The sequence below is a fragment of the Uranotaenia lowii genome, chromosome 2 (assembly GCF_029784155.1).
Source record: "Uranotaenia lowii strain MFRU-FL chromosome 2, ASM2978415v1, whole genome shotgun sequence".
In the NCBI taxonomy this organism is placed as follows: domain Eukaryota; kingdom Metazoa; phylum Arthropoda; class Insecta; order Diptera; family Culicidae; genus Uranotaenia; species Uranotaenia lowii.
Window position 1 is genome coordinate 430,349,815 of NC_073692.1, and position 226,311 is coordinate 430,576,125.

The 226,311-nt window shown below is 36.7% G+C and overlaps 9 protein-coding genes across 10 annotated transcripts; 4 read left to right on the forward strand and 5 right to left on the reverse strand.

Moving 5' to 3' along the window:
* Positions 1-3,520: 3,520 nt before the first annotated feature.
* Positions 3,521-93,959, reverse strand: LOC129743520 (sodium-dependent serotonin transporter-like). Its single transcript, XM_055735557.1, has 5 exons — positions 93,468-93,959; positions 57,018-58,099; positions 10,814-11,255; positions 10,290-10,563; positions 3,521-4,024 (listed from the first exon to the last, which is right to left on the reverse strand). The coding sequence occupies exons 2-5, from the start codon at positions 57,562-57,564 to the stop codon at positions 3,521-3,523; spliced, it is 1,767 nt and encodes a 588-aa protein (XP_055591532.1). The 5' UTR covers positions 57,565-58,099; positions 93,468-93,959.
* Positions 67,337-68,877, forward strand: LOC129747222 (coiled-coil domain-containing protein 34-like). Its single transcript, XM_055741318.1, has 4 exons — positions 67,337-67,462; positions 67,530-67,680; positions 67,761-68,145; positions 68,489-68,877. The coding sequence occupies exons 1-4, from the start codon at positions 67,416-67,418 to the stop codon at positions 68,698-68,700; spliced, it is 795 nt and encodes a 264-aa protein (XP_055597293.1). The 5' UTR covers positions 67,337-67,415; the 3' UTR covers positions 68,701-68,877.
* Positions 93,960-110,628: 16,669 nt separating the features above from the next.
* On the reverse strand, positions 110,629-112,087 carry LOC129747165 (GTPase Era, mitochondrial-like). The gene is made up of 2 exons (XM_055741208.1): positions 111,730-112,087; positions 110,629-111,524 (listed from the first exon to the last, which is right to left on the reverse strand). Exons 1-2 carry the CDS (start codon positions 111,976-111,978, stop codon positions 110,661-110,663), a joined length of 1,113 nt encoding a protein of 370 aa, XP_055597183.1. The 5' UTR covers positions 111,979-112,087; the 3' UTR covers positions 110,629-110,660.
* A 587-nt stretch (positions 112,088-112,674) lies between these two features.
* LOC129747769 (X-box-binding protein 1-like) lies at positions 112,675-115,535 on the forward strand. Its single transcript, XM_055742118.1, has 2 exons — positions 112,675-113,185; positions 113,912-115,535. The coding sequence occupies exons 1-2, from the start codon at positions 112,971-112,973 to the stop codon at positions 114,606-114,608; spliced, it is 912 nt and encodes a 303-aa protein (XP_055598093.1). The 5' UTR covers positions 112,675-112,970; the 3' UTR covers positions 114,609-115,535.
* A 4,352-nt stretch (positions 115,536-119,887) lies between these two features.
* Positions 119,888-121,490, reverse strand: LOC129746021 (GTP-binding protein 128up). The gene is made up of 4 exons (XM_055739438.1): positions 121,292-121,490; positions 120,389-121,224; positions 120,169-120,291; positions 119,888-120,109 (listed from the first exon to the last, which is right to left on the reverse strand). Exons 1-4 carry the CDS (start codon positions 121,331-121,333, stop codon positions 120,007-120,009), a joined length of 1,104 nt encoding a protein of 367 aa, XP_055595413.1. The 5' UTR covers positions 121,334-121,490; the 3' UTR covers positions 119,888-120,006.
* Positions 121,491-122,657: 1,167 nt separating this feature from the next.
* On the forward strand, positions 122,658-123,857 carry LOC129749881 (uncharacterized). The gene is made up of 3 exons (XM_055744986.1): positions 122,658-122,746; positions 122,807-123,060; positions 123,128-123,857. The coding sequence occupies exons 1-3, from the start codon at positions 122,731-122,733 to the stop codon at positions 123,785-123,787; spliced, it is 930 nt and encodes a 309-aa protein (XP_055600961.1). The 5' UTR covers positions 122,658-122,730; the 3' UTR covers positions 123,788-123,857.
* A 648-nt stretch (positions 123,858-124,505) lies between these two features.
* On the reverse strand, positions 124,506-127,609 carry LOC129745669 (uncharacterized). Of its 2 annotated transcripts, none has more exons than XM_055738931.1 (4): positions 127,382-127,609; positions 126,752-127,100; positions 125,091-125,376; positions 124,506-125,026 (listed from the first exon to the last, which is right to left on the reverse strand). In XM_055738931.1, the coding sequence occupies exons 2-4, from the start codon at positions 127,086-127,088 to the stop codon at positions 124,930-124,932; spliced, it is 720 nt and encodes a 239-aa protein (XP_055594906.1). In that variant the 5' UTR covers positions 127,089-127,100; positions 127,382-127,609; the 3' UTR covers positions 124,506-124,929. The 2 variants fall into 2 exon arrangements, with proteins under 2 accessions (XP_055594906.1, XP_055594907.1); XM_055738932.1 differs by lacking the exon at positions 127,382-127,609 and adding an exon at positions 127,162-127,321.
* Positions 127,610-138,444: 10,835 nt separating this feature from the next.
* Positions 138,445-143,326, reverse strand: LOC129746450 (PAN2-PAN3 deadenylation complex catalytic subunit PAN2-like). The gene is made up of 6 exons (XM_055740098.1): positions 143,104-143,326; positions 142,719-142,960; positions 140,863-142,651; positions 140,215-140,806; positions 139,964-140,154; positions 138,445-139,902 (listed from the first exon to the last, which is right to left on the reverse strand). Exons 1-6 carry the CDS (start codon positions 143,165-143,167, stop codon positions 138,824-138,826), a joined length of 3,957 nt encoding a protein of 1,318 aa, XP_055596073.1. The 5' UTR covers positions 143,168-143,326; the 3' UTR covers positions 138,445-138,823.
* Positions 143,327-207,473: 64,147 nt separating this feature from the next.
* Positions 207,474-221,747, forward strand: LOC129747914 (uncharacterized). Its single transcript, XM_055742333.1, has 3 exons — positions 207,474-208,506; positions 209,779-210,284; positions 219,438-221,747. Exons 1-3 carry the CDS (start codon positions 208,352-208,354, stop codon positions 219,572-219,574), a joined length of 798 nt encoding a protein of 265 aa, XP_055598308.1. The 5' UTR covers positions 207,474-208,351; the 3' UTR covers positions 219,575-221,747.
* The last annotated feature ends 4,564 nt before the right edge of the window (positions 221,748-226,311 follow it).

Consider the following 226,311-nt stretch of genomic DNA (forward strand, 5'->3'; position numbering starts at 1 on the left):
CGCTGCTTGGGTGATTTTTTGCCCGGTCGGACACAATCTCATGTGTTCGACCCGTCCGTGTTTCAATGTGGGTAGGAATGCGATGGGTTTCTTCATCGCTTCCTATCAACATTGAAACGGCGCGCGGCAAAGAATCACGCAAGTAGTTCAAAAGCTGTTCACAAAACAAAAGCCCTGCTCACATTTTCACCAACTATTCAATTTCTTCTACCCAAAGCGCTCTAGTTTTGATCTTTCCACCTATAATACTTTCATGTTCTTTCTGATATTCTACCTTAAATTTTCACAACTCGCCGAAATGCCAAAAATTAAATAAGAATCAATATATAAGCAAATTCAGCAACATCAGTTTTAGTATTCATACAACTAACGTAGAAGAATTTTGAAACCCATACTTGATTAAAAAAAAAATATTCATAAATGATGGAAAAATATTAAATTTTCCAGTTTGAAGCTCCAAACTCGTTTTGAAAATTATAAAAAAAGAGAACTGAAAAAAATCAATTTCTTATATTTTTTTTTCTACTTTCCGCATATTTTTGTGCTTTATAGGGACGGTCGGTTTTGGTTAGATAACTGTACATTTTCCAAATGGTTTTGCAAAAATTTATGGCCGCCACTTTGATTTTTCCGTTGAAACGCCGCAAGGCCACTCGGAAGTGAAAAATATATTTTTGCATGAAAGTTCATACACCTTTTATTTAAAATGTATAAGACTTTATTATCTGTAGTGATTTCTTCTAATACGTCATTTGAAAAAGTCTAATTTTTAATGCGCACGGTAATATAATGATTTTTGAAGGAAAAGATTAATATTTTGAACGAATTACTCTTAGACTCAATCAAACAATCAAAATTTATGGTTTAATGTGATAAGTATAAAAAAAATTCTTTGAAGCTAGAAATTTAAATTTCTCCCAAATCAATAGAAATTTTCCTGCTTTTTCTGACAATATATTTTTCTTTTTCTCTTTTTTTTTCAACATAGCCATGTGTCAGCTTCTTGGAAAATGGAAGACTTGCGTCCTTTATTTTTCTTTTCAACGCAATCTCTGTTTGCATTTGAATATGCATAGCTTACTATTTACGATCATGCCCAGCTTGTGACAAATACCGCAAAAAATACTGGAACAAGGGGAGGTGTGAAATGTGGAGTTCCCTACCAAACGCTTCATATGCTATATGGTATCATAGCAATCAGTGACTTATAAGTTTGTTATAAAATTGAGGCAATCCACTCCCACTCACCAGTAACTTTACAAACGTCTTAGAATGAAGAAGCTTCAAACTTCAAACGTTTTCTGCTTTGACGTACAAGACACTGCAAACACTAAGTGCGGAATTCCGCAATTCAACGGCAGTCCGGGTTTCCAACACTGGAGTTTTCGCGTCAGAACATTTCTGGGCTCGGCTGACGGACTGATGACGTTGGGTGGATGAAGCGGGAAGAAGGCGGTTCGAAAAAGCTGATCGTAAGGTGAAATTCCACATCGTGAGTTTCCTTGCCAACGAGTGTTTGAAGGTTGTCATGGAGAAAAACTCTGCGAAGGCCACGAGGGAAGCGCTCGAGAACACGTTTGCCGAGAAGTCCATCGGTACCCAGAATTTACTTCGAAAGCAGCTCAATCCAATACAGCTCAAAGATGGCGATTTGATAAGGGAGCACATAATCGCGTTTGAGGATCTCACCCGGCAGATGAATACAACGGGTGCTAAACTTGAAGAAGCGGAAACTGTTATTTCCTTGTTTCAGACACTTCCTGAGTCGTTCGATCCTCTGGTGACGGCTCTGGAGAACTTGGATGATCTGACGCCGCAAGTTGTAAAAGAACGACTGCTGGCGGAGGATTTGAATCGGACTGATCGATATGATGACGAATGCACAAGCAAGGTTGCAGCACTTTCGAGTGAAACGATCCAGAAGGTGGAAAAATTCAAAGATGCTTCAAACGCTGCAAGCGAGGTTCAGATGGACTGCCGAGAAAAGGTTGCGAACGATCCCAATTCTACGAGTCAGCGCAAGGCGGTGAGTTTTGTGGCGAACCGTGGAGGCACGATGAATCAGGAAGGCAGGTTTATCTTCAAGCTGGATTCCGGATCGAGTGAACAACTGGTCAACAGCGATAACGATTTTTTTCGAATCTAAACGTTTGAAAATCCCGTCGTTATCAACCTTGCTAAGGAAGGCCAACAATCGTTGCCAAAGTAGCGGGAAAAAACTGAGGGATAACTTGATTTCCTTGAGAAAGTTGCTGGTATCCATAAGTCGGCCAAAGTTAAGAGAAGCTCCAAGTCGCCGTTGGTCGTGCATCTCCATTCCGAGCGTGAGGGGGATGAGCTTGAAGTTCCAGGACAAAGCCATGCCAATATCTATGTCGTTGCCAAAAGTCCCATCGAAGATGATGTTCCTGACGAAGCGAACGAGCTTGACTATTTCGATATTTTCTAAGCAGCTTGTATTAATTCGAATTCAGAGAACGCAACACCAGGAGCGCGCTCTTCGCACTCAAAACAGTACGAGTCCCAAGGACAACCGTTGCTGTGGCACAGCGAACGGGAGCGCGGGCTCCCTGGTAAGTTCCTCAATTTTTCCACCAGTTATATTCTGCAGCCCCACTTTCCACAGATGTACTGGACTGTGATAAGCTCAGTTAGAGACTTCCTTTTACTATCTCAAGAGAGTGAAATATGGTTTTTATAAATTTGCCCTAAAAGATAAGCCTGCAGAATTGCTAATCGTTTCTTTTTGTATTTTTCTTTGCACAAGAGAAATAAAAAAAAAGATTAAGTTTCAAAGAATGGAAATTATAATGTTAGAAATTGGAAAACAACAGTTAAAGCATGCTAAAATAAAACTTCTCATGTAAAAGCTTTCCTTTTCATAAATTATACTTTTAACGTTGGATTCCCTCCATATTTTAACATTATATGTTACCCATCGGAATTCGGGGTACACAAGATGTAGGCTCGACAAGACTAAGCGATGGACCATTTATCAACATTGGAAGAAAAATACTAGGTCTATTTCCTAGCAAATGGTCGGTCACATATGATAAAAAGGAACCCTAAGCCAGCCCACTCGCTCTCTCTCTTTCTCATGAAACATTCATCAGCTGTTAAACGCGTTCTGGTGTAAATATGTATTATAGGATTTGGAAATTCAAGAACGATTTCTTAGGCTGGTAAACTGGAAGCTTGTTCGTCGGAAGTTTGTCTCGGAACCGGAAGTTCATTGAATAGGACTGAAACTCGGTTTTATTTTGAATCAGAAGTGAAGTCAAATAAATTTTCCCTTTCTTCTCGAGTTATTCCTCGTAAGGTAACATTTTGTTTTTAAACATCATTGTGAAATCTCAAACTATCAATTCCATTCTAATTTTGTTCAATTTCAATGAAATGCAATTACAAATTTCAGAACAATTCACTGACAAAAGTATGTTAGAAGGTTTAATAAAATAGATTTCTAATTTTTTTTTTTATCAAAACAGAAATAAAAATATGTGGTTAAAAAATTAAAAGATTATTTTAAAACAGTCCCAGGTATACTCACATAGGTCATGGTCGGTAGTGCACAAATGTAGATCAGTCCCAGCAGGATCAGAACAAACAGCTCTCTTCGCCGTCCAATTGTCCTCGGATACTCGTCGCACAGGGCCGTTATCATGGCCTCCAGTCCACCGAAAGTACTGTCCAGCCCAAGCGTGATCAACATCAGGAAGAAGATGATCGACCAAAACACCGATCCCTTCATCATGGCAATCGCTTCCGGATAGACGATAAACACCAGTCCCGGTCCTTCCAGGCCGACGTCCTCGATCGATTTGTTCTGCACCTGGGCCATGTACCCGAGAACGGAAAAGATCACAAACCCAGCCAGGAAGCTGGTCAAACAGTTGATACTGCTTGTTAGCAGAGCGTCACGATAGCAGTTGTTGTTGAACTTGTTGTAGCTCGAGAGGGCCAGCAGGGTCCCAAATCCGGGACCGAGGGAGAAGAATATCTGCGAGGCGGCATCGATCCATACCTGGAGTATAAAGTAAGATAAGGAGTTAGATGTATGATTTTTTTCAAGTCTTCAATATGCTAATACAGTGCAGCAAACACATCGTTCATATAGGACTATAAGTCGATTTTGCTGTATACTTCATAGCTGAAATAGATTGAAAGGGACATTTTGAGGTGAAATATCGTTTAAACACTTGATGTTTTTTTTTTTAATAAAAACAAGGAATTAAAAATATAAAATCTATAAAAATTTATGTTCAAAGAGCGAATGCTATCCAAACCAAAAGACTGCTTCCTCTGAAGCGATTTAAGATCTTTTCGATAATCTTGTAACTAAACTATGCGCAGTCTGAACTATCAAGATAATATTTCTTTTCATCGAAGGCCATTCTTACTTCAATTTGTTTTAAAGTAAGACTGAGACGGGTTACCTTTTTTCTGTAGTATACAGAATGTTTTGATCCTTATAAATTCAAGAATCAAGCCAGATCCAGAATATTCAGGGATTTCTGAACAAATGAGCTTATTGTCTCAATAAGTTGGTGATTCGGTTACATTTCAGGTGTTTTTCTGATACCATAGTTCTCAGATCTTTTCAACAAAAAACGTTTAACTTTTTTGGTTTTCCTAAGTGTCAGAAAAATCTTCAGCCCTTATTCTTGACCTGAATCCTATTGAAAATCTATCAGATTACTTAACATATCTACCAAAATTGTCGACAATTCGGCTCATTTCATATTCGTAAGCTGTAAACACGTGCAACAATATTAAATATTCATTAAGATAGGTTACTCGAAAATTCTGGAAACTCCATGTGACTCAACAATTAATTGAATGTTTCAATTTCCGTTAACAAATGTTCCTCCTACAAACCTACCTGGTTTCCTGTAATTTCACCCAACAATTCTTTGATGGTTTTCTGTGACAATATTTCCTTATGTTCATTGAAAAATCATAAAAAAATTGATCTTTTTTACATTCTACTTGAGCAAAATTAACCTTAATAATCTTATCATATTTATGCAATCAACACTTTGAAATTCTAAAGTTATATTGACATCAAAAATTCACATTGTGAAAATACGTATGAAATTTAAAAAATCTATGAAATCTGTCAATATTCTAAAAATTCTGTGTTCTGGTACACAGATTCTGTAATTTGCTCAAAATTCTGTGACATTACATATTTTTCTGCAACCTTGCTACAAACATGAACTTTAATAAATTTTATGTTTTCAATCATTTTATTGTTTGTTATCATTAGATAACATCAAGTGCGTAGTAAAGAAATCTATATCAGATATGAAAAATACAGCAAAATCAACTACCTTATAGTTCAAAACGACCAGATTAATTAGAATTAGAATTATCAATCATCTGTTCAGCTGAAAATGAATGTGAAAAATGAGTGTGCGATAAAACGTATTTCCCACAAGGTAGAATGCGTTTTTATTAAAAGCTGAACTTTAAAAAGTCAAGCAGAATGCATTTGAAATGTAGAGAATTTCAAAAACGTCAAAAATGACAGAAATATCGAAAATTTCAACAATGTCAAAAATGACAAAAATGCCAAAAATGTCAAAACTGTTAAAAATGTCCACATTGTCAAAAATTTCCAAAAATATAAAAAATATCAAAAATGTCAAAAATGTTAAAAATGTCAAAAATGACAAAAATGTCAAAAATTTCAAAGAAGGCAAAAATGTCAAAAATATTAAAAAAGTAAAAAATGTTAAGAATGTCAAAAATGACAAAAATGTCAAAAATGTAAAAATTTCAAAAATGTTAAAAATTGTCAAAAATGACAAAAATGTCAACAACGTCTAAAATGACAAAAAGATAAAAAAAGTCAAAAATGTAAAATGTTCAAAAATGTCTAAAATAACAAAAATGTAAAAAATTTCAAAAATGTCAAATGTTACAAATGTTAAAAATATCAAAAATGTAAAAAAAGACAAAAGCTAAAAAAATGTAAAAAATGTGAAAAATTTCAGAAATGTCAAAAATATCAGAAATGTTGAAAATTTCATTAATACCCAAAATGTTAAAAATGTCATAAATATCAAAACTAACAAAACAATCAAAACATTCAAAAATGTCAATAATATCATAAATGTCAATTTTGTCACGTATGTCAATAATGTCATTAACATCAAAAATTAAAAAAAAATTCAAAAATGTCAAAACTGTCAAAAAAGGCGAAAATAACAAAAATGTAAAAAATGTAAAATATATCAAAAATGACAAAAACGTCAAAAATGACAAAAATGTCGAAAATGTCAGAAACGTCAAAATGTCAAAAGTTTTAGAAACGACCAATGCAGAAATGTCAAAAATATCAAAATTGTTTAAAATTTCAGAAATGTCCAAAAAGTCCAAAATGTCATGATGTCGAAAGTGTCAAATATTTTGAAAATGTCAAAAATGTCAAAAATGTAAAATTAAGAAAAAAAATGTCAAAAATGTCAAAAAATGTCAAAAAATGTCAAAAATGTCAAATATAGATAAATATGTGAAAATAACAAGAATAACAAAAACGTCAAAAATAACAAAACTTTAAAAAAAAATGTAAAAAACATCATAAATGTCAAAAATGTGGAATATGTCGAAAATTACAGAAATGGTCAAATTATTAAAAATGTAAATAATGGCAATATTGTAAAATATGTACAGAATACATCTAAAATGTTGAAATGTCAAAAATATTGAAAATTTCAAATATGTCAAGTAAATGAAAAAATGACAAAAATATAAAAAATGTCAAAACTGACAGAAATGACCAAAATTTCAAAAACATTAAAATGTCAATATGTCAGATGAGTCAAATAGGCCAAAATATCAAAAATGTCAAAAGAGTCAGAAATTTCAAAATGCAAAAAATGCCAATGCCAGAAATGTCCCAAATTTCCAAAATGTCAGTCATGTCAAAAATGTCAAAAATTTAGAAAATATCAAAAATCTCACAAAATGTAAAAAAAGAAAAAAAACTTATAAATATCAAAAAAAAAATTAAAAAATGTCAAATAGATAAAAAATATAAGAAATATAAAAAATGCAAAAAACTTCAATAATTTCAAAAACTCCAAAAATGAAAAAAAATGTCAAAAATGTTGAAATGTCAAAAATATCAAAAATGTCAAAAATTTCAAAAATGCCAAGAATATCAAAAAGGACAAAAATATGAACAATGTCAAAACTGACATAAATGTCAAAAACATCAAAATGTCAGAAATGCCAAAAATGTCAAAAGTTTTAAAAACGTCACAAATTGCAGAAATGTCAAAAATATCAAAAATGTCTAAAATATCAGAAATGTTTAAAATGTCAAAAATGTCAAAAATGTCAAAAACGTCAAATATGTTAAAAATGTCAAAAATGTCAAAAATGTCAAAAATGTCAAAAATGTCAAAAATGTCAAAAATGTAAAAAATGTCAAAAATGTCAAAAATGTCAGAAATGTCAAAAATTTCAAAAATGTCAAAAATGTCAAAAATGTCAAAAATGACAAAAATGTCAAAAATGTCAAAATTGTCAAAAATGTCAAAAATGTCAAAAATGTCAAAAATGTCAAAAATGTCAACAATGTCAAAAATGTCAAAAATGTCAAAAATGTTAAAAATGTCAAAAATGTCAAAAATGTCAAAAATGTCAAAAATGTCAAAAATGTCAAAAATGTCAAAAATGTCAAAAATGTCAAAAATGTCAAAAATGTCAAAAATGTCAAAAATGTCAAAAATGTCAAAAATGTCAAAAATGTCAAAAATGTCAAAAATGTCAAAAATGTCAAAAATGTCAAAAATGTCAAAAATGTCAAAAATGTCAAAAATGTCAAAAATGTCAAAAATGTCAAAAATGTCAAAAATGTCAAAAATGTCATAAATGTCGAAAATGACAAAAATGTCAAAAATGTCAAAAATGTCAAAAATGTCAAAAATGTCAAAAATGTCAAAAATGTCAAAAATGTCAAAAATGTCAAAAATGTCAAAAATGTCAAAAATGTCAAAAATGTCAAAAATGTCAAAAATGTCAAAAATGTCAAAAATGTCAAAAATGTCAAAAATGTCAAAAATGTCAAAAATGTCAATTTTTTGACATCAAAAATGTCAAATATGTCAAAATGTCAAAAATGTCAAAAATGTCAAAAATGTTAAAAATGTCAAAAATGTCAAAAATGTCAAAAAAGTTCAAAATGTAATTTTTTATCATTTTTGTCATGTTTGTCATGTTTGTCATTTTTGTCATTTTTGTCATTTTTGTCATTTTTGTCATTTTTGTCATTTTTGTCATTTTTGTCATTTTTGTCATTTTTGTCATTTTTGTCATTTTTGTCATTTTTGTCATTTTTGTCATTTTTGTCATTTTTGTCATTTTTGTCATTTTTGTCATTTTTGTCATTTTTGTCATTTTTGTCATTTTTGTCATTTTTGTCATTTTTGTCATTTTTGTCATTTTTGTCATTTTTGTCATTTTTGTCATTTTTGTCATTTTTGTCATTTTTGTCATTTTTGTCATTTTTGTCATTTTTGTCATTTTTGTCATTTTTGTCATTTTTGTCATTTTTGTCATTTTTGTCATTTTTGTCATTTTTGTCATTTTTGTCATTTTTGTCATTTTTGTCATTTTTGTCCTTTTTGTCATTTTTGTCATTTTTGTCATTTTTGTCATTTTTGTCATTTTTGTCATTTTTGTCATTTTTGTCATTTTTGTCATTTTTGTCATTTTTGTCATTTTTGTCATTTTTGTCATTTTTGTCATTTTTGTCATTTTTGTCATTTTTGTCATTTTTGTCATTTTTGTCATTTTTGTCATTTTTGTCATTTTTGTCATTTTTGTCATTTTTGTCATTTTTGTCATTTTTGTCATTTTTGTCATTTTTGTCATTTTTGTCATTTTTGTCATTTTTGTCATTTTTGTCATTTTTGTCATTTTTGTCATTTTTGTCATTTTTGTCATTTTTGTCATTTTTGTCATTTTTGTCATTTTTGTCATTTTTGTCATTTTTGTCATTTTTGTCATTTTTGTCATTTTTGTCATTTTTGTCATTTTTGTCATTTTTGTCATTTTTGTCATTTTTGTCATTTTTGTCATTTTTGTCATTTTTGTCATTTTTGTCATTTTTGTCATTTTTGTCATTTTTGTCATTTTTGTCATTTTTGTCATTTTTGTCATTTTTGTCATTTTTGTCATTTTTGTCATTTTTTGTCATTTTTGTCATTTTTGTCATTTTTGTCATTTTTGTCATTTTTGTCATTTTTGTCATTTTTGTCATTTTTGTCATTTTTGTCATTTTTGTCATTTTTGTCATTTTTGTCATTTTTGTCATTTTTGTCATTTTTGTCATTTTTGTCATTTTTGTCATTTTTGTCATTTTTGTCATTTTTGTCATTTTTGTCATTTTTGTCATTTTTGTCATTTTTGTCATTTTTGTCATTTTTGTCATTTTTGTCATTTTTGTCATTTTTGTCATTTTTGTCATTTTTGTCATTTTTGTCATTTTTGTCATTTTTGTCATTTTTGTCATTTTTGTCATTTTTGTCATTTTTGTCATTTTTGTCATTTTTGTCATTTTTGTCATTTTTGTCATTTTTGTCATTTTTGTCATTTTTGTCATTTTTGTCATTTTTGTCATTTTTGTCATTTTTGTCATTTTTGTCATTTTTGTCATTTTTGTCATTTTTGTCATTTTTGTCATTTTTGTCATTTTTGTCATTTTTGTCATTTTTGTCATTTTTGTCATTTTTGTCATTTTTGTCATTTTTGTCATTTTTGTCATTTTTGTCATTTTTGTCATTTTTGTCATTTTTGTCATTTTTGTCATTTTTGTCATTTTTGTCATTTTTGTCATTTTTGTCATTTTTGTCATTTTTGTCATTTTTGTCATTTTTGTCATTTTTGTCATTTTTGTCATTTTTGTCATTTTTGTCATTTTTGTCATTTTTGTCATTTTTGTCATTTTTGTCATTTTTGTCATTTTTGTCATTTTTGTCATTTTTGTCATTTTTGTCATTTTTGTCATTTTTGTCATTTTTGTCATTTTTGTCATTTTTGTCATTTTTGTCATTTTTGTCATTTTTGTCATTTTTGTCATTTTTGTCATTTTGTCTTTTTTGTCGTTTTTTCATTTTTGTCTTTTTTGTCGTTTTTTCATTTTTGTTATTTTTATATGATGTTTTTTGAAATTTTTATCTTTGTGATTTCTGCCATTTTTGTCATTCTAGTCATTTTTTGTCACATTCGTCATTTGTATACATTTTTGTCTCTTATTTTTGATCATCGATTCTTACCCTAGAATTTTTCAGCTTATGCCACTCCGGTGTTAGGTAGTACCGGATTCCCTCGGCCGCCCCAGGTAACGTCACTCCACGGAACAGCAGAATCAACAGGACCACATAGGGAGCCAAGGCCGTCACCCACACTACCTTTCCGGCACTCCGAACACCTTTCCACAGCGAGAAATACACCAACACGAACACCCCGAAGACGCAGAGGGCCAACGAAGGCTTCACCGGACCCATAAAGTTCAGCCCGTCCGATTTGTACTGCTCTAGAACCTGGCGCCTGTGGATTGAGAGGAGAGGATTCAAGAAGACGATGATGATGATGTGTTATGATGACGACGGGTGGTCATTCGATTTTTGTTCGATCGTAAAATCAGCGTCATAGAATCGTATTAACAACACAACAAGTAATGTTTTCGAATGGGAGATTTTGTCCGGATTTGTCACTCGGCCATCGTTAAAATCGAAACCGCGTCGTAAACTTGAAAAATTTACAAAGAGAATAATAGGGGTACATAGGTAGGACTTACTCGAAAAACTCCCTCGCCGGACTTGTTCGAACCATTTCCGGGACGGCGTGGGCAGCTCCCGCGCCAGTAGCCGCAACGACGCTGGCCACAGTCGAAGTGACATTCCCCAGCAACCCGCCGATGACCGTCGTAGCCGTCGATCCGGTCCGATTGAGTCCCGCCAGGGTCGTAAAGTTTCCGAAGGCCCCCACAATTGACGTCGTCGTCGTCAGCGTCGTTGCATTTGTAATCGATTCCATGGTGCTTCTGGCCGCGTCGAGACGGGTCAGATTGGCCAACGATGTGACCGGTGTGCAGGCCTCGGTGTTCCATAAATTACCGCATTTGGTCCAGGGCAGTTCCGTGGTAAATGAAGCGAACAGATAATAAACCGCCCAGCCAATAATCGTGTTGTAGTACATGCCCATATAAATGTCGATCAGGCAGATTGCGTAGCCCACACCTGTGTGTTTGCGGAAGAAACAGAAACAGGAACAGAACAGTTTCCCGGTCACATCCGGAACGGGTTTTTTTTTCGTTAGTCGTGTTACATTCAAATGCCGGCGAGGAGCAGTAAATGTTTACGTTGCATCATTGCATACAGTAACGAGGTGGGAGATGGGACGAAGGACTTTTTTAAACGTTAAATAATTTCGATTGGATTGGATGAGTACAATGTTGACTGGAGCAACTCCTACGTTGTTCATCGCTTCAGCCGCGGCTTTATCGTATTCGATTATATGATGATTATAAAATTTATCGTTTAAATCGTTGGTCACTTTTCCCCATTATGATTTTTTTTTTGATTCATCAACATAAATCAATAGAATCCAGAAATAATTTTCTTCTTTCGGGGTGAATTTTTCGGCTATCAGTCAACTTAAATAGCAAAGACGACTATTTATTTAAGATCCAACGTTTCGATCCTTATAGGATCATCATCAGGGACGAAAAAATGTCGTCTTTTTGTTTTGGATTGATTCGGCTGATCAGATAAAGCTGTCTTGTATATTGTGTACAAAGTGTTGCGGTTGAAAAACCGTTTTGTCCTACAATTTTTGGATTTATATTCACCAGCATCTGAAAGTTGTCACACAGTTTTCACTTTCACTTTCCAACTGATTTTTTATCTGATCACGACGAGTGTGTATTAGGTGGTGTCTATTACATGTTGTTGGGTGTGTGTTTCTGTATTTGTGTTTTTATGATGTGATTTAATTTTTCTTATGTTACATATTGTTCTAAAAATATTTCCGTATGTATTTTTAGAACAATATGTAACAGAAAAATTAAATCACAACATAAAAACACAAATACAGAAACACACACCCAACAACATGTAATAGACACCACCTAATACACACTCGTCGTGATCAGATAAAAAATCAGTTGGAAAGTGAAAGTGAAAACTGTGTGACAACTTTCAGATGCTAGTGAATATAAATCCAAAAATTGTAGGACAAAACGGTTTTTCAACCGCAGAACTTTGTACACAATATACAAGACAGCTTTATCTGATCAGCCGAATCAATCCAAAACAAAAAGACGACATTTTTTCGTCCCTAATGATGATCCTATAAGGGTCGAAACGTTGGATCTTAAATAAATAGTCGTCTTTGCTATTTAAGTTGACTGATAGCCGAAAAATTCACCCCGAAAAAACATATTTAACAGTCGAAAATCGATACCGAAATAATTTTCCATATCATATCACAGGGGTAAGCAACCTGGTGTTATTTGGTATGTTCTTCTATATAAGACTTGAATATTACAACAAAATACGATGTTCTTAAACACTTTTTGAGAGTTCGCAGTTGGCCTTGGACGAATACGGTCGTGTTTTTTTCGGTAGCGCGCTCCGTCTCGCGTTCTCATAACTACTTCAAATTTTTAATTGTGGATTGAACTTTGTACATTGAAAAGGATATAGTGAAGAAAAGTATATTTATATGTGATGTTTTGAGAGCAGCTAGCCGGGATTTATTTATTTTTATTCGAAAAATAGTGCTTGATAGAAAAGCAAAGAAAAATGGCTGGCGGTGTGATCTGTTTTTCACTTGCGCAGTGCAAAATTCAACGAAGCCCTGGTACAATAATGTGTTTTAGTGGTCGAATGCTGGTAAAGCCAGAATAAGTTGGTGTAAAAATGTAACGGATTGTTATTGTCTCACCATCAATGCCAGCAATTTATTTAAGGGCGCCACTTCCAGAATGGAAGATTGCTGACACGGGTTGAAATGCCGGCCAAGACCCTTTCACAAGGCGGGTGCGGAATAAGTGGCTCGAACAATCGTTTCCCCGGTTTAGGATAGGGTTTTAAAACAAGACGTCAACGCACTCGATCTTGAATCCCGTGAAAATGTAATCTCGTTACGCAGAAGGCCAAAGTACATTTAATTGAATAATTTTATCGTTATTGACGCGGTCTAATCCAAAAACTTGCACGCAACGACAACAGCTTGAGTAGAAGAAATTGCCTGCCTTTCGGGCGCTTTTGAACTGAAGGCAAAAGACGGACTGTTTATAGTTACTTCTAGTTTATATTATTATCCAATTCTTCTGGCTCCCTACTTCTTATTTACTAATTTACAATTTTTACTTTTGGTGTGTATGCGATTTTTGTGTGGGATTTCAAATACTCACCCACGACCTTTGTAGGTGGGATTTCAGCACTGACAGGTAGGTGTTACTTTTGACCAAGGAGGAATCGGGCTGCCAGGGTACGAGATTCCTAAATGCCAACCGAGTTTGGCCCGAGTTTCACACCGTTGCTGACTCGGCTTCTTCTTATTGCTTTTGGGTGTTGAGATTCGTCTCATCGAAGTAATCGATGAGATGAATAACAACACACGCATGTTGGTGCAAACAAATTATTGTAACTATGGTTCCCTATGAATCTCTAGGGAACAGACTAGTATAAATAGAACGAAAAGTGTGTCGAGCAAGGGATCCAATTGGAAGGTTGTTTAACCTGGTATCCAATTGGAAGGCAGTCGAACCGGGAATCCGTGCGGAGGTGTCGAACCTGGAATCCGTTGGTGGTGGTCGAGCCGGGAATCCGTTGGAGGTGGTCGAGCCGGGAATCCGAAGAGGGTCGTCAGGCCGCTGGGAACGCGAAAAGCCTTGAGAATGGGCTACGGACTGCAAGGAGCGCCAAGCCGACGGGAGGTTGTCGTCGAGCGAACCGAAGGCAGGTTGTCGTCGAGTGAGCCAGGAAATGGTCGTCGGGCGAAACCAGTGGAAGGTCGTAGAGCGAAACCTAGTCGTGCTGAAGGCGATAAGGTTCGGTGTGTGTCGAGGAGGAGTAGCCACTTCAGGAGGAGCCACCGGAGAGATTGCAGTTGGATAACTGAGAACAGCGTGTGTTGAGGAGGAGTGTTGAGATTCGTCTCATCGAAGTAATCGATGAGATGAATAACAACACACGCATGTTGGTGCAAACAAATTATTGTAACTATGGTTCCCTATGAATCTCTAGGGAACAGACTAGTATAAATAGAACGAAAAGTTTAAAATAAAGGTATTCCAGTTTTAACCACAGAACGTGTTGGTTGTTTTGTCTCTCCTTTCCATTCCGAAAGTGCTCCCTGTCCAACACGAGCCGGGAATCCGTTGGAGGTGGTCGAGCCGGGAATCCGAAGAGGGTCGTCAGGCCGCTGGGAACGCGAAAAGCCTTGAGAATGGGCTACGGACTGCAAGGAGCGCCAAGCCGACGGGAGGTTGTCGTCGAGCGAACCGAAGGCAGGTTGTCGTCGAGTGAGCCAGGAAATGGTCGTCGGGCGAAACCAGTGGAAGGTCGTAGAGCGAAACCTAGTCGTGCTGAAGGCGATAAGGTTCGGTGTGTGTCGAGGAGGAGTAGCCACTTCAGGAGGAGCCACCGGAGAGATTGCAGCTGGATAACTGAGAACAGCGTGTGTTGAGGAGGAGTGTTGAGATTCGTCTCATCGAAGTAATCGATGAGATGAATAACAACACACGCATGTTGGTGCAAACAAATTATTGTAACTATGGTTCCCTATGAATCTCTAGGGAACAGACTAGTATAAATAGAACGAAAAGTTTAAAATAAAGGTATTCCAGTTTCTACCAGTAAGCAGATCAAGTCTCTCCTTTCCACTGCCCAAAGTGCTTCCAACAACATTGGGCCTAGGTGTCGACGAAGAACCGGATGTCGACGGATGGATGGCACGTGTTTCCGTACAAGCGCAGGCACCACTTTCCCCAACCCTCTTCTTGCTTTCGGGCCTAGGTGTCGACGAAGGACCGGATGTCGACAGATGGATGGCACGTGGTTCCGTACAAGCGCAGGCACCGCTTTCCACAACCCGGGGATTCTCAGTCCACAACGAGGATGGTTCCGGCAATAGTCACTTGCTTGACACTACAGCCTAGGATCTGGACGACACGTGGGATTGCACAAATCCGGCGGATGGGCACACCAGAGGTTCCTCAATCCGCAACGAGGATGGTTCCGACGAGACGACACGTGGGATTGCACAAATCCGGCGGATGGGCACACCAGAGGTTCCTCAATCCGCAACCGACTATGAGCCAGACGATTGAAGCCCACTTTCTAGCCGAGAAGCGATGTCACGTGGTAATTAGTGGATTCCGGCTAGGTTCACGACTCGGGGGTCCTCAATCCGCAACCGAGTTTGAGCCAGCCGATTGCCGGTCGCTTACCACTAAGGACGATGGATGCAGTTGTGGCGTGGGTTTTCCAACCCCAGACTAACACCCACGTTGACGCGGGTTACCTTTTTCTTTTTATACGCTTTTTATTTCACGTAGCGTGTTCACTTAACTAGCTTTGAGCCTGCTATCCTGCTAGATCAAATGCTATTATCAATTCAAGTTACTTTCTGATAACGTTTTATTTTTCACTAAATGAAATCGACTAACTAATATCTTTTTAACAATTTTTTTATGTTAATCTCCAGAATCTCAAATATCACATTCCTAACGGTTTTGATTCTACAAAGCAAGTCTCGAAGCGAGTAGCAAGTGGATCAAGGCCAACCAGGAATCGGCATCGAATTATTAAAACAATAGGTCACATTTTTTTGGCGCAAGTTCCTTTCTCACTTGCACGCATACGTATGGTGGTTTTACCGGGTCCAAGGGACAAACTTTTCCGACGTTGCAACCCAAGAGCAATCTTGCTCAAACGGTTGGAGCGGGACCGTTTGAAGTGTTTGTTGAGTCTTGACTTAAGACGCCATCGGCACTACATGTTTGCAAACGGATAAGATTAGACTAGATCGATTCTACCGTCTTATCTTGAATAAGGTGGTTCATAATATTTTTCCTTTAATTAGATAAACAGTTCGTTACACTCGTCCATCCATAAAGTTAAAAATTTTGAAATTTTATAAAAATTTCAAAATTTTTAAAAACATAATTGTTTTTATTTTTCTTAAATTTGCTCCGGACGCATTACACGTTTTAACTCACGGAGGTTTAAATCTTTGCTCCTACCTCTTCAATTTTCTCCCGGGGGTGTTGCCACGTCTGAACATCGCGGAGGCTAAAATTTTCCATTTGTGTTTATAAAAATTTTCTCCGGACGCGTTGCCGCGGTTGAAATCACGGAGGATTAAATTTTCTCCTACCTCTTCAATTTTCTCCCGGGGGTGTTGCCACGTCTGAACATCGCGGAGGTTTAAAAATTTTCTTCGGTAAAATTTTTTTTCCATATTTCATTTTTTCCATTATTATTAAATATACTTTTTTTTCCTAAAGTTTCTACGGACGCGTTGCCACGTTTAAAAACACGGAGGTTTTAAATTTGCTCTCCTACCTCTCAATTTTCTCCCGGGGGTGTTGCCACGTCTGAACATCGCGGAGGTTGAAATTTTGAATTTGTTTTTATAAAAATTTTCTCCGGACGCGTTGCCACGGTTAAAATCACGGAGGTTTAAATTTGCTCTCCTGCCACTTCAATTTTCTCCCGGGGGTGTTGCCACGTCTGAACATCGCGGAGGTTTAAATTCTCTTTTCTTTTCGATTATTTTTTTCAATTTTTTTTTTCATAAATTTTCTCCGGACGTGTTGCCACGTTTAAAATCACGGAGGATTGAATTTGCTCTCCTGCCTCTTCAATTTTCTCCCGGGGGTGTTGCCACGTCTAAACATCGCGGAGGTTAAAATTTTCCTTTTGCTTTTGTAAAAAAAATTTCTCCGGACGCGTTGCCGCGGTTGAAATCACGGAGGATTGAATTTTCTCCTGCCTCTTCAATTTTTCTCCCGGGGGTGTTGCCACGTCTGAACATCGCGGAGGATAAAATTTTCTTTCTGTTTTATATAATTTTTCTCCGGACGCGTTGCCGCGGTTGAAATCACGGAGGATTGAATTTGCTCCTGCCTCTTCAATTTTTCTCCCGGGGGTGTTGCCACTTCTAAACATCGCGGAGGTTCAAAACAATTATTATTAATTTTATTTTTTTTTTTTATACTTTGTATATTTATTTATTTTTTTTTTATTGGTCCCTAAAATTTCTCCGGACGCGTTTCCACGTTTTAACTCACAGAGGTTTAAACTGCTCTCCTGCCTCTTCAATTTTCTCCCGGGGGTGTTGCCACGTCTGAACATCGTGGAGGTTGAAATTTTTGCATTGTTTTTATACAAATTTTCTCCGGACGCGTTGCCGCGGTCAAAATCACGGAGGATTAAATTAGTTCTCCTGCATCTTCAATTTTCTCCCGGGGGTGTTGCCACGTCTAAACATCGCGGAGGTTGAAATTTTCCCTTTTTTTTTTAAATTAATTTTTCTCCGGACGCATGACACGTTTGAACTCACGGAGGTTTAAATTTAATCTCCTTCCACCTCATTTTTCTCGCGGGAGTGTTGCCACGTCCAAACATCGCGAAAGTTGAAATTTTTTTTTTTTTGTAATTGTTCGAGCATTCCGTTTATTATTATTTATTATTTTTTTTTTGAACCGGTTGATTTTCTTATCCTTCTTAAATTTGTTTCACCCTTGAAACATCAGAAATTTCTGATCATACATACTTTTTTTTAATCAGTACTAACCTCAGATACATCTATGAGACTTTTACATTTTCGAATCAATCCACTTGAATCAGATCCATTGTCTGAACTAATGTCAAGGTAAACAAATTTACCGCTTTAATTTAACGATTTATCGATATTCTATTTAATATCAATCTTTTAATGTATCCTTTTTCAGACGTTTTCATCTGAACCCTCCTAACAATATCGGTCAGCCCTATTCTTCAAACTGTCATTCGGTGGTCGAAATGAAATATCAAAGAAAAAAGAAAACATATGTAAACAAGATCCCAGAACCGAAAAGAACTTCGCCAAAGATCAAAGGATTACTCTAATTAAACTTTAAACTTCAGATTAAGGTAATGATTGTTGAGATAACGTGTGCTAACTTTCTTATTTTTCAGGATTCATATTTATATCAGGATAGTTTTAGTTCAGAATGGAATTGTGTATGAAAGAACAGACCAAAATTATGTACAGCTAGAAAAAGTGATAATAAATGAAGAAATGGATTCAGTTGAGCATCAAATTATTGCCGATTTCGGATTCAATGAAAATATTAAGAAACTCCCATTGATGAGTTCGTAGCCTTACACCTCGAGTGGAGTGTTTTATGTTGTGATGATTGTTTTTGTGCCGAGACTATGGGCACCGTCATAGCTTGTTTAAGGATCAACTACAAACGCTTTAAGAAGGACCCATGGTAGCTTCCGGTTATTTTTTTCCCTTCAAGCGTTTCTAAAGTGTACGAATTCGAACCCAAGACTTCAGCAATTCGAACCTTTGTGAATTTCGGTGCAAATTTTCCGACAAAATTCCGATCCTTATTAGAGAGATGGACGTTTCGCTTATATACGGTTTCACCCTTTTGGAATGTGTGTCTGTCGTTAGAGCGCAGGTTATAGTTAGCGCTGTACTTTTTATATGCTTTTGCAAGATTATCTCTTACAATTTGATCGACGTTTTCCATAAACTGGTGACGATCGATTGCCCCAGGTGATTGACTAAAATTGTTGTCACGCAAGGTTTCGAATTGTTGCCCATTTTGGACCATATTTCGCCCAAAATTGACGAAGTACGGTGTGAAACCAGTACTTTCGTGAACCGTCGTGCATATGGCTCTTGCGATTTGTGGGACAGACTCATCCCAGTCACGATGCTCACGTTTCGCGTTCAAGGTGCAACGGATAGCTGTAACGATCACTCTATTTACCCGCTCGGTAGGGTTCGGGCTAGGATGGTACACAGGTAAGTTCCAGTGAGTGGTTCCATATTTCCGAAGCATTTGTTCAAATTGATGTGATTTGAACACCTGCGCATTATCAGTGATGCACACTGCAGGCGCCCCAAACACATTGAACACAATGTTCTCCATAAACGTACACACTGATGGTGTGGTAGCTGATCGCATGCATTGAACTAAAGTGAATTTGGAAAAGAAGTCACAGACAACGAGAACCCATATGTTTCCACGTTTGGATCGAGGATAAGGCCCAAGGAAATCCATCGAGATGAGTTCCCAAGGACGAGTACAAAGTTTAGGCTGACCACATCTAGGGGTAACGTTGTAATTTGGTGATTTAGATTCACGACAGACCTCGCATTTCAAGCAGAAGCGCTTCACGTCTGTATACATACGCGGCCAGTAGTATCGTTCCCTTAATTTGGCTAAAATCTTAAACGGACCTAGATGGGCTTCTTCATGGACGGATTTCATTAATCTGTTTCGATCTACAAGTGGAACAACCTGTTTCCACTTTGCTCCAGGGTCTTCTAAACTGGAAACGTTGGATATGAATTTGAATAATCGTTCATCGCGGATTTCAAAGTCTGGATACCGATCGGGATATTTTCGAACCATAGTTTTAAGTTGTTCGACATAACAATCAGCAGGTTTGACCTCTATGGACGTGATTGCTCGGGATAGTGCATCAGCTGGCACGTTTTCGGTTCCCTTTTTATAACGAAGTACAACGTCATACTTTGAAAGTTTAAGTGCCCATCTGGCAATTCTGGCAGATTTGCTGTCAATAGACATGCTCCTCAGAAAGGTAAGGCTCATTGCATCGGTTTGGACAACGAACGTGGTTCCTTCCACAAAGTGTTTGAAGTGCTCGATGCTTAAAAGTACCGCAAGACACTCACGTTCTGTTGCACTGTATCGTCTCTGAGTGCTTGATAACTTTTTGGAAAAGTACGCAAGTGGTTTTCGTTCACCATTCTGCTCTTGTACTAAAACCGCACCGATGGCTAAGTCCGAGCTGTCGGTCTCTATAATAAACGGAAGTGAAAAATCAGGGTTTGAGAGAACGGGTGCCGACACTAGGGCGGTTTTAAGCTTGTTCAAAGCAAGCTCAGCCTCAGGTGTCCAATTAAACTTTTTTTTATCCTTTTTCAGAAGATTTGTAATAGGAGTGGTTATTTCCGAGTAGTTATGAATGAACTTTTGATGGAAACCTGCCAGTCCCAGTAATCGACGCACGTCCTTAACCGTCTTAGGTGCAGGATAATCAAGAACGGGCTGGATCTTACTTACATCCATAGATAACCCCCTTTCTGAGAGAACATAACCCAGGTATCGAATTTCAGTCTGACAAAATTTACTCTTTTGCAGATTTATCGTAAGACCAGCACCTCGAAGTCGTTGAGCTACCTTCCCAATTAGATCCAGATGTTCTCTGAACGAATTCCCTAGAATGATTATGTCATCTAGGTAAACATAAACGAACGGCTCTAAATCATGTCCCAACACCGAGGACATCAACCGCATCATTCCGGCAGGTGCGTTACGAATACCGTATGGCATCACACAGAACCTGTATACACCACGATTTGTTCGGAAAGCGGTTTTGTTTTTGGATGGCTCTGACAAAGGGACTTGGTAATACGCCTCCGACAAATCGATAACGGTAAAGTACTTGGACTTTTCGATTCGCTGTAAAATACCCATCATATTGGGGAAGGGGTATTCGTCCTTTCGAGTGCACTCATTCAGTCTGCGGGAATCTAAACAGATTCTCCACTTACCGTTAGCCTTCTTTACCGGAAGTAAAGGATTAATGAAGTCGACCGCCCCGGGACACTCTTCGATCACACCTAATGTTTTCATCCTTTCGATCTCCGTTTCAATAACCTTTTCTATTGTAGGAGACCAACGGTAATATGGTACTTTTCGAGGTTTTGAATCTGGTAATAGCTCGATCACGTGTTCCATTAAGTGTGTTCGCCCGAAATTACCATTATAGGTTGCAGGCAGTTTTTTCACAACTTCGAAAAGGGATTGTCGTTCAGTCGAGTCTAACTTATGACCAGTTTCTATTTCTTCAGCGCATTGAATGATACTATCAGGTAGTTCAACGGTCGGTATCTCGAGACTTTCATCAGTTTCTGATTCATTCGGTGGTTCTAGAAACGGTTTTTTTGGCTCGAGCTGAAATTCAGCCCTACCTGGACAGTCGTCCGGTTGACTTTTCACACGGAATATTTCCGAGTGGTTGACTGGACTTACTTCGGAATTCTGGATTGTCACTGGAGAATTCACAGTCTGTCCAGAGCGGTTAATTAGTTCAAATCCAAACTTATTGAGGAAGTCAATTCCTAGGATGAGGTCTTTCGCCAGTTCTGGCACTACGACCGTTGGAATCACATGTGTGACTAGTTCAAATGTAAATGGTATGTTAACATAACCTAGGCATCGATAGGCAGTCCCATCAGCGGTGGAAATGTTCAGTGAAAGTGGGAGGATTTCGAGACCTAGTTGATCAATTAATTCGATTGAACTGATAACAGAGATACTCGCACCAGTGTCTGCTAGACCTTCAATATCGTGGGACAAAATCTTTACTTTTAAATGAGGACATCTATGGAACGTGGTATTAATTCGAAACACTTGGTTAAAATATCGAAACGGATAGTTGGGAATCTTACTATTTTCTTTAGGAGGTGAGGTATTCCCCGACTCAGCCTCACTTAATCGTTTTTTTTGAGTATTGTTTGGCGTTCTAAGCTGATGTTGATTGGGACAATTATGGGTCAGAGTGTTCATGAAACCACATATGTGGCAAAACGTTCGTTTTTCTTCTCTGCAGTCTCGCCACATGTGCGCTGAACTTCCACAGTTCCAGCACTTCCTAGGATTTTCATTTCTACTTGTCCATCGATTTGGTTCACGTTTATCTACATTAATAGGCGGTCGATTAGCATGGTTTTGAAGCATATATACTTCCTCCTCATCCCCTTCCAAATAATTGAGGTCTGAGTGACCAACACCAATTTGGTTCACACCAGGTTTAGAAATTCCAGGGTGGTATAAATGAGTCTCTAAAGCATCCAATCGGAAGCACTTTTGAGCGAGGTCTTCGATTGATGTAATTTCCTCCAATGCCAATCGCCTCTTGTAGGAAATTTTCATGTTTTCAACCACTATCTCATATTTTTCGAATTCCGACATTTTTGTGTTTAGACGTGTTGCACACATCTCCATATCCGTTAGATAAGCACTAAAGAGCTCTGAAGGACGCTGTTTTCGATTGCGCATTTCTTCGCGGATTAGTCGGTCACGATTAGGATTCTCGTAACGTAACTTCAAGTACCCCTCGAGTGTTTCCCAGGAATCGAATTTTTCCTCATACGTGGTGTACCACGCATATGCCCCATCTTTGAATAACAGATGTGCGTGCATTCTTAGGTCTTGTTTGGAAATACCGTAGGACCGACACAGAATGTCAATCTGTCGCAAAAAATCATTGACAGGCACTAAATTATTGTCCCCAGAAAACTTAGGCCACTTCTCAACGATATTGCATTGCTGGTGTGGTAAACGGTGATGGGGTACGGGCGTGGAATAGAACTGTGGTTCGAGTCGATTTGAAGGAAATGGAGAAGAACTCCCTGGTGGGCAATAAGGGTTTGGGAACGGCTGTTTTACAAGATTCATAATTGGTGTAGCGCGGTTATTATGATCAAAACGGGGTTGGCCCGATAACTGTAATGGCACGCCTAAGTCAAATGGTACGGACTTTCGAGTATTGACGAATGGTTCAGAGGTTCTAGGTTCCCTTCTTGGTTGTGTGTAACCCTCACCCATTAAGTTCATTTGATTAAACTGTCTCGCTAGAACGGGTTCTTCCCTAATAGGTTGGCTATAGTCGACGCCTGGTTTTAGAAGTTCTCGTACGTAAGCTTGAACATACGCATCGATCTCGGACACGTGTATAAATTCATTCGAACTTGTTTTTGCCATCAAGGGGCTTACTCGAGGTACAGGACTAGGAGCGGGGTAATCTGGGTTATGACGGTCTAATTCCGGAAATTTCTCTTTGAGATTATCACCAGCTGGAGTCAGAGAAGGTTCTCGTGAGATCTCTATAAGATCATCAGTAAATTGCTTCCCAGTATTTGGCGAAAATTTAATTTGATTATGTATAGTTTGGTTCATCTGACTATGAAACGGTTGATGTTCATTTACCCATTCCACTTTTAATGGGGCTGGCTTAGCCAACGTCTCACGGGATACCCCTAGTTCCGCCCACCTCCCTTCGCTAAGGGTATGAACGACGGATTTAAAAATTAGTTTTTTTGGTATTGTACCACAAGAAGGTTTTGGATCCTCAGGATCGGGCTCCACCAGTTTCGATTTATTATTCCGTGAACCTTCAACAGTTTTTTCAAAAAATTCAAATGTTCGATTGCCAATTTGGTTTTCTTGAAGTGGCGTCGAGTACTTTCGATCATCTACCATTCTTGATTGTAAAGTTTTGGAAGGGACCGAAGCAGAGCCGTACAAAGTTTTAAGCTGTTGAACGACCAGATCAAAATCCATACGAAAATATTCTCGCGATAAACGCGAGATCAAATCCAGTAATAGTTGCGAATTGTTTTCTTGGACAGGGTCTTGTGGGACAAGTCGTCTCACTCTCATGTGGTAGTGTACAAGGCGAGAAAGCATTCTAGTTCGAAAATGTTTTGGAGGATTGTTAGCTAGAGCTACTCCTATCTGCTGAAGTTGATATGGCATATTCTCGTAATCATCTATTACTCCCACATGCGAAATCTTTAGGGCATCGTAAGGTTTCTCTGATCGTAATATGTTACGTAAAATTCGGCAGCGACTTTCAACTGAACCTCCAATTGGTTGGTCACGAATGAGGAGCTCATAGTTTAGCTCTTCTTCCTCAAGATCATTTGCATTAATATGATAATGTTCCATAATGTATCTAAATTTAAATGAAAGATAATTCCTAGAAATGTTTTTGTTGAATACTTACTAAATTAACCTATTAAATTGAATTATAAATTAACTGGATGGAAAAAGAAGAATCAACACATGTATCTCAATTTAAACTAAAAAAAAAACTAAAATTATATCTTCCAACTAATAAATTCAGTAATCCAAATACTAAGCGTAATTTCAGAAATAATTCACTTTTTCTTTTAAAACCCCCAATATAAACCTTTCGGCCCCACGTTGGGCGCCAAATGTAACGGATTGTTATTGTCTCACCATCAATGCCAGCAATTTATTTAAGGGCGCCACTTCCAGAATGGAAGATTGCTGACACGAGTTGAAATGCCGGCCAAGACCCTTTCACAAGGCGGGTGCGGAATAAGTGGCTCGAACAATCGTTTCCCCGGTTTAGGATAGGGTTTTAAAACAAGACGTCAACGCACTCGATCTTGAATCCCGTGAAAATGTAATCTCGTTACGCAGAAGGCCAAAGTACATTTAATTGAATAATTTTATCGTTATTGACGCGGTCTAATCCAAAAACTTGCACGCAACGACAACAGCTTGAGTAGAAGAAATTGCCTGCCTTTCGGGCGCTTTTGAACTGAAGGCAAAAGACGGACTGTTTATAGTTACTTCTAGTTTATATTATTATCCAATTCGGTTAACTCCTATCTGGCTCCCTACTTCTTATTTACTAATTTACAATTTTTACTTTTGGTGTGTATGCGATTTTTGTGTGGGATTTCAAATACTCACCCACGACCTTTGTAGGTGGGATTTCAGCACTGACAGGTAGGTGTTACTTTTGACCAAGGAGGAATCGGGCTGCCAGGGTACGAGATTCCTAAATGCCAACCGAGTTTGGCCCGAGTTTCACACCGTTGCTGACTCGGCTTCTTCTTATTGCTTTTGGGCCTAGGTGTCGACGAAGAACCGGATGTCGACGGATGGATGGCACGTGTTTCCGTACAAGCGCAGGCACCACTTTCCCCAACCCTCTTCTTGCTTTCGGGCCTAGGTGTCGACGAAGGACCGGATGTCGACGGATGGATGGCACGTGGTTCCGTACAAGCGCAGGCACCGCTTTCCACAACCCGGGGATTCTCAGTCCACAACGAGGATGGTTCCGGCAATAGTCACTTGCTTGACACTACAGCCTAGGATCTGGACGACACGTGGGATTGCACAAATCCGGCGGATGGGCACACCAGAGGTTCCTCAATCCGCAACCGACTATGAGCCAGACGATTGAAGCCCACTTTCTAGCCGAGAAGCGATGTCACGTGGTAATTAGTGGATTCCGGCTAGGTTCACGACTCGGGGGTCCTCAATCCGCAACCGAGTTTGAGCCAGCCGATTGCCGGTCGCTTACCACTAAGGACGATGGATGCAGTTGTGGCGTGGGTTTTCCAACCCCAGACTAACACCCACGTTGACGCGGGTTACCTTTTTCTTTTTATACGCTTTTTATTTCACGTAGCGTGTTCACTTAACTAGCTTTGAGCCTGCTATCCTGCTAGATCAAATGCTATTATCAATTCAAGTTACTTTCTGATAACGTTTTATTTTTCACTAAATGAAATCGACTAACTAATATCTTTTTAACAATTTTTTTATGTTAATCTCCAGAATCTCAAATATCACATTCCTAACGGTTTTGATTCTACAAAGCAAGTCTCGAAGCGAGTAGCAAGTGGATCAAGGCCAACCAGGAATCGGCATCGAATTATTAAAACAATAGGTCACATTTTTTTGGCGCAAGTTCCTTTCTCACTTGCACGCATACGTATGGTGGTTTTACCGGGTCCAAGGGACAAACTTTTCCGACGTTGCAACCCAAGAGCAATCTTGCTCAAACGGTTGGAGCGGGACCGTTTGAAGTGTTTGTTGAGTCTTGACTTAAGACGCTATCGGCCACCAGATGGCACTACATGTTTGCAAACGGATAAGATTAGACTAGATCGATTCTACCGTCTTATCTTGAATAAGGTGGTTCATAATATTTTTCCTTTAATTAGATAAACAGTTCGTTACAAAAAAATATGAAGGATTTGGCAAATAGCTATTGTCGTGGCGCAGCTTGAGTTAAAGGTTAATGAAAGTGAGAAAAAGTTGAAGCCGCGATGGGCAAACGACAGCGTGATTTTCCTGATTGCTGCGATGCGCGTTTTTCATAGGCAACAGATATTTAAACAACATATTTGTATTTGTATTTGTATTTGTATTTGTATTTTTACTTCATCTGACAGTATTGTCTTCATGAATTTAATAACTAGTTCTAACTCTACATTATATAAAACAATTTGTGTTTACTCAAAGGTCGCAAGACGACTTAGCTGCCTACTTTTTCTAATTCTTGTTTTAAAAACATTAGTTGAAATATGGAATTCAAACAAGTTGTAGAAACTGTTGAACACTTTAAACATTGCACGCAGAGGTTCTTGTTGGCCGTAGTTGGTTCGCTGAAAATCAATTCGTAGGAATTCACTTCCTCTGAAGAGTCGGGGTCTGATGTTCATATGGACTGCCGCAGCAACGCTGGACAATCGATGTCTCCGTCGATGAGTTTCTTCACGAAGATGGCTCTTGCGATTATGCGTCTTTCAGTTAGTGTCTCCATTCCAATCAGCAAGCAACGATGTTTGTAATCAGGAAGCGCATCAGGATTGTTCCAAGGTAGGAATCGCAGGGCATATTTGACGAACCTTGATTGAACTGCCTCAATACGTTTGGCCCAGTATGCCGTGTAGGGACACCAAACAACTGAAGCTGTTTCGAGCCCGGATCTCACCAAAGAATAGTACAAAGATCGTAGGCAATATGGATCTCTAAATTCCTTAGAAATTCTAGTGATAAATCCGAAATTTCTATTAGCTTTGGCTATTATGCTAGAGTAATGCTGCTGAAACGTGATTTTTTCATCAAGAGTGACTCCAAGGTCCTTGAAGGAAAAAACTCTTTCTAATGGTTCACCGGATAGTTCCATGTGATAGGATTAGGCTTTCGTGTGAATGAGATAATAGCACACTTTGGTGTACTGATGGTTAGATGGTTCATTTTACACCAGTTGGCAAATTTATCGATACAATTCTGTAGAATCAAACAGTCATCCTCAGTTCTGACTTTGTGAAAGAGTTTGAGATCATCTGCATGCTGTGTGGCAGCGGCCTAAAGAATACTGCCACTGGGATACTGGTCCATGTCGTACGAGGCGACTAATCCAGTACTTCCCAGATACGTTTATCTCATATTTCTGTCTATTGGAAATCAATGAGGCTGTATCTGGGCGGGGGAGAAAATAGGTCAAGGTCAATTATTGCATGCAGAGTTCAGAAGTTTTTCAAGTTCAAAACATTGGAAGGAAATGTTTTGAATCTGAATCAGTTTTAAATTCTTGCTAGTATTTTTTGACCTTTGTACGTATTTTCTCTCGAGAAGGGTATGCCAATAGTGCATATGTAGTACATGCATTTGCACAAGCTGTATTCTTCCATATTTTCTCGTTTTACCAATTTGGAATATGATTTTTCATTCAACAAATCTCTTTGCTCTCCTAGTAACTCCGTTCAATAAAATCTCTTCACAAGTGTTCAAATGTGAATCGCAAACGCATCGCTTACGGTCCCATTGCTTCTGAAATCATAGAAGAATATGATCTAAATTACATCAGTTATATCTGTTACGTCAAGCGCAAAATAAGTGTATTTTCCTTATAGTGGACAAGTTTTCAGTCCCTTCTATCTTTGGATTGGCAACAGAATTTTGTGGAGGTAAATGTCCGTTCATATAAAGATATTTAATTGTAAAAATTGCATCATGGTTATTCAATCATTGAAGCCGTACAAATATCGTTTCCGTGGAAAATAAAAATTAAAAAAAATATTTTTTTTTTTAGGGTTGCCAAAAGGCTTCAATATTCCCTATTAAATCAAGTTTTTGATCAAAACTTGTATCGCATGTCGACAGTCATATCTGTTTCACTTAATATATGTCACTTCTCTTGTATTGACACATGTTCCCTTAGCTTTAGAATGGTTATAGTGTTAAGAAGAATCAAAGCTCCTTTAATATCGTACTCTGATATTTCGTATCATACGTCAATCCTGGTTCTGGAATCCACTGCTACAGCTTCGTGCAGTGTTAATATCGCTTGTTTCAAATTTGGCGTCACAGAAGCTCATTGTAGTCGTCTAACCAGAGCGCTAACTGGTCAGTTAAATAAAAATATATAAAATCAAGACTTTATGTTCTGAATCTCCTGTATGGTTAAGCTATGATTCAGAGGTACTATTGTACCTATATTTACCTTCCACTTAGTGTGTACATGTCCCTCTTTTGCCCGACTTCATTCTTTTTAATGTATGTCAGAATTTAACAAAGGAAGTTAAAAAAGTCCTTATTTCCAATATTTTGATTGAAAAAAAGCTTCATTGCTTAAAAATCCCTATGTGGACAGGCTAAATGCCAACTTTGCCATTATAAAATCGTTTATTTGCCCTCATTGTAGCATCCTGGTTAGAACATTTTCTGATCATTGTAAACTCAAATCTCCTGAATTTTGTAGTTGTGAATCAATAATGTATGATTCTTGTAGCTCATATATGCCTGTTTTTCGATTGCTAGAAAGCTTTTATGTACTCTCGCCTATCCTGATATAAGTGTATCTCATTCTAAGAATTTAAACTAAAATAACAATCTGTCATTTTTCACCCAATATGGTTATAAGCTTCAATGCTTCAAAATTCCTCCGTGGATCGGCTTTATGCCCTAAATATTTATTTATTTTCTAATCCTTTTATGGTTTTCAGGTTTCTCAGGTATATGATGAAATCTGTAAAAAAAGGCTAGGCACAATTTTCCCGTTTGTTTGGATAACGTGCCGCTATCAAGCCTACCCCTTTTCTGATACCTGATGCTAGAGTAATGCTGCTGAAACGTGATTTTTTCATCAAGAGTGACTCCAAGGTCCTTGAAGGAAAAAACTCTTTCTAATGGTTCACCGGATATTCGATAGTTCCATGTGATAGGATTAGGCTTTCGTGTGAATCAGATAATAGCACACTTTGGTGTACTGATGGTTAGATGGTTCATTTTACACCAGTTGGCAAATTTATCGATACAATTCTGTAGAATCAAACAGTCATCCTCAGTTCTGACTTTGTGAAAGAGTTTGAGATCATCTGCATAGCCTAGTCGGCATTCATCCGGTAACATTAAAAGCACGTCATTAAAAAAGATTGCGAATAGGAGAGGCCCTAAATTGCTGCCTTGTGGTACGCCCGAGCAATTACAAAAAGCGGAAGAAGTTTGGGAACCAAGTTTGACCGACATTTGTCTCTCTTTCAAATATGATGCCAGCCACAAGACAAATGTGTCCGCAAAGCCGAGCCTACTAATTTTGGCTAGAAGCAAATTATGGCTAACACAATCGAACGCAGCCTTGAGATCTGTATAGACAGTGTCAATTTGAAATCCCTTTTCAATAGACTTAAGGCAGAAAGAAGTAAATTGAGCTAAATTTGTACTTATCGATCGACCAGGGAAAAACCCATGTTGGTCGATGGAGATATACGACTTGACATTGTTCATTATTGTTTGAGATATCAAAATTTCAAATAATTTTGATCCAACACAGAGAGATGTTATGCCTCTGTAGTTTTGTACATCTCGCTTGTTACCTTTTTTGTAAACTGGAAACATAGTCGATTTTTTCCATACTGCTGGAAACGTGGCTGTGGTCAGTGAGCGATTGAATATAATCATCAATGGTGCGCAGAGATTGTGGGCACAATTTTTGAAAACAGAAGCGGGGATTCCATCAGGGCCTGGTGATGATGACAGTTTCAATTTCTCGATAGCGGAGAGAATTTCTTCGGCAGAATAGTGCGGTAACGAGATATTTGTTGCATTTTCTGGAACATATGCTAGAGCTGCGTCGTCGTTTGTTTGCGTATCCGGGGTAAAAACACTAGAGAAATATCTGGCGAAGAGTTCACACTGACCGTCTAAAGTGTCGCATTCTATGTCCCCCAAGTACATCCTACTAGGTAGTCCGCTTTCTTTTCTTTTTTCGTTGACGAAAGACCAAAATAATTTTGGATTTTGTTTCAAGTTTTCTTGCATACGGATCGAGTACCTAGCGTAAAGTGTTCTATTATATTTTTTGTATTCATTGCTAGCTTTTATGAATGCAGATTTTATATGTGCATTTTTATTAACGCTGTAATATCTCAAAGCCGCGGCTCTTACACGTTTCAGCATTCTTAAGTTCCGATTCGACCACGGGGGCTTGGGACGAGCTCGTCGGGGTGGTGCGTAAGATTCGATTAGCTGATTTATCTTGCTAATAAAGATGGACACTGCCTCGTTGATTGATGTGGTATTGTTAATAAACTGCCAGTCTATATTTTGTAATGCGGCATTGAGAGCTACAAAATCAATTCTTTTAAGGTTCAAAGACTGTTCAAGTGGAGGTTCACAGTAAAAAACTGTAGAATCTAAAACGATGTCGGCGGTAATTACAGGGTGATGATTATCGATGGGGACCAGTGGCTCAAGAGCTGTCCCAACCAAACAGTTCTGAGAGACAGTGTCGTTTTCAAAAAGCAAGTCAAGCGTACGGTTATTCATATTTTTCGCGCAATTCAATTGCCTGAGATCGAAAACAGCCATTCTGTCGATCAAAATTGAACTAGCCGCGGAGAAAGACGATGAGCTGGGATTTTGGATTTGGAAGCAACCTATTTCAAAATGACTGGAATCAGGAAGAATAGATACAGCACCGGCTGAAAAACACCACCTTTTGATGGACTTTGGTGAGATCGTTTCGATTTTTTGATTTCATGCATTTACATCATATTAAATTTATTTTGCGTATCAGTCCTATTGGCCAAGTAGGATTTCCCATGTGTATTTCCCTTCCCCAACCTATCTGAATACAGCACCCTGGGTCGTATGAGTTCTCTGCACCTGAATAGTTCATTAAGCTGTATCAGATCATCCCCATTATGATTACATTGACTTGTCACGGTGTGCATTATCGTACCACACTTATTTTCAAAACTAACACTTGAAATGAGTTTTTAATCCAGAAACTCGTTTTTGGCATCTTGTGTTTGTTTTGGTTATTGAGTTGTACTTTGTGTATCAGCCAATGCAAGATGTGTGTAGTCACCCAATGCTATGCTATGCTCATATCACAGGGGTAAGCAACCTTTTGAACCAATGCAAAATGGGGAAAACAGTGTATAAACTGCGAAGAAATGCAATATTCTCCCAGTAAACAAATTTATTAAAAAAAAAAATACTTCCTTTAGTGAAAATATCCAGAAAGTCAATAGGACGTAGTTTCAGGCCACACGAGCTTATATAAACTCCGGGGCTGTTTAAACCCCTAATTTCCCTATATTTTGAAAACAATTCAGGAAAAAAAATTGAGACTTAAAATTTCGAACAAAAATAGTCTTATCTTGTGCATTTTTTCTGAACAATAAAATGGAGGCTGTTCGAGCCACCACACTCTTCAGAAAATTGAGTTTTGGCTGTTTTTACCCCCAATTCCCTTATATTTTCCAATATTTCAGATAAAAAAGAATGTTCGAATTAAATTTTGAACCAACTGAGACGTATCTTATGTATTTTTTTTTTCGAGTTATCAAACGAAGGCTATTTAAGCCATTGCACGGATTGGGAACAGGAGTTATGGCAATTTTACCCTCAAGTTTCCAAAATTTTTCAAATAGTTCAGAAAAAGTATGTTCGGGTTTGGACATTTTGAATCAAATGGGACGTATTTTATGAGATTTTTCCGAAGAGTACAATAAAGCATATTTAAGCTACCAAACGCTTCGGAAAAAGGAGTTATAGCTGTTTTTACCCTCAGTTCCCTTACATTTTTCTATTATTTCAGAACAAAGCATATTTGGACTTGAACATTTTGAACAAAATGGAACGTATCGTATGTGATTTTTTTTTTCGAGAAATTCAACGAAGCCGATTTGAGCCACCGCACGGATTGGAAACAGTTGCTGTTTTACCCTCAATTTTCTGAATAAATTGAAACATGTTGGGAAATTGAGAGTAAAACAGCCATAACTCCTGTTTCCAATGCGTATGATGACTAAAATAGGCTTCGTCCAGTTTCAGTTTTATTGATTAGATCCTAGGTCTCAGCCCTTTATCTTATTCTATAACATAAATGACAATTAATTACTACAGTAATTGTTAATTTGTAAAAGAGCACTGCACAATTCTACTTTTGATTTAATCTCTGATCATGCTTAGTTGAATAATATCGACGTTTGCGTTGTAAAATGACATCATTCGATACATTGGTTCGTTTCTGGCGTAGTTCTGGATCCGATTAGCTAGTTGAAACGGCCTTACGCTTTGTAAACTGCTGCGGCCTTCGTACGGAGATATACAAGATAATAAATACGGCGAATGAAATCCTCCACAGATTAAATCCTTTAGAAACAGTGCGTCGAATGATTTTCTTCGGGTTTCCAGCGTGTCCAAACCTACCAGCATGCACAAGACTCGATATTCCGGAATTTCTGCTTGCCACCCAAGGTTTCTCAAAGCGTATTTCTTCAAGAACTTCTTCTGAACTCTCTCTAGTCTATTGTTGTGTATGTTGTAGTACGGTCGCCACACAATGCCAGCATATTCAATGACGGTCCTAACTAATCCAGTGTAGATTGGGACAATCGTGTAGGGATTATCCAGCTCGTGACAGATTCTACTAACCATTCCGAACATAGAATTTGCCTTTGCTACAACTTTTTCGATGTGTATTGAAAAAGTCAACTCCGCGTCCAACTCCACACCTAAGTGCATCTGTGCAAGGCATTTTGCAGTGTCACGCAATCCTTCGGGTGACGAATAGACAAAAACATTTTTAAATCATCGGCATGAACAGCGCGAACACATCAGTCAGCAATTTCGGGAAATTCGGTCATAACAGCGATGAAAAGAAAGGGTCCCAAGGGACTCCCTCATGAAACACCACTGTTGACCGAGAATGTACAGATCTCACGTTCTTCAATTGGACGTATTGCGTTCTTTCGATCAGGTGCGAACGAATCCATTGGAGACGATGAATTCTTCCAAAAAAAATCATATACGATACGTTCCATTTTGTTTAAAATTTTCAAGTCCGAACATGCTTTTTTTCTGAAATAATGAAAAAGTCTAAGGGAATTGAGGGTAAAAACAGCCAAAACTCCTTTTTCCGAAGCGTTTGATGGCTTATTAGGCTGCATTGGGCTCTTCGGAAAAAAGTCACACAAGATACGTCTCATTTGGTTCAAAGTTTTCGAGTTCGAACATGTTTTTTGTGAACTATTTGAAAAATGTTGGAAAATTTAGGGTAAACAGCCATAACTCCAGTTTCCAATCCGTGCGGTGACTCAAAAAGCCTTTGTTGGATTCCACGGAAATAAATCATACAAGCTATGTTTTATTTTATTCAAAATATTTAAGTCTGAACACGGGTTTTCTTGATTATTTGAAAAATTTCGGGAAATTGAGGGTAAAACTTCCATAACTCCATTTTCTGAAGCGTGCGGTAGTTCAAACATCCTTCATTGGATTCCTCAGAGAAAATTGCACAAAATGGGTTAAATTTTCCTCAAAATTTTTAAGTCTAAATAAATTGTTTTTCTGGATTGTTTGAAAAGATACTATAACTCCGATCGTAAGCTTGTGTGGCGTCTAAAACTACGTCCAACCGATTCTCTGAACATTTTCACTACAGGAAGGTACTTTTTCATGGATTTGTTTCTTGTAAGAGGGAATGTTTTGATTCGCGGTTTATACATTTTTTGCCATTGTGCAATTTGTGAAGCTTCAAGGAAAGTTATAGAGAAGTATTGAAATTAAACTTCGTTCTTTTATGATAACAAATTTTTCACGAATAAAAACTGAAAAAGTTGAGAATAAATTAATTCGTGTATTATTTAATTGAAATGTTTTTTTTTTTAATTTTAACACGATTTTTCATATACTAAGCAGACAATACCAGCTCAAATTGATAAGGTAAATCACTAAATTTAAGTTAGTGGATAAATTTGTTCTTCCAATCGGCATCATTTTGTTTGCTTTTTTTTAACAAAAACAACAATTTGTCAAGGCCTTTGTAATGTTTAGAACAATTGTATATTTTTCTTTGGAAATCATTCTTTAAGCGTTGGACATTGAACCTTTATCGAAAATGATTGACTAAAATTATTTTTTCCGTAATTAATTTTTTCTAAAAACCTACACAGATCTTGCATTGGCTAATACACGAGGTACAACTAAAAATCCAGCCAAGACAATCAATACAAGATGCCAAAATGAGAACCTGGACTCAATATTCATTTCAAGTGTTGTTATTGAGAATCAGTGTGGTACCGCAAGTCAATGTAATCATAAAGGGATAGTCTGAACAGCTAAATAAACTTTTCAGGTGCAGAGAACTCATACGTATGTATAAATATGCTGCTTCAGGCAGGAAAAGGAAGGTTTATTCGTTTTGATGGGAAATCCTACTTGACAGATAGGAGTGATGAATTAGGAAATAGTGTAATGTTCATAAATATATAAATGAAAAAGGAAAGAACTCACCAGTTTTTTGTTTTAACTCGAGATGCTGCTGATAACCATGGGGTATAATAGAACCAGTGTTGTCACTTCAGAACTGAAACGAATCCATCCAATCAAATATCACACGATATTGGTGCATTTGGGCCGCTTCTTTACCTTTGAAACTACAATTCCCTGGTCTTGATGTCCAGTCCATTTCTTGACTCTAATTTCAACTTTGAATACTTTTCTTGCTTTATTTTTAAGAAAATTATTCAAACATATTTTCTTTTATTCAATTGAAGAATAAATTTCAGCTCTAAAAAAACACTTCTGCCACCTACGAGCACAGCCTACCGAGACAGTTGCTTATTTATTGAGAAACTCATGTGCTAACTAACTGTCCAACAATTAAAATATTCTCATTTTAGCTTCCATTATTTAAAACGCAAATCAGTGCACAGTTTTTCACTTTGAAGATTTTTTTTTTTACTTTGCCAATCCCCAATAATCACCTTTTTCATCACCCACACTTTTATTCGAAGAAATGTTGAAGGTGGTGCCAAATTCCAGGGGCGAAAATAGTCAAGAAATTTTTAAAAAATGTTTATATTTATCCAGCGCAAGTGGAGAGCTAAATCCTTCTGAGATTATCTTGAAAGTTTATTTTCTTCTGTTTTACACTATTTTCATCGATCCTAGGGACACTGTTTTCTACATGTCCCGATCAACCTCACGATTAGTGAGCCCAAGCCAGGCGCGGATCTAGAGATTGCTCTTAGGGGGGGTGATTTAGTAAATTTTCAAAAAATATGGCCAAAATTTTTCAGTGATTGGGCAAAATAAAAACTGTGACAGGAAAAATGTTGATGATAAAGATTAAGAGAATTCAGCAGCATGTAAATAATGTTGAAGACAATTTAAAAAAAAAAGTTTGTTCAAAGAATTCTGTACATCTGTTTGTGGCTGGATAAGTCTTAGGTAAAACGCAGACAAATGTTTTTTCACTGGTATGAAATTGAATTTACGTTTATTTATCTAGTTGGGGATATGGAATGACCATGGAATGTTTATTTTTATCAGATTAGAAATCCATGAGCAATTTAACTTTGAAAATCGTACTTTATTTATTTTCAGTCAAAAATAAATCTGTTGGTATGATTTCAACTTACACAAATGAGCATCTCTGGTTTTATGGTTAAAACTACGTCTTATTTATATTGAATCTATTACAATATTCGGGTAAAAAAGCCATTAACACAAGTTTCAATTATATTTAATTGAAATATTTTCTCTTTTGAGATCCAATTTTAAACCGTATGCTGCTTCATTACTTTTCAAAACCCGTCAATGCCCGTCGCCGAGATTTATTCAATAATTTTACATGTTTTTCACTTGAAGTTCCATTAAAATATCAATTTAAAGACGTGAATCAAAAAACAATCTAAAACAAATAATCATTTAAAACACAAATAAGCACGTATCCAAACAAATAAAATATAGATTGCTTATCATTATATTTAATTTTAGTAAAGAGGTTCGCTGAATAAATTCGTCTCTTTATATCTTATTGAATACTTACAGCGTTTTTTTTTTTTGCTGGGAGTTTTGAAAAACAAGTCAATGGCTTAGTAGCAAGATTTAACAATTGAACAGTTTTATTCACTCCATCAGTGAGGTTGACTACAAAGAGCGAATAGACTTTACAAAGATAACCTTGCTCAGTTTTGAAAAAAAACTTGTCAACTGAATGTTTCCAAATGCTTTGCATTTGCGTATCGTTTTTCTTTTTCAGCACTTCGACTTTTCAAATGCTCGGAGTATGGAAACGAAAATTGTGGTGGAGGTACCCAGTGTCTAGTTAAAATGTTAAGCTTTGTGATATCATCAATAAATGAGTTAGGTTTAGGATGAGCCTTTGGAACAGCACCTTTATCTGTTTCTTAGACTTATGATTATTAAACGACGTTTCTGGTACTGGCGCTTAAAACAACTCTGGATATCGGTTAATTAAAAAAACAATCTGCTGTCATGCTTACGGAAATTCTTTAAAGAGTGAGGTACAAGCTTTATCCTTTTCGCACGCCCGAAGCCAACACGAAGTTATACACGCGCATATCGTTTATGGGTACTCAATTCAAGAATATTTTTAAGCAGCTATTGAATTCTTACGCACGCCTAAAAATGGTAATGTCAATGTTAAGATATATTGAAACATGGACAAATAATATTTCATCTAAATTGAGTTAAAAAATTTGTGACCATTTTACAGACGATTTTTTTTCCACCTGGGGGGGGTGATCACCCCCATCACCCCCCCCCCCCCCCCCGTAGATCCGCGCATGGCCCAAGCAATATTTTGCTAAAATGTGTGACGATTTGAAGCTGTTTGAATTATTTGTCATTCTTTTTTCACTGTAATCCATATTCGTATATCTAACTTGCAGGCATTACACATCATAATTTTGTGTTTTCAAACAACACTTGTCATGATAATAAATTTGACGTTTTTTTCTGCTTCAAGTAAACAATTTTTGATATTTTTCAAGCAACATAAAATAAATTTAACAGTTATTTGCTTTTTAGCAGAAAATCAAGGAACGTTTTGGTCCTGAAAAATAACGTGTAGATTGCTTGATATTTGGATCACACGGTATTATTATTGATACTTGGAGTACAAGTAGGCGTTGCCTTGCAAGGACGTCAAAGTTTTCGCTCCGTCAGATAAGCGTTTTTCTAGAAGTTAAAAATAGTATAAGTTCAATTAATCGGACATGAAATACAGCTGATTATAATTGCGAATGTGAAAATTGTGAACTAATTGTGAAAGGGGAAAATACACCGGAATGACGCGAGATGCGGCAAAACGGCATCAGAAGTTTCGATTGCAATAGGACATAGTATCAAAATATTTTCAGCCCTGCTCCTGCCAACTGAAGAGGAACGGATCCGAATCAGTGAAGAATGTATCCCCTCGATGACAACTTATTTTGTAAGATCTAACCCATTTACAGTTGAAGATTTTACATTGTATTATTTTTTTGAAAAAAAAAACCTATATGAAGCGTTTGGCAGGGAACTCCACCGTTTATTCCTTCCCTTGTTCCAGTAACCGCAGTGATCTTTGCAATGCATGTTTAAATGTGAAAGAGATTACGTTGAAAAGAAAAATTGGATGACGCAAGTCTTTCGTTTTCCAGGATGCTTAAATGTTTTGACTATGTTGGTAAAATAAGGAAGGAAGGAGAAGGAAGAGATTGCTTGATATTTGGATCACAACAAGTTTTCCCATTTGTGTCCCGATTCACCCCATTTTACAGTATGATGAAGATAAGAAAATGGGATCAAGTATCCCTATTCTCCCCTACCGAAAAAATAATTCGCTGAAGTCGGATCTCCGAAGACTATTTAATGAAACGTACCTTATTCTTGAAGCAATGCTTTTATCACAAAGAATGATTCTTCAATTTTAACGCAATTGCACAACTGTTACACAGTATTAAAAAATGGAGAATTTTATGACAGTTTAAATAATTTTTTTCTCTTGAATCAATTATTAGTAATATGAATGGCTTTCGTTGAATAAAATTATTAGGCAATGTAAAGTTCAAATAATTAAATTATGAACCATGTTTTTTCTTCAAAACCCATTTTTGTTGATTTTGAATGGACGCATAGGCCAATTAAAAAACTTGTGGATACTATTTGAATGTACGATTGGACTTGTTTAAGTCCACTGTTTAACGTACCAAAACCATTCCAAAATGTAAAGCTGTTCAAAAGACGCTGAGATAAGTCATGAGGATTTTTTATGCTCCATTTTTTTTCGTACGTTCAGAATTCTAAAACTTAAGGAGAAAGCTTTATCATAGCTTTTAGTTCCGTTCACTGAAATCCACATAAAATTAATGCATCGATTCGCCTACATACATTTGATCCTAGAACAGGAAATTCGTCGTAAATTAAGCACAAAAAAGCACGTTTAGTGTTAATCCCAAGAACAAATAGAGCATTTTCGCAGCCCACAAAAACTGAAGAAAGAATGAACTCCTTCTTCTTCTTTGGCTAAACCCCTGCGGGCAAACATTTCTCGATGTTTCCATTGTCTTATGTTTACAGTCGTCTCATCAACAAAGCCTGTCGACTAGCGTTTGCGATGTCCTTCCTCCCTTTTATAGCCCCCCATTCTAGTTACAACCTTTACCATTTCAGTGTTCCGGTTCGCGATTGATGGCGTTGTTGTCATCGGGCAGATGAAAGGGTGTGAGACGGAAATCCCGAGGGTTTCCACTTGTTGAATGCTGGTTACCGCTACTTTTGTAAAGGAAAAGAAAGGATTCTTTTGGGACACATGGACACGATGACACACATTTGTTTTTCCCGATACTGGTGGGCTAACCTCAACTACAAACGACTACGGCGGGGTGAAACAAATGAGTTTCCCATTCCCTTTGTCCGGCGAAGAAGATCTCTTCCATGGCCGACTTCGATGATGGGGATTCGGATTTTTCTTTATGTATCCCTTGATTCGCAATTTTCCCTGCTCAAGTGTTGAACGAGCCGCTTAACGAGCAAAATGCCGAAACGCAGGGAGCGTAAAATGTGTTTGTTTGGTGTGTTCCGTTTGCGTGCTTCCCGTTTTTTTCCTGTTCCGGTTGATCCTTGGACCGAGTCCTAAAGTGGTGAAGGCAGGGAGAGAGTTGTTTAACGACTCAACACGTTGTCATTATTGGGGCAAGCGTCTTCTCAAAATGTTCCATCCACTTGTCGAAAAGTGAGGAGTGTCCTCGTGCCTTCATGCATGTCCCTCGGCAGAGATTACGGATCGGCTTATCGTTGTCGGTGGCATTATTTCGATACTGCTGGGTGGCCAACTTCGATTGTCAGGATTATCCTGCACACTATCAATTAATCAGCAAATTTCTTCTCGACCAGCACAATTCCATGGTCTGCTGCGATTAGCAGCGATGACAGCCAACTTTCTATGATCTTACTCGATGACAGAACCATTTTTCAAACTTAGATTAATTGCTCTAAAAGATACTTCCAATACAAGCCCTCGTCAGCCGGCTGATTAAATTTAACGCAGAATAAAACTGACCTCGAAGATTTTAAGCTCCGACATTCATTCGGCCCGCATGCCAAGCCAAGAGAAGAGCCGGCTGTGTGAAATAATTCTTGATTACAATGCTGTCTTTGCTTTTGACGTTATCTCTGTGCCCTAGTCCCCCGATAACTACCGGAACTTTCCCATTAATGTTGTCCCATATTTCGAGTGGAGGTTTTCATTAAAGGTTTGCGCCTTTTAAAGGGTACAATTAAATCCCAGCAACGGTTGCTATGTACAAAACTTTTGCACTGCCAACTGCCAACTAGGAATTAGCATGATGGTTCAGTTTTAGCAAGAAATCGATTGAGATATTTTCCTTTACTTTTATCTGTACCAGACCATCATCTTGAGAGATCCTTTCGAATGATACAATTTACGGAACATCCGGTATTCGGAAACTTGGCCCACCGACAATCGCACCCGAACCAGCACCACCTTCCGCAGCTCGTTACTGTGTAACACATAAAATTTAATCCAATTTCGTACCATCTCAATCTGGGCAATCAATACTTGACAACTTTGGGTATAACTAGCGCAGAGGAACCGATCTCTTCGAGACAGTTTCTTCTTCTTTCGTTTTATGACGCCGATAACCGACAAAATTCGTTCAATTCACACTCACTCTCACTGGGAAATGGGAAAAAGGATAAATGCGAGCACAAATTGCCTATTCATAAACAATTTAAAGTTATTATTCTTGGTCACAACACAACACAACACGAAGGAGGCGTCGTCGTCAGTCGTCGTCAGTCGTCTTCATCGGGTTAGCCTTGAGATTGTTGTTGTTGTTGTTGCAGAAAATTTTTGAAAGTCGGTTTATTTTTATTTGATATCAGTTTAATTTGTAACAATAATATGAAATTTTGCAAGCGTGAAAAAACGCGCTATTAAATTATCTTGCTAAAAAATATTCTTAACCCTTCGTTTCATAAAGTGAAAAGTTATCAACATATTTGTACGAAAAAAGTGAAAAATCGTATATTTTGCATCAATTTCAACAGCTTGAAATTATTTTTTAAAAAAAAATATAAATCTTGAAATGAAGAGTTAAGCAATATTTATATGAAACAATCGATTTTTTTTCAAGAAATTAGAAGAAGTTCAATTTCGCTGTCGTATATTTTTTTCTAAAAATCAGTTTTCTAAAAGATTTTCACCAAGTATTTCAGTCAAAAGTCAACTATATTTATTAAATATTCAACTATGACTGTATGATTAGTTTTTTATATTCAACTATAAATATGATAGGTTCAACTATAATTGTATGATTGATTCAAGCATAAATATAATAAATTCAACTATAATATGCTGATTGATGTTGGGCATTTAACTCTATATATTGTAGATTCAACTGTAGTTGTATGATTAATTTAACTATAATTATGATTGGATCAATTATACTTCTATGATCGATTTTTTGCGTTTATCTATATATTTACAGCTGTGTTTTCGTATTTTTTCTGCATTAATCTTTTTTTATTTTGGTTTTCTATATATTTTGTCAATTTGTTATAAGTTTCTGCTTTTCGATGAAACGTTATTCTGTGGCAGCTAACCGGGATGTCCAACGATTTCTCCGGCGGCAGCGATTCCTTCGTTCGGAATCGAGTTGCTGCCGCATCTGTGTGGAGTTAACTTGAAGGGAGGTAAAATTTTGTCACAAGATTATTTAAACAAGCAAATGTATGCTATTCAATTATACCTTTGCTTATTACCTTCTATTTTTGACATTGATAAACACTAGCTGCCTGCTGCTGACACATAAACCACACTTATATTAACACATGTTGTGTTTGGATGTGTATGTATTTATTCAAGTATCACACAATCAATTATAAAAATATAGTTGAATATACTATATTTATAGTTCAATACCCAGAATAAATCATACATTTGTAGTTGAATCTATCATATTGACAATTGAGCCAATTATACCACTACAGTTGAATATATCATATTTATAGTTAAATGTTAAAAGCCAACCAGAAATGTATAGTTGAATCAATTATACTGATAGTTGAATGTCTAAAATCAATCACACAATTGTAGTTGAATTTATCATATTTACAGTTGAATCAATTATACCTATCCAATTGAATCAATCATATTTATTGTTAAATGTGAGAGGTTAACCAGGAATGTATAGTTGAAGCTATTAAATTTATAGTTGTATACCTAAAATCAATAATAAAATTCCATTTGAATCTATCATATTTACAATTGAACCAATTATACCATTAAAATTGAATCTATAACACCCGTGTATGATTGAATCAATCATACATTAGTAGTTGAATTTATCATATTTACAGTTGAATCTACTATACTATTACAGTTGAACTTATTATATTCATAGTTGATTGCTACAAACTGATGATTGCCCTTACAATCATCAGTTTGAAGTTGAGTCTATTTTATTTATAGTGGAAAAATCAACTACGCTTTGATGATTGGTATAACCAGCTGAAATGATTAGAACAACTGTCGTCTTTTCTGTCCGTGTTGTAATAAGCTGGGAGCGATATGCCACTCATGTTTTTTGAGCATTGATCGGAGATGCCCTGAAAAATGTTCCTAATAAACAACCAGTGAAAAGTTCAAAAAAGGTTCCTGTTAATAGAAATCTAAATCATCTCCAAGAGTAAAACTGATAATTTTCTGTGGAAAGTACAATTAGTTTGAAAGTGCATAAACAACCTGAAACTTAAGGATTATATTCCGAAAAATGCCACACCTTCTTTTGTGACTAACTCTTGTAAATGTATGGATGAAAATTTATAAAATTTTCAGTGGAACTACCTAGCAATGTAATGCTCATCTGTACAAAATTTTGTGACTATTAAGCCAACATTCGTATGATAAAATTGTTTAAATATGAGTCTTTAAGGTTCTAATTGGGAAATAAAGGTTTGAAAAAAGCGAAGATGACGGACTTCATAAAAATAAGAATGTGAGGAGTTTGATCAAGCGAATTCTTTTTTTACGAAAAAGTGGAAAAGAAGAATAATTCTGCCTGATTCACTAAAAGGCAATGTAAAAAACAAAGACACCAGTCGTATTTCATGTGTACATGTTTAAAATGCTGTCCATCGTTGAATAAAAAAATACGGTGGTCAAAACATGCGCAAAATAGTTGGACAACTAAGGGAGTGAAATTTTGAAAATTTTCAAAATGGTCTGCGTAACGAAAATTTATGGGACATCTGTCAGGTTCTCATCCAAATATTTTCGTTGACAAATCTCGCCTGGGTTTTCAGGAGAAAAACGAGGATAAATTGTTGATATCATTACATTACAAGGTAGAATCGATGATTTTTTTTTAAATTTTCATCCTTGTATTCCAAAGTTACTCACAATACAAATTGTTGCTTTTTTTTGAGTACATTCTTTATACAAACCAATTGTTAAAAGTTTTTCTATGAAAACATCTATTTACGGTGATCAAATCGTGCGCAAAATAGTTGTACAATTCACGAAGTGAAATTTAGATAAATTTTGAAATGGACTGCGAAACGAACTTTTTAGAGGACCTCTGGCAGATCTCTATCCAAAAAAATTCCGTTGGCTTATTTCGCCTGGATTTCCCGGAGAGACACGAAGAGAAAAAGTTGAAAAAGTTTATATCTACTGTACAAGGTAGATTCACTGAATTTTTTTTCAATTTTCATCCATGCGTTCCAAAGTTACAAAAGTTGAATTTTATTCGTTAGCATTCTTTATACAAACCAATTTTGAGAACGTTTTTCTTTGGAAACATCATGACATCGTGCAGGATTATTTTTTCTTTGATGAGAATTGGTGGTTTGGGACCAGCAATTAAACTTAAAAAAAAACTTTGGTTTCAAACAAATTTTGTTATAAAATCCTTACAACCTTTTGTAGAAAAAACTTTTTTTTTTAAACTATTGAAAAAAAAAACTTCAGAGAAATTCGTCAAATTTAATGAAAATCGACCTGATTTTAACCATTAAACAAAATTAACTAATTCAATTTAAATGACTTTTATGACAACATAAAAACTTGTTTAAATCAAATCTACCGTTTTTGTGACTGATTTCGAAATTTGCTTATCGTCTCCCTATCCATATCCTTTGAACAATTTAAACCTTTTGAGAAGTGTGGGCATTTGTTTAGAAAGATCTAAAGAAAGAAAACGAATCCCTAATTCAAACGAGGCCAAATCAATCAAACAACATTCCTGTGGTAAGTACGCAAAATTATTTTGAAGTTGAAGCCCGTGATCGAAAAAGGCAAAATCAAATATTTTTTCTGCGCCCTAGATTCATTACAAAATCAACGTTAACCAGTTTTTTTTTTCCATTTTTTTTTTTCTCTCCTACCAAGAACGAAAAGATCCCAGCAAGCGATAGATAACCGATATTTGAAACGTGTTTTATTGCCTCCTTTGATGAAGCAAGAAGGATTCTACCAAGGGGCCATATCAAAAGCAAAACGGTAGGCACCCAAACTCAGTTGGCTGTGCGGCTCTCCGAAGCTCTCGGGAAAAATGCCCCCTCCTTCGACGGGGTTTTTCTTCAATATTTACCTTTGATATCACAGTCGGTTTGTTGGCACCTTACAAGCGCTGACACAAGAAGTCACTAACTGATAACTCCGGCTGCTGGAGTCAAAGTGAATAGAGATAGTCGACACACTGGCGCTTAACATTCCGAGAAGTGAAAAAAAAAGTTAGTCGAGCGATCAGAAAACTTTGTTCTGATGCGTTTTGATTTTGCGATTTTCCTCATTTTGCAAAACGCGCGCGCGGAGAAGCTCAAATCGGGAAAATATTACGTGAGGTTTATATCGGAGGAATCTCCGGGTGGAACATACCTACATTCGTTTGGTGAGTTTGCGATGTTTGAACAAATCCCTAAGATGGAAAGATTTTTTTTTTCGGGAATAATATTTGGAAAGGACTTATGGATGGTTTGGTAACCGGATTCAAACCTCTGATCTTTCGAAATCCAGCAGAATATTTCAAGGGAATGTGGCGGTCATTCACCATTTTCAAAATGTACTCTAGTTTTCAAAAGAAAAAGGAATTTGTTGGCGTGGGGATGCAGTAAATCATCCCGTAATGAGTGCCGTGCCTTCTACTTCGTTATGTCTTTATTCCTTCGTTCTGCAACCAAGTAGTGAGGAGTCGATAAGAATCAAAAGGAGATAGAAAAAATAAATGGTCTAACACAAGAGATAGAAGATAGAGAAAAAAAACCCAAGCCATCGTCAAATCGCAACTGTGAACAAGAAACCGATATGTCTACCTACTTTTGTGCAAATCTATTAGAAAGATACCACTGAGAAGTAATGGAGAAAAAGAAGGAAAAAAAACCAAGTCGGTACAATTGGGAAGAAATTGGAAAATGTCACGTTCGTATCGCTGTTGAATCTTCGGCTTCAAATGATAATATTTCTTGAATTTTGCTGAATTGCTCCCATCCTGTCGATTTGGCACAGAAAGAACGAACATGTTTAACGGTTATCTTATCAGCACCTTATTTCACAAGTCGAAGGCTGAAATAACCCGAGCGTTTTTAATTCTAAAATGTAAACCATTCTATAAGTTCAACGATATATGTAGGTAGATTACAATTGGGAAGTGATCAGTGAGATACATATATTCAATATCAAAATTAGCAATCATTTCGATTTTTTCAACTCGGTTAAATACACCGAAAATATTTACTGGGTGAGTGGCGAAGGGCGAATCCTTGTTTTTGTGGACTCCCTAGTCCAGTAAAAGAGAAAACTGGTTCAATTTGTTGTTTTTTATGTGACGGCACGCACTCTGATATTTTTAACGCGAAACAACCAAGTGGGATACGACAACGTAAAAACAAAAAGTATTTTATCATTTTTAGATGCCTTCTGAGTCCGAGGATTTTGCAGGTTAAAAATGGCTATAACCTTAGGGAGTCTTTCGGCTGAATTTGGTAAATTTCGGATAAAATTGATTCATTCACTGTGCACCCTTGACATGGAATGACCCTTATTGATTTTTGGATTACCAATACACGCAATTTCGTAATCGCCTTATACATAGTAGGCTTTGCTAGAGACTTGATAGTGTGAAAAATTGTAACTGTGATGCCGCAAAATGCACCACATTGCTCCAAAAACAAACTTAATTTAATGTTTTTCAAAAAAGATGCTCAGCTGAAGCTGGCAAACGTGACGTTAAGCGACCGTTAGGCGAATCAATCTTGCACAAATGATGCGCTAAAAAGTCTATTATACCATAACTGGGTTGAAATTTCCAAGGATGCGAAGTTTGAAATAATTAAGGTGTCTGGAGAAATTCATTTTCTTGAAGATTCACCGAAATCTGGATGGAAAAAGAGTCCAACAAAACGGAATAAAAAATAAACTACCGCCTATAAATTAAAAAATGTGTTTTTTTTTCGAAAAAATAAGAAAAAAATGCTGAGATAAAGTCTTCGCAATACAGCAAAAAAAAACTGAATGGATCGTGAAGAATGAAAAAAAACATATTGTAAATTTTTTTTTCTTATACATAAAAAATCATGTGTGGACCACATCACAACGCTTCACACTGCTCATTTAGAATCGGAACAAACTTTTGCTCATATTGTGGCGCTCCTGGTAGACGGAATTGGAAATTCTTGGCGCGCACTTGTCGCGAAATTTGTCAGCTTCACGTATGTATTTTTGACATTCCGCAAATCGTCTGTACACACTAAGATTGCAATTATTCTGCTCGGGATACTGACTTTCCGAACCACAGGGAAATTGCTCAATTTAGACGAAGTTCGAAAGGGAACTCATCCGAATCTCGGGACACTTCATCTCTCCTGAAATCCTAGACAAACTTGCTACGAGAGCACAGGAATTCGATAGAATCCACTAAAGTCGGGACAGTGGTCTCCTGAGTCACGTTAGTTACACGTCTTGTAAAATTTGTTGTCTCTTGCTATCATATATAAAAAACAACAAGATGTTTTTCTCTTTTTCACCATACGTGTTGCGCTCAGTCAGCTACCGTTTGTTGTTTTCGTTTTTGTTCGATGATTACGCGAGGTAAAAATTTTCGGTTAGTTATATTCGTTTTCTGTAATGTAGTGGATTCCTTTTGCAAAATAATAGAAAGTGGAATTGTAGTTGAGCTCTGCAGCGAAAAAATCCATTCGGTGCTTAAAAACGTACAACTCTAACCTAGTTCTTTCATATGAATTTATAGGCATAGCAGCAGCTATGGAAAATATTAGGCAGAACCTCGTAAAGAAACTTCTTCCGGAAATTAAATCGATGCGAGTGGAAGAAGTTGTTCAAGTATCGTCCTTTTCGGTAAGATTGAATTAATTGATGGTTTCCTGAAACAGTTCTCATGTTGATGTTTTTTCTTCTCTTCCAGTTTCTTCATACTTCGATTCGGATACAAAATACCTTCGTGACAGGTTTCGGAGCTTTTTTGTCTGTCCGGTTGATTAAATTTGACTCGGTTTTCTGGCATGAGCCTGGTGCACAAGGATCTAAATTTCAGTTGGAATTTGCGGCACCAAAATTGGTAATTGTTAGGGACCAGTTTGAACTACCGATAGGTCAAAAATCAGTGAGTATCATGCACCGCCATCCGGCGTTTTCAGTCAGTTCTACCATTTATTTAGACCCATATCTAAAGTCAGTGATCGCGGAAATGTGATAAATATGTAAAAAATAATCGAAATAGTACCAAAAACGCAGCAATGACAAGCTAAATAAAAATTACTACCATTAATTTGTTTTTCACTCATAGATTTTTACGATAAGAAAATGTAAAAATTTGTTTTCTGCAAGAATATTTGCAAACCCAATGAATTGAGCATATAGTTCCTCTTTTTCATTAAATTTGCTAGTATTCTTAAAGAAAATAAATGTTTACATTTTCTTAAATTTGAAAAAATTTTTTTTATGGATTTCCTAGGACGGAAGCCGTCCCGAAGCTACAGGACTGTGCTCAAACTCCCTGCAATTTACAGGAGAACACTGCTGCGAATGTACAGGAAAATTTGACAGTTGTTTTCCTGAGCTCTTTTTCTGTCCTGAAATCGTCCTGTAATTTCAGCTGTTGAAAATACAGGACGAAATCGTCCCGACCACAGGAGAAAAGATTAAGTGTGTACTTTGTAAACAATCAACATGGAAGCCGAAAGCATAGCGTAGCATAGCATAGCATAAAGGGTGATACGGTCAAAATTTGGTCAAGGGAAAACGCGTGTAAATCGGTGAAATCGTTTATTTAAAAAATCAAATTAAATTTCATTTTAAAGTTTAATTATTATAAAATACAGGAAAATATTCAGTTAGGCTTCCGCTTTTCCATATCCGAATTGCCGGGCCTTACGCTTAACCCCTGCAATCAGATTTTGTACAGTCACCTTGTCCACCTTCTTCGCCACAGAAAGCCAGTTTGCCTTGAACTGCTGCTCGTCCTTAGCAGTTTTTTGGTCTTCTTTAGGTTCCGCTTGACAATAGCCCAGTATTTCTCAATTGGGCGGAGCTCTGGTGTGTTAGGAGGGTTCTTGTCGTTGGGAACCACCTGCACGTTGTTGGCGGCGTACCACTCCATGGCCTTTTTACCGTAATGACAAGATGCCAAATCTAGCCAAAACAGTACGGAACAACCGTGTTTCTTCAGGAAAGGCAGCAGACGTTTATTCAAACACTCTTTCACGTAAATTTCTAGTTTGACAGTCCCGGAAGCTATGAAAAGGCTGCTTTTCAAGCCACAGGTACAGATGGCTTGCCAAACCAGATATTTCTTCGCGAGCTTTGACAGTTTCATGTGCTTGAAAATGCTACCTTTCCCTTTCCTTTTGCCGTATAAAACTCCTGTCCCGGAAGCTGCTTGTAGTCGGCTTTGACGTAGGTTTCGTCGTCCATTTCCACGCAGTCAAACTTCGTCAGCATCGTCGTGTACAGCCTCCGGGATCGCGCTTTGGCCGTCGTATTTTGTTTATCATCGCGATTTGGAGTCACTACCTTCTTGTAAGTCGATAGTCCGGCTCGTTTTTTGGCTCGATGCACGGTTGTAGACGATACACCCAGCTTATTTGCGGCATTTCGGAGAGAGAGGTAAGGATTTCGCTTGAAACTACCAGAAACTCTCTTTGTAGTCTCAGCGGCTTCCGGTTTTCGACAAACGTTCCCCGAACACTTTAAAAAAATGAGGGTGTTCAGGTTTTTTAAATGCAAAATTGAAAGAAATACGTCAAGTTGAAATTGACCAAATTTTGACCGTATCACCCTTTAGCATTGGGTGATTATTTACACACATCTTGCATTGGCTGATACACAAAGTACAACTCAATTATCAAAACAAATACAAGATGCCAAAACGAGTTTCTGGGTTCAAAACTCATTTCAAGTGTTGGTTTTCAAAACGAGTGTGGTACAATAACGCACACCGTGACAAGTCAATGTAATCATAATGGAGATGATCTGATACAGCTAAATGAACGTTTCTGGTGCAGAGAACTCAAACGACCCAGGGTGCTGTATCCAGATAGGTAGGGGAGGGGATATATACATGAGAAATCCGACTAGGCAAATAGGACTGATGCGCAAAATAAATTGTAAATGTAAAAGCATTAAATTTAAAAATAGAAACATTCTCACCAAAATCCATTAAAAGGTGAGCAACGTTCATCGCAGCAATCGAGAAAATCACACTTTCGTTTGCCCATTGCGGCCTTATCTTTTTTTCACTTTCGTTGACTTTTAACTTAGGCTGCGCCATGGCAATATCTACTTGCCAAATTCTTCAGATTGTCTTTTTTTACAACAAATTATCTAGGCTTCATCAGCATTCGACCACTATAACACATTATTGTGCATCGTTGAATTTTTCACTGCGTAAGTGAAAAACGGATCACACCGCCAGCCATTTTTCTTTGCTTTTCCATCAAGCACTATTTTTCGAATCAAAATAAATGAATCCTGGGTAGCTGCTTCCAAAACTTCACATATTATTTTACTTTATTTTACTTTATCCTTTCCAATGTAAAAAGTTTAAAGTATCTTCAATCCATAATTAAAAATTTGAAGTAGTTATGAGAACACGAGACGGAACGCGCTACTGAAAAAAAAACACGACCGTACTCGTCCGAAGCCAACTGCCATCTCTGTAAACAATCAACATGGAAGCCGAAAGAGGAGAAAAATTTGTGCACAGTTATTTGGAAAATCCATTGTGGTCTCAGTCTGCATCTAAGCTAGCTAAATTGTTCAAATTGCCCAGGAATACCGTGTGGCGCGTTGTCAAACGATATAAGGAAACATTGACGACAATTCGGAAGCCTCAAGCTAATCGTCGGAGTGGAACTGTCGACCGGATTTTGAAGACGATTTAGAGGAATTCTAATCTGCACTTGGCAAATGCTCGGGGGGAAGTTCCAGTCAAATTTAAATTTGTTTGTGCAGACAAATTTGCACGAAAATTTATTATCTGGCAGGGCGATTTCTGCTGTGGCAAAAAACGAAAGTTTTCGTTACAAATAAGACAATGACGTCGGAACTATACTAAATTGAGTGTATCCAAAAACGAATTTTGACGTAAATTCGATCCCACGACCATCCCCTAATATTTTGGTCAGATTTGGCAAGCTGTTTTAACAGCAAAGTCGTTCAAGGATGATATGCAGAGAAAGGGATCCAGTTTGTTACGAAAAACCTTGACCACACACCCCCCCCCCCCTCCCTCTAACTGCTCCCAGTTCCGCCTTACTGAGAAATACTGGGAAATACAATCAAGAGGAGGAGACTCAAGGCAAAGGGAAAGGTTGTCAAAGACATCAATCAGATGAAGACCTGGTGGAATAAGATAGCTAAAACGATGAACGAAGAAATTTTCTTAAAAGTATGAAAAATTCGCTACATCCCAGAGAAGCTAGTCCATCTTCACAGTACCGGGCATTTCGGACAAGGTCCTGCACGATGGTTTCTTGTCCGAACCAATGCCTGTAACTGCTGCAGTGAGACAAGGATGTATTTTATCACCGCTACGTTTTCTCATAGTAATGGATGAGACCCTGACTGAGCACCGAAATGAGGATTTAAGTGGAATCCTTCAACTAAGGACTAAATTGATCTGGCAGAAGATATTGTTTTGCTCGCCCAAACACAACAAGACATGCAGAGCAAACTCGACGTAAGCTCCAAGGCAGCGTTTATCAAAGTCAATGTCGGAAAGACCAAGTCGAAGGAGATCAACACAGGAAATCCCTCCAGTTTCAAGGAAGCTGAGCAACAAGTTGAGAAAGTGCATTTTTTTCTGTTTCGATTATAGTCGTTTTACCATCTTTATGGCATTCGCGACATTATCAACGCTACAGTTGGCGGATCGTTATTATAAAAATTATCCGGTACAACTGTGTTCGATGTTTACTCTTGAGCTCGAACTCACGGACATCGGCTCAGGAGACAACTGACTTGCCAACTGAGCTATATCACAAGCCCTGAGAAAGTGCAGTGTTTACAGTATTAAGTAAGTAAGTAAGTAAGTAAGTAAGTAAGTAAGTAAGTAAGTAAGTAAGTAAGTAAGTAAGTAAGTAAGTAAGTAAGTAAGTAAGTAAGTAAGTAAGTAAGTAAGTAAGTAAGTAAGTAAGTAAGTAAGTAAGTAAGTAAGTAAGTAAGTAAGTAAGTAAGTAAGTAAGTAAGTAAGTAAGTAAGTAAGTAAGTAAGTAAGTAAGTAAGTAAGTAAGTAAGTAAGTAAGTAAGTAAGTAAGTAAGTAAGTAAGTAAGTAAGTAAGTAAGTAAGTAAGTAAGTAAGTAAGTAAGTAAGTAAGTAAGTAAGTAAGTAAGTAAGTAAGTAAGTAAGTAAGTAAGTAAGTAAGTAAGTAAGTAAGTAAGTAAGTAAGTAAGTAAGTAAGTAAGTAAGTAAGTAAGTAAGTAAGTAAGTAAGTAAGTAAGTAAGTAAGTAAGTAAGTAAGTAAGTAAGTAAGTAAGTAAGTAAGTAAGTAAGTAAGTAAGTAAGTAAGTAAGTAAGTAAGTAAGTAAGTAAGTAAGTAAGTAAGTAAGTAAGTAAGTAAGTAAGTAAGTAAGTAAGTAAGTAAGTAAGTAAGTAAGTAAGTAAGTAAGTAAGTAAGTAAGTAAGTAAGTAAGTAAGTAAGTAAGTAAGTAAGTAAGTAAGTAAGTAAGTAAGTAAGTAAGTAAGTAAGTAAGTAAGTAAGTAAGTAAGTAAGTAAGTAAGTAAGTAAGTAAGTAAGTAAGTAAGTAAGTAAGTAAGTAAGTAAGTAAGTAAGTAAGTAAGTAAGTAAGTAAGTAAGTAAGTAAGTAAGTAAGTAAGTAAGTAAGTAAGTAAGTAAGTAAGTAAGTAAGTAAGTAAGTAAGTAAGTAAGTAAGTAAGTAAGTAAGTAAGTAAGTAAGTAAGTAAGTAAGTAAGTAAGTAAGTAAGTAAGTAAGTAAGTAAGTAAGTAAGTAAGTAAGTAAGTAAGTAAGTAAGTAAGTAAGTAAGTAAGTAAGTAAGTAAGTAAGTAAGTAAGTAAGTAAGTAAGTAAGTAAGTAAGTAAGTAAGTAAGTAAGTAAGTAAGTAAGTAAGTAAGTAAGTAAGTAAGTAAGTAAGTAAGTAAGTAAGTAAGTAAGTAAGTAAGTAAGTAAGTAAGTAAGTAAGTAAGTAAGTAAGTAAGTAAGTAAGTAAGTAAGTAAGTAAGTAAGTAAGTAAGTAAGTAAGTAAGTAAGTAAGTAAGTAAGTAAGTAAGTAAGTAAGTAAGTAAGTAAGTAAGTAAGTAAGTAAGTAAGTAAGTAAGTAAGTAAGTAAGTAAGTAAGTAAGTAAGTAAGTAAGTAAGTAAGTAAGTAAGTAAGTAAGTAAGTAAGTAAGTAAGTAAGTAAGTAAGTAAGTAAGTAAGTAAGTAAGTAAGTAAGTAAGTAAGTAAGTAAGTAAGTAAGTAAGTAAGTAAGTAAGTAAGTAAGTAAGTAAGTAAGTAAGTAAGTAAGTAAGTAAGTAAGTAAGTAAGTAAGTAAGTAAGTAAGTAAGTAAGTAAGTAAGTAAGTAAGTAAGTAAGTAAGTAAGTAAGTAAGTAAGTAAGTAAGTAAGTAAGTAAGTAAGTAAGTAAGTAAGTAAGTAAGTAAGTAAGTAAGTAAGTAAGTAAGTAAGTAAGTAAGTAAGTAAGTAAGTAAGTAAGTAAGTAAGTAAGTAAGTAAGTAAGTAAGTAAGTAAGTAAGTAAGTAAGTAAGTAAGTAAGTAAGTAAGTAAGTAAGTAAGTAAGTAAGTAAGTAAGTAAGTAAGTAAGTAAGTAAGTAAGTAAGTAAGTAAGTAAGTAAGTAAGTAAGTAAGTAAGTAAGTAAGTAAGTAAGTAAGTAAGTAAGTAAGTAAGTAAGTAAGTAAGTAAGTAAGTAAGTAAGTAAGTAAGTAAGTAAGTAAGTAAGTAAGTAAGTAAGTAAGTAAGTAAGTAAGTAAGTAAGTAAGTAAGTAAGTAAGTAAGTAAGTAAGTAAGTAAGTAAGTAAGTAAGTAAGTAAGTAAGTAAGTAAGTAAGTAAGTAAGTAAGTAAGTAAGTAAGTAAGTAAGTAAGTAAGTAAGTAAGTAAGTAAGTAAGTAAGTAAGTAAGTAAGTAAGTAAGTAAGTAAGTATTAGTAAGTAATTGTATTTACGGCTTGAAGCGTTCTGCATTTTTAACATTGGTCACAATAAATGAAGAGACTTACTGAAAAAATAATTAAAATAACATTTGTGGTCTAACCACTTTACTTACTAAAGGGTGTTCCACATTAAATTGCATCTCTTTACAAATGCTGAAGAAAATCACTCATCGGACATTTTTGCTTGAAAATTTGCACAAAGTAAGCTGAATGTGTGTTGTTTAAAAGGTGTTTTGGAAAAATAAAAAAATAGAGCGAATCAAAGAGCAATGAGTGATGAAAAAAATACTCAACATTCAACACGTATAAATAGCATTTTGGCTGCATCTACCGATATTGATCACAAATACCATTTTGGAATCGTCATGTTTGAGGGCATCGTAAAATTTCAGAAAAATTTGATAATGATGTTGGTTTTTAACGGAAATTTGAAATAATGTAAAAATTACTTCTAAAGCTCTCGGCAGCTGGATTTGCTTCCTTTGCTGAAAGTTCAAAATAAGCTGTGAAGTGGTCTTCTGCGCCGGCGCTGGGAAAAAAAGTTCCACTTTTAGCCCTTTTGGACCACTGCAACTGTGCGCTGCTAGCCTTGTATGGCAAATTTCACATTTATTATTTTATTATTACATCTCCCAGAACTATCAACCAAAAACTAAATTTAGGAAGCGATTCTTTGAAAAAATCTGGACTGAGTCCAGATTCAGCGCAATGAGTTCGAATTTGGTATGGAAAATTGTAAAGAAAAACATACAATTTCATCAAGGAACATTTTAATAAGGTAGTGCCGAGAGCCATATTGGATTTTTTTATACGAGAATGGCAGAGATTTTAAAGAAATCCCCGTTTTAGAACGAAAATGAATTCTAATTTAATTTTGATTATGTTGTGAGGCTCTTTTAGTTTATTTTATGAAGTTTGTTCGCCATATATATTTTTTTTTGTTTTTTTGTTTCGATTATAGTCGTTTTACCATCTTTATGGCATTCGCGACTTTATCAACGTTGCAGTTGGCGGATTATTATTGAAAAACTATCCGGTACAACTGTGTTCGATGTTTACTCTTGGGCTCGAACTCGCGGACATCGGCTCAGGAGACAACAGACTTGCCAACTGAGCTATATCACAAGCCCCGAGTTCGCCATATATTATTGAATGGAGTGCATCTTGATGTTAAAACGTGCAAAAATGAAAAAATATCGTCTTTAGTAAATCTAGATGGTAGTTCGTGTTCAACTAAATGGCATGATATTTATCCAACCGGTTAACCATATAGGGTAAGTGAGCCCTATTCTGGCATGGTCCTTTTCTTGGCATGCCAATATGTCTTTTCATGTTTTTCAGGTCCAAATTGAGCTTAAAAAATTTTGAATATATTTTCATTGCGAAGAGACTAATTTGTTTCAAATCTCTGCATACCGAATTATTTGATTGTTTGTACTTTAATAAAGAAGTTAATTTTTTTCGATCTGCATCCGAGGAAATTATGTTGGAAATCACCGTATGAAAATCAGATGAACTAACCTTTCTAGTGCAACTGTTAAATTCACATGCGATTTCAAACGCGGACATTCATTTGAAAAATTTGCAATAAATACTCATGCTTACAGTTAAACTCGGCAAAAATAAAAAAAATACTAGAAAGACTAAAGAGAGAATATTTATTTAGGTTTTGAATAAAAATTTAAAACTAATTTTGTTCCTTTTCTTGGCATGCAACTTCAATCGAAATACACCACCAGTGTTGGAAGTTGGAAAAAATACATGTTCATTAAAGAGTATTTTTGGGCTGATGTTTTCCCTAAAACTTCATTTTAAAACTACGCACAAATGTTTTCATACTAATTGGGTTGTATGATAAGATCGTTTCTATCAACTTTAGTTTGGAAATAAGTTGGAGAACATAAGTGATTCGACTAACTTAAAGTCATATCCGAGCATTGAAAATGCAAAAATCGCTATTTGGGAACCATGAATCGAGGGTACATTCGTATGCGTGCGAACAGCATTTGCATTGCAGTTTGCCGAGCAAAAGCCACGTGGTCTCCTACAGAACACAGTGGTCCGAAATATTTAAAAACAACTAAATTAAATTAAGCATCTCACAAGACTTAAGATGTTTTTCTTATCTAAAAATTGTTAGATCGATGGCAATTTATGACTTTAGTATATAAAATTTATAATTAATTGAGTTTTGGAATCTAAAAATTGTTAGATCGATGGCAATTTATGACTTTAGTATATAAAATTTATAATTAATTGAGTTTTGGAATCGTTTTCTATTGCTTGGGCATGGAAATAGAAGTTGGAAGTTCAGGAAAATTTCGTTTGGTTTCCAATTATTCCTTAACATATTTTATGTGAGTCGAATTAAAAAAAATGTTTTAGCAAAGTTTACATTCTAACATCTATTTGGCGTGTCAAACCACTGCGCAACGCCCCGGCATTCGAGATGGCTCTTGCTAGAAGCTCATAATCTCAGCTAACAAATTCAAAAGGGCAAATTTTTAAAATACCATTCAAGGAATTTTTCAATTTCTTACTTTATGAAGCCAAACTCCACAATATGAAGACAGTTGTTTGGTAGTGAAAATAACCCTATGTGTTGCAATCAAGTTGCGGAATTTCTGGACTTCCGACTTTTTGAAATGAAAGCTTATTTTGTGCTTCCCTTTCAACCAAATTTCATCAATGTTTTCAAAAGCCTTTTTGTTGTATGAGTGGCGCCTGGTGTTCCAACGTCGCATAGAACTTTACGCTCAGCTGACGTCATTCTGTCAGTGGCCTTATATTCAGAATAGCCAACGATTCTGTTAACTGTCAATTGAGCATTGTTGGTAAAGATCTATTGCACTTTGCTGGAGGCCAAGAATCGGATCATCGAAACGGCAAACAATTGGTACGGCGGCCAAGTAATTGGAGCACCGCAGTGAGTACTTGGCATGCATTTTACTCACATTTATGAAAGTTCCATGGAGAAAACATATTTTTGTTGAACTCTAAGCAAGTTAGCAAGTAAATTCTTCAAAGGATGTTATATGATGCACTCAACAGGAAGGTTGGAATGTTGAAAAAAAGGGTAAACCATGCCTTAGGTGCCAAGGTCGGGTACATTTACCCTACTTACTATATGTATGATACATACTTGTTGCAGATGCATTAGATTTTCTTAAATTTATGGTGCCTACTTGCAAAAAAAAAAAACATATATATTTTAATCATGTTAATCTCTATCCAATCCAAAATTTGCACCAGCCTTTCAAGTTATTCGAAAGACTTATGTTTATCGATATTAAGCGATTAAACCTGTTTTTCTTGTTTTGAACCGTTTATCACCAGTTAAAAGCTGGCTCTAGTGGCAACGCTGTTTAAATGTTTTTGTTGCTCTTGATTTTTGTGGTTTGAAGCCCAATCAAGCAATTTTGAACCATCATAAGGATATAAGAATTTTCAATTCTATTTCTGAATTCTTAATCCTGCTGATAAATCAGAACCAAAAATAATAAAAAATTTAAAATTTTATTTTATCCTTGAATTGAATCAGTTTTTTGACCCTTTTACCAAAAACAACTTTACTCTTTCATCTGTTAAACTACTCGAAGTCAACGTTAGCTGTACTCATCCAACAAACCGAATCAGTTTTGCAGAACCAATCTCCCTCCGGGGAAATCAAACATTGCCGAAATAAAACCAAAGAAGTATAGAGCAGGTAATTGAATGTTTCGCTGCTTACCTTTCAGTGCAGGGCAGATGCGCTTCCAAATCGAGAGACAGCCGCATCGATGGAACTGCCCCAGGGCAAGCTCCATGTAGAACAGCGGCAGCCCCCCGAACAGCAACATGATGCAGTACGGGATGAGGAAAGCGCCACCCCCATTCTGGTAGCAAATGTACGGAAAACGCCAAACGTTGCCCAAATCGACGGCGAATCCGATCACCGCCAGCAGGAACTCGGCCTTCTGACCCCAAGTCTCGCGGCGCCGTTCCCCATTTAGGGTGACCACCAGGGCTCGCTCTTTGCTTCCGCCGAGAGGAGGAGGTGGTGCACCACTTTTAGGATTTAGGGCAGCCGTTTCCTTCGTCTGATGGTCACCGATGGTCCCTGGCCCACCTTCACCGGATTCGTCGTCCGGATTCGCGTCCGGATCCGCCATGGAGGATGCACCACCAGCTCCATCTCCGGCCGCGTCGCCATTTGTGTGCCACGATTCGCGCTTCTTGCAGTTGGCCTGATCAACAAAGCCAGCGTTGACATTGGAAGAATTCGTATCATTGGTCATCTTCACTGGCAGCGCCGCCTACTTCGTCGTAACCTTCTGCTTCTTCTTCCTCTTCTTCGTCTGCTTCTACTGGAGGTACGATAGGCTCAGTAGTCGGCATACAATGTGATTTTTTATGGCTTTTTGTTGTTTGCAATTCAGCAGGCCGTGAGTTAAGTTCGAGTGTTTAAAGTTAAGCTGGATAGACGAAACTTAGGTGAGCAAAAACTAGGGTTATCCCTCAGATGCTGTGGGGAAACTTTTTCAATCCAGTTACTATTGGAGAAGGAAAGGCTTAGGAAACAGATTTCTTTTACCTTTGCTAGGTTAAAAGAGGAACGACTCCAAGGAAAGGATCGTTGACCACAGCAGGGTGCGTTTTTCCTGGCCGGTGCAAATGAGTTTCCGGAACGGGAGAGACGAGAAAATACCTGCCGATGGCCACGTCAAGATTCTAATCTCGCCGCCGTTGTCGTTGGCCGTGTTCCGTCGAAAGATTTTCATTATTACCCGTGGTTGCGGTCATTGCGAGTGGGGTTCGGAACAATATGTATATCTGTAAAAAATGAGAAAGAAAGAAAAATTAAAGTAAGAAAATATAGCAAAAAAAACCAGCAGTTTTACTGAAAGATGTGGCTTCCCTTTTTCTACGTTTTCCCCCAAACGTGTCCTAGATAAATTGGGACAGTAACCGCGGAAAATCATCCAGGGGAAAACCGACAAATAAATACCGTTAGGAATGTAGTAAACTTTTGCTGCGGCCGGATACGGTGATGTTCCGTTAATGACATAGTCATCATTTTTTACCTTTACGTATCTACTTTTTTCCCTTGAGTTTGTCCGGTCCAAAAAAGTGTAATACTATAGACATTCATTCCATCAACCGACCGATTCTTTGTCATCATAGAGTGAGGAGGAGCGCAACGAAAAAAAACCACAAGATTGTGCGTTCAGGAGGAAAATTGTTCATCTATTTGCGTTTTCTCGGAGGGGAGGGTGGTGAAAAAACAAAGCTTACCCACCTTTCGGGAAAAAGGGAAGAAAACCAGTAAGTCAGCAAAACCGCACAAAAGCTTCGGACGAAAAGGTAGAATGTTTTTTTCTTCAGCGTTTTCAAGACATTTTGTTTAATGTTGGTCCGAAACAACAATCTCCTTAAAATATTTAACTTTCATAAAACTACCAACAGTTCAATTTTTGGTGATTAAATTGAACACTAATTCAACGAACAAGTCTGATTACAAAATTTCTAGAAAAGAACATATTCCAAAATAAACCCATATTTTGCCAAACGGCCGCTCGTTCTACGGCATTTGACTGCACCAGCCTTTTAATTTAGGGCATTTGTTGACCATTACGCTGAATTTGTATTATGCACCAAAACATTCCACTAAGTTGAACAAACTCTCAGAAGATTTCACGATAACATATATTTAAAAAAAACACTAAAGCACTTATACAACCAAAGGATCAATTAGTAGTGGCCACTCGTAAGCATATTACGCATAAGGAGTGTATTCGAAAAAAATGCAACACTTTTTTTTGTGAATAACTACTAAATGCATGGATGGGAATTGATGAAATTTTTAGTAAAGTAACATTACTAGGTTACTAGGTTACGTGTACAAAATTTGGTGACAATCTGTCAAGTAGTTTTTTAAATAGCGTCCAAAATTGAAGATCATTGCCCAATTTTTTTAGGCAGGATCGAGAAAAATACATAAATGTCACAGTGAGAGACCCAAAAACAGCTGAAAATGAACTATTCGACCAAAATTTTCATTTTCATTTTTTTTTTTGACAAGTCCTAGAGAACCCAACAGTGAGCTAAAATTTGAATAAAAGTGAAAATTATTGTTTCCATGAAGTGAGAGGAATGTGAGAAGTTTTTTCAAGCTCAATCTAGAAATATGAATAGAGGAAGTGATAAAAAAGTCAAATTTTTTGACTGGTTCGTCTAGCTGACTAATAAATAAGCCTGACTTCATTTCTACAAGGTAGAAAAACTGCCCAAAGGTAAAGTAAAACAAAAATACGGTGGTCAAATCGTGCGCAAAATATTTAGACTGCTTGTAGGGAGACATTTTGAAAAATTTAGTAATGAACAATAAAACGCGGCATGGCATGTTTTCAATCAGAAATTTTTCGTTAACAAGTCTCGCCTGTATATCCCGGAGACAACCAAGAAGAAAAAAAAATAGTGTCTAGTACTTGAGGAGGCTAACGATCTGTGAAACTGCAAATTACTCAGACTTTCATAGCAATTGACACGACGAATGACTAAAAATACAAAGAAGATTGCCTCCAAATGCGACCGTTTTTCCTGCAAAGCAGGAGTTTAAGGAGTGTTTAAGTTTAATCTGAAATCGTGCCATTACGCAAAAACGGTGGTGGAAAAGTCAAATATGTTGATTTTGTGCCAAATTCAATGTTTTGAGTTACTTTGAAAGACAAGCTTAAGGAAACAGCGAACGTGATAAAAAAATAGCTTTGATTTGAAAAAAGGTGGTTTATAGGATGCATTATGATGGCGTACTTGTTGAACAAAAATTAAAGTCGAAAAATATCTTTATTGGACGAAGTGGAGTGTATTCGAAAAAAATGCAACACTTTGTTTTGTGAATAACTACTAAATGCATGGATGGGAATTGATGAAATTTTTAGTAAAGTAACATTACTAGGTTACTAGGTTACGTGTACAAAATTTGGTGACAATCTGTCAAGTAGTTTTTTAAATAGCGTCCAAAATTGAAGATCATTGCCCAATTTTTTTAGGCAGGATCGAGAAAAATACATAAATGTCACAGTGAGAGACCCAAAAACAGCTGAAAATGAACTATTCGACCAAAATTTTCATTTTCATTTTTTTTTTTTTGACAAGTCCTAGAGAACCCAACAGTGAGCTAAAATTTGAATAAAAGTGAAAATTATTGTTTCCATGAAGTGAGAGGAATGTGAGAAGTTTTTTCAAGCTCAATCTAGAAATATGAATAGAGGAAGTGATAAAAAAGTCAAATTGACGTGACATATTCTTATGATTATTTAAGACCCCTTCCTTTTTCCAGCGGGAGAAAGGAAAGAGGGAGGGAAGTTTCATACAGTTATTACTGCATTTCTCAAGAACTACAACAGCAAATGGAGCCAAATTTGGCATGGAACGATATTTGGGTACAAGAAATTCTTCTATGAATATTTGGTATCCCTCACTCCTTCAAAGAGGTGGATGCTCCCTTACAATTTTCAGTATAACTAGAGAGTTGATCGATCAAATTGAACCATATTTGGCATGTGAGGATATTTGGATACGAGAAATGTTTCTATTATAAATTGAGGACCCATCTTTTTTAGCGGAAAGATATAAAGGAGGAAAGGGGGGCTTCCATACAATGTTTTTGCATAACTCGAGAATTAATCGAGCAAATGAAACCAAATTTGGCATCAAAAAGCATTTGAGTACGAAAAATACTTTTTCTATGTGAAACAATTCCTTTCTTGCAATAGGATGATAGAATTAGAAATATAGGAGGGGAAGAGGAGGCTTACATTTAACTTTTTTCTTACAAAATCCGAGAAATGGACAAAACTTAACATGAAAATCATTTTGGTATGATTCTATGATTATATGACACACTTTCAGTGAGTAGGTACAAAGGAGGAGGGAGGTGAGCCCAATACAATTTTATTAGCATAAGTTCTCAACGAATAAGTTCTAACGAAGCCAACAAATGGACACAAATATGACATGGAAAAGTACTTGGTTACGAGATATGTTTCTACGATTGTTTTAGACCCTTACGCTTTACAGTGTAGAGAGGGGAAGAAAGGAGAAGGCTCCATATATATTTCGTTGTAAAGCTTAAAAACTTATCAACCAATCAATGGAACTATATAAGAGGATAAGAGGATTTTCGGGAACGAAAAAAATGGGTATGATTATTAAAGATCACGACCTCCATTCAGCAGGAGGTGAAAAAAAGAACAGGGGAGGGGGCTCTCTTATCAGTTTTTAGCATAAATCTAGAACATATCAAGCAAAAACAACCATATTTTATAAGTTAGATTGTTTGCGTACGATTAATTTGGGCCCTCCCAGCTCAGGGTGGAGTTTAAAGAAACAGATTAAAATTATCAGATCTTTAACACAAATTTATAGCTCAAGATTCAAAAAATTAGTTTCAGTCATCTTTGTACTGTAATTCAAAACTCCATCTGCAACTCTCATTTTATAGCGGTTGCTTTAGAATTATGTTATAATTTGATTTAAAATAATGCCAACAAAACAATAAAAATTTTAATAAATTCTGAAAATACTATTTGTTTTTGAAAGGTGTAGCAAAGCACACCGGGTCAGCTAGTGTGAACATATAATTACCACGCAGCTACGCTGAAAATTTTATCAATTTCCATGCATGCACTCAAAAGTTATTCACAAAACAAAGTGTTGCATTTTTTTTCGAATACACTCCCTATTACTCATGCAGATCTTTGCAGACAACTTATAAGGAAAATAACGATGGTCTTCAATAGGAACATTTTGGAGAAATTATAACATCAAGGATGTCGTTGATAATATCATGGAATTTTTGGCTTAAATTCCGTCTTCTTCCACTGGGAGGCTTAACAAACAATCATTAGCAGCAGCAGCAAAAAATCTGCGCTTCCTAAGTCAATTCCGCTTTTTTCCACCGGAAGGCGAAACCAAAACAAACAATCAGCCGCAGCTTAAAAAATCTGCGCTTCCCAAGCCATTCCGTTATTTCCACCGGAAGGCCAAATCAAAACAAACAATCAGAGCAGCAGCCTCTACAAAACACGTTTTTCCAGCCTCTCCGTATTATTTACCGGAGCAGCATTAACAATCTCCGCTTTCTATTTAGTCTCTCCGTCTTATTTACCGGAGGTACGAACAATTAAAGCAGGAATAATCTACGCTTTTCCAGCCTCTCCGACTTATTTATCAGAGCCGGAACCCTTTCTAAACAATCTGAGCATCAACCTTGAAAATCTGTGATTTGTCGTGATTTTACGATTCTTAAGAATCTTAACTGAGAGATTCACTCAGACACGTCTATCAATCATGACTGACTTTGGTTTGTCTAGTATTGCCAAAATAACAAACATTGCCATAGAAATTTATTTTATTTTATTTATCTTCAGTGTTGCCGAATTTTTTATTTTGTTTTTATTAGGGGAAAACTGTATAAGACGCAGCAGTTAAGCAAAATCGCTATTTACAGCGATACTAATCGTCTAAGAACCTAATTGAAAGTTTACGATGATTCAGGGATTAGATTTACGTATTATCATAAAGATAAAATATGATAAAAACACGATTTTGATTGTATTTATGTAAAAATCTTGAACAGCCAGAAAACAAACTGCGGGGTAGAACGCCAAACCAAGTGGACGGAACGCACCATATGGAAAGGGTGGTGAGAAAAGAACAATGATTATTCGAAATGTAATAATTGAAACATCAAATGTTTAATTACATGTTCATTGTATTTTTGAAAACCAACCATACTTTGGCAAAAAATCATTTATTATCCAACGAATTTTACAACCCATTTGATGTATCGTGTAAATTGTTTAATCAAGTTTGTGTTTGTTTTGATTACAATATAAGTAAAGATAGTTTTAAGCATAGATTAAGAAATCAGTCTGAATGATATTAAGTTGTCGAAGACCGTGAACAATAAATAAATAAAACAATAAAGAAATTATTGTTAAACTTATCGAAAATTTCGCTTTTCAAAATACACTTTTCTACATCCTTATACACAGCAAAAATTATTTCCTGTGAAATTACGCAAATAACCTGTAACAAAAAGGAGCAGGACATTTACCGTAATTTTACAGGTTGAAAAACAAATTACGTGACATTTAATTTTCAGTCTACAACTTTTTTACTGGACATTTGCTGTAATAATAAATGAATCTTCGTTAACTTTCAAGGAAAACAATTTAAAATTACAGGTTTTGTTAATCTTTTTCGAGTCGAATATTGGTGCAACTTTTTGACTCGAAGAAGGACGAAATTTGTTATAATTATGCATTTATACCGTTATTTGGGAGTCAGCAAATAAAAAGAATGACATTTTGTTTTGATATTTGGGTTTTTTCAAAAGTTTACAGCATTCTAAATTTGAGGGTAGAACACGTGGTCTTGCGCGCATTTTGCCCCAATTTCGATATAATTGTTTTTAGTTTAAATTTGTGGGAAGTAAGAAAAATACAATAAAATATTTATAGTCCTCCGAAAGTGCATACCAGTGGAAAAACGATGAGCTATAGTTTCATCAGATTGCACAAGCTAGTTTACCATAAAACCTTATATGTTGCCCATTAAAAATAACAAGTTTCACACAGATTCCATTAAATCTTCTGTTTCTTATAACTGAAATGGTTTTTGTGAACTTTCCAACTAATAAATGATGAAAAAGCTTATTTGCTACAATAAAAATGAAGAAAAACTTCATTCGAAGCCATAGGTTAGTGTATTTTTGAGAAAAAATGGCATGTGCCATCTTACCCCGCTGGTGCGTCTTGTACTGTTTTTCCCTAAATTTGATTTATTTCCGCATATCCTTCATCTCATCTCTACAATATGTAGTTGCAAAACCGATACAAAACGACCGATTTGTTGGGAGAAACTTCCAGGCATAACTGGAATAGAAAACAAGATAGAACGAAACATACAAATAACGAAAACTTACTGAAAAATGCACTATTTTCGATAACCACCAACAATGATTGAATATTGAGCAATACTTTTTGAACTAATGGTGTTTGAATTTCTATTATGGTTTTTCTTGGATGTCTCAAACACGTTTTTCTCGATTTGAGCAAACTACTGATTTCGCCTTTATGAAATGTTACGCGAGTCGTTTTTTTTACATGGGGTTTTACAGCTGTACACGCTGGTGGTGATCTCTCTTTTTAAAATAGACTCATTGAGAATAGCGCTTACCTCCTGGGCTGATGGACATGAGTTAAAGCCCAAGAACACCCATTTCCCTGATCCTTTGCCGAAAGTAACCGAGACATCCGTGTGGCATCTTGAAAAATAAGATAAACTCACTTAATGAGATGAGTGTTCCAAGAGAGTTAGTCTAGAGAGAAACGGCAAACAGAGAACAGCAGAGATATCACATTGGCGACCTGCACGGAGCACTGCCTTTCCTTCGGAAAGAGTATTCTGAATTTTTTTTGGATCGAGGGAAGGACAGTGACAGCATGATGTTGGTACAGGGACGATGGCGATGGAAGGCCGGTTGTGATGAAAGGACGATGGTGATGGAAGAGCGATGGCGATGCATCACGGTGGTGGTTCCCGGACGTTGGTTGTGAAGTTTATCCCTGGTAGAGTTGGCAAGATGGTAAGTTGTCGGAGGTGGAAAGTTTGCCAAACCGAAGACGATTGAATGTTTTTAATACTGTGAGACGCAGAAATAAAACATTTCATTTATATCCTGAATAAAACATTTAAAACATATCCTGAAACTTAACAAACCTGAATCTGAGAACAAGCTCATGATCAGGACTGCATAAAAAAACCTGAATCCGAGTACATATAAGCTCATGGTCAGGTGTGGATGGAATAACTTGAATCTGAGTATAAGCTCATGGCCAGGTCGAAAATAAAACAAAAATCTGAGTAAAGGCTCATGGTCAGGTGACAATGAAAAAAAAAAACAAATCCTGAATCTGAGAATCAGCTATGATCAGGTTTAAATGAAAAAAATCCTGAATCTGAGAATAAGCTCATGGTCAGGTCGGCATGGAAAGAATCCTAAATCATAAAACAAACGAGACCGTAAAAAGAAAACAAAAGGGGTGAGGAATTGTTATGATGCTTATTTAATTAGAAACAATCATCGCAATGTGTGAAAATTTAAGAGAAGAATTAGAAAAAATATGATGGATCAAGAATAAACAAAAATAAGAGATATTAACTTTATTGATCTATTGAAACTGTTCGTTAAAGAGAGAGAAAGAAACTCGAAAGACATCAAAGTTAAAAATAAAATGGCAAAAGAGGCAATTAACATGAAAATGAAACTAATAAAAAAAAAAGAAATGAAAAGGAAAACATTGGGAGCTAAAATATCAGTAATGAACATAAAATACAAGAAGATAATAATAGAAAACTAGGCTGAAAAAAGGTTTGAAAAAAAGTTATAGAAAAAAAGAACCAAACATTTGTAAAGAGGGGAAGAGATGAATAGAATAAATGATAAGAAGATAGAAAACACAAAAACAAACATAGTGAGAAAACTAAAAAAAACAGATTGTAATGTTGTTAAGAAAGGTAACAAAAACAATCAAAATTAGGAAATAGAAAAAAGACTGAATAAAAGGATAGATACAAGTGAACGATTTTTGTGCAAAGGGAGAGTGTGGCATCCTGAAGAATAAGATAAAATCACGTAATGAGATGAGTGTTCTAAGAGTATGGAACAGTATAAATATTGGGCATACGCGAGAGCTAGAGTCAGTCTAGAGAGAAACAGCAAACAGAGAACATCAGAGATATCACAATCCGTTATGTGTTATGTCAATGCAACTAAAAAATCCCTTTTGACCATTTGAACTAAAGAGACTATGTTTACTATAGGCACGTTAATTTGAACCATCTGGAACTTGAGAAAATGAAATTATAATGTCATAACTCCCCCCTGAAAAATAAAATTTTAACATATTAAGCAAGTAAAATATAGGTTTTACAGTATTATTTATAAATCTGTTTCTTTAAAAGAAAAATATATCCGAACTCTGGACAAGCAAATAGAAAAAAAAATATTTCCAACCGATCTAACGGCTTTTCGTGTGTCTTCACAACTTTTTTTCTCATCTAGGCCAACAGACCACACGGTAAATGTTTATATCACTGAGGATGAACTCAGTAAATTCCCCGCAGCCTCCGCATTGATATTGATAAAAATCTTTCCTTCTCCAAACATCAATGAAACGCTATGACGCGCCAACAACCTAGCGACCCACCATCATCTGACGACTGACTCATCTCGTAATCCGAAATCTTTTACAACTTGCTCCTTTTATTTATGCCCCATATCTTTGGTTGGTCGCATTCCTGGCTGAAAACAGATTTTTTCCAGCTTCCATCTAGGACTTTGTGCTAAGAAGCCAAGCGAGAAGGCAGAAGAAAATTCCTTACCTGTTTTCACTCGTTCAACTCTTTTCCAAAGGCAACAAGTCGCAAATGTTTCGGAAAAACCCGACCTCCCCCAATGTCTACAACCTGCCACCTGTAACTGTAGAACTGGGACCGGAAAACCCCTTTAATTCTTCCCTTCTTTGGATCCAAGTTCCATGTTGTTTGGAAAGTTCGAAATACGATTAGATTTTAACTCGATTGCAAACACCATTCCTCCTTTCTTGAGAAAGATTGTGCGGTTTGAGAATGGCAAAAATATAAGACATGATACCCAGCTTCCTTCCTCTGAGGACGGAAAACCCGATTCCTCGGAAGACTTTTGATAAACGCTGTACATATTTGTGAATACTGACTTTCGGCGGTGAAGGAAAGGTTAAAAACATATTTTAAAGATAAACGACTAACTCATTTCGGAAGACATATTTGACCTTCTCAACGAGTTACTGCACTTTGAAAAGGAGATTTTCAACAATTTTCCACTCAACGTTTATGTACATATACAGAAAAAAGAATCTCGAACTCGGAATTAACCATCATTTGAAAAAATAACATTTTCAAATGTTTCACCAGCAGGTACTCTTTTTTATGACCAAGTCTCAGTAGGCTACATCCGTTATCATTCTTTGTCAGAGTTTCAAAGTTTGTGCAGTCAGTTGATCTGTGTTTAAATTATTTTTCTCAACTTAAAAAAAATATGAGCAGCTATGAAGATCGATTTGATCAAAAGCAGGACCGAACACGGTAACTTTTATTTAATCTACATACATTTGAAAGAGTTGAATAGTAACGTTTTCCCCCCTTCATACAGCCGAGTCAACAACGCTGTCTTCATCTCGAAGGAACGCTACTCGAAGGACAGCTCAGAGGATGACAGCGATTCGAACTCGATGATATCGACATTGACCAGCGAAACGTTACGACCGTCTTACGGAATTCCCGGAGGGTTTGGGGATGAAGATGTAATCCGTCGTCAACCAAATCGCAAACAACTATCTTCCGGAAAATCATAACCTCCCACTTTTTCTCTCCCCATCCACAGAATTCAGATTCAAGCTCCAGCACCACGGTTCCCCTTGGTAAGCATCGACATCCCCGTTCCTACGATCCGGAGGCTTACAAGAAGTGGCTCAAAGCAAAGAATGAAGCCGCCCGGAAGCGGAGAGAAAACGAACGCACCAAGAAAAAGCGAGAAGAGATGCGCAAGAAGCTGGAAGAGGAAAAACGCAAACAGGAGAGCGACGAGAAAATGAAACGGTGGCTCGAGCGTAAGGAACAGGAAAAACGAAAGAAGGAACAGAAACAGAAAGAAAAAGTACAAAAGGAGGACAACAACAAGACCAAAACGATCGGCAAGTGGATCTCGAGCGACGAAAGCCAGTCCAACTTCAAAGTGTGGCTTAGCCGAGTGAGACAACAGAACGAAGGTAGAGCTCGTTAGTATTGGTGTTATCCTTGGTATAATTATAATTTAATTGGTCCAGTTTGATAAATTTTGTCAATTGTTTCAATTTTTTTTTCAATTTGGTCACTTTTGTCTGTTTTGACAAATTCAAAAAAATATTCGAAACTGCCTGAGTTTTTGAAATTTGTTCATTAGTCAATTTGTTATTCTAAATTTATCAATTTGTTCATTTACCTTCTTGGAATTAAAAGATTAACTAAACTAAAGCAATAAATGTAATTGCTATATTATTTCATATTTAAATAACAGACTCGAGCCATTTTCCAAATAAGCTACAACGTCTTTATCTTATTTACATTATCCAGAAACCAAACTCAGAGAAATTGAAAAGCAGCGGATGGAGGAAGAATTCAAACAACAGCGCAAAGAGCTCTCCACCATGTTCTACGAGGAATGGCTGAAAACGTCCAAAAATAAGCCGAAACCGGTGCCCTTGAACCAAGGAACAGAATCGCTGCGGGGTTCCATTTCGAAAATGTTTATCAATCCGAAACCTTGGCAGAGCAATATTGACTAGGTCGCGGCCATTTTTGTTGACGGTTGTCTAACTCCAGGAGAATCCCAGTGTGCGACGACGACCTTTACGACTTGCCGTGATTGCCAATTAACAAGCAAGCCGCCTATTATTTCCGTTATTGTTTCTTCTAGACGTTAGTCGTAATGAAAGACAATAAATTTCCTGTATTTAGAGATATTCTCATGGATTAGGTAAACAACGCCTCCTTCGATTACCCTGCCCACAAACTTCCTAGCCTTAAATGTGTTTGGAATCCATTCTAAAACCCTGAAGTAACAATTGAAAAACCTTTATGAATTATTGGTTCAACCGTTGCAATCTTTTTGCTGTTTCCTTTTCCTTCCTTTTGACTGAGAACTGCAATTGAGATTCTAACCGCTCGCAAATGAACACTATTTCACCTGACTTTGCTGCCTTACGGTGAAAGCACTATGCTAATAAAGCGTTTCCGGTTCTGGAAGCGGTTTGAATCCTGGCACCCAAGAAACCTTCACCCTGGATTCGAAAGACCAACAAAAAAGAAATACTAAACCTCCAGGCATGCAAGCAAGCAAGACGCGATAGAATAATATTCATTTCGTGAGCCGACTGAAACGCCTTCCCGCTATTAATAAACAGCGATGATTTACCGCTTTTTACAATGCCAAGAAACGTGTTGCCATTGTGAAAAGTGGAAATCGATGATTTTCAATTTTACTAAAAACCTGGTCGGATTGGAGCTGCGAATCACACCGTGATTCGCAGCTCGACCAACAGCCGATCACAATCAAATCGGTGATTATCCTTTTTTACAACCGTCAAGTGGTGGGGAGCAAGCTTGGTGAGTTTGAAAAAAAAAATGTCAATCAAATAACAACCGAGCGATGTCATTTCCGGCGTGACCGTCAGCCGGCGACAAACAACCGGTTCGTTGCAGTTGGTCCGATTTTTGCGTTCTTATGCTTTTTGTTTATTCACCTTTGGTGCCCCACTAGAACGGGCTTAAACTTTAGCTAGGTACATTCATTTTGCAAATAAGAGGTGCTTCGACGTCGGGGACATTGTGGAATTATATCTCAACAACCCAAATCCACTGTAATGGCTTCTACGTATAATACTTTGAAATTGAAATTAAAAAAAATGAGAACTTATATCAATTATTTCCCAAATTGATTAGCCCTTTTTTTTTTTAAGACAAACAGTTTTTTTTCATAACACATTACCAATCTGCGGATTTTGGGAGCATACTCCGTTGTTTTTGGTAAATGTTAGTGCAAAGTTGAGTTTATAATAATGATTTTCTGTATATTAGTCTACATTTATTTACATACTTCTACGATCGAAAGTAAAATGAAAAATTACGAAAAATTTATGAAAAATTTATGAAAAATTTATGAAAAATGACCAAACAACAAAAACGCCTGTTTTCTCGGAATTTGTTTTTTTTTTGCACTGGTACCTACCACTAGAATAAGGTTGCCAGATTTTTTTCCACTCCCATCCGGGCCTAGCAATTCCGGGCATTTTTTAAAAAAAAACCTGGCAAAATCCGGGCATGGATTTCAATTTTTCAAATCCAAAAACCGGGCAAAATTAAGGTGTTATTATATATAAAAGCAAAGAAAAAATGCCAAAAAAAATTAAATTAATATTTTATTAATGTAATTGCAGACTTCCAAAAACTTTTTAGATCACTTAAATATTTAGAGGTTTATAAAAGTAAATCAGCGAAATTATTTGAAACACCGTTGAAAATTTCCATACCGTTAATCGATTTTGCTGAAACTTACTTAAAAACTTTGATTTTTTTTTTGGTTTCTTTGTGAAAATTGTGAAACAATCCGGGCAATATCCGGACTTTTTTCACGATATCCGGGCAACCGGGCCGGACCGGACTTTCTCGAAATTTTGCATCAAATATCCGGGCAAACCCGGATAAAACCGGGCAATCTGGCAAGCTTACACTAGAATGACTTTCAATTGAAGGGACACGTAAAAATTATAATAGTAATGCAATAATCATGCTTAGGTAAAGTTACATCTGAATTGTTACAGCTCAGGCAACCGAAAGACTATTAAATAATAGGCCTCCGGTCAGTAATGTGTTAAATATCAACAAAAATTAAGTCTTTAAGTAAAAGAAATAAATTGATGAGAAAACTCTGGCTTGTTGGACGTTTCAAATTGAACGTGATTTTGTACTCACAAAAAATGTTTGAATCGGTTTTTAGACACACAGGACATTGCTCGAATCAGCAGTTCAGCTATTGACAGTTCGAACAGATCAGCTCAAACGTAATGGATCGGACCATGAATTGGCAACCTGGCAACTTGTTCTGAAACGAGGAATTACATCGCCGGTGTCATCAAGACAGTATGCGGATATCGAGATGCTGGGAGCAAAAGTAAAGATACCCTGCAAAAAGAGGTTCGTTGAATAGCTCTTGATTGAAAACCCGCCGCTTGTGGACGAGGAGAAAATGGATCGGGTTCTAGAGGACCTAAACCGGGCAATCGCTGTGGTTGACGAGAAGTGCATCCGACGTGTTCCTGTGTTTATCACAGTTTGTCTCCACACCTAGATCAAGCAGCTGATCAGAACAAGGACATCACTTCAAAATGAAAATTGGCCACACTTTGCGAACCATTTCACCTGATAAAGCAGATACGTTAGGGAACCACACGTATTCCTCGCGTATGCTTGGCTCGAACAGCCTCTAACAATTTTCGGCATGAAGGACTTGCGTAAGTAAAAGCCTTATTTCAAGTAGTTTTGATTTTTCAGCAAAAATTGTTCATTTTAGCAAATTTTGAATAGGTCGAATGCGCCAAATGTAAACAAACTGAGTTATCAGCTGGGTGAATAAGTACGTTCGAAGACCTACATTTTGATTGTACAAAGTTATCTGAAGGATATTTGGTTTTTGAGAAATAAAGGAAACAAAATAATATTTTTTCTGGGAGCTTATGGAGCTGTCAAACTTTGAACGCGTTTTTCTCGAAACAGTGATGTTGGCTCATTCGCCGTATTCAAAATTCGATACCGAAATTAGAACTCTATCGAAAACTCTTTAGGAACATCTTTCTATCAATTAAAATTAAATAAGTTTATTATTTCAATTTTTCTTATTCGGTTTATTGAAGATCAGTATGATTAAAAACAATGGTCATCATGGTTAACATTAGTCAAAAAATTATGTTTTAAAAATGATGTTATTGTCAGAAAGACACTGCCAAATACAGCCAAAAGAAAGGGGGATAACCTTCTGCCCAAATTTTTCCATAGAATCGTGCAGTCGGCCTCATCCACCTGGACGCGTTCCTGAATTCTGCTTGACGTAAGTTTCTTCGTCCATTAAGATGCACCTGTTGCTGTTGTCCAGAATCCGCTCGTAAAGTTTCCGTGCCCTTGTTTTTGTTTTTTTTTGTAGCGGCCCACCACACTCCCCCACACCAAAAAGCTCATTAGACACATTCCACCGTGACGTGAAATCGTTTTTCCGGACTTTTCTGCACTGTTATCATTCTAGAAGTCAACCAATTCACTTGAAAATGAAAAAAAAATTGTAGCAAACGGTCGCAAATTGAATTTCCTTCAAAATGAACATAATTTGGTCATTGTAAAATTTTAGTTGTTTTTGTTATGATTGATTACTTTTGTGACGTGAATTCACGCTAGAATTAACCATTTTGGACTTTAGTACATACAACTTTTATTTTCTGCTCTCTCTTTGGAAATAGAATATCGGTGTCTTCCAATGAGTTGTAAAAAAAACAATTACCCACAATTTGATGTACATAGCATCTCGATTGAACAACAATGAACGAAGTTATGCTTATTTGAAGTTGTGACGTGAATTCACTCAGTTCAAACAGAACAGGGTAGTTGACTGGATTCACGTCACGAAATATAAAGTTATACTGAGGTTATACTGAACCATTCTTTGGAGTCTTCAAATTTCATGTACACTTTCAAAAACGATATTTTGTTGTTCCGACTTTTACAATCATAAATTTTCAGTATCTGCACCTAACTTTTTCATTATTTTGATTGGCACTTGAATAGCAACATATTGAGGGATCATGTGTTAAAATTACTACTGTCTTCATTTAAAGATTCACAAAAAAAAAATTTTTTTTTTTCAATCTTTTTGTATATTTATTTGAAAATAATAAACTTATTAAAAAAATCAACAAAATTATGCTTGATTTGTTAAAATCCGATCATCTGGAGGGTCAAAACAGCTTTCAGAGCACATTTTTCATATAAAATTTAACAAAAAATCAAATTTTGTGACGTGAATTCACTCATTCGCGCTGTTGTAACTCAGCTAGATTACAACCGATTTCTATAAATTTTAGAGTTTTAGAATCGTCTTATCATTTTCAAAGAAAATCTCATTTTTTGTTTAAAAAAAAGTCAGAGTTTTCTCGTAAAATAAAAAACTTCCCTTTTATTATGACGTGAATTCACTCATTTGCGACTGTTTTTGATCGCTTTTCAAACTAACTACATCGAATATAGACAAATTCTTTTTTCTACAAAATAAAGCCGTGTTTTTTGGCTTCTAAACATACTAAAAATATTTCCAAAAAAAATCATCCATATATTAAAATTAAGGATTTTGTAAAAGTTGTCAAAAACACCACTTTTTTCAACAATAAAACTGATTTTCAAAATCATCTAGAACCTGTGTAAAAAAACTTTTTTTTCTTTTTTCCGTTGGTTTTGGGTGATTTGAATTATCAAAATTATAGACAATTTTGAGATTTTTTGATACGTGAACGGATAAAAATCACTTTTGAGCGGTACCAGCGCGTGGAATGTGTCATTAGAGCCCGCTGGTAATGGACGCTACTGTTCTCAGCACGTCTGGCAGCAACAAAAAATAATAAAAAACGCGAGCAAAATTTTACTCATGCTGAGAATTGAAATGTTTAAATTTAGTGCGCGGAAATGTAATGATAATACTATATTAAATACTACATGGATCTCAATGGAAAACAGATTTCCTTTAAAGAGATACACTATTTGATATTAATACTACTAAGCAAACATTTGATAAAATAAGAAATTATAATTTAAATAATTAATAAAAAAAAACAAAGAACACACAAAATAAAACTTAATTGCTACAAAAATTCACAAAAATTTTAATTATAAAAGAAGTTTTTAACGATTCAATTTTCTTTTAATAGCTGTATTACTTTGATTTTGAACGTGGAACGGTTGTTGATGGTTTTTATTTCATTAGGCAAAGCATTGTACTTAGTTGGACCAATAAATGATATTCTTTTTTGAACTAAGGATGTCATGGATCGGCTTCGTTGTAGAAAATCTGACTGGCGAGTGTTATGAGTACGCAATCCCGTTGTAAAATGGATGTTTTGATTACTGAAACTTGTGTGTAATTTGTCGTAGAAAAATATTATAGTTTGTAAATCACAAAGGTTTTTTAATGGAAGAATGTTATGTGCTCTTAAGGTGTAGAGCTTTTGGGTAGGAAAGAGTAACGGGAGTCTATAAATATTTTTCAAGCATCTATTCTGGAGAATTTGAAGTTTTTGTAAATTTGACAAGGAAGCTCTTCCCCATATCATAATAAGATAGTTAATATGAGAGTGAATAAACGCAAAGTAAAATTTCAATAAAACATGTTGAGGCACAAAATTTCTCAATTTCCTTAGGATTCCAAAGAGAAGAAATTTTTTTCTCTAGATATTCTGTGTGACGACTCCAAGAAAGAGTTTCATCTTGGTAGATTCCTAAATATTTAAAGCATTTTACCCTCTCAATAAGATTTCCATTTATCGTTGGGTCAATATTCGGAAGTAATCTTTTATGTGAAGAATGAAATAACATGTATTTGGTTTTCGTATACTTGAGTGAGAGCAAGTAAGTATTAAAGTATAAAGCAAGTATAAAGAGCAAGTATAAAGAATAAAGAATAAAGAATAAAGAAAATATTTAGATAACAATTTCAAGTCATTTTCAATTTGTTGAATGATAATATCAGTTGATGCTGCTGAGTAAGAAATTGCTGTATCATCAGCGAATAGGCGTGCTGTGCCTTTTAATGGTAAGTTACAGAGATCATTAACATACAACAAAAAAAGTAACGGACCTATATTGCTACCTTGTGGTACATCAATATCAATATTTCTTAACACGCTTTTGATATTTTCAATCACTACAAATTACTTCCGCTCCTCTAAGTAACTGCGAAGGATATTATTAGCTGTTTCTCTTATTCCATATTTGTCTGGTTTGGATAGTAATATTTCGTGATTCAATGTATCGAAAGCTTTTTAAAGGTCCAAAAACAATGCTCCCACAATATTTTTAGAATCAATTTTAGATATAATAGTGTCGACTAGTTCTGAGATGGCAATTAGTGTGCTTGAGCCGGATCTAAAACCATATTGCAGCTTATAAAATATGTCATGCTGGTTCAGTAAATTTACATTTCTGGTCACAAGAAGTTTTTCAAACACTTTACTAAAAAACACTTAAAGTAGATATTGGACGGTAGTTGTTTACATCATGGGAATCGCCAGCCTTAAAAACCGGAATTTTGAGGTATTCAGGATAAATTCCAGTCTCTAAAATGTGATTACTTACTGGGAAATTATCAGGTCCACAGCCCTTCTTATTTTTAAGGGATATAATGACTACCCTTACCTGATTCACAGTAGCTGGATGTAAAATTATTGTATTTTGTACATGTTCAATACGGGATAAATGGTCAGAGCCAGGGTCAATTGGAATTTCCTCAGCTAACCTTTTTCCAATTGTGGAAAAGTGCCTATTCAATTTTTCACAAACCTCTAAATTGTTGGTAGTGCTGCCTTCTTCATCAGACAGGTTGTTTGATGTGGTTGGTTTGTTTTTACCCATGAGTGTGTTTATATTTCTCCATAGCTCCGAATGTGAAATGCGAATGTGTGTGTTTATTCTCGAGATTGTTTCTCTACTGATTTCTTAGGACCTTCCGCTTCTTATACGTCTTCAAAGAGTTTCTGGCCATGATTCTCTGAATCATCCAGATCACGCGTTGATGCCGATCGGTTACGTTTGATATGAGTGACAGCATCCAACTGGGGCTGACTGGAACCAGGTTTCTTCCGGATCTAGGCAGATCCTTCAAGAACGACTCGAAGCCATATTTGTCGATGATGTTTTTCACCCTTTTCAGTGCACCAAGTGTGCAGAATTTTCTTTCTAGTTTCATGATCAATACGAACCATAGCGGACACGAGAAACTTATCCGAACAAATTGATTCCACAACACTTTTTAAGCATGTAAACAAACTTTTGCTTTCATGCACACAGAACAATGTTCACCCATTTTTAAGAAAAATAGTTTTAAAAGTTGCTAATGACTTTTCGATACACTTCTTAATCGGCTCTTTATCAAGCATATTTTCCAGCTCGACAGACGTTTCGCAAGGTAGTCTGCTGGGTTCTCTCCAGTATACTTGTATGTACATATCTGATATCCCTATTCTCTGTGAATGGCTGTGTGTTCTTCCTTTTGGCGGATGACACTGCAATTATTGTCAAGGAAATAAGACTACGCGAAGAAATGGAAAATAAAAATCCACACCTCCAAAACACAAACCTGCAGAGGCAATCTCCAAACTGACCCCTGCTTAATTTTAGGTAGTGACTAGGGATGGCACAAGGGTGGCGTGATCCGCTGAAGTCCCCTCCTTGTATTGTGATCGACTGAAGCGATATCCGGAAAAATCCGGTTGAAATTCTTTATTTAAAAAATCACGAAAAGGTGAAAAATCATTTACTTCAAATTTTTCTTTTATCAAGACATAATCTTTTTTTCCATTGGTAAGAACGTCAACTGCCGTAGGAACCATATTTCTTCGGAATCATTTTACTAATTTTCTATCTACAGGCCCCTTCAATTGTATGCTCTAGCAATGCTCTAGGTAAATTGGACCACAAGGAAGCGTTTTCCATCGATAACGCAAAACTGATGCAAATGCACATGGGACTCATATGCGAATAGGGGCAGAATTGTGTAGTGAAAGTTCTCACGTTGGTACAACCCTTCTCCGGGAAGCTGACCAGACTGATCAAGGCGACACGCTGGATGGAACGCAGTGCGTGTGCGGATCTCGGATGAATTGTCGAGTTCATTCCATTCGAGCTTCGAATCGGGCTTCGACAAGGCGATGGTCTATCCTGCATGATGTTCAACGTGGCGCTAGAAGGTGTTATTCGATGAGCGGGGGCGAAATGCGTGGCGTGATTTTCAACAGATTCAGTCAACTCATTTGATATGCCGATGACATTGACATATTCGGCAGATCAGGAAGGATTGGGTTAAGGATTCATACGTCCAAGACGAAGTATCTGCTGGCCTGCAATATCAAGACCGACCGAGCCCGCTTGTCCAGTAATGGACTGGAGACAGTCGAAGATAGTCAATCTCGGCTCACTGGTGACCGTAGACAATAACACCAGCCGTGAGATCCGGCGGCGAATTATCAGCGGAAGTCGTGCCTACTATGGACTTCACAAGCAACTGCAGTCGAGAAGACTTATCCTCCGCACAAAGTATAACCTTTACACAACGCTTATTAGACCGGTTGTCCTCTACGGGCACGAGACGTGGATATTGCTCGAGGAGAACCTGCGCACACTCGTAGTATTCGACAGACGAGTGTTAAGCAGCATCTTTGGCGGCGTGTAGAAGAACGGAGTGTGGAGGCGAAGGATGAACCACGAGCTCGCGCGACTCTACGGCGAACCCAGTATACAGAAGGTGGCGAAGTCTGGTCGGATACGCTGGGCAGGAATGTTGCAAGAATGCCGGACGACTGTCCTGCAAAACAGGTGTTCGCTCCAATCCGGTAGGAACGAGACGAGCAGGGGCGCAACGAGCGAGGTGGTTAGACCAAGTGGAGCGTTATCTGGCGAATGAGGGATGCCCGAGAAGTTGGAGAATGGTTGCCATGAACCGAATGAATTGGAGGAATATTGTCCATCAGGCTATGTCGTGAGACGGAACACCAAATAAATAAATAAATAAATAGTACACGTCATTCCAAAGATCTTCTGAAAATTAACAAAAAATAAACCAAAACCAAATCAGATTGTATAGCTGGTTTGGTGTTTACTGTAATTTTAAAAACAAATAAAAAAAACACGAAAGTTTAAAATATCTTTAAAAACCTTTTATACTTCAAATTAATCTGTTAATAGATTTTTTTTTCTTTTTTTTTTATTGTGCGAGGTCCATGTTGTCGCTAGAGCGAATTTATAGACTCCCTAAGGGCCCGAGGAAAACCACCCTATGTTCCAGTGAGAGATATGCTGGCTCTGATAGATTTGGACTACATGTCCGAAATGTATCTTTTCCTAAAAGCTATTGATCTTCGTCTAAAATTCTTTTTATTTTCATATTTCCCTATCTTTTTGCTTTTCTATTCTTATAAAAAGTGATGAACTAGATTTAGGCACACAATTTTAAACAACAAAACGAGTTTGGCTCCTTGAAGCCTAAAGGTATGAGCCGTTTCAAATAAGGAATTTACAAAAAAAAAAAACACACACTTTGTTTCTATAATTAACATTTTGAAAGCCTTGTACGCTTGTACATTGTACATTGTACCTTGTACCTGAAAGATAACATACATCTTATAATAAATCTTAATGACTAATCTATATTGATTTGTTTTACCGTAGTAACAAACAACCTTTGCTACGAGGGCTTTTTTTGGGAATTCCATACAAGTACTCGGTAATCAACCAAACAGATGGAATTCGATTGAAAAACCCAACGAATAGATAATTGAAACGAGGGGATGCTTCGTTGTTGTTTGTTTTCTGAAGAATAATTACGTAAATCTGTTGAGAGATTTTATCAAAATCTGCAAATAAAAAATGTTTTTGTTCTTTTTTTTCAATAACAACAGAGATGATAAATGATGTTGAAGAGTTCATTTCGTATGAAATTATCCTTGTCTCTATTGCAAAATTGTATAACCATATAAACAAGTGAATAATAAAAATCTTTCCTGAAAAGTTTAAAACAGAATTCTCTTAATTGGACCATAAATTCCCATACTTGAACATCATTCGGAATTTGGACCATTAGAAAAAAGCTTCACAAAACACCCCGTTGCCAAGGAAAAAACAGCTAGCTTTCATGTTGGAATAGCGAGCAACAGAAAAATCGTTCGAGCAAATATTAATCGGTTTACCACTTGCGAAAAGAATCAAGTGACCTGTGACCGGATTGGAATTCGCAGAACAGCGAAAAACAAATCAATCTCTATTACTATTGACTGCTGCATGCATCCATAGTCCAACAGAAAACCTTCACTGACCGATCATGGCCTGCTCGACTAGGCTAGTTGCCATGGGTTTCAATGAATGATGACGATTACGATTGGTGAAATTAGTTGCCCTATTGAAGGGCAGTTTTAGAGGTTTAATTAATAAACAGATTCAGTTCGATAAAAAATATTAAAAGCCCTCCGCAGAGATTGAACCAGGCCGGAACTAATCCAGGCCATCAACTGACCTGGGAATCAAATTTTCCTATATTGAGTACAACCTTTTTTCTTCATCCAGGAATCGGTGCAACCGAAAACTAATTACACCAATAACACGAATTCACTTTCACTCTCACTACTCGACCCGACCCGAGGGGACTTACTAACTAATCCTTGAGGCCTCACAAAACGACGACACGAGCCGTTCAATCAATCGGCCAAAAACGACACCGTTTTCACATTTGCTTCCCTCAATCCCTTGTAGTTAAATTAAACTGCCTCTCATTGATTGGCGAATCTGGCCTATATTTTACGCAACCCGGAATGTGGTGATGATGATGGTTTTTGGTTAGTCACACTCGTCGCTTTCTTAGTCCGACGGACACGCTTTGAGCCCGACCGATTGATGGTTTGATCGATTCGCGACAGCACTAAGTCAATTAAGCCTGGGGGTCGACTGGCTGCTGATTCAGCCATTGTCCAAACGCGTTGCTGGATGTGCGGGAGGCCCTCGTGTTATCATTCGTGTTTGGTGACAATATTTTACAATCGAATTTACTGATATGATATTGATTCGATGATGATGATGATGCGTGCCTACACGTGAAGACGACCTAATACAGGTTTTGTCTGAGCTGCGTAATGTGAGATTTTGTATGATTTTCTTTTACCTTTGTATGATTTCCTTTTACTTATCCAAAGGAAGACATATAAGAGACAATAATTTGAATGTAAAAAGGATAGCAAAAGAATAGTTTTAAAAACCTCTTTTTAAATTGTTTAATAGAACTCTTTATTCATCAAAATATGTACTGGATGTAAGTCGAAAGCCACTTTAAGATATCTATAAATAAATTCTTACACTGAACGATTATTTATAATTGAAAAATGATGATCACCTAAATTTCTTTCACAACTAAAATGTTCGAAAGCAAATTTAAGCATAAATTTTATAAATATATTTCTTTAACATATTTTCTTTGCGTTCCAAAATTTCCTTTTTTTTTTCAACGATAGATATTGTTTTAGAATAATTCCTGCACTTAAATACTGCACCATATGATACATCAAAGCAACTGGATTTTCTATGGTAATTTAAGCAACCGCGAGTGAGGCTGCTATATAGAAAGCTTGCTCTGTATATAACACATATTTACTGGTTTTTCTATAAAATGAATCAAAGTAACCATGCTTGGAAATTCAAAGATGACTAAAGGGAATAAGAAATTCGCAGAAAATGGAACCCAATCTGAGTTTGAATAGAAACAATAGACTAGCGGGTGGTAACTGAAGTTTTGATATTTCTCTTTCAAGTTGTGAAAAAATGTCAAGTGTACTTGAAAAAAATAAAGGTACATTGTCCATTGTTGAAGAAAAATTAGTGAAAGTTGAAAATGATCCATAATCGGCTGTTCGGCGATTTGTGCAGTTCGTAGAACTGTGCAACGCACTCACGAAACGCTTCTCGTTTCGACGGCAATTTGATCAAAACTTGGCAAACATAAAGAAAGAACAAAAAATACTGACGAAAAGAGGAGAAGAAAAGCCAACACATACACTTTCTCATTTTTCTCTGAGCTCGTTTATGTTTGAGTATAGAGTATTTCCTGAGACAGATTGTGGTCGGGTAACTTTTTGTTTTTGTTTTGAAAAACACCAACTGGTCGCCATTTTGATCTTTGATGATAAGCACTGTTCAATGCTTTCGTTTAAAAACCTCTTCAATTAAAAGCATTAACATACATTCGTGGATTAACTTGTTCTGAATTTACAATTAATTAAATAAAGAATCTATATTCTCCTCACCAGATGCGCTTGCAAAACCTCTACAATTGCATTGCCAAATTTATTTCGTTACTATTTGGTCATTGAATCTGCGTGATGTTGTTGTTATGTTTACCCTACCACGATATGCCGAGAAAATGTAAACATGAGAAATCTGCTGTTCGTCTAGCAAGTGGAGAAATGCCTTATTGGGACCTCGAAAAAATTCCAAAATTTTAGTTGCCACCCGTCAAGTACAACAAAACATTTCGCGTTCAACGATTCAAGGTGGACATGAGTAGTTAACCAAGCAAAGCTAAGCTAACTTAACCAAAGAAAACTATCGTGGTGTAGCAATCCTTTCAGCTATACCCAACCTTTTCGAAAACATTGTACCCGTGCACAGAAACAAAAATTTCAGATGTTCCACATGGCTTCCTTGAAAGGCCTCAATTATTCAAAGAATATAAAGATGGAAATTTTCTTAATTTTTCAAATTTTAAAACAAATAACAAAACGAAAATTGTTTTATACAAATTACACAGAAAAATTTTTACACGGTATCAAATCCGCTGTTAACTTGTACGACTTGTAATATTTTCTCTCAAATAACGTGTTAATCTGCGAGAATTGTGGAAAAAACGGTGTTTATGGCAGAAAACCGTGTAAATAGAAGTCATGTAAGAAAAATTGAGCAAAATGAATCCGGGTTAAAAAAAATCCTTAGTGTACTTTCTATGAAAAACTTTGGCTGATGGTATACGTATAAGTTTGACTATACAATATACCGCCTGGGAAATGATTTGATTGTTGCACGGCAGGCTTCAATAAAAGATTTGGGAGTTGAGCTGGACTCAGAGCTAAACTTTTCGAAGCACATACAAAAAGTTGTAACAAAGGCTAATTCAATGTTCGGAATGGTTAGCAGAATGAGTCAAGAGTTGAGTGATCCCTTTACGATTGTGTCAATTTACGTCGGATTGGTCGGTTTTGACAATCAGCTAAGCATTTCATTACCATTTCAAAATAAAAAATCTGAAACCATTGAAAATTATTAAAAAATGGCAGAGCTTTGAATAATTTCATTAAATATTTTTGCAAAGATTATATAAATTAATAAATTCCCTGGCAATGCAAAGCGGTTTCTTGAGATTTTTTATTCTCATCCTACGGTTACACATTGTAGTATACAGCTTCTGAGATCTTGTTTTGCCGTAATGTTTTGCTTATAAGTCGATAGTCCGTAACGTTTTTAAGCTTCATACACAGTTGTAGACGATATTCTCAACTCAATATCTCGAACTAGAGTGTTCTACACGGGATTTCCCTCCCGGGAATTTTCGGGAATAGAAATGATTCGGGTATTTCCGAGTCCCGGAAAACGCTAAAAAATCCCGGAAATTCCTGAAGCCAATAAAAAATGCTCAATTATTATAAACAATTTACATGATAATTAAGCAAGCAACATGATAGTTCTACCTTCATGTATGGCTTAGACTAAAACATTTTTTCTTCTAAAAACTGATTAATATTAATTTGATAAACAATGTCTTTTCGTTTGAAAACTTAGTATAAAAATGAAAATGACAAAGAATCTATAAAGCCAAACAATTCCAATAGAGTAAAGCTACGAAAATTATTTGAATGATCTATTTTGAAACACTCATCATTGAGAAAATTCGTTTCGCAAACTGCTAACAGTAGCTAAATCATCAGCAGAGAAATGACAAACAAAAGGATAGTTATCTAAAAATTGACGAGATTTGTATATAACTTCTACCGCTAGTGAAAAATCTTTCGTAATTAGGCTGGAACAAATTTCAAATCCTTCTTATGTCACTCGGAGTTGGAACATCACAAGGGAGGTAATAAAAAAAATGCAAAAAACCAATAAATTATAATAAATTGCATGAAAGCTTGTATGCAACAAAATTTTATACTATATCATTGCACCGAATCTACAAAACAAGTTTTTCGTGCGAGTAATCTTCCGGATATTTGATAAATTTTCCGAAATTTCCCTTAAACACTTTGAACTTTTATTTATTCCCTTCTTCGTGTTTTTTTTTTGAAAATTTGTAAGGGGGTGGAGGGGTGGTGTGTAGGGTGACAAAAGAAGAAATTGATATTTGCTCCGACCTAATTGAAAAATTAAGCAGAATAATCAGTCAAGTTTGTCGGTTTAAGTACTATTTAGTTTTTGGGTCTTGGGTTTTGTAATTGATAAAAGTTTGAAATGTTTTGCAATATTACTATTTTACTTGAATTTAAAAATATAAGATAAGGTTTTGAATACAGTAGAGTGTTAAAATCTTCGTGTTCAGTTTTGCTCGAGATCCCGAGAATTCCCGGAAAAAGGATCAGATTTCCCAATTCCCGGGAAAACTAAAATGGCCGGAAAATGAGCAATCTACCTCGAACGGCGAGGATGAGGTTGCGCTTGAAAATGCTATCCGCTTTTCTGTTCGTCACTGCGACTCCCGACTTTCAATTTTCCCCAGATCCGGGCTTCCTAGTTGTCGACAGACGTTCCCTTAACACTTTTATTACTTTGGTAATGATTGATTTAGCCATATTCAACGATTTTAGGTTTTCACGAGGCATGTACAAAATTTTGTTTCGTAGCTCCTCTTGCTTGGACGTCATTTTGATAACTAAAGATCTTATGCGAAAATCCAAAAAGAAGCATCATTCTATACCACACCTAAAAATGAGGGGTGTTCAGGTTTTTTTATATGAATGATTAGAAAACTACAGCGAATTGAAGTTGACTACTTTTTGATCCGAACACTTTTTATAACCAAAAAGCGAAATGACGCACGAATATCGCAGTTCGCAGTTCAGCAGTTTCAAATAGAATCAATAGACTTATATACGATATATGGTTTAGAAGCCTCCTGGAGTCACTTTTACAGTTTGTATAGCAGGGTGGCAATGTATATATGAGAAAAACTTCATCATCGAATTTAGACTGGCCATATACATTTTGAAAATTGGCAAAAAAAAAGCTGAAATGACTTAAAAATGCTAAAAATGACATGTTAACCATACGAATAATTACACAGGGCGGACTCGATTCTACGTTGACTCGATTATCCGTGTATTTTGACTCGATTATCCGATCGAAATTGACTTTATTAACATTGAAAATAAATAAGAAACCAACTTTTCAATCTAACTTTGCCTCGTTTTAAAGTAAATGCTATTTAAACTTAAGAAGGAAAGTTTTAAAACACATTACTAAATTTTAGCTCAATCTGGATTATGGTAACAATATATTTTCACTTCACCAAACATATGCAAACAATCGTCCAGTGTTCTATTAAAATCGCATTGTCAGTTCAAACCTGGAACATTGTGCTGGGCGTAATGTTTGATTAAAAATTTTCAATATATTATAGTAATGAGAAATGACTATAACAAATTGATATAATAGACGTTCTATTAGAGCAAGTTCACTGGTGTTGGGAAAAAGTGGTAGAAATTTCGACACTTACGGCACATTTTGAAAATTTTGCCATGCAAAAACATTTTCAAGATTTTTGGCCTTCTAGTTTTTTACAACACGTGTTGTATTTTCGCATGCTGTGATGCAAAAATAGCAATATTTCTATCACATACGGCTGAAATAGAAACAGTGTTGTAAAAAAATACAACACCCCAAGATCTTGAAAACATTTTTGCATGGTAAAATTTTCAAAATGTCGAATGTTCTACCACTTTTTCCCAACACCAGTGAACTTGTTCTTATGTGTTATGAGCCTACTTGGTTGAATAATGTTACTGAATCAAAGCAATCAGGCGTTGCGTGATTTCTAACATATTTCAGTTTAAATGGCAAAAGTTAAAAAAGTACGATTTTCGACAAATTCTAAAAACCTAAATGGTTACCATCTCGATGGGTTGTATTTTACTGAAATTTTCTTAGAAGGGATTACGGTTCACTTCAAAAGCATTACGGTGAGCTCCCCGAGAAAAATAACTTTACTATAAAGTCGATCTGTCCTTTAACAATCAACCTATTATCTCGCTCTCTCTCCTCTTTTTTCTAGACATCTATGTACATCTCTAAGGTAATTATTATCCACAACTACATGATTTCATTGAAGCTCTTGAAAAAAACAGTTTCATATTTCATAAATTGCAAATTTTGTGAGATAATAGTTTGTTAGTTGATCCATCATTTGAAGAAAATTGAACAAAAATTTTAATCAGAGTGAAATTTTAGAGAATTAAATATTGAAATTCTAGTGGTTTCAGTGCGCAAATACCATTTCCAAAAAATTATTAAATGTACCGTACTGTAGTGTAAGTGTACTTTTGAAAAGTGTTTCATACCCTTTTATCACATTCAGAGAAAGTTAAAAACAATTTTTCATAGATTAAATTTTTTGACTCGTCGGATTCGATTATTCGTTCCATCCAGCATTTTGGAACCCAGGTCCTGAGCCATTGAAAAATATTTTCCGTGACTTGAAAATTACTGAGTTCTAATGTACATTTTCTTTAGAAGAAACTCTCTGGAGCCACTTTCCAGTAGCATTGCAATACATCATAAAGCATCACAGTATTTTTATGTATCGAATAACTGTTTATGCAGAGAGAGAAATACAATTTCTTTTTCCATTATGATTGAACATGAAAAGCATTAGAATGAAGAATCGATTCAAGATTTAAATAAGAAATCGTTTGGCATTACGTAGTCAAAACGAGTAGTACCTAAATGTAGTCGTTCTAATATCCCTCTCGCTCTGACAACCTGAGTCATTACAATCTAATTTCAGAAACCTGATTTTATTTGGGATTTAATTGAGATCAGCATCAGTTACTCCTTCAACCAATAAAGTAAAAAGAAAAGGCGACAGCTGGAAAGCAAACGGCATGGCACAGCTACGCCATCGAACCGGAACAAAATCTATATTTTTTAAATCGCAAAAACTAAAACTGCCATTAGACGTTTTTGGTCGATAAAGTTCATTCGTCACAACACAACACCAACCCCAATCCCAACACCCCGAATCCAAACCGATGCACACAAAACTCCGAGAGCAATCAGCACGAAATGCATCCGTTCAATTAACGCAGGTTCATAAACTCTTCCACTTATTTGGCCGATAGCTGCTTTCGATAAGGTTGTACGGTATCAGGTTATCTTTCAAAAATTCGGAATAAACATGTGGTTTTTAAAGTTAAAAAATATAGTTCGAATTTAAACATATAGATTTTTAATTTAAAAATCAACTAAAATTCAAGTTTAAAAATAATTCCTTCAATTCAAGCCCCATTTATCTCAGACAAGCACCCCCTTAGTTGTGAAACTGTTAGGTGGCTCGACGACCACTTGGCTAACGTCCGACTAACGAAATGTCCCTTCCGCCATTTTCACTTATAGTAGGTCTCCCCGCCAAACCTCGCCACAATCATTGCCTGAAACGGCGTCGACGTCGGCCACCTTTTGCTCACTCCATACTCCATGCATAAAAAGTCGTCCAGACGCATTCGGCGTGACTAAATATTTTAAACCGGAATCAATGCAAACCGCATTCAAATTAGTAAGTTGGTGTATCGATGAAACTACTTTAAACGGTAGTAGGAACTTTAATCTCAAGATGTTTTCTGTCTTTGCTTAAAAATTGCTTGCGATTGAATAGAACAATCCAGACATTTGGCTTTATGAGACGATAAAAGTAAGTTTTACACCGTTAAAGATATCTAAGCATAATTTATACCTCTATTAAACTGGGGATGACTGTTTTACACGCGGTCAGGAAACACATGAGTCTGATTTATTACACACAAATCATTTGTTTCACCGAAAACGATAAGAACAACCCGTAAGAAACGTCTAGTTGGTATTCTATCTTACTATCACATATCGCAAAGTTAGCAGTTAAAGGTACACTGTTAACAAACAATCTGACTTATGAGTAGCAAATTAGAGATTAAATTTGGTAAAAATAAAAATAAGGTTAGCAAGATTAACTTAAAATAGTTTTTTTTTCCAGGAGAATTTAATCGAATAAAAGGAAAACCTGGAACATAAAGTAGCACTTTATAAAAATGAGGGTTGTGAGCCGCCTCATCAATTTTGAGAAGTAACTGTTTGTTGTGGTATTGTTTTGAATGCATGAATTTTACTGAAAAGAGATGGGAGGAATAAATTTTGAAAAGGTTTATTAAGATTGACTTTAACATTAACTTTTTTATTGAAAAGGTCGCTTATCATTTTTTTAATTTATATAAGTAAAATCAATTGCCGATAACAGTTGACAGGCCTTATTTCTTCACACCTGTTTTTAATTTTTCATGTCAAGTTTCCATTTCTTTATAGAACTGTTAACTCAATATCTATGTTCAACTTGATTCAACTTCGAGCCTGAATGTTGGCTTTTTGTTCCATTTGCTCGATTCGTTCTTCGGTTGTATAAAAAATATTGAAGCCCCCCTCTCCCTCTCCTATTTTCCTATTAGAATGAGGAACATTTGTAATACCGTAAAACGGGATACCATTGATCACCGGGGTAGCCTTGGTCAACATCATTTTTTTCCACATATTCATCAATAACTAAATCTAAAGTTGAAATATCTCAAAACTTATTTCTTTGTTTAAAAACCTCTTTGTTGAGTTGAGTTTCAAATTGGGTAAAACTTGGTTTGTTTTTGAAAATTTCAAATATAAATAAAAATGCAATTTAAAAATCTTGAAAAATCTATTTTTTCGAAGGCTCGCAAACAAACGCCCTTCCTGATGAAATCAAAGCGTTTAAAAGCATCAGGTTGATTTATGTAGTAGCAGGTAGTTTTAGTGTAGTTTTTGTTGAATTTTGAGGTAAATTTTTGATATTCAAAAAATAGGTACGTTTTCCAAGAATAAGCCAGTCTATTTAGGACAAAAGGCTAGAAACCCTATCAAATGGTAAAGTTGGAAGGAAAAATTTCAAAGGGAATAGTTTGAAGGCCTAGAGAATTTAATGAAGGTTAAATTTAATTTTTTTAGTCAAAATTTTATAAATAATATTAAAAAATTTAGCCCTTTAATGTATGCAGCATCATTGTCCATCTTTCGATTCTAATTGTTATTCGGCCTTAACACATTAAGGACCGCGATGTTGTTTGTTTCAGACTACGAAGAAATCTAAACCAAGAAACACCGAAATTTAGTAATGTATATCTCAGAATTCACTTAACCAAAAGTTACAAATTTAGTACCATTGAGCCACCGAAAGTGTTGTTTCAATTTTGTAGAGTTTCATGATTATTTTTATATTTGTTGAGTATGTTCCTTACTACCTTATTTTATCAATTACTAGTATTTGTAAATACTATGAAGGTGTTTTGTCTCCTTTATGATCCAAAAAACTCGTTAAAAACGTCAAAATAGAGACTGATTAATGTTACCCCAAAGCATCAAATTCCGAGCAAAAACGAAATCAAATTTAAAGTAGTCTAATAAAATTATGCAACCCTTTTTTATGTTCATAGGAATCCAGTATTGGTTTTACAAGTATGAAACATGCCACATTCTTCTTAAGAGACAAAATAATTGAGAAATTTTGACAAAAAAAAACCGTGATCAATCTTACCCCGTCCCTGAAATATTGTGCATCGCGTAACTTTTGATCCCATCGGTAGAACTTTTCAAAAACTTCAGACATGTTAACTTTATATTTCAATAATAACTCTGCAAAATTTAAATAAAAAGCGTTGCGTAGTTTCTGAGATATTGCAGTTCGAATGGTAAAAGTTCAAAATGTCCGATTTTCGTAGAATAACTCTATCTCTGGCCGCACAATCTTTAGAAAGCTTAAATTTTGTGTGATGATAGTGAGATAGTTGATCTATGTTACGCAGAAAATTTGGTCAAAAAATATCATCAAAGAAAAACGTTATGAAAATTGAAAGTCGAAATTACAGAAAGCGTGTTTCCAATTTCTATACCATTATGTACGGTACTGTAGATAAAGATTTACCCTACAACAATCGAAAACGCTAAAACTTGGTACATATTTTTTCAAAGCGATAAGAACAATTTCTTGGCCAAGAATCATCGCACAGTGAAGCAAGAAAACACTGAAATGAAGCTCCCTACGATGCATTATCCTATTTTCGATAAAAAATTTTCCTCTCAGACTAAGACCGTTTCGTGAGCTTGAAATTATGAAAGTTTTGACATCCGATGCTAAGAGGCTCAACGTCCAGACAACTAAACTCAATTCAACAGGTTCTACAAATTTTAGGAATTTAAATTCCCGGATTTCAGGAAAGTTGATCAGATAACTGCGACTGCAAAACATTGCACGAAATCCAATTTTCAATGAAAGCGATAATATTAAATGGTTTTTTACTTATTTCAAAAGTTATCAGAAAAACATGACTTGGTAGGCTGCGGCTGAAGGAAGACGAAGCGTTATTTTCGGTAATTTTTTTTCTTATATGTTTTTAATTACTGTTAATTTTTCAGTTGTATTTAAAAAAAAAGGCACGGCTTTTCACGACATTCATGTTCGGTTTTAATTTATCTAATTTATTAATTTCAAATTTATTGGTTTCCTGATATTTTTATTTAAAATGACATAGGGTAAAATACCTAGTTTTCGACAATTTTTGCTTGTTTTATCGAAAAAAAATAAATAAAATAATTGACTGAAGTTTTCCATTTCAAATATGATTGGTTCTATAAACCAAACTTTTTTCTAAGGGTCCGGCAATTGAAGTGCTACATTGGAACTAACAAATAATTTGATCAAAACAAAAACTTTTTCTTTCAAATTTAATACGATTCAAAATCCATTGACGCCTTACGATTAACCTCTCGCTGCAGAAGCTCAAGGCACATATTTTAAAAAGAATGCAGGTGGTTTATGTGGTATTTTATCCCAGGACTCAACTAGATGGCGCTTCAGAACTTCCAACTCGTCATGTTTTGTGGAGAAGACTTCGGGCTTCTGTATACGTTAAACCGCCAAGTCCATAAGGTTCAGGTCCGACGAACTCCCCAACCACTCCGTACTCGAAATTAACCCTCGAAAAAAAAGATTCGCACACAAAAATTGGGACCTCTTTCCTTCGTTATCCAATGCGAAGTTCTGCTGAAAATCCACCAACCAAAACCAAAATTGGGACGTTTCCAAAGTTCGAGGACATGCCGTAGAACTATTTTCGATACGTAAATTGGTCTTGAAATCGTAGGATCTTGTAAGGCTGGGCCTAAAGATCATCTTCCAAGATCCGATGGCGATTTTGATCCCGTGTATTAAAATCTATCGCCAATTTAGTGTTACTACGCCAAGAAATTCTCTCAGGGTGCATCTTTATGATCTTCAAGATGGTAGGTGTCGCCACTGTAGCTTGACGATCCCCACCATATTATACTTGGGTACTTCTGATCTCCAGGTATCTTCCAAGTGCGAGCCAAAATAAAAAAAAAATACATACACTCATTGGACAACTCACGAAATATGTCTTTCTACCGTTTCACAGCCTGGAATTAGGCAATCAAAGCACTACGTTAAGATTCAAGGGCTATTTTTCCAACAAAAAAAACACTTCATTACCAAATTAACAAAAATATCCTCTGACATCATAGACATAATGTTAACAAGGTGACAAGGTGTCATCTAGCACGGTTTTGTATACTTCACAATAATCACTCCTAAAGTTTTGTAGCAGTTCAATTGCCGGACCCTGAGTATTCTCTACCCTTTTAATTGGTCAAAAGTCTCAAAACAAAGTTTCTATTACCTTTTTACTGAAATCTCTCGATGGTCTAGTTTTCGAAATTAAATTTTGGTTTTCGACACCACGGGGTTTTTACATCATGGAAACAGTATAAAGATACAGAAGAAGATTGGTGTTGAAAAATAGAATATTAGGTGAATTTCAGCTCTAGTTTTCGACGGCTAAAAACAGGTGGAATTTCATAAAATTTTACCAAAAATATGAATTAAATAACCAAAAACACTTATTTCACAATCTTATCCATCCATTGATTGCTTTAATGTTGCCTTGATTCCAATATAGGTGAATTTCTTCATGTTTTAAAATTGCGGCTTGTGATATAGCTAGTTGGCAAGTCTGTTGTCTCCTGAGCCGATGTCCGCGAGTTCGAGCCCAAGAGTAAACATCGAACACAGTTGTACCGGATAGTTTTTCAATAACGATCCGCCAACTGCAACGTTGATAAAGTCGCGAATGCCATAAAGATGGTAAAACGACTATAACCGAAACAAAAAAAAATGTTTTAAAATCATTCTTATTTGATCGATGGTATTGAATTCATCAGGTGATTTGGAATGCTACTTTTAAATTCATGATTTACTTCTATTAAGGGGGGGGGGGGGTTTACTAGGATCTAACGGGTAAAAAACACCATTTTCACGATTTTTTTTTAGAGCATAAAATAAATACTGTCAACTTAAAATAACTCAATCCTGCATAACTGTATGGAACATTAAATTTTTTTTTACTATTCTTTATGTATGCATTGTTCAAGCAAAAATGTAATAGGAAAAATTTTGTAACCCCCATCATCAAAACTCCCGGATTTCAAGTAAGCTGATCAGTTGGTCATCGAAGTGAAACTTTTATTTTCAAAATCTTTGTAGTGCTCTACGATTTGACCAAAAAGTGCACAAATTTCCTAAATGAATTTCTGCTTATTTCAAAAGTTATTATAAAAACAAGAGCTGTTGGAACAAATTGCATATTTGGATTCTGCACTCCCAAAAAAGAAAAAATTAGCTCTTGAAATTATTTCATCTCTGAAAAATATAAATGGCCTTATGGTATCAATGATTGATTTAACTCTAAACTGACGAATTTGACAATTTTGTAACGCCTTACCACCGAAACTAGAAGAGACGGAAAAAACTGATTGTCTTTCTTAAGCTCGGTTTACAGTTCGAGTGAATATGAAAGTAATTTTTTTTTTTATTTTATCAAGAACTAAAAAACGCGACACAACTAGCATGTGTAACATGGTGAAATCGATGGGGATGATTGAAAGATGAAATTCCAGCTGGACTCTTTTCTTAAAACCTTCTAGAACTGTTTTCATTTCGATTCCCCCTGTTTTCACCGCGGAAATTTCATCATTGCGTTGAATCGAAATAAAAACAGTTCTATTGGGTTTTAAGGAACGACTCCGGCTGGAATTTAATCTTTCAACTATTCCCCATCGATTCTACTGTGTCTAGTGTCGTCGCGTTATTTAGTTATTGACGTAATAATATTTGTCACGTTCATTTTCACGTGAAGTGTAAATGGTCCTTAAGAGAAAATCACAAATCATTGACGAGAAAAAATTAAGGGTGGTGATGCCAACCCTGTCTTAATTTGTTATTTATGTGTGATATTTAATTTTTTTGGACTTCACATGCAAGAATGAAGTCAGTATTTTGCCTATTTAGGAGAAAAACTTCAAGTAATGAAGAAATCGAGATCATGTCTGTGATCATATATCTTGCTGGAATAAGCAACATACTGATCTATATCCAAGCAGATAATTTCATTATTTTGATGGCTCCAAACAAAAAAAAACTCAAATTGAAAAAATATTCATTTTTCAGAATAGTCCAGGAGACAAGGCGAATTTTCTTCGCATGTTTTCAAATATTTAAAATTAAACAGTTCAATTAATTTTTCCACAAAAAGTTTCGCTGACTGGATGTTTGAGTCAATACCCATCTCTGTGTCACATTTAAAAATAAAAGTAGATTAAAACTTTATTGAAATTTAAGACTTTTTTTATCTTATGGACTGAGTCAAATGCTCATTCTCTCGTGATGATGGCTATGACAGTTCAAGTGTGTTGAGTAAAAGTTTTCTACTACTGTTGAATATTCATAATTAGACTATTTCCAGCACAATTAGATCCGGAAAAAGTGTTGATTCCTAATTTCACAGATGTGTCAATAAAAATTCAAGCATAATATTTGAACATGAATGGGAAAGCATCTTTTCCACCTGAACAAACAAAAAAATCCAAGATTATCACAATTTGATTGTTTAGAGGAGATGTAAGTTGAGTTTAGAAATACGATCAATACAAACCAGACATCAATTGAAATGTTCGGTGGCAATATGAGCAAATTATCTTCAGTCACGTACAAAAAACAGCTGAAAATAAACAGTTACACAAGCCAGAAGATTCACTTAAAAATGAAAAAAGGGTAAAAATGTATTGAATTTTTTTTTCCCAAAAAAAGATCAGTTCTAGTAATAGTGAATCAAAATCGCTGTAGGTTTAGAATGGTTTTAATAACATACATGAAAAAGGTATAGAAACTAATTTCAAGCGTAATATAAAAAGAAAAAACGAATCATGAAAACCCCGTCGGTTAAATAAGCTGTCATATTTTCAGTTTTAAATCTCGTGTGATTATCCAAATTGGAAATTTCTTGAAGCGGCTGAGTTCAGATCAAATAGATTTACAATATAATATTGTATCAAATCGTGCGAAAATTCAAATGATATTTACTTTATCGGCAGAGGAATCGCTCACCGGAAAAAAACCGTTGCCCTGTTGAATGTCAGTAGCACCTTCGCTGACGGTAGTTAGTCAAACATTTAGCTAACGGAACGCACAAACACTCTATCTGCGGATTTATCGAACGGTTTTGCCACCACACACAGTTTAAGGGAGTGATTTATGTCCACATTTTAACCAACCCGGGGTAATTAAAACGAGCACCGGAGCACTTCGAAGGAACTATTAATTTCCGACTATGCAAACAACAAATCAAACCGTGCGACACCGAATTGCTACTAATCTGGTTACTCCAAACAACGTTGTTGTCTCTTATAATTTCACTTTCACTGAACAATTTCGGTCCCAGTCTTAGGATGGCCTATGAGATCACTAATTTTCCAAACAGTCCTCAAGATCACTTTCATCCCAAGAAACTAAAAAGCTCCCTCTGAGCTGAGGGCCAAAATAGGAAAGAAGCTTCTGCTTCCGCCAAAAGAGGAAAAGCCAAGACCTCACCCGGCTGGCTGCACAACGACGACTGACTGAAATCTGTGCCAAACGTTGACTTAAAAGCTCCGGCCTCTTGCTTTGATACGTTGTAGAAGGTAGGACCATCAAAAGAGGATCGTTTATTCTGGATGCTGCTGCTGCTGCCGGGAGCAACAAGAGAAAAAGAAGTCCACACAACCGAACAGTCGTCGCTTGTTGCTTCTGTTCTGGGCGAATCAGGAGGCGCAACAGCAGGCAGAGTGTCCCACCACCCACTTATCGGGAAAACGACGACGACGAAAGAAGTGTGAACCAAAAACCAAACCGAACCAGAGGAAAAACCCACCCATCAACCACCATCGGCAAATCATCGAAGCTCTGCTGTACGGGTTGATAATACTAATGGCGGCAAGCAACGCAACAGTAGGCCATGTTGGTTGATGGTTGGGTTCTTGTGAAGCTACTTGTTCTAGAGATTTTTTTTTCGTCATTGCTTCCTTCGTTTAACAAATCGAAGGAGGCTCGTCCGTTGTTGTCCCTTGGCGCCATCAACCAACCAACCATCGACCGGCGTAAAACATCTAAGCAAACAGTAATGGGCAGTGGCGCTTAGGATGGTTGAGGTTGAGATTGAAGAGAAAGTTGAATAAACAATATTTCTTGCGTGAGCTTTCATTACGTCGTATGAAACATCTCAAGAATTCACAGAAAACTTATACCTGTAAGTTCAGACAATTTGGAATCAAAAGCATTTTTATTGAAAGAACAGTTCAAAATATAAGCAATATAAATCGTGACGTTAGAACGAGCCACTTTTTTAACTTTTCTGTTTTTTTTTTTAAACTGTACTTCTCTGCTCTTCTATTCGATCAAACTTTATGAAAATTTCAGGAGAGAAATTAATTACAACCAACAAATCACCATTTTAGATTTTTTTTTAAATTTTAATTTCAATTAATTTCAGAGCGATTTAGTTTCGTGACGGCACAACGCGCCATATTTTTGAAACACGGTTTTGCAAAGCGTTGTGACGTCACGAGATTTTATGTTAAGCTCAAAGTATAGGTAATCATAAAATTAATGCTAAATTTACTAAAAAAAACTCAACAAATAAAGGATGTCCACTATGAAATTGCTCTAACTTTTTAACCGTTGGGTAGAATTTAATGAAAATTTGGGTGGATTTAGTTCATAGTGCAGTTTTAATATCTTGTGATCAAAACTCGCGGAAATGGAGTCGAAAGAACAGCTCGTGATCTTGCACATTCATCACGAGAACAAGGATCTCTCGCATCGTTCCATCGCTAAAACGTTGAGAATCGCGAATTCCGCCGTGTCGCGAGTAATTAAGCGGTTCGAGGAACGATTGACCACCGGTTGGAAGCTCAGAAGTGAAGGAAAAAGTATTCCGTACAACACCAAAAATCACAACCGCGAAGTTGGGGCCTTCAACCGAAACCCGAACGCCTCCGTTCGGGATGTGGCTAAGAAGCTGCACCTAAGCCGAAGTTTTGTCCAGAAGGCTAAAACTAAGGCCGGGCTTCGAAAGTTCAAGGTACAAAAGGCCCCTAATCGTGACGAGAAGCAGAACAATTCCGCCAAAACCCGTGTCAGGAAGTTGTACCTCAACATGCTGACGAAAGTTGGATGCTGCATCATGGACGACGAAACATATGTGAAGGCCGACTTCAAACAGAACCCGGCAACCTGTTTTTCACGGCCAAGAATAAGTTCAGCCCAAAGTTGCAAAAAGATCCTGGTTTGGCAAGTCATATGCACGTGCGGGAAGCGGGGTGCATCTTTTGTGACCCAGGACACGATGAACGGGCAGGTGTAGGTACATGAAAAAGTGCCTCCAGAAGCGACTGCTTCCTGTCCTGAAGGCCCACAACGTCCCAACAATCTGGTGACCGGATTTGGCCTCATGCCACTACTCCAAGGACGTGCTGAACTGTTATGCGGACAATAAGGTCAATTTCGTGCCGAATATGTTCAACCACTCCGTAGCTCTGCCCCATTGAGAAGTACTGGGCGATTATGAAGCAGCACCTTCTTAAACGACCAAAGGTAGTAAAGACAGTCGAGGAACTGAAGAAAGTATGGGTTTACATGCAGATTCACAGGCTGCACAGAATCTTATGGCCGGGGTTAAGGCCAAGGTGCGGGCATTTGCGTATGGACTGTAAATAAAATACCAGTAAAATGGTAAAATGAAGTTTAATAGCTATTTTTCAATCCCTGAAAATTTGAAGACAATCGGATGAAACTCGAATTTTACGAATCAATTTTGTTTGTAGCAATTTCATCGTGCACACCCTTTACAAGGAGGAGTGCCTGGGAAAACGTATTCTTCCGTACATTGGATCTCACGAAGGACCAGTAAAGTTATGGCCAGATTTGGCAAGCTGCCACTACAGCAAAAAGGTACTACAGTGATATCGAGACAACGGGGTGGATTTTGTCGAAAAGGACATCAACCCACCCAACTGCCCTGAATTTCGCCCTATCGAAAAAATATTGGGCAATTGTCAAGCAGAAGATGAAGAAGAATGGTAGGACGACTTAGGAAGCAACAGAGATGAAGAGATGGTGTAATAAAATGGTCGCTGAGGTCCAGGGGCGGTCCTAGAGCTGGCTCTTGGGGGGGGTGATTTTCCAAATTTTCAAAAATCAGTCAATAACGTATCTAAATACATGGCGAAAAAAAGTTCATTTGGAGAGAGCGAGTGGGGGGGGAGGGAAGGGGGGGGGTTGAGTTTATAGTTTCAAATGAGACTTAAATATTTGCTGCACACCAGACGTGTCCTTTGTCCATGGGTTGGGGGTTTTGAATTTCAAATTTCAAAAATAAATCAGAATCAAAATTTCAAATCAATTTTATTTCTGGTTAGTCATTAATATATTATTCGAAATGTTGGTTCTTATTTTGTATTTAAAAAAAATTAAGTATTTTCAAAACATCAGAAACGGAATGCGAATTTAAATTTGGAATGAAGCCATAATTTGAACCAGAAGAAAAATACATCAAATATAACACCAGATTTGATAAAAAATTAAACTTGAATTCTAACAAAAAATCAGATCAGGTCAGAATAATTGATAATAACGTTAATTTTTACATATTAATTTATTGGTTTATTTTTTGGATCCATGAGGAAAAAATGGATGACATGTGATTAAAATGCTTTTTATAAAATTCTAATCTCTCATTTTCAACATCCAAACATTTATTCTAACATCCTATTTGCCAACAATTTTCATAATTTTAAAATGTTGTTAGTTATGTTCTTTTAATTTTATAAAGTCACGGTGATTAAACTCTTCATAAATATGAAGATAAAAAAGATTAGTTTTTAACATTTGAAAATTTTTGATTCTTTTTCTAATAAAAACGTCTTACCAACATAATTCAAGAGAATGCATTTTGGTGTTTATGTTTTAATGATTGATTTAGTAGATTTTGGTGCGATGAACTCGAATCTTCAACTAGATTTTGTTTATCACCTCTTGTTTTGGTGATATGGAGTTTTAAATTTTTCAAATGAAACAGTTTTGAGTGAAGTCAATCATTCGTTAACATGAATAAAAACTGATTCTGAAAAATCTACAGTTTTTAATAATTCGGAAAGAAAAGTATTTCTGACATTACTAAAGAAAGTTTCTAAAAACAAAGATTTTATATCATTTTGAAAAAAATGCTTCAGGCTGAAAACGATTCTTTAAACATTCGTTAAAAGTCTTTTATTTTACAGAATTAAGAACATTCATTTTTTTTTTTCACAGAAGTCAAAATTACTTGCGTTCTTGGGGAAAGAAATAAGGTATTAACCCATATTTTGAATTTTAATTGTAATGTTTAAAAATTTTTTTTCAGAAAAGTGCAGAATTTACTTAAATAATTTTTAACCTATTTGAAAATAATTTCAGGCACCAACAAAAATCAAAACTTGCTCTTACATTCTTTTCATCTAAACAAATGTTGATTCTGTGGCCTTGTGCCTGAAAATGCGTGTTTGAAAAAAAATTTCATATCAGCATAAAACTTGTAATGATTCAAACATTTTTTTTATCTAAATGATTAATCATCAAAGTTGGATGAACTTGATAAGATACACTTCTTTAAAAAAAACATTATCACATGACCATGATGCACACTACTTCTCCTCTTCCCTTCAAATTTCATTGAACTAAATTTGAGTTTTGTATTAAATTTGAAATTAGAGAAATTTCAAAAACTTTCTCTACAAACATATTTTGATATCCTTTAAACAACTTATGCATCCCTTTAAAAAACAATCTGCTAATCTCTAACATTCACTGCGAACAACTGTTGATAAAAAAAAAGATCATTTTCGTCATTTGTATATTCAGCAGTTTAAAAAATTATCATTTTAAGAACTCTTTAAAGAACCTTCCGATATAAATGTAATTTTACAAATGAAAAAATACACACATTTTTATAGAAGAAAATATGAAAAAAAATCTCAATTTATCTAAAATATTTTTCTTGAGTATCTATATTAGACTAGTTCACTTTTCGGCTTTTTTCGCTGATCACAACGCCACTTACAGGGTTTGATCCTCATTCATTTTCAAGTACTCTGGCCGAATTTGAGCTCATTTGAGTAAGTTTCCAGCGTGCGCTAGGAGTTTTATTGAAAAAAGTCAATTTTTCTGGAAAATTTCCGTAGATGTGTTCTAGCAAGCTGTTGTTAATATAAAATGATAATTTTATAGTGCTCGGTGATTGATATGACAAGCATTCGTATGGACCTGTTTTAGATAATTGACTAAATCAAACCGAAAAAATTTAAAAATTCATAAACTACCAACTTTTACAAAAAATTTACTTACAAGTTGAGAGCTTAAAATCAGTAGTAAATAGAAAAAAAAAATATTTTCGATATAAACTTTTCATAAAAAGATAGCCTTATTTATAACCTTTAATTTGATGTATAACACTTAATGATCGCAAGAGTGCTAGCAAAGTTATTCAAATATCTATGCAACAAATTTGATTTGATAAAATATTTTTCATTCAAGTTTGCTCCACACCAACTTGTGCACAAGAAAGGATATTTTATTCAATCAAGTACCCCATGACGGGGCCAGGAGTTAAAAAAAGCGCGCGCTTTGATCAAGTTGTAAGCAAGTCCTCTTGATGCCACGTTTTGCAGGTTGCATGATGCCAAAACTTGAATGGAGACAACATTATGATTCAAAGAATGTGATGTGAATGTTTGAATGTCTTTGCTTATACTGTTGCGATAATTAAGTGTTATACATCAAATTAAAGGTTATAAATAAGGCTATCTTTTTATGAAAAGTTTATATCGAATTTTTTTTTTCTATTTACTACTGATTTTAAGCTCTTAACTTGTAAGTAAATTTTCTGTAAAAGTTGGTAGTATATGAATTTTTAATTTTTTTCGGTTTGATTTAGTCAATTATCTAAAACAGGGTCATACGAATGCTTGTCATACCAATCACCGAGCACTATAAAATTATCATTATATATTAACAACAGCTTGCTAGAACACATCTAAGAAAATTGTTCTTGAAAATGAATGAGGATCAAACCCTGAAAGTGGCGTTGTGATCAGCGAAAAAAGCCGAAAAGTGAACTAGTCTAATCTATATATCACCGCAAAACTCTCACCGATATTTTAGTGATTCTCGTTTAGCAACAATACCTCTGAAAATCCAAACATTTATTTGAGAAAGTGTTAACAATTGCTATGAATTTAGAACTGAATATTTTATTTTTTTAAAAAATATGTTGCTAAATCTTAAATCGAAAAAACGAATTAATATAAACTCATGTTTCGATTTTTCAATTTCTAAATATAAATTTAATTCTAAACCAAAATCATTAAAATTAAATTCTTAGGTATGCAGCTTTCGGTATGTACTTTATTTTTATTTGTTTTCTCTTAAATTTCAAGCTCTCATGGATTTTAAAATTTATTGGAACTGAATCAAAAGAAATTGTTACAAATTTGAAACGAATGATTCAGTAAAAAAGTGAAAAATCGTATTTTTGCTTCGTACACTCAATATGTATATTATTATGTACTCAATAATTTCAAACTTATTGTACAATTTAAAATAAAAAAAATAATAAAGGGTTCATTTCTTAAAGCTTAAACTGTTTTCCAAAGAAAAGTCCTAATCAATTGCAATTGAAATAACGGAATTTTCAGATTGGAGCGCAGATTCAGCGTGGATTTGCAACTTAAATTAGCTTAATAATAATTCCTGCTCAAAATTTTAATCATGATTGTGTTGATGAGCTGCAGTATCGGCGATATAATTGGTGTGAATTTGGAACTCCAGCCGTGTTGGTCAAAAATTAGAAAAATGTCTTGAGCGATTACCTTGTTCCCAACCTTGTTTTTGGAGGTTTATTGTTGAACTCAATTTTTAATCAGATTTTGTTTATCACCTCAAATTTTAGAAGTAGAATTTTTGATGTTCTTAGAAAATTGAATGGATATGAATGTATAAAAAATGTATAAAAGAAGCATATATGGTCAGCAAATTAAATTAAACACTGTAAGTACCTCAACAAAAGTAATTTGGTGAAAATCGGTCTAGGGAATTGCAAGTTACAGCTGTTTTAGTTTGGCGGACCCAATTTTAAGAATTTAAGAAATTATTAAATTCTTTTATTTTAACAATCACCCCCACGGAGTGGAAAATTTTGAAAATTCGAAAGAACACCCACTAGGAAAAGTTCGAAGTTTTTATAGAAATTCCAACGTTTGCGAGTATTTTGTAACGGTTTTTTGTCGCTTGGGGGGGTGATCACCCCGATCACCCCCCCCATAGGACCGCGCCTGCTGAGGTCAGCGAACAGGATGTCCAAACTATGATGAGTGGTATTCGACAAAAAGTTCGAAATTTCATCAGAGCCACATCGGAATATTTTTTAAAATTATTTTTCCTTTAAAGTGCAATAAAAAAACCGATATTTTGAGTGCAACACCTTTTTATTTTGTTTACATAGCTCCAAGATAGACCCGTTTTAATGCGTCCAGATGATCTATGCTTTAGGTCTTTAGTTTTCAAAAAGGTGTCCAAGCAAGAGGAGAGTCAGAATCTTGTACATGCGTCGTGAAAATCCAAACTACACGCACGCAGAAATAGTAAAATCATTGAATGAGGCGAAATCAACCATCACCAAAGGAATAAAAGTTACGTTCCCCGAACGTATTTCGACAACTAGGAAGCCGGGATCTGGGGGAACTTGAAATCCGGGAGACGAACAGAAGAGTGGCTAGCACTTTCAAGCGAAACTCCAATCTCTCCATTCAAGATGTCACCAATAAATTGGGAATATCGTCTAAAACCGTACATGAAGCTTAAAAAGGATCCGGACTTTCGACTTATACGAAGGTAGTGACTACTTCGTACTGAAAAGCAAAACTTTACGGCAAAATAAAGATCTCGACATTGTTGACAAAGTTTGATTGCGTGGTGTTGGACGACGAAACCCCCGCCAAGGCAGCCCAGACAACCAGAAGTCGTATTTTATTTTACAGATAATATCGTATAGAATGTTATTTAAACTCATTTTCGTATATCTGCACCTACAATGTGCGGCCCATGCATATTCTTTATCGTATTAAGATGCATTGCATGATTTTATTACGACAAGAAGAGAGACTCGTATTTACGTACATATGAACTCGACCTTTGTGTACGACAATTAGCAAAAAATCTGTGCGACCGATATACCCCAGACAACCAGATGACGTTTTTTATTTTACAGATTATATCGTATACAATGTAATTTAAACTCATTTTCGTAGATCTGCACCTACAATGTGCGGCTCATGCATATTCTTTATCGTATTTGAATACATTGCATGATTTTGTTACGACAATACAATCCAAATCAAGAAATTATGTGCTAATGTACCTATATGAACTCCAAAATAATACGTATATACTGATTTTGCTGCATTATATACGATATGTTTACACGTATATTTGTGTTGCAAATTCGAAATATCCACCAAATGGTTGTCTGGGACGATGCACTATGGGGTTTTGAGGCGGAAAAAAGTCAAAAACTTAACTTTATCGGATCGGTTTTTTTAATTTTTACTAATAATATTTCACAAAGAGATTCTCAGTTTTTCAGCTCATTATCTTGGATACTGAACGCACCACAGACATCAGACTTTGAAAAATTGAAAAATTTATATGATGAAGAAAAAATTTAAATCACATATATTTCTATGGAAAACATTTTTTTCTTAAATTTAGAGTACACTATATGAAAGCTTATATTAAAAGCTATCATTTGAACCATTCAAAATATTTACACGCTAAATTGATCTATGATAAAAATGAGTAAATAATTATTTTTTTCAAAAGTCAAAACCTTCAAAGCCTTGCCGAAAAAAATCCCCGCATTTCCTCATACTCTTTTTCCTTTAAAGATCTAGTTTAAAGTTCTAAGAATACAATGAAAGAGATTCCAGACACCTTAAAGCACCGTTTTTTGAGTTATAGTCAAATAAAGCTGAAAATATCATGCAAATGGGTAATTTTTACCCATAAATGAGTATAAATTCAACAAAGTTGATGTTGGTTTGTTAAAAAAAATTTTCTCATGATTGATCAATCATTTCACACATTTTTCTCTTGATTTTCATGAAATGTCTTGATGTTATTTATCATTTAATGATTAATTAATACAAAACCGGGTTTTCAAAAGAAATAAAAAGAAGGGCCAAAAATAACACCAAGCATCATACTTTAAAAGTTATTTATACAAAATTTATGTTAGAATTTATTTTAAGCTATTTAAAATAGTAATTTTCATACAAAATTTTCAAAAATAACAAAATAGTCCAAAACACCTAATCATACCTTTTGCCGCCTCATCGTATGGAACTGCCCCATAGTGCTGCGGTTCCTCCCAGATCGATCCTATTCTTCAAAAATGGATAAAAGAACTGGGGCAGGGGTTTTCGGACCTAGACTCAGGATCTCAATTCCTATGGGAAGCTGGCCAACAGTATTCCAAGCTGAAATTCAAGCAATTCTAGAATGCACTTTAGCCTGTTTGAAAAGGGGATACAGGTACACATGTTCTCTGACAGTATTATCATGGAAATCATGGTTGTGGTCATAAATTACAAATAAAATGACAAAAAAAATTTAACAAAAGGGCAAAAATTAAGAAAAAAAATACTATGACAAAACAAAGATTTTATTTGAGTTTGACAATGAAATTTGACATTTTAATACTTTTTTTTAATAATTTATAATCTTTTTTGTCCTTTAGGTGGTGTCAAAGAGAATGATGTAAATAAATGAAAGATTAGGTCACGCTTTTGAAAATAGTAAGTAAAGAATAATTAATTGAAATAGAGAAAATAAATATAGAGGTACTTACCCGAATCATACTTACCAAAGTTGTTGCAATAACAGCGAGCCTGAAATAAGATGTTGGAAGGAGAATAAGAAAATTGGGGTTGCGAAATTTAAGACGTTTAAGACATTTCTAAGCCAATTGGTATTAAAATTAAAACTGCAGTTTCCTGATTTTCTTTGGTCCCTCTTTGGGTGATTTTTTATATTAATAAAAATTGTAACTTTCAACTCGTTAAGGCACCCCTAAATAACGTCCGATTGAGTTGAAATTTTGCAGACAGCGAAACTAACTTTCTAGCGGGCACATGGATTTCCAGCTAAAAACTTTTCGTTGACAAGTCTAACCTGAATGTTCCTGATATGAACGAGGGAAAAATATTGAAAATTTTTATGTCTAATACCTACTTCAGATCCCAAGTAACATTTAAAGTTTTATAGCAGGCTACTAGATAAAGTTTTGGTTTTATAAGGGCTTGAGGAGTCCAATAAAACTATCGGTGTTACTTGGGATGTCTTACTACGATAATTGCAAAAGAGGTCGAACCAAGGCATTTTTGGCTCAACCCATTATTAATCGTCTTCGTAGCCGATGATGCCTGATGTTTTTGGCGCGCATAACTGCCGTTAAAGCTAGCAGCATGGCGATGCACAACTGAGCCCCTATCGGTTCAATATGGTGGTTCAATTTAACCTGTTCGTACCAGAACAATCGGTTTTTGAAATTTGATGGTGAAATAATTTACATACATCCAATGCCCCCCTAATGTATACTTTTACATCCATTTTGAACCTACACAACTTTCAACTCTGTTGATATTTTTTGTGTAAACTATCAACAAAAGATAAATCAACAAATTTTAAGTTACCATACAAACTGCAGTATCTCAGAAGTAACGCAACCAATGATGACAAAATTTCGCAAGCTGATTTTTGAAGAATAAAGCTAGCATCTATGAAATTTAAGAAAAGTTCCATTAGTAGAATAAAAAGTTAATATTAGAACAAAAAATTTAATTTCAGTGGAATTTTGGACGGTCGCTCCTCTCTGGAGCCACCACAAAATGCGGAAAGAGACCGGAACTCAGAATACTAAGCTTCTATTGGTATCTCGATATTTAAGTGCTGGCCCTACTAACTACATTGATAATAATGCGTTAATGGCATTGCGGCGCGATAAACCTACAAGTAAAATTTTAAGACAGACGTTGAAATTTGGATGTTTGGAGGTTCGATATTTGAATGTTGAGTGTTGTGGGCGTAGCAAATTGGATGGATAAACCTAGTGACCTTTATACCGGAAAACTAAAGGTGGTGCTAAATAACCAAGACATTTGACGTACGGATTTCGTTCCGGTTCTACATTTTGTGGTGGCTCCAGAGAGTAGAGGACTTAGCGGAAAGTTTTTTTTTATTAATTTCAACCGACCTGGATAAAATGTGTAGTTTTCGAATCGTAGTAGGTAATGTTATCAAAATACGATAAAAAATTTATGAAGACGGTTACAAGTCTTCAAACTTCCAGTAGTCTGATTGAAACTTTATTCCAAATAAATCCAAAATGACTTTAAAGAGGAATTCGGATATTTAAAATGCTTAGAATGCAGAGGAATATTTGACTCAAAAACTGGAACAGAATGAAAATTGAAGATTCTAGTGACAACATTTCTACAACAAGATTCAATTCAAAAATACTTTTTCATCTCTAGAAATTCATAAAACAGTTTGCACATCACCGCGTCGTCGTCTCCAGCTGTAAGCCATCAAGCATATCAAAGCAGGCACCCGTATCAGTCGGACAAGACAAGGGAAAAGCAGCAGCAGCGGCAGCAAGGCCTACTACGTTCTGCCTTTCAGCCTCCATTCCACCCCCATTTTACTCTTCGTTTTGTTTCGAATCCTGCCCGAGTGATGGCAGGAAGAATTAGATCCCTATCTTTCCACTAATCGCAATCGGTTGACTTTGTAGCCTAGCAAGTACCTAGCAAGCAAAGGATACCAAACCAAACCAAACACAAAACAACGATGAGAAAACCAATTCTTACAGGCTCCGATAGTGTCTGTATACGCATCTGGAGAAAATGTGCTGACAAACGGTTGGCAAAACGGCGGAAAAAGGACTTTGGATTTTGTGATGTCGGAAGGAGCCAACAAAAAGAAAAAAAAAAACGTTAGTTCCACCGTCAGCGAGTATGGATGGGATGGATATTGTGTTAATTGTTACTTCTCATCGCCACTCGAGTCTTCGATTTATACCTTCCCTGTTTTTATTCCTTCGGTTTTACTCTCGTGGATCGCTGATTGGAATTGAAATTTGCGAGATCCTGAAGCTCATCAAGCAAAATTTACAGCATGCCGTTCATCAACCAAGATAATCCCACCCGGAAGCGGTGTTTTCCAATCAACGAATCATGACTGTAGCTATTTCGTTTCGGCACAAATGAGAAAAGAGGAGTATCATTTTCATGCGTCAATATTCATGAGTGCCCCGAACCGAAACCACTTTTGGCCGGCTGCCTACTTGGATGGATTGGATGAAGTAAAAATTAATGGCATTTAAAGGAGTAAATATCTTGGGCAACTTTCTGTTGATTTTCATGATGGTAATGAAAATGGCGTAGTGTTTTATGAGTTCAATGATTAACGGTGATTGAACCTAAATCACTTCGTATCTGTTGGTTGGGCAGCAAATTGATTGAAATTCAACTCACAAGTTTACTGCACTTATAATAATTTTTATCCCAAATCAAAGTTTTTATTTTTGAGTCTTATGATAATTATGGCTCATCAAAGTTGAAGGATATTTTTTTGAATTGTTATTAATTTCATTACTGTACGCAAATTTCTATCTAACATTGTTCACTCAGTTAGATTCCCAAAATCTGTTAGAATTTTGAAATCTATAAAAATAATAACGATTAACAAAATAAATAAAAATGTTTAAAAATTTTTGCCATTTTTTTCTTATTACCTTTTATATCTCCAAATTTCTCGGAAACCTTTTCATAAATCAATTATTCGATGACCTCGATTTCAATTGAAGTAAAACTTAGTGTGAGCTAGATAATCCTAACGAGAATTTCAAACAAGATTTTTATAAATAATTAGGAAAGGAATTTTTAATTTCCCTCTACTTACTGCTATAAGTTATATTTTGAGGCATTCAACACAAGGTACACATGGTACAAACATAATTTCATAACTAAGTACACATTTTGATGAACATATGTGTTGAGATTCGTCTCAGCGAAGCAATCGATAAGATGAATTAGCCATTGCTTATTATTAGAAATAAATTATTCCAAGTTCTACCTCCAAGCAAAACAAGATCTCTTCTTTCCACTGCCCAAGTGCTTCTTCAACAGGTCATGTGCCTAGCACTGGTGGAAAGGAGGAGGAATCGGAATCAAGAGTGGACAGTTATCCAGCCAGGAAGCCGGTGGAACCACAACAAGCCGGAGCCAAGGAAGGTTGTCGGACTAGGAGCCAACTGCAAGGTCGTCGAACCGGAAAGCCAGGTGGAGTTCGACAAGCCAGGAACCACAGGAGGTCGTCGGACATTACGTTACGAGCAGGGTACCACGGAAGAACTTCAAGCCGGTGCCGTCAAAGGTCGTCGGACTGGATAGCCAAGTGAAGGTCGTCGAGCTGTACCACTAGAAGCGTCAGGCCTCAGGAGAGGAGTCGAGGAGGAATAGCAGCTTCGAGCCGAAGGAAGAGCGCCGAGACCAAAGCCATGTAAGACCGAAGGGCCAGAGCCATTAGGAGGTCGTCGAACCGAAAGCCACTGGACGATCGTCGTGCCAGATCCCGGTGGAGGTCGTCGAACTGGTGCCATGGAAGGGCATCGAGTTGCAACAGGGGCAAGAGCGTGTTCCGGTGCGTTCGTGAAGAGGAGTAGCCCAATTTTCAGGAGAGGCCGCCGGAGGCAGTTAGGCTGCGGAATGCGTGTGCTGAGAAGGAGTGTTGAGATTCGTCTCATCGAAGCTATCGATGAGGTGAATAGCAACATAACTTGATGAACATAATTCCTAAAATTCACTCGGTACATATCAACCGTTTTCCAATTTCTCGGGACCCCACATTCGCCAGATCAGACAACACTTGGTCTAACCACCTCGCTCGTTGCGCCCCTGCTCGTCTCGTTCCTACCGGATTCGTAGCGAACAACTGTTTTGCAGGACAGGCGTCCGGCATTCCAGCGTATCCGGCCAGCCTTCACCCCTTTCTGCATACTGGAGTCACCGTAGAGTCGCGCGAGCTCGTGGTACATCCATCGCCTCCAAACTCTGTTCTTCTGCACGCCGCCAAAGATGGTTCTTAACACTCGTCGCTCGAATACTCCGAGTGTACGCAGGCACAACCGAGTGTCCGACTTCAGCTGATCATTCGCCGCCGTATTCCACGGCTGGTGTCATTATCTGCGGTCACCGGTTAGTCGAGATAGACAAAGTATTCGACTATCTCCAGCTCGTCGTCGTCAATCGTAACCTTGTTATTATTGGACAAGTAGGCTCAGTCGGTCTTGGATCCACAGGCCAGCATATACTTCGTCTTGGACGTATTAATCATCAACCCAATCCTTTATGCTTGGCGTTTTAGTTTGCGGTAGATTTTCTCCACCGCCGGAGATGATCTGTCGACTATAGAAATATCTTCGAAAACCCAGATAAGTTGACTGGATCTGTTGAAAATCGTGCCCCGTATTTCGCCTACACTCGTCGAACAACACCTTCTAGCGCCACTTTAAACCTTTTTTTTTCTGGGATTGTCATCCTGTTGGATGATTCATCCCTACACGTTGAACATCATGCAGGAAAGACCAATGTCTTGTCGAAGTCCCCTGCAGGACTCGAATGAACTCGACATTTCACCCGAAATCCGCACACAGCACTGCGTTCCATCCATCGTCGCCATCCATCAGTCTGGTCAGCTTCCCTGAAAAGACGTTCTCGTCAATGATTTCCCATAGCTCGTCACGGTCGATCGTGTCGTATGCGGCTTTGAAGTATGGTACGTAGGGACTTGGTATTTATGTCATTTATGGGAGATTTGCCGTAGTGTGAAGATCTTGTCCGTCGTAGACCGTGAAGTCCATGAAGTCGGCCTGATGACTTCCCACGAATCTGTTTGCTTGTGGCGTTAGGCGGCAGAGTAGGATTCGAGACAGCACTTTGTAGGCGGCATTGGAGACAGTAATTGCTCCACAGTCCAATTTGTCACTCTTCTTGCTGATGTGGCAGATTACCCCTTTTTTCTCCATTCCTCTGGTAGCTGTTCTATGTCCCAGATCCGGACCATCAACCGGTGTAGGCAATCGGCCAACTTGTCCGGGCCAATTATGATGAGCTGCGATGCCACTCTTGCCAGTCGACTTGTTGATGTTCAGCAGGCGAATGGCTTCCTTGTTGGGAGTGGCTCCTCTACGTGTCGTTTGCTACGCCGGCGATGGTGTCCTGCATGTGCGCCGTTCAGGTGTTCATCGAAGTACCGCTACCACCTTTTGATCACCTTCACGATTGTTCGTCAGGATGCCTACGTCCTTATACTAATGTCTTGCAGCACGAAGCCTTTGAAGGAACAAAACGATGTTAAAATATTAAAAAAGGGAGAGTTTGAGGCTTCGTGCCTTTCTTACATTTTTAACTTTCTATTAACCTTTTAGCATTTTTGTTTTCAAAAAGAACAAAGTAACATTATTAATAAAAACGATAAAAATTACAAAATAGGCTAAAATAGAAAAAAAAGGGATAGGCTAAGTTCAAAAAAATTAAAAAATTATAAAATGACAAGATTGAAAAATGAGAAAAGATTGGTTAAGGAATAACATCTTGTATATTTATTGGTGTTTTTTATATCTACTCATATTTGGTTTGTAAACGCTAATGCATTTCTGAGCAAAATATTTTAAAAGATACCTACGCTGATGAACAAAAGTAGCTAGCTTATTCCTCTCATTTATTTCAATCTGCAGTAACTCTAAATAGTTTGTGATATTTGCATTTTATGTGATAAGATTCCGGGAAATGTTCTCTGTCTAAGGGCATAAAATTTCCTGTAGGGGAGATGGGGGCATAATGGCCACCTTAAGGAAAACTGTTATTTAACCATAGAAAATAGCTATAATATGGAGGTTACATTATTGTTTCGTGTTCAGACACTTGAAAAGCCTATTCCCTAACGGGCTGAAACGCGAAAAACTAGATGAAAACGTTAAAAAATGCATTTTAAAAAATTTTGCTAAAAGCTGAAAACCAGCCACTGTGGAGGCATAATGAGAACACCCCCTGAGGCAGTATGAGCACCATTAATCAGAGCAAGATGTGCGTTTTTGCCGGGGAATCTAGCAGCGAATTCAATTCGATGAAGTCAGGTGAGTCGTAGATTCATCAAACAAAGCAATAACAAAATAATCTAGGTCTGTTTGTAGAATACAAACAATTCACGCACGCTCATACATTAAGTGCTTTGTTCGGAGGATGATGCTACTAGCCGTATAATGTAACAATAAAAAAATCGATCATGAATTGTGAATGGAAAAAAATCACCTCGAACAGAAATCTAACTCTAGTCATTTGATTACCTCTCCGACACCTTACCAATAGGCTAAATTGTCGGATGAAAACTAGTCAAGGTGTGGCGCTATAAATCAATTTTAATTCGCTGCTAGATTCTACGGCAGAAAATGCTCATTATGCCTCGATAATATGGTGCTCTATATGCCCCTAGTCAACAAATTTAAGTAAAAACGTGTTTTAAAATTGATAAAAGTGAAAAATCAAAAATTTTATGATGGTAAAAATAGAGAAACAATGTGTACATCATGTTGCAGTGCGTACATTATAGATCAAGGTTATTTTAAGATCATAAGAGCTTATTTCGTGGTGCTCAAAAATTATAATATTTTCGAAACTTGAGAACCAAGCTAGTTTTTTTAAATATCTCTGTAAAGATGATAAGGAGATTCCTTTTTTTGTGAAAAATTAATACTATAGGAAGAACGAAACAAATCCTCATGAAAATTTATTTAAGAAAATACGCACTTTCGTAGAAAAGCGTAGTTCTCATTATGCCTCGGGTGCTCGTTATGCCCTCATCTCCCCTACTCTTCTTCTATAAAGAAGAGAGAATATGTTAAAACAACGAATACTTCAACAGAACACTAAAAGTCTAGAATACTTATGTCATCAGTGTATGTTTTATTTACTTTAAATTAAGGGCCCTGGTAGAAGAATTCTGGTGAACGGTAGGAGTCAAACCCTTTAAATTAGCTTTAGATTTTTTTATTTACAAAGGGGCAGTTCGAATATAATGTTTAAATACAGAACTATCAAATTTACAGCCAACTTTTTATTCTTTACTCTTCACTCGGGTCGAAATGGTCAGCGAAACCGACACGGCAAACGTCTCTATCAAATCGGACGTAACTCTTTCGGTAATCTGCCTCAGTTTGCCATTGCCCTCGCCACACACCAACCGCTCAATGCGTTGACTGGGACAAGTCACCACGGCGCTTGCAAAAATCTTTCCCTTAATGTTTTCGTAAAACTCCAGCTCAGTTTGCAAATTGTAGGGTATTTCTTGAGGAAGATAATCCAACAGTCGCGCTCGAACACTTGCAATGATGAGCTGTTCGGGTGACTGGTCAGTGGTTTCTGATGCCAGATGCTCCCAGGAGCCGAGTTTGGCATGCGAGTAGATGAAATCCATCACCTCTTTCAAGCCATCGCCCGTGATGGCCGACACCATGAAGATTTGAGAGAAATTTGACCATCCCTCAGATTCTGGTTCTTTCTTGGAAGTAGGCGTACTTTTCCTTTTCTTTATGTGGTAGTTTTTTATATTTTCCAGCTCATTGTTCGTTATGTTGCGGACAATGTCCAACAGTGCTCTTTTGGATTTCAGCGTATCTATTTTGTTCAGTATCAGAAAGCTAGGAATATTGGTGTGTTCTTTGAGCACATTCAGCAAGATTGGATTCAGGGTGTTCCGAGTCCAACTGTTGGAAACATCGTGAACCACACCGATTAGATTTGAATTCTGGATTGCATGCCGACAAGCGGATAAGAAGCCTGATCCCAGCTGGTGCTTCTTTATTTCACGATCACCTACCAGCCCTGGGGTGTCGAATAAGATCATCTGTGAGTTGGAACGATTGTGAACGGCCTTTGCAGTATCTCGAGTTGTGTGCACCTTCATCGATGTGGGACAGACCTACAATGGATTTCAAATAATCAACCAAACGTTTTCCTTAACCTGAATTAATAGTTCATTGTAACTGATAGGCTACGTTTAAGTTAATAAATTACAAATTACAATTACAATTACAATTAAAATAGTCTACAGTTATCGGAAAATATTATTACGCTAAATTTAAAATTATTACCAAATATTTTTATTACCAAAAAATAATGCTTACCCTATGATTGATCAAATGGTTTATCAATGTGCTTTTTCCCGCATTCGGTACACCGATTATGGCAACCTTTATCAAACGCTCCTTTGAAGCTGGTGTTGTGTGGCTCGAATCCTTTCCGGCAGAGACCAATCGATCTTCTCTCTTCGAGGTGACCTGTTCCGATGCTTTGACACTGAAGTATCGACTCGCCTTCAGGGAGCCGATCGCACGGCTGCTCCGGAACAAACCTATCACATACATTATGTCCATACCTTGTTGAACTATTCAAATTATAAGGGAAACCGGCGATCCATTCCGGACCGAGAAGAATAAAATCCTGAGCAATGTTTTTGTTTTTCTTTGTTATGTCACCCGCGTGCCCGCGAGATTCACATGCTGTCAATTTTATGCTGAGGCTGTGAAAATTATGTTTACACTAAAAATTAAAAACCTTTTTTTTCTAAATTTTTCGTAATTAATTTTATTTTCAGATTTGCATGCATTTTATTTATTCCTTATTTATTTCAAACTCACAAACAGTAGTGTAAAAGTTTTCTTATAGAATAAAACTTGTTTTGATATTGAAGCGTAAAATTTTCAACACTTGATGGCTGATATTTTAATGGAATTGATGACTTAAAATTCAAGGCAGTAAGGCCCCTTGTCCCTCATGTAAGTCGTGGACTAGTTTAAAGTGCCATGTATCCATATTACACAGTAACTGTTAAACTTTAACAGTTCTTTTCAAACATGATTTTCAAACTGCACCGATATAAAATCATATGGGCTGACGTTAAATCAAAAAAGCACAATTACAATTACAATTACATGTCCAAATGAAATATTGTGCCAGTTAATATATTTTTTTATTCGCGAATAAATCGCGATTTAGCAATCCATCTGGCAGCACTTCCCGTATCGACCAATCAGAGATAACCACATCGGCCCGAAAGCAAAAGTGGGGTGGACTGGGCAGTTTTTCATTCGATCGCAAACTTTCCCAGAGGTTTCATCATCCGTCTAGCTACGTCTCGCGACTGAAAATTCTGAGGTGCCATGAACCAGGATCAACATTTCCAAACAGTCACTCCAAGAGGACGGAACAAACCCGGTGAACAGTAGTAAAATTAATATAGATGGAAATCATCTAATAACGATTATCTGGAGACGAAATGAATCAACCTTGACGTGAATTATTAGGGGAAGTAAAAGTGTGATACCTTTGTGTTGAAGTATAAAAATCAATAATTAATCAACGAAAAATGAGCGCTCCACTTGTGATAACGGTTCCGACCAAATACATCCCCATCAATCTGGCCCCGGTCATCGGCACAACGATGGTGAAAAAGGAGCTGAAGCCTATCGCGGCGGGCTTCTCGGATGGGGAGGAATCCGTTTCGTCGATGGAGGAGTTCCTGGTCCGGGGCAAAAAACGTCGCCTGGATCATCTAACATGGGAGGAGAAAATTCAACGGAAGTAAGTAGCCCCCTGATAAGGCAACGATTTGTTTTGGGTCCGGGAATTCCCATAGCGATAACCTTGGAGGCAACACAGCAGTAGAATTTTCCAGAATCAATGAAGGTGGTGACGTGTCACTTAACAGCCTGTATGAGGCGATATGATAGGGTAGAAGTATCAATTATCGGTTTAAAAAAAATCGAACTTTCTATGGAAATCCCATTGACAAGGAAAAGGTTTAGAAATAAGGTTCTTTAATCTAATGAATAATTGGAATTTTGATAAAAAAAAAACAGTTTAATTTTATTGCTTTAATTACCAATTTAGAATGTTGATATTCAGAAATTCCGGTATAACATTCAATTATTTTTTATTAAAAATTCCATAGAAACACATCGTAGACATTTTTCGTTATGCTACCTTCTTATGGAGCAAAGTTACTTATTGCGTCTTAACGGTCTTAACAGTTGTAGAATAAAAATGCTGATGAAATATTCAATGGGAATGGGGGTGCAATTGGTCTGCAGTAGAGTTGTAGCGAAATTACTATAGTACAATACTCATATTAATAAGTCTTATTCTTGTGTAAAATGACAAATTTTTTTCATAAGTTTATAAAAGCGATGGGTTTTAGTCAATTTTAAATTAAAAATAATTATTTATTAACATTTCAATTCCCGTAAATTTAAGCGAATAAATTTTTAAACATTTGCAATTAACTTGAATTTTTATCCTACTTTGCAGAAAACTAAAAAACCGCGTAGCGGCACAAACATCTCGGGATCGCAAAAAGGCGAAAATGGAAGACATGGAAAAAACCATCCAGGAACAGTCGGATCAAATCGCCGAACTGCAATGTAAATGTGACACGCTACAGTCCGAGAAGAACGCCATCTACGAGAAGTATTTCGATCTGGAGAACCGTTTCGACGAGCTGAAGCGAAGACTCGACGAGCAACTAAACCAACAACAGCAGCCGCAGCAACAATCTCAACAACCTGCTACCGTTCCAATCAAATCGGAACCTGACACAGATGCCCTGCATAGTGTTGGCTCAGTTTCCACCCTACTAGGATCAGCAGCATCCGCTTTTTTCCCTCTGCAGCAGGGATCTTATTCAATGGAAACTCAGACGACACTGGGCCGGGCCGGTCAGAACAAGAGCGACGACGAAAAGGTAGCAGCTCTTTGGAAGATAATTGCTCTTTGCCTGCTCTACAGGACATGCTCGAAGAGTTCGACGTGTCCAAGCTCGAAGAGCTCGCCGAAAGTCTCCTGGCCAACGTCACCAGCGAGCTGGAAGACTCTGATCGAGTCGGCGGCCAGCCAGATGCCCAAGATGCAGGCACCTGCAGCCGGCTGTCTGGACCAATGGTGGGGACCCCAGCAGAACAGCTGGAACCCAGCCAAGAAAGCGATGATGGTCAAGGAAGCAGCCTAATTCTGACCACCCACAACTACTCCAAGTCACCCTTCCACGTAGAACGACTATCGCTTATCCCCGAGAGCCAACAACAACAGCAACAGCCAGACTCGAAACACACTCTTTTTGGAACCTACGATGACGAAAGCAACTGCATCACCATCGTATTGAAGGACGAACAAGACGAAGAACAACTCCCACTGGAAGAGGAAATCATCTGTGAGAGCCAACCCGACGACGACGCCGAAAATCTAGAATTCAAAATCAAAATGGAACCTCCCCAGGAGCTGCTCTCCCCAATCCCGAGCAGTTGTTCCAACTATTCGCTGGACGAACAAGCTCCCCAAGCATCCCAACAGGACGTATTTAAAAGTCCCCTCACGCCGAGCTCATTCATGTCCGATGCCGGTTACGAATCGCTCGGATCGCCAACCGGATCCATCGATTACAACATGACTTCGCTAGACGAACTCTGGAATCTAGACCTTTTTCCAATTTTAAACTAAAACCAACCAGTTTAGTAACAGATTTGTAATTAGTTTATGTTTGCCCTTGTAAATACTGCAGTGATGTACAAAGTCGTTTCTAATTGTAGGAATATAAGAAAATAGTTAAGTTCGAGTTAGGCTGTTTCTGTAAAAAATAGTTTATTTATCTAGCGCTTAGTGACAGATGAACTGTTTTCTCTCTTAAGTGTTTTGCGTTAAGTCTCTAATTGATAGAACCACGTAACAGTAGATGCTATTAGCTTATTTTGTGCACAAAATAATAATTGTTCAAAACATGAACGCATCACAGGAAAAGAATTTTAAAATAAGTAATGATGATCATTGTTACAGACTTTGCAATTTTTCACCTATCTACTTTTGTCAAAACTGCAAATGTGGCACGCGCAAGAATTTGACTTGGAGTCAGTCACAAATACATTTTGATATCAACCAAAAACTGTAGTTTGGTTTTTATTTCTGGGAAACTAGCAAGCTATCTCGAAACGGAACACTCCCTATAAGCAGTTTTCATTTGATGACAAGTTTTTGAATGCACAATCTTGGCCAAGAATCAGTCCAGTAAACCAGAAGCTGTCTTAAATTTTAGCTCGACCATCATTTCCTCGAGTGCCTCGATGCGTTGAAAGATTGATTTTTTGACCGTCGAAAGTCTTTTTTTTTTTTTTTTTTTTTCATAGCGTTTAAATAGCTCGGGGAGCTGACGCTGGAAATGAAAATTAGAATAGTTTGGAGAAGAAAATTTAAAGTTTAGAGAAGGCAGCGTAGAATAGTAAGCGATCTTGAGACGTTGGTTAAACCATCAAGCACTTCATTATATCCATGGAATATGGATAAAATGCAGTTCAAGATAATAAACCAACCCCTCCCGATACCAGTTGGAGGAAGGACAAGGGTGGGTTCGAGACTGGCCTCTACATACTCCCCAAGCATCTACATACTACGGTTTATAAGCGCATTGAAAATATTAAAAATAAAAAGGAAGGATCTCACCAAGTTATAGGACACCATCTTCAGCAGTTGATTTATGGTTAGATCCTTGGGCTGGCAACCATGTCATGCGAAAGCCAACGTCTGGGTCCCATGATGTTAGGGGATGGCTTGAAGGTTCGCTCAACGTCATCATTGGACCAAATGATTTCTCGGTAGTACATGCCACGATACATGAAAAGAAAACAGAAAAAAAAAGAAAAGAGAAAAAAAAGAGAAAAAAAAGAGTTTTAGTTCATATCATCTATCAATATCTAAGAAGAAGCCTAGCTTAAACTCATAATAAACCGAGATCAAATTAATAGTAGAAGTAAGCTACATTGTTTCTGTCATATCATAGAACCATACTATTTTACCAAAATATGGATGTGAGAGCCTGTTTGCTTTTTGAAGCAAGCCTATTTCAAACTAATAAAAATTCTAGCTCAAATTAATAGTAGAAGTAAGCTACCTTATTCCTATCACAACATCATCACAATCATGCGAATTCAACAAATTATGGATATAAGAGCCTATCTTACCGTTTGAGCATTGCCCTACACTACCTGCCTCACATAGTTGAATGCCTACTTTTGAATGAGATTTAAAAATTGCCAAGACTGTTTGCTTTAAACTATAATACTATCAAAACAACTCAGGTGACAGATCCGTTTCACAAACCTTAAACCACAAAATATCATTTCCATCCAATTAGCCCCCAGTGATTGAAAAAAGCTAGATTTAAGAATAAGCCATCGTAATTCATAAACCGCAAATACACATCCACTGGAGCATTGGGGAGGAATATGGTATTTGAATATGTTAACCTACTCCTTTCTAACTTTCCAACTATTTGAATATATCTGAGAGAGAGAAAAAAAAAAACTCCACCTCCGAATGATCTGAAAAATAGAAAAGAACATTAAGAAAAATAGAAAAGAACATTAAAATGACAATAAAAGGTCAAACAATCATTTCTGATCGGACCAGATTGACCATGTGATTGAGCTTTAGTTAAAAGCCGTGGGACCGACATCTAGGGGTTCCGTTTCACTTATGGTCGGAAGTGATCCGTTGATGCCTATAGCAACACTGAACTGTGATACTCTCACTATTCTATATTTAATGTTGCTATACGTCAAGGTATACCCATTTATATCAAAGTGATATAAATGAGCACTCAATCACGCCAATCATTTTTTGACCGTCGAAAGTCACAGAAAAAAGATTTTGGGAACAAAAGAACATATTATTGGAGGATGCCAAATGATTGCGTAAAACATCTTAAACTGGTGTTCAGCGGAAAAAAAATTATTGCATAAAATCAACTTTTTAGGATTTGGATAATTTTAGGGCGACAGTGTAGTTTTTGCAATTTTGACATTTTTCTCTTTTTCTGTTATTTTTGTCACTTTTGTCAATGTTGTACGTGGTCGTACCTAAATATTGTTTTTTTTTTATTGATTTTGTCTTCATTTTTTAATTAGAACATTTTTCTTCTTTTTGTTTTTGCCATTCATGCCCGTTTAAAATTTTTGCCAGTTTTTCAATTCAAGCAATTTTCTCATTTTCGCTTTTTGCCAATTTTAACTTTTTCGTCATTTCAGACATTTGGTATGTTTGGTCGTTTTTGTTAATTTGGTCACTTTGATAATTTTTGTCATTTTTGTCGTTTTTGTCATTTTTGTCATTTCATTTTTGCAATTTTGTCATGCTTTTATTTTTCTTTTTTTGTTTTTATTTTGTAATTCTTGTTCTTTTTTGTTATTTTTGAAATTTTTGTGATTCCATCATTATTGTCGATTTTGCACTTTCTCTTAATTTTTACCATTTTTGTAATTTATATTATTTTTGCAACGTTAAGTAATTTTTGTAATTTTTATTTGTCATTTTTATAAGTTTAGTAATTATCTGTAGTAATTTTTATCATTTTTGTAATTTTAATCTTTTTTTTTATTTTAGTAATTTTGATTATTTTTGTCGTTTTTTATTTTCTTGATTTATATCCTTTTTTTGCAATGTCGGTTATTTATTATTTTTGTTTTTTTAACCTATTTGTAATTTGTGCCATTTTTTTTAATTATTTTTTTTTAATTTGTAAATTCATTATCTTGTCATTGTCAATTTTGATATTTTTTGCATTTTTGACAATTTTAAAATTTTGGTAAGTTTTGACATTTTTGTCAATTAAATCAATTTGTCTCAATTTTTTAAATTTATTTTTCATTTGATTTTTGTCATCATTGTTTTGTAAATTTTGTAATCTTAAAAAAATTGGAAATTTTGTAACTATTGTCGTCTTTTTAGACTTTAATTTTCAAAAGTCTATCAGCTTTAACCAGTGGATTAAACAGCCAAACGGTGAGAATTGAGAATACTTCCTTCCACGTAATACAATAATAGCTCGACAGTTACGTGCATTTTAACAATATTTTATTTATGCATATTTTTAAACAGACTTTGATCAAATGATCATAACCATGAGCTACCTACCATCTGGAAGCATAGCAAATAGTGGTCTAGTTTGGTGCTGAATTGACGATATAGGTAAAATCGTATCGAGTTTGATTGGAAGCGAGAATTCACAAACGCTTCGGGCAAAAAACCAACCTGCCGAAAGACAATGATGAGCCAGCATGCCCATTAGACAAGACATGGCTAAATATGATGGACCGAAAGAATTCCAGTTCTGATCGAGTCAGCACTTCATTTGTTGGAAATACTTTGGTTGACAAAACCGGACTTATGTGTCGTTGAAGGCGTTTGAAAAAGCCCGCGGGTTGGCTGAAGGTCGTCAGGAAGATTGCACTCCTGATCCACTCAAAAATTAATATAAAGCGTGTCACATCGTTTGGACTAGCTTTTAAACTAACAAAGTTCAAACGATTCGACTCATTGAATAGCGATGTACGGTTTATTGTACGTTTTGTGGGTTAGTGTAGTTGGAGCGGCCGTCAATTCTCTAGAATCAAACGCGCTCCTGAAACGATGTCCTTGTGTTCCGATCAATACGTGTTACAGCCAGGGTATAAGTTTGAACGAACAGAACTATCTTAACCAGTATTTCCAGTGCGTTGACCACATGAAGATCCACTGTTGTGGACCTTACTATCCTACGTTGGGTAGTGAGGACTTCTATTTCGATGAATCGAATCTGGAACCACAAAAGTGGCGTGCCGGGGAAAAATATGAAACAGTTTTTGTGGGAAATCCACCCGAGAAAGTAATGGTCGTTATGGCGGAAAAAGCTACAACTGCACCACCGGCGAGAGAAATCGTTCAAATCGTAACTGTTGTGCCAGAAATTTTGGAAACGACCACACAGTCTGATGAATCCACCACTGCGCTTGATTTTGCGGAGGCAACAACTGTAAAGACGGACGAGATCACAACAACGGAATTAATCGATGATATTACAGAAAGCCCAGAAGTTGTGACTAAAACTAGTACAAATGAAGTAGAAGCAACGACCGACTATCTAACAACTTCCATCCCTAGCACAACAGTAAAGGAAGAACAACACAAGACTGGCAAATACCTTAAACGAAAACCCACCAAAGCGGAGCGGGAATTTCACCAGAGCGAACCCCATCGAATGCGATTCCTACCTACAGTAACTCCTTCTAAAGTTCGTTCTACAACTCCTAATCTGCGAGTGGTTCCGATCAGAAAAAGTCTATACAACGCTGAATTCAGAAAACGATACCTTAGTGCCAGACTTAATAAACCAGCTTCAACATCTACGAGCAGCAATTAGTCGGCTTTCTTTTCTGTCTGTTCAGCAATTACCAAAAAACCAACCAACATTTTTTCACAAAAAAAAATTGAAAGCTGCTTTTGAGTAAATGTGCATTTTACATTATTGGTTTTTCGTATCAATAAATTTTAATAAACTTACACAACACTGTCGATTGATCCAGCTTTCTAACACTCCGAACGTTCTAGACCTTCTTGACAATCTGGACAACATCCTCGTCGTTGAGGACGTGATCGATTCCAACCTTTTGCGGCTGATGCTTCACCGAGGAACCCCAAACGAGAGCACTGGAAATTTAAAACGAAATTAGAAATTTATGGTATATTATATTGTCACCTTGACTTACTATTTGAATTCCTTGGCAATCGTACGATGGAGCTTATTACAAAAGCTTTCGATCGACGTGTGCTCGTGGTGCAACACAATTGGTGAACTATAGTCCGGTAATTGACCCTTAGGTTTAGTGTAGCTAAATTGAAAGGTTGATTCAAAATGAATGTTTAAAATGTTCGTACAATTTAAAGATCAAATAAAAATTGTGACGTTTGTCTTGAATGCATACTCACATGCGCACCAGCTTCAAATAGCTCCACATCATTTCCAGCAAATCGTCAAAGTTCCAGTGATGGTGGGCGGAAATCGGTACGCAGTGGGGAATCTTGTATATCACATCCAGCTCTTCGATACTGATCTGATCGATCTTGTTCAGTAGATAGATGCACGGAATATAGATCCGGTTGCCTTCGATCACGTCGATCAGATCGTCGGTCGTGGCGTCATACTTGAGCGTGATGTCCGCATTATGGATCTTGTACTCGGACAAAATGGACTTTACCGTGTCCAAATCCAGTTCCGATTGGGAAACGGTTGCATTCAAATTCACGCCGCCCTTGTCTTTCTTGCGGAAACTTATGTTCGGCGGTTGTTTATTCAACCGCAGCCCGAAACCTTCCAATTCATGTTCTAGTAGTTTTTTATGGGTCAGCGGTTTCAACACATCAAGCACCATAAAAATTAGGTTGCAAGTTCGGGCCACCGCAATAACTTGCCGACCACGACCTTTACCATCTTTAGCACCCTCGATAATTCCGGGCAAATCCAGCAACTGAATCTTTGCGCCCTTATATTTAATACATCCGGGAACCGTTGTAAGCGTGGTGAACTCGTAGGCCGCCACTTCAGAGTAAACACCCGCTAAATTAGACAGTAAAGTTGATTTCCCCACCGAAGGAAACCCGACAAAACCGACTCGAGCGTCTCCGGTTTTGGACACTTCGAAACCCTGCTCAGATGCACCGCCGCCGCCTTTTGGGGTGATCAGTTCCCGGCGCAGTTTAGCTAATCGAGCCTTTAGCAGACCCAAATGGCCGGCCGTGGCCTTGTTTCGTTGAGTACGGGCCATCTATGGAACCATAACAAATACATGAACCATAACCTCTCAAAATCGAACAACTCCAAAAATCACTTACCTCGGCCTCGATTTGGGCGATTTTTTCCAGAATTGTACTCATGGTTGCAGAATCGGTTTAAGCTGATCGTCCCAAACAGGTTCACCGATGTTCCGGGGCGATTTTTACAGTTAAAAATGACCTAAAACCGAGGAAATAACTTCAAATTCGACAATGTGTCGGGCAGCCGACTGAACATGGTAAAAAAATTAGCAAATACGTCAACATGTTTTTTGTGGCCGCCTATAAATGATGCCAATTATTCCGAAATTTTTCGGCTTAAAAAGCCTTTTCAAAATAATCTTTTCGTCTGCAGTTAGTTGATGATAATTTAATTTAGTTAAAATCCCAGAAAAACAAAAAAACAAAAAAAAACAACTATTTGAGCGTATAGCGTTGTTTTTGACATTTCTTACGCACACTTGCTGAGCGTGTACAGATGAGACGGGATAATTAACCTCAAAAACTCTCGGTACAAAGAAGGAGAGCCGGTCGACACACATGATCGTTTTTGAGGTTGATTGTCCCAAAACTGAAAAGTGTTTTTGAAACAACCTGCATAATACCACGAACACTATCAGCGGCAAATAGGACTATAGCTAAATAGTTTCTAAATTTAAATTGCTAATCACACTCTTGTTAAACTATATGTGTAGATGGAATAAGAAGTCCACCAAGATGAAGATCCAAAAACAAAATTCCTTTCCATTTTTTTTTCATTTTCATTGTGCCTTTTGATAACTCATACATGTTTTCAGCGTAAGTTTATAGAGTTGTTTTTGACATTTCATACGCACACTTGCTGGGCGTGTACAGATGAGACCGGACAATTAACCTCAAACACTCTCGGTACAAAAAATGAACAGCCGGTCAACGAACATGGTCGTTTTTAAGGTTAATTGCCCCAAAACTGAAAAGTGTTGGTGGAACAACCAGCATAATATCACGAACACTATCAGCGGCAAATAGGACTATTACGTTTATTAAATATTTATAAAATATTTTTGTCTTTCAATCCATTTTTTTAACTGGATAAACTTTGAAAAGGCTTTTTTAGATTAATTTTAAATTTAAAAAAATGGAAGCCCTGCTTCAAAATTTCAAAAATCAAAACACGAGCGACATGTGTCAAAAAAGCGTTTTATGACTGAGAAAAAATCGTTTTATGGAATCATGTGATTTATCATCAACTTCATAACTTAACATTCACAAGCTCAATTTTTCAATTTATGTTACTAAAAAAAAGGAAATTTATTAGTCATATTATTTTTAGCCGACCAGAATACGCAATTATTTCATAGTTCATAACTGACAGGATCATATTTAGCATCAAACTTAAATATCTTCTCTGAATTCATAAGTTAACACAAATTTATAGGTTATCATCTGTTGTCTATGGATTTTCGAGACGAGCAAAATATGGAAGAACAAAGCATTGAAATTTAATTAAAAAACGAAAAATGTTTAACAGAAATGGTAAATATTCCTTTGTAGTAGTTTAAAATACATTTTTCCATATTCGAATTCTTTTATCAGCGATGGGCTTCCCAAGAACTCCCGCCCCAGTTCGAAACTCATCTCTGCTGATGTCGGCATCGGCCATCCTCGAAACACCAACAATGATCAGGAAAACCGGAAGTCAGAATACTGGTCCGGCGAATAGTGGTTCCATTTTACAACCTGCTTCAGCGGCATCTGCCGCAGCAATGCAGTTCCTCATGATGCAAACTGCCTTTACCAACTCTGAGAAAGCTCACGCCGCTCACCAGAAAAGTATTCCGGAACGAACGGTAAATTTAGTTGTACATTCCAATCTGTTAGAAAAATTCACTTTTAATTCTGGCATCCGATTTTAAGGAATCGAGCGTTTCCCGTTTTAATTTGTCCATGTCCAATGTTCCGGATAGCACAACGACGGTTGCTACAAGGATTATCGAAAACTATCAAGTTTCCAGTAATGGAAATGAACTGAAAAGAAAGTTGGAACCCGTACCCGCGAAGTCGTCAAAAAGAGGCTCATTCGAATTGCTTCCCTTGAGGCCGCACAACCGAATCGGTAAGTCCAATTTCAATCTCAAAGCTCTCCCACCGATTCCATCAAGATCGGACAGACAAGATTCGTCCAGCACAGCCAAACCGAATGCCGGTAGTATGCTTCGCATCATAACTGGTTCGGTTGATAATATACTGAAGCTTAGCAAAAGCCCACAATCCGGAGACGGATTGACTCTGGTGGAGCTTTTTGTCAATATATTGAGCTTCAAAACGGGTGCGTACGATTGCGAGAAGATTCTGCTGCTGCGCAATCGATCCGGTCCCATTATTCAGGGAGTTTTCTACGAAATAGACTTTCGTATGGCCGGAATTGGGGTGGGTGATCTAGTGCGCTGCGTTGGCCGCCTTTCGGGTGGATCCCGATTACAGATTTTGAAGATTACACATGCCTCGCTCGAGGACGAGCAAATGGCTGCTCGGCTTCAAACCGTGAGCGGATTTGTGACCAATGTTAAACGTTGATCGAATCGTAATTAATTTGTATAATATAGTGTAAAACTTTTGAAACTGAAATGGTGTGTAAAATATATGTCGTCATACATAGAATCTAAAACTACGGATTCATCTAATATGGAAATCTGATTTACAGTCAAACTTATCTTTTTAGTAACCGGTATTTTATAACAGAATTTAAAACTTATCATTACTGTAACTAAACTGGGGTTCTTTAAATGGGTTTTCTAATCAACAGTAAATAAGCAAGACACGTCTGATTTGGTTGGATACCAGAATCAAAAGGACTGGGTCGTTTATTTCATCTTATCTTCAGAGACAGCGAGGTTTCTGTTCCCAGAAAGGGATTGGACCTTTATATCGAAGGTCAGGATACTATATTGAAATATTGCTACAAAACGATCGCTTTTTGAACTTATCTAATTAAGTCACTCGTTCAGAAAATCTAATAAATTCAACTTTCTTTTATGGGTTTTCGGGGATAAGGTAGTCTGAAATCTCTAGGAATAACGACTCGATTCTTCATGAGACAACATTTGTATACTTACCTACTTTATCAAGAAGTTTGTTTGAATTAAATCATCAAAATAATCATAGCGCGTGCTTTAGATCATTTATGAATTTAAAACACTAGATTCAAAATAAATAAAAGAGACAATATACTTTTTTCTTGGGACATTGTTCTCAAATTTAACGAAGCAATAAAAACAAAACTCTTTTAGGAACTGATAATATATTTGTACCAACGAGACTATTAAAGTTCACTGCCCGAGCGAAAACGAATGCTCAGTTAATAATTGAATACAATTAAGATACATAAAATCTATTGGAAAGTAACTTAAGTATAAAAAAATGTTAGTCTTATTTTCATGTCCACAAACAAAAATTGTAGCTGACTGTTATTTACAACAATGCTAAAATTACTAAATCTTCCCTGCTGCCATTACTTTTAACTTTTTTGCCTTCTACACTAAAACTAAACTGAAACTAAATTAGTTCTATGAGAATATGTGATCAATTTGAAGCCACTCTCTGTTTGCCAACGATCAATCAAGGTTCATCTTTGCAGATGAACCAGATATATGCAAATGTGTTCAGAGAGCTGTAAGGCCACAGGTTTAATTTTCTTTGTCATAGACGATGAGTATGAGTTACTCGACAAGTAATATTATCATGAAAACCGTAAGACCACTCAAGAGGGCCGTCACGTAACCCAAATGGAATCGCCTTTCTTTATCGGAAAAGTTCCTACAAAAGAAAAAAAAAGTATTAGTTAAACATATATTATTTCGCGAAAAATTATTCAACTCACTTCTTCTTGCTGGCCGAAAACGGAGTCGGTGGATTAACGCCGGGAATACTGCTGTCCAAATAAACCACAAAGTAGGTAAACCAGGTGACGCCGGCCCCAAACAGCGTAGCCAACAACAAAACTGATGGATCCTGGAACTGGGCCAACGTATCGTTCATACGGCTTTGGAAGGCTTCCTGGTACCTCGGAAGACTGCCCTGGAAGGACAGAACGGTTCGCTGAACGATGGCCTGCTGCCACTGTTTAGCTGTGGCCAGTGATGCCGCAAACGTATCTGAAATGAACTCTTCGAGGGAACACATATCGATTAGTTTTCTGTGGTGTGGCGAGCAACAAAAAGAGCTGCTTGAGCAGTGCGAAATGATAAAGACTAGATAAAACAGGGTTTTATCCTATATGCAAGTGTATTGCTTGTACCTATTTTCAGTTATCTATACGATGACCGGCCACCCATTCTGAGTGGCAAGTTTTTATAACGATGATTTCATCCCTATTCCATCCGCCAGCGAAGATGGAACAATCGCATTCGGTGATTCGATCGAGTACGTATTTCCATCACAAACTGTTTGATGCTTCTGTACGAGTGCGAGCAACGTGTGCATTTTTCCACTTACTAAATCGTACAGTGTCGCTGGTGATAATAGAATCGCTAACGGTTTCTCTCATCAGCAAAAGCAACAAATTTTAAACTTCAACAATTGCAAATACTTTAAAAACATAAAAAGACAAAAATATCAAAACTTTCAAAAATAATCCAAAATTTCAAAATTAAAAAAAAAAACAAAAATGGTTAAAAATAAAAAAAAAAAAAGATTAAGTTTACTAAAAATATCGAATTTTGAAAAATTACTTAAATAACAAAAATGGCATTATAAATAAAATGAAAAACTATGAAAAATAACAAATCAAAAGCAAAAGCAAAAACGGCAATAATTAAAAGAAAAAGATAAAGATCAAAACTACAAGAAAAAAGCAAGAAATAACATGAACAACAAAAACTTCAGAAAAGACAACAATAATAAGAGCCAACAATTTTAGTGAAATGATTTTATACCATTACATTGTAATACTTGTTATAAAGTCAACTTAAAATGAGCACATCCAGTTAGCTTTTAGTGCTAACTTTATTCAAAGTTTTCCAGTTTCGCAATTTCTTTGTGCTTCTTATCAACTTTTTGAAGTTTAATACCTATCTCTTGCAATTAAAATTTCAAGCGATTATTGAATTGCTCTACTGAAACTTAAATTTCCCACTTAGTGGCATTCGTCACTACCCTCTTAGCCCTTAGCTTAAGGTGCTTTTCCTGTTGTGTTGTGTTGTCTTGTTATGCTTCAAAACCTCAAACCAAAGCTTGCTATTCCTTGACCGTTTTGCTCAGATCAACAACAGTTTAATAGTGTGCGAGTCAATATTTGCAGCACCCTGTTGAAATCGAAGCGTAAATGGTAAACAAAATTAGCTCCATTCCCAGCTCGCCCTTTCGTTGGGTGTGTAAATGAAAACGTTCAGCTATTCTCGCACATAAACGAAAAAAAACCTACGAACGACCTTCTACGGTCGACAAATATGCAAATGATGCCTGGAGCAATCGCGTAGGTACACCTACGTGTAGGTAGCTAAGGTAGATGACAAGTTTTGACATCAAAGAAAACGCACTCACTTGTATCGAATGGCAGCAGGTATCCAAAAATCAGGCCGACAATGGCACAGCATGCTGCAAGGGCCAGAAACACTCGGGGAAGTTTCCCTCTAGTTGATCCCAGCTTGAGGCGGCTCAACTCCATCTCGGTGTCGTCGAAAGATAACTTCCTGGGTGGCCGTTGTTGGGGTGGCGACAGAATGGCCGTTGCTGCCACCGGAACTGCCGTCGTCGTTCCATTGCTTGGTTCCAGAAGGGTGATGTTGGAGGGCTGTTTCTCCGCTTCAATCGGCGCCGTCTTGTGGACGCCGTTCCCATTGGATGCTGCCGCGCCGTTGGCGGAGATGGAAGACGCCATCGATACTGGGTGCTGGAATACCGGAAACAAGAACTATTTTTAGACGGTTTATTCAATATTTGTAAACACGTACAATCTGTTTTGGAGGTCTGGCGGAAAAAAAAACTTAATTAAGGTCATCGTATGCGCTTGCGTGGGAGTCCTCTAGTATGCATTGCATACTCCTTCTTTCCTCATTATTTATAGTATGGGTCGAAAGATGCACTTTCTGAGCAGCAGACTGTTTGAATGTCGGCAACCAGATTCTATTCAACCGGTGCCTGCTACGATTAAATTTGTATCTGATTACTTACCACTGTTGTTCAGCGTCTCAAAATCACGTTGTTCAACAACGTGGATACTTATCAACTAAAAAATTAACTGTACTTAAAAAAACCTCACTGAATAGTAAGCAGGGACCAAAATACCAACTAAATTTGACACAAAGCTTCGGCTAAACTGGCTGTTGACCGTTTCATCGTAACGAAATGAAATGCAGCTGACGGGTGAGAGAGATCTACACAGAATGAATACAAATAAGGAGGGAGATTAATGCTGGGCTATGCTTTCCGGACCTGGCCAGAGGGAGCCCCCCATGTGAATCCCTTTCGCTGAGAGAGCGGATGTTTTTTGGAGGTTTTGTGCTCTCTCAAAAGCATAGAAGTGTGAGTGTAGCAAGTTCAAATTTATTTTGCGCGTGGAAAACGGAACAGGTAAAAATCGTTGAAATTTTCAAAATAATTGAAAATGCTTCATTTTGGCGCACTTTCGAAGGAAAACCAGGAAAACAAGTTACTCGCGTAAAATGAGTGAACTCGTATTATTTAAGCATGTAAGGTGTCTATTTTCAATTCAAATTCAATTAAAATTTAACCCACGTAAATTAATTAAACAATAACCCAAGTAACAATTTTAATTCCAAAAGGTTTTGTATGCAAGCGAAAGTGTTTTATAAAATATTAGTATAGTATTTAATGCCTCAGACTGTATTTCAATAAGAACGCTTTATAACTGTCCTTCCAGATAGCTACAAAACCTTTATAAAACTTTTTATAAAACTCCTTATTTAATTTATTTGAGATTTTTCATAAGAGTTTTCCAGAGTCTTATAAAGCAATTTCAATACTTCTTAATAAAACCATATATTTGAACTTTTAAGAAACCCAATTCGACTCGTCAAAATACAAAAAGCGTATGACAAAACCCAAAAGTTTTAATGATCCCAGTATTCTCTTGGTAATGACTTCATGAAGACAAAATAAAGGCATGAGGAACAGAATGTAAACAAATTAGTACTTTGAGAAATCCTATTTGACTCGTCAAAATACAAATTTTTAGTCGAAAAACCTTTACATACCCCTTTTAAGAACAAAAAGCCTGAGAAAAAACTCTAAAGTTTTAATTTCAGCAATTTACTCTTGGCATTGACTTTAAGAAGACCAAATAGAGACAGAAGGAACAAAATGTAAACAAACTGCTTGAACATTTTGAAGTTGGTTGTTTTCGCTTCGATGTGAATCGCTTTTCTTCAAAATGTACGAAATCTTTAGAAATTATCCTGCTGTAGGCTACCGGAGATAAAAATATGGGTAAGTTTGATGATGATTTTTATACAGAACGGAAAAGCTCAGCGCAAACCAACACTTTATTTATTTCCAGCTCCGTAATTTATCATCAAGGCAGTAGAGGCAGTAGAAATTTCTTCAGTTTTTTTTATTCAGCTGACAGGTTATTCCGAGTCTTGGTGGCACAAAATGTTACAGAATCACCGTACTCAAAGTACCTGAAGTCAACATTCTGAACAATTTTGGTGGATAAGTTCGTGGTGAACGGATCAGTGCGAAACAAACGGTGATGTGTCCTGTTGTTTGCAGCCCCGCCGGGCAGCGCTTCCTGTTTTAAAACGCTGCTTCTGGTAAGATGAAACGGATTTGTTTCCGATCCTTCAAGTGCTGTTTTCGGGCAAGAAATTATCTTATCAACGTATTGTGTGAAGATTTAATAAATATAGATATACTTGTTAAAAGAATCAGAAAAAATCTTTTTTATTATGTCCGAATATTTCGTTCTAAGAAAATCCGTGAACAGATTGATTGGTTATATAAAAAGCAAAAAGGATTTTATTAAGTACAATTGTTCTTTGAAATACTTTTTTCAAGGGAATCTTGATTTATAAATGCTTTTAATAAAACAATAATATTTTAAATGAATCGCCATTTTAAGTGGAAAAATTAAAATTTGAAATATGTTTTAACCAGATATAAGTGAAGAAATTTTGGAAAAAAAATCATTTAATAGGTTCAAATTAAAGCGCACTCTTGTTTTGCTAGTTTTGATGAAAACTGCTCGAATTTTTTTCAAGCGCATTGTCGGCGCGACTAGCAACACTTGTGTCATCGACCGCAAGACAACAAACCACCCTGTGCTACTGACGACGAAAAAACGTTTTTTCACTCGGCTCACTCGAAGTTCTGAGTTCGCCGGATAAAAAGTGCGCGTCATTCCATTCGCCATACAAAAAAGTGCCACAAGTAGTTTCCGTAAAGTTAGTCAGATTCCACTAAATAGTTAATCTTAAACTGATATTCCTGGAGCATCAAGTTGATTTATTGTTTAACCAGGGAATTGCATAACAGTAAGTTGTTAGTTTATATATGTATATAGAAACTGTGATTTAATTCTTTGAACCTGGTACCAGTTCCGCCCGGTTTCCAGACTGACAAGCCTCAGGCTAAAAGAAGGCTAGCAAAAGCGTGTTGTTTGACCGTAGGTAAATTTATTTATTCTAAAAGGATAAATTAGTTTGACAATTTGTTTCTAGTAGGAGGCAAACTGGACCGGATAACAAACCCGGACAGCACTAGCGTAGATTTTTCTTAACAAGCACACTAAAATGTAAGTTTGTATCAAATTTGTAACCAAAACCATGTACTGAAAATAACCTCAATTTCAGTTTTGAAGCTGATCAAATATACTGCTATCAAACATTAGTGGTTCCGCTTGTGTCTGCTTCCGGAAGAATCAACATTCTTCAAAAATTTTACCTGCACAATGAGTGGAGACGGAAACGCCGCTAGCCGACGAGGAGGAGATCCGGAACCAGCGCGAACAACAAGAGGCGGTGAATCTAACCTCAATTATTGCCCTGCTTGTGACAAATCGCAGTCATTTGATGACATGTGCCAATGCGATTCGTGTCTGACATGGTGGCACTTTTGCTGTGCTGGTGTGGGCGCATCAATAGCGGACCGCGATTGGGAATGCCGGAACTGTACCCTCCGGAAGAAAGCTCCTAGCGTGAACAGCAAGATATCCGTATCCAGCCGAGCGGAATCATTGCGTCGGCTACGTGAGCGGCAGGAACTTGAGCTCCAGCGAGTGTCGCTGGAAATGCGGCAGCGTTTTCTTGATGAACGGGAAGCGCTGATAAATGAAACCGGTTCTAACCGGAACAACCATCGATCGGAAGAGTGGGTCGCCAACCTGGTCCCAACTGCTGGTGCAGTGGGTGGCGAGCCTGCTCCATCAACAGCAGCGTTGCTGAGTGAAATGTCACGATGCTTCGTGACAATGCAACGTCAGATTCAAGAAGGTGCAGACGAACACCAACCGACGCAGGCACAGTTGATGAGTATGCGGAGCCAACTCAGGCAGTGTCGAGAACTAATTACAATTATGGCAACCGGGGGAACGAACGACGTTCTTTCGGTAGGCAGCCAGCCGGATTCAGAGCGACGGCAGCTCGCTCGTCCGGCAGCAAATAGCAACGAGGCAACCAAGCAGACAGGTCAACATGCTTTGTCACCACACACTGGACCAGTACCACCAGGCAAATCGGTAACTGTTGATGCTCCAGTGTTAGAGAGAAGTGCAGGACCACTTGGTAAGTGTCAAGCCTTTGATTTTGCTAATATGAATAAATGCCCCACTATGTACGAATCAGCCTTGGTTGCTGGGCAGCAGCGAAGACAGTACGCGCCCCCAGCACCCCAAATTATAGGGCAGCAGCGAAATGCAGTCGCGCCTCCTAGCCCCACGAATATAACAAAATTTGAACCTCAATATCAATCCTCATTTCCAAACATTGAGACTGCACATCGAAGAAAATATGGCAATGCTAATTCAGTGCCAACGATGGTTCAGCAGCCCTTGTCTAATTTTCAACAAGTCCCCCCAACGACGGTGAAAGAGTCATTTGCACAATATTTACCCCCACAATTAGGAGTGTCGCAGCAATTTATGCCTGATCAATTAGCGCACTCGTTGCCCAATTTAGTGCCTCAGTCTGTGCAATATAATATTGTACCAACCAGGCTTGGCAAAAGTCATCGTCATGAGGCGTGAAGCTGTGACTGTGAAGCCTCTTGGTCCGTCAAACTCAATTGACTGTTCCTTAACGACCGGTTCACTTCGTTTGCCAGTCATTCATTCCCCAGTCATTTGAAGCTAAAATAATAACCTAGTTTAGCAATCGCATTCAAACGACCGATGACGAAAAAGAAACTCATTTATTATTATTGTTACTCCTGCCAGCAAACCGAAGACGACCGAAGACGAAAAAGAAACGCATTTATTATTATTGTTGCTCCTGCCAGCAAGCTCGTTTTCAGTCTTTTATTGCTATTGTTGCTCTCTGCCAGCAAGTCGTTCAATTAGTTGTACCTGTCGTCAGCAGCCGATCGAAGTGTGAAGAGATTTGCCAGTCACTCTCAGGAGAAATTTTGACCATGTGTAGGAGCTTCGCCAGTCGATGATGGAGAAATGTTGATTGTTGTCGTGCTTTATCCGTCATGCGAGTAGTGAGGCTCCGTCAATTGAGAACAGTGCCAGTCGTTTGATGAAACAAAACTAGTCGGGTCAAGCGTGACGGGCGAAATTTACCATCACTGGTACCAACTACTATTCCTTCTTTGCCACCTTTGACGTCTTTGCCCATTGCGACGTCACATGCAAGCCAATTGCCAACATTTCGACCAATACCAACCTCCCAGTCAAATGAAAACTTTTTGCCCCAGTCAATCCGGCGAAGTGATGGAACCAGAATTCAGTGCACTCCAAGGAACGATTTCGGTGCGCCAACAAACTTGACGCCCCAGCAGTTAGCAGCCAGGCAGTCGTTTTCACGGGATTTGCCTTACTTTTCCGGTGATCCAGCGGAGTGGCCGATATTCATCGCGAACTACGACTACACAACGGCGGTGTGCGGTTTCTCGAATGGCGAGAACATGCTGCGTCTACAACGATGCTTGAAAGGACAAGCCCTGGAGGTGGTGAGGAGCAGCTTAGTGCTTCCGGCCACAATACCTCATGTCATCGAAACGTTGCGATTGCGGTACGGGAGGCCAGACCTGTTGATCAACAACCTGCTGCAGAAGGTGCGAGCGATTCCAGTACATCGGGTGGATAAGTTGGAAGGGTTGATTGAATTCGGAACAGCAGTACAAGCGCTGTGTCACCACATCGAAGCGGCAAACGAGTATGACCAGTTATTCAATCCTCAACTGCTTCAAGAGTTGATTGCTAAATTACCAGATGAATCCCTCAATACTCTTGTGAAACAGATGTTCATCATTGACGACGTTGAATCAGCGATGTCGAAGGCTCAATCAGAAGAAGATACGCAGGCACTGGCGATTCTGGAGCAGACCACGAAGCGTGCTGGTGATCGCTTCGGGACAGGTCCACTGAAAGTACATGACGATGTAGTCCTCCCGGTTAGCTACGGCATGGCCAAGCGGCGCTTGGAATGCCCCGAAAGAAGAATGTCCTGTGAAGAGAAGCTGAATGAAAACCCGAAACTGACAACGGTGATGAAGACCATCTATGAGCAGCTCCAGCTGGATGTCTACCCGGGGGAGATCGCTGCTTTCCGGAATAGTAACAAAATTTGTAAGCCGGAAATGGTTTCTTGCGACACCCTATTCCCAGAGATTCTACCACAGAAACTGTACTCCCGTTCTGGCCTCCGTATCGTGACTCAATGTGTTATCCGAAACTGTATGGCCGTGCGAGCCATGCATTTTGAGGCGGTGTTCTCACTCTCCGCAACTTTCTGTGTTCTTGAATTCGGACGGTTTGTGGGACGCCGCGGTGCATCGGTTAAATTCTTCAGCAGCTTCGGGACGAACTACGTTGGGGCGTCAAGATTAGTTCTGCAGCAGATCAACCAAGGGCTCTTTAACACTTTCACGAACGTCGAGTGGAAGTTCTATCATCTGGGGGCACCAAGCCTAGGGGGCGCGTGGGTAAGACTGGTGAAGTCTATCAAGGTGGCAATTGAAGATGGGTACTCTAAGGGCAAACTAGACGACGTGGGGCTCAATAATTTAATAGTGGAGGCTGAAAGCATAATCACAACAAGGCCTCTGACTTACCTTTCCTTCGATTCATACGAATTCGAAGCGTTAACTTCAAACGATTTCTTTTTGGAGTGTTCGAACTATTTCAAACAATTCACGGTTTCAATCGAAAAACAACGAAACCTTCGGAAGAAATGGGGTCTCCTACTACAGGAGCTCGATATCCTGTGGGGACGCTCGGCGAAGGAATACCTTCATTCTCTACGACATCAGGACAACTGGTTCCAAAGGGTTGAACCGATCGAAATTGGAAGCTTGATCCCAATCACGGACCTAAGTACCCGCAAAGGTTGGGTACGAAGACGTAAGGTGGAGATGTTCTTAGGATTCGAAGGCCAGGTTCCAACCGAAATAGTGGAAGCTGTGAATAGTGCTGCAGTGCAGTCTCAGAGAACACTGAGATGCACCCGGGGGAGGATGTCGGCGCGACTAGCAACACTTGTGTCATCGACCGCAAGACAACAAACCACCCTGTGCTACTGACGACGAAAAAACGTTTTTTCACTCGGCTCACTCGAAGTTCTGAGTTCGCCGGATAAAAAGTGCGCGTCATTCCATTCGCCATACAAAAAAGTGCCACAAGTAGTTTCCGTAAAGTTAGTCAGATTCCACTAAATAGTTAATCTTAAACTGATATTCCTGGAGCATCAAGTTGATTTATTGTTTAACCAGGGAATTGCATAACAGTAAGTTGTTAGTTTATATATGTATATAGAAACTGTGATTTAATTCTTTGAACCTGGTACCAGTTCCGCCCGGTTTCCAGACTGACAAGCCTCAGGCTAAAAGAAGGCTAGCAAAAGCGTGTTGTTTGACCGTAGGTAAATTTATTTATTCTAAAAGGATAAATTAGTTTGACAATTTGTTTCTAGTAGGAGGCAAACTGGACCGGATAACAAACCCGGACAGCACTAGCGTAGATTTTTCTTAACAAGCACACTAAAATGTAAGTTTGTATCAAATTTGTAACCAAAACCATGTACTGAAAATAACCTCAATTTCAGTTTTGAAGCTGATCAAATATACTGCTATCAAACATTAGTGGTTCCGCTTGTGTCTGCTTCCGGAAGAATCAACACGCATTGAGTTTTCATATCTTTTAAGGCATAACATTAATATTACAATAAAAGTCTGATTCCGATCAACTCTAAATAAATTCTGACAGCAAGAACCTTCGTCATTTTCTTTAGAATATTTGTGTTTTGATAAAATACTTTTTAAGACAATGAGATGGAATAGGAATGATCCGAAAATTGTTCATGACGAATGTTATCTAGTATAACTCTTAATGAAGCCTTTTTAAAACTCGAGGGGGTTTATAAGTGATTTTTATTTTGCTCTTCACAACCTCCTGTAGGTGGGCCTTTTTACGCTTATAAGCGTTTTATAAATGTTTTTAAGGAGTTTATGAAACTTGGTGTTGGTTTATAACGAAGTTTCATAGCATTCCTGTAGGTTCTTAAAAAACTAAAATTGTTGCTTGGGTAATTTATTGTTTCAGTTGTTGAACATAGAAGGCCGATAGGTAAGCACACATATTTTTAATTTAATTCATTTGTTGAATAAATTTCATAAAGTTTACGAGCTTCAAAGCTCAAAGCAATTCAAAGCTCGAGAAAAAATTCATAAGATATTTAAATTATTTTTTAAATCAGCTTAACTTAAGAGCAAGTTCACTGATGTTGGGGAAAAGCGGTAGAAATTTTGTCACTTTTTGCACATTTTCAAAATTTTGTCATGTAAAAATATTTTCAAAATTTTCAACAACACGTGTTGTAGTTTCGCATGCTGTGATGAAAAAATAGCAATATTTCTATCACATACGGCTAAAAAAGAAACAGTTCTGTAAAAAATACAACACCCAAAGATTTTGAAAACACTTTTGCATGGTAAAATTTTCAAAATGTCAAAATTTTTACCACTTTTTCCGAACACCAGTGAACTTGCTCTAACGCCCTATTTGGTGTATTTTGAAGTTTGCTCATATTATACTCGTGGTCATTACTCAGATTTGGGCGCTGAAGAAGAGCTAGCACTGATCAGTATGGTTGTACAAACACCGATATGTCTCGGAATAAGGGGTATAAGGCATTTCCCCACTTGTCAGACGAACAGCTGATTTCTCATGTTTACATTTTCTCGGCATATCGTGGTAGGGTAAACATAACAACAACATTACGTATGTTCAACGGCCAGATAGTAACGATATGAAATTGGCAATGCAATTGTAGTGGTTTTGCAAGCGCACCTTGGCGAGGAGCATATAAATTCTTCATTTAATGATTTGTAAACTCATAACAAGTTAAAACATGAAGGTTTGTTGATGCTTTTAATAAAAGAAGTTTTTAAAAGAAAGCATTGAACAGTCCTTATCATCAAAGATCAAAATGGCGACCAGTTGGTGATTACATTTTTCAAAACAAAAACAAAAAGCTACCCTACCACAATCTGTCTCAGGAAATACTCTATATTGTACCGCATTCCTGGCAAAAAATAAAAAAAATAAAGAAATTGTTCCTCAGTCGGACAAAGCACCATGCAAAATATCCGCTTATTTAGTCAATCCTAAGAGGTCGCTCAATAACGCTCAACTTCTAAGTTCCTTAAAATACTTTTTTCACTTTTACAAGGTCAAAAATGGTGCCAAAACTCCATAAAACTTGAACTTCGTTAAGCGACCTCCTTGAGTTGAACAAAAAAGCATATTAGATTTAGCATTGTGATTTGACAAAGTCGATTGTTTTTGGATGTTATTGGATCTTGGATCACCCTTTTGTCCAGGCGTCAAAATCTTGTCCAAGTTATTTTAAACATATTTCTCATTTATAAAACACATTCCGATAGACAAGTCCTAGAATTGTAACGCATGCGCTCGCAACAATCCTTTCTTCCGAATTGGTTGGAAAGAGAATGTTTTGCTTGCTACTGGCTGAGGTATGTCGAACCGAAAACACCTGTTTCTAAAGGTTCTATATTCACACGCCCGGCAAATTTGTCCTTCCCTGCAGCATGCCTTACGGACGACCTCGAAGAGATGAGCACACTAATCACCCGACCACCACCCACTCAGCCTCTCGGCCTCATGGCCGAAAGAAACAAGGATTATCACTTTTTAATACCGCATCACTTAGGAAGTTTTACTCCTCGTTTTGTGAACCACCTGTTCCATTCCACGTGGCCATGTCCTTCGCTCCTTCGCCAAGCTCATACCTACCATATACACTCGAACGACCGCCGATTGGTTTCTCAGCTTATCATCTATAATGTAGGTGGTATGTGGCAGTATCGATTTTTGTACCCGAGGAGGAGCAGTCTGTCTCTTTAATTTGACCATAGAACGTTTTCCATTCGTCACGAATGGATGCAAAATTTTCAAGTTCATCGACCAACAACGACTGCATTTGGCTGCTGCTGATGTGCTGTGATATATTTGGCTAATCAACGAATCAACTATCAAAGGAAACGGAAATGTCGTCCGGACACAAGCAGCTTTATTCCTGTGTAACTTTTATCCTATTTTTGGTGGTGGTAAACTTTTACAAAAACAAAATCCAACAAGCCAAGGAACGGGAAGCTTACGTTAAAAACAGAATCAAAGGCCCGGGTGGACGCACAGCTCAGAACCGGATGTTGAGTCGACCAATGGCAGGTATGATGGTGGATGCCGAGGAGGATGGCGATAGCTGGTTCCAATTCGGTGGAGGAACGGGCGACAATTTTTACTACTCTGACTCGGTCTTGGAACGCATGAAAGAATATCCCAATGCCTGTCGCGATATGGATGTGTTTTACAGGAAAATAGATCAAAAAATGGGAAAACAAAGTGCCAATCCAGCTAACACACGACAGGACAAGAATTCAAACTCTTCGGTGTACGTTTTCTTATCGGTTTTAATGATACTACTGATAGCAGCCGCAGTTGATATTGCCAAACATATCAGATCCAATCCCAGGCAAGATAACATTCGTCGATTGTCGCTTCAAAACTATCAAACTCTTATTCGCGAAAAGCAGAAACAGTTTCGCATGATGAAACAACATTATTCTCAACCATCAATGTCTATCAATCGATCTATCGATGATTCCGCCAACTACCCCATCGTTCCCCGAGCGACCAGTAAAGAAGATTTGGAATTCCATCCTAGTAGAAATTCCATCAGTCCTGCACCGGCACCGCTTCTCCGCAGACAATCTGTTCCGGTCATGATGCGCTCACCTGCCATTGGAAACCTACATTCAATCAATGGCTACAACACACCTTCAGCAGTCAGACATCAATTTTTGCGGCGCCCCTCAGTGGATTCATTCAACCTTGACCGATCTGCTGACACAGACCTGCCCTCGGGACTATTCAAAGTCAATGGCAACAAAAATTTCGGCGTACTGAATGGTTCACCGACAGAAATGCGGCGCCGTGTACGGATGCTACACCGTCATTAAAATTCGATGACAAAAGGAGGTTTCATTTGGTACTGTGCACAAACTAGAGTAATCCAATCGTTTGAACTGGAGATTAACTTATGAAGCGATTGCCATTTGTGTGGCAGCGAATTTTGATCTCAGGGGTTAGCTCGCAATTTGTTGGAAAATTGTGCTGAAGTTGTTTGTCGCTCGATTTATCCGACGATCCGACTCCCAATAAATGTGATGTTGATTAAACAGAAACTCAATTTTTCCGTTGATGGTTATATGCATGTGATGTTCCATATACAATTATCATTGAAATAATCATGTCGTTGTACCAGTTCTTGTGATAACTTTGAGATTTGTGCAATTAATTCATTACTTTCGGTGTCGAACGTTTCCTAGATGTCCGTGACATAAAAAAATCATAAATCTTATGTGTGAGTGTTCCTCAACAGAACAAGACCTATTACAGGGGTGAGGGTTATCCTCACTTAATAAAAAAAGCCAAATCATCGTAGAGCTCCGATCCTCTTAGAGCATTTTTTGATACGTCCTTTTGACTTTTCTCGCTAGAACTGCGTTGTGAATGTGATACAAATCAAGAGACACTCTTTTATGCATCGTACAATCACAATCCTTGATGTGCCCACTATTTATTAAAACTGTAGATGTTTGATATTTGATGAACGATGATCAGATCACTGATCATTCAATGACACTGATTTCACTGTTACACAATATAAATATGATCGTTACAAAGAGATACGTATATATGTAGTAAACTAAACTGATGAGCCAAAATAATTCAAAATAAATCTTTTGGAAAATAAAAATCTCATGTCACTATAGTCGTGATTGAATCACTTCAGCCGCATGGTTTCATTTAATCTTGCTTCGAAAAGTTTTGTTGGTTTTTAAATACAATACTGTTATCACTAAGTATGTTCGAAGATTAAAGCCACGGATTTTCTATCTTTTCACTCCAGCAGTTCATTCCGGTACCTTCCATTGTAGCTTTTTGCCGGTTTCGTAAAGATTCGAGAGGGCCATGGTGAATTCGTCCTTGGCGTTCAGTTTCAGGTAGTGTTTGTAGAGTAGCAGCGCGGTGCGAGCATCTTCGACGGAGTCGTGCGTTTCGGATTGAATTTTTATGCCCAGAAACTGCCAGGCCAGGAAACGCAGCGACACCATCCGATGGTGGGGCAGATGGAACAGATACACCGTATCGACAATCTGCTCCGGTGGAACGATGATGTTGATGACCCGGAAATCGTTCTTTAGACCATGGCCGACAAAAATAACTCCACTGTCGACGAGATAGCGTAGCTTTTGGTAGGAGTTTTTCAGTGTAGTCAATCGTTTGTTACTGAAATTAGCATCCAAATCACCTGGTTTGATACCGGAGAACTTTGTCAAATAATCGACCACTTGTTCTTGGGTTGAGATGTAATCATCGACAAATGGTACTCCTTCGTCGGTTCCTTGTCCACGAATGCAGGTGATCCGAGCGACGCTCATATGACTCGGTTTTACAGTAGATAGCTTGCCATCCGATCTAATTTCACTTTCTTCTGGATTTAGCGTAACGAACTCGGCATCCATGGCCACCAAATCTCCCGGTTGAAATATTTCCTCTGAACCTAGGGGCTTGAAATTTTTATCATCCGTCGACTCCGTGTTCGTATTGTTGGAAGGCTCCGGCTCCATAAACAGATCGTTGGTGAATGGGTTTACATATTGCGTAAGACATTCTTTGCCGTAGCCTTCTTCATCGCGAAGCAAGGTGCTCGATGTATAGAACAGTACGCAGGGTACCTTCCAGTCCAAGGTGAACCAAACCGCTTCCTGTACCGAAACAGGTGAAATGCTAAAATCGTTAAATATATACCAGCTTCCATCGGTGAAATCAACACCACCCGAAGGGTCTGATGCGCCCGGTCGAACCTGCTTCAGGTCGTGATAACTTCTGGGAACGTGCACCAGTGCCACAAGGTTACGCTGAGCGCCATCGTTGATGTAGCAAACCGCAGCCGAGAGACTGTAGTTCTTCGATTTACGGGGAGATTTATCTGAAATTGAAAAAGTGGCCATTGAATTATTCATTAATTTCAAATAATAACTCTAACTCACCTTCGCCCAGGTACATCTCTTTGGGGTCAAACCCATCGCTGCTGCTACTGCTAGTGGAAGCACTCTTGAGTGAGCCGATTTCCAGATTTTCCTTTTCGTTTAGTGTCATACGGAAGCTTAGTGGGAACCAAGATTTTTGTGGTGGCGTTTGAGTAGTTGGATGAGAGATAGTCACCGATGGTGATGATTTTCTGAAGTTAAATTGAAATTATGATAAGCTGGTAAAAATTAAAACAGCAAAATTTTCTAACCGTGGGTGCGTGAAGTGACAATCAACTCGGGAACAGTTGATACCGTAACGGCACATCTTGCCATTGCCACCGTTACGCACTTCGTTATCCGACGATGATGATGCGTTCGAACTGCCACCAGTTCCTCCAACCTGGGCTGTTGGACGACTCATTTGTTTCTTCAGATATTCGAGTTCCTTTTCCGTCTCCAAACCACAGTTTATAGATAATATTTCCGGTAAATCGGTTACACGACTTTTCTGATGAGTGGGCGTGAATTTGTTACACTTTTCACACCAAGCCGGTGTTGTTTTCTCAACGCTTAACGAATTCTTGAGTATTGAGGCGAAGGTTCCATCGGAACGATTGTTGTTTGCCATATAGAGTAGATTGCACACCAGCAGGATGTTATTCTTAACCCTTTCGGTGTTGCATTTCAAACAACGTTGAGTACTCTTCTGTTGGGTTCCGAATAATCTGCTAATTTCGGTTTCGTCTTTATTGTAGGCTTTGTTACTGCTATTATTCGCCGAACTGCCATAAGCTTGGGTGGGATCTATAGCGGGGTCCATGTAAGGATCACAATCCTCAGGAAGCATTGATTGCTCGTAGTCTAAAATGATGGGAAATTTTATAAATTATTTTCATTAAAGAAATAGTAAAACTCACCAGTAGCAGCTTCTAGAAATTGGTACTTTTCGTTGTTCGAATCGTATTGCTCAACTTCACCATCCAGAATTTGTTGATACTCGTCAACCTGGTGTGGTACATGCATTTCCGCCCCAGGAATAAATGGCCTTGGCGATGCCGAAAGTGTAACTTTTCTCAAGCTATCTTGAATGTGGTGTTGTTGTTGCTGGACCATAATGTTCTCGTTTTTCTTAATTGCCTCTAGCAGCTCGTAATGCATCTGATGCAATATAAAACGATTCCAGTTTTGAATCAAGCTTATAAGATTCACATTCGCATTGTTGCTGCGATCAGAGGACAGAATCAAGCCCAAGGCCGATGCTTCTGGGACAGTACGGAAAGAGCGCAGGAAGTTGCTTGCTTGGCAAGGTTGGCTGGAAGTGCCAACATCCAGCATGTGGAATAGGAAACCAAGTTCACACGCCAGACAAAACTCTTTCGAGCAGCAATGGGACAAAATAGCTCTGCGCAATGGGATTATGAAGTAAAGCGATTGCAGCATTGCATTGCAATAGGCATTTGGAAGGTTTGCCTCTAGCCCTACGAATCCGGTTTGATTGTACTGTTCAAAGTCAAAGTCCTGACAGCCTAGTTTACTGTACTTTACTTCAACTTTCCGGTAGCGACGAGGTACAAGCTTCAATCCCTGATCGCCGGATCCTTTCTGTGAACTATTTATGGGAGTTGAGTTCTGATTAGAAGCGGATCCATTGTCCAGTAAATAGGGCATCTGATTACGAAGAGTAGTTTTAGGATTAGGGGCGTACCCGATGGTTCCTTGCATTTTCATGGTAGCTGTTATTTCTGGATTGATCGGTTTCGGTTTAAGATATTGGTATTTGTTCATAAATTCTGGCCAATCGCTAAGCCAACGAGTTCCAGTAGTCAAATGGGGCAGTAAAATCGAGGAAAGTGGAAAGTTTTTATCAGTTATTGAAACCATCGGAAGAGGTTCAACCGTATCTGCAAATTCTGTTTCTCGGGAAAATGGATTAAACTGCAGAGATGGTGTGTTGATCTTAACGGCTGAAATAAGATTGATGTGTCCGGACTGATCACCAAATGCCATAGCTTGTCCAGAAGAGCTGATGTCAAAGGACAAGCATTGAGTGCTGAATGTGTTAATTTGGAACATGCTAACTCGTGGTTCACTCAATTCTACTGTATCAACCAGTTGTAGTTGACCCATTGGAGAAACAACTGCCAATCGAGAGATGTCGGATGGCAAAAACTTCAACAATTGCGGTTCAATGAGCACTTGAATGGGCGAAATCAGTCTCAGCATCCTAATATCGTACACCATCAAGAATCTGTCCACGGCTAAGTTACCCTGCCTTCCACTGTACCCACACGAGATCAAGTAGTTTCCTTGAACGTCGAAATCCAGCAGGCTGCCCGAGTGGGTTAGTAGCTCATGTTCCATTGACAAACTGTTGGGGTCGCGCAGGATAATCTTTCCAAATGGATCGCCCTCACAGAGATATCTCGTGTGGCTTCTCAAAATAGCGCATCCATTTTCTCCGGCTTGAATTGAACCCATCTCGGTGCAAGTGGCCACGTCAAAATCAATTAGCTCACTTTGGTGGCCTCCCATGAGCATCCGGTTCGGCTGGTGCTCGATCATACACAAAAGATCTACCATTTTATCCGAGCGGAAGGTGAACTTCGGAGTACCTCGGCGAATTTGATGGCGCAGGGTTGTGCTGGTAAGGGCCAGGATTCCCGAATCAACAGTGTGTATTTGACGTATCATTTCGTTGGCATGAACCTGAGCAAAAAAAAATGATATGAATATCATTGTTAAAGTAGGTCATTGAGAAAACTCAGTTTATTACCTGGAATGAGGTGTATTTCTGCATCGTCGGACCATAGTAGGAGGTAACGTGGCCGCCCTGGTTTCCCATCCAGATCAGTTCGGCCTGGGTGTCGAAGTGGACCGTCGAAACCCCGAAGCGATCGCCACCGTCAGCCATTACGACACCCTGCTCCATCAGTTCCGGCTCGGTGAATCCAATGTTGAAGGTGCTGCCGAAGGCCGTGGCCGGATAATTTCCACCACTTGGCACATCATCATACACTACACAGCCACAGGGTTCAAGGAAACATAAGCAATAACATTAAACAAACATGTAACGAGTAAACCTTTCGAACGACCTCCGAAGCAAAATTCAGTCAGCGAAAATGAAATTTTTGTTGGAGAAAATCATAAACAAAACTTACTCGTCAAGGTGATAATGTCCTCGGCACGGTTCCCCGGATCGCCACTCATGTAAACGTAATCCATTTCGGCGGCCGCTAGTGCTTACGATACTTTTCCCACAAAAATCATAGCCCTCGGGTGAAGGATTTGTTCAGAAAAACCGTAAAATTTTTCGCGATAGAACACTCCAGATTTTGCGATTTTGACAGTCCACTTTTTCAAGCACCTCTTTTTCTTGCGTACGTTGACCGCATCACAGCATTGCTAGATCTGTTCAACATTTTTTTTATTACTTCGAGCTGCTGTCCGTGTTGTTTGTTCTCAATACTGGAAAATAAAATCTGCTAAAATATTGAAGTCATTAGACTGAAATTGTACATTAACGAATTAACGATCCATATTGATACATATTGATACAGTTTCTAAAACTTATAGATAATCCTAATTTATTGAACGCAGCTAGTATACGAAAGTGCAACAGAGCCATAGCCTTTTTCAACAGTTACAGTTTGCACCACTACATTGAACCGTGGATACGTAAACAAGAAACAGCTGTTTTGCTCCGCTCGCATATGCACGCAGCAGAACGATTACGGTTCGCAGTTAAATGTGTGCGAGTTTTCCCGAAACGGTTCCTGTGATAGGGTTTCCAATCTAATTGAAAAAAAAAGAATTGTAGTTTGGAAATAAATTTAAATAAAAGTACAAATCCTTCCTTTTGGATTAAAGCAAAAGATGCCATCAATCAGTTAGCGTTGACAAAAATAATAAAAAAGACAAAAATGAAACAAATTCAAAAATTAAATAACTTAAAACATAACACAAATGGCAAAATTGACAAATATGTATTACGAAAATCACAAAAATTATAAAAATGACGAGAATGACAAAATAAACAAAAAACCGACAAAAGTGACAAACAGTGACGAAAATGACAAATAAAATGAACAACAAAAATAATAAAATTGACCATATTGACTAAAATGACTGTTTGTTGACCAGAATGACACGAATGAAAAAAAAAAAATACAAAACTTACAGATTCCACATAGTTGGCGAAAACGACTAAATTTTCAGTTACGACTAAAATTACAAAATTGAAAAAAAAATACTAACATGAAACGACGAAAATGACAAAAATTTCAAAAATGTCAAATACTTATGTCAAGAAGGACAATTTAGGCCTCAAAATAACAAATGGAAAATAATGACAAAAAGGCCAAAATAACAAAAACAAAACATGTAAAATAATTGAAAAAAAATAATTAAGAAAAAAAACTTTAAAAAACATAACTAGTTGTTATTTTTACATTCATGGAATGTTTTTTTTTTTCTTTCTTAACGTTACTTATAAATTTGTTTTTTTTACCTCATGTGTCTCCCTCCCTTCACCCGTTTGATAAAAGACCAACTAAACAGGGATTAAGACCATAAGCTTATCCCATAAATGCGCCAACTATTTTCATCGATCGGTTTTTCCCGATTTTTTTTTTCGACGTCTTCCAGCTTCCATAAGTGATGTCCTTTCAATCTTCAAACTGCGCAGCGCATCTCCTGGGTGATGTGATGGAAGCGATGGAAGTCTTTTTATAAGTGAGAAAGGAAAAAAAAGATAATCGTGACAGTTGCAGTTCCCCTTTTGTCGTCGTCGTCGTCGTGATGCTCGCCCGGGTTACTTTGATTGATATTGATTTTTATGGCGCTATTTATTACAATTTATTATGATTTTTATGAGATTCACACTTTTAGAGCCAGCCAGAAGCTTGAATCGAGGAAAGGGAAGCTGGGAGAAGACAAAAAAATCAGCAGCTTTATGTCGTTTTCCTAATATGATATGTTCCACTCGAAATCGGCGAGCCATCATCAAGAAGCGAACCGCAACCCAGATCCAGCAGAAGCCGGGTTCATTTCGTTTCGGTTCCTTCGCCGGAAAGCTGGATGGATGCAACGCAAAAATCGGGGCTCTCGCATGGCTAACAGATTTTCGCCTTACAATGGGATGCAATTTGTTCTCCGATCGAGCGAGCAGAGGGAAGATGCGCGACGACCATATCAGCGTGGACTTTTCGGGGACGACTTTTCGGCTCATTTGTTGAGTTTATTTATGATTAGATATGGAGATTCTTCGCTCGGTGGCGAGATATGCGACAAAGGACTGAAAATCGGTATTTGAAGAAAAATCACCCGACGTGTCAATACAGCTGTCAGGGAAGATGCATTTTTTTCCTATTTCGAATTTTACCTCAATGATAGTAACAAATTTAGTCCCATTATTGCTGTCGAAATACAAGGACTGTTTATGGAGAATCGGCCCTTTGTTCATATAGTCTCACAGGCATATTTAATGATTCATCTTGTCGAGAGTTTAGTTTATGAGGATGCTGTGTGGACGCATTTATTGCACTCAAAATAGCCAATTTTGGGTTGATGATCGAAACAGTATTTTTTTTATTCGTAAATAGTTTCGGACTCTAGAAATAGGCAAGAGCATTTCGGTGGTATCATAAAATTTTAAGGTATTTTAGTGCATAAATCAAGGAACCCAACTTCTACACGGATGGTTAGAGAAAAAATATTTTAGGTTTTTTTTATGTTTATTTTATGGATTTTTCAACAGTTTTTTATTTCATATGAAATTTTTCATCTGGCATTTTCATCCTTAGGGATGATCCATCCCTAATTTCATATGATGGGAGATCCAGTTTTCCAAAGCTGCTTGATTAATATGTAGATAAGTAGGTAGTCATTGATTTTTTTTGGTACCCGTTCCGTTCTGTGCAGCTATTAGAAGTGCTTAGTAGAAAAATAGTTATTCATGCAACAAGTTGTAAAAAGTGGTTTTTTTCAGCACGAAGCATCCAACGAAGCTCGTCGGTATCCTTCAATTGGGAGGAATTTGCTCCATAATTTGAATAATAATGCACTTTAAAAAGATTAAATAGGCAATTCAGAATACATACTTGATAGCCATAGTTGAATTAAAATCAAACCAGAATATTAGGGATTAATTTGTTTATGATTATGTTTCGACTACATTAAAAATGTTTGACTGATCTGAATTTTCGAAATGGTCAACGACATAACGAAATGAAAATAAGAAAGAGGATTGAATTGAAAGAAATATTTTAGACAAAAAACCCCGTGCCTCAATCCAAAGTTCCCAATTGTGTTTTTCATCCCTCATGAATTCTCAATTCAAAGTTATTCTCGCAAACACAAAGCAAATAATTTTTATTTTGTTTCGATTGTAGTCCATTTTTAAGGCATTCGCGACTTTATACCTATCAACGTTGCAGTTGACAGTTATTTAAAAACTTTTCCAGTTTATCTGTGTTCGAACTCATGAACATCAGCTTAGGAGGCAACTGGTTTGCCAACTGAGCTACAAGCCCCTGCAAATTAAATGAAAATAAACATTTGAACATAAAAAAAAACCTTAATGGGATAAAACCAACCCAAACTGCCCCTTTCCCCAAAAGTCCCCCATCTGCCGTTCGCACGGCTTGCCAAAAAAAAAAACGAGAATTACGAACGAATCAACGCCTACCTACTTATTTTTTATGCGCCGTTTGAAGTTGTTCAAATCAATGATCGGAAAATCGCTCAAGAAAAGCAATCAGGAATGGTTTCTAGCTAGAATGATGCTTCCTCCGAGTGCTGTGATACGCACGTGGTAAAAGTACCCATTGAATATATGTCGAAAATCAACACTAACTTGATACAAGAAGATATACCATGCCCCATCGGAGGCTACCGTTGCTATTCGTCACGTGGCTAATCGACGGTGATCGACATACTTGGTGATACATTTTGAACGCCGCACACAGGAGTATTTCACCCAAAAACCTGGCCAAAACTCAAAATTTAAATTCTATTGGGTACTTTTACGTCAATGTTTATTTGATTCTTGAATAAATTTAGCACCATGTACCGGTAAGTTTTTTGACATCTGATTTGTTTATAAGCTGTTGCAGCTGTCGAAACTTTAGTACTTTTATGAGATAGAATTTTTCTACAAATAGTTGAATCAGCGCGACTACGTCATATCAATAAATAAAACTTTCTTAAGTGACCAAAAATGAAAATTTGAAATGGAAAACTTCAATGGAGGGGTGTTTAATAATTTTAAGTATAATAGACAAAATTCGATGACTATAGAGGTAGTACGCAGTGCTTTGAAAATTCTTCTATTTATTTTTTGTTTTAAACGTTCATTTTTTTACAAATTAGTGTTTATGTTTATGTTCCCAGCAAGTCCCGGCAAAATGTTTGATATCATTTGAAAATTGATAACTTCAATAATCATGTACAAAAGAAAAAACTCGCGCAAATTCGCGCATTTTTGATATTATTAAGTTTGAAGTTTAAAAATATTGATAGATTTTTTCTACAAAAAAGTCACCTAGGGCTTCGTTTATTTAAAATTAAAGCTCATTAAAATTTATGTTCTTCTTGGAATATTTTCAAAAGTTATAAAACTTTCAAAAAACAAATAAAAAAAACCTAGATTTTTTTGAATTTTACAACTTTTTAACCTGGATTATCTATAATGTCATATAAATGTTAGAAAATTTCTAATAGAAAATTATGAAAAATTACGAAAACGGTAAAAAATATATTAAATGATCTTAAAAACGTTTGATAAGTCAAAATAAACTTTTTTATTGATTTCAAAACTAAAAAATACTTTTGGCCAACTTTTTCTTCTACGTACTCCTGTACTCCTGTGTGCGTCGCTCCCTCAATCATTCCCGAACGTCTATCCTCGCATCATTGTTGATAATGCTCGTTATTGATAGACGATCATTAATGTTTCAAAAGGAAAAATCTGAATAAATACCAGGACCACATGTTCAAAAAAGCTGTAGCACATGCTGGACAGTTCATTGCGGTTACCGAGTCATGATTTTGTCCTTCTAGGCAAAGCGAAAAATAAAAAATCATCTGATAGCCTACATAGATCGCTCAGAACTGATACATATCAGTTATGATCCTAAAAGTTGAAAGTCGTCAAGGGAAGGAAATCAGCATCGAGACGTTCGTTGCTGATAGTCTGCGTCCTTTTTTACCTCATCATGTATCGCAAAAGTGTTTCAAATACGGAAGCGTCGTTGTCATGCATGATTGTTTGTATGATTTGGTTGAAGAAGGAAAATTTGACTGCTTTGATTTTTTGGCTCTGAATGTAGTCAAGCATGGCTCGGTGAAAATGATTGATTTTCGGAAGTTTGGTTCAAATACCATACAGATTTCGAATGTTATTTCAATAAAAATAAGTTTCATTCGTTTGGCAACCCAAAATATTTTTCTGAGGTATAAGCTTAATATGCTTAATTTAAAGATCCATAGCTTGTGAAATTAATTTTAGATCTAAAATATATTGAAACAGGAGCTATGATCCTAGTTTCTTTATTCATATTTGTTATGTTCTATTCTGAACACAGTGATAGAATAGTATTTTTTGCAACAAGTTGCAAAAAAGTGGATTTTTTCAGCGTTAATTTATCCAGCGAAGTTGCCGAGTTGGATAATTTCGTCGAGTGCTGAAAAAATCGAATTTTGCAATTTTTTGCAATGCCGGAAGCTGTTTTGAAAACTATATCGAAAAGTACTATACTTTTCAACACTGTTTTCTCGTCCTATGCAACCAAAGTTTGTTTAAAAACATATGATATTTTAGTGCGGAGTTGTCAAAATATTTATTTTGATCTTCATCTCAACATAATTCTGCAATTTGGTATTCTAGGTTCTGGCATTCAAATCTGAACTGAACTTGAAACTCGGAATATGGATTCGGGTTTTTTTAATTTCGAGGGATTTAGGGTAAAATTGTTTTTCCTAAAATCAAATTCTTGATTTATAACTCTAACATTGGTTTTGAAATTTTAAATAGAAGTTTCAAGTATTCAAAATCAAAAACCTCTTGGAAAATGTACTCGATGTTTATGACAAATTGTTGTTTGCACACAAAACTTATGCAAATCAAACGGCAACGGAAATGGCCATCTGTTGGCAATCATTAATTACGACAATTTTTCGGTTCCAAGATTACAAATTGTTCAGATTTGTCACGATTACGAAAAACTAGCTTCCTCAAAATGCACGGTCATCGTCGGAGTGAAAAATCGAAAGTTAATCCTGGCCTGTCCAAAAGTCCGTTACTTGGCCTCCAAGCCTTAAAAAAAGTGAATCAGTAATGCATTTCGGCTAAAGGGTTTCGGAGCGATCGTATATCATATGCAAGTGATGCCTCGTATATTTCTGGGAGGACACTTTCCCACCGACCACCAACCGGATAGCTTCCTGGGATCACCAACGGTCACCGGGACCCCGAGAATGATTAATTGAACCATCTTCGGGGAAACCCCAGGGAGAAATTCGAGTACCTATGTGCGTACCTTAAAACAATCAGCCGGATGCAATTCCGGTTTGTTGGCCATCAGAAGTGCTATCATAAGAAAAACTAAAAAGAAAAAATGGACCACATCAAGGTAGGTCAGCGCAGTTTAACACTTCTGGCCTGGCCTACTTTGCTTGGGTAAGAAAAGTGTCTCTCAACGAAAAAGGCAAGATGGGATTACAGCAATTGCTTTATTAAGCCTGAAGGATCGCACGCTTTCGTCACTTTCCGGTTGTGGCGAGCCTTCCGGTGGACATAGGTATGTAAAAAAAGCAAGGATGAGCAGCGAGTTTTGTCGTCCCTCTGTCAAGCCTCTGCCTTAATTTATTTGTTTCAAGGGTTCGCCGGTTTCCTACCGAAGTTTTGACGCAGCCTAGGACAACGACAACGCAGAGTGTCGGGGCAGATGAAAATAAACATAAACATCTCGAGGGAAACGGGGTAGAAAAAGGATGCCTCAAAGATTGCTCAGTCAGTTCCCTTTCTTTCGATACTTTCCCTTCGCTTGGATTTTTTTTTCAAAGATTCTTACCGGAGACAACTTGGACTTTGACTTTTTTATTCAATAAATTATTCCGATTGTAAGAAGAGTGGGAATCCTTTCGAGATTGGAACATTAACACATTTGACAATTGTCATAAATTTAGGTGGAGTGCGCAATGCGCAATACGCAACCGACTCTTCAGAAAAAAAGGATTTTTTGTACCATCAACGAAACGATTTGATTTTGAAGTGGATGTGATGGGCTTTTTTATGCTTGAGAAATTTTTGGTTGAATCGGAAATGGTAAAGTGTTGAAGGGTGCGCGTAATTCAACTCGAGCTGTACAGGTAAAATAAGAGGAAAATTTGAACGTTTGGTTTGTTTTGATTGTCGTTGGCTGTCATAAACTCAACAATTTTATGATCCGCCGATTGATTTCTGCAATATATCGGGCGCCTTGATTTTATGACTTTGGGACATTGTGTTGAAATCGTTGGAAGGCAGCTTTAGGTCGAAGGTCTCTGCTTAAAATCCAAACATATTGTGACGTGTTGTGAGAAATTTCTGAACAATTGGATCACAAAAACTGACTCTCATAAAACTCATAAAGCGAGAAGAAGAGCTGTACATTTTCTTTCTGTTCGGACAATTTTCTCAAAAGAACGTTTCCACTTAAAAAAGAGGAGGATTATACATTTCTTTCAATTAAACTGTTCCGTAAATAGCACATTGAAAAATACAGAACGAAATAAGTAAATTATTTGGGTTGCTCATTTCTCGAATGCATCTTGAATGCAAAATGGAATTGGTTCTAATATTATTGTTTATATTACAAAAAATATAAAAGAAGATAACTATTGGAATGATACTAGAAACTAGCAAAAAAACTTGAAGAAAAAAATGACAACTTACTTACTTACTTACTTAATGATCCCGCGCCGATCCTCCGGTGCATAGGGCCGTGGTAAAAGACCTCCACTGTTGACGATCCGGAGCCAGCGTCTTCACTTGGTCCCAGTCAAGATTCTCGTCGACAGTTCGGATTTCAGCGGCTAGGCTTCGCCGCCACGAGTTTTTGGGTCTGCCTCTTCTTCGATGACCTTCTGGATTCCAATCTAGCGCCTCTCTGCAAATCTCGTTTTCATCTCTTCGCAGCGTGTACCCAATCCATCTCCACTTACGTTCCCGAATCTCAATTTCTAGCGCCCTTTGATGACACCGGCGATGTAGTTCCTCATTCGAGATACAGTTGCCAGGCCACCAAGCGCGGATGATATTCCGCAGGCAGCGGTTTACAAATACTTGCAGTTTTCGCGTCGTTACCGCATATGTGCACCAAGTTTCGCACCCGTACAGCAATACGGATTTGACGTTTGAGTTGAAGATTCGGATTTTTGTTCGTAGAGAGATCTGGCGTGACCGCCAGATGTTTCGGAGACTCGCAAACGCAAATCGGGCCTTTCTGATCCGGGTTTCGATGTCTTTTCTGGTACCACCATCAGGCGTTATCTGGCTACCAAGATACTGGAAGCACTCCACTTTCTCAACTTGTTGCCCAGCTACCATGAAATTGGAGGGATTTCCTGTGTTGATCTCCATCGACTTGGTCTTTCCGACATTGACTTTGAGACCTGCTGCCTTGGAACTTTCGGTGAGGTCGTCGAGTTTGCTCTGCATATCTGGTTGTGTTTGGGCGAGCAAGACAATATCGTCAGCCAGGTCAAGGTCGTTCAGTTGCTCCATTGTTGAAGGATTCCAAGGCAATCCTCGGTTCGGTGCACAGTCAATCGATCCAATCAGGATCTCATCCATTACGATTAGAAAAAGTAGCGGTGATAGAATACATCCTTGTCTCACTCCAGCAGTTACCGGGATTGGCTCGGACAAGACACCGTCGTGCAATACCTTGCACGAAAATGCCTCGTACTGTGCTTCGATGAGATGGACTAGTTTCTCTGGGACCCCTCGTCGCCTTAGAGCCGCCCAGATGTTTTCATGGTTAAGTCGGTCGAATGCTTTTTCGAAATCAACGAACACCAGCAGAAGAGAATCCTGGAATTCGTTGATTTGTTCCAGTATTATTCGTAGCGTTGTGATGTGGTCCACACATGATCGTCCGGATCGGAATCCAGCTTGTTGCCGTCGGAGTGTAGCGTCGATTTTCTCCTGGATCCTGTTCAGGATCACTTTGCAGAGTACTTTGAGGGTTGTACAGATCAACGTTATGCCTCGCCAGTTACCGCACTCTGTCAGGTCTCCTTTCTTCGGGACCTTTACGAGGATACCCTGCATCCAGTCGGCCGGGAATGTTGCAGTATCCCAGATGTCAGCGAAAAGACGGTGCAACATTTGTGCTGATAGGGCAGGGTCGGCTTTCAGCATTTCAGCAGGGATGCAATCGATCCCAGGTGCTTTGTTGGATTTCATGTTTCTGATTGCCGCTTCTATTTCAGCCAGCGAGGGCGCTTCCGAGTTGACGCCATTAATGCGACTTACTGTTGGCGCTTCGAGCTGCGGGTTTTGTTGGCCATCACTATTCGTGACTCGGAAGAGTTGTTCGAAGTGCTCAGTCCATCGTTTGAGCTGATCTGTTCGATCGGTCAATAACTGACCTGCTCGGTCTTTTAGCGGCATTCTTGCATTAGTCCTTGCACCACTGAGGCGGCGAGAAATGTCATAAAGTAATCGGATATCTCCATTGGCGGCGGCTCTTTCTCCCTCTTCGGCTAGGGAGTTTGTCCAGGCTCTCTTGTCTCGTCTACAAGCTCGTTTAACTGCCTTTTCCAGCTCCGCATATCGAAAGCGGGCGGCTGCTTTGGCTGACCCGGTACATGCCTGCTCAATTCCGACTTTCGCCTTTCTCCGATCATCAACCATCCTCCAAGTTTCATCCGACATCCATTCACTCCTTCTTCCACAAACTTTACCGAGAGTACCATGGCTCGTCGTGATAAAGGCATTCTTGATTCCACACCACTGTTCTTCGACTGTTCCGTCTGTCGGCAGCTCCGAGGCTCGGGATTCTAGCTGTTCAACGTATGCCCTTTTCACCTCTGGATTCTCCAACCGGCGGACGTCGTATCGACACCCGACTTTCTCCTCGCGCCGTTGGACACGCGCAACTCTCAGTCGTATCTCGCCAAGGACGAGGTGATGGTCAGATGCAATGTCCGCGCTTCGTTTGTTGCGGACATCAAGAAGGCTCCTTCTCCATTTTCGGCTGATGCAGATGTGGTCAATTTGATTTTCTGTTCGGCCATCTCGGGATACCCAAGTGACTTTATGTGCTGGTCGATGGGGGAAGAGCGATCCGCCGATCACCATGTTGTTGTTGCCACAAAATTCTACAAACAGCTCTCCGTTTTCGCTCATAATGACAAGAACGGCAAAAAAGACAAACATGATAAAAATGACAAAAATGACAAGATGACAAAAATGATAAAAATTACATAAAATACAAAAACAGGAAAAGGACAGGTATGGAAAAATGACAAACATTACAAAACTTTCAAAAATGACTGAATATACAAAACTTACAGAAGCCAGTATATTTGTTCATTTGTTTGCAAATTGATTTTCTTATTTCGAGTGAGGTTCTTTGAATAAACGTAGATTCTGTCCAGGATACGACCGTTTCCTTAGGAATCAGAAGAAATATTGTTACTTAATATTTCAACAAAAGATCTGGGGGAACCGTTAAATGAGCCTTTCAAACAAACAATTTTGACTGTATCTTCAAAACTACTGAACCAATTTTCATGAATTATACCATTTTAGAGTAGTCTAGATGTTCAACGTCTATCTTTTTACGAAGAATTTTTTTTAAATTATTAAATTAATTTATTTAATTAATTTTTTTAAAAATTGTGACGAAACATGGCGTTTTTGAACAAAGGTTGCGACTATCCTGGTATCCTGGTAGTTCATTCAATGATTCGTTTTAGATAAAACAAATTTTTGGTTTCCAATATCATACCCCATAAATGGAAACTCAAGAAAAACTGAAAAATCAGTGACTTTTTTCTTGAATACTATTGTTTTGTTTACTGAATAATCAGCTAATATTCACAAAAATGGGTTGATTAGTGATTTATTTTGTAAAAACAACAAAATCAATCAAAAATTACTGATTTTTTTTCAGTTTTGCGATTTTTTTTACATTTAGATCTGCGAAACCACACAATGTGAGATTTCCGGAGTAGGTACGCCGTGCCTTATATTGACATAAAATGGACCGAATATGCAGATTTTATATTCTAGAGCTAATCAAAGGGTCGTTTTTCATTTTTAATAATATTGTTTGATAAATAAATTCATAGTTCTAGAATAGTAATGCGCAGTGTAACGAAAAGCGTAAAGCAAAAATCGATAATCCTCACATTTGGTCCTCAAGATGTTGGAATTATATGATTTAGTACTCGAATTGGTCATCCAATCAGTCTCTTCAAATAAAAATTCATCACTTTCGATAAGCAATTTATTTAATTGATCTGAAAAAAAAAATTCAATCATATTTCCAAGATTCTTATGTATAATTCCATGAGAGTCTCAGAATTTGGACTGAAAAAAATATTTTAAAATCATTCGAATTTTTTTAGAAATGTTTAAATAACCAGCTGTGGTTATGACTTCATCAAACAGAGTTATCTTTGATGCAAAACACCCATTTTTTTAAGGACTTTGTTTGAAAGTGTAAAAAGTGTTTTTAAAAGTGGTCTTGTTCTAGAAAGGTGAGAGTTATTCATTTATCCCTTTCAAACAGAGAGAAATGACCAGCCTCAAAAAAACACACCACCAATTCGAAAAACTGGTGGTCCCTATGAAGAAAAACATAGATCTGGCAAAAGGATTTTGACCGGTCGGAGTGACTAAGGCGGAAGTTGAAGCAAAATGGGACGAGATTGGCGGTGAACTAGACGCATTTGGGATACCAATGCGCACCGGCGCGGAATGGCAAAAGGTAAGAATTAGAAAGAAACACTGAGGACTTTTAGGAAAATTGAAGAGAACACGTATAAAATTCACAAAGATCTTCAAAAATAGGTAGAGGCGCAACAGGAGAAAAACGCAAAAATGGTAGCTGATACGACTGATACTAAAGAAAGGGCACTGGACAATCTAGAAAAAAAAGCTGCAAGTTCAAGAGTTGGAGCTATAAAAAAATGTTTTAGAACATCGTGAGCTTGATCTGAAGGAGGCATAGTTTATGATACGTACACAGCCAGATCTTGTGAGCATCCCAGTGAATAGTAAAAATACATTTACTATTCATCTTATTAAGACCGGGCCCACTGTGCAGTATTGGACGCAGAGACGACTGGAACCAGGGGAGGAAGAAACGTGGACAACAGTACCATACGTTCCCATGTTCATTTGATATTTATTCGTTGGGAGCATAGATGCTAGGATATTTCTATGCTCCTTGGTGTTGGGCTTTGCGATTCTTCCTTCAGGGGATGGAAATGAGGTTTTTCTACAGAGAGTCCCAAATTTAACAATACAATAGTTAAATAAATTTCTTTAACCATTATACACTGTTTAATTCTGGATCCCTGTACCTTCATCTCAGGTCATCGACCATGGTTATAGCGCCATTGCTCGGTTTTAAAAAGATTTGAAAGAGCCCAGAAATTATTAATAAAGCGCCAAAATCCTTAGAATTTTTCCATTCCAAAAGATTTCAGCTCCAAAAGGAATACATTCTAAAAACTAGTATTTTTTTATTAGATTTAATAACAATGATTAAAACAACGTGCGTTGCGTGCAATATACATATAATATCATTAGTTCTGCGTTATGTTTTCAGTATTGGTATTTATACAATTCGGTTGGCATCTACTAGAATTATCAGATCAATAAAAGGTAGCAAAATTCTGGAAAATCAAGGGTCACGTTGTTCGGCAGTATGATAAAAATGGTGTTAAAAAAGAAAACCTGTGAAAATGTCAATAAGAAATTTATGTATACAGTCAAATTTCAATTTTTTCATCGACGGTATAAATTACATTAAAATTGAGAATCGGAAGAAATCTTAGGTATTTCATTCATCTTCACTCAAACACTTCCGCTTCTCAAATCATTCTAAACCAATACAACCAGATTCCTTTAACACCCCCTGAACACCCACCTACGTTTCACATAATGATGAAAAGTGTTGTGACTTGTGAGTACCAAATAAAGCAGAAAGCGGAATGAAACGCGCCCAAGATCCGTTTGCTATACGAAAAATAGAAGTAGATTGGCTAAAAAAATAGCAAGAAAGATGGATAGTCAAACAAAGAGGCAAGTATTCTACGAAGCTCTAGAAAACTTTGAAAAATTATTATTGGATCGCAAATGAAATGGCTTAAAAATTCTTGAACAACACTCTCATCTTAACCACATTAAAAACACATAATTCAATCTTACAAGGCGACCTAATGAAAATGGTTCTACTTAGCTTTCAATTGGTAGTATCAGCATAAATGTGAACATCCGTGTGCCGTCTATGTAGTTGTCCGATTGATGAAAGTGAACCATTCTATTAAAACGGAATCCAACCAGAAACACATCACAGCAACCATACTTTCTTCTCCGATTTCACCATTTCTCTTCTTGTTTCTTATTCATAACCCACACCCGGCATCACAAAATAATTTAGGGGGACACCCTCCGGCCATATTTTACAGTCAAAAACACTAAAAAGCGACACAGCTTGGTAGCCAAATCACTACTGCAACCAAAAACACCTGTTTTTTCCAACTATTCAAAACTCGTACGAATATATTTCGACTCCCCCAAATTGAGAATGCATAGAAACCATTTCGTCTTCATGCTACTGGAAAACAACATTTTAATCAAATTAAAAATGAAATCCTCTGATTCCACCTCAATTCACAAAAAAACTCCTCAAAACGTCCTGTAAGTACTATTGGGATTCCACTTAGCTAACTCTCGGTAACTTTTTTCCTCAATTTCATTTGAAAATCACTTTTAAAATTCATTTTAAAGAAAGTTTTCAAACGCGTGCGGCCTGCAAAAGGCGTCGCCTACTTCCTCGAGCTTGATCTGAAGGAGGCATAGGCCGATAAATTAAAGTAATTAACGAAATCTTTCAGAAATGACAGAAAAATCAGTGGAAAGCCTGATATTTTGCATGAGGAAGCATTTCAAAGACGGGTTAAAAAATTTCAACATGACAGCCGCCATTTGAGCACTCAAATAATTCGATCAGTTTCACTCGGCTACCGTAATACGTCATTTCGCTAGACTCGACAGTGACTGGAGTCGAGTTACTCGACTCGTTTCATGTAATAGGGCCTTATATGACCCTAACCGGCTAATTGTGCTTTTTTTTGCTGGAAGACTCTGGTAACTCTATTCAAAAATCTCAAAATGAGAAATTGTAGAGCTCCTTATTTTAGGAAAAGTCAGAAAATTTCATGTATTTAGCTTCAACCGTTCCTGACATATCGCATCGAGAAAGTACAGTTCGGGTCATATATACCCCAATCGCAAAGGAAGGTTAAAATAGATTTTTTATTTTTCCAATTTTTTTAAGTCAAACTTTGCAAGTGGATCATAATATTGTAGAATAGATAGTTGCCTCATTTTATTCAACCCACTTCGGAAGAGCTAATGAAAAATTAACCCTAAGTAAAAATAAGTTCTAGAAAAAAAAAACACAAAATGTTACACGTTGGTATCTCGATTTGCTCTCAAAATCCTACTACCTATATACGAAGTTATTCCATCAGCCTTAAGATCTTAAATTTTATCAACATACTATGAGAAACATTTTCGAACAGCCGTGGGATCGCTTTTAACAAATTTCAAGTGCTTTGTAATTGTAATGTCTCCTCGACTGATTGTTCAGAGCAGCCTTCCACAGTACATAAATAATGACTCCAGCACCCAATAATTGAATAGAGAACCCACCAAAGAACTGAGTACGTACATAGATCACGCAAGAGACAAATAAATCTTTGTAGATGCTGGATGCTTTCATGTGAACCGAAATAAATCAGCTCAAGTGCTGATAAATTGCCCATAAAAGGAAGCAACGAATTACCCCAAACATATAGAAAAAACTCTTTTTTTTTTCAACCCAAGTCCCATTGTCTAAATGTACAAAAAGCAGTTGAGTTTGGGCTGAAATGGCGGCAAAAATAGTTTGTAGAATCCTTTACTCTTTCACACATCTTCAACTAATATCACTTTAATAATTATGTTCCGCGTTTCCATCAGCGGAATTGAATGGCGTGAGTGTGGAACAACAACAGCATCACCAGCATTCAACGACGACAAAACTCAAGATTTATGGGAGAAATATTGAAATCAGAGACCCGAACGAGCTGCAGAGATGACTTCTTCCGCCCTTTTTCTCCTTCGTATAAGCGAAGTTCGCCTTTTGCCCGCTGACATGTACGAGGAGTCACATTTCCTGCTGTGAATGGCTCTTCTATTACATTCGAATTGGAATGGGATTACAAAATATGTCAATTATCTATTCAGTCAACCAGCCAGACAGCAGCGGAAGAAATGGCTTTGGAGAAATTTGAATATCAAGAAGAAAGGTTCTACTAGAATCGCGAATTAAGGAGAAAAAAAGGGGTGACAACATATAGGAAACACATTTTTATTAAAGGAGAACAATCGAAGACAGGAAGAGAAAGTTGATAGCGTGCACCGGGCTAAATATTTAGGCAAATGTACAGAGGAAAAACGAACATGTTTGCACACACAGTGGGATATGATGATGAGAATGGTGACTTATGTTGACAATTGAAATATTATCTGCCGTGAGATACAAATGGGATTACCGGTCGGTTTTGGATTCTTCGAAGAGGCGGCTTTCTGCGCAAGTAACGTAGAATTCTATCCCTTTAATTCCATGTAGCTTGCCAATGATTCGCGGAGTCCGTTAATGGGAGAGGAGGGAACACTGGAAATAGATATGTTTTCATGCACATTTCAGTTTGTATGCAAGATCCGATGATAGTTTTGGCAAGCCCTTGATGATCTTCTTATTTTGAACAGTAGGCTTTGGCACCGTTATTTGGTAATGCGAAAGACATTTTCTACTAGTTTTTTATAAATTCTAGCTCTGCTTCAAATCCCGTACCGATATTTAAGTTTAGGTCTATTATTGATCAAAACCAATTTTTTACAGGTAAATTATTTTTTTCGTTACTTCGATTAACTTAACTTAGTGTTAAATTCCTCAGGAAAAATAAAATTTAAGTTCAGCTTAGTGAATGGTACTGCTTGAAGTCGCGAATGCAATTAAATTATATATAGGTAAATTAAGCTGGTAGCCAAATGTCGAATTTCACAAACTGACCGTATATATTTTGTAGAATGGATAAAATCTTTTTGCAAAGGTTCTATAGATCAATAAATTCTCTTGTAATGCAAAGCAGTTTTTTGAGATTTTTTTATTTCCATCCTACGGTTACACAGCTTTTAAACAAGCAGATAAAAACAAATAAAAAAAAATAATTCTGTTTTTTTTTGTATAACATCGAATAACTTTCTGTTTGAAAAAATCAAGGAATATTTTTCATCCAACGTTGAATTTTTTCTCTCTGGCGATTTTTGAATGAAAAATTTTTTTTTCTCCATACAAATTTCCATACAAAATGAAAACTCCTTGCGCTAATTCAGGACTGAATGCATTGCTTCCAAAGTTTTTATTGCTATTTCTGGCAGCAAAAACAATCATAAAAAGTTATGAGAGGTGTAAAAATTTAAAAATTTTAATTTTCCATACAAAGCTTGCAGCGAGCGGTCTAATGAACATAAATATAAGCTCATCCATGTACATCAGAAAACCAAGTTTTATACATTTTTGCCCAGTCTGCTTTAAAGTTTTCTGTTCTGTTTAACAAAATTTAATTGTGATGCTCACAACTTTCATTCAGTATTGATCCACAGAGTTATAACAACTAACAACCATATGTTTATCGGCCTCATCTGCGCGTGAGGCCAACAAACTCATTAAATTGTAAAGCGAGGGCTAAGCACAAAAATCATGCTATATCTTTCAGCAGGCCCAGTCAGGCGCAGTCTCGATTACCGATGGATCAACGAGGGAAGAAAAAAAACCCATAAAGGGACGCAATTCCGGAAAAACGTCCATAGGGGATGAGTGTCAGGACCGTACTTAGGAACGGATCCTTGCAGCGATCCCGATCGTAGAAACCTCGATGCCTCCCTGACCAGAACCCCGAAAATAGATTAGAGAGTAGGTACTGGCTGGCTGGCTGGCTGAGAGGATTTTCGGATGCACCACGCGCACGCACGCAAATAAGGGCGAGCGCTTCACCAGCAACAGCAGCCCTCATCATGCTCGCTTCTAAACCTAGTGCAGAGACCTTCCCGAAAATATGGTTCTGCGCAAGGCCAGGCGGATGCGTGTTGCTTCTGAGCTGGCAGCGCATATAAACATTAGCACGTGCATTTAGGGTTTATCTTTGAAATTTCGGCTGTGACCGGGGGTGCTATTTTTATCAAAGAACCAACATCTGCCGATGTTGGTTGTACCAGTATGTGCCTAAAATTCTACCCCAAACAATGGCCTCAGAGGACCACACAGTAGCTTCCGAGACAGAGTTTATTATTGATAGGTAAAATTATCAGCCTGTAGACCTCAAGAATTACAAAATTGTGAATGGGCGAAAGTTTTATTTAAAAGTGAATAACGCCTTTAGAGAGTTTGAAAATAATTTTATTTCTGAATTTTAAAATTAATCACAAACTTCAAATATCAATCTGAATTGTAATTATATGAATTTTAATTTAATTCTAAATCTGATTATCATTCCTGACTAAAAGTTTGATTTTCAATTTCTTAGATATGGTATTGGTGTTTTATCCACAATTCTATTCTAGTTGTTCAACTTTAAATCTGATTTTAAATTTTGACCATTGTTCTTATATCTTTAATACGGAAACTATGGGTTTAATAGTTCCGATATTGTTTGATACACGCCATATAACACCATATCTTTCTCATATCACACGAATGCTTCTAAACTAAGGTTGCCAAATTTTTTCCAGCACCTATACGGGCCGGATAAATCCTAGCAATTTTATCTAAAACCTGGCAAAATCCTGAAATTTGTTTCGAAATTATCGATAAAAAATCCGGGCAAATTTGTTCAAAACCCAGGAAATACTCCACAAAAATCAAGAAAAAAATTTTTTTTTTCATTAAAACTTATCAGTGTATTTAATATCGTATTTTAGGCTTCCAAAAAATCTGTATTTTTTTTATTTAAGTGCTCAGAAAATTTCGATCTGGACGCATAAATAAAAAAAAAGTGCAACACAATTGTTTTTTTTTGGTTTGAATTGGCAAATAAAGTGTATAAATCCGGGCTACCGGGCCGGACCGGACTTTTCCCAAATTTCGTTTTAAATATCCGGACAATCCGGATTATATCGGGCAATCTGGCAACCTCTAGGAGTGTCAATTTGACATATGACAATATGAGAACGATTTGTGGAACCGTATTTTTCCATCTATAATCGCCAAATGTTTTTCAGTTACAGTAGAAAAATTGGATTGGATTGTGTATTGGAAAGTCGTTACACATTTTGGTATCACTAGATTTTCAAAATACGAAACACAGGTTTTTAACGATATTTTAGAACCTTTTGTAAATCTAAATTTTTTTAGTCTTATTTTTTTCTTTCGTATCACATCATATTTTACCAACATGACAAGACTTGCGTCCTTCATTTTTTTTTTTTTTCAAGGAAGCCCCCTTACATTCAAAAAGGCATTGCAAAGATAACTGCGGCCCTGCCAACCATTTGGTAAAAACCGCAAAACATACTTGAGCAAGGAGAGGAATAAAGCGTGGAGTTTCCTACCAAACGCTTCATATACTTTGTGTACAATAATTTTAAATAAAATCATTACAATAATGCAAATGTCTAAAACCGTGAAGAAGGTTGTATCTTACCAAATAGGTTATTGACGCGTCGTCGGCAGGATACATTCATCGCTGGTTCGGAACCATACATTCCAAATTGACAGGAGCCAGGCTGATGGTGTTTTAATTCCGGATTCTACTGCAACCGAAGTTTCTACAGCTGGTTTGTTTCTTGCCACATCCTGTAGATTTATATTGCTTCAGCACCACACTTCAAAATTTAGAACACCTTTGTGGTTATTTTCAACTGGATTTTATACTGGTTCAAACGTTTTTGACGTCAGCGCGAGTCAACGCCTACTCAAATTTTCAAGTTAGGTTCGTTCGTGCTTCATTCACATAAAATATGTAGAGCCAAGGAATATTTATCGTCCAGAGTTTTTTTTTAGTTCTCCTCTGTTTTTTTTTTGAATGAAAATTTTAGTTTTACCATGAAGAAATAAAAAGTTGCGCTAAATAAAAACTGAATAAAACGCTTCAAAAATTGGCTTTTTGTCTATTAGCTAAATTATAATAATAAAAGTGTATTTTTAATAACAATCGAGTTGCCGGTGCAGAAATTGGAAAGAGCTTGTCAAAATCGTCTTCCTAAGAATTGCACTACAGACCCCGTTCGATTTTGTCAACATTCGATTTTGGCAAAATCCGATTTTGGCAAAATCCGATTTTGGCACATGTGCCAAAATCGAACGGTGACCTTTAAGTTTTCGTTATAACAGGACCAATTTAATTCAGACAAACATCATAAATACTTTTTTAGCTCTGAAATGGTTATAAAATTCAACAATAAAAACCAAAGATTTTTAAAAATTTTATAAAGTACTCAAAAACGACAAAAAGATGAAAAATTCAAAAAGTTAAAAAACAAATTCAAATAAAAGACTGAATATGACAAAAACAACTGAAAAATTATGAAGAATGACCAAAACAGCAAATATGACAGAAGAAAATAAATATTATAAACAAAACAAGAAAAGTGCATCAAAAACATGATGAAAAAAATTAAAAATTACTACAAATGGTCAAAAATTTACTGAAAACAACGTTTTTGATAATAATCATAGTTATTTTATAAAAATAACTAAAAACAAGATGAGAAAAAAAACCGTTCGATTTTGGCAACATTCGATTTTGGCAACACAAAATGTACGGGCATGTTGCCAAAATCGAACGGGGTCTTTTTTTTATACTCTTATCTAATCTCAGAGTGAGAGAGAATGACTTTACAGATTAACTACTAGAATGGAAATGCAGTCAATGGCAATCAAAGCAAGCGTTGATTTATTTTTTCTTGAATTATTTGAACCGTATACCAACATTGCGTGTGTCGTTCATATTAGGATTGCACTATGGGAGATTTCCGTACTAGTGGGATAGAAAAAATATAATTTTTCAAAGGATTTAACGATTATTCTGATTGTTGCCTTAGATAATTTTTTTTATTAAAAATTACTGTTCAATGTTGATGATTTTCTTCTGTTCTTATGCTTTGTCTTCTTATTCATACTCTGAAGTCATGCAACACAATATTTTAGGACAAGCATGATTTATAACGTTTGCGACATTATGTAATACTTATTACTTTGTTGTAATAAGTATTCCTAATTAAGTATTTTTTTAATTATTTATTTTTATTTTATTTTTTTAAAGTATGTATATATTTTAAGCCTACTTTCATGTTTCAATGTCTCAAGTATAATACCTCCTTTAGACTTGAAATTTTAGAACTTTTCTTAGTCAAAGTTGAATTTACTTTCCATGGAAAATGTAGAAAAATATTGGTGACGATCACGAAGATTTTACCACTATTGTAATTACTTGTTTTCAGAAAATAGTGTTTTCCTTGAATGATGTTCAGCACTTTAGCGTAAGGTTGCCAGAATTTTTTCAGCACGTTTCCGGGCCGGGCAAATCTGGGCTATTTTATATAAAAACCTGGCAAAATCAGGGCATTTGATTTTGAAATTGACTATCAAAAAACCCAGTAACTACTGAACAAAAATAAAGAAAAAGAACAAATTTCATCAATATTTAAAATTTAAAATTTTTACAACACAATTTTTTTTGTTTGTTTTGCCAAATAATGTTATTAAATCCAGGAATTTTTCAATGAAATCTGGGCAACAGGGCCAGGCCGGACTGTTCCCAAGTTTTATATAACCGGGCAATCTGCAACCTCACTTTAGCGGCTATTCTTTTGAAGGTCAATTTTTTTTGTAATCATACAACATTGGCTTTCAACATGTAGTGTTGTTACGTCACCCATACTTCATGTACCCGCCTATGTACTGCTATGAGTGGTTCTAGGTATTTTGTGGTGCAGATGTTTTATTCTTGAATTTTTTTATAATTTGTTCGTTTGAAATATGTAAATGCAAGGTTTTAATAGCATTTCTTTTGCTGAAGCTTTTTTTGTATTAAAATTGGGTGAACCATAATTTCATTTTTAAGCTCGTTTTTGCATTGCGATTTTCAGTTTTAGTGCATAGTGGTGATTTGCAATAGTAATGAATTTGTTTCTTTAGATTAGGTGTAAATAAATGTTCATATAATAACAAATAAGGTCGGTAAACGATGCAGTCACAGTCTTTTTTTTTTTGTTTCGATTATAGTCGTTTTACCATTTTTATGGCATTCGCGACTTTATCAACGTTGCAGTTGGCGGATCGTTATTGAAAAACCATCCGGTACAACTGTGTTCGATGTTTACTCTTGGGCTCGAACTCGTGGACATCGGCTCAGTTACAGTCAAGTTTTGAGTATCACGCGGTAAGATTGGTAAGAAGGTAAGATTACTTAATCATACAACTATTTCATTATATAAGAACGGTCAATCAGTTGCCCGCTCGGTAGGTCAGGTAGGTCAAATTTTCCACACCCAATATTTTGTATACAAACTACGAAACAAACCGCAACATTTTCAAGAGATTTTCTTTAATTTGAAATCAATCAAGTATTAAACTAAACAAGATGTCAAATCTAATGTTCTGAGTTCGTCTTGGTACATCTTGGTACCTGAAAATTATCAAACATAAGCCGTAAATACCATGAATTTTTCGAAAAAGATATAACGGCTCACCGACGGAACTTGAGTCAGCAAATCGTTGCCTAGAGGATAGCATCCTTGTCTTCTAAGCCAACGTTCATGAGATCGGATCCCGGTCGTGACATAATATATATACCTTGGAATTGTACGCCTCAATGATGCAGCACATGCATGTGGATGGATCTTTTCAAGGGAACTTAGATTGCACTTGGAGATCCTAACTAGATATGTGTGTGTTGTAGTGCTACCGGTAAACAACTGCAACCTCAACCAACAATGCAGGGGAGTCAAGAAGCATAGCAAAGTAAAAATAAAAACGCGGGGTAATACCACAATTAATCAACTTAATGGTCTCAGTGGACTCTCTCCCCAACAGGAAAAAAAAGACGGGACTTGAACCCGCAATTTTCGCTTCAAGAACAATAGTGGACAAAGAATCTGTTTGATAATGAAAATAAGTTTAATTTTTTTTGCGCACCCCTAGTGTTATGTCAAAGCATGAGCGGAGTCACTCACGAGCTCACCGCTCACCAATTCACCGTCTCTCTTTATGCTCAGTTTGGGAGAGACGTAAACAAAGCATAATTGAATACAGTCAGTTTACCTACCAACCAACAGCAGTGTCGACGCGTTCTTAAACGATCCGAAACCCCAAGTCCGGGCAAAATAAAACCTTCCCCCACGGTCGGAAACGGGAATAAAGTTTATCGAAGTGAAGTGTTACCGATCCCCTCCCAGTGATAAGTGTTTTTTACAGTCCACAAAGTTAATCTGAGGGTTGATCGAGAACAGAATCCATGCGAGATATACATGGAGTGTTTCGATAGAAGATCCAGCAGTCGACCGATAGAACTCGACCAGTACGCATACTGTAGCCCGTTTCGTCACGTTCACCGTAGTGTAACTGGCTAAATCGCCGTTGTACTCAAGCAGAAATTGCGGGTTCAAGTCCCATGGGTGAGCCGTTGTATCTTTTTTAAAAAATTAGTTTAGTTTAGTTTAGTTTAGTTTATTTATGAAAAGCGGCGTAAGACAATTGTCTTTTTTAAATGCCACAGTGGCGTTACAGTATTGATGAAATGCACTTAATAATTTACATTGATTTGTTTCTCTCTGTCGTTGAATTATTCAGACTATTTTTCTGATTCTCATTACATCTAATTGAATAAAATTGAACATTGCTTCTTAAAGGTGCCTAAATTTAAAATATTTTTTGTTGAGCTTGGTAGTGAATTCCAAAGAACTGCACCCCTGACAAAAAATGTGCAATTGTAGTATGTGCTTGTATGATTGGGTATAACATAGTTTCTCACTCTAGTGCCACTAAAAGGCTGTAGAATATTAAAAAGATATGAAGGACATTTAGTATTGACGATTTTATGGAACATAAAACATGACCTTTCTTTAATGATGTTATAAAAAGAAAAGCCTAGCAACTTATGTTGTAAATGAGTTACTCGATCTAAACGGCGTAAATTAAAAGCATAGCGGACACATGAATTTAGTGCAATTCTCATTCTGTCAAATGCTCTGGCTGATACTGTGGGTAGCAAGAAATCACACGTGATGAAATATGGCAAGATAAATGTCTTGAACAGTTTTAATTTTATATTCTGATTAAGAAAACTAGACTTGAGTTTTATGTTTCGAAGCACTCCATAAATTTTTCCACACTGTTTCAAAACATGACTATCCCAATCAAATTTGTTGTTTCCGACAAATCCTAAACTAGTTGCCTTTTCCACAAAAACGATTTCGTTTTCACCTAATTTCAAAACCGGGATTTCTGAGCAAGCAGTTCGAGTTAACAGGAGGGCATTCGATTTTCATGCGTTCAACGTCATCAGATTTTTATTCGCCCATTCATAAATTGATTCCAAATCGAGGTTTACTAACTGACAGGTTTCGACAACACTACGTTCTTTACATTTAAGATACAGCTGGATATCATCAGCGAATAAATGAAGAGTGCAATGAATCACAACACTTGGTAGATCGTTTATGTACAAGGTAAACAATATTGGCCCTTAAACAGATCCTTGAGGTACTCCGAAGTTTACGGGAAGGAGACCCGATAATTCGTCGTTACTATAAACTGCCTGTTGCCTATCTTCTAAGTATGAACGAATTAATTCAACAGCAGCCGGCTGGAAATTAAAATTTCGGTTCAGTTTTTTACATAGCGTTCTATGAGAAATTGTATCAAACGCCTTTGAACAATCAAAAAGCACTAAAATAACTTTACAACCTTCATCTATGGATTTGGATATATCATTACCTATTTTCAACATTGCAGTTTTTGTACTATGGCCCGGTCGATAACCAGATTGATATTCTGTAATTAAACTGTATGCGTTCAAATATGTACTTATTTGTTTTTTAATTATTCGTTAGAATACTTTTGATAGAGCACATAAAATGCTTATTGGACGGAGATTTGAGAGTGATGTTATGTTTGACTTCTTCTTAAAAGGGATTATTTTTGATTGTTTCCAAGCTTGTGGATATTTAGATGTTTCGATTATACTGTTAAAGATGTGTGATAAATGTTTAATGATGAGTGGCAGAATTTGCTTGATGAATTTTATAGGAATTTGGTCTAATCCTATGGCATTCGATTTTACTTCGTACACAGCGTTGATAATTTCATATTCTTGAATGCAGTTGAACTTAAAACCCATTGAATTTGAATTGAAATTTTCATAAGATATTGCGTGGTCTACAGTAAAGCTTTCATGAAATTTTTGATTAATTACCACCCTTATTCTTGTTTACGGCGTATCTGTCGTTCGTTCGAACGGATACTTTCGATCGAATTCGAAAAAGCTATTCTTGTTTTCGTTCGAATGCGATATGTTCGATGTTGGTTTTACCAGATGAAATTCGAAATTTCTAAGCAGCCCTGCAGTATCAAAATGACATTTCTCGTGCGCCAACAAAAGTAAACAACCTGTCTGATTGTGATTTTGTGAAATTTTGATTATCGGACCGGGAAACAGGAACCCCGTAAACGGCCCAGGGACAAGAAAAAAAGCAAATCATGCTCGAGCGGATCAGGCCCACCAAAAAAAATGAAAAAAAGGTAACACAAAGGCGTTCAATACGTGCCATTCGAATTTACCGTTAAATGTGTCAATCTAGTTTTTATGAAGTGACTTTCCAGGCTTTCTTTGGGTTTATACCGAAATTGAAGTCCTGACAAGTAAATGTTGTTCAAGAAAAATTCCATCAGTTTCTTTTATTTACGCGTAAGAAGCTTAAAGCTTAGTTCTTTTAGAAATGGGACACTTTCATTTGCTAATAGCTCGTTTACTAGTTATCGGATATTCAAAATTTTGACAGCATTTTGTTGCCTGTAAAAAGTACTATTCGACCTATTTTTTAAAAATTTAAAATTTACGCATTTTTGAGATAGGTACGATGCAAGAGAAAAAGAAAAAAATAATTTTGCACAGTTTCCTTTAAAATTCATCATTATCAAATTGTTAGCTGACAAAACCGTTGATTATTCAAAGAATTACTGAGTTTTTGTGGTGGATAAGTATGCAAACACTGTCAATAATTCCACAAAGTTCAAATCAAGCATTGGAGTGAAGCACATGATCGGCAACTACGGTTGAGGGTCATCAGGGAAGCCAAGTCTCATACCAGCATTTTTAATTATCAATGAGCGAAAAACTAAGGGTAGATCGCTGAAATGTCCAAAACAATTTTCTCCGATAAGCTGAAATTGTTGCCTAGTGATGACTCATTGAAACCCAACCTCAAACAACCACTTTTTGCTAGTTCCACAGCTCGTAAGCTGTATAGCCGGTACCGAGGCTATGGGACAGATGATTTCTGATGAACGACTAAACTTACGAAATACCCTATTTTAAACAAATTCCAGCGTTTGAATCCTATATCATGTCTGCTCGTTGCAAGATCCCGAGTATATTAAAGTCTGTATTTGCTGGTTATTTTGTATAAAATTATAATGATTCGCCAAAATTCTGCTCCTGCGAAAAAAAAACAAAAATTTTCAAAACGAAACTTTGGTTTTCGCTGTTTTTAAAAGCCTAAAAAGAGTAATCTTGTATGTACCATCCGCAACCTACGATTTATACTAACCGATTTTACTTCAAGTTCAATCTTATGATGGTTTTACTTCGTTATTGTCAGATTTTGCCAGAAGAAATTCCATTAAAAACGTTCAAAAATGTGGTCAAAAATAATTAAATTTGTTCATTTCGAAACAACTTTATCCACTAAAATGCCTCAAGTTTCTTTTAAAATAGAAGTATTGGACCGAAAAGTATCAGAAATTGAAGAAAGAGGTTGAAGCCACCTAAAATATAGATTTGACGAAGTATAAGTTGGAAAAACTGATCAAGACCATGACTGAAAAAAGTGTGCGCCGGCCAATGGGAGATATAAACAATAGAATAGAAATTTCTCTAACAAAAAACGATAAATAATTTTTTTGAAATTTTTTCATGAAATATCATAACATTACCTTCATTTTTTTCATAGAAAGTATTTCGATCAAACGAATGGTTTTTGAGATACACGCATTCGTAACTGTCCCATTTCTAAAAGAACTAAGCTTTAGTATAGATTTTAAACTGCGAATACAAAATTAAGTAGTAAAATGATGATAGCCTTGGTACCAACATCATTGCTATAAATTCAAATAATTCATTTAGGGATATATAATCCAAACTTAGGATAATAACGATGCTCTGCATAAGGTGGAGCTCGGAAAGGGACAATCTTTCCTATAATCATCCCCTTTTCTTACCAAACCAAGAAATTACATCATCAGGCCACATCCATCTGATGCTGACTAATAACGACGTGAGTAATGTGTCCTTTTGGTCGCTCGGATCCGTTGATTGTGGAATGGAACAAGAATGGACCCGTAAGGGTGAAAGAAGGCAATAAAATTTCTCCCATGGACATCATCTTGAGCACGTTGCGTCCTACCTATGACTAATATGTAGGCACTTATCTCAGTCTGGGGTAGGTATGTATGTCCGTTGGAACTTTTTTCTATCTCTAAGAAGATGAACCGGACGAGTGTGGCCACTCTTATTTCGTTTGGGCTTTTACTGCTTCTGCATATCAACCGGCATCGTTGAGAAGATAAATGTCCTAGAGAAAATTGATTCCGTTTGCTGTTTTCTCATCAGTTTTCGAGATTTGGTTTTCGTTATGCTGAAATTTGTCCCTTGCTGCGTATTCAGAGATGAGGGTTAACCCTTTTTTTCCCAAGATGCAGTTTCGGAAAGTGAACATTATTAAAATTGATGTAACGATTCGATGCGCTTATCAGTTGTTTCGTGACACCATTCATGTTGAGCAGTTTTTGGGTATCGTTTTGTAGCACTTGATAGACAACCATGACTAGTTCGATGCATAATCTAATCATTAATAACACATAAAAGTACTCGTACAGGACCGACCGAAAATGCAAAAGAGAAAGTTCTAACCCGATCGTTTCTGGATTTCGGACACAATAGGCACCGAATAGGAACGTTTCCAATCTGTTGTATTTTTTTTTTTTGGTTTTGGAACAGAGCGAAACACTCGATAGGAATCTTTCAGGGGCACTTCCAGCTGGCGTTCGACCGACCCGATTGTAGCAGCGTGTGACAGTTATCCCTCATAACAACGGATATTCGCCCTTTAACTGAATAGGGAAGCACTTTATTCCGCGTGGCACTTTTTCCGCCATCCTTCCCTCGGGTTGTACCGACTGGCTGAGCACCTTTCCATCATCAATCTCTGATCGAGCGCCAGCCAGCCAGCATAGGTAAGACCGACGAATTCATCATCAAAAAGACATCAACACAATGCCCAAAACTGTCCCGTTTGCGCAGCGAAGAAAGTAGTTCAACAAAATGACGTGATTGAAATACGGTTTTGATTTATCTCTTCTAAACGCCTTGCAGAACATGTCACTATTAGAACAGTTAAATCAAAGGAAAAAAACTGATTGGGATGTTAGATTATTCTCAAAAAAAAAAAAAACGAAAGAAGTTAACAAAAAGGTGTGCGATATGTGCCATTCGAAATCACCGTAAATTGTGTAAATCTAGTTTTTATGAAGTGACTTTAGGGCGTCCGTCGATGGTACGTTGTTCCCGTTTTGCCGGAATCGAACAATATTACTTGTTGGGAAACAAATGCTCATCCGACAGGGCGGGCTATAATCAATCTTTAAACTGCAATCGATCATTCCGGCGCTGTGGTGGAAATGAGGATGTCATAAAATCCTTTCTACTAGAATCGCAAGAAGTCTGAAGGAAAAAAAAGAATAAAGAAATGATGAAGAAATGATCTTCATACTGAACCTGAAATAATCAGAAACGTCCCTTCAGACAAGTACAGTAATCTAATAATTGTAGTACGAAAATCGTTAGATTTGTAGCTTAGGGAAAAACCTTGATAATCTAAATTAGCATTATTTATGAGTGCTGGATCTGAATGCTAGAATTCTATTTTTGATCTGAATTCTGAGTTCTGTCTCAGAATTACAAAAATGACAAAATTTACAAAATTGACAAAAATGATAAAAATGACAAAAATGACAAAAATGACAAAGGACACAAGAAATGACAAAAATGACAAAAATGACAAAAATGACAAAAATGACAAAAATGACAAAAATGACAAAAATGACAAAAATGACAAAAATGACAAAAATGACAAAAATGACAAAAATGACAAAAATGACAAAAATGACAAAAATGACAAAAATGACAAAAATGACAAAAATGACAAAAATGACAAAAATGACAAAAATGACAAAAATGACAAAAATGACAAAAATTACAAAAATTACAAAAATTACAAAAATGACAAAAATGACAAAAATGACAAAAATGACAAAAATGACAAAAATGACAAAAATGACAAAAATGACAAAAATGACAAAAATGATAAAAATGATAAAAATGACAAAATTGACAAAAATGACAAAAATTACAAAAATTACAAAAATTACAAAAATTACAAAAATTACAAAAATGACAAAAATTACAAACATTACAAAAATGAAATAAATGACAAAAATGACAAAAATTACAAAAAATTACAAAAATGACAAAAATGACAAAAATGACAAAAATGACAAAAATGACAAAAATGACAAAAATGACAAAAATGACAAAAATGACAAAAATGACAAAAATGACAAAAATGACAAAAATGACAAAAATAACAAAAATGACAAAAATGACAAAAATGACAAAAATGACAAAAATGACAAAAATGACAAAAATGACAAAAATGACAAAAATGACAAAAATGACAAAAATGACAAAAATGACAAAAATGAAAAAGATGACAAAAATGACAAATATGACAAATATGACAAAAAAGACAAAAAAGACAAAAATGACAAAAAAGACAAAAATGACAAAAATTACAAAAATTACAAAAATTACAAAAATTACAAAAATTACAAAAATGACAAAAATGACAAATATGATAAATATGACAAATATAACGAAAATGAAAAAAAAAAACACATAAATGACAAAAATGACAAGAATGACAAAAATGACAAAAATGACAAAAATGACAAAAATGACAAAAATGACAAAAATGTCAAAAATGACAAAAATGACAAAAATGACAAAAATGACAAAAATGACAAAAATGACAAAAATGACAAAAATGACAAATTGTATGACAAATATGACAAAAATGACAAAAATTACAAAAGTGACAAAAATGACAAAAATGACAAATATGACAAAAATGAAAAAAAAAATTATAAAAGTGACAAAAATGACAAAAATGACAAATATGACAAAAATGACAAAAATGACAAAAATGACAAAAATGACAAAAATGACAAAAATGACAAAAATGACAAAAATGACAAAAATGACAAAAATGACAAAAATGACAAAAATGACAAAAATGACAAAAATTACAAAAACGACAAAAATGACAAAAATGACAAAAATGACACAAATGACAAAAATGACAATAACGACAAATATAACAAAAATGGTAAAATTGACAAATGACATTTTTGTTATTTTTGTCATTTCTGTCATTTTTGTCATTTTTGTCATTTTTGTCATTTTTGTCATTTTGGTCATTTTTGTCATTTTTGTCATTTTTGTCATTTTTGTCATTTTTGTCATTTTTGTCATTTTTGTCATTTTTGTCATTTTTGTCATTTTTGTCATTTTTGTCATTTTTGTCATTTTTGTCATTTTTGTCATTTTTGTCATTTTTGTCATTTTTGTCATTTTTGTCATTTTTGTCATTTTTGTCATTTTTGTCATTTTTGTCATTTTTGTCATTTTTGTCATTTTTGTCATTTTTGTCATTTTGTCATTTTCGTCATTTTGTCATTTTCGTCATTTTTGTCATTTTTGTCATTTTTGTCATTTTTGTCATTTTTGTCATTTTTGTCATTTTTGTCATTTTTGTCATTTTTGTCATTTTTGTCATTTTTGTCATTTTTGTCATTTTTGTCATTTTTGTCATTTTTGTCATTTTTGTCATTTTTGTCATTTTTGTCATTTTTGTCATTTTTGTCATTTTTGTCATTTTTGTCATTTTTGTCATTTTTGTCATTTTTGTCATTTTTGTCATTTTTGTCATTTTTGTCATTTTTGTCATTTTTGTCATTTTTGTCATTTTTGTCATTTTTGTCATTTTTGTCATTTTTGTCATTTTTGTCATTTTGTCATTTTTGTCATTTTTGTCATTTTTGTCATTTTTGTCATTTTTGTCATTTTTGTCATTTTTGTCATTTTTGTCATTTTTGTCATTTTTGTCATTTTTTTCATTTTTGTCATTTTTGTCATTTTTGTCATTTTTGTCATTTTTGTCATTTTTGTCATTTTTGTCATTTTTGTCATTTTTGTCATTTTTGTCATTTTTGTCATTTTTGTCATTTTTGTCATTTTTGTCATTTTTGTCATTTTTGTCATTTTTGTCATTTTTGTCATTTTTGTCATTTTTGTCATTTTTGTCATTTTTGTCATTTTTGTCATTTTTGTCAATTTTGTCATTTTTGTCATTTTTTGTCATTTTTTGTCATTTTTGTCATTTTTGTCAATTTTGTCATTTTTATCATTTTTATCATTTTTGTCATTTTTGTCATTTTTGTCATTTTTGCCGTTTTTTCAGTTTTTTCAGTTATGGCATTTTTGTCATTTTGGTCATTATTGTCATTTTTGTCATTTTTGTCATTTTTGTTATTTTTGACATTTATGTCATTTTTGTCATTTTTGTCATTTTTGTCAATTTTGTCATTTTTGTGATTTTTGTCATTTTTGTCATTTTTGTCATTTTTGTCATTTTTGTCATTTTTGTCATTTTTGTCATTTTTGTAATTTTTGTCATTTTTGTCATTTTTTTCATATTTGTCATTTTTGTATTTTTTTTCATTTTTGTCATTTTTATCATTTTTGTCATTTTTTGTCATTTTTGTCATTTTTGTCATTTTTGTCATTTTTGTCATTTTTGTCATTTTTGTCATTTTTGTCATTTTTGTCATTTTTGTCATTTTTGTCATTTTTTTCATTTTTGTCATTTTTGTCATTTTTGTCATTTTTGTTATTTTTGTCATTTTTGTCGTTTTTGTCATTGTTGTCATTTTAGTCATGATTGTCTTTTTTGTCATCTTTTTAATTTTTGTCATTTTTGACAGTTTTGTCACTTTTAACATTTTTGTCATTTTTGTCAATTTTGTCATTTTTGTCAATTTTGTCATTTTTGAAATTTTTATTTTTGTCATTTTTGTCATTTTTGTCATTTTTGTCACTTTTGTCATTTTTGTCATTTTTGCCATTGTTGTCATTTTTGTCATATTTGTCATTTTTGTTTTTTTTGTCGTTTTTGTCATGTTTGTCATTTTTGTAATTTTTGTCATTTTTGTCATTTTAGTGATTTTTGTCATTTTTGTCATTTTTTCTATTTCTTTGTTTTTTTTTATTTTTGTCATTCTTTTAAGTCTTTTTTTTAATTTTGACATTTTTTTTATTAATTCTGTAATTTGCGTCAATTTGACTCACTTGACCCTATTGACAAAAATGTCAAAAACGACAAAAATGATAATAGATTGAAAAATGACATAAACTATAAGACTCATTTTTGTCATTTTTGTCATTTTTGTCATTTTTGTCATTTTTGTCATTTTTGTCATTTTTGTCATTTTTGTCATTTTTGTCATTTTTGTCATTTTTGTCATTTTTGTCATTTTTGTCATTTTTGTCATTTTTGTCATTTTTGTCATTTTTTTCATTTTTGTCATTTTTGTCATTTTTGTCATTTTTGTCATTTTTGTCATTTTTGTCATTTTTGTCATTTTTGTCATTTTTGTCATTTTTGTCATTTTTGTCATTTTTGTCATTTTTGTCATTTTTGTCATTTTTGTCATTTTTGTCATTTTTGTCATTTTTGTCATTTTTGTCATTTTTGTCATTTTTGTCATTTTTGTCATTTTTGTCATTTTTGTCATTTTTGTCAATTTTGTCATTTTTGTCATTTTTTGTCATTTTTTGTCATTTTTGTCATTTTTGTCAATTTTGTCATTTTTATCATTTTTATCATTTTTGTCATTTTTGTCATTTTTGTCATTTTTGCCGTTTTTTCAGTTTTTTCAGTTATGGCATTTTTGTCATTTTGGTCATTATTGTCATTTTTGTCATTTTTGTCATTTTTGTTATTTTTGACATTTATGTCATTTTTGTCATTTTTGTCATTTTTGTCAATTTTGTCATTTTTGTGATTTTTGTCATTTTTGTCATTTTTGTCATTTTTGTCATTTTTGTCATTTTTGTCATTTTTGTAATTTTTGTCATTTTTGTCATTTTTTTCATATTTGTCATTTTTGTATTTTTTTTCATTTTTGTCATTTTTATCATTTTTGTCATTTTTTGTCATTTTTGTCATTTTTGTCATTTTTGTCATTTTTGTCATTTTTGTCATTTTTGTCATTTTTGTCATTTTTGTCATTTTTGTCATTTTTTTCATTTTTGTCATTTTTGTCATTTTTGTTATTTTTGTCATTTTTGTCGTTTTTGTCATTGTTGTCATTTTAGTCATGATTGTCTTTTTTGTCATCTTTTTAATTTTTGTCATTTTTGACAGTTTTGTCACTTTTAACATTTTTGTCATTTTTGTCAATTTTGTCATTTTTGTCAATTTTGTCATTTTTGAAATTTTTATTTTTGTCATTTTTGTCATTTTTGTCATTTTTGTCACTTTTGTCATTTTTGTCATTTTTGCCATTGTTGTCATTTTTGTCATATTTGTCATTTTTGTTTTTTTTGTCGTTTTTGTCATGTTTGTCATTTTTGTAATTTTTGTCATTTTTGTCATTTTAGTGATTTTTGTCATTTTTGTCATTTTTTCTATTTCTTTGTTTTTTTTTATTTTTGTCATTCTTTTAAGTCTTTTTTTTAATTTTGACATTTTTTTTATTAATTCTGTAATTTGCGTCAATTTGACTCACTTGACCCTATTGACAAAAATGTCAAAAACGACAAAAATGATAATAGATTGAAAAATGACATAAACTATAAGAATTACAAAAATGACAAAAAAAATATAAATGGCTAAAATATCAAAAATGACAAAAATAATAAATTACTCAAGATGAAACAATTAACAAAACTGACAAAATTAACTAAATTGTCAAAGTTGACAAAATTGGCAAAAATGACATAAATGACAAAAATTGTAAAATTGGCAAAAATGAAAAAAAAATGGCTCAAATGACAAAAAAGACAAAAATGACCGAATAACATTAATTATTTTGTCAGTTTTATCAGTTTTGTTACAATTTTCTTAATTTTGTTAATTTTTGTATTTAGAAGGTTTTTTTTTTTAAATTTTATCAACTCTGTCAATTTTGACAATTTCTTCAATTTGGTCAATTTAGATATTTTTGCCACTTACCTATGTTGATTGTCTGAAATAAGTTTATCTATCTATTTTATCTCTTTTGTCTGGTTTAGTTAATATGGAAATTTCCAACAATAATTAACATTTTTTTTCACTTTTGTCATATATGCTATTTTTTCAATTTTTTAAACTTCAGTCAACTCTGTCAATGTCGTCATATTTGGTCGGGATTCGACCAGAACGAACTGAACGCCAACAGCATTTTTTCGAGGTCCTCGAACTTCATGTGTCAATATTTTCATCAAGAGGCGAAATCTTTAACAAAAACCGATAGTTTACAGTTAATGGAATTCATTGCAGTCATACATATTCGCTTATTCGATCTAGAATAGGGGTTGTACGAGATTCAATTTTGGTTGTTTTTGAATTTTCTTATGACGCTCAGTTCGGTCTGGTCGAAGCCCGGTCATTTGTCAATTTTTTCCTCGATGTAAATTTTGTCAATTTCGTCAATTTCATCATTTAGGTTAATTTTATAAATTTTTATACTATTCGTCAATTTTGTAATTTTTTGTCGTTTTGTTAATTTTGTTATTTTTTGTTGTTGTGTTTAAAATTTTCTCAAATGTGTCAATGTTAACAAAAAATCATGCAATTCACAGAAGTGATAAAATTGAAATAAAAATATTAAAAAACAAAATTATCAATAATAACAAAAATGGCAAAAAGTACAAAATTGAAAACTCAACTTAATTGACAAAAATGCCAAAGCAACAAATTTGAAATTATTGACAAAATTTTCAAAATTGTCGTAATAAGCAATAGTTTTAAAATCAATTGTTAATTCGACCGATCATTGGACCCCACGGTACTGCATCGTATTTTATTCTAACGATTGTAATTTTACCCAATTATTTTTTCATTATCGAATATTTTCTTTGCTTCGGAGGTCAATCCGGACAAACGTGAAATTATTTGAAACTTTGAAACACATGGCTGGTCATATTTTTTTTAAATTGTATTCTTTATTTTTATTTTAAAGTTACCATATGCTGTGACTCCAAAAAAGTACTATACTAATGAGATTATATTTACTTTAAAATATTTCATTGAAACTGGATCATAAAGGATATTCCAGGAATTGGTTGCAAATAATGTTATTTAGGTTTATGAAAATTATGATAATTTTAAATGCTTTTATGCTGTATACAATTTTGAGATGTTATTTTTTTTTATTTTGGATTTATGTGTTAAAAATTCTGTAATCATAATTTTATGATTCAGAATTAAGAAAACTTTCATTTGTCTATGATTTTTATAATATATTTCCACATATAATTAACACACTGTAAGAAAGACCAAAACCCACTGTCAAGTGTATTAAATCGTTTTTTTTATGATTAGATCGTCTAAAAACTGAGCTCAAGTCTATGTAAGCCTTTCTCAATTTTACTTTCCTCTTTTAGAAGGAAGTTACTCGTCTCGATTGAGCTTAAATAATTCCCGTTTTCTATCTTTTCCTCCATTCCATTATTGATCCCCCCTTTGACTTGAAAAGCTAATCCACCATGAGATTACACACAGGGAGTTCCCATGATACAAGATCAAAGCGCACAGGAAAAGAGCTTCATAGGCTTTTTTTTGGTTTCACGCAACTCTTTTCCGGTTTCGAGGTCGAACGAACGAAGCCTACTGAAAGACCCGGCTCGATTCAGGTGATTTTATCGGCCTTTAACCTAAGCAAGCATAGAAGGTGGAATGCTTGGATACATAAACCCGCATCGAGGCGAGTCTTCCTGCGGTTGCTAATGAATATTCCCAACGGCTACTATGTTGGTGGCGGCAGGATGCATTATTTCGATCTTACCCATCCTTCTTGTAGGAACGTACAAATGTTTTGGTTTGCTTATTCGGTTTATGTTGAGGGATGTGTAGCGAGGTAGCAGTGTTAATTTTTTATGCATTTTATTCTTTCAAGTTCGTTTTCGTCGATTTTCGAGCGAGCATATCATGGAGGTTCTAATTGAGCAATTGTTTTTGAAGGTGAATATTATAGCTATCTTTCAGGATGTTATCGTAATATCCGGGGATACAAATGTGGGTGGTGCTGGTACTTTTTCGAAAGTTAGGCATTGTGCTTTGATTGATTTTGCATTTAAAAATGCAAATGGCATTGCATGCTTTTAATATCTGTTTTGGTTTGGTTGAAATATCATCTCCGTCATTGAGCCGGTAACATCATAAATAAATGTTCAAAGGATTAGTTCCCAAACAGCGGTAGAATTTTTTCGGTTCCCATACGTTGCTCAACTAATTAGCTGCTGTTGAGCATACATTATAGCCCAATACGATTGGTTTTGTATGAATCGTTTGGAAAAAGGAGACCCAGAGAATTAATTTCGATTTCATTCCTTAAATCATGTTCAGAATAAATAACAGAAAAACGAACTAGGAACACACAGCGGGCTACCATCAACCGGGGAATCCTTCGCTCGCTGGCCAACAAGAGATTTTTCCGAACCGATCCTCACGGTTGTTGAGACGAAAATCCTGTCAGGATTCGAGTCATGGAAGAAACGCAGCAACGACGGTGATGCGCTTCGTCCTTCCACACGCCCTGTATGGCTGACGAGGACAAGCTATAGGGACCTCGTCTAGGAGTTCGTCATAAAACCCAACATTTTATGGACCGTAGCAAATGGCCAAAAAGCGCTCCGATGATTGTTCGTTCATCGGTTTCTGATTTGGCTAAATAATTTTTGTTACCCGAAAGGTATCGATGATGGTTTGCTACCGTTTAGCTAAGGCTGCGATAGGCCTTATTTTTTCCATATCGACTCTTTCGTTGTGATGTATGAATCCTTTAACAATTGAATGTATCATATTTTTATAACCGCTATTAATGTTTTATCAAGCCTCCCCAGGGAAGGATATCATTCAACGGTTTAACGGTGTAATTTGTAACCTTGGAGAATGGGATTATATGGGCTTCCTTCCGTTGGTTCTCGCCCTCGGATTCACTCCAATCTTCTTCAATCAGGTAGAGATAACCCTTTCGTAGTGACTGAAAAACTGCAACTTGCAAGTAATAAACTTAATCCAATCAAAAAGATTATTTCACGTTCGGAACGAAAACGATTAGCCGGCAGCACAAGCAAGTATCCCAAGTGTATTTAAAATCTATAAAAAATACTCATGTATGTATAATGATTTATGCAAGAATAAGAATTTTTAAGTTCCATGACATAGTCACGTAGACGTTGCAGGCAAACCGTGAAAAGGTTTAAAATTTCTGGATTTTATTTTTAATTTCGGAACTGTATTTGAAGTTTTTGAATAACAATTTTCAGCTTCATTTATAAAGTGTAAGACATGTCTTCGTTAAACATTCCTGGTGCGATTGAAAACAAATATCTTAATATATTTGTCCGACTATAGAATCCAATCACGCCTTCATGAGGGGTTTGTTTAATCCTAATCCACTCTCGAGTGTCAATATAACACTATTGGAAGTTTGGCGGCTTGTAACTTCATTCAGGTGCATCCAAATAATACAATTTCTTCGGGGATCCTCAATGAATTCTTGAAATCTTCAATTTAGCATTTCTCATTGATGGACGCACCCTGAAAGCGCAGGAAAAAAAATCTCTAATCAAATCTTGAGTGTCAATGTGACTTCTCGCTGAAATTCTCAACTGATTTTTACAAAATTTAAAGTTTTAGAAACCCCTTATATGTTTTTTTTCAAAGATATTATTGACCTACAACATCAGTTTTTCGTTTTTCAAAGTCTGAGAAAAAAGCCTAAAAACCATGCTTCGGAAAAAGAGTTAATCAGCAACGGAATGCTTAAAAAAATCACTTAGTGTCCAAGAAAGCTGAAGTTAAAAGCTTTACGTTGCACATAAGTAGGTATATATATATTTTTTTGATTATTTTTTGAGATCTTGACCAAAAAAATGTAAAGAAGTGGTGGAAAAACCGTACTTTTCAATCAAAATTGTTTTTGTTTTCAGTCAAAATATGAAACACAAATTTGTTGACGAATTTTCAAAGGAAGCTGTTTTTCGAACTTGTTGTCAATTTGCATTTTTTCAGATTTTCTTGCACTAAAAAATTGCAAATTCTTTTTACAAAATTTATCTGGTGTGACTTAAACAATTTTGATGGTTCATTGATTAAAACCGTACGTTTACACCAATTTTTTTACATTTTTGTGGTCATGATCTTAAAAAAAAACAAAAAATATATACTTATGGCAACGTGTCTTCCTTGACCTAGTCACTAAGTTATTTTGTAACTTGAGGGATCCAGTGAATAAAATGACAATTACAATTACGCATAGCTTCTAACTTCAGCTTTCTTGGACACTATGTGATTTTTTTAAGCATTTCGTAGCTGATCTACAGTCTTTTTCCGAAGCACATTTTTCGTATTTTCTTCTAAGACTTTGAATAACGGAAAACTGTAAGTGAATAATGTTTGAGAAACATATTTGAGTTACATTACGAGGTATCCGAATTTTGTAAATTTGTAAATTTTGTAAAAATCGGTTGGGAGTGTCAAATTGAATTGAAAAGAAGTCATGCAATACCTCGCTGAGCACCTAGCAGTGATTTCAATTGAATTTATTATTTTTCAATGCCATAAGACATACCCCCATTCAACACCTAATAACTTTTTTGTCTAATAAAATACGAAGTAACGGTCTTCAAAAAAGTTGTTCAGCGGAAAATTTCCTTCAGAGTATTTATAAATTGACACAAAAACCATTAGCAGGCTCGGTCCCACAGAAGAAACAAAAATGATGTTCATTTTTCAGTACAAAATATTAAATTTTCCCATACAAACCTTAAAGTTCAAATTTACTCATTACTAGGTAAATTAAAATTTACTTATGAAAACGATGATATAATTTCTATAAAATTAGAACCTATCGATTGTAACATAACAAAAATTGGAATCGAATCAATACTAAATATATTGTCCCAAAAATATATTTTCGAATTGTTGACTGCTTCTTTGACAACTTTTTATATTTAAGTTTATTATTGCACTTTAAGGAATGATATTCAACAAGCTATGTCGTGAGATCGTAAACTGTGCAAATTAATTGAAAATAGTGCAATACTAACTAAAGCATACAGACTTTTTTTTACCGTTGAAAAAATCATCTGACTATAATAAATCAGCGTCGAAATATTTTTTTTCTGAGATAAAAAAAAACAGGGATATTCATTCATCCCGTTAAAAAAATTCACGATTTAGATTCCCTTTTTATCTTTAACAGAACATGATTGAAAATGAAATTTTTGTCATGTTTGTAATTTTTGTAGTTTTTTTTTCAGTTCGAAATTTCTGTCAATGTGATAAGTTTGCTGTTTTCTGTGATTTTTGTTATTTTTTTTTCATTTGCGTCAATATGATCAATTTATTATTTTTGTCATTTTCATCATTGTTATATTTTTTTGAATTTTTTTGGCATTAGTAAATTTTGTTATTGTTGTTGAATTTCACTCTATTTGGTTTAGGTCACTTCGGTCGATTTTGTCATATTTTTAATACTTGACAGTTTTGTCTTTTTTGTCATTTATTGCCTTTTTTGTAATTTTGTAATTTTTGTCGTGTTAGACATTTAGCCAGTTTTGTAATTTTTTCTGTTTTTATTTTTGTTTTTGTTCTTCCATTTTTTTTGAAAGTGCTATTATTTTTAACATTTTCATTTTTTTTGCATTTTACCACTTTTTTTATTTCGCCTTTTTTATAATTTTTAATAATTTTTTGTCATTTTTGCTATTTTTTGTATTTTTGTTATTTTCTTCATATTTGTCGTAAATATAATTGTTTTCATTTCGGCATTTTTATTATGTTTTTCTTTTATTTTGTTAATTTTTTGTCATTTTACCATTTTTATCTTTTTTGTCATTTGTGTATATTTTATTATTTTTGACATTTCCGATTTTTTTGCAGTCTATCAATTTTGTAATTTTTTTTATTTGTTATTTTTAAAATTAAAAAGAAACTCCATCCGAAAAAATGCAACACTTTCATTTGTGAATAGCTTTGGATGGAAATTGATGAAATTTTCAGAGATATCACCTAGTAATGTAATGTTCACATGTGCAAAATAGCGACGTTTTGTCTAGTGGTTTTTGAGATAGTTTCTAATGCATAAATTGATCGACAAAAATTTTTGAGCCGGGTCGTGAAAAATGTAGAAGAGTCCCATTGAGAGACCCCGAAACAGCTGGAAATCAGCTTTGCGACCCGAGTTCATGTGATAATTCGCCCTAGATCAGAAGTCGGCAACCTTTTGAGTGAGAAGAGCCGAAAATTGCAAATTTTCAAAGTTTGTATGTTCGATAGAGCCACATTTGTTTGTTGTAATGAAATTTCTATCTAAAACTTCTATATTTTCTATTCCCAATTTCGATGATAAATCATACATAACAAAAGTTTTTCATACTTTGTCTCCAGCAGCTCTAGTTTTTGAAAACCAAGGGTTGATTCAAAAGAGACCTTTAAAAATTCATTTAATGGTTTCAGCAATACTGTGAAATTTTATTCTGTTTTTCAAACTGAAGCTTCAAAATCAAGAATCAGCATGCTCTAAAATCACAATCGACTTTTCTAAATCATAACTTACTGTGCTCAATCATATGGTTGCTTCAAAAATCAAAATCTTCAATATAAGGGACTCTGAAATATTTTGTGAAATTTGGGAGATTTTTACTCTGAAACCAAAATATTCAGAAAAACATATTTTGAAAAAAAAAAGTTGTGGATGAATACCTCTGATAGAATACATATTACAATACTGTTATGTGATTTGTTTAGGTAAACATATGTGAACGAAAGCTTTTCTTCGTAAATTTTGGGAAACTGATATAAAAAAAACTAAAACATAATTTATATAAACCTTGTTTTGCCTATGAACCTAAATTTTCAATTTTTTTTGTATTCTAAAGTTCTCCACATTTAGATGGGCACAAAAAAGTCTATGAATATTGAAAAAAAAAATTGATAGAGTCCCACGATAGACACCAAAGTGTCTTATAAGAGAGCCTTGAAAGAGTCTTAATTTATGTCTCTAAAGAGTTTGAAGTTAGTTTGAAAACAACATCGGAGGATTTAAAAGAAAGTCGAAAAAATCTCCAAAGAATGGGCTTCAATGAATTTCAACCTTTTCAGTTCAAAAAGAGTCTCAAAATTTACTAAAAGAATCTCAGAACAGTCGTAAAAGTGCCTCCAAAATAACTAAAAGTGCCTCAAGAGTCCTGAAAGAACTGTAAAAGAGTCTCAGAAGAGCTTTGAAACAGCCTCAAAACAGTCAGAAAAATCCCGAAAGAATCTTAATAAATTTAAAAGAGTCTCTAAATTGTTCTTTAGAGTATCAAAAAGTATAAAAAGAGTCTTAAAATAGCTGCTATAATGTGTCAAATTAAGTCAAAAGACACTCAAGAGTCTGAAAAAGGGTCTTCAGAGAGCCTCGAAATTCCCTCAGAGTGTCTCAACAAGTCCTTAAGAAGTTTTAGATCACTTTGAAAAGTTTTAGATCAATTTGAAAAGTCTCAGACCAATTTCCGAGTCCTAAAAAAGCCCCCAATGAAGGATGCAAATCGGTAGGTGAAAAATAACGATTTGCACAACTAACGGCCAAAAGGTTTCTTAAAATTGATACTCTATTTTGATTGGATCTGAAACCGTTCCATTCTTTAAAAACGGTGCTAGAATGATAAAATGTCAATTATGTTGATTTAATGCAGAAGGAAGACATACAAAAAATAATGTTAAACAGCAAACCAATAGAATATATTCCAAGCTGAGTTTTCCTGGACCTGAAGATAAGATACTATTTATTTTATCAAAAATTAATTATCATTATTAATTATTTTTATTACTATTCTGTGAATAAAAAAAATAAAATTATAATTTTGATTTTTCAAAGAACACAATCTTGAAAATGAATTCAGATCTTATTTGATAATAGTGATTTTTACCTGTTTTGTGTTTTGTTTTGGGGAATTTTTAATTTTAATTCCGAATCTGATTTCTGCATTTTGAATCTGAATAAAAATTTGGAATCGATTTCTGAATCGACATTCTGTATGTATGTATGTATGTATTCAAATATTGTTCGTCATCAACAATTATTGCAGCACTAACAAGGGGTCTGTTATCACTGGCTTGGGACAGGTTTGACTCATCTCACTCCATCTCAACTGTTGTTGAATAGTGACCTATTCAGGATTCCGAATTTTCCGGGATACTCCGGCTGGCTTAAACCCACAATCCATTTTAAATCAGTCTTCCGATCGTTTGATGACCTGTCCATTCCCCCCGTTAAACTCCATAATAGAGTTAAGCTATTTTTAAAGTATAATTAAAAGAAAAATATTTTCACATTGTCAATGATGTTTTACATCTTATCTTGTTGCCATCCACAATTCCTTTCCACCGTTGTACTTACTCTTGTACCCCTATAATGGAAGAGTCCTTATTTTATTATATTTACCAAAAATGCCAAGAAATTTACTTTCCCACCCCATTATAACACGGGGTCATTGTTTTGAACAAAAAAATACATTCAAAATATCGAGTTCAATATTTAAGCACTGCGACCCCAACACATTTTCTCACCAAAAACTCAGATTTCTCATACCACGGACCATTTTCGGAACACACAACCTGTCATTTCCCGGAGAAGCTTTGTGAGATTACACTTCAGTTGCGCAAAAAAAAAAAGATTCAAACCACTTGCTCAAAGTAAATTGAATGAACCAATACTCCCACAAGCCCGTTCAAATCACTTTCACAGATCAGTGTTTCAGTTGACAACCTGCTATTCGTTGAACATTTTTCGAACAATTCATCAAAAAATCACTTTTATAATATTCAATTTAGTAAAATTTCCACAGACCCGACAAATACACGTGCGATGCCATCCAAACAAAGCCTACTCCTCTAATCCGATAAATAAATAAATACAAATAAATAAATAAACTAGATCCACAATCCGGTCACAGGCAACACATTTAGATTTTTATTTTTAAAAAATTGTAATCAGAACATCGGAAACGATTTGAACCTAAGCACACCAGATATTTTACCGCAATTATTCGGGCAGGGCAAATCCAATTCCAGCAAAAAACAGCAAACGTTAATGCTGGTTTCCAGCAATCCAGATTGCTGGAAACCAGCTTTTTCTTCCAAAACAACCGGCTGTATTTAGTATCAAATTTATGTTTCAATTCAAAATTAAATAAAGAATACTGGCTTCGCATATAATAAGCAATGAAAAACAATTATTCTCTCCCATTTTCACTAAGGGGTGTATTTATTTTCAGAAATTTTTTTTTCTACATTCCAACACCGGCTTTGGGGCGGCAGCGTTGTGCCAAAGTGTTGATCATCGGCCACCTAAAAAAGAGTTTTGATCAGTATATTTCATGAAATATCTATACCTGTCCAATAAAAACTTACCCTTGACTTGATGTCTGGTTGCTAAAATTTAGAAGAAAATAAAAATAGTTGAATAAATCTTACAAAAAATCGTAAAAAAACAGTCTCACCTTGCTTCAGCATGCGAAATCTTACAGGCTCCAATTTGACAGCTCGATTACTGATTTTCCAGCAAACTAGACCAATTGCTGGAAAGTCCAGCAATTTGAAACCCGATTGCTGATTTTTCAGCAAAAATGACAAGAACACGACCGAATGCTGAAAAATCCAGCAATTAGAAAACCGATTGCTGATTTCCAGCAAAAATTTAGATTGCTGAACGTTTCCAGCCATTTTTTTTTTTTGCTGAAATCGAGGCAAAAATTTACTGTGTATGATCTTATTGAAAATTCGATAGTGGAAACCAAGGACTGTACCCGAAATTCCTGCACCAACTTCTTTTGTTATTAACTTTTGATAGCGTTTTTAGTACAGTACAGTCTTTGAATGTCTTTTAACAAGTGAGAAGTTTTTGAAAAATGTTGTTGAATTGTGGACCTGGAATATGATTTCGAGGTTTTGGCCTTAGTTCATAGTCGAGATTGTTACTGTTGATTCATTTTGATAGTTCATCAGAATTTAATAAGAAATTTAAAATTTTGAGTTTAAAGAAGAACATTTTGTGGGAGAATCTCAAACCCCCCCCCCCCCCCCCTTCCTCCAACCTCCCGTTCTTACGGCCATGTTTCTGACGCTTCAATGGTTTTGGTAAGTTAAGTATGTTTTAGAAATTTTGGCACCAATGGTAGTCATTGCTGTCAATTTTTTCATAAATTACACCATCACACCATCACAAATCTGATCATTATCATCAGAAAACAATAAAGAACACAAAGAAATAGTTACATCCCTGGGTAGATGAACCATTTAACCGAAAGCTGTAGGAAAGATCCAGAGGAGGAGCAAGCAAACTGGAGCTGCAACGTACAGCATTGCATCAGTTCTGCCTTATGCTATTCCATAAGAAAAGGTAAGTTCTAGCTAAAGACTTCATCTATAGAACCACGTCAAATATTTCGTGCCCTATTCACTTGTTACGATATCAAGCTGAGTGTGACAAGATTAAACGACTGATTGTAAAGAAAAATTTAAAAAACCAAAACAGGGGAATGACTTTCAACTTTCTTTCAACAAACTGTGACAAACTAGAAAATTTGACCTGTCATACGGCAGCAGTGACGTAAGCATTTTTGGTCGTTGATTGTTATGTAAAATTCTAAAGAACCTAGCTGAAGGTTTAATCTCTAGTTCGATAATGTTTAAAACCTGGTGAGTATAAAACTCACCTCGCAATTTTTTTATTTACATAGTATTCCGTCTCACGACATAACTTGACGAACATAATTCCTAAAATTCACTCGGTCCATGGCAACCGTTCTCCAATTTCTCGGGCACCCCACGTTCGCCAGATCACGCTCCACTTGGTCTAACCACCTCGCTCGTTGCGCCCCCGCTCGTCTTGCGCCTACCGGATTCGTAGCGAACACCTGTTTTGCAGGACAGTCGTCCGGCATTCTCGCAACATGTCCCGCCCAGCGTATCCGGCCAGCTTTCACCACCTTCTGGATACTGGGTTCGCCGTAGAGTCGCGCGAGCTCGTGGTTCATCCTTCGCCTCCACACTCCGTTCTCCTGTACGCCGCCAAAGATGGTTCTTAACACTCGTCGCTCGAATACCCCGAGTGTACGCAGGTCCTCCTCGAGCAATATCCATGTCTCGTGCCCGTAGAGAACAACCGGTCTAATAAGCGTCATATACAGGTTACACTTCGTGCGAGGGCAAAGTCTTCTCGACCGCAGTTGCTTGTGGAGTCCATAGTAGGCACGACTTCCGCTGATAATTCGCCTCCGGATCTCACGGCTGGTGTCATTGTCTGCCGTCACCAGTGAGCCGAGATAGACAAAGTCTTCGACTATCTCCAGCTCGTCGCCGTCGATCGTGACCTTGTTATTACTGGACAAGCGGGTTCGGTCGGTCTCGGATCCGCAGGCCAGCATGTACTTCGTCTTGGACGTATTAATCATCAACCCAATCCTTCCTGCTTCGCGTTTCAGTTTGCGGTAGATCTCCTCCACCGCCGCAGATGATCTGCCGACTATATCAATGTCATCGGCAAAGCAGATAAGTTGGCTGGATCTGTTGAAAATCGTGCCCCGCATTTCGCCCACCGCTCGTCGAATAACACCTTCTAGCGCCACGTTGAACATCATGCAGGATAGACCATCACCTTGTCGAAGCCCCCTGCGCGATTCGAATGAACTCGACAATTCACCCGAAATCCGCACACAGCACTGCGTTCCATCCATCGTCGCCTTGATCAGTCTGATTAGCTTCCCGGAAAAGCCGTTCTCGTCCATGATTTTCCATAGCTCGTTACGGTCGATCGTGTCGTATGCGGCTTTGAAGTCGATGAATAGATGATGCGTAGGGACTTGGTGTTCACGGCATTTTTGGAGGATTTGCCGTAATGTGAATATCTGGTCCGTCGTAGACCGTCCCTCCATGAAGCCGGCCTGATGACTTCCCACGAATCTGTTTGCTTGTGGCGTGAGGCGGCGGAGTAGGATTCGGGACAACACTTTGTAGGCGGCATTGAGGACAGTGATCGCTCGGTAGTTCTCACAGTCCAATGTGTCGCCCTTCTTGTAGATGGGGCATATTACCCCTTCCTTCCACTCCTCCGGTAGCTGTTCTATGTCCCAGATCCGGATTATCAACCGGTGTAGGCAATCGGCCAACCTGTCCGGGCCCATTTTGATGAGTTCAGCTGCGATGCCATCCTTCCCAGCCGACTTGTTTCTATTCAGCTGGCGAATGGCTTCCTTAACTTCACTCATCGTTGGGAGTGGCTCCTCTTCGTCGTTGGCTACGCCGGCGATATACCTTCCCCCACCGTCTTGATCTCCTGCATGTGCGCCGTTCAGGTGTTCATCGAAGTGCTGCTTCCACCTTTTGATTACCTCACGATTGTCCGTCAGGATACCCCCGTTCTTATCCCGGCACATTTCGGCTTGCGGCACGAAGCCTTTGCGGGATGCGTTGAGTTTCTGATAGAACTTTCGTGTTTCTTGGGAACGATGCAGCTGCTCCAGCTCCTCGAGCTCCTCCTCCTCCAGGCGGCGCTTTTTCTCCTGGAAAAGTCGAACTCGCTGCCTCTTCCGCTGTCGGTGATTTTCCACATTTCGACGGGTGCCTCTTTGCACTACTGCCGCCCGCGCGGCATTCTCTTCGTCCATCACCCTCCTACACTCCTCGTCGAACCAGTCGTTCCGTCGAGATCGCTCCACATAACCGATGACGTTCTCCGCAGCACTGTTGATGGCTGTTTTGATGGTATCCCAACAGTCCTCGAGAGGGGCTTCGTCAAGCTCGCCCTCTGCAGGCAGCGCTGCTTCGACCGATTGCGCGTAGTCTGCCGCGACCTCAGGTTGCTTCAGTCGCGCGATATTTAACCGAGGCGGGCGCCGGTTTCGCGTGTTGTTCACTACGGAGAGTTTTGGGCGCATCTTCACCATCACCAGATAATGGTCCGACTCGATGTTGGCGCCCCGACAGGATCTGACGTCGATGATGTCTGAGAAGTGCCGGCTGTCTATCAAAACGTGGTCGATCTGTGATTGAGTTTGGTACGGTGATCTCCAGGTGTACTTGTGTGGGAGGCGGTGCTGAAAAAAGGTACTACGTACGGCCATTTGTTTGGAGGCGGCGAAATCAATGAGTCTGAGGCCGTTTTCGTTGGTCAGCTGGTGCGCGCTGAACCTTCCAATTGTCGGTTTAAATTCCTCCTCCTGGCCGACCTGAGCATTGAAATCCCCGATGACGATCTTGATATCATGTTTTGGGCAACGGTCGTATTCACGCTCCAGCTGCGCGTAGAATTCGTCTTTGTCGTCACCGGTACTTCCGAGGTGAGGGCTGTGCACGTTGATGATGCTGATGTTGAAGAACCGGCCCTTGATTCTCAACCGGCACATTCGTGAGTTGATCGGCCACCACCCGATCACGCGCTTTTGCATCTTTCCCATCACTATAAAAGCTGTTCCAAGCTCGTGTGTGTTGCCGCAGCTCTGGTAGATGGCTCGACCATCTGGATACGTTCGTACCGTGGAGCCCTTCCAGCATACCTCCTGCAGCGCTACGATGTCGAATTTGCGGCTCTTCAATTCGTTGGAGAGCACGTGGGTACTGCCCACAAAATTTAGAGATCGGCAGTTCCATGTTCCAAGTTTCCAATCGCTAGTCCCTTTTCGTCGCGTGGGTCTTTGCCGATTTCCATCCGAAATTTGTTGTTCGTTATTCGTTGCTTATGTTTTTTTAGTAGTCACAGGCTCGCAAGGCCCGCAGCTAACCCCACTATCTCGCAGGAGGACCGTCGTGATGTTGCTGTTTTGGGTCCCGAACACCACCAGGACGTTGTTGCACTCCGCACGCCGCCCCTAACATGGAGAACAGACGCGTGCGAAGCCCCCTAACTCATTCTGCATGCGACCAAAGCATCCACCGGGGTTGGGTACCCGATCTCCGCTAAGGTTGCTCGCACCCCAGCTAGTACCACGGGGAGGTAGAGAATCGGAGTTGCAGACAAGAGGTGATATGACCACTACCCGAAGGTTGGGTGTATGGGGTCTCGAGTTGCACATTGTCTACTTCACTAGCCCACTTCACAACTTCACAACTCACCTCGCAAATAATCATTATTAATAAAAAAAAATCGATATTGTTTTAAATGTATTTAGCATGTGCTAGATTATAATAACGTCTATAAAACTATTGCTAAATTCACCTCTTTTAATTCGCAGCTCAAATTGGATTGAAACCTTCCTCCTATCCAATAAAATCGGCGGGATACCTGACAAAGCGCATGGAAGGTTGAGCATTGCTCACTTCACAACACCACTTAAGTTCTAAACCCTCATTGTCTCAACCCGGAGAAGATTGACGAAAAACACCTTGCGGTTTAGGAGGGGAAGTGTTGATTCGTAGTAATGAGTCTTCCGTCCGTCCTCGAAGTACAAAAAGCAAAACACAGAAAATATCTCCATTGAAGGATTTTTCCCATTCACACAGAGTCCAGCTGAGCGTGACTGCCCTGGGGAAGAAACTCTGCTGCCAAACACTCACTCACTTGATTGCTGCTGGTTCTATTCCCTGCCTCGGTCTTGATCTTCGGTTCGGAGGAAGGAAGAAGATTTTGTATGTTTGGGAACATTCTCAGCGCCGATCCGAGTCAGTGCACCCAAAATAGTTACACACATCATATTTATTTAATGAGATCAAGATACGAGATCTTGATTTTGCGATTCCCCGATGAACACAGGATGAAAAAAGCGGCCGTTGGAAAAAGTTCGTTACAAATTGAATGCACCGGCGAATCCGGTTGACATCACCACATCACATCACAAAATGACACAACCATCATGGCAACGAGACGGTGTGAGAATTATGTGGGTCCATTGTTAGTGGAACCACTTTCTTAGCAGAAGCGCACTGACCCTGACCGACCCATTGCCGGGGACCTTCGGTGATTTGCAACTATCTCCTCCATGCTAGACCTGGTCGACAAATGCACTTCCGGTGTGTTTCGATTCTCCTGCGCACTTGCGCCAGAGCAGAACCAACGCACGGATCTTCCCACAGGTGACCGTTAAAGAAATTCCCACACAATTTCCGCGAAGCCTGGACTACATAAGTAGGGGTCCCATTCCGATTTCCCACAAGCCACCGTCCACGATGGACGTGTAGGTACCGTATGGGTGGAAATTTCATGCTTCAAAGGATTTTCGAGACAGTTGGAAATGTGGACTGAGAGCGGAAAAAAAATCCAATTGGCCGGGGCACGAATCGATAATTCACACAATTATCGAACCGACTTTCGGCTGTAAGTTGTTCTGTGGCAGTTGGATTCTTTTTCAGTATGTTTCTGCACAAACCGTAATATGTATGGGAACACTTCATTGAACCTTGGCAGCGGAAGTTGTTCTCAAGCGGAAAATATTGTTTGATTTTGCCCTTTCTATCTGTTCAGTACGGGTGAAATTAGATAAAAATAAAGTTTTTTTCCGTTGGTGAACTTTACACCATTTGGTGTCATTTGGAATATCGATTAAAAGGGTAAAATTAATAAAAAGCGCTTTAAGACATATTTAAAAAAAAATTGCAATAGCATGTGGAGGAATACGTTTAATGCCGCATGACCTTCTTCAATAGAATCTTATGAACCGCTTAACCGAATTTTACAAAGCGTTTTTTGACTTTTTCATATATTATGAAACAACTCAGAATCACTGAATGTAATTGAAGAACTCTGAAAACCAAATTACATCCCAATTTGAGTCAAAAATATCTTTAAGTTCGCAAAGTTGTAAAGCAAATTTTTGCCTCTGTTGGTCTCAAAAACTGACCAGCTCTTGTGCGGTAGTCTAAGAAGACTGAAAAATTGTCGGTGCCAACAAGCGAACTGCTGAGTTTCGACCGATCAGTAATGTGTAAACTTTTCAAAACAGTTTGTTTTGAAAATTTTTAAGTTTTTTTTTTTTTGGATTCCAAAAGTATGAAGGGAAAATTAATATATCTCAATATTCCTGCTACTAATTTTTAAAAACCGCATTGGCATTTATTCCCTCCAATTTTTGCATTTATTTGTCGTTTAGCCCCTGCATTATTTTAAAATCTTTTTTTATGATCATAATGATTAATTTTCTCAAGAATCGATAAAAGCAGAACAGAAGCGCAAACGAGACTTAAAGCTTTCTATGGAGGAAATGAAGGTGTTAATATGATATATTTAATGTAAAAATTAAAAAAAATAATTTATGGTTGATTAAACCTTTGAAAAATCATTATAATTTACACAAATTCTGGTTGGAACCTTTTCATGAGTAGTTATCTCGAAGAATTTGGCCTCTTAAATTCGGTTTTAACATAAATTTCTTTGTCCATCAGAACACGTCTGTCGCATTGCGTAAAATCGGTTGCACAGATTACGATCCAAGGAACTGCTCATTTTTAGTTATCTGCTATATGTCTACTATACATAGACAGACAAATCTTTTTGCCTGTCAGAAACGGGTTTACTGCCTAGTTGAGGGGTCTGAATTAAGTTATCCCCAATAACCATAGACTTTTTACCATAGTTGAGCTCAAGGGTTCCACTCCGATGCTTGGTTTGAACTTCGTGAGCATCCTGGAGTGGCTTTTTATACTTCTTAACCTATTGGGCCAAAAAAAAGTTCAGAAATCATCAACGGTTCACGAGTTTTCAAATCGACATTAGAGAATTTCCCAGGCGATTGTGTAAAATTATTTTTATCATGTTTTTTTGCGTCTTAATTATCTCTTACACACCTAAATTTAAAAATCTGAAAAAATAGGCAAGATAGTCCTTTTTATAACCAACACAACGCTGCTAAATTTTTGCATATCCGAGCTCTAGTAACGTAGCTATAATTTCTCCGGATCAGAAAGCGTCAGAAATGATGGGAGATCGAAGCAATCCTTTTTTGCGTTGTGACGTGTTTTTTTTTTCAAGCTGATGAAAAAGTTCCGAAAAATTAGATATTTGAGAAGTAAATAGTGGATTTTTATCGTATTTGAATCTTCGAATCCCGGGAGCGGAAAACCATGCAGTTCTGGTTACCGATAGCAGAGCGGATAGTTTTGGCGTCGCAGCGTCTAGCATGTCATCAAGCCTCGCTCAAGCTCAGCTGGCTTCACACGAAATTTGGTTCCGGATGATATGAAATTGAGGAAAAGATCATATAAGCACAGAAAATGATTTGGATGAACCAAAAATTGGAAAGACTACGAAACAGGTTAACGATTCCAGAGCGGAATGTTAATGCATGGTAGCATCGTTTACAACATAAGGTCCCCCGTAAATTGGTGAGCTCTTTCCATTTTTATTTATCTTTGTGTTCGTGCACATTTCGAAAAAAATTTCACATAAATCCTACCTGCCAAGTAGGATTTCCTATAAACTTAAATAGCCCTCCCTAAACATATCTGAAACAGCATCCCTACACTGCAAAAAATCAACATTTAAATTGTATGTTTTCCCCACACATACGATTCTAAAATTGTTAAGCATATCAAATTTATAAGAATGAGATAATAATCAACAACTTTACACATAAATTTTATATGAGAATAATAGTTTGGCCTGACTTTTTTAAATGAGCGTGTAAAACCAGGCAAAAATCATCGAACACCTTTTCGATGATTTATTCCTCGCGTTTTTTTTTTCAAAATGGCTCCGCGGACGACAAAATAAAACCAGTTAAGTTTTTTTCGCGGTGATCAATACGTAGAAACGATGATTAAAGGAAAATTCACCGGACTCAAACAACCTCCGAAGAGAAGTGCATCATCCCGATGGGACCACATTGTTGGCTCCGAAACCGCCACTGCGATGGTAAATCCGGCCGCTTCTTAGCGAAGTTTGTGTTCTTTAGGAAACTTGCGCAGCACGTTAGAAGCCAAAATGTTGGTGTTCTACCCAAGAAGCAACGACTGCAGAAGGAAGCATTTTTGGAAGCTCCGAAAGTCCCTCAGAACGATTGCAAACTGTGGAACCCAGGTAACTGCAAGGTTTATTTTTCTATTCAGAAACCTTACCTTCTTGTTTAATTTTTTAGGAAAAACCAGCAAGCACCAGTGCACATCAACCATGTATCGTTTTTAGAGCCGCTCGGAATTTAGAAACATTGTAAATATGAGGACAAAGTTAGCAGTTTCGATTTTGAAACTAAATAATTTAAAAATATCAAGTGCTTGGAAAACTGTGAACATTGTTTGTGCTTAAAATATTTACGTTCAAAGAAATAATATAATAAAACTGGCTGTCGTGTTTTTGTGTAAATCTCGCCTTTTTTTTATTAAAATTAGAAAGAAATTAAAAAAGTAAACAGTAGAAAAATTGATCAAACTTAAATGCCTTAAATATAGCCATTAAATAACAAATTTTATGACGATAACTTGACCCTCATATGCCTTATATGTATCGCCACACATAAACATTCTATGTTTTTTGCTATATGTGAGACACATATTTTTCAATTGGGGGTCAAATTGCAAAAATCTATATAGGTTCACACATAGCCTCAATGTGTCGATTTCGTTGAGTGATTTGTAGGGTCGCATGAGTTCTCTTGCACCTGAAAAGTTCATTTTGCTGTTCAGATTATCCTCATATGATTACATTGACTTGTCACGGTGTGCATAATGGTACCACACTGATTCTCAATAGCAATACTTGAAATGAGTATTGAATCCAGATACTCATTTTGGCATCTAGTGTTGAGCTTGATTGTTAGTTGTACGTTGTACCTCGTGTATCAGCCAATTCAAGATGTGTGTAGTCACCCGATGCTATGCTATGCTATGCTATGCTATCCGAGGTCTAGTAACGTAGCTATCATCGAAATAAAGTGTCCGGATACAAAATTATCATAGCCGTAGTAGGCTGTGTGCGAAGAAAGCGTACGGTTTTTTTTTTGACAGGAAAATTTGCTGCAATTTATGATATGTGGAATAATCGAAGGTGGAAGCTTTTATGGTGGTCAAAGTTCGAGAGATGGAACTGATCAGACTCTGGAATAGCGGTTCACCCCAATGAAGACCTACTAGTTAGCCTTGGTTCCTACGAAGAAGCAGTTTACCCAACATTACCTGATCCACACAGCAATTTTTTTTGTCCCGCTGACTTTCCAGCAAAATTTCCAATTCAAATTGCTGGAAAAAACAGCAAACGTTAATGCTGGTTTCCAGCAATTCAAATTGCTGGAAAATCAGCAATCTAGATTGCTGGAAACCAGCTATTTCTTTCAGAACATTCGGCTGTATTTGGTATCAAATTTAAATTTCAATTCGAAATTAAATATTGGACTGGCTGTAAGCAATAAAACAATTATTTCCTCCCTTTTTTCAATAAAGGGATATATTTATTTCCAGAAACAAGATTTTTTTTTCAATATTCTATAAAACCGGCTCTGGGCTGGCAGCTTTATGCCAAAGTGTTGATCATCCGCCACCTGTAAAAATAGTTTTGATTAGAATATTTTAGAGAATATCTATCTGTCCAAGAAAAACTCACTCATGACTTGTTATCTGGTTGCTAGAATATAGAAGAAAATAAAATAATTGTATTAATTTAACCAAAATTCCTAAAATAGAATCTCACCTTGCTTCAGCGTACGAAACAAAAACAAACTCCAAATTGATAACTCGATTGCTGATTTTCCAGCAAACTAGATCAATTGCTGGAAAGTCCAGCAATTTGAAAACCGATTGCTGATTTTTCAGCAAAAATGACAAGCACACAACCGAATGTTGAAAATCCAGCAATTCGAAAACCGATTGCTGGTTTCCAGCAAAAATTTCGATTGCTGAACGTTTCCAGCAATTTTTTTTTGCTGTAAATCGAGGCAAAAATTTACAGTGTATGTTATCATTTGAAGCAGATGGCAGGGAACTCCACGCTTCAATCCTCCCTTGTTCCTGTATCTTTTGCGTTTATCATCACATGATAGGCCTGGCCGTTGTAGTATCTGCAATGCATGTTCCATGCCTATCAGATACTATGTTGAAAAAAAAAAATTACGAACGCAAGTTTTCATTTCCCGGGATGCATACAAGTTTAAAAAATAGTTTTGCCATGTTGGCGTTAGAAAAAAAAATAAGAACAGAAGTGCCAACCAATATGTTTTCTTGATGATAGTTCCAAAGTCAAGATGTCATTTGACGATGATATGAAAAATATCTTTATAAAAGGCTGCTGCAAATTAGCACTCTGACTCGAAGTTATCCTAGCACCATTAATCACCTCTTACCAACGAAAGTCCAAAATCCTCCGAAGATTTCAACGCAATTGCAAAAATACAGTAGTGGCAACTCCATTTATCAAACATCAATCTCCTGATCTTTTAACGAGAGGAGGGACTCCTTATTGCAATCTCCCAATATCGTCGTTTATAGTAGGGTGGGCCAGAAGAAACGACGCGAAGTAGGCCATTTAGCAAATTTGTTTTTACTCCGAACCGAAATCAGATATCAGTTTTCCGACACCACCACCAGGTTCGATGTGTTTTTCAGACAAAAGAAAAAGGGGCTGCTTCGTTGTTGATGTTGTAAAATCGCCCAACGATCGCTGAAGGCATGGGTTGGGATGATGGTACTTCATTAATCAGCTGACAACAAATTAATATTTTTAAAACCCTTCGAGGAGTGTTGTTTTAATCATCTTTTTCTTTTTTGGCTATCGATGACACGACTCAGGCGTGCAATACGGCCGATAGGCCATCTTCAAGCTGTTTACCGGTTCAGTTGAAGGGCTTCATCGATCTTGGGGGTCCGATGCTTCAAAAAAAAGGATGATCTCTCAGATCGATATCAGCTGGTTGATTGATCATTTAACCCCTGTTTATTTGGATGAATTGTGCACATGTTAAATGTTACAATTGAAAATCCCGTGGAAAAATTAAAGCTTGCTATGATTATAATGATATCAATTGAACATTTTCTTTCTTTGAAGCTACACACTCCAACACGTGTGTTGATGCTGACGTAAGGTTAAATCAAACAAAAAATAAAGATGAACGTAAATTCTGTCTGATGCAATCAGTGCATGAATCATGTTTGCTTTTCAGTCTACACTTAAATCGGGAAACACGCTCCAACTTGTCCTGGCAGGTTGGTTTGTGCCCATACAAATCAAAAACGGACAGGCAATAACCAAATATTGGACAGGCAGATAAGAAAAAAAACAGTCCCAAAACGATCGGAGCACAATATTTTAAACCGCTCCGAAGATCACCTCTTGTTCGCTCGTAGGTAATCCTGGAAACTATGGCGATAGACAAATGGAACAAGAAAAAAAGTTTAAAAGGAACCTGACGCGTAAATAAGATTGATAAAAAAACAACGAATAGAAAATCCAATGTGAACTGCGATAGGAGCTAAACAGATTTCACTCAGTTAAAATCATCAACAATTCAAAGCTTGCTGTATCAGGCTACAACTCACGAGAAAACATGGAAAGAAAATTAAGAAGCTTTGGAGATAGAACCCATGCATGGTTGAAGTTTCCAATGCGTCTTAAATGATGATAATCAATTTTGAACTACAATTAATTTTTGTTGGAATTTTTAAAAGGCATTTGAGTAATGAAAATCGGGCGTTTTTCCATCATTACGACCTTTTGATTCAAACATCTAGAAACAATTTTTTTTAATACCATATACATATTCTGTGGACAGGTTTCTTATGCACAAAGGAAAACACCCAAAGAAAGACCCGAAAGTTTGACCAAAAGGGGGATAAAAAAATCAAAAGCCTTTCGGGAATAGGATTTCGTATTTGAATTCGCCTCGATGCCTCGTGGAAGAAAGAGTTGAACAACGAAAAACCACGCGGTTGCACAAGACCCAGCCATAGTTCCTTTTTCATATTTTGGGTACAGTTCTTCGATTCTACGCTGTTCTCCCTAACCGAGTCCCGATGATGACGACGCATCATCGCCACAACGTGCTGGCCGTGGTTGGAAGGGTTGAAACGTGAACATGACTTTGTTCGTTGTTTTAAACATTTGTTAGCTTTCTCATTTCGATATTATCTTCGTTAATGGTATTAGGCGGCATCCATAAATTACGTAACGCAAAAAATGCTATTTTTTGACCCCCTCCCCCCGTATGTCACAAACCGTAACGCTACGACGTACCCCCCTTCGAAATCTACGTAACGCTGATAATTACCCCCCCCGCCCCCTCTTCTCATGTTTTTAAATACTGATTTTCGAAGATCAAAAAAAGATTTTTAAATTTTTTTAACGTTTTACTAAATGGAATTTATATCTATCCAAATCGCTTCTTAGTACTCAATGATGAAAACTCTTTGATAAAATAAATTGATTGTCTTAATCCGAGTTGCTCTGTGCTTGTTCACTGATGATCTACCTGTTTACTTTAGTTTGTTTAAGGAGTATATCTTGTTATGCAAAATATATTCCACTTAGTAATATTTGTCAGAATAACCAAAATTGCATTTTTTTTAAATCAATTGAGAAAAAAATAGTAAAATTTCCGTCTTAAGGTTGAACTGAGTTCTTGGGAGTAAATGAACCTAATATTCGCAGGGCTAGAAGTTGGTCACTTTTTAGTAACTTTGTCACTTTTTTCAGGCTGGTCACTCACAAGTTACTTTTTTCGAAATTTGGTCACTAAAGTCACTATTTTTTTAATAATTTCCTTAGCTTATTTTTTTCTCCTTTTCTTCCCTTTCGAGTCCTGTGGGAATTCATACGATCTAAATTGGGACAATGGATCAGATTCAGTAAAGGAATATTATTGTTTTGTTCTGCTTTGATGTATAACATTTAAACATTATTTGGATGATAATTTGAATTAAAATAAAAATCGTTTTTCGCCTTAAATAATATATATTTTTTTGTTTATTTGTGACACTTTACTAACGTTGTGACATTCGTGTCAAGAAAAAAATGTATTATTAATAAATTTATTACATGAAATATTTCCTAAAGAGACACTCCTACATGTTTGATCAAGATTGAGACCAATTGAATCGAAAATATCAGATATTTCATTTATAAGTTCCTTTATTTCTAGACATTTTGCAATCATTCGAAAGATTGGTAGCTATACAAAGATATCAATTAATGATTTCATAACCTATTTGTAGTTTTCGATAACTTTGAATAATTTCTGTACTTTTTTAGAGGTTTACTGGTATATTTTCTACAATATTCCAAGAAATTTCTGAGGTGTCTTTTGGATCTGTTTTTTTTGTCGAGTAACATTTAACACGGTGTTAAATCATTTGTGAATATATTTTTTTAATTCCTTCTTTTTTGAACTACGTTTTTTTCTAATAAATTTTTCTAATGATTGATATGTGAATCATGCAATAAAGTCTGCAGTGAATCTTTTTGGAAATGTTTCATTTTTGAATGTAAATTCTTTTTGAGTTAGTTTTAAATTTGAAAAAAAAAATTTCTACCTTAAAGATTAGTCTCTTAAATTTTTTTAGCTTTTTTTTTGTGTTGTTATCTTGAATCTAAATCAACTTTACGCTAAGCTTCTTTGAGTTGCAATCTTCTGTCAATATTTTGTCGTTTTTTATTTTCAATCTTATATCATTACTTTGTCACTTTTTCATGACGACCTACTAATTTTTTATTTCATGACTCTTTCATGAAACGAAATTTCTGTAAATGTAAATCTTAACTCAATTTCAAGTACATTCTTTAAACTTTTTGTAGAACATGTGCTGGTTTTTCATTTAAATTTGTAAATTTCTCACATAAAAACAATTTTGTTTTAAATTTTTGGATTCTTTTAATTTATTCCGCATTGTTAACTTTTTTTAATATAATTTTAAACCTTTTCACTTGTTTTAATGACATTGAAAAATTCGGATTTGGGTGTATACTCTATAGAGTGAAGAATAAAGAAAATGGATAAGCTCGAAGTTTTTGTCGGACTTAGTTGTCCTAGTCCTTTGGGTACGATCTTTTGGTTTCTTTCCATTGTTTCCTTAGAACTTTAGGATTTTGCGGTCGTAATTCTTAAATTATCTAAGCTCATTCAAAATGTTCCTCTTTTGTCCAACGTATAGTGCTTTTCTACTAGTGAGACCAAGAGACTTTCAAAAAACGTTTTTCAATTAACAGAATTGTCTTTCAAGCGATTTATTTTAGTTTAGTTTAGGTCACTAATTTTACCCTAATTTTACTTCAAAGTAACTATTTTGCCCTACTTTTTTACCGCTTGGTCGCTTCTAGCCCTGTATTCGGTTTTCCAACGGTTATTTCACGGATATTCAATCCGCATTTGTCGGAGTCTATCTCAGAATCTTTAAAGGGGAAAGGTTACAAACCAGTTTCAATCATGTTGAAGCCTACAAATTTTGAGCAGATTTTGGTATGTTTATAATTCTACGAAAATGGCATGACATAAAAATAGCTGCGATTAAGCAAACTGAAATTTTTAAGGAAAAAAATCGTTACGTAACGATGAGCATACCTCCCCCCCTCCCCTATGTCACAATTCGTAACGCTCGAGCTTACTCCCTCCCCCCCCTAGGAGCGTTACGTAATTTATGGATGCCCCCTTATCCTTTTTTTGTCTTTTTCTATCTTTGTGATTTTTGTTAATTTTGGCATTTTTCTTACTGTTATCTTTGTGAATTTAGTCAATGTTGTCATGTTCAACATTTTTGCCACTTTTCTAACTTTATAAATTTATTTTAAAATTTTGTCTATGTCATTTCTTTTTGTTTTTTTTTATTTTCGTTATTTTTTCGTTTTCGCCTATTTTGTCATTGCCTGAATTTTTACTATTTTTATCGGTTTTGTCATTTTTTGTTATCCTGGTGATTTTGATCATTTCCGCATTCCTGCTTATTTTTTATTTTTCCCAATTTTTTTAATTTTTGAGTCATGATAATTCTGTTTTGTTGGAATTTCCGTCGATTTTTCTATTATTGTATTTTTTTGAATTTTTGTTTTCATTTTTGTCATTTCCGACATTTTCGTAAATTTTCATAATATTTTTTTTTCATTTTTGTCGTTTGAATTATGTGATTATGTTATAAATCTTTATCATTTTTGTCATTTATTATTTATTTGGCATTTTTGTCATTTTTATTAGGCCTTTTGTTTTTTTTTATTAAATGATTCTGGTCACTTTTGGAAATTGTATCATTTTGTCAGTGTTCGGCACAAAAGCGCTAATCCGCTATTCGATAGTTAGTCCGCTAACTTTTTGTTAGCGGTTTAATTTTGCCGCTAAGTTTGGATTGATTTAGCGAATTGAAAAGTTCCGCTATTTTTTGGTTCCGCTAATTGAAGATCGCTAACTCCCATATATTTGTATTAATCTCTCGAATTCTTAGTGATAGATAAACTTTTTTTCATTAATCAAGTCAAAGTGACATTGTGCATTATTCTGATTGCATAATTGGATTCATTGGAGGAATGCGTACTAGAGTTAGAGAAAAGATGTATTTATTGTCATTTTTCTCTCTTTAAGCAACATCTCTAGTCTAGTAGTCTCTAGTTCAACATCTCTTCACCAGCATTTGTTTTCAAGTGGTTGAGCTATTTACTTTTCACAACACAGTTTTTTTAGAGATTTTACAGTTCATATAAAAATAAGATAAAATCACTATTGTAGCCTTCGTTTTAAGTTCAAATAGAAATTGTATAAATGTTCACGTTTGTTTTAATTTATAGAACACAGAGTCTCGTTAAAACTCCTATCTTTGTCCATTTTGGTTTTGCTCATATAAGTTTATGAAAATTCGATCAATTTATCTAATTTTAAATTAAATACTTGAAACTTCATTAATTCCCCCTTGGGGAGTTGGAAAAATCGAAAGGGGGAAATGCGTGACTTAAGAAAAATTTGATATTTATTCCGGCACTAATGTTGGTAAACAGTTAGCGATTAGCGATTAGCGCTTTAAGCTTAAAGCGATAACTTTTTTGGCACATTTAGCGTATTTAATTAGTGATCGCTAACTTTGTATGAGTTAGCGATTTAATTAGCGGCGCTAATTTTTCAGTTAGCGATGCCGAACACTGCATTTTGTTTTATTTTTTTTGGTTATTTCCATCATTTTTAGTTTTTGGCATTTTAACAAATTGTTGACCAAATATCTCAATCAGATATCTCATTCTTCGCTTGCCGCGAGAGTGCTACACTTAGAAGTATAATTCGAATGTGATGAATGTAAGAATGAAACTATATTCTACAAAATTCCACATATACACTTTACCGCCGTTCTATGCAAGTAAAATTGTCCCATGTGAAAAAACGTGCAACCGAGAAAACGCGATTGAAATTTCCAATATATTTCCCGTTTTTCTCTTAAACTGAAACTTCACCGTCACTTTAATCGGATTGAATATTTCAAGGTAGTAAATTTACAATGAAAATCACATTTCCTACAATAAACAAAAGATTATAGCTAAAAATGCTCTGTTTGACACTTGCGTAGAATCAGATTTTATTTGAATACGAGTTTCACGCAAAACTGTCAAAAGACTACTCTTCTCCTAGCATTTCCAAAGTTCTTATTATGTCTGTTCAGGCTGAAAATTCAAGTTCAAAAATAATTTGAGAAATAAAGTTTTCTGTGTTACTTAAAATCTATAGTTGCAGTATTAAACTTGTCTGTTTTCAATCGTAAAAATAATAATGCCTCATACTTTAAAATAGGAATTTCCTTAGGAAATGTCTAGGAGCATAGGAGGTGTAGGAAATCGATGATTGTACCATTCATCAAAATGGATCCTGATCTATTACCTTGCCCCATTAACACTAACTCTTCTATTTTTTTCTCGTTTTAAAATTTTTGAGGTTTGTCAAAAATTGTCAATATTTTCATATTTTTTTTTTCTTTTTTTCTAGTTTCGTCATTAATGTTTCTTTTGAATTTCTTGATAATTGTAATTTTTGTTTCATATAATTCCTGTTAAAATTTTGTAATTTTTGTTTATTTTTCTCTGTCGTAGTTTTGTTGTACCCAGAAATAAAGTTATTTTTATATATTTTTACAATTAACGTGTTTTTTGAAGATCGTTATTTTTTTTTTGTTATATTTTTGTTCTGCGATTTTTTATATGTTTTAAAATTATTTTAACTTTTTACATTTTTATAGTTGTGTCAGTAGGGGAGAATGAGGATACTTGATCCCTGGGGATACTTGATTCCTTAGCTATATCTCGAAACTGGAATGTCTTACAAAGATCAAATGTTCTAGAAAAATGTGCCAAAATGAGCAAAATAACAATGCTTGTTGTTTAAATTTTTTTAACAAAATAGTTGTTTGAGTAATTGAACTTTGTTTGAAAAATTTCACAAAATGTAACTTGAAGATTTTTTTTCATCACTTTAAAATGTTCCTTACATGGGAAAATTATGAAAAAAATGTTTGTTCCAATACATCAATCGTTCGAGCATAAAATGAACTTCATAATGCCATATTTTCAAAGCAATGGAAAACTCTCAACTTTTTTCAGAAAAAGTTTTCTAAAAAGTTGGTTATGGGTACAATTGATCCCCTAGAGTTGGGTACAATTGATCCCCCCTTCCAAACGGCATATTCTTCTTCTGAATTGATCGTTATGATTGCTGATTACGAAATTACTAATATTTATCCAAAAACTAATATTTATCAAACAATTGTCTGAAGAATAGAGCAAAAATAATTAATTTTCTCTTTATTATAAAAAATAGCGCCTTAAAATATGCAATGTTAATAGCGTTGAGACAAAGTTATAGAATTTTCTTTTTATGTCTGCTATAAATTGTGAAATGAGAACAAACATGACCAAAACAGTCAATTAACATTCTATCTTGGGGTTTTGTTTGATTTTTATACAAGGATTAAGGCTTCCTGAATAAAATATCAAGTCTCCTTCAATAGGGGATCAAGTCTCCCCTAACTTCAGAAAAATCGCAATTTTTTTACTCCCACGAAAAATGCTTCTAGTTCATCAATTGGTTCAAGTATCGTTCTAATTTTTGAAGCATAGAAACTTGAAGTTACAAGCTGTCAGAAAATGTCAAAGACGGCGAGTTGCTAAATTTTTCCAAAAAGATATGGTGAAAATAAGAAAAGGGGATCAAGTATCCCCACTCTCCCCTATTATTTTTTTAATTATTGTCATTTCCTTTTTTTAAGTTAACAGAACCATTTCTACTTTTTTTTAAGTAATTTTTGTCAGCTGTCAGTTTGTTTTATTTTCATTTCAGTCTGTTTTTAATGTTTGTCATTTTTGTATTTTTCTCATTCTTGTTAATCTTGTTCATTCAAAAATTTGAATTTTCGTTAGTTATGCTAATTTGTCATTTTTAAATTTTCGTTCGTTTTGTCACTTTCGTTAATTTTTATATCAATTTTTGTTGTTTTTAATATCTATCACGCAGCGAAAAGTTGTACCATTGAACTAAAACAAATACATCTTTGATTCAAAAACCTTGTGTACATTGAAACAAAATACAATTTCCTTGATTTAAGTAAATTTTATATTGAACCGAACTTTTTTCCCATAAAACCAATGTTCCAAATTTTTAAATCAAAATATTTAATTTGAACTCAAAGAATTTTATTTTTAACTCAGAATCCAAGTAAAAATTAATTGATTTAGATGAATTTTCTTTTGAACCAAAGTATTTTTTCGTAAAACAGTCGACACATCTTCATTAGCTTCTGTTTTGTGAACGGGTCGGCGAGAAGCTTTTCCGACAACCAGTCAAACTTATTTATTTTCTCCGGAATCTTCCTGCCGCACAACCACCAGACAGCACCGGAATCACAAGACGTACCCGGCGTAGGAAAGTTTCGACAGCTTTCAGAAAACAAACGATAGTGGACTCTTAGGTAGGTCTTTCAAAATTAATTTAATTTCAAATAGACCGTCTACATAACTAAATTTTTCAGGGAAACCATTCATCCAACTAATTTGAAACTGTAACGAGTGTTCTGGTCCTCCAAATATGCGGTTGCAATCTCTTCCGGTCCGGTCCAAGAAGACTCAACATCTGGCGCCGAAACCCTTCATCATTTGTTCGGATGGAACTGTCCGCAAAAAACATCGTCCAGTAAGTACTTTTCATGCATTGTATGCAAATAATTTTTATTTTTTTTAATTGCATTATTTAGCTAACTGTCGTTTTTTTTTAAAGCTTCATAATAAACCGTATAATGTGTTCTCCTCTTTATTTACAGATGTACCGGTTCAAGAACTCTTATCCTGTGGAAAATCGATGATCCTAATGATGAAGAACATGCATGTACTTAAAAAGAAATAAAATGTTTTTATTATAATTGATTTCTTTTAATTTCCAATAGGATAAAAATTAATATGTAGTACTAGAATTTGTAGGAACAAAAAATAGAACTGAAAAACAAATGCTTTTAAATTGAAACCCAAATACCGTTGGAATAAAGGAAAATTTCATAAAATTAAACGAAAAGGTTTTTGAATCAAAAGCATTTAATTATTTGAAACAAAGAAAAAGTTTTGATTCAAAGGAAAGCATTTCTTCGAAACAAAAGAAAATGCATTTGAATCAAAGGAATTTTTATTTGTCCCAAAATCAAAGGAAAAAATCCTTTGTTTTTGCGGCACTTTCCTTTGAAACTAATTTCTATTTTTCTGCGTGTAGAAATTTTATTTCTTAGTTTTTCATTCGGAATTTAGTTTGAATTAAATTCATAACTCAGAATGCAGAATTCTATCTGATGAATTCAGCATCTCAAATTGTAAGATCTAACATTCAGAATAAAAATTGAAAAAACTTTCCCATTCCGAATTCAACAATTCATGATTTACTAAATTATGAATTCTTTGTTTTGATTTTCTAAAATTTGTTAAAAAAAATACATAATAAGAGTTCTAAATTTTATATTCAAATTTCATGAACATTTCAAAGCTCATGATTCATAATTTTGATTATTTTAAGTGTTCAGAAATTGCCTAATTTTCAGTTTATAATTTAAGGTTTTAGAGCCCCTTTTTATATTTGAAATTTATTAATTTCTAATTTTAATTTTAATTTAATTTAAAAATTAATTTACTAATTTTTGAAAAACAATAAAAACAATTCTTAGTATTTATCTATGTACATAATATTTATGTACCTTCAAATCACAATACTGCAACCCCGCGTCTGACTGGACATTTAAATCGGATCCTCGACTTTTCCACCCTTCTTCTCTCCCCCCATCAATGAAAACAGAGTGATTTAAATCCTTTGCTTTTCCTCTTGCGCGACGCCGTCGTTTTACGTTGCGTCCTGAGTTGCCCCCCCCTGCCTATATTTTGATCGTCGTTTGCTCGCTTGCTTGCTGCTTTGCTGCACCTTCAATCAAACACGACTTGGATAAGGATGAAAAACATGAGACGACGACGAACTTCCCCTACAACTACAACCGTACATTCGATCGGAGGGTACTTCGATTTTCCACCCAACTCCAAGCGCTGCAGCATAATTTTGACATCGTGCCACCCCTTGAAAACCGTTGAATTTATGCTGCCTGTCCGATTTTGTCAGTTTTTATGCTCTGTTTGTTGGTGTTTGTGAATTTTCGGGCGACGGACGGACAAGGAAGTTGATTCGTTCGCTTCGCTTTGCCTTGTTGGAAAAAGGGCCTTTCGGTTAGTCTCGTTTCGAGCGTTGATTGAATCGAATGTGTTTGCCCACTCGGTCGTGAGTGGAGAAAAAGTGATACCAAGCTGAGAGAGAGAAGTGATCTTACCTTGCTGTTTCTCTTGGCAGTTTTTCGAAAGTTCCAAATTTGGGGAAACTGTGCGCTAGTGGCATTAATTTGATGGTTCTAAACTATTCGGAAAAATCCGGTGAAGGTGCTGTGCGGAAAGTTGTTGCTGAGCAATGCCCGTGGAAAGTTAATTTTGATTGCGTAAAAACAAACTGAAATCTCAGTGACGTCACACACGCTCGGGTGGAGTTGGCTTTTCAAATCGAAAAAACACCACGGAAACTATTGAAAAAGCTTTTGACAAGCATCGTATTCTGTTTAAGGTAAAGAATACTGTTATCTGTGATAAAATTTTCCGGTGAAAACTATCGATTTCGAGAGAAAAACTGCAATTTTCCAAACCCAAGTTCCCATATAAACCTAACCTCAAATCATAAATATAAATACACAGTGGGGTTTCTTGTATTCGTCAGCTAAATAAAAAAGCAGACGAGGAGAATCGGAGAAAAACAACTCGTATGTGAAAATAAAAACGGGAGTGGAAACTGGCTACAGTTTACTGGTGTGTGCATCCATATCAGTTTTTATTTTTGTTCTTGGTCCCAGCAAAGGAAACAAATAACAAAGTTTGTACGAAGCAAGGGACAGAAAAAAAAACAAGACTAACAACGTCGAACTAGAAAATCCAATTTGACTTTCGCCTTTCAAAAGGGGCACAGAACTGTACCACACCTTCTTCTCATTCCATTTTGTCCGTGACTGGTGGAAGAAGTTTCTCGGCAGTGAACAACAACACAGCTTAACTAGTGCTAGCAACGATGAGTGCCCGTGTCTGTAATCCGATGATACTTTCGGAGATATCGAAGCTCCGGTCGCCGGCCATCGTCCGGAGGCCACCGACGAGCAAGGGCATCTCGGCCGCTCGGGTCAAGCGCGACCTTTTCGGCCCGGTGGACAAGGAGGACTCGAAGAAGTAAGTTTGCGTTGATAATAATAATAGTAGCTAATAGATATGGGATGAATAAACCCGAGGACCTTAAAATCCCAAATAAAACAAACTAATAGGTTGAAATTTTCCACGGGTTTTCACATAAGTGTTAGATAATTATTTGATCTGGTTTTTAAATTTTTAATCCATAATTATTGCCTGCAAACTGCCTTTGATTATAGTGAAATTATCTTTGTTGGATTTTTCGTTTTTGAACTATAAATAATTGATTCTTTAATATGTTTGACGAACTCAGACTTTTGAATTCGCTTAATTGTAATTGTTTATTTCCAGAATCAGAACCAGTAGTTTGAATTATCTATTCAAAATTGATAATATTAGAAATCATATTTTCAGAACCCTAATTTCTGTTTAATGGAATCCTGAATTGTGAAATCCCAAACATAAATTCTTAAATTTGAATTCGAAGAACTTGGGATTTGACAATATTGGAATCAGTATCCGAATTTAGAAATCTCAAAATCTCACACACAATTTTGATTCTCGGTTTCGATTTATGATAGTAAAAAATTATCAGTTTCGAAAACCATATTCAGTATTTAGAACTTACAAATCTCGGAATTTAGATATTATTTCTGTAGTTTGATGCTTCATTTTTAAATATAAATCTCTTATTTTGTGGTATCTGAAATACGATTTCAATTCTCAGTTTTGATTTCAGATTACTATTATTGAATCTCTAATTTCTATCTTCTGATTGATGATTTTTGATTCTTTTCAAATCCCTGATTTTGAATTTCCAATTTTTCTTCAAAATCTATGATTCTTGATTTCTGAATTTCCATTTTTGTTTTTTAACTTTAATTTCTGATCATTGATTTTTTTTCTTGATATTAGATTAGGTTTCACGATTCTAAAATATGTAAATTTGTACGACCGATTTCAAATTTCAGCATTCAGAATGATCATATAATCGTATCAAATTTAAAAGTATAAACTGAAGTCTGAAATTAAAACGCTCAAGTTTGCAATCGAACTCAAAAGTTCTAGTCTGAAGGCGAGTCTTAAGTCTGCTGTCTAATGCAAAAAATTCCACGTCTAAAGCCTAATATTCTGAGTTTGCCATTTGAGCTCTGAAATTTGAAGTCTAGAACCTCAAATTTGTTCTCTGATATTTCTCAAGTTATTCTAATAAACTCAAGGAAACAAACAAAAGTTATATGTATTGTATTCTTAACACTCACAACTTAACGGAACAAAACTGATCCCTGATTCCATTTTTCAACTTTCCAACAGATTCATTGAACGCGAATTTGCAGCTCAGAATGAGGTTCTCAGCAAGAAGTGGGGCTTCGATTTCCGGGCCGGCCAACCGCTGCAGAACCATGAGCAGTACCAGTGGGAACGCGTTCCTCCTACCTCGGCTCCGGCCAACTACATCGACGGCATGGTAACCCTAACTAGGGCAGCCCACGCCGTTGGCAGCTCCTATCAATCGACAGCTTCCGAAGATCTGATGGATCAGCGAGCGGAACGGGAAAATAGACTTTCCTTCGACAGTGGTGCCGCCGATCGGCTGCGATCGCCCTCGGTTTGTTCCTTTGGCTCGTCCGAATCGGAACCCGAGCTGGATGCTTGCAGTAGTTCATCGAGCTCGATTCAAACCTACCCGGTGATGCCGGTTTCGCTAACCGCAGCCCTCCCAGTCGACAAGTCGAACCTCCCGAGCTGCAGCAGTGCAACCTCGTCGTCTTCGTTCCCTGCCTCGGCCACTCGAGCGAAACGCCAGCAACGAATTACAGGTGAGTTTCATAATTAACCAGAAAATGCCTCCTAAGCCCCTAACTCCTCCCTGATGCGTGAAATATCGGTTTTTGTGCGTCGGCTTGCTACGGCCCAATAACTGCTCAAGCTCAAGGGTTTTGTTGAAGGCCAACGAAGAAAAATGAGCTCGATAAATTAAAGCTTGAAGACGTAAAAACGGACGTCTCGCACTATCTGATCTATATGGGTACTGCATTTTCAAAGATACGAACATGAAACGGAAAGGAAAAAGTGGGGGAGTAAGAACTAGAACAAACTAAGTCGTTTGCTGGTTTCGGTTCCGGCTGCACGAGTTTTTCAACGGTTTTTTGTTCCGCCAGCCAGAGACAGTAGCAGCAGCACGTTCGCTCGGCGATCATCTGTTCGCTGCTGTCATTTCCCCACTTCAGTCAGGCAGGAGAACTTACTGCTTCACCTCACAAATTTCCATATTCCACCCTCTGGAATACTTTGTGTTTTTTCTTCTCCTATTCATTTCAATTCCATACATCACATCCATCCACGTATTAGAATCGACGGGAAACCGTTGAAATTAATACCTTTTCGCTTTCACTGGAACTCAGTACCAACGAATCGGAGGCCACCTTTTGTTCTTCCTTTCCTACGGTGGGGTTCACGCACGGATTTTTATTGATGAATGAAAGGTCTCGCTGCGCGGAGCAAAGCGAAGGTTCAGTTTCTAAGGAAGAAAGATACCTTTTTGTTGTTTCGCTATCGAGCGAGGGTTCCTACTAATAGAAAATCGGGGAACAATTGGGAGAATTTGCGCGCACGAGCTACCGAATGGAGAAAAATGTACTGATATTAATTAATGGTTTTGTGGCTTTTGTTGTTGGGTTGGGTTCTTGCGTTGTTTTCAATCGGACGGTGCAATAAAGGCCCTTTGCTCCGGAATGAATGGAAGCGCGTGTTCCGGACCCGGAGTTTTATTGGTTTATTGACTGACGTTTGAGAAATCTAATGAAATCGCAAAACTCGGTTAGTCTCGGTTAGTTAGTCGGGCGCCCGGTTTTTTTTGTTGTCGGGAGGTCTTCTATAGCTGCTTCTATTTCGCAACCTATCGGCGACCTTGTAGTGTGGTGCCCTTTGTGGCCCTACTGCTGCGTTAATTGAGACAGATGGCTATATGGTTGATTTAAATTTCTTCGTTTTGTTTACGGTTTGCTGCAAATATTTTTTACGAAATAAACAATTGACTAATGGTTATTTTATCCCGAGGATTCAGAAAAGAATCACATTGTTATTTTATAATTCCAAAAGCTATTTGTTGTAAAGGTGCCAATCTATCGGCCGAAATTCAACCAGTCATCAGTATCCTCGGCATTTTCAACTAAATTTTGAATTAATAATTCAACGATCTTTCGTAAACTTTCCTAATTTTTTAGAGGTAATCGGTGAGTCATAAGTAGGCCCCGGTAGAAAGTATTTTCATTTTTTTTTTTTCAAAAGAACTTTTAACAATCCGGAGAATTACTTTTCTGGTATATCTGATGACTGGGGCCATAAACTTGGGTTATTGAGCTGTGGTATTGTCTTTTTTTTACAGAACATAGCATTTTATAAGCGGTCATGGACATACTTTTTCAACCTCTGTACCTTTTTATTGTCTAACTACCTAAGATGTAGAGGATTCGGAAACGAGTATTGCCTTGGAGCGCACTAGCGCGAATTGACCTCCCACTATTGAAGTAAAGTGTGTCAAACAGTTCGAGGTGGGAACAAAGGTCAGTGGCCCCAGGTGGACTTTATGGCGTAGGGGGTACAGTGTTCCTTAGCATTGTATCATGAGTCATCCAATTGCACCCATCGACCCAGAGTAGCAAACTGGGGGGACGCGGTGGCTCGCCGCGCCTTGGAATGCAATCCGTAAATTGGATTTACCACCTGGGTTAACAACTAATAAAAAAAGGTAGTTCAAATCATCGAACTACATTCATCAATATTATGTTTGAAATGGCTTCAATGTTCTTGTAAAATAAACCCATATTTTCACAAAAAATTGAATTAGGTGATTCATTCACTTTCGCTGAATGAAATAGTGTTTTAGAAAGGCTTAGAATCAAAACCTTCGAAAATGACAAAAAAATTTTTTTTTAAATTTTTGTTCGCAATATTTAATTGATTTAATGCGAGAATGTAGAGAAAAAAATGCGTTCATCTTAATCTGTTCTGTACAACAGTGATCGCAGCTATACTTTGGGGGCTTTAACTGATGAACATTTATCCAGTTATAAGCATTCTTTAAAATTATATATGGAAAAATGATATTTCTCAGTAACCATTCTATTCAATTCTTAATTCTAGGGGCTTGGTCATACGTTCCTCCTCACTGGTTTTACTCGAATAACTTATAAAATGTTCAACATTATTCCATTTGAAGGGCGACAATACAATAACCTATTTGTTAGGTGTTAGGTTTTGTTGAAACTCACAATTTATAAATTAGCTTAGTGACAATTACTGGTGACACTAAAATTTGCTAAAGCAACATGTAAGGACCTTATTGATAGAGTGAATATACGATAACTTTACTCAGTCTACACCACCACTGAAAACTATTGCTGAATCATTGAATTCAACAGGTTATGGGCTCGTGATGTCAACCGTCCAGATTTTGTCTGGATTTTTCAGACTTTTTGGACTTTCGTCTGACAATTTTTTAGGTATTTCTTTCAGACATTTCCAGACTTTTGAGTTTGGATATGATTTTTTTACAAAACAGTAAAGATTCTAAACTTTCGTGGTAAAATGGCAGGAAATTCTTCGAATAAGTACTTGAAAATGGTGGAATGCTACGAAGATGGATGAAAAACAGAAAATTAAGTATAGAAGTTAGTACTGCCGTACTACCACAATGCACTGTGGTCCAAAAGGGCTAACAGTGGAACTTTTTTCGTAGCGCCTCTGTCTTTTATCTTATCTCTTAAGTGTCTTCAGAACACTTGCTTCTTCAAACATGTTTCATAACTTGAAAGCATCAAAAGTTAGTTTTTATTTATATAGATAGAGCTTTACTTTATACTACAAAGTTGTAGAACACGTGAAAATATGAAACTGTGTTGAATACATCAAAACTCTATTTCTTTTCAGAGCAGAGTTATAAAGGTTTTATTTTGTAAGTTATTCAAAAGTTAGTTTTTTAAACTTAACTATAGTTAGACGAGGCTTTACATGAATAAGATGTTCTAAACATATGTTGAGACATTCAAATCACACGTTTTGCAAAAGATTTCAACATTCTTCGACGTTTCCTAGTCAACTTATTGCAAATTTAAGTTTTATTTTTACTCAACTTCACGAGCGTTTATTGCTAAAATGTGCAAGTGAATTTTTAAAACTAATAAACCACATTAAAGCTTGAACTAAGTGCAACAAATTGGTGTTGTTATCATTTGTCTCCACGCGCTTATATTTGAACACAACAACCATATATTTGGTGAGTTTTACGTGTTTCCATACAAAAAATGGAAAAATTGATTTCCAGGCATTCAGCATTTTTGTATGGAAACACGTAAAACACATCAAATAAATGCTTGTTGTGTTCAAATATAAGCGCGTGGAGACAAATGATAACAACACCAATTTGTTGCATTTAGTTCAAGCTTCAATGTGGTTTATTAGTTTTAAAAATTCACTAAAATTCGTATAAAGTAAAGCTCTATCTATTGAAATAAAAAAGTTAGAATTTTCAATTTTTGTATAGTGGACTTTGACTAACTTTTGATGCTTTCAAGTTATGAAGCATGTTTGAAGAAGCAAATGTTCTGAAGACACTTTAGAGATAAGATAAAAGACAGAGGGGTTATAAAAAAAATCCACTTTTAGCCCTTTTGGACCACTGTGCGATGGTCTCAGGCATTGATAGAGTATAAAGTCTACTTCATTTAATATTGGAACACAAACAATTGCGTGTAGTTTAGTCATTTATTAACGAATTCATAATTTGCATTTCATACAAATGTGTGCATTTTCTTTACTCTTTCATAAAAAAAAAAATTCATTGCTGTTTCGAAGAAATTCTCGTACTTTTCCCGTAATACGGCACATTAGGCGGCGCACACCCTTTTCGTCCACCGTTTTGGCGATTTGATTCCACCAGTTCTTCATTTGAGTCATGTTCCTAACAAGTTTTCTCTTTGCCTTAAGCCTCCGCTTCGTGATTGCCCAGTATTTCTCTATCGGCCGGAACTGAGGGCAGTTTGGGGGGTTGAGGTCCTTCGGTATTACGCTGACCCCGTTCGTTGCGTACCATTCCATAACCGTTTTGCTGTAATGGCAGCTTGCGAGGTCCGGCCAAAACATTACTGGACGGTCGTGGGTACGAATAAACGGCAGAATCCGTTTCTGTAGGCACTCTTTTTTGTAGACTTCTGATGTCATTGTCTTGTCAGTGAGAAAGACTTTGGTTTTCTGTCCACAACTGCATATCCCCTGCCAAATCATGTACTTGCGGGCGAATTTATCCGCAAACACGAACTTAAATTTTGCAGGTACATCCCCCCGAGCCGTCGCCAAATAAAATTTTTGACCTGGGATTTGCCCAAAGTCCGCCTTCACGTAGGTCTCATCGTCCATTAGAATACATCCGTCGAACTTGGTCAGCACTTGGTCGTACAGCTTTCGAGCACGGATTCTGGCCACATTGTTCTGCTTCAGCGTCCGATTTGGCTGTTTGCTGGCTCGGAATGACCTTATTCCTTCCCGGAGACGAATTCGTCGCACCGTACTGTGAGCGGCCTGGAACTTATTGGCCAAATCGCGGTCTGAAAGATTGGGATTCCTCTTGACGGCCTTGATGACTTTCCCACGCAGTTTCCGGTCGACAGTTCCACTCCGACGCTTCGAATGCGGCTTCCGAGCCGTCGTCAATGTTTCCTTGTACTGCTCGATAACACGCCATACGGTATTTCTGGGCATTTTAAGCTGTTTAGCTAGCTTCGATGCCGACAACAATGGATTTTCAAGAAAACTGTGCACAATTTGATCTCTCCGTTCGGCTTCCATGGCGGTTGTTTACAAAATGCTATCGTTTGGGGTTATGACATAAATACATGGTGAAAGGTAATGAATTTCCCGACACGTGGGTGAAAAAAGTTTCCAAATCCGTCCACTAGGAGCGCCACAATGAGCAAAAGAATTTGTTCCAATATTAAATGAAGCAGACTTTAAAATGTGTGATAATATTATCAAGTAATGAGCATCTTTAGAATGTATTGTGCTCTGGCGACCAAAAAAAAAGGTCATTACATCGAAACTTCGCAATTCAGACTTCTCCAGCCATTTTTTTTAAATCTCCAGATTTTTCTCAAAACAGTTTGCATCTCGACTGGAAGTGGTATGATGGGTTAGATTGAGAAAAATACTCTTACTTGTAACTTGCTGTCAACAAATGTGCGTGTGCCAGCTATTAGTGCCAAAGGTGCCAACAATTTTTTGAGAAATGTCTGGAAGATTTTGAAAAAAATGTCTGGAAAAGTCTGGATGGCGAAGTTTATGATGGCGACCTTTTTTTTGTCGCCAGATTGCAATATTCTGTACAATATCAATGCCTGAGACTATTGTGGTGGTGTCGGCAATACTACGTTCTATGCTTAACTTCCTATGTTACAACCTTTTTCGTGGCATTCCTCACTTTTCTATTACTAATTTCCTGCCATTTTGCAACAAAATTTTTGAGTTTCGAATGTTTTGTCAAAAAAATTATGTCCAAACTCAAAAGTCTGGAAATGTCTGGAAGAAATGACAAAAGTCTGAAAGAAACCTTTAAAAAATGTCTGAGAAAAGTCCAAAAAGTCTGGAAGATCCAGACAAAATATGGAAGATTGACATCATCGATTAGTTCAGTGAACCCGAAAGTACTACAATCGCTGATGTAGCAAGAAGAGAAATTGAATACTTTCGATAAATCGTTGAATTCAACAGTGTTTTTAACACAAGAAGGGCTTAGTTTGAGTTGATCTTAAAAAAATTTTTTTAATGGAAATTCGAACCGACCAATTTTCGAAAAGGTCGAGTAAGTTAACATCATGTTGGTCGCATCCAATCAGCTGTAACTACCAAAGTTATAATGACTCATACGGACAACAGACTGACAGAAAAAAAATCGACTTGAATGAGGTCACCAGCTTGAGAGATGCATCAGGCAGGAGCCAACCAAACAATTGTTCGAATATTGAAGCTCCAAGGAGAAAAAAAACATGCTGCTCGTAACGAAAGCAAAGCATCGAACTTTCAAAAGCGGATGAAAAAATTGACTTGACGAATGGAGAAAAGCAAAGAAACAAACCAGCTCAAGAGCCTGCCAGCAAGCTGGGCCAGGTAGCGCCAGGTGGCTTTCCTGTTTTGACAGGATTGATCGTGGGGAAGCGTACAAGTGCACAGTCAACCACTGACTGTCTTCTCCCCATTTCTTTAAAACTGCTACCCACTGTTGTATCAAGGAAGATACCAACTCGCAGGACCGGACAGAACTGCTACAGCTGGTGGAGAAAGCACACAATCATTATGACATCTGCTTCCGAATTTTCTCCCCTAATGTTGGTGGAATCATGTTTGATCAAGCAGCAGGAGTTCAGTTTAGATTGATAAAATCAATATTTGAGTCTGGTAGCCGTAGGCAAACATCTAACAGCTTCAGGTGGCACGTGATTTTGTTTGTTGATTGTATGTGGATTGGATCAGCTTAAGCTCCTGCAACCGAACGAACGGATGACTGGTTTCGCGCCAAAAGTTACCGGAGATTTTAAAATTCCATTCGGTGGAGCAAAACAAACAACCGGCTTGAAAAAGGAATTCGAAAACAACACCAACCATAATCCTTTCCAGCGCAGGCAGGCAGGTAAAAAACAACCTTGAGCTGTTATGTGGGTCTTGAGTAAAAACCGTCAAAAACATCAACGAAAACAAACTAAACGGAGCCGCGTGCTCAATCGGATAGACCGACAAAAACAACTATTCCCATTAACTAAAAATGCTCATGGCATTTAAAACACGAATAGAAAAAATTCGCGCCAAATCCTAGCCGACACTTGTTGATCGCCGAAAATCACACTTCTCATTGTAAAAAACTACGGGCTCCCATCAAAGTGGTTAACCTTGAATGGCAAATTTTACTACTGCGCGCGCGATTTTTTTTTCTACGATAGTGTAGAAGTTTCGAAAACAACATCGAACGCATGTACGCAACAGTCACGAAAAACTGGCGCAGATGGCCTACAAATGATCGTGATCCATCCGCTAGCTAGTGGTAGGTTGAACGTATACGATTGGGGACTTCCCATTATCTAATTTATGACTGTTGCTGGGCGCCCGGACAAAACTCGACCTGGATATCCTAAAAATAGCACCTCATTTTGTGGTATGCTCTTGCCATTATGATATGATCAGTGATCCTACCAGCCTAAAACAAGAGAGAAGGGCACGCGGCATTGTAAATTCGTTTGTTGTCAGCAGGAATGCAGTTTTATTGGCCTCGGTTTGTCGCGAGGACCGGCGTCAGCTGTTCTTTCGGGGTCCCCGTGCCAGTGCCAGAGTAGACCCTTATGGTCATTTGGTTACAACATATCGGGTAAATCTCATGCATAATGGATGAGCCAACGCGGATTGAAGCGTAACGCGGACACCCGACCGTCCATAAGGTTCCAGTTCCGAAAAAAGGGTGCATACTGTTTTCGGGAAATGCAACCATCTGTTTATTCAGAGAAAAATGGAGCAGCCAGCCTGCAAATGGCGCATGCTATCTGTTAGCAAGATCATCACGGCAGAGTTTGGCTTGTGCTTTCCAAAATACAGAAGCAGCCGCACTGTTCCGATCATTTTCATCATCAACAAGCATCGGGAGGCGGACGAAAGTCAGCGCAAAGCGAGAAAGCCCGACAAAAGGTGCCAAAACTCCATAAATAGCTATAGAGGCTTATTTTCTCCGGAACATATGTCACATTCAGAGAACAGAGCATCCTCCTCTGCGGGCTGCTACTTGAGGACAAATTTATCTCTGACTGTACATCTGTTGTTGTTGTTTTCGTCATGCGACAAAACGACACTGCTTTAGCAATAACTCAATTGAAGCTCGTCAAACCGTAGGTCTTAGGTTTTAGGGTCTGAATAGATTTCTTTTTCAAAATATGAAAAAATGATGATCCCCGAATTCCTATCTGGTATTGAAGTTCAACTTTAAAATGATTCCATGAAAAAGAAGATTGCCGTCCGCAGTTAATTATCATTAAGCCGAAATTAGCTGACCCATAACTTCACACCACCAAGTCAAACACAATGACTCAAAAAGCATACGGCTCTGCAAAAAAGAAAGAATTCCTTCAAATGATCTTTTAGAAAAAAAGACACAACAACTCAAGCCGACGGGTCAGTTTGCCATAAATTCTCCCTGCCCTGTTTGATCCTCTTTTCTTGATCCTTACCTTTTCAAAGGAAAAACAAAAAAAAACTCTTCAGTCAAACAGGGTCAAGATAAGATCTAACAAACCAAACACAGAAAAAAACAACCTACGACGCCATGCCCCGGGAGAAAGCACCGAAAGAAGGAAACCTTTTCTAATGAGTCACACTTTCGATGGTTTTTTTTGTTCTTGTCCTCCTAAGGGATAGAGATCCGTTTCCATTAGTCAGAGTTGAAAGACGATATGCGAAACGGACTGACCAGACCACATCGACCGAAAATAATCGCATTTTTGTAAACAAAGCGTAGCGAAATGCTTTTGGTGCGCTGTTTATGGCCTCTGTCAGCTTTTCTAAATGAAAAAAAATGCGGTAGCATTTATCATTTCGATTCCGTTTCTTCCGAGTGTGCATCGAATCAAAAACAATAATAACCGCATAGAGTAGTTATTCAGCTAGCTTTTTTGATGAGCGATTTGTGGAATCCATCCACTGAATGCATTTTGTGGTTTCGCCGTTGCAGATAATGACCACAAAGGAAAAATATTGACCATATATAACGCTACGGTCTTCAAGAAGTTGATTAGCGGATTGGTTTCGGAACATCTGTAGAAGATTATTTTCTATCCAATCCGTATACGTTTTTGTCATGCTATTTTCAAGTTCATAGCTGTTAATAATGTCAAACTTACTCTTGAAAAATATACTAATTTTTGCTATCTTCCATTCTTTTTCAGATTACCTAAAGGAACGCAAACGTCTGGCCCCGAATTCCTCCGCCTCGAAGGTTGCCCTGGCCAAGAAGGCGCGCCATATGTTGAATCTATCGGCTCCAGCTAGCAGCGGCAGCAACACCCCGAGCAACGCGATTTAAGCTCTGAATCGGCAACCGGCAGAGCGAACCCCGCAGGAAGGAGCGATCTCATCCGATAAGATCACCCCCGATATCATCAATCCGCTTCGATTTTACTTCACCATCGTTCTTAATTTTTACATAAATCCAATTAACCAACGTTTAGTTTGCGGAAGGAGAAAGAATGCATATATATTTTATTTTAAGTCCCATATGTAGATATAGAACTATCTATTAACCATTCGAGACAAATCTCTTAACATAATTGGAAACATGAAAAAACCAACAAAAAGATTACTAAGAAAACAAATTCACTACAAGAAACGCAGCGAAAAATTCCACCCAATTGGGTGAGTGTTTGAACAAACGGCCATTTCAAGAATATTTTTTAAAAATTTTAGTCACTAAGATTAGCGATTAATCCACCCAAGTATAGCTGGAAATCTAAAACAAATAAAAATCCCTAGGATGTAGAATTGTATTTAAACGACACTTGAGGTAGTGAGGCTCTCAATTTTTCCCTAAGGGAGTTTCGAAGTTTAGGACCAAATTAGAAAGTTTGAATTGACTTTAACTTTCGTTCGACCAACCATAGCCTGTGGTTCGGTGGTCATTTTTTTTTGATGATTGTAAATATACTTTTCAAATGAACAAACTCTGAACGGACAGATTTATGTTGGACACTATTTGCGGATCTCAACAATGTAGATGATAATAAGATGTCTCCTTTCAGAAGAGCTTGCTGTCCACGATTGTTGGCAGATTTAGCTTATCTGAGACAAGTCATCCCTATCCATCTACCGTTGGTTGCTAGTAGTGAAACCACTTTTTTGTTCGACCTTATTTTGTAAATAGAAGACCTGCTTGATGGTGCGATTATGAGCAATCGATTGGTTGATGTTCTCCATTTCTCGGAAGCAACGTTTCTGAGAGATCCACCACATTCCATACTTTCGCTTCGCTAATCTTGATTATCGCATCATCGATCAAGTCTCGCTTAACTCTTAAAATACAACAATAATTGATGAAACCTCTAGCAAGTGTTTTTCCAAGTCGATACATTCTCCTCTAACAGTAAAGGAAAGATCTCAAAAGAAGAATCCAAGTTGCAATAAACGTACCGTACACCGGATGGAAGGGGCACGCTGCAATAAAACACCCCACATTACTTTGAGTGCAATAAGGCGCATTTCCTTTCGTAGAGCGAGTTATAACTAACGCTCAGCAGAGAACCATGACTTGAGAAATCGTTTAGAAAAAAAAAACCTTTAACAAGGACTAGCACTTGATAGACGTTTCTTACCATCTAATCAATCCGATTTAACAAACATAAATAAATAAAAATTGATAGATTGAACGATTGGCGACTGCTCCCGGGGCGGCTACTAAGAAGTTGTACTGTGCCAAAATTGAACCGTTGTCAATGTCACGGAGCGATCGATCGCTCCATTTTATATACCTACCTTTAATAATAAAAAACAATAAATTCTAAGATAAAAACAACAACATGCCCTTCAAAGCAAAAAGCCAAGCTGTGTAATTTTCGGCATCTCGTTTGTAGCGGGATGATCGATACTCTCCCTCTATTTTTTCACTTTCGTTGAAATTTTTTACGCTACCTTTTAGCCCAAAATCACACCTTCCCACCCCATTTCGATTGCTTGAACTGTGTTAAGCAACGGTCCCGTACTAACGACAAACTAGAAAGGAATTGCATTTTTTCGTTCTCTAATATATAAACCAAGTCTTGCAATTATTATTTATTCTTTGAAAAAAAAAACCTATTTTCAAGTCCACTTTATCCGTGCTATCTACACTCAGTTTTAAGTTTTTTTTTAAACATTTTTTTGTTCTCCCTAATTGTTAAGAAAAATTGCAACAAAACAATCCGCAATCGGTGCGTGGTTGTAACGCTTTTTTGCTAGTTAGTTTGTAAGCAGTCGATCATGTCGTGGATATGATTGACTAGTTTTGTGTGTTTTAAGACACACAGATATTTTGTTTGTGACAACATTCGAGGGACAATAAATGAATCGAAATGAATTAGTCATATCCACTTGCTGTATTTGCCGCAAGTGAAGCAAAACGATTTTGCACATATCTATCTATCTATCTATCTATCTATAACTGCATGTAATAGAAGAAATCTATTTTGTATCCAAAATGAAAATAATAAAGGAATCCTAAGCAACAAGTGGTCAACTAATTTCTGTTTAACAGAACAAAAAGAAAGGTCATTACCGTGATCGGCCCTAACTCTGTGCAGTCTCAAACTCTGCGCACTTCCATATTCAAATAAAATATTTCAAGATTTGATGAATGAAATATCCATGAAACAAACAGTTACTGTGTGGACGTCTATTTACAAATATCTTCAAATATCCCATATTAATGTTCGCTTCGTCTACTTGATAGAGCAACCTCCATTCGACGGGTTCGACTAACTCCACCAGAAGGCCGGCTAGGAAGACGACAACCTGGAGTAACACCAAAACCACAGCTACAGGAAGCCAACACTAAACCCTGACGGAAAATCGAACTGGGAAGTGATCCCTTAGTTGTCCTCTTTCTTTTCCTCAAAGTAGTTTGAATGCTAACAGTTGAGTCGCCGCGAATATTACGGCTCCACCCTCTTACTAACATAGCAACAGAGAAATAGATACACTCGGCAAAATAAAATTCCTTAAAAAATATACATTAGACTGCCCCAAATTAGAGAAATTTAAAACCTGTGAAATGTTATGCGCTGTAGGCAAAAATTGATCCTAGGCCTAGTACAAGATCTCATGCCAAATTTAGGAGAGACCGGATCACGGGAAGGGGTCGCTCAACGAGCCTAAAGTTTGTATGGGATTTTGAGCCATTTGGTTTGGGAGAAACATCAAAAATGCTTTAACCCATTCAAGATGCAGGCCTTTTCGCGACATTCGAACTCATAGTACTTAACTCTTAGATAACTTTTATGACGTTTGATTTACATTAAAACCATTTTTGAATAAATTTTGCCAAATATTTGCGGATTCCATTGGTATAAGAATATTATTTTTCCGAGCAATAGTAAACTCACAATGAATGATTGTTCAGACAAAGGCACAAAACTTCCATTGCACACACGGTGTGCAATCGGTCTCGAACGGGTTAATAACTTTTGTTCTCTTCGGCCGATTTCTTTTGAATACGGATTTTCGTTCACCGATTCTTGTAGTGAGAGATCATCAGGATGGATAAGCAGGTGGTTCCTCAACCATCTTTGAAGAAGACGATTCCTCCTTTCAAGAAGACGGCAAACCCGGAATCCTCAACGGAGGATCCCGACAATGTACATTCAAGATCAACTCTTGAATTGTTGGTAGCAGTGAAAACTGCTGAACCAAACAAGACTAATTCCTGATCCATTTGTTGCCTTCTTCTTGGAGAATGGAGGGACCGTCATCTTGGAGGAACCATCTTCTTGGTGAATATTTTAGGAACCGATACCAACCGTAAATCCCAAACTATGACAAATACTTCATCCTAACGTTGCATTTCGATAAGAGTTAAGATAAAAAAGTTATTAGACTTCAAATATGGGCTACCAGCGCATAACTTTTTCAAATGTCGGGTCATTTGGGGCATTCTAATATACAAATATTAAAAAAAAGTTAATGTTATCTTTAATTTGGTTCCAATTTTTCTGAAATTGGATGTATTGTTCGCGAGAAATTAAAAAAAAAATCAAAAGAAATATTGGAAGCAAACATTGAAAAATGGCCGCCATTAGGAGTAAGTAGCACAGCAGTGTTTACAGAGTGAAGTCTCAATTTTGAATTATGTACTTACTTAACATTTTTTTACACCAATTAACAAACCATGTTCACTATCTATCACGTGAAAATATGAAGCTTTGTTAAAAACATCAAAACTTTATCTCTTTCCAGAGCAGAGTTATAGATGTTTTGTTGTGAAAGTTATTTAAAAGCTTCTTAAAAGTAATTTTTTAACCTTAACTATAGCACAGAGAACAGATGTACAAGCTATCCCAAGAAACTTGTGTAAAATTTCCAACGATCGTTTTGAACCAATTTTGGGTTTTTACGCAGACACCAGATACAACAGTATATACATACATCAAGTATGTATAAAGCCGTTCCCACTTACCCCAGGGGTAGGGTTTGGAGACGAAATTTTAGATTTTTCAAAATAAACTCTTTTTCCTTAATTTTTAATCGTCGTTTCTTTTCCTAACTGGTTGTTTCTAATGTAAGGATTGTTTAAATGTAGAGTTTTTCGTCAAGAGCCAGCTAGTTGATGAGAAATTTGCAATTGAAAAAGATGCACATCAACTCCACATCGTAGTTAAAAATAGAAAATTACCGGAAAGTCACCGTAAGCATCCGTTTTTGTCGGAACCGTATCTCTTTTACAGTTATTGGATAGATTACAAGTAAATTTAACATTCTGCATTAAAAGTTTAAAAAAATAGTTGACAGTATTGTTTTTGTTGTAATCCGTATAAGAAAGAACAACGCAATGGATTTACAACTGAAGCTTTTATTTGGGTACTGAACTGAACAGTTTGGAGGTTTGATAAGAACTAACTTAGTAGAGGGAAGCTTGAAAAAATTACAGCTCGATTGCCCGATTGCTTAGATTCAACACCCCCTCTCAAGAGGTCAATCCCAAGGATTTGAGGGAACCGGCCGATATCTTAAGTCTTCGAAAATACACTCTTTTGATTTTCTCCTTCCAGCACCGGAAGAACAGCTTTCCTTCAAAAATGGATTTCCGGGGGTCTTCGGGTATTGACATAAAAAAACTGTTGATTGAAGATCCTGAACAGAAACGCCGATCCATCATCGAATAGATGGAAACTGGAACCATCATGTCCAACCAGAACAACAAGAGTGTGACCAGTTTGTTGATCAGCTGCATGCGGGAAACCAACATGGGATGAAATTGTTTCACCTTCCTTGGACACGACATCAGCTGCCATACGTTGATTCCCATCGATGTGATTCGATCCTTTACCATTTGAAACGATTTCTGGGAGTGGACTTCGGTTCCACCATTCCTCGTCGGTTCATCTGAGAGAAAAGTACTACCGGTAGTTGCCTGGTTACTAACATAATAATCGGTAAACTTACCGGGGAGCGAGCGCTCCCTTTCGCTGTGCCTCGCCGATCGTTGTCCCAGGAACTCGTGGCGTTCTAGGTGCGAGGGGAGCGCAGGAGATTCATCGATGATTTCCACTTGAACTTGTTCAAAGTTCTCGCCAACATTAATTTCGTCATCTTCTACAGGTATCCATTCGGAACAAGCTTCAATTTCTTCGTGCCAATCAACTATGGGCGAGTCGATTTTACCAGTTTCCCCCTCTGGCTCGTACGTAGTTGGAACAATCATTCGGTATTCAACCAACTGTTGGATGTTTCCGAGGTGGGGATCCGCTTGACACAAATTTGCCACTGCTACATCCGCATCGATTTCCATCTCGTAAAGATTTTCCTTCAAAAATGCCGTTGCCACGACTACGTTGTGCTTCTGCAACACTGCTTTATTATCGCAGAAAGTAACGGTAATCCCTGCTCTGGCCAACTTCTTAACGGACAAAAGATTTTCACGGAGCTCCGGAACGTAGAGCACATCACGAATTTCAACTTCGACACCTTTGTTGCTTTGGCCTTCGATGGTTCCTTTTAATTTCGATATCAGAGACTGTCCATCTTTGGCGACGTTGATTTGGACAGGATCCACGAGGCTGCTTGTCGACTTGAACCATCTGCAATCGTTGATGAGATGGTCACTCGATCCTGAATCGAGTTTGAATATTAACCGTTTTCCATTCGATCTGCTCCTCCGAGCCATAAAACTAATGGCTTTGGAGCATTCAGCTACTGTAATTGCTTCCTTGGCCTGGCAATCTTTATACAGGTGGCCCTTCTTTCCGCATTTGTAGCAGGTCCTGTTGAAAATCGATTTCGGCTTGGTTTTAAAATTCAACCGGTTTCCGGAAAACGCAGTTAAATTTTCCTCGATGGTTGTTTGGAGACGTGTTTTTTCCTTCACTTCCTGTCCTAGCAACCGTTGCTTAGCTACCTCCAGCGTTAGTTGGTCGTCATCGAGATTTTCCAACGCTGTCACCAACGGATCATATGTCTCCGGAAGGGTACCAAAGAGCATGATTACCTTATCTGCTTCGGTCAACGTTCCTCCGGCCACTTGCAATTGCCGGACCAGATCCTCATACGCCACCAGATGTGAGCGCATGGAATCACCTTCTCGCAACTTGAGGCTTCCGATCTGCTTCCTGACAAGGTTCTGTGTGGCCAGGGACTTTTTCACGAAAGTGTTTTCCAGTCCCTGCCACATTGTTCTCGCCGTCCGTTTCTCCCGAACGATTTCTAGACAGTCGTCCCCCAGAAATCCAATGATGAAGCTTCTTGCCTTCCGGTCATCCTGTGCAAATCTCCTTGCCTCTGCCAGTTCCGCTGGTGCTTCTAGTTTCAACACGTGGTCGACGCCCATCGCTTCAAGAAAGGCTCGAACACGAAAACTCCAGTTATGAAATCCGGGACCTCCGGTATATTGGGGAATACCGTGAGCCGGATTGTTCTGGGTGCCCATAACCTGTTGTAATCCGTATAAGAAAGAACAACGCAATGGATTTACAACTGAAGCTTTTATTTGGGTACTGAACTGAACAGTTTGGAGGTTTGATAAGAACTAACTTAGTAGAGGGAAGCTTGAAAAAATTACAGCTCGATTGCCCGATTGCTTAG

What these genes read in the sequence shown, in the direction of transcription:
- LOC129747222 (XM_055741318.1), top strand. Translation starts at nt 67,416, where the DNA reads ATGAGCAGCTATGAAGATCGATTTGATCAAAAGCAGGACCGAACACG. An exon ending in GAGGGTTTGGGGATGAAGAT is followed by an intron (nt 67,681 to 67,760) that starts GTAATCCGTCGT and finishes CCCCATCCACAG; the next exon opens with AATTCAGATTCAAGCTCCAG. An exon ending in AGTGAGACAACAGAACGAAG is followed by an intron (nt 68,146 to 68,488) that starts GTAGAGCTCGTT and finishes TACATTATCCAG; the next exon opens with AAACCAAACTCAGAGAAATT.
- LOC129746021 (XM_055739438.1), bottom strand. Translation starts at nt 121,333, where the DNA reads ATGAGTACAATTCTGGAAAAAATCGCCCAAATCGAGGCCGAG. An exon ending in TATTTGAAGCTGGTGCGCAT is followed by an intron (nt 120,292 to 120,388) that starts GTGAGTATGCAT and finishes CTTTCAATTTAG; the next exon opens with CTACACTAAACCTAAGGGTC. An exon ending in ATTGCCAAGGAATTCAAATA is followed by an intron (nt 120,110 to 120,168) that starts GTAAGTCAAGGT and finishes TTAAATTTCCAG; the next exon opens with TGCTCTCGTTTGGGGTTCCT.
- LOC129747914 (XM_055742333.1), top strand. Translation starts at nt 208,352, where the DNA reads ATGAGTGCCCGTGTCTGTAATCCGATGATACTTTCGGAGATATCGAAG. An exon ending in GACAAGGAGGACTCGAAGAA is followed by an intron (nt 208,507 to 209,778) that starts GTAAGTTTGCGT and finishes ACTTTCCAACAG; the next exon opens with ATTCATTGAACGCGAATTTG. An exon ending in ACGCCAGCAACGAATTACAG is followed by an intron (nt 210,285 to 219,437) that starts GTGAGTTTCATA and finishes ATTCTTTTTCAG; the next exon opens with ATTACCTAAAGGAACGCAAA.
- LOC129747769 (XM_055742118.1), top strand. Translation starts at nt 112,971, where the DNA reads ATGAGCGCTCCACTTGTGATAACGGTTCCGACCAAATACATCCCCATC. An exon ending in GAGGAGAAAATTCAACGGAA is followed by an intron (nt 113,186 to 113,911) that starts GTAAGTAGCCCC and finishes CCTACTTTGCAG; the next exon opens with AAAACTAAAAAACCGCGTAG.
- LOC129743520 (XM_055735557.1), bottom strand. Translation starts at nt 57,564, where the DNA reads ATGACCAATGATACGAATTCTTCCAATGTCAACGCTGGCTTTGTTGAT. An exon ending in CATCTGCCCTGCACTGAAAG is followed by an intron (nt 11,256 to 57,017) that starts GTAAGCAGCGAA and finishes GCAAACACACAG; the next exon opens with GTGTGGGCTACGCAATCTGC. An exon ending in CCGGCGAGGGAGTTTTTCGA is followed by an intron (nt 10,564 to 10,813) that starts GTAAGTCCTACC and finishes CTCAATCCACAG; the next exon opens with GCGCCAGGTTCTAGAGCAGT.
- LOC129746450 (XM_055740098.1), bottom strand. Translation starts at nt 143,167, where the DNA reads ATGGATTACGTTTACATGAGTGGCGATCCGGGGAACCGTGCCGAGGAC. An exon ending in GGACATTATCACCTTGACGA is followed by an intron (nt 142,961 to 143,103) that starts GTAAGTTTTGTT and finishes GTGGCTGTGTAG; the next exon opens with TGTATGATGATGTGCCAAGT. An exon ending in TGTCACTTCACGCACCCACG is followed by an intron (nt 140,155 to 140,214) that starts GTTAGAAAATTT and finishes ATTTAACTTCAG; the next exon opens with AAAATCATCACCATCGGTGA.
- LOC129745669 (XM_055738931.1), bottom strand. Translation starts at nt 127,088, where the DNA reads ATGGCGTCTTCCATCTCCGCCAACGGCGCGGCAGCATCCAATGGGAAC. An exon ending in CCTGCTGCCATTCGATACAA is followed by an intron (nt 125,377 to 126,751) that starts GTGAGTGCGTTT and finishes GTTCCCTCGAAG; the next exon opens with AGTTCATTTCAGATACGTTT. An exon ending in TTTTCGGCCAGCAAGAAGAA is followed by an intron (nt 125,027 to 125,090) that starts GTGAGTTGAATA and finishes TTTCTTTTGTAG; the next exon opens with GAACTTTTCCGATAAAGAAA.
- LOC129749881 (XM_055744986.1), top strand. An exon ending in AAAGTATTCCGGAACGAACG is followed by an intron (nt 123,061 to 123,127) that starts GTAAATTTAGTT and finishes TCCGATTTTAAG; the next exon opens with GAATCGAGCGTTTCCCGTTT.
- LOC129747165 (XM_055741208.1), bottom strand. Translation starts at nt 111,978, where the DNA reads ATGGACATAATGTATGTGATAGGTTTGTTCCGGAGCAGCCGTGCGATC. An exon ending in ACCATTTGATCAATCATAGG is followed by an intron (nt 111,525 to 111,729) that starts GTAAGCATTATT and finishes AATCCATTGTAG; the next exon opens with GTCTGTCCCACATCGATGAA.